We start from the raw sequence: 288,358 nt of genomic DNA, 5'->3' as shown, positions 1-288,358 counted from the left end.
GGCTGTTTTACAATGTGACAGCTGTCACAAGTGAAATTAACATTGGCTTAGCTCTGAGAAGCCTTAGCCCTTGAAGTGTGAAGAATTGAATTGACTGATTGGTACCAGTGATGCTACTATTGCTCCAGAGGAGGAATTACAGCTCTTTTATGCAGCATTGTTTTCCATCAAATTGTGGAAGGAGATGTGCAGTGAAAAGACAAATTAGAAGCAAATTCTGTACTAAAAATGAAATCTGTAATATACCCTAAAGGCAAATGGGCACAGTACTGAGGATGTTCTGAAATCCCTCACGCAGAACTATGTTATGCAAGCAATATAATGCAGGATGTTCCCCTTTCACTCCTACCATATGTATGACAGCTGCGATACTTTTTAGTTTTGACAATGTTATATTGGATTGGCCTCTTAAAGATAAAAAAGCAGTTTTATGTTCCTTTTAAACCACTGCTCAGATTATGGAAAAAATAACAACAAAAAAAATTTCAATTTGGCTTTTGTCAGCTTTCCAGGGAGATTTCTATGTCTAATCTTTTTTCTTAGATTTCTTTATAAAATATTAACTTTTGACAACATAATTCCAAGTAGGAGAACAGTAACGTTTATACTTTTCAATATAAAGTTGAAAAACATCTGTTTAATCACTCTTGCATAGATTTCCAGGATGACCGCATACGAGTAAAAGCCACAGGACTCAGTCCGTGAGCTGTCAGTTTAGATTGATGTCAGAACTCAACCTGGAGCCTCTTCACACTTATGAGCTGATATTCATTCTGTATTGAACTTTTTGAAGAAAGATCTTCTGGCATATTTAACATTATTGGCTAATTTAATAAGAACATGATAAAAGTGTTTATTAAGCTGTAGTATTATTTTAAGTTAATTGGACACTTATTCAGCAAGTGACAGGTCTTACTGAATTAGTGAATTACTGAATTACTTATTTTAAGACATGGGGCTTGACGCATAACATATGTAAATACTGTGTGTACAGACTTATTTAAGGTTAGTTATTTCCCATGGGCTCTTGGCAATGACAAAGTAAATTTAGTATTAGCATTCAAAGTGAATCAAAATAATTCAATACGTTATAGACTACAGACTATACAAGATTTGCTTAATGTTATCTTATATAGTCTGTAGTCTATACAGGCTGTTTGCTATTGTTCAAATGCTAATGTTGTTTTGTGTTTGCTAAGGTTCAAACAAAGAACAGCAAACAGCTTGTAAGACCATACGCAAGATTATAAGCAACAGGAGGCCATTTAGGCCATCTAACTTGTTTGGTTGCTAGTAGCCAGTTGATGCAAGGATCTCATCCAAGTGTGTCTTAATGTATCACCTTCAATCACAAGGCCGTGTAGCTTGTTTTAGACTCAACCTACCCCATGTATAAAAAGTCACCTGTTCTGCTTTAAACGTTCATCCCCATAATTTCCACTACTATACTCCTGTTTGTGTTTTACTTTTGAATAAATAATTGCGTTAATTTTTGCCTTTCCTCTTTTAGGTCAATGATTGCCTTTGGTGATTTTGAATACATGAATCAGGTCTCCTCATAGTTTTGAGTTTCAGGATTGTGATAATTTTTGTGATGTGTTAAAGTCCAGCTCTTTAAAACTTATATTCAAACTTAAGTTATTTGAAAACTTTGCCTAATTTTTCTGTGGGATTATTCTTGTAGACAGACAGTTCTGCAAACACATTATCCCATTAGCAGACCTTTAACCCAGGGAGAAAACAAGCACAAAAGAGACTTTTAACATGTCATTTAACATAAGCATTGTCAATTTTCAATAAATGTCAGTGCATGTAAAAGTGTAATATCAAAGTCAAGGTCAACACACACTTATTAACTTAGTGTTTTATTAATTGAATAAAGCTCAGTGCTGTTCTAGTGGATAGATATGCAATCAATTTTACATTTCATCTACTGAAAAAGTAATTTCCACTCATTGAATATTAAATCAGTTTTTCTACTTAGATGAAAGTGAACTATTTAGCATATGAAACATGGTCATTTTGGTGTAATTTAAGAGTTTTTACAGAAGACATTTAGAGTCTCTTTGGTTCATTTAAGCATTTTTTCATGTCTTTGATAGAATTAAAGGTAGGACACTAAGCTGTTCTGTTGACAAAGTTAAGGTGCATTGTTATTTAACAAAACACTCTTATTTTCCATTTTGGAAAAAAAAGTTAAAAATAAATACAAATTATGCTGTTTTTATGTTTTGCCTTAAAGGAACATCTCTCTCCAAGGCAGCTTTGCCTTTACTTCTTGGGTTGTTGCTTAGTAGACCAGGAGTGACTTCAGATAAATGTAGCTTCTCAAAGCATTTACAAATCAAAGATACATTTTAAACATTGCACCCCAAGGGTGATCTCAGAGAATACACCCTGCCAGTCTGGAAATGGAATTGTGTCTGAAGGAAAATAGCCTTTGAGGAAGATTTGTCTTTGAGGCGAAAGTGATTTACTGAAAAATAATATCTGCTAAGAAATGTCAGTAAGACAAGCCTCAAAAGAAATGAGGGTAACTATTTATAGACCACTAACTTGGATATTTTTGGTGAGTCTTAGGGGTTGTGCCTACTGAGTTGAAAATTGCAAATTGCTAATATGATGTATTTTCATAAGAATTAGCATAGAACTGAGCCAAGTCATCACCGTCCAATCAGTCATGTTGTATATAAACTACATGTAAATTAATGGACATAAAGAGCTTAATACAAAGTGCTTGATGAAAATAAAATAAAAATTGTATTATCGGAGAAAGTCGCCATGGATTTAGAAGATACAGAACTTGTTTAGTTAACTTGGATTTCATGACGAATCAGCTGTATCTGGATAGTTATAAGGTGCATGTAAGAAGTGTTTTGATAATGTTCCAATTGAAAAACTATTTCTCAAACCAAAAGTTACAGGAATCCAAAGAAATGTAATACATATGGATTAAGTACTGATTTTCCTGCAGAAAACAAGCTACTGATAAGGTAAGTTACCTCAAATTAGCTTTTGGTTGCGAGTAGGGCACCACAGGGATTAGTGTTAGTAGATTGGTTCTAATTTATATCAGATCTGTAGTCTCTGGCACAGTTGGTATTCACATTAAGTTTACAGGTGAGGCAGAGTTACAAATAGTATATCAGCAGGACAAGCTGTATAAGAGGACTTAGACTTTATTCAGATGTGGTCAGAATTTAATGTGAATATGTTTAATGTTTTGCATGCAGATAGCACTAAAATACTTTTGAAATATCGAATTGGTGATACTGAGCTACATTAAACAGTGTAAAAGCAAGGTGAGGACATATTAAGTATGAAAAGATACAATTAAGGGTTTTCCAGATAGATTCAAGTTTTTACTACTGAAGGATAAACTGTTGCTTAGTATATTTTTAGTATCCCAAGACCCAGGATTACGCTCCAATAGCCTCCAACTTTATTCATACTCTTGAAGCGCTGTATGTAAATTTTAGAAAAGAATATGTAGGAGTATCTCACAGTTTTTAATCTTTTACATGTTAAAATATAATCCAAATTTAATCTGTAAAAGTTCAAATAGATCCTTAGCAGTAATTGTAAAAAGTAGTTTTCTAAATATTGAATGTTTATATTGAATGGTTGTGACTACCAGAAATAGAATGTTATTGTATAATTTTACCTAAATTTAATGTCAGAAAAAAAGATGTTAATCATATCTACTGGAAGTAAATCCATTCTAGTTTTAAATGTCACCTAATGAACTGGCTTCCACTAGTTGGTAAAGTTACTGAGGATGTTCTGGGTAATGTGATTTCGGACAAGAACGACCATCTTTTCTGAACCTACTACTCTAATGCTACTAAGAAGTGGGGGCATTGTACTCAAAAAACATCTGTTAGCAACTTGATGAATGTGTGAAGAATTTGTAAATAGTAATATATTAAATTGCTTAATTAAGTTTAGAGTGAAGATGTTATATTTAAGAATACATGATAATTTGAGAAGGTAATACCGTTCTTTGTATACTATACTGGAACCGCAGGTAACACCAGGAGATTAAAACAAAAATGTCTTTACAGAATTGTAGATGTTTTGCACAGGCATAATAATGTTTAGAGGCAAATTTCTAGGGATTTAATTCAGTAAGGTTGTGGAAATTTTTTAATACAGTATGCTGCCTTCAGTATTTTGTTGTGTTTTTTTCAGGGAAGCACCACAGGCTGTTAAAATGACTAGCATAAATGCATGTTAAAAGACAGAAGGTAGTGTATGCCATTAATGATGCATTGAAAAAGGTAATGTCAAATCAATGAAGCAACCTAAGATTGTAAGATGAGATAAAAGAAGCATTGTGTGCTATTTTTTACAAATGTGCTGAAAATTATAGAACTAAATTAACAATTTTAAATCTTTCCTTATCCCAAAAGTTTTTTTAATTTCTTATCAGTGCTGCTTAGCAGTCATTGAGGTATTCAGCTGTCATAGTTGCAGATGCAGAACTCATTTTCAGTGGGGATTATCAGCACCATGGGCATGGCATAATACTGTAACTGCACATCTGCCATACCCTGTGCCTCTGAGTAACACAAACTCATTTGATTTTGAAAGGCTCATAAATTAGAATTTTCATTATGGATATAGGTGTCTTTTTATTAAACAAATTTGGTATTCTATTGTGTAAACTAAGGACATACAAATTTCTTGTTTTCTCTAAAAGCAATGATAGGTCCATTGTACTGTATGTTTTAGTTTTTAGATATGCAAGAAATAGCTACTACATGTATTTAACATAATACAATTGCAACATTAATAGTGTTTTAATTTGGATAGTCAGGACACTTTTAATATTTTTTTTTAAATACCAATAGCTGTGGTCTTTACAAGAAGTGGCTGCAGTGCCATCCATTGAAGAGGAGCTTTTGAATGAGTGGTTAACCTGTATTTATTCCTTACAAGCAGAGGGACATTTCCTCATCCTGAACATGCATGCAGCTGTCTAGAACTTTTGTTTTGTAGCACATCAAAGTTCAACCAACCTGAAAAGGTTTTCAAGTTCAGTATAAGTTGTATGCATATTTTTACATAAGGGAAGTCTCCCATTCTGCATCAGAGGCCTGTTTCAGTGGAAATGTAAATTAATTCAGGGAATGTCAGCTTCATAAAAAAGCTTGGAATCATAACCTTTATAGGGCTATTGCTTTTGTTTTATATTTAACTAATTTTTCTACATATTTTTTTTTCTGCTTATTTTTAGAACCATTGTGATATTTCAGATTGAATTAATGTTTTTGAAATTGGAAATAGGAATATATTCTAGAATTCCTGTGAAATATGTCCAATATAATTATAGCGACCTGCCTTGACTAAATATTATTATTGGATTTCATTCTAAATTACTCAACAATGGCAACAATGGCCTGGAAAACATTTGGAAAAAAGTCTATGTGTCCTGGAAATGACCTCTAAATTCCTTGGAAAAATGCAGTTCTAATCTAAGTGTATTTAAAATTACAGATGCATATAAACGATCTTTCCATTTTACTTAAGATCGTGCAGATTGGTCACATTGTATTCTGCAGAAATAATGTAACAAGTGACCAGATACAAATAGCTCCCTGCTTTTTGAATGCATGATCTCTCCATCTCCCCTTCCTGCGCTGTGATGTCCTGCCCTTCATTTGCACTGTTATAAGTACCCCAATGTCTCACACATATTTTTATAAAGCAGACTAGGGACATTTATTATCTGTTTGTGCACTGCATTGACTGGACAGCACGGAGATAAACATGAAGCTTGCCTAACCCCAACCTAACCTGAAACCACATGCCATATCGTTATTTGTAATTAAAATACCACTCATGGAGATACAGTGGTGTGAAAAAGTGTTTGCCCTCTTTCTGATTTCTTATTTTTTTGCATGTTTGTCACACTGAAATGTTTCAGATCATCAAACAAATTGAAATATTAGACAAAGATAACACAAGTAAACACAAAATGCAGTTTTTAAATGAAGGTTTTTATTATTAAGGAAAAATAAATCCAAACCTACATGGCCCTGTGTGAAAACGTGATTGCCCCTCCTGTTAAAACATAAATCGACTGTGGTTTATCACATCTTTGGAAAGCTGAGTTCAATTTCTCTAGCCACACCCAGGCCTGAGTACTGCCACACCTGTTTTCAATCAAGAACTCACTTAAATAGGACCTGCCTGACAAAGTGAAGTAGACCAAAAGATCCTCAAAAGCTAGACATCATGCTGCGATCCAAAGAAATTCAGGAACAAATGAAAAACAGTAATTGAGATTTATCAGTCTGGAAAAGGTTATAAAGCCATTTCTAAAGCTTTGGGACTCCAGCGAACCACAGTCAGAGCCATTATCCACAAATGATGAAAACATGGAACAGTGGTGAACCTTCCCAGGAGTGGCCGGCCGACCAAAATTACCCCAAGAGCGCAGCGACGACTCATCCAAGAGGTCACAAAAAACCCCACAACAACATCCAAAGAACTGCAGGCTTCACTTGCCTCAGTTAAGGTCAGTGTTCATGACCACCAGAAGAAAGAGACTGGGCAAAAATGGCCTGCATGGCAGAGTTCCAAGACGAAAACCACTGCTGAGCAAAAAGAACATAAAGGCTCGTCTCAGTTTTGCCAGAAAACATCTTGATGATCCCCAAGACTTTTGGGAAAATACTCTGTGGACTGACGAGACAACTTTTTGGAAGGTGTGTGTCCCATTACATCTGCCGTAAAAGTAACACAGCATTTCAGAAAAGGAACATCATACCAACAGTAAAATATGGTGGTGGTAGTGTGATGGTCTGGGGCTGTTTTGCTGCTTCAAAACCTGGAAGACTTGCTGTGGTAAATGGAACCATGAATTCTGTCGTCTACCAAAAAATCCTGAAAGAGAATGTCCGGCCATCTGTTCGTGACCTCAAGCTGAAGCGCACTTGGGTTCTGCAGCAATGATCCAAAACACACCAGCAAGTCCACCTCTGAATGGCTTAAGAAAAACAAAATGAAGACTTTGGAGTAGCCTAGTCAAAGTCGTGACCTGAATCCGATTGAGATGTTGTGGCATGACCTTAAAAAAGCGGTTAAGGCTCTAAAACCCTCCAATGTGGCTGAATTACAACAATTCTGCAAAGATGAGTGGGCCAAAATTTCTCCACAGCGCTGTAAAAGACTCATTGGCAGTTATCGCAAACGCTTGATTGCAGTTGTTGCTACTAAGGGTGGCCAAACCAGTTATTAGGTTTAGGGGGCAATCACTTTTTCACACAGGGCCATGTAGGTTTGGATTTTCTTTTTCCCTTAATAATAAAAACCTTCATTTAAAAACTGCATTTTGTGTTTACTTGTGTTATCTTTGTCTTATATTTCAATTTGTTTGATGATCTGAAACATTTCAGTGTGACAAACATGCAAAAAAATAAGAAATCAGGAAGGGGGCAAACACTTTTTCACACCACTGTATATAATAACACAATTTATAACTTGGTAAAAACTATTCAAATTGAAATTTCACTGTCGTTTAGATAAACATCCTTATTTACAAATATAATTTGATGTTAAAAGCAATCTTTTTTACTAAAATTCTCAATTGAAAATTAATTAGAATGACTGCATGCAAAGTTTTATAATATTAACCACTGTACAGTAAAATGGTGCTGGAATAAAACCAAACCAGTTTTGCTTTTTAAGACTTTGAGACTTACATGATTCCTAATTATTGATTCAGCTGTATATACTGTAGATATTCTTCTGAGCTTATGCTTTGCACATTTGTTTTAAAACATCATGACATCTATTTTTGTCTGTTTGACTTTGAAATACTCTACTATTGAATGTAAAAACTTTCTAACTCTACAAATGTCAGTTTCTACTGCATATTTACTAATTATCAAAAAGTATCCGAACTGAAATAATGCATCACTTTTATTTCTTGTTATCTTTTACGTTCCTGAAATTTGACTTTTTGCTGATATGCAGTTGAAGTCTTTCACAGGCAATACTCAATGTGATTTTTTACAGTCTTGTAAATAATATATTACTGTGCGGTTTGTCCTACATTCGTGTATTCAAGATGATGTTGGATTGTACTTGAGGTTAACTGCAGCTTAATATTATTAACCAGTTTGTCTTGTGAACAGTGCACAGGTATTGCATTATAATATTCTGTTTCAGGTAACAGAGTATGATTTAGGAACCTATGTTATGTACTTTAACAATTTACAATAATAAGTTTAAATGCAATTTGGTAAAGTTGCCAATTTAGGACAGATTTATTTTGGGAGGTTTTTGTATCATTGTGATATTAGCCTATAGTGCCTGCCTATACTGATCTACATGAATATTGGGTTAACATTAATGAATTGTGGCTATTTAGACATCATATAGGCTATATTCACTCTGTGTTCATGGGTAACTTGGTCAATATTTGAATATTTTGTCATTACTGCAAAACAACTTACTTAAAAAACAAATTTATTTCTCAGATATGACATCCACCTACATCAATTTATTCTAGTCTGCCAGTTTGTCTCCTGGCCTTAACAATACCTGGCTGACTGAAATTAAAGTGCACTGTAAGATGACCTTCATTCTGGTTCAGGGCTGTAATGTTAAAATGTTTTGTCAATATGTTTCGGACACTGGAGTCGACAATTTAAGAATGTGTGCTGTTTATTATTTCATCCCTTATTGTAAGCTATTTAGTTTAATCTTTCATTTGAATTGTTAAGGTTTATTTTGTTTTTTAAATAAGTTTTTCTTTGCATATTATTTTAATTGAATTGATTTTTATATATTTGTTCCGCATAGTAGCTTAGTTTTGTAGTTTTTATTATTTTACTTTAGTGTTTGATAGAAATGCAAGTCAATAAAGACATTTATTGATTTAGCAAGGTTAAAATGATAGGAGAAAGGTATCTGGAAGAGCACTTTAACAAAGACTGGTCTGCTCACCAAAGCTTTTCTATACCTACATGTATACGCTGGTACTTGCATGTTAATTTAAAAATGTGTAAATTCAAAATCAAGAATTGTGTGGTGTGTATCTAGTTGCACATGCACGTAATTAAATGCTTTTGACAGTATATGTAAGTACTAACTTGTAACAGTAAACCAAAAGTAATTCTGTAAGCGTACCATTACTACTATATAATCCAGTTTAAAAAATCTTGCATTTACATTATAGGCGTGTTAAACTGTAGTGCTGAATATGTTAAGGACAATAATGAAATGTAGAGGCCTTCTCTAAATTTATGATAAGGTTTAGGTTCAGAATGTGAATGACACATGAATTATCAGTACTATTTGTTTTATTGATGTCCAAGAATTAATATTGTATACCGTAAATTATCATTTTGTATGTTTCAAAAAAGTTGATAACCACTTCTACAGCTTATATCGTACTGTATATGCTGGTCTATTACACTTACAGCATTGTTACTTTCTGATATCTGGTTATGTTGCAATCATATTCATACGTGATATCACATTTCTGTGGTTTCATATACCGTGAAATGAACTAATTGCATTTCATCTGCGTCTTATAACCTTTAATTGTGTACAGGGGTCTTTTGTAAGTAAAAATGTAAATGTACTGTAATCTCTAAAAATGTGAAGTATAATTCAATCACCAAAAAATATTGCTTTTCTTAATTTTTTATCTCAAACATTTAAGAACATTCAAGATGTTCAAAAGAATGCCAATTAAATTTTGTAGACAGAAGAGGTTGTTTGCACTCTTTGTTACATTAATATTAAAATTATTTATAGGCGTATTTGTCAAAGGTTTGTTTTGCATCTTATATATATATTTTCAAAATATACTACAACATTGGTGGACAGAAAAAATCTGTGTTGAGCTGATAACGTGTACTGGTCTTGCCTTTTTTCATTCCAAAGCAACTAGAGCAACACAAATCTTACTTTTCTAACAGATAAGTACAAATCCTGACTATCAAATAGATAAAGCATAAAGAGATCATAAAAGGAAACGCATACTTGCCTTTTTCCCACATTTGGAGGTATCCATTTTTTTATAAATGTTTTTTAGATTAAGAAAGTGTGATTTTCTAAATGAGGTCTTACTAATGTGTTTGAAATCTAGAGCACATTTTCCTTTGATTTACATTCCATGCTTTTGTGGTATATATCCACCCCTTTTTTTTTACTTTTTCTTGCTTAAACCCTTTCACATGAATCTGCGTAAAAACATCCAGATCTGTTTCATATGTAGATTCCTACTCATAATTACCTATCCAATATTAAGGGCCCATATTGTATGTTTCTGCTTCCTATGTGTATCATTAACATTAAATGTCATTTGCAAAGTTTTTGCCCAGTCCCAAGTCAATTTGTGATGTGAATATATTTTTATATCATGTGTAAATTAAACATGTTTGCTGACTATAAAATAATTAAAATCATTGATACTAAAAAGAAAGGGAAACAGACCTAATCAGATTATTACTGTACACAATTGGTTATATTGGCCCAGTCAGATGTTAGGCTTCTTAAGAGTTTCATCTTTATCATCATGTTAATAGCAGTTCTCAGTTCATGTGCATGTAATACCTTGGGTCCATGCAGTTTGTAATTTCAGCATTAGTTTTTTATGAGAAGGCTTATCAAAAGCCTTCTGAAAAATCAAAATATATTAAGCATCAAAATGATACAATACTGGTACAGTATGTGGACTAAAACATTATACTTTTACATGGTGCTTGTAGTGAAGTGAACTTATTTTTCCTTGTGCATTACTGTATTTCAGCTTCTAGTCATGATGGTTCTCATGTTGATTTAATAATTAGCCTGCTTTTTATTTAATGACAGATAATAAATAACTAAGTGCAGATAATACTCCTTTAGGGACTGTAGCTTAAGTGATGGCATCTATTCCTTACTTCAGAATGAGCAGTTAAATCATTTTGATAAACACCTGTATTTCTCTTCAGAATTAATTAGATTTATTCACACAGTGTTGGGCATGGCAGCAGAAATATTCCAGTGAGGTCTGCATAATAAACAATAAAAGGATGAATGCTTTTTCTGTGTTTGATGTAGAATTTAAAATGGTAGATTTGTCTTCATGAATTCCTTAATTGCCAAAAGCAATAGAAACGGACAAAAACCGTCTGTTTTGGGAAAAATGTTCATAGCTCTTCATGCCACATTCAATTGAGATAAAAAAAATACTGAAGTGTTCAATTTTCTTTTAGTTTCTTTTACCTTATGCCTCTGTGCTGCTATTAATTTACACCTAGCCACTTAAGTTTTACTTGGTTGAGTGATGTGGCTCATTGCCACAACTAGCACTCTACAAAAACATTTCCTTAGGAGTTAGAAATGGGCACCTTACTTTTTATACATTTATAATCACTATTTTTTAAATTCACCCATTTTGGAATAGCCCATAAATATGTAAAGTAAATTTCACAAAGGAAGCAATGAGTGCTTGAACACAGATGTGCATTACTTTTCTGTGAATTGCACAGTTTTTCATGGCAATACAGTCGGCAACATTATTAAATTATTATTTCTTAAAGCTGTGATAAATATTGATTTGCTGTAATAGTTAAATAAGCTCTGATTTTGTAATTTTACATTTACATTTTATCTTTTAGTAAGACATTGCACAGTTACATTCTGAGAATGTGAAAAACATAAACATGCATGGCACAGTTTATTCATTTTCATATCTTTTGGTAATCTTAATACTGTTTGTTGCAAAGGAGATTGGAATTTTCTGCTAGTGTGTGCTATGATAATTAGATCACTTGTGTTTCTCTGTAGAATGCTTTGTGTCAGCACAAAAAGTCAGAAGTCTTCAACATGTTAATAAAGAATTAACAACTTAGCTAATGTAAACTGTTCAGTTTATATCTTATTACATTTTTTTATTTGTTTTAGGATTCAAAAGCATTTTTAAATTTACATTTCCATACTTGCATATACATTATTAAGCTTTTTGTTCCAATTGAGCACTTGATAAAGACGAATGCAGATAGTATCTTATAAATAGCTATCAGCACAAGTTAATTGGAGTTTTTATTTTAAATAACATTGCTTTAAATTCTTAAGAATAGTTGCAAAAAAACAATACTTAGGTGCTTCGCATCTTGGTAAGCTGGCTAAGGCTGCACTATGTGCATTTCCATTGAACAGGGTATTTGTATTCCATTGTATTGCCTCTGCTACTTTCTTATCCACAATGTAAAATGAATCATTTTTTCACAATATTTCTTTTCAAGTGGTTTGTTTTGCTACTTTTCTCCAGACTGAAATTGAGATAGATTAGGCTTAGATGTGTTGCTTGGCAGACGACTTTCTGAGATTCTTGGCAAAGGTTTCACCCAATGTCATGAGTGGTTTCTAACTTGGGTTGGGTAGTGTTAAGCAAGTGTTAGACAGCTCCTCCTGTGAAACATGCAACACAAATTCTATTCTGAGAACTGTAAGATCTTGTGTTGATTGAGTGCGGCTGCACATTTTGTCATGCAGCTTAGACGCTTTTTTAGCCTAGAGTAATTGCCTAATTTTCTAGTTGTTTATCCTAATCTCTTAAAACCGGCATCACCACGCCTGGTATTGGAGAATAGATCTAGCAGGTTTTTTAGGTATAAAGGTTATAAATAACCACTGAATCATCAAATTCTAAAAACCTGTAATAATTTGATTATGATTGGGTAAGTAGGTTAAAAATAAAGAAGTCCTTTCAAGCCAAAATTAATATAATGTCTGGAGTACAACAGTTAAGAGTTTTCTGGACTGAAGAAATTGCTTAATAGATCAGTAATTGCCCAGTCTTTAAAAACAGACAGTGTAAAGTAACAGTCGGACTCTTCAAGATATGGGATGGAGACTTCTGCTTTAAAAATAGTTGTCTGTATTGATTCTGGCAATTGGCTTTTACTGTTCTTTTTATTAAGCTGAGAAACGAAAACCAGCATTTTATCCACTATATATAGATTTGTTTCCTTGATGTCATTATCTTTTAGGTATTTCCAAAGGCAGTAACTTTGTAGTTATAGGAATCTTCTTTGTCTTTTCTAGGGACCTAAAAAGACTACAAATGATTATAGTAATAATTCCTTACCCTTATATTATGCTTGTTTCCCACTTAAAGCACTTTAATGGGAACTCCCCTACGACACCACCAGTGTGCAGTACCCACTTGGATAAAAGCCATGCTATTACAATGTACCATACTGTATATACTTCCACATTTTATTCTACAAGAGTATTATGTATGTTGGGTCTCAAAATAAGGATGTGGACTTTTGATGACACATTATATATAGATACAAGTTATTTGAGCCACAGAATTTCTGCAGTTACAGCGTAGACCAAAGGAAAGCACACATAAAAATGCAGTATGTCCATTGCGATATCTGAAGCCCCAGTTTTTCGCTAATGGCATGCCGCTATCTTCTGTAGAGAATAGATGTCATGAGGCTTTGTGTTTCTCTCACAGTGTCACTTTTATCTTTCTGGCTTTGTTGAACTGAAAATTCAGGACTACCTTCTACTTGTCTGGTTGCAGATATAATCATGGCACAAGAGCTAAGCATGTAAACTTAGAACATTCGTTTTTGTTTCACTTATGTCTTAGAAATACTCCCAAGGGAGTACTATTCAATAGTAAACACAAACAAGAAAAATGGGATGGCTCTCATGGTAGAAATCAAGGTAACCTTGCAGGAAGCAGGCACACATTTATAAAAAGTTATTGATAACCAGTTACCATAACTTACTCTTTGCTACCATATTCAGGGGAAAAAGAGTGACATTTCACAGTGCTCTGTTGTTACATTTTCCCCTGGAATGCTCAAAACCAAACTGACAAGCTGCCTTCTTTTTACCTCTTCTTTTCACTTGTGCGTTGGTACTGCTTTAGTGTATCATTAAACCCATATCTTCTGTCCTGCAGGGCAATCATCACAAAGTTTGGCATCATAGTTCAGATGACATTGACACATTCTTCAGATGCCCAAATACATTGCATAAACTTAAATCATGATGCTAGTTGTGGCAATTTCAACTGATAGTTGAGTCTTGTTAGTTCGCGCTGTCTGTGCTGAGAATGTGAAGCACTCCATTGTTGATTACTCCGTCACCCTGGGTCATCTTTTCTGCACAGTGAAAGATGTCAAGGTTGACAATCAATAAGAAGAGTAAAACAGGAGGATATGTTCTCTGAGTATACTGTCCAAAAATAACAAAAACAAAATGACCTAAAGGTAAACCGCCTCGAAAACATGATATACTTGTGTGCCATGCCTGTAATAAAGTTCAAAATAAGTGACATTTCTAAAACCTAGAGTAGTTTATGTTACTAAACCTGTTTATTGATACCAGTGTATGCAGTTTTCTTGAAATTACATGTAGCCAGACTATGCAGATTGTAATGTCTGGCATCCCATATCAATATGTAGTGTTCCCCAGGAGGTTCAGTGATTTTTTTTTTTATGCAAAAAGACAGCACACAGTAGTGGTGCATTATTTGCTCTTGGTTCAGTTCAGTACTTTGAATATGGCCTTATCTGGACCACATTCTGGGAAAACAGGGGGAATGAGCTACTACATCCGGTAACCTGACCAGTTGCTGGAGAACAATTGGTCAAGGGACTGTTTAAAAAGCAGGAAGCGAACACTTTCAGGGACGGTCAAGGATTAATCTGCTGTCTGGAGGCCAAAAGGTAAACATTCGGTATGTGCTTTTCAAAAGAGGGAGAAGGATTAACAAAGGATAAAAGGAGCTTATGGAGATCTTTAAAAGTTTTGAAAAACATTTTGGGGAGTGACTGAGGTGCTATGATTGTTTTGAAGCCATTATGCAGTTTAGCTACCCAGCTATGATAGTCCAGGGACTTTGTGAACACATTTAGTCGGGAGCTCAAAAAGGAGCTTTAGCTTTTGTTTCTAGTGACTATTTTACCCTCACTATAAATACATTGTATTTGGGCGGAGCGGTGGCTCTGTGGCTAAGGATTTTTGCCTGTGGCTGGAAGGTTGCTGGTTCAAATCCCGCAGCCGGGAGAGGAATCCTACTCCGTTGGGCTCCTGAGCAAGGCCCTTAACCCCCACTGCTCCAGGGGTGCTGTACTATGGCAGACCCTGTGCTCTGACTCCAGGCTCTCTCCCTGTCTGTGTGTCTCATGGAGAGCAAGCTGGGGTATGTGAAAAGATAATTCCTAATGCAAGAAATTGTAAAGGGTTAATAAAGTAATGTTAATATGTAATGTTATATATTATTTTTTAACTTTACGTCTGGACCCACCTAATTAAAAGATCCTGTTTTGACACCCACAAAGGGTGTGTGTAAAAATACTTTTTATGTTGTGAATAGAACTCTATGAACACTGCAAAACACTTCAGTCAAACTACTGATTCGTTTTAAAGCTTCATAATTTTACATATTAGGTAATGTTAAAGGAAGGCAGCATGATGGATGGGATTTATCTCGAGAGGTTGGTTTTTGCACATCTGATATTGTTTTGCACATTACCTGTTATCTGTTGTTGTATTTGCACATTGCCTGATGTCTCTGTCTTTCTTTTTTATACAATTGTATTGTTTTTTTGTACTGCTTACCATCTGAGAGCTAGCTAAATAGCATTTTGTTATACCATATACCTGTATATGAGTATAATGACAATAAACTTGAACTTGAGATGTTGAAAGCACTCAGTGGTATTGGGGTTTTGTAGTTGTAATGCCTCTTGAGTGTTACATGGAGTGTGGGCATAGTACCTTTGGACTGGCAGATTGGAGTGATGATCCCCTGGAAGCTGGAACCTGCTGCATAGGAAGGAAATAAAGCATACAAAGTGTCGCTACAACATTTGAGGTGCAGGCATGAAGCAGGTGTTTGTGTGATGAAACCTGCTAGGGGTCAATTGAATGAATATTTTGGTTCCTGAGACAGCAGCAGTTTGGTGATCAGTTAGTCATTGTAATTTATGCAGGAGCTTCATATCATCGTATGTTAACTGTATATTCACTTGAATAAAACATTCCAAGTTTGATCAAGATCCAAACAGTTGGTGAACAAAACCAATTTACCTAAGAGACTGCGTTTTGCCAAATATTTGATGATTCAGTGTGGGTGTGTAATTGATTGTAGCAGCTTGTGAGGTGCAAATGAGCAGCAACTTTGCTGAAGAAAGCTGCCAAGTTCCAATTCAGTCAATGCAGTGGTTATCAAGACAGAGATAGCTTTAATTGAGATAACAAAATGGCATTATGCTGTTATCTTGGTACATGCAGAAACCTTTCTGGTTTAGGGTAAAAGCTTTGGTTGTTAATGTAACCTGCCAAGTTTCGAATCAATTGGTACAGTGGTTCATAAGAAAAGTGAAAGTTTGAAGCTGTAGATAAGGCCACCATCATGGTTAACTCATGTTTTAGTATATCTGCTTAGAATTTACTATGCTGCCCAATCTTTGAACATGAAAAGTTTCCATTACAGTAACTAACAAATTCAGTGCTTAGAAGTCATAAGATAAAATCACTTTATTGGCCTTATACAATTTCTTGTATTAGGAATTGGACTTTGCGTACCCCAACTTGCTCTCCATGAGACACACAGACAGGGAGAGAAGCTTGGGGTCAGAGCGCAGGGTCAGCCATTTATATTGCGTGTAGGATTCCTCTGCCGGTCGCGGGATACGAACCGACAACCTTCCAGCCACAGGTGCAGATCCTTAGCCACAGAGCCATTAATAGGACAAAACAACTGAGCATTATGCATGAAATCTTAATAATCTTTCTCTACCACTAAGAAATTATAATTAGGAGTATTTGGCAAAGTTATCTAAAATGAGGCTGGAAAAAGCAGTTTGGAGGTCATGGGTTCTTTTTTTATTTGTTAATGACAATATCTTAACATTAAATTTAAGCAGTTGTGCAAAAGGAGAAAAAAGTGAGAAACAAAACCAAAGTATGCAAAAGAATTTCCTAATTTTTACTATTTAGATACATGACTGCAGAAAACAAACTTAGTTTTTATGCTGAACTCCACTGTCTAATTTCTCTTGAACTCATTTAAAATTGAATGTGGCTAATTAGAGCCTTTGTGATAATTAATCGGCCTGGGCATTTATAAGCTTCAAGTGATTCTTTTAAAAATCATCTCTGACATTTAGCCTACTCAGGAATGACTTACATAACCGTGCAGAAAGATTCATGGCATTTACTGGATTGTTAGTCACTTTCTTGGGTCTTGTTCTAAATTGTTTTATATAATGCACCCTGGAAAGATTTGACTGACCTCATCTCATGCTTTCTATAATTGTCCATTGCATAGAAACCCTTCTGTTTCTTTGAATGACAGATTATTCCCTCAACTGAATTTTTTAAATTCTTACAAGAGCAACTGTATTGACAGCAAGAAACCAGTAACAGTATGAGTTCTCATGCACTTATGGTTTTTCTTAGTTTTGTTAGGGAAAATCCCTAAAGATGTTTGACTGATTTCACAGCTGTTCTGTTTTCTCTGTTACAGCCTGTTAATTATGTTTTCAGGTTGTCTTGAAAAGTGTTGAACATTAAAGTAAAACATATTGTCACTTTATATTAATTTATTTCTAGTGCATATTTTAATTTTTGTTTAAAAGGAACGAAAATTTGAATATTAATTTTAAGTATTATTATATACAAAACCTTGCAAAAGTATTCAGCCCCTTCCAGTGATGTCCTGTTTTGCTGAATTATAAGTTATGTATACACATTTAAGTCAAAACTATTCCTCAGACTGATCTTTTTGATGGGTGAATGAAGTTATACACCGTTAAAAACTGCAAAGAAAAAACAAAAACTAAAATATGTTGATTGTATAATTATACATCCCCCTGTGCCAGTATTTTGTGGAAGCACCTTTAGATGAATTACAGTTGTGAGTCTGTTTGGGCAAATCCCTATGCACTTCAACTCTGATCAATTAAAAAAACAATACCAATTTTCTTCAACAACTAACACATTTTTGATTGATAAATTTAATTTATGACAATAAGGACATTCCACCCAAAACAGAAGTTTCTATTTGGATACCCTCCCATAAAATTATTTTCTAGTTTTTAATGATGAATGCATATCCATGGTAAACAAATACAGAAAAATGGCGGTGGAATGTATTTGGTTGATTTTTTTGAAGGGAGCTGCAAAATAATTTCCCATCATAACACTAAAGTCTAAAGTAATTTGCCGTTGTTATCAATTCATTTGCTACTGAAAGCATGTTTTCATCATGCAGGAAGTTTTTTACATAGCACTGTCATTGAAAGATATATGGGGGAACTAAAAGCAAAATATAATACATAGATTTTATACAGATGTTTTCGGTCACTGAAATGTGATGCACTCCCTGCGAACATTTTAATTTTTCCATGCTATACTGTAAAAAACTGAAGAAAACTTTTTTTTTTTAGAGAAAGTGCTGCAGTTTATTATGTCACTGTGCTCATTTTCCAATTTCAAGTTATTTTTTAATACAATATATCCATGCTCCTGATGGTCAGTGTAAATTATTACTGTATTATCTGTGATGGCACTGAATAAAATGGACACAATATAGTCACTAGTTTCATTGCTGTTAAACCTGTCTACATAGAAGTAAGTTGCAGTGTGATGAATGTTTAATTTAGAATATGCTCTATTGACCTCTGGGTGCGAGATTACTGAATTGCAGGTTAGAAAATTACAAAAACACCCACCACTAGTTATAACTGATAAGTTTCTTTTGATAATATTTTGATGTATTTGCAAAAAGTGTCAATTTTGGAAAGAGATTTTATAATAGGAACTATTTTTTACTGTAAAGGTTTTCTATCCTTTTTTAATATGTATTCTAAGAACTGCATTTTAATAACTGTTTTACAGAGCTGGAGACATGTCAGTGCATATACTCACAGGAGATGCACAGATACCATCGACCCTACAGAGGATCTACATAAAAGACCTCAACCACGATTCACAATGTACAGACAAATATGTGAAGGTAAGCATAGCTTAGACAAGGACAGAGTGAAGATTTTGATAGTCCTGCTGTCTGACCCTGGAGCTGTGGTACTTTTTCCAGTCTGTGGTCTCAGTATCAGTGATTAAACCATTTGGCGTGACTGTACAGGTGACCAGAAAGCCTCCCCTGGACTTTTTTCTCTCAATTTATTATAACGTAGCCCATGATTAAATTCACAGTTATTTAGTCTCTTCACAAGATAACGAAAGATCACGAAATGACTTTAAATTCCTTTCAGTTTAAAGCACTGAAAGGGGGGAAGGTGTGTTAGTTACCACCCAGTGTTCTTTAAATCACAAAATTTTAGTCCAAGAGCACAGTATTATATAAGAAGTATACAATGCTTACAGAAAGTATTCAGACCCCTCCACTTTTGGATTTTGACACACAATATTCCATAATGACAAAGTGAAAACATGTTTTTAGACTGTTTTGCAAATTTATTAAAAATAAAAGACTGACATCTCTCATTTACATAAGTATTCAGTAACACTTATCAGTAATAATAGCCCAGGATCTGGTATTTCTAATCTATGTTCTTGCTACCTGCAAGCAATACATAAGATTTTCAGACCAAGGTGTGAGACTTTAGAGTTATGCATTTACGTACCAATGTGGCTAGCAAATGGTCTCGTGGTGTATTACTACATCACAGTATTTAAATATGGATTCTTGTGTACACTTTGTTGTTGTTCATGCATTTGGTTTGCTAGGAAACCCTGGAAATGCTGCTCTTAATTTTTTATTTGATTTGATTTTTTTTCTTTTTACCTTTTCTTTTAGGGAACTGTAATAATGAAGCACAATTTAATTGCCTTGACAAGAGGAGAAGATATGCTTAAGGCTGTAATAGAAGGTAGGGGAATTTGGTATTTTTAAATATTGCCATTCTATGACACTGCAGTCAGCTATTGAAGTCTGATGTTTTGCAGTAACTTCAAATTTAAACCTTTTAGGATAATTTTTGTGGATATTTGGTTCAGGTCCTTTCCTTTCTTCATTAAATGAGGAGCTGACTAGTTAATACATTTATTTCATGTCTACTTTTTTCCAGTGTATTTGGTGCTAAAGCATAAACTGTTTATAATGCAACCGGGTTGCCTTATGTATTATTTGTATATACAATGCATATTCTCTAATGTTCCAGCATTCAAATGATGCACTTAAAGTAGATCCAGTGAATCACACATACAATGGATATAAATTATCCTTGAACATTATTTTAAATAAACCTACAGTACTGTGCCAGTATAAAAATGTAGAAATATTTTGCCAGTATAAATATATGTAGAAAACAATGGCTGTGGTAGTCCAATATTGTGTATAGGCTTAAATTCTTACCAAATTTACCAAAATCACTGTCTAAACAACAGTGTATATTTAGTATAGAAATGTTTGCCAGACATTCATTTGATAAGCTTTTCCCTGTATAAAATGGTATTATAAATGTGTAGAATAAACAATTCATATTTCTCTTTCAGAACATGCACATCAGCATGCTAAATTATCAGAGACCACGTCAATCAATGTCTTTTCATTTGGCAAGCTGGCAAAAGACTTCTCAGATAAAATCAATCAAGGGGTGAGCTTTCATTTCATTATTTCAGAAAAAACATACAAGCACATACTGCATGAATGCCTTTTAAAGTTTGGTATGAATAGAGATATGAGTTAATTTTTAATGAATGTAATGAAACACATTTTGTGAGATCCTAGCTCTCACAATTTGTTATATTAAGGGGGGGTTATTTTTCAAAGAAAGTAGCTGTTTAAAAATAGTTTAAGTATTCTTACTCATTCTTTCTGTTATTAAAGGTTGTTATTTGTATAACAATAACTTTGTAAATGTTATTCATTTACAAAGCAGTTTGCTAAAATATAATAATCAGATGTTAATTCCATCCAGAAAAATAAAAAGAAAGGGTAAATAATGTTTAATCTGTGGCATTCTTCAGGTATATTAAGAAGCAAAGGCAGACTTCAAAATAACTATAGTTAATAAATAACGTTAATCTTTGATAAATTAACTTGACATAAAGTCACAAATAAGCTCTTAAAAATCAAACAATGGTACCATCCTTGAACATTAACTTAAAGAGTTAGGCTTTTAAAGAAGTCTGTAGTCACTATAAGGATGTTTAAATGAGGATTTCAAGTGATGAAGATCTGTAGTGACTGCACAGAGTGCCTCTTAGTTTTGACGTACGATTGGTGTCTTACATCAACCAAGATATTGGCATGACCCATGTATTCAAAAGCCCTTTCAACTCTTCATATGAACTGAAATATTTCCTGTTTAAAAAAATATTTGTGGTTTTTAGATAGTAATATTTAAATAACCTTTAATGCTTGCATTAAAAAGAATTCAGTAAACAAGATTTGCACGTGTTTTTTTTCTGAGGCATAGCTTTCATTCTTTTTTACTGTGCAGTTTTCTTCTCATTGTAATGAGTATTCCATGGTTAAATGTTGCCATGAAGTATTTTATGTCTAAAATCATCTTGATTTTCTAGTAATATAACGGTCTTCCTTCAAAACTCTAAATACAGTAGATCAGTTTAAATTATTAATAGGTATAAGTGCTCCTCATCTATTTTTAATATCTAAGTTACCAATACTTTAGTTTCTATTTGTTTGTGTTCTAATATTGTTTGAAACATTTTTGCTCAAACCAGGGTACTTTTTTCACCCAATGTCATACAAATATAATATGTACGTTTGGTGTGTGTAGGGCCGAATACAAATTGTTGTGTTGTTTTGCACTGAAGTCCCGAAAATATATATTTCTGTACACAGAAAAAAGCAATACAAGAGCCCATTCTTGTAAAAGGGAAAATTGTTTTTTAGTTAAACAGTTTAAAGCATTGTGACATGTAATAAATTAATTGATTTTTAAATGCCACGTGCCTTTTGTTTTAATTACTGGTTTTAGATTTCTTTCCCTATATGACCGTATGCCAGTATTGATCCATGGGTAGTTTGGCGTACATTGTGATACATTTTAGCTGTGGATTTTTGCTCCTCAGACTCACATTTTTACCTTCTTCATTTCTTCTCTTATTTGAAAATAGCCACTCATAGAACGTAGTCCAATGCCAGATATAAGACTCCTCATCTTTGTAAAAAATGTACAGTAAACCCTCGGTTTAACAAACCGTTTAAACCTCAGATTTAGTGTACGGAATCTGCTAAAGTGAATTTTGCCTGTAAAATCAGAAATAACCATTTCCCCCACAAAATTGGTAGGCAAATTGTTTATGATGGATGTTGATTGTGTTTCTTATTTCCTAGCAAATATTTAAAAAAAAACCATAAAATACACAAAATGCACAAATAATAAAGCAAATACTACACAGGTTTGAAATTAGGGAATATCATTGGTGCCCTTTATGGTAGGTCATTTGCTTATGATGGTATTGTTTGTATTTCATATGCTTTTTCTTAATTTTATACAGTATATTTAAAACATGAGATAAAGTGCTTGTATATTTAAGATTAAAAAGAAAAAATAAGTCAAAAGTCCAGAAATCATATATTTTTTTCTCATATAATAGCGTGCTTCTGGGCTGAAAAAAACATCAGCTTCTGATATACTTAGCCAAACAGTTAAATTGATAAAAATAGCGGGAGCAGTGAACACGAAAGCAGGAGCAAGGGAATTACAAAAATACTTAGACAAAGTGGCGTGTGATGCACATAGGTGGAATGAATACCATGCATACTATATGAGATACAGTGAGCTGCAGGAAGCTGTGGATGAAAGAGATCTACGTATTTATGTTAATTCTTCTATGTCCTCATCAAGACATTGTGGGGAAGTAATAAAGCAAAAGAATAAACTAGATATATAGCTAAATAGTCTAAATTATATACAGCGTAAGTTGTGTTCAGATTTTATAAGTACTATTAAGATCTTATTAATAATAATGTGTTCAGTTTTGTAAGACATACCACATAATATATATTTTACCCTTAGAAACAGTTCAAAGAACAGCAACAGGAATGATTCATGGTCTCAGGATATGCCAGATATGGACAGATACAGACAGTTTTCCTTTCCTCCAGTAGTTTGTGGAGTAGTGTGTTGTAATGAAGTATTACTGTGCTTCTTCCTTTTTGTTTGGACCTTGTTCTCTTTTGCTGCATTTAATTACAGCTGTTATTTTCAAACCTTTCTTTTTAACATGATTTTAAAGAATATATAATTAGTTTAGTATTACAAATGAAATAGTTATTTGTTGTTGTCATAGTTTGTGTGCTTTTTAAACAACATCAAGGAGCAACCAAACTAGCTACAAAGAAGGTTCCACAGCCGAAACATTGTGTTTTTTTCTTCTCTTTTCAGCATGGAAAAAACCTATTACTTGTTCCTTTGCAGCCTATGCATGCTGACACAGCTACCCACCTGAACTCACTATAACAATGTCTGTTGTTATGTTTTACACAATACATCCACTCCCTGGTATCATAATGATTCAGCTCCTCAAGTCTTGGTATAACCTGGGATGCTGTCTACGTGGAGTTTATATCTTCCTCTTGTGTTCCAGTGGATTTCCTAATTACATGCATAATGTAGTTAGTAATGATGTCCAATTAACAAAATCAGTCACTAAAGTTGAAATGATCTAATGCTTTATAATTCTTAATCTTATCAAATGTTTAAAACATAAAATGACAACTGCAAATTTAAATATACAATCAAAATAACATATGTATGTACACATTTAGGTATTTTATCCTACACATGACTTCATTTACACTTGTGAAGGATGTAAGAATGTAGAATTCCTATTTTATAGTTCACTGCGAGGAATGCTACTGCCTCAACTTGTGGCTTTGTGACAATGACCTGAGCACTCTGAAGGCTAATCTCAGCTATGGAATGACATATCAAATATTGATAATGATTAACACTGATAAAATTGTTTATGCTATTATTCCTCTTCAATAAAACATTTAATTTTTATTCTAGGACACTATTGTCACAACTGGATTTAGATTAGGCATGTCACCAACAGTTAATAAAGATAAGAGGCACCTCTGTCAGATAGAGTTAGAAGAAAGAAGAGCAACAATTTATGTGAGTACTACACTTAAAACTACTAAATATTTATGTTTCCCCAGTGTTCTTTAGCCTGAATTCCCCCAAATTAACTTATTTTTTTGTTTTCTCCTATGTAAGTCCTGCTGTGTTATTGCTTTATGTCCTTGTGAGAGGAAATGTAGGAGTAGTTGTGTGCCATTGCATCTTCCTATTAAATCTTGTTTCCTTAGCTAAAAAGCTTGTCCTTTGGCTATTTTGCCTGTTTTTAGTTTGCACTTCCAGTTTTCTGCATACTTCTGTGCTTATGATTTATATGTGAGGTGCTCTGTTAGCTTTCTGCAAATGTACTGGTGAATTTGTTATGATAGTGTAAATACTTAAACATTAGATGATCACATGAATGATGAATGAGTCAGCATAAGTTTATGTGTCTGGAACATCACTGAGTCATTGTGCATCCATGCAGAAAATGTCCTTGGCCATGCGCCTGCAGGGTAACCTGGACGATAGCGGTGAAAAATTTAGTTGGGATTGTTTCTTCCAAGATTGCTATATTTAGATCTTCAGCAATATAACCCGACTAAGTTAACATGGAGTGTTAACACTTTATTTTTTATTTTACCACCCTTTTAATTTTTATCATCCAGTTTTGGCCACTGCAGTTTAGTAAAATGAAAAAACGAAGAAAAAAAGTTATGTTTTTTGTAATTGTTTGTTTTCTTTCTTTATAATAAACGTTACGTTGCGATAATGTTTTGTAGAATAATAGCCATCTGCTTTTTTGGGACTTTAGATCAAATTAAAGAAAAGGCCAAGATATTACACATTGAAATACAAATGACCAAAAATAACTTGTATCTTTATGTATGACACTATTACGAACCTTTCAGGTTTGTCCTGCAGCTTTCTCTGGTCAGAGCTCATCTGTGGATTCTTCAGGGACTTCAGAACACAGTTCTAATGTGAGATTTCACTTTTTATGGATTTATTTATCAAAACAAATAAACCCAGAGGGAGCTCAGTTGCTGTTGAATATTTTATTTTTACAATGAACCATTTAACAGATACAGGCTTCTCATTTTAAAATGATATTACCATCTGCTCTATCACTTGAAATGAATCCTTGAGTGGTCGTTAAACCAGGTTCATCTTTTATTGTAATTTTTGTTTGATCAAAACCATGTATGAGTATTTGAGTTCACAATCTCAAACATGAAAGAATATTTCATGTAGTCAACTTAATGGACCACTTGTCTACTACATGTGATCTACTGCACTCCAGAGCTGGATCTTAAAATAGTTAAACTCAATTTGAAAAGCAAATGTTCTCTATCCTACTTTTTACTTCAGTTCCTTGATCAGTCTGATTCATCCGAGTGCAACTGGCTCTGAAGTGCAGATCCAGTATGAATGTAGCCATCTTTATCACAAATTGATCAAAACCATTCACAGTAGACCAGATTACACAACATGCACAACATACTCAGCCTCTCCATACATTGCATAAAGTAGCCACATAGTTCTAAGCACATGGATTAGACCAAAAAGAAATTTGGTTTTATTCCTTTATTTTAGTACCGCTATTGCTTTTATTAGTTCTTATAAAAAGTAGTAATGTTCTCAGTAGATTGTGATTTTTTTATTTGATGAATACTGTATCATTTTTCTTACCGTAAAAAAATGTTATTTTTATATCAATAAATCGGTTTTGTCCTTAACACATGTAAGGCTAATATATATTTACAAATATATGTACTGAAAAATAATAAATAAAATTATTTCCCTTTATCATCATCATTGCCTTATGCACCATGTGTAACCACCAATATCTTATTTCTTAAGAATCCTAAGCCAAAATATACCTATGTTCCTCTGAATGAGCTCAAGCCTGGAGAGGTTGCTAATGTGTATGGCATCGTGACCTTCTTCAAGCAGCCTTTTCAAACCAAGGGAACTGGTAAGTACAGAATTAAGGAATTTGAAATGAAGAAACCAGTACTATGTATAATATGAAGGAGAATTCATTCTTTATTCTTCATTATGCTAACAAAACAAATTAGAAATAACATTTTAGATCAGCGTGTTTCACAAGTGTATGCCTATACTGCTAGCCTGGACTTGGTGTGAAGTAGTCTAGCAAGAAGCAAAATATAGTTGTAATGTCTAGGATTGGGTTGTCCTATGTAGCTAATAATAATAGGGACAAGTAAAAGGTTGATTCCATGCTGAAAAGACAAAAACCCGAACCCAAACCCGAAGAAGACTCCAAAACCGAAACATTGTGTTTCCTTTCTTCTCTTTTCAGCATGGAATAAACCTTTTACTTGTTCCTTTGCAGCTTACCTATGCTGACGCAGCTACCTACTTGAACTATAATAGGATTGGAACATTTCTAATTTTTGGAATTTTGCTTGTTCTTCACCACAGGTACAACTTTCATGTTTTGAGTGGTCATTAATTTACAATACATTGTGAATGATTTTATTTGTGTGGCCATAGTTTTCATCAATTGAAATATATTAATTTTATTAAGAAAACAGCAGCATAAATTGGAACAAATGAGCAACCTTGCTCTTTCTGCAGAAATTGACACCTCGTTTCTATTAACTCCATGATCCACTGAATGTTTGTATTAGTTTTTAAGTTATTTGCAAGCTTTGTGTTTGACCTGTGGCTGGGAGTTGTTTTAGCTGGTCTTCCATCCCATTAATTCCTCTACAAATTAGATTAATCTCAGTGGTCAGCCAGCCAACAAAGTATTTTTTGTGATCTGTGTTAACCATGGAGACATTTGCAAGAACACGTGGAATGTTTGTACAACAGGGCTGTATTTGCATGTAAGAAAGATGTATTTAGCTAGATGCTAACTATATTTAAATCCCATTTTCCTTACTTAAGTTCAATAAAAAAAGAAGTTGCCAAGAAAAAGCGTGATAGTGGGAATGAGGGTCATGTTCTGAGTATTCTTAATGAAAAAGGGAAATATTCATACTTTTGTTACTTTTTTTCATATATTCATACTTTTGTTTGTAGAGGTATTTGGTAGTTCAGATGCTCAGTTTAATCTCCTTTCTAGTCATACAGTGCATGTAGAAAGTATTCACCCCTTTGGACCTCTACCACATTTTGTTGTGTTACAACCTCAAACTGAAACATATTTTAACAGGATTTTTTGGGTACAATTAGCAAATCAAACTTACCATTTTGGTGGGGCATAATTATTTTTATTAAAAAATATTTTTTTATGAAAATCAGAAAGCCAGCTTGAACAAGTATTCACCTCCCTGAGGCCTCAAGCATTTAATATTCAGTTCCTTCCCCATTTACAACAATTGAAGCTTCATGTCTTTTTGCGGTCTGTTGTTACCAGCTTTTCAGAGCTTGGAATTTTAATTTTCACCTGCTCTTCCTTGAAAAAATTGTTCCCGCTGTTGTAGGTTACTGGGGGAGCACTGGTATACAGCATTCTTCAGTTCCTGCCATAGATTTTCAATGGGATTTAAGCTTGGACTTTTATGGGGCTACTCAAGGACTTTTACCTTCTTCTTTTTAAGACACTCAAGGGTAGCTTTCAATTTGTGTTTTGGGTTATTGTGCTGTTGAAACATGAATCTCTGTCCCAGTTTCAGATTTTTTGCAGATAGGGATAGCCTACAAGTCCCTGCTGATGAAAAGCAACCCTGCAACATTATGCTGTCACTGCCTTGTTTCAGTGTGGGGATGGTGTTTTGTGAGTGATGAGTAGTGCTCTTTCACCACACATAACACTTTGCATTAAGGCCAGATGACTCCGTTTACAGTATGTCTCTTCAGACCACAATATTTTTTTCACATTGTTTCAGGAATTCCTGCATGCTTTTTTCGCATATTCAAAATGGGAACTCGTGAACTTTTTTCAAATACTGTATTATTTCCTCTTTGCCACTTTACCATACAGCCCAGATTTAGGGAGTACCTTAGCAATTGACTCGCTCACAGTTTTTCCCCATCTTAATTATGAGACATTATAAGTCTTTGAGGGTTTGTTTTTGGCCTCTTGACTGTTTCTCTGACCAATGTCCTCTTGTCTGGCTGCTGAGCTTTGGAGGGCAATCTGGTTGTTAAACATTTTGAGTAATTTTATGTGTCCTCCACTTTCTGATAAATGATTTAACAGTGTTCAGTGGGATACTAGGTGATTAAAAAATATTTTTATATCCCATACCCGACTAGTGTCTGTCAACAAATCCTATCTTAGTTGTTGTGGAAGCTCCTTCGTCTTCACATTGCTTTGTATGCAATGTCAAATGGTGGAACCTCCGACAGTTATATTTAACCTTACAAAGACAAGTGTGTTCAATCTGAAGGGTTAACCACTTAAATTGCATATAGGTGGATTCCAGTCAACATACTGTGCAAATTCTAAAGCCAACAGATTGAAACAGAGCTTATTAATGAGTGTTAATGTAAGGAGAGTGAATACTTTTCGGTTTCAGTGCTTCAGTTTCCTCCCACAGTCCAAAATCATACTGGGAGATTAAGTGGAAAAATTGTGTGTGTGTATGTGTCTAACCTGCGATAGACTTGCATCCCATCCAAGGCAGGATATGCCATCTAGGGTATATCCTTACTTGCACCTGTTGTTAGTCGTGACAGACTCCGGCTCCCCTGCATCCCTGTTTTGGATAAAACTGTTAGAAAACGCATAGATGGTAACCATTGATAGAAATGTTTTAAATGAGTGGATGTATGTTTGAAGTTAATATTTCAGTCACTTTTGTTTATTTTTATAGAAGTTTAGAACATCTTTCCTCAGACATTTGTCAGACAAATGGCAAGTCTTAATGAAAAAGGCCACTCTTGCACATATTGCTGTTACTTTCATTATTCCTCTTCCCTGTATCTTCTAGAATTGCTTTGTTGTAAAGGATTTTTATGTTTACAAGGACGCAATTCTTGTTTGTTTTAGCTGTTAAGATACTGATTTGCTTGATTTAATGATAAATTGATATTTGTAGATGGTCCTTTTTATACACTATAAGTAATCCAAGTAAAAAACATGTTTTACACATACTTAAATATTTCTGCTATACAGACATGTTTTCTTGACAAAGGGTTTGAGGTATCATATAAGGAAGCCTTTGCCATAAAACTGTTCCACCAAGAATCCCTGCCTTTTTCACTAAGCTCTGCTTCACTGATAAGAAAGCTGTAAGGAATACAGTACCACGTTGAAATGCATGAAGTCTTGTCACAGCCAGTGGAACTAAAGCTGTGCTTTGATCAATACAGGCCACACAGGTGAAATCCAACATACAGATAACATTTTTTCTCCTGTTGATCTTCTGTGAGGTTGAGAGGTGTGTCTACATTCTGTATACCTTGCTTTAGAATTCCTTAGGTGTAAAAAATGTATTCTTATCATTCTTTCTGTCCTATCAGTGATACCAATCAAAATTCACATTCTGAGAGTTTAGTGTTATAATGGCACATTTTTGCAGTATTCCCCACAGTCATTGAACCTTAGGTTTTGCAATTAAAGAATGATCAGAATAAGAGATGAATTAACTTCTTAAATTTCAATAATCTTGTGTTCATTATTAGTTTCTGACTTCATATATTTATTTTCTCCTGGGAAAAAGAAACATATCTGGATGAAACATAACATAATCAAAAAATAAATTAATAAAAATTATGGAGATTTGTGAGGAACCCATTCGCAATGTCGGCTACCAAACTGTACATGAATTGCTGAATCTTATTCCAAGTTAATATAATTTAAATAGCTTGCTGTATTAATAAGTTCTACTGCAGTTCCCTACATCACAAAGAAATCATCATAATGCATTATAAATTGCCCTGCAAGAACAAAATTAACACCTCTAAATCATACATTGCAAATTCATTTTCATGATTAATGAAAGCTATGTTACATGTAGAACAATGACAAAGAAGTAGTGTTTTTCTTTCAGTGTACTTTCTCCATCACTTCAGTCCATCACTACATAACTTTTACTTTGTGCCTTAATTTGATTAGGTGTAGGATTAACACAATTTTAAATTATACCCTTGTGTAACTTGCATAACATTTACTATGTGTCAGTTATACCTTGAAAGGCGGCTTATAACAGTCATAGTTGATACTTAAGGTGGTCCTCTTGGTGTGCAGTTGACTTTGAAGAGGGTCCCTTCTAAGTACGTGCTATTTTTAGGTTTGGCATTAGACACCTATTTTGGGTAATTTAGACTTACATTTGATACATTTTATAATAGTCTTGATGACCAAATTCTACAGTTATGTTTGAATTGTGGCACCCATTGAGAAGAGGCTTGTTCATTATCGCAACAGACCAGGCGGTTTGCTGAAGATTCACTTGTTACAGTAAACCAGACTTGGTTTTCACACAGACACATTTCTTTTCCCCAGAATGTTTTCCCAATTTCATCCAGTATTCAGTAACGTGGTGCCACAGATACCATACCACATAACATAAATGAAGATGTGGGCCTTCTCCCATGGATCCCTCAAATCCAGGTTGTGAACCTTATGGAACCATTATGCAGACTAAATTGATGAGGGCTCAAACCTTTTTTTCTGTCAGTTTGTGTAGTATTTAAATGATTAATTATTTACTGGTTATGAATGTGGGCACAAACATTTAATGTGTGCTTTTTCTTTTTGTATCTTTTTTTGTATTTTCCTGGCATAACAAAATAATCAGTGCCTAGCAATTCTTGTAAGTCTTTGGGAACTTGAGTAAGAAAATGCTATGGTTTTCATGATCTTATTTAGAGTTGGTTTATTTTGGGAAAGCTATATATGATACGGTATGATAATACTTTGTCTGATTTGTCAGAATTTTGTTTTGCCACCGAGCAGCTATGTTTTACACACACAGAGACTTCCAAAAAACAAACTATACATTTTTTCAGTAGTTTGATTGAATGTGGGATAAAGGAGCTCCTTATTTTGTTGCATCTGCATTGAGGGACTCTAAAATGTCTAGTTGAAATATATAATGTATTGTATGAACTATATGAAAGTTGTTAAATAATGTGTGACAAATATAAGTTACTAATTTCCAGTAGTAGTCTTATCAATTCATGCACTTTGTGTAAAATGATAAAACAAATCTATGCGGTAATTTCTCCACCTTGAAAAAAATAGGTTTGTCTCAATGGCAACATTTTATTCTGCCTGGCAACCCTTTTTAAACTTATTTAAGAGCTTGCAGATCGACTCAGACATATGGAAGACCTTGAAGACTGTGGCTTCCCTCTTCTGTCTTTACACTACCTTTTGTTCCTTTCTTTTCTCTTTTTCCCTTCGCTTATCTCGTCCACATCTCTAGTTTCCTTTTTTCTACTCCTCTATTCCTGTTTTTATATAATTGTTGGATTAACACAGTTTGTTTAGGTACCGAGTCTGTCATGCCATGATTATTCTTCACATTTGTTCATTATTGTATATGGTACCATGTAATATTCTTTCTTTTTCCTGAAAAACACATAAACGAATTGAACATAAAACCGAATCTGTACACTGCCTAGCCACCCATTACTCCTAAGGGGATTGCTCTAGTTCTTTACAAAGCAGAACGTGAAGTAGTGTTACTGCGCCATCTGCTGAACAAGTTGCCTAGAGTGGAGCACTACTGAATATTTCGATTTTTAAAATAAAAGTTATATCCACGAAGCATGTTCCGGGCTGATTATGTCTAATCTAGACTGGGGATGCACAATGTGTACACACTAGAAATTTTGAATTTAGGTAATAACATTTATAAAGAATGTTTATAAATTCTTGTTCACTTGTTATTCACTTGTTATTCTACATAAAAGGCATGTCTGCTGAACAAATACTGCTAATACCCAAAAGTGAGCCAGATGAAAAGTGTGAAGAATACCTGTTCTAAGGGGTAAACTCTCTTCATTTTGTCATTTAAAGGGCAGCTAGAAGTGTAACTTTGGACAAAATTCTATGGTTCTTTTAACCCTAACCCTAGCCAGGTATTAAAAGCTTGCCGATGTATGTACCATTTGACAGCATTATTCACCTCAATGAAAATTTGCCTAAAGAAGACAGATTATTAAAGAAGAAACATTTCCAAGAGGTTTTGAAAACCGTTTGGGTTGTTTGAGACTCATATTTTTGGGTTTGAGGAAAAAAATTCAAATCTCATGTTTGGAGGGCTTCTGAGACACCCTGCAGGAATGTACACTTTTCAACCCTAGCTAGGGTTAGGGTTAGCGATCCCACACGACGTAGAAGTTTTTTACTGTCAGTGCTGCATTCCAGGCCCCCAGTTATCTTTAGGATGAGTGATAATTTGCTCCTATCTTCACATTTAGTTTTCGGACACTTTTGGCCACCATTCAGTATATTGCCCCATTCACTGATTTTATCCCAAAAGTGAGCCAGATGAAAAGTGTGAAGAATACCTGTTCTAAGGGGTAAACTCTCTTCATTTTGTCATTTAAAGTGCAGCTAGAAGTGTAACTTTGGGCGAAATTCTATGGTTCTTTTAACCCTAACCCTAGCCAGGCATTAAAAGCATGCCTATGTATGTACCATTTGACAGCATTTTTCACCTCAATGAAAATTTGCCTAAAGATGACAGATTTTTAAAGATGATACATTTCCAATAGGTTTTGAAAACCGTTTGGGTTGTTTGAGACTGATATTTTTGGGTTTGAGGAAAAAATTCAAATCTCATGATTGGAGGGTTTCTGAGACACCCTGCAGGAATGTACACTTTTCAAACCTAGCTAGGGTTAGGGTTAGAGATCCCACTCGACGTAGAAGTTTTTTACTGTCAGTGCTGCATTCCAGGCCCCCAGTTATCTTTAGGATGAGTGATAATTTGCTCCTATCTGCACTTTTAGTTTTCGGACAGTTTTGGCCACCTTTCAGTATATTGCCCCATTCACTGATTTTATCCCAAAAGTGAGCCAGATGAAAAGTGTGAAGAATACCTGTTCTAAGGGGTAAACTCTCTTCATTTTGTCATTTAAAGTGCAGCTAGAAGTTTAACTTTGGGCAAAATTCTATGGTTCTTTTAACCCTAACCCTAGCCAGGCATTAAAGTTTGCCGATGTATATACCATTTGAAAGCATTTTTCACCTCAATGAAAATTTGCCTAAAGATGACAGATTTTTAAAGATGATACATTTCCAATAGGTTTTGAAAACCATTTGGGTTGTTTGAGACTCATATTTTTGGGTTTGAGGAAAAAATTCAAATCTCATGATTGGAGGGTTTCTGAGACACCCTGCAGGAATGTACACTTTTCAACCCTAGCTAGGGTTAGGGTTAGCGATCCCACACGACGTAGAGGTTTTTTACTGTCAGTGCTGCAATCCGGGCCCCCACCTATCTTTAGGATGAGTGATAATTTGCTCCTGTCTGCACTTTTAGTTTTCGGACAGTTTTGGCCACCTTTCAGTATATTGCCCCATTCACTGATTTTATCCCAAAAGTGAGCCAGATGAAAAGTGTGAAGAATACCTGTTCTAAGGGGTAAACTCTCTTCATTTTGTCATTTAAAGTGCAGCTAGAAGTGTAACTTTGGGCAAAATTCTATGGTTCTTTTAACCCTAACCCTAGCCAGGCATTAAAAGCATGCCGATGTATGTACCATTTGAAAGCATTTTTCACCTCAATGAAAATTTGCCTAAAGAAGACAGATTATTAAAGAAGATACATTTCCAATAGGTTTTGAAAACCGTTTGGGTTGTTTGAGAGTCATATTTTTGGGTTTGAGGAAAAAATTCAAATGTCATGATTGGAGGGCTTCTGAGACACCCTGCAGGAATGTACACTTTTCAACCCCAGCTAGGGTTAAGGTTAGCGATCCCACACGACGTAGAGGTTTTTTACTGTCAGTGCTGCATTCCGGGCCCCCAGTTATCTTTAGGATGAGTGATAATTTGCTCCTATCTGCACTTTTAGTTTTCGGACAGTTTTGGCCACCTTTCAGTATATTGCCACATTCACTGATTTTATCCCAAAAGTGAGCCAGATGAAAAGTGTGAAGAATACCTGTTCTAAGGGGTAAACTCTCTTCATTTTGTCATTTAAAGTGCAGCTAGAAGTGTAACTTTGGGCAAAATTCTATGGTTCTTTTAACCCTAACCCTAGCCAGGTATTAAAAGCTTGCCGATGTATGTACCATTTGACAGCATTATTCACCTCAATGAAAATTTGCCTAAAGAAGACAGATTATTAAAGAAGATACATTTCCAAGAGGTTTTGAAAACCGTTTGGGTTGTTTGAGAGTCATATTTTTGGGTTTGAGGAAAAAATTCAAATCTCATGTTTGGAGGGCTTCTGAGACACCCTGCAGGAATGTACACTTTTCAACCCTAGCTAGGGTTAGGGTTAGCGATCCCACACGACGTAGACGTTTTTTACTGTCAGTGCTGCATTCCGGGCCCCCAGTTATCTTTAGGATGAGTGATAATTTGCTCCTATTTGCACTTTTAGTTTTCGGACAGTTTTGGCCACCTTTCAGTATATTGCCACATTCACTGATTTTATCCCAAAAGTGAGCCAGATGAAAAGTGTGAAGAATACCTGTTCTAAGGGGTAAACTCTCTTCATTTTGTCATTTAAAGTGCAGCTAGAAGTGTAACTTTGGGCAAAATTCTATGGTTCTTTTAACCCTAACCCTAGCCAGGCATTAAAAGCATGACGATGTATATACCATTTGAAAGCATTTTTCACCTCAATGAAAATTTGCCTAAAGAAGACAGATTATTAAAGAAGATACATTTCCAAGTGGTTTTAAAAACCGTTTGGGTTGTTTGAGACTCATATTTTTGGGTTTGAGGAAAAAATTCAAATCTCATGATTGGAGGGCTTCTGAGACACCCTGCAGGAATGTACACTTTTAACCCTAGCTAGGGTTAGGGTTAGCGATCCCACACGACGTAGAAGTTTTTTACTGTCAGTGCTGCATTCCAGGCCCCCAGTTATCTTTAGGATGAGTGATAATTTGTTCCTATCCTCACATTTAGTTTTCGGACACTTTTGGCCACCATTCAGTATATTGCCCCATTCACTGATTTTATCCCAAAAGTGAGCCAGATGAAAAGTGTGAAGAATACCTGTTCTAAGGGGTACACTCTCTTCATTTTGTCATTTAAAGTGCAGCTAGAAGTGTAAGTTTGGGCAAAATTCTAAGGTTCTTTTAACCCTAACCCTAGCCAGGCATTAAAAGCATGCCTATGTATGTACCATTTGACGGCATTTTTCACCTCAATGAAAATTTGCCTAAAGATGACAGATTTTTAAAGATGATGCATTTCCAATAGGTTTTGAAAACCATTTGGGTTGTTTGAGACTCATATTTTTGGGTTTGAGGAAAAAATTCAAATCTCATGATTGGAGGGTTTCTGAGACACCCTGCAGGAATGTACACTTTTCAACCCTAGCTAGGGTTAGGGTTAGCGATCCCACACGACGTAGAGGTTTTTTACTGTCAGTGCTGCAATCCGGGCCCCCACCTATCTTTAGGATGAGTGATAATTTGCTCCTATCTGCACTTTTAGTTTTCGGACAGTTTTGGCCACCTTTCAGTATTTTGCCCCATTCACTGATTTTATCCCAAAAGTGAGCCAGATGAAAAGTGTGAAGAATACCTGTTCTAAGGGGTAAACTTTCTTCATTTTGTCATTTAAAGTGCAGCTAGAAGTTTATCTTTGGGCAAAATTCTATGGTTCTTTTAACCCTAACCCTAGCCAGGTATTAAAAGCTTGCCGATGTATGTACCATTTGACAGCATTATTCACCTCAATGAAAATTTGCCTAAAGAAGACAGATTATTAAAGAAGATACATTTCCAAGAGGTTTTGAAAACCGTTTGGGTTGTTTGAGAGTCATATTTTTGGGTTTGAGGAAAAAATTCAAATCTCATATTTGGAGGGCTTCTGAGACACCCTGCAGGAATGTACACTTTTAACCCTAGCTAGGGTTAGGGTTAGCGATCCCACACGACGTAGAAGTTTTTTACTGTCAGTGCTGCATTCCAGGCCCCCAGTTATCTTTAGGATGAGTGATAATTTGTTCCTATCCTCACATTTAGTTTTCGGACACTTTTGGCCACCATTCAGTATATTGCCCCATTCACTGATTTTATCCCAAAAGTGAGCCAGATGAAAAGTGTGAAGAATACCTGTTCTAAGGGGTAAACTCTCTTCATTTTGTCATTTAAAGTGCAGCTAGAAGTGTAACTTTGGGCAAAATTCTATGGTTCTTTTAACCCTAACCCTAGCCAGGCATTAAAAGCATGCCGATGTATGTACCATTTGAAAGCATTTTTCACCTCAATGAAAATTTGCCTAAAGAAGACAGATTATTAAAGAAGATACATTTCCAAGAGGTTTTAAAAACCGTTTGGGTTGTTTGAGACTCATATTTTTGGGTTTGAGGAAAAAATTCAAATGTCATGATTGGAGGGCTTCTGAGACACCCTGCAGGAATGTACACTTTTCAACCCCAGCTAGGGTTAAGGTTAGCGATCCCACACGACGTAGAGGTTTTTTACTGTCAGTGCTGCATTCCGGGCCCCCACCTATCTTTAGGATGAGTGATAATTTGCTCCTATCTGCACTTTTAGTTTTCGGACAGTTTTGGCCACCTTTCAGTATATTGCCCCATTCACTGATTTTATCCCAAAAGTGAGCCAGATGAAAAGTGTGAAGAATACCTGTTCTAAGGGGTAAACTTTCTTCATTTTGTCATTTAAAGTGCAGCTAGAAGTGTAAGTTTGGGCAAAATTCTAAGGTTCTTTTAACCCTAACCCTAGCCAGGCATTAAAAGCATGCCTATGTATGTACCATTTGACGGCATTTTTCACCTCAATGAAAATTTGCCTAAAGATGACAGATTTTTAAAGATGATGCATTTCCAATAGGTTTTGAAAACCATTTGGGTTGTTTGAGACTCATATTTTTGGGTTTGAGGAAAAAATTCAAATCTCATGATTGGAGGGTTTCTGAGACACCCTGCAGGAATGTACACTTTTCAACCCCAGCTAGGGTTAAGGTTAGCGATCCCACACGACGTAGAGGTTTTTTACTGTCAGTGCTGCATTCCGGGCCCCCAGTTATCTTTAGGATGAGTGATAATTTGCTCCTATCTGCACTTTTAGTTTTCGGACAGTTTTGGCCACCTTTCAGTATATTGCCACATTCACTGATTTTATCCCAAAAGTGAGCCAGATGAAAAGTGTGAAGAATACCTGTTCTAAGGGGTAAACTCTCTTCATTTTGTCATTTAAAGTGCAGCTAGAAGTGTAACTTTGGGCAAAATTCTATGGTTCTTTTAACCCTAACCCTAGCCAGGTATTAAAAGCTTGCCGATGTATGTACCATTTGACAGCATTATTCACCTCAATGAAAATTTGCCTAAAGAAGACAGATTATTAAAGAAGATACATTTCCAAGAGGTTTTGAAAACCGTTTGGGTTGTTTGAGAGTCATATTTTTGGGTTTGAGGAAAAAATTCAAATCTCATGTTTGGAGGGCTTCTGAGACACCCTGCAGGAATGTACACTTTTCAACCCTAGCTAGGGTTAGGGTTAGCGATCCCACACGACGTAGACGTTTTTTACTGTCAGTGCTGCATTCCGGGCCCCCAGTTATCTTTAGGATGAGTGATAATTTGCTCCTATTTGCACTTTTAGTTTTCGGACAGTTTTGGCCACCTTTCAGTATATTGCCACATTCACTGATTTTATCCCAAAAGTGAGCCAGATGAAAAGTGTGAAGAATACCTGTTCTAAGGGGTAAACTCTCTTCATTTTGTCATTTAAAGTGCAGCTAGAAGTGTAACTTTGGGCAAAATTCTATGGTTCTTTTAACCCTAACCCTAGCCAGGCATTAAAAGCATGACGATGTATATACCATTTGAAAGCATTTTTCACCTCAATGAAAATTTGCCTAAAGAAGACAGATTATTAAAGAAGATACATTTCCAAGTGGTTTTAAAAACCGTTTGGGTTGTTTGAGACTCATATTTTTGGGTTTGAGGAAAAAATTCAAATCTCATGATTGGAGGGCTTCTGAGACACCCTGCAGGAATGTACACTTTTAACCCTAGCTAGGGTTAGGGTTAGCGATCCCACACGACGTAGAAGTTTTTTACTGTCAGTGCTGCATTCCAGGCCCCCAGTTATCTTTAGGATGAGTGATAATTTGTTCCTATCCTCACATTTAGTTTTCGGACACTTTTGGCCACCATTCAGTATATTGCCCCATTCACTGATTTTATCCCAAAAGTGAGCCAGATGAAAAGTGTGAAGAATACCTGTTCTAAGGGGTACACTCTCTTCATTTTGTCATTTAAAGTGCAGCTAGAAGTGTAAGTTTGGGCAAAATTCTAAGGTTCTTTTAACCCTAACCCTAGCCAGGCATTAAAAGCATGCCTATGTATGTACCATTTGACGGCATTTTTCACCTCAATGAAAATTTGCCTAAAGATGACAGATTTTTAAAGATGATGCATTTCCAATAGGTTTTGAAAACCATTTGGGTTGTTTGAGACTCATATTTTTGGGTTTGAGGAAAAAATTCAAATCTCATGATTGGAGGGTTTCTGAGACACCCTGCAGGAATGTACACTTTTCAACCCTAGCTAGGGTTAGGGTTAGCGATCCCACACGACGTAGAGGTTTTTTACTGTCAGTGCTGCAATCCGGGCCCCCACCTATCTTTAGGATGAGTGATAATTTGCTCCTATCTGCACTTTTAGTTTTCGGACAGTTTTGGCCACCTTTCAGTATTTTGCCCCATTCACTGATTTTATCCCAAAAGTGAGCCAGATGAAAAGTGTGAAGAATACCTGTTCTAAGGGGTAAACTTTCTTCATTTTGTCATTTAAAGTGCAGCTAGAAGTTTATCTTTGGGCAAAATTCTATGGTTCTTTTAACCCTAACCCTAGCCAGGTATTAAAAGCTTGCCGATGTATGTACCATTTGACAGCATTATTCACCTCAATGAAAATTTGCCTAAAGAAGACAGATTATTAAAGAAGATACATTTCCAAGAGGTTTTGAAAACCGTTTGGGTTGTTTGAGAGTCATATTTTTGGGTTTGAGGAAAAAATTCAAATCTCATATTTGGAGGGCTTCTGAGACACCCTGCAGGAATGTACACTTTTAACCCTAGCTAGGGTTAGGGTTAGCGATCCCACACGACGTAGAAGTTTTTTACTGTCAGTGCTGCATTCCAGGCCCCCAGTTATCTTTAGGATGAGTGATAATTTGTTCCTATCCTCACATTTAGTTTTCGGACACTTTTGGCCACCATTCAGTATATTGCCCCATTCACTGATTTTATCCCAAAAGTGAGCCAGATGAAAAGTGTGAAGAATACCTGTTCTAAGGGGTAAACTCTCTTCATTTTGTCATTTAAAGTGCAGCTAGAAGTGTAACTTTGGGCAAAATTCTATGGTTCTTTTAACCCTAACCCTAGCCAGGCATTAAAAGCATGCCGATGTATGTACCATTTGAAAGCATTTTTCACCTCAATGAAAATTTGCCTAAAGAAGACAGATTATTAAAGAAGATACATTTCCAAGAGGTTTTAAAAACCGTTTGGGTTGTTTGAGACTCATATTTTTGGGTTTGAGGAAAAAATTCAAATGTCATGATTGGAGGGCTTCTGAGACACCCTGCAGGAATGTACACTTTTCAACCCCAGCTAGGGTTAAGGTTAGCGATCCCACACGACGTAGAGGTTTTTTACTGTCAGTGCTGCATTCCGGGCCCCCACCTATCTTTAGGATGAGTGATAATTTGCTCCTATCTGCACTTTTAGTTTTCGGACAGTTTTGGCCACCTTTCAGTATATTGCCCCATTCACTGATTTTATCCCAAAAGTGAGCCAGATGAAAAGTGTGAAGAATACCTGTTCTAAGGGGTAAACTTTCTTCATTTTGTCATTTAAAGTGCAGCTAGAAGTGTAAGTTTGGGCAAAATTCTAAGGTTCTTTTAACCCTAACCCTAGCCAGGCATTAAAAGCATGCCTATGTATGTACCATTTGACGGCATTTTTCACCTCAATGAAAATTTGCCTAAAGATGACAGATTTTTAAAGATGATGCATTTCCAATAGGTTTTGAAAACCATTTGGGTTGTTTGAGACTCATATTTTTGGGTTTGAGGAAAAAATTCAAATCTCATGATTGGAGGGTTTCTGAGACACCCTGCAGGAATGTACACTTTTCAACCCTAGCTAGGGTTAGGGTTAGCGATCCCACACGACGTAGAGGTTTTTTACTGTCAGTGCTGCAATCCGGGCCCCCACCTATCTTTAGGATGAGTGATAATTTGCTCCTATCTGCACTTTTAGTTTTCGGACAGTTTTGGCCACCTTTCAGTATTTTGCCCCATTCACTGATTTTATCCCAAAAGTGAGCCAGATGAAAAGTGTGAAGAATACCTGTTCTAAGGGGTAAACTTTCTTCATTTTGTCATTTAAAGTGCAGCTAGAAGTTTATCTTTGGGCAAAATTCTATGGTTCTTTTAACCCTAACCCTAGCCAGGTATTAAAAGCTTGCCGATGTATGTACCATTTGACAGCATTATTCACCTCAATGAAAATTTGCCTAAAGAAGACAGATTATTAAAGAAGATACATTTCCAAGAGGTTTTGAAAACCGTTTGGGTTGTTTGAGAGTCATATTTTTGGGTTTGAGGAAAAAATTCAAATCTCATATTTGGAGGGCTTCTGAGACACCCTGCAGGAATGTACACTTTTAACCCTAGCTAGGGTTAGGGTTAGCGATCCCACACGACGTAGAAGTTTTTTACTGTCAGTGCTGCATTCCAGGCCCCCAGTTATCTTTAGGATGAGTGATAATTTGTTCCTATCCTCACATTTAGTTTTCGGACACTTTTGGCCACCATTCAGTATATTGCCCCATTCACTGATTTTATCCCAAAAGTGAGCCAGATGAAAAGTGTGAAGAATACCTGTTCTAAGGGGTAAACTCTCTTCATTTTGTCATTTAAAGTGCAGCTAGAAGTGTAACTTTGGGCAAAATTCTATGGTTCTTTTAACCCTAACCCTAGCCAGGCATTAAAAGCATGCCGATGTATGTACCATTTGAAAGCATTTTTCACCTCAATGAAAATTTGCCTAAAGAAGACAGATTATTAAAGAAGATACATTTCCAAGAGGTTTTAAAAACCGTTTGGGTTGTTTGAGACTCATATTTTTGGGTTTGAGGAAAAAATTCAAATGTCATGATTGGAGGGCTTCTGAGACACCCTGCAGGAATGTACACTTTTCAACCCCAGCTAGGGTTAAGGTTAGCGATCCCACACGACGTAGAGGTTTTTTACTGTCAGTGCTGCATTCCGGGCCCCCACCTATCTTTAGGATGAGTGATAATTTGCTCCTATCTGCACTTTTAGTTTTCGGACAGTTTTGGCCACCTTTCAGTATATTGCCCCATTCACTGATTTTATCCCAAAAGTGAGCCAGATGAAAAGTGTGAAGAATACCTGTTCTAAGGGGTAAACTCTCTTCATTTTGTCATTTAAAGTGCAGCTAGAAGTGTAAGTTTGGGCAAAATTCTATGGTTCTTTTAACCCTAACCCTAGCCAGGCATTAAAAGCATGACGATGTATATACCATTTGAAAGCATTTTTCACCTCAATGAAAATTTGCCTAAAGAAGACAGATTATTAAAGAAGATACATTTCCAAGTGGTTTTAAAAACCGTTTGGGTTGTTTGAGACTCATATTTTTGGGTTTGAGGAAAAAATTCAAATGTCATGATTGGAGGGCTTCTGAGACACCCTGCAGGAATGTACACTTTTAACCCTAGCTAGGGTTAGGGTTAGCGATCCCACACAACGTAGAAGTTTTTTACTGTCAGTGCTGCATTCCAGGCCCCCAGTTATCTTTAGGATGAGTGATAATTTGCTCCCATCTGCACTTTTAGTTTTCGGACAGTTTTGGCCACCTTTCAGTTTATTGCCCCATTCACTGATTTTATCCCAAAAGTGAGCCAGATGAAAAGTGTGAAGAATACCTGTTCTAAGGGGTAAACTCTATTCATTTTGTCATTTAAAGTGCAGCTAGAAGTGTAACTTTGGGCAAAATTCTATGGTTCTTTTAACCCTAACCCTAGCCAGGCATTAAAAGCATGCCGATGTATGTACCATTTGAAAGCATTTTTCACCTCAATGAAAATTTGCCTAAAGAAGAGAGATTATTAAAGAAGTTACATTTCCAAGTGGTTTTAAAAACCGTTTGGGTTGTTTGAGACTCATATTTTTGGGTTTGAGGAAAAAATTCAAATGTCATGATTGGAGGGCTTCTGAGACACCCTGCAGGAATGTACACTTTTAACCCTAGCTAGGGTTAGTGTTAGCGATCCCACACGACGTAGAAGTTTTTTACTGTCAGTGCTGCATTCCAGGCCCCCAGTTATCTTTAGGATGAGTGATAATTTGTTCCTATCCTCACATTTAGTTTTCGGACAGTTTTGGCCACCTTTCAGTATATTGCCACATTCACTGATTTTATCCCAAAAGTGAGCCAGATGAAAAGTGTGAAGAATACCTGTTCTAAGGGGTAAACTCTCTTCATTTTGTCATTTAAAGTGCAGCTAGAAGTGTAACTTTGGGCAAAATTCTATGGTTCTTTTAACCCTAACCCTAGCCAGGCATTAAAAGCTTGCCGATGTATGTACCATTTGACAGCATTTTTCACCTCAATGAAAATTTGCCTAAAGAAGACAGATTATTAAAGAAGATACATTTCCAATAGGTTTTGAAAACCGTTTGGGTTGTTTGAGACTCATATTTTTGGGTTTCAGGAAAAAATTCAAATGTCATGATTGGAGGGCTTCTGAGACACCCTGCAGGAATGTACACTTTTCAACCCCAGCTAGGGTTAAGGTTAGCGATCCCACATGACGTAGAGGTTTTTTACTGTCAGTGCTGCATTCCGGGCCCCCACCTATCTTTAGGATGAGTGATAATTTGCTCCTATCTGCACTTTTAGTTTTCGGACAGTTTTGGCCACCTTTCAGTATATTGCCACATTCACTGATTTTATCCCAAAAGTGAGCCAGATGAAAAGTGTGAAGAATACCTGTTCTAAGGGGTAAACTCTCTTCATTTTGTCATTTAAAGTGCAGCTAGAAGTGTAACTTTGGGCAAAATTCTATGGTTCTTTTAACCCTAACCCTAGCCAGGCATTAAAAGCTTGCCGATGTATGTACCATTTGACAGCATTTTTCACCTCAATGAAAATTTGCCTAAAGAAAACAGATTATTAAAGAAGATACATTTCCAAGAGGTTTTGAAAACCGTTTGGGTTGTTTGAGAGTCATATTTTTGGGTTTGAGGAAAAAATTCAAATGTCATGATTGGAGGGCTTCTGAGACACCCTGCAGGAATGTACACTTTTAACCCTAGCTAGGGTTAGGGTTAGCGATCCCACACGACGTAGACGTTTTTTACTGTCAGTGCTGCATTCCGGGCCCCCAGTTATCTTTAGGATGAGTGATAATTTGTTCCTATCCTCACATTTAGTTTTCGGACAGTTTTGGCCACCTTTCAGTATATTGCCACATTCACTGATTTTATCCCAAAAGTGAGCCAGATGAAAAGTGTGAAGAATACCTGTTCTAAGGGGTAAACTCTCTTCATTTTGTCATTTAAAGTGCAGCTAGAAGTGTAACTTTGGGCAAAATTCTATGGTTCTTTTAACCCTAACCCTAGCCAGGCATTAAAAGCATGACGATGTATATACCATTTCAAAGCATTTTTCACCTCAATGAAAATTTGCCTAAAGAAGAGAGATTATTAAAGAAGATACATTTCCAAGAGGTTTTGAAAACCGTTTGGGTTGTTTGAGAGTCATATTTTTGGGTTTGAGGAAAAAATTCAAATGTCATGATTGGAGGGCTTCTGAGACACCCTGCAGGAATGTACACTTTTCAACCCTAGCTAGGGTTAAGGTTAGCGATCCCACACGACGTAGAGGTTTTTTACTGTCAGTGCTGCATTCCGGGCCCCCACCTATCTTTAGGATGAGTGATAATTTGCTCCTATCTGCACTTTTAGTTTTCGGACAGTTTTGGCCACCTTTCAGTATATTGCCACATTCACTGATTTTATCCCAAAAGTGAGCCAGATGAAAAGTGTGAAGAATACCTGTTCTAAGGGGTAAACTCTCTTCATTTTGTCATTTAAAGTGCAGCTAGAAGTGTAACTTTGGGCAAAATTCTATGGTTCTTTTAACCCTAACCCTAGCCAGGCATTAAAAGCATGACGATGTATATACCATTTGAAAGCATTTTTCACCTCAATGAAAATTTGCCTAAAGAAGAGAGGTTATTAAAGAAGATACATTTCCAAGAGGTTTTGAAAACTGTTTGGGTTTTTTTCAGAGTCATATTTTTGGGTTTGAGGAAAAAATTCAAATGTCATGATTGGAGGGCTTCTGAGACACCCTGCAGGAATGTACACTTTTCAACCCTAGCTAGGGTTAGGGTTAGCGATCCCACACGACGTAGACGTTTTTTACTGTCAGTGCTGCAATCCGGGCCCCCACCTATCTTTAGGATGAGTGATAATTTGCTCCTATCTGCACTTTTAGTTTTCGGACAGTTTTGGCCACCTTTCAGTATATTGCCCCATTCACTGATTTTATCCCAAAAGTGAGCCAGATGAAAAGTGTGAAGAATACCTGTTCTAAGGGGTAAACTCTCTTCATTTTGTCATTTAAAGTGCAGCTAGAAGTGTAACTTTGGGCAAAATTCTATGGTTCTTTTAACCCTAACCCTAGCCAGGCATTAAAAGCATGACGATGTATATACCATTTGAAAGCATTTTTCACCTCAATGAAAATTTGCCTAAAGAAGAGAGATTATTAAAGAAGATACATTTCCAAGTGGTTTTAAAAACCGTTTGGGTTGTTTGAGACTCATATTTTTGGGTTTGAGGAAAAAATTCAAATGTCATGATTGGAGGGCTTCTGAGACACCCTGCAGGAATGTACACTTTTAACCCTAGCTAGGGTTAGGGTTAGCGATCCCACACGACGTAGAAGTTTTTTACTGTCAGTGCTGCATTCCAGACCCCCAGTTATCTTTAGGATGAGTGATAATTTGTTCCTATCTTCACATTTAGTTTTCGGACACTTTTGGCCACCATTCAGTATATTGCCCCATTCACTGATTTTATCCCAAAAGTGAGCCAGATGAAAAGTGTGAAGAATACCTGTTCTAAGGGGTAAACTCTCTTCATTTTGTCATTTAAAGTGCAGCTAGAAGTGTAACTTTGGGCAAAATTCTATGGTTCTTTTAACCCTAACCCTAGCCAGGCATTAAAAGCATGCCTATGTATGTACCATTTGACAGCATTTTTCAGCTCAATGAAAATTTGCCTAAAGAAGAGAGATTATTAAAGAAGATACATTTCCAAGTGGTTTTAAAAACCGTTTGGGTTGTTTGAGACTCATATTTTTGGGTTTGAGGAAAAAATTCAAATGTCATGATTGGAGGGCTTCTGAGACACCCTGCAGGAATGTACACTTTTAACCCTAGCTAGGGTTAGGGTTAGCGATCCCACACGACGTAGACGTTTTTTACTGTCAGTGCTGCATTCCGGGCCCCCAGTTATCTTTAGGATGAGTGATAATTTGCTCCTATCTGCACTTTTAGTTTTCGGACAGTTTTGGCCACCTTTCAGTATATTGCCACATTCACTGATTTTATCCCAAAAGTGAGCCAGATGAAAAGTGTGAAGAATACCTGTTCTAAGGGGTAAACTCTCTTCATTTTGTCATTTAAAGTGCAGCTAGAAGTGTAACTTTGGGCAAAATTCTATGGTTCTTTTAACCCTAACCCTAGCCAGGCATTAAAAGCATGCCTATGTATGTACCATTTGACAGCATTTTTCACCTCAATGAAAATTTGCCTAAAGATGACAGATTTTTAAAGATGATACATTTCCAATAGGTTTTGAAAACCGTTTGGGTTGTTTGAGACTCATATTTTTGGGTTTGAGGAAAAAATTCAAATCTCATGATTGGAGGGTTTCTGAGACACCCTGCAGGAATGTACACTTTTCAACCCTAGCTAGGGTTAGGGTTAGCGATCCCACACGACGTAGACGTTTTTTACTGTCAGTGCTGCATTCCGGGCCCCCAGTTATCTTTAGGATGAGTGATAATTTGCTCCTATCTGCACTTTTAGTTTTCGGACAGTTTTGGCCACCTTTCAGTATATTGCCACATTCACTGATTTTATCCCAAAAGTGAGCCAGATGAAAAGTGTGAAGAATACCTGTTCTAAGGGGTAAACTCTCTTCATTTTGTCATTTAAAGTGCAGCTAGAAGTGTAACTTTGGGCAAAATTCTATGGTTCTTTTAACCCTAACCCTAGCCAGGCATTAAAAGCATGACGATGTATGTACCATTTGACAGCATTTTTCACCTCAATGAAAATTTGCCTAAAGAAGACAGATTATTAAAGAAGATACATTTCCAATAGGTTTTGAAAACCGTTTGGGTTGTTTGAGAGTCATATTTTTGGGTTTGAGGAAAAAATTCAAATGTCATGATTGGAGGGCTTCTGAGACACCCTGCAGGAATGTACACTTTTCAACCCTAGCTAGGGTTAGGGTTAGCGATCCCACACGACGTAGAGGTTTTTTACTGTCAGTGCTGCATTCCGGGCCCCCAGTTATCTTTAGGATGAGTGATAATTTGTTCCTATCCTCACTTTTAGTTTTCGGACAGTTTTGGCCACCTTTCAGTATATTGCCACATTCACTGATTTTATCCCAAAAGTGAGCCAGATGAAAAGTGTGAAGAATACCTGTTCTAAGGGGTAAACTCTCTTCATTTTGTCATTTAAAGTGCAGCTAGAAGTGTAACTTTGGGCAAAATTCTATGGTTCTTTTAACCCTAACCCTAGCCAGGCATTAAAAGCATGACGATGTATATACCATTTGAAAGCATTTTTCACCTCAATGAAAATTTGCCTAAAGAAGAGAGATTATTAAAGAAGATACATTTCCAAGTGGTTTTAAAAACCGTTTGGGTTGTTTGAGACTCATATTTTTGGGTTTGAGGAAAAAATTCAAATGTCATAATTGGAGGGCTTCTGAGACACCCTGCAGGAATGTACACTTTTAACCCTAGCTAGGGTTAGGGTTAGCGATCCCACACGACGTAGAAGTTTTTTACTGTCAGTGCTGCATTCCAGACCCCCAGTTATCTTTAGGATGAGTGATAATTTGTTCCTATCTTCACTTTTAGTTTTCGGACAGTTCTGGCCACCTTTCAGTATATTGCCACATTCACTGATTTTATCCCAAAAGTGAGCCAGATGAAAAGTGTGAAGAATACCTGTTCTAAGGGGTAAACTCTCTTCATTTTGTCATTTAAAGTGCAGCTAGAAGTGTAACTTTGGGCAAAATTCTATGGTTCTTTTAACCCTAACCCTAGCCAGGCATTAAAAGCATGACGATGTATATACCATTTGAAAGCATTTTTCACCTCAATGAAAATTTGCCTAAAGAAGAGAGATTATTAAAGAAGATACATTTCCAAGTGGTTTTAAAAACCGTTTGGGTTGTTTGAGACTCATATTTTTGGGTTTGAGGAAAAAATTCAAATGTCATGATTGGAGGGCTTCTGAGACACCCTGCAGGAATGTACACTTTTAACCCTAGCTAGGGTTAGGGTTAGCGATCCCACACGACGTAGACGTTTTTTACTGTCAGTGCTGCATTCCGGGCCCCCAGTTATCTTTAGGATGAGTGATAATTTGCTCCTATCTGCAGTTTTAGTTTTCGGACAGTTTTGGCCACCTTTCAGTATATTGCCACATTCACTGATTTTATCCCAAAAGTGAGCCAGATGAAAAGTGTGAAGAATACCTGTTCTAAGGGGTAAACTCTCTTCATTTTGTCATTTAAAGTGCAGCTAGAAGTGTAACTTTGGGCAAAATTCTATGGTTCTTTTAACCCTAACCCTAGCCAGGCATTAAAAGCATGCCTATGTATGTACCATTTGACAGCATTTTTCACCTCAATGAAAATTTGCCTAAAGATGACAGATTTTTAAAGATGATACATTTCCAATAGGTTTTGAAAACCGTTTGGGTTGTTTGAGACTCATATTTTTGGGTTTGAGGAAAAAATTCAAATCTCATGATTGGAGGGTTTCTGAGACACCCTGCAGGAATGTACACTTTTCAACCCTAGCTAGGGTTAGGGTTAGCGATCCCACACGACGTAGAAGTTTTTTACTGTCAGTGCTGCATTCCGGGCCCCCAATTATCTTTAGGATGAGTGATAATTTGCTCCTATCTGCACTTTTAGTTTTCGGACAGTTTTGGCCACCTTTCAGTATATTGCCACATTCACTGATTTTATCCCAAAAGTGAGCCAGATGAAAAGTGTGAAGAATACCTGTTCTAAGGGGTAAACTCTCTTCATTTTGTCATTTAAAGTGCAGCTAGACGTGTAACTTTGGGCAAAATTCTATGGTTCTTTTAACCCTAACCCTAGCCAGGCATTAAAAGCATGACGATGTATGTACCATTTGACAGCATTTTTCACCTCAATGAAAATTTGCCTAAAGAAGACAGATTATTAAAGAAGATACATTTCCAATAGGTTTTGAAAACCGTTTGGGTTGTTTGAGAGTCATATTTTTGGGTTTGAGGAAAAAATTCAAATGTCATGATTGGAGGGCTTCTGAGACACCCTGCAGGAATGTACACTTTTCAACCCTAGCTAGGGTTAGGGTTAGCGATCCCACACGACGTAGAGGTTTTTTACTGTCAGTGCTGCATTCCGGGCCCCCAGTTATCTTTAGGATGAGTGATAATTTGTTCCTATCCTCACTTTTAGTTTTCGGACAGTTTTGGCCACCTTTCAGTATATTGCCACATTCACTGATTTTATCCCAAAAGTGAGCCAGATGAAAAGTGTGAAGAATACCTGTTCTAAGGGGTAAACTCTCTTCATTTTGTCATTTAAAGTGCAGCTAGAAGTGTAACTTTGGGCAAAATTCTATGGTTCTTTTAACCCTAACCCTAGCCAGGCATTAAAAGCATGACGATGTATATACCATTTGAAAGCATTTTTCACCTCAATGAAAATTTGCCTAAAGAAGACAGATTATTAAAGAAGATACATTTCCAAGTGGTTTTAAAAACCGTTTGGGTTGTTTGAGACTCATATTTTTGGGTTTGAGGAAAAAATTCAAATGTCATGATTGGAGGGCTTCTGAGACACCCTGCAGGAATGTACACTTTTAACCCTAGCTAGGGTTAGGGTTAGCGATCCCACACGACGTAGAAGTTTTTTACTGTCAGTGCTGCATTCCAGGCCCCCAGTTATCTTTAGGATGAGTGATAATTTGTTCCTATCCTCACATTTAGTTTTCGGACACTTTTGGCCACCATTCAGTATATTGCCCCATTCACTGATTTTATCCCAAAAGTGAGCCAGATGAAAAGTGTGAAGAATACCTGTTCTAAGGGGTAAACTCTCTTCATTTTGTCATTTAAAGTGCAGCTAGAAGTGTAACTTTGGGCAAAATTCTATGGTTCTTTTAACCCTAACCCTAGCCAGGCATTAAAAGCATGCCTATGTATGTACCATTTGACAGCATTTTTCACCTCAATGAAAATTTGCCTAAAGATGACAGATTTTTAAAGATGATACATTTCCAATAGGTTTTGAAAACCATTTGGGTTGTTTGAGACTCATATTTTGGGGTTTGAGGAAAAAATTCAAATCTCATGATTGGAGGGTTTCTGAGACACCCTGCAGGAATGTACACTTTTCAACCCTAGCTAGGGTTAAGGTTAGCGATCCCACACGACGTAGAGGTTTTTTACTGTCAGTGCTGCAATCCGGGCCCCCACCTATCTTTAGGATGAGTGATAATTTGCTCCTATCTGCACTTTTAGTTTTCGGACAGTTTTGGCCACCTTTCAGTATATTGCCCCATTCACTGATTTTATCCCAAAAGTGAGCCAGATGAAAAGTGTGAAGAATACCTGTTCTAAGGGGTAAACTTTCTTCATTTTGTCATTTAAAGTGCAGCTAGAAGTGTAACTTTGGGCAAAATTCTATGGTTTTTTTAACCCTAACCCTAGCCAGGCATTAAAGCATGCCGATGTATGTACCATTTGACAGCATTATTCACCTCAATGAAAATTTGCCTAAAGAAGACAGATTATTAAAGAAGATACATTTCCAAGAGGTTTTGAAAACCGTTTGTGTTGTTTGAGAGTCATATTTTTGGGTTTGAGGAAAAAATTCAAATCTCATGTTTGGAGGGCTTCTGAGACACCCTGCAGGAATGTACACTTTTCAACCCTAGCTAGGGTTAGGGTTAGCGATCCCACACGACGTAGACGTCTTTTACTGTCAGTGCGGCATTCCGGGCCCCCAGTTATCTTTAGGATGAGTGATAATTTGCTCCTATCTGCACTTTTAGTTTTCGGACAGTTTTGGCCACCTTTCAGTATATTGCCACATTCACTGATTTTATCCCAAAAGTGAGCCAGATGAAAAGTGTGAAGAATACCTGTTCTAAGGGGTAAACTCTCTTCATTTTGTCATTTAAAGTGCAGCTAGAAGTGTAACTTTGGGCAAAATTCTATGGTTCTTTTAACCCTAACCCTAGCCAGGCATTAAAAGCATGACGATGTATATACCATTTGAAAGCATTTTTCACCTCAATGAAAATTTGCCTAAAGAAGAGAGATTATTAAAGAAGATACATTTCCAAGTGGTTTTAAAAACCGTTTGGGTTGTTTGAGACTCATATTTTTGGGTTTGAGGAAAAAATTCAAATGTCATAATTGGAGGGCTTCTGAGACACCCTGCAGGAATGTACACTTTTAACCCTAGCTAGGGTTAGGGTTAGCGATCCCACACGACGTAGAAGTTTTTTACTGTCAATGCTGCATTCCAGACCCCCAGTTATCTTTAGGATGAGTGATAATTTGTTCCTATCTTCACTTTTAGTTTTCGGAGAGTTTTGGCCACCTTTCAGTATATTGCCACATTCACTGATTTTATCCCAAAAGTGAGCCAGATGAAAAGTGTGAAGAATACCTGTTCTAAGGGGTAAACTCTCTTCATTTTGTCATTTAAAGTGCAGCTAGAAGTGTAACTTTGGGCAAAATTCTATGGTTCTTTTAACCCTAACCCTAGCCAGGCATTAAAAGCATGACGATGTATATACCATTTGAAAGCATTTTTCACCTCAATGAAAATTTGCCTAAAGAAGAAAGATTATTAAAGAAGATACATTTCCAAGTGGTTTTAAAAACCGTTTGGGTTGTTTGAGACTCATATTTTTGGGTTTGTGGAAAAAATTCAAATGTCATGATTGGAGGGCTTCTGAGACACCCTGCAGGAATGTACACTTTTAACCCTAGCTAGGGTTAGGGTTAGCGATCCCACACGACGTAGACGTTTTTTACTGTCAGTGCTGCATTCCGGGCCCCCAGTTATCTTTAGGATGAGTGATAATTTGCTCCTATCTGCAGTTTTAGTTTTCGGACAGTTTTGGCCACCTTTCAGTATATTGCCACATTCACTGATTTTATCCCAAAAGTGAGCCAGATGAAAAGTGTGAAGAATACCTGTTCTAAGGGGTAAACTCTCTTCATTTTGTCATTTAAAGTGCAGCTAGAAGTGTAACTTTGGGCAAAATTCTATGGTTCTTTTAACCCTAACCCTAGCCAGGCATTAAAAGCATGCCTATGTATGTACCATTTGACAGCATTTTTCACCTCAATGAAAATTTGCCTAAAGATGACAGATTTTTAAAGATGATACATTTCCAATAGGTTTTGAAAACCGTTTGGGTTGTTTGAGACTCATATTTTTGGGTTTGAGGAAAAAATTCAAATCTCATGATTGGAGGGCTTCTGAGACACCCTGCAGGAATGTACACTTTTAACCCTAGCTAGGGTTAGGGTTAGCGATCCCACACGACGTAGACGTTTTTTACTGTCAGTGCTGCATTCCGGGCCCCCAGTTATCTTTAGGATGAGTGATAATTTGCTCCTATCTGCAGTTTTAGTTTTCGGACAGTTTTGGCCACCTTTCAGTATATTGCCACATTCACTGATTTTATCCCAAAAGTGAGCCAGATGAAAAGTGTGAAGAATACCTGTTCTAAGGGGTAAACTCTCTTCATTTTGTCATTTAAAGTGCAGCTAGAAGTGTAACTTTGGGCAAAATTCTATGGTTCTTTTAACCCTAACCCTAGCCAGGCATTAAAAGCATGCCTATGTATGTACCATTTGACAGCATTTTTCACCTCAATGAAAATTTGCCTAAAGATGACAGATTTTTAAAGATGATACATTTCCAATAGGTTTTGAAAACCGTTTGGGTTGTTTGAGACTCATATTTTTGGGTTTGAGGAAAAAATTCAAATCTCATGATTGGAGGGTTTCTGAGACACCCTGCAGGAATGTACACTTTTCAACCCTAGCTAGGGTTAGGGTTAGCGATCCCACACGACGTAGAAGTTTTTTACTGTCAGTGCTGCATTCCGGGCCCCCAGTTATCTTTAGGATGAGTGATAATTTGCTCCTATCTGCACTTTTAGTTTTCGGACAGTTTTGGCCACCTTTCAGTATATTGCCACATTCACTGATTTTATCCCAAAAGTGAGCCAGATGAAAAGTGTGAAGAATACCTGTTCTAAGGGGTAAACTCTCTTCATTTTGTCATTTAAAGTGCAGCTAGAAGTGTAACTTTGGGCAAAATTCTATGGTTCTTTTAACCCTAACCCTAGCCAGGCATTAAAAGCATGACGATGTATGTACCATTTGACAGCATTTTTCTCCAATCTATGGTTTTTTTAACCCTAACCCTAGCCAGGCATTAAAGCATGCCGATGTATGTACCATTTGACAGCATTATTCACCTCAATGAAAATTTGCCTAAAGAAGACAGATTATTAAAGAAGATACATTTCCAAGAGGTTTTGAAAACCGTTTGGGTTGTTTGAGAGTCATATTTTTGGGTTTGAGGAAAAAATTCAAATCTCATGTTTGGAGGGCTTCTGAGACACCCTGCAGGAATGTACACTTTTCAACCCTAGCTAGGGTTAGGGTTAGCGATCCCACACGACGTAGAAGTTTTTTACTGTCAGTGCTGCATTCCGGGCCCCCAGTTATCTTTAGGATGAGTGATAATTTGTTCCTATCCTCACATTTAGTTTTCGGACACTTTTGGCCACCATTCAGTATATTGCCCCATTCACTGATTTTATCCCAAAAGTGAGCCAGATGAAAAGTGTGAAGAATACCTGTTCTAAGGGGTAAACTCTCTTCATTTTGTCATTTAAAGTGCAGCTAGAAGTGTAACTTTGGGCAAAATTCTATGGTTCTTTTAACCCTAACCCTAGCCAGGCATTAAAAGCATGCCTATGTATGTACCATTTGACAGCATTTTTCACCTCAATGAAAATTTGCCTAAAGATGACAGATTTTTAAAGATGATACATTTCCAATAGGTTTTGAAAACCATTTGGGTTGTTTGAGACTCATATTTTTGGGTTTGAGGAAAAAATTCAAATCTCATGATTGGAGGGTTTCTGAGACACCCTGCAGGAATGTACACTTTTCAACCCTAGCTAGGGTTAAGGTTAGCGATCCCACACGACGTAGAGGTTTTTTACTGTCAGTGCTGCAATCCGGGCCCCCACCTATCTTTAGGATGAGTGATAATTTGCTCCTATCTGCACTTTTAGTTTTCGGACAGTTTTGGCCACCTTTCAGTATATTGCCCCATTCACTGATTTTATCCCAAAAGTGAGCCAGATGAAAAGTGTGAAGAATACCTGTTCTAAGGGGTAAACATTCTTCATTTTGTCATTTAAAGTGCAGCTAGAAGTGTAACTTTGGGCAAAATTCTTTGGTTCTTTTAACCCTAACCCTAGCCAGGCATTAAAATCATGCCTATGTATGTACCATTTGACAGCATTTTTCACCTCAATGAAAATTTGCCTAAAGATGACAGATTTTTAAAGATGATACATTTCCAATAGGTTTTGAAAACCGTTTGGGTTGTTTGAGAGTCATATTTTTGGGTTTGAGGAAAAAATTCAAATGTCATGATTGGAGGGCTTCTGAGACACCCTGCAGGAATGTACACTTTTAACCCTAGCTAGGGTTAGGGTTAGCGATCCCACACGACGTAGACGTTTTTTACTGTCAGTGCTGCATTCCGGGCCCCCAGTTATCTTTAGGATGAGTGATAATTTGCTCCTATCTGCAGTTTTAGTTTTCGGACAGTTTTGGCCACCTTTCAGTATATTGCCACATTCACTGATTTTATCCCAAAAGTGAGCCAGATGAAAAGTGTGAAGAATACCTGTTCTAAGGGGTAAACTCTCTTCATTTTGTCATTTAAAGTGCAGCTAGAAGTGTAACTTTGGGCAAAATTCTATGGTTCTTTTAACCCTAACCCTAGCCAGGCATTAAAAGCATGACGATGTATATACCATTTGAAAGCATTTTTCACCTCAATGAAAATTTGCCTAAAGAAGACAGATTATTAAAGAAGATACATTTCCAAGAGGTTTTGAAAACCGTTTGGGTTGTTTGAGAGTCATATTTTTGGGTTTGAGGAAAAAATTCAAATCTCATGTTTGGAGGGCTTCTGAGACACCCTGCAGGAATGTACACTTTTCAACCCTAGCTAGGGTTAGGGTTAGCGATCCCACACGACGTAGACGTTTTTTACTGTCAGTGCTGCATTCCGGGCCCCCAGTTATCTTTAGGATGAGTGATAATTTGCTCCTATCTGCACTTTTAGTTTTCGGACAGTTTTGGCCACCTTTCAGTATATTGCCACATTCACTGATTTTATCCCAAAAGTGAGCCAGATGAAAAGTGTGAAGAATACCTGTTCTAAGGGGTAAACTCTCTTCATTTTGTCATTTAAAGTGCAGCTAGAAGTGTAACTTTGGGCAAAATTCTATGGTTCTTTTAACCCTAACCCTAGCCAGGCATTAAAAGCATGCCGATGTATGTACCATTTGAAAGCATTTTTCACCTCAATGAAAATTTGCCTAAAGAAGACAGATTATTAAAGAAGATACATTTCCAAGTGGTTTTAAAAACCGTTTGGGTTGTTTGAGACTCATATTTTTGGGTTTGAGGAAAAAATTCAAATGTCATGATTGGAGGGCTTCTGAGACACCCTGCAGGAATGTACACTTTTAACCCTAGCTAGGGTTAGGGTTAGCGATCCCACACGACGTAGAAGTTTTTTACTGTCAGTGCTGCATTCCAGGCCCCCAGTTATCTTTAGGATGAGTGATAATTTGTTCCTATCCTCACATTTAGTTTTCGGACACTTTTGGCCACCATTCAGTATATTGCCCCATTCACTGATTTTATCCCAAAAGTGAGCCAGATGAAAAGTGTGAAGAATACCTGTTCTAAGGGGTAAACTCTCTTCATTTTGTCATTTAAAGTGCAGCTAGAAGTGTAACTTTGGGCAAAATTCTATGGTTCTTTTAACCCTAACCCTAGCCAGGCATTAAAAGCATACCTATGTATGTACCATTTGACAGCATTTTTCACCTCAATGAAAATTTGCCTAAAGATGACAGATTTTTAAAGATGATACATTTCCAATAGGTTTTGAAAACCATTTGGGTTGTTTGAGACTCATATTTTTGGGTTTGAGGAAAAAATTCAAATCTCATGATTGGAGGGTTTCTGAGACACCCTGCAGGAATGTACACTTTTCAACCCTAGCTAGGGTTAAGGTTAGCGATCCCACACGACGTAGAGGTTTTTTACTGTCAGTGCTGCAATCCGGGCCCCCACCTATCTTTAGGATGAGTGATAATTTGCTCCTATCTGCACTTTTAGTTTTCGGACAGTTTTGGCCACCTTTCAGTATATTGCCCCATTCACTGATTTTATCCCAAAAGTGAGCCAGATGAAAAGTGTGAAGAATACCTGTTCTAAGGGGTAAACTTTCTTCATTTTGTCATTTAAAGTGCAGCTAGAAGTGTATCTTTGGGCAAAATTCTATGGTTCTTTTAACCCTAACCCTAGCCAGGCATTAAAAGCATGCCTATGTATGTACCATTTGACAGCATTTTTCACCTCAATGAAAATTTGCCTAAAGATGACAGATTTTTAAAGATGATACATTTCCAATAGGTTTTGAAAACCGTTTGGGTTGTTTGAGACTCATATTTTTGGGTTTGAAGAAAAAATTCAAATCTCATGATTGGAGGGTTTCTGAGACACCCTGCAGGAATGTACACTTTTCAACCCTAGCTAGGGTTAGGGTTAGCGATCCCACACGACGTAGAAGTTTTTTACTGTCAGTGCTGCATTCCGGGCCCCCAGTTATCTTTAGGATGAGTGATAATTTGCTCCTATCTGCACTTTTAGTTTTCTGACAGTTTTGGCCACCTTTCAGTATATTGCCCCATTCACTGATTTTATCCCAAAAGTGAGCCAGATGAAAAGTGTGAAGAATACCTGTTCTAAGGGGTAAACTGTCTTCATTTTGTCATTTAAAGTGCAGCTAGAAGTGTAACTTTGGGCAAAATTCTATGGTTCTTTTAACCCTAACCCTAGCCAGGCATTAAAAGCATGCCTATGTATGTACCATTTGACAGCATTTTTCACCTCAATGAAAATTTGCCTAAAGATGACAGATTTTTAAAGATGATACATTTCCAATAGGTTTTGAAAACCGTTTGGGTTGTTTGAGACTCATATTTTTGGGTTTGAAGAAAAAATTCAAATCTCATGATTGGAGGGTTTCTGAGACACCCTGCAGGAATGTACACTTTTCAACCCTAGCTAGGGTTAAGGTTAGCGATCCCACACGACGTAGAGGTTTTTTACTGTCAGTGCTGCAATCCGGGCCCCCACCTATCTTTAGGATGAGTGATAATTTGCTCCTACCTGCAGTTTTAGTTTTCTGACAGTTTTGTCCACCTTTCAGTATATTGCCCCATTCACTGATTTTATCCCAAAAGTGAGCCAGATGAAAAGTGTGAAGAATACCTGTTCTAAGGGGTAAACTTTCTTCATTTTGTCATTTAAAGTGCAGCTAGAAGTGTAACTTTGGGCAAAATTCTATGGTTCTTTTAACCTAACCCTAGCCAGGCATTAAAAGCATGCCTATGTATGTACCATTTTACAGCATTTTTCACCTCAATGAAAATTTGCCTAAAGATGACAGATTTTTAAAGATGATACATTTCCAATAGGTTTTGAAAACCGTTTGGGTTGTTTGAGACTCATATTTTTGGGTTTGAAGAAAAAATTCAAATCTCATGATTGGAGGGTTTCTGAGACACCCTGCAGGAATGTACACTTTTCAACCCTAGCTAGGGTTAGGGTTAGAGATCCCACACGACGTAGAAGTTTTTTACTGTCAGTGCTGCATTCCGGGCCCCCAGTTATCTTTAGGATGAGTGATAATTTGCTCCTATCTGCACTTTTAGTTTTCTGACAGTTTTGGCCACCTTTCAGTATATTGCCACATTCACTGATTTTATCCCAAAAGTGAGCCAGATGAAAAGTGTGAAGAATACCTGTTCTAAGGGGTAAACTCTCTTCATTTTGTCATTTAAAGTGCAGCTAGAAGTGTAACTTTGGGCAAAATTCTATGGTTCTTTTAACCCTAACCCTAGCCAGGCATTAAAAGCATGACGATGTATATACCATTTGAAAGCATTTTTCACCTCAATGAAAATTTGCCTAAAGAAGACAGATTATTAAAGAAGATACATTTCCAAGTGGTTTTAAAAACCGTTTGGGTTGTTTGAGACTCATATTTTTGGGTTTGAGGAAAAAATTCAAATGTCATGATTGGAGGGCTTCTGAGACACCCTGCAGGAATGTACACTTTTAACCCTAGCTAGGGTTAGGGTTAGCGATCCCACACGACGTAGAAGTTTTTTACTGTCAGTGCTGCATTCCAGGCCCCCAGTTATCTTTAGGATGAGTGATAATTTGTTCCTATCCTCACATTTAGTTTTCGGACACTTTTGGCCACCATTCAGTATATTGCCCCATTCACTGATTTTATCCCAAAAGTGAGCCAGATGAAAAGTGTGAAGAATACCTGTTCTAAGGGGTAAACTCTCTTCATTTTGTCATTTAAAGTGCAGATAGAAGTTTAACTTTGGGCAAAATTCTATGGTTCTTTTAACCCTAACCCTAGCCAGGTATTAAAAGCTTGCCGATGTATGTACCATTTGACAGCATTATTCACCTCAATGAAAATTTGCCTAAAGAAGACAGATTATTAAAGAAGATACATTTCCAAGAGGTTTTGAAAACCGTTTGGGTTGTTTGAGACTCATATTTTTGGGTTTGAGGAAAAAATTCAAATCTCATGTTTGGAGGGCTTCTGAGACACCCTGCAGGAATGTACACTCTTCAACCCGAGCTAGGGTTAGGGTTAGCGATCCCACACGACGTAGACGTTTTTTACTGTCAGTGCTGCATTCCGGGCCCCCAGTTATCTTTAGGATGAGTGATAATTTGCTCCTATCTGCAGTTTTAGTTTTCGGACAGTTTTGGCCACCTTTCAGTATATTGCCCCATTCACTGATTTTATCCCAAAAGTGAGCCAGATGAAAAGTGTGAAGAATACCTGTTCTAAGGGGTAAACTCTATTCATTTTGTCATTTAAAGTGCAGCTAGAAGTGTAACTTTGGGCAAAATTCTATGGTTTTTTTAACCCTAACCCTAGCCAGGCATTAAAGCATGCCGATGTATGTACCATTTGACAGCATTATTCACCTCAATGAAAATTTGCCTAAAGAAGACAGATTATTAAAGAAGATACATTTCCAAGAGGTTTTGAAAACCGTTTGGGTTGTTTGAGACTCATATTTTTGGGTTTGAGGAAAAAATTCAAATCTCATGTTTGGAGGGCTTCTGAGACACCCTGCAGGAATGTACACTTTTAACCCTAGCTAGGGTTAGGGTTAGCGATCCCACACGACGTAGACGTTTTTTACTGTCAGTGCTGCATTCCAGGCCCCCAGTTATCTTTAGGATGAGTGATAATTTGTTCCTATCTGCACTTTTAGTTTTCGGACAGTTTTGGCCACCTTTCAGTATATTGCCACATTCACTGATTTTATCCCAAAAGTGAGCCAGATGAAAAGTGTGAAGAATACCTGTTCTAAGGGGTAAACTCTCTTCATTTTGTCATTTAAAGTGCAGCTAGAAGTGTAACTTTGGGCAAAATTCTATGGTTCTTTTAACCCTAACCCTAGCCAGGCATTAAAAGCATGACGATGTATATACCATTTGAAAGCATTTTTCACCTCAATGAAAATTTGCCTAAAGAAGAGAGATTATTAAAGAAGATACATTTCCAAGAGGTTTTGAAAACCGTTTGGGTTGTTTGAGACTCATATTTTTGGGTTTGAGGAAAAAATTCAAATGTCATGATTGGAGGGCTTCTGAGACACCCTGCAGGAATGTACACTTTTCAACCCTAGCTAGGGTTAGGGTTAGCGATCCCACACGACGTAGACGTTTTTTACTGTCAGTGCTGCATTCCGGGCCCCCAGTTATCTTTAGGATGAGTGATAATTTGCTCCTATCTGCACTTTTAGTTTTCGGACAGTTTTGGCCACCTTTCAGTATATTGCCACATTCACTGATTTTATCCCAAAAGTGAGCCAGATGAAAAGTGTGAAGAATACCTGTTCTAAGGGGTAAACTCTCTTCATTTTGTCATTTAAAGTGCAGCTAGAAGTGTAACTTTGGGCAAAATTCTATGGTTCTTTTAACCCTAACCCTAGCCAGGTATTAAAAGCTTGCCGATGTATGTACCATTTGACAGCATTATTCACCTCAATGAAAATTTGCCTAAAGAAGACAGATTATTAAAGAAGATACATTTCCAATAGGTTTTGAAAACCGTTTGGGTTGTTTGAGAGTCATATTTTTGGGTTTGAGGAAAAAATTCAAATGTCATGATTGGAGGGTTTCTGAGACACCCTGCAGGAATGTACACTTTTCAACCCTAGCTAGGGTTAGGGTTAGCGATCCCACACGACGTAGACGTTTTTTACTGTCAGTGCTGCATTCCGGGCCCCCAGTTATCTTTAGGATGAGTGATAATTTGTTCCTATCCTCACTTTTAGTTTTCGGACAGTTTTGGCCACCTTTCAGTATATTGCCACATTCACTGATTTTATCCCAAAAGTGAGCCAGATGAAAAGTGTGAAGAATACCTGTTCTAAGGGGTAAACTTTCTTCATTTTGTCATTTAAAGTGCAGCTAGAAGTGTAACTTTGGGCAAAATTCTATGGTTCTTTTAACCCTAACCCTAGCCAGGCATTAATAGCATGACGTTGTATGTACCATTTGAAAGCATTTTTCACCTCAATGAAAATTTGCCTAAAGAAGAGAGATTATTAAAGAAGATACATTTCCAAGTGGTTTTAAAAACCGTTTGGGTTGTTTGAGACTCATATTTTTGGGTTTGAGGAAAAAATTCAAATGTCATGATTGGAGGGCTTCTGAGACACCCTGCAGGAATGTACACTTTTAACCCTAGCTAGGGTTATGGTTAGCGATCCCACACGATGTAGAAGTTTTTTACTGTCAGTGCTGCATTCCGGGCCCCCAGTTATCTTTAGGATGAGTGATAATTTGTTCCTATCCTCACATTTAGTTTTCGGACACTTTTGGCCACCATTCAGTATATTGCCCCATTCACTGATTTTATCCCAAAAGTGAGCCAGATGAAAAGTGTGAAGAATACCTGTTCTAAGGGGTAAACTCTCTTCATTTTGTCATTTAAAGTGCAGCTAGAAGTGTAACTTTGGGCAAAATTCTATGGTTCTTTTAACCCTAACCCTAGCCAGGCATTAAAAGCATGCCTATGTATGTACCATTTGACAGCATTTTTCACCTCAATGAAAATTTGCCTAAAGATGACAGATTTTTAAAGATGATACATTTCCAATAGGTTTTGAAAACCATTTGGGTTGTTTGAGACTCATATTTTTGGGTTTGAGGAAAAAATTCAAATCTCATGATTGGAGGGTTTCTGAGACACCCTGCAGGAATGTACACTTTTCAACCCTAGCTAGGGTTAAGGTTAGCGATCCCACACGACGTAGAGGTTTTTTACTGTCAGTGCTGCAATCCGGGCCCCCACCTATCTTTAGGATGAGTGATAATTTGCTCCTATCTTCACTTTTAGTTTTCGGACAGTTTTGGCCACCTTTCAGTATATTGCCCCATTCACTGATTTTATCCCAAAAGTGAGCCAGATGAAAAGTGTGAAGAATACCTGTTCTAAGGGGTAAACTTTCTTCATTTTGTCATTTAAAGTGCAGCTAGAAGTGTAACTTTGGGCAAAATTCTTTGGTTCTTTTAACCCTAACCCTAGCCAGGCATTAAAATCATGCCTATGTATGTACCATTTGACAGCATTTTTCACCTCAATGAAAATTTGCCTAAAGATGACAGATTTTTAAAGATGATACATTTCCAATAGGTTTTGAAAACCGTTTGGGTTGTTTGAGAGTCATATTTTTGGGTTTGAGGAAAAAATTCAAATCTCATGTTTGGAGGGCTTCTGAGACACCCTGCAGGAATGTACACTTTTCAACCCTAGCTAGGGTTAGGGTTAGCGATCCCACACGACGTAGACGTTTTTTACTGTCAGTGCTGCATTCCGGGCCCCCAGTTATCTTTAGGATGAGTGATAATTTGCTCCTATCTGCACTTTTAGTTTTCGGACAGTTTTGGCCACCTTTCAGTATATTGCCACATTCACTGATTTATCCCAAAAGTGAGCCAGATGAAAAGTGTGAAGAATACCTGTTCTAAGGGGTAAACTCTCTTCATTTTGTCATTTAAAGTGCAGCTAGAAGTGTAACTTTGGGCAAAATTCTATGGTTCTTTTAACCCTAACCCTAGCCAGGCATTAAAAGCATGACGATGTATATACCATTTGAAAGCATTTTTCACCTCAATGAAAATTTGCCTAAAGAAGAGAGATTATTAAAGAAGATACATTTCCAAGTGGTTTTAAAAACCGTTTGGGTTGTTTGAGACTCATATTTTTGGGTTTGAGGAAAAAATTCAAATGTCATAATTGGAGGGCTTCTGAGACACCCTGCAGGAATGTACACTTTTAACCCTAGCTAGGGTTAGGGTTAGCGATCCCACACGACGTAGAAGTTTTTTACTGTCAGTGCTGCATTCCAGACCCCCAGTTATCTTTAGGATGAGTGATAATTTGTTCCTATCTTCACTTTTAGTTTTCGGACAGTTTTGGCCACCTTTCAGTATATTGCCACATTCACTGATTTTATCCCAAAAGTGAGCCAGATGAAAAGTGTGAAGAATACCTGTTCTAAGGGGTAAACTCTCTTCATTTTGTCATTTAAAGTGCAGCTAGAAGTGTAACTTTGGGCAAAATTCTATGGTTCTTTTAACCCTAACCCTAGCCAGGCATTAAAAGCATGACGATGTATATACCATTTGAAAGCATTTTTCACCTCAATGAAAATTTGCCTAAAGAAGAGAGATTATTAAAGAAGATACATTTCCAAGTGGTTTTAAAAACCGTTTGGGTTGTTTGAGAGTCATATTTTTGGGTTTGAGGAAAAAATTCAAATGTCATGATTGGAGGGCTTCTGAGACACCCTGCAGGAATGTACACTTTTAACCCTAGCTAGGGTTAGGGTTAGCGATCCCACACGACGTAGACGTTTTTTACTGTCAGTGCTGCATTCCGGGCCCCCAGTTATCTTTAGGATGAGTGATAATTTGCTCCTATCTGCAGTTTTAGTTTTCGGACAGTTTTGGCCACCTTTCAGTATATTGCCACATTCACTGATTTTATCCCAAAAGTGAGCCAGATGAAAAGTGTGAAGAATACCTGTTCTAAGGGGTAAACTCTCTTCATTTTGTCATTTAAAGTGCAGCTAGAAGTGTAACTTTGGGCAAAATTCTATGGTTCTTTTAACCCTAACCCTAGCCAGGCATTAAAAGCATGACGATGTATATACCATTTGAAAGCATTTTTCACCTCAATGAAAATTTGCCTAAAGAAGACAGATTATTAAAGAAGATACATTTCCAAGAGGTTTTGAAAACCGTTTGGGTTGTTTGAGAGTCATATTTTTGGGTTTGAGGAAAAAATTCAAATCTCATGTTTGGAGGGCTTCTGAGACACCCTGCAGGAATGTACACTTTTCAACCCTAGCTAGGGTTAGGGTTAGCGATCCCACACGACGTAGACGTTTTTTACTGTCAGTGCTGCATTCCGGGCCCCCAGTTATCTTTAGGATGAGTGATACTTTGCTCCTATCTGCACTTTTAGTTTTCGGACAGTTTTGGCCACCTTTCAGTATATTGCCACATTCACTGATTTTATCCCAAAAGTGAGCCAGATGAAAAGTGTGAAGAATACCTGTTCTAAGGGGTAAACTCTCTTCATTTTGTCATTTAAAGTGCAGCTAGAAGTGTAACTTTGGGCAAAATTCTATGGTTCTTTTAACCCTAACCCTAGCCAGGCATTAAAAGCATGCCGATGTATGTACCATTTGAAAGCATTTTTCACCTCAATGAAAATTTGCCTAAAGAAGACAGATTATTAAAGAAGATACATTTCCAAGTGGTTTTAAAAACCGTTTGGGTTGTTTGAGACTCATATTTTTGGGTTTGAGGAAAAAATTCAAATGTCATGATTGGAGGGCTTCTGAGACACCCTGCAGGAATGTACACTTTTAACCCTAGCTAGGGTTAGGGTTAGCGATCCCACACGACGTAGAAGTTTTTTACTGTCAGTGCTGCATTCCAGGCCCCCAGTTATCTTTAGGATGAGTGATAATTTGTTCCTATCCTCACATTTAGTTTTCGGACACTTTTGGCCACCATTCAGTATATTGCCCCATTCACTGATTTTATCCCAAAAGTGAGCCAGATGAAAAGTGTGAAGAATACCTGTTCTAAGGGGTAAACTCTCTTCATTTTGTCATTTAAAGTGCAGCTAGAAGTGTAACTTTGGGCAAAATTCTATGGTTCTTTTAACCCTAACCCTAGCCAGGCATTAAAAGCATACCTATGTATGTACCATTTGACAGCATTTTTCACCTCAATGAAAATTTGCCTAAAGATGACAGATTTTTAAAGATGATACATTTCCAATAGGTTTTGAAAACCATTTGGGTTGTTTGAGACTCATATTTTTGGGTTTGAGGAAAAAATTCAAATCTCATGATTGGAGGGTTTCTGAGACACCCTGCAGGAATGTACACTTTTCAACCCTAGCTAGGGTTAAGGTTAGCGATCCCACACGACGTAGAGGTTTTTTACTGTCAGTGCTGCAATCCGGGCCCCCACCTATCTTTAGGATGAGTGATAATTTGCTCCTATCTGCACTTTTAGTTTTCGGACAGTTTTGGCCACCTTTCAGTATATTGCCCCATTCACTGATTTTATCCCAAAAGTGAGCCAGATGAAAAGTGTGAAGAATACCTGTTTTAAGGGGTAAACTTTCTTCATTTTGTCATTTAAAGTGCAGCTAGAAGTGTATCTTTGGGCAAAATTCTATGGTTCTTTTAACCCTAACCCTAGCCAGGCATTAAAAGCATGCCTATGTATGTACCATTTGACAGCATTTTTCACCTCAATGAAAATTTGCCTAAAGATGACAGATTTTTAAAGATGATACATTTCCAATAGGTTTTGAAAACCGTTTGGGTTGTTTGAGACTCATATTTTTGGGTTTGAAGAAAAAATTCAAATCTCATGATTGGAGGGTTTCTGAGACACCCTGCAGGAATGTACACTTTTCAACCCTAGCTAGGGTTAGGGTTAGCGATCCCACACGACGTAGAAGTTTTTTACTGTCAGTGCTGCATTCCGGGCCCCCAGTTATCTTTAGGATGAGTGATAATTTGCTCCTATCTGCACTTTTAGTTTTCTGACAGTTTTGGCCACCTTTCAGTATATTGCCCCATTCACTGATTTTATCCCAAAAGTGAGCCAGATGAAAAGTGTGAAGAATACCTGTTCTAAGGGGTAAACTGTCTTCATTTTGTCATTTAAAGTGCAGCTAGAAGTGTAACTTTGGGCAAAATTCTATGGTTCTTTTAACCCTAACCCTAGCCAGGCATTAAAAGCATGCCTATGTATGTACCATTTGACAGCATTTTTCACCTCAATGAAAATTTGCCTAAAGATGACAGATTTTTAAAGATGATACATTTCCAATAGGTTTTGAAAACCGTTTGGGTTGTTTGAGACTCATATTTTTGGGTTTGAAGAAAAAATTCAAATCTCATGATTGGAGGGTTTCTGAGACACCCTGCAGGAATGTACACTTTTCAACCCTAGCTAGGGTTAAGGTTAGCGATCCCACACGACGTAGAGGTTTTTTACTGTCAGTGCTGCAATCCGGGCCCCCACCTATCTTTAGGATGAGTGATAATTTGCTCCTACCTGCAGTTTTAGTTTTCTGACAGTTTTGGCCACCTTTCAGTATATTGCCCCATTCACTGATTTTATCCCAAAAGTGAGCCAGATGAAAAGTGTGAAGAATACCTGTTCTAAGGGGTAAACTTTCTTCATTTTGTCATTTAAAGTGCAGCTAGAAGTGTAACTTTGGGCAAAATTCTATGGTTCTTTTAACCTAACCCTAGCCAGGCATTAAAAGCATGCCTATGTATGTACCATTTTACAGCATTTTTCACCTCAATGAAAATTTGCCTAAAGATGACAGATTTTTAAAGATGATACATTTCCAATAGGTTTTGAAAACCGTTTGGGTTGTTTGAGACTCATATTTTTGGGTTTGAAGAAAAAATTCAAATCTCATGATTGGAGGGTTTCTGAGACACCCTGCAGGAATGTACACTTTTCAACCCTAGCTAGGGTTAGGGTTAGAGATCCCACACGACGTAGAAGTTTTTTACTGTCAGTGCTGCATTCCGGGCCCCCAGTTATCTTTAGGATGAGTGATAATTTGCTCCTATCTGCACTTTTAGTTTTCTGACAGTTTTGGCCACCTTTCAGTATATTGCCACATTCACTGATTTTATCCCAAAAGTGAGCCAGATGAAAAGTGTGAAGAATACCTGTTCTAAGGGGTAAACTCTCTTCATTTTGTCATTTAAAGTGCAGCTAGAAGTGTAACTTTGGGCAAAATTCTATGGTTCTTTTAACCCTAACCCTAGCCAGGCATTAAAAGCATGACGATGTATATACCATTTGAAAGCATTTTTCACCTCAATGAAAATTTGCCTAAAGAAGAGAGATTATTAAAGAAGATACATTTCCAAGTGGTTTTAAAAACCGTTTGGGTTGTTTGAGACTCATATTTTTGGGTTTGAGGAAAAAATTCAAATGTCATGATTGGAGGGCTTCTGAGACACCCTGCAGGAATGTACACTTTTAACCCTAGCTAGGGTTAGGGTTAGCGATCCCACACGACGTAGAAGTTTTTTACTGTCAGTGCTGCATTCCAGGCCCCCAGTTATCTTTAGGATGAGTGATAATTTGTTCCTATCCTCACATTTAGTTTTCGGACACTTTTGGCCACCATTCAGTATATTGCCCCATTCACTGATTTTATCCCAAAAGTGAGCCAGATGAAAAGTGTGAAGAATACCTGTTCTAAGGGGTAAACTCTCTTCATTTTGTCATTTAAAGTGCAGATAGAAGTTTAACTTTGGGCAAAATTCTATGGTTCTTTTAACCCTAACCCTAGCCAGGTATTAAAAGCTTGCCGATGTATGTACCATTTGACAGCATTATTCACCTCAATGAAAATTTGCCTAAAGAAGACAGATTATTAAAGAAGATACATTTCCAAGAGGTTTTGAAAACCGTTTGGGTTGTTTGAGACTCATATTTTTGGGTTTGAGGAAAAAATTCAAATCTCATGTTTGGAGGGCTTCTGAGACACCCTGCAGGAATGTACACTCTTCAACCCGAGCTAGGGTTAGGGTTAGCGATCCCACACGACGTAGACGTTTTTTACTGTCAGTGCTGCATTCCGGGCCCCCAGTTATCTTTAGGATGAGTGATAATTTGCTCCTATCTGCACTTTTAGTTTTCGGACAGTTTTGGCCACCTTTCAGTATATTGCCCCATTCACTGATTTTATCCCAAAAGTGAGCCAGATGAAAAGTGTGAAGAATACCTGTTCTAAGGGGTAAACTCTATTCATTTTGTCATTTAAAGTGCAGCTAGAAGTGTAACTTTGGGCAAAATTCTATGGTTTTTTTAACCCTAACCCTAGCCAGGCATTAAAGCATGCCGATGTATGTACCATTTGACAGCATTATTCACCTCAATGAAAATTTGCCTAAAGAAGACAGATTATTAAAGAAGATACATTTCCAAGAGGTTTTGAAAACCGTTTGGGTTGTTTGAGACTCATATTTTTGGGTTTGAGGAAAAAATTCAAATGTCATGATTGGAGGGCTTCTGAGACACCCTGCAGGAATGTACACTTTTCAACCCTAGCTAGGGTTAGGGTTAGCGATCCCACACGACGTAGACGTTTTTTACTGTCAGTGCTGCATTCCGGGCCCCCAGTTATCTTTAGGATGAGTGATAATTTGCTCCTATCTGCACTTTTAGTTTTCGGACAGTTTTGGCCACCTTTCAGTATATTGCCACATTCACTGATTTTATCCCAAAAGTGAGCCAGATGAAAAGTGTGAAGAATACCTGTTCTAAGGGGTAAACTCTCTTCATTTTGTCATTTAAAGTGCAGCTAGAAGTGTAACTTTGGGCAAAATTCTATGGTTCTTTTAACCCTAACCCTAGCCAGGTATTAAAAGCTTGCCGATGTATGTACCATTTGACAGCATTATTCACCTCAATGAAAATTTGCCTAAAGAAGACAGATTATTAAAGAAGATACATTTCCAATAGGTTTTGAAAACCGTTTGGGTTGTTTGAGAGTCATATTTTTGGGTTTGAGGAAAAAATTCAAATGTCATGATTGGAGGGTTTCTGAGACACCCTGCAGGAATGTACACTTTTCAACCCTAGCTAGGGTTAGGGTTAGCGATCCCACACGACGTAGACGTTTTTTACTGTCAGTGCTGCATTCCGGGCCCCCAGTTATCTTTAGGATGAGTGATAATTTGTTCCTATCCTCACTTTTAGTTTTCGGACAGTTTTGGCCACCTTTCAGTATATTGCCACATTCACTGATTTTATCCCAAAAGTGAGCCAGATGAAAAGTGTGAAGAATACCTGTTCTAAGGGGTAAACTCTCTTCATTTTGTCATTTAAAGTGCAGCTAGAAGTGTAACTTTGGGCAAAATTCTATGGTTCTTTTAACCCTAACCCTAGCCAGGCATTAATAGCATGACGTTGTATGTACCATTTGAAAGCATTTTTCACCTCAATGAAAATTTGCCTAAAGAAGAGAGATTATTAAAGAAGATACATTTCCAAGTGGTTTTAAAAACCGTTTGGGTTGTTTGAGACTCATATTTTTGGGTTTGAGGAAAAAATTCAAATGTCATGATTGGAGGGCTTCTGAGACACCCTGCAGGAATGTACACTTTTAACCCTAGCTAGGGTTATGGTTAGCGATCCCACACGATGTAGAAGTTTTTTACTGTCAGTCCTGCATTCCGGGCCCCCAGTTATCTTTAGGATGAGTGATAATTTGCTCCTATCTGCACTTTTAGTTTTCGGACAGTTTTGGCCACCTTTCAGTATATTGCCCCATTCACTGATTTTATCCCAAAAGTGAGCCAGATGAAAAGTGTGAAGAATACCTGTTCTAAGGGGTAAACTCTCTTCATTTTGTCATTTAAAGTGCAGCTAGAAGTGTAACTTTGGGCAAAATTCTATGGTTCTTTTAACCCTAACCCTAGCCAGGTATTAAAAGCTTGCCGATGTATGTACCATTTGACAGCATTATTCACCTCAATGAAAATTTGCCTAAAGAAGACAGATTATTAAAGAAGATACATTTCCAAGAGGTTTTGAAAACCGTTTGGGTTGTTTGAGAGTCATATTTTTGGGTTTGAGGAAAAAATTCAAATGTCATGATTGGAGGGCTTCTGAGACACCCTGCAGGAATGTACACTTTTCAACCCTAGCTAGGGTTAGGGTTAGCGATCCCACACGACGTAGACGTTTTTTACTGTCAGTGCTGCATTCCGGGCCCCCAGTTATCTTTAGGATGAGTGATAATTTGTTCCTATCCTCACTTTTAGTTTTCGGACAGTTTTGGCCACCTTTCAGTATATTGCCACATTCACTGATTTTATCCCAAAAGTGAGCCAGATGAAAAGTGTGAAGAATACCTGTTCTAAGGGGTAAACTCTCTTCATTTTGTCATTTAAAGTGCAGCTAGAAGTGTAACTTTGGGCAAAATTCTATGGTTCTTTTAACCCTAACCCTAGCCAGGCATTAAAAGCATGACGATGTATATACCATTTGAAAGCATTTTTCACCTCAATGAAAATTTGCCTAAAGAAGAGAGATTATTAAAGAAGATACATTTCCAAGTGGTTTTAAAAACCGTTTGGGTTGTTTGAGACTCATATTTTTGGGTTTGAGGAAAAAATTCAAATGTCATGATTGGAGGGCTTCTGAGACACCCTGCAGGAATGTACACTTTTAACCCTAGCTAGGGTTAGGGTTAGCGATCCCACACGACGTAGAGGTTTTTTACTGTCAGTGCTGCATTCCGGGCCCCCAGTTATCTTTAGGATGAGTGATAATTTGCTCCTATCTGCACTTTTAGTTTTCGGACAGTTTTGGCCACCTTTCAGTATATTGCCCCATTCACTGATTTTATCCCAAAAGTGAGCCAGATGAAAAGTGTGAAGAATACCTGTTCTAAGGGGTAAACTCTCTTCATTTTGTCATTTAAAGTGCAGCTAGAAGTGTAACTTTGGGCAAAATTCTATGGTTCTTTTAACCCTAACCCTAGCCAGGTATTAAAAGCTTGCCGATGTATGTACCATTTGACAGCATTATTCACCTCAATGAAAATTTGCCTAAAGAAGACAGATTATTAAAGAAGATACATTTCCAAGAGGTTTTGAAAACCGTTTGGGTTGTTTGAGAGTCATATTTTTGGGTTTGAGGAAAAAATTCAAATCTCATGTTTGGAGGGCTTCTGAGACACCCTGCAGGAATGTACACTTTTCAACCCTAGCTAGGGTTAGGGTTAGCGATCCCACACGACGTAGACGTTTTTTACTGTCAGTGCTGCATTCCGGGCCCCCAGTTATCTTTAGGATGAGTGATAATTTGCTCCTATCTGCACTTTTAGTTTTCTGACAGTTTTGGCCACCTTTCAGTATATTGCCACATTCACTGATTTTATCCCAAAAGTGAGCCAGATGAAAAGTGTGAAGAATACCTGTTCTAAGGGGTAAACTTTCTTCATTTTGTCATTTAAAGTGCAGCTAGAAGTTTAACTTTGGGCAAAATTCTATGGTTCTTTTAACCCTAACCCTAGCCAGGTATTAAAAGCTTGCCGATGTATGTACCATTTGACAGCATTATTCACCTCAATGAAAATTTGCCTAAAGAAGACAGATTATTAAAGAAGATACATTTCCAAGAGGTTTTGAAAACCGTTTGGGTTGTTTGAGACTCATATTTTTGGGTTTGAGGAAAAAATTCAAATCTCATGTTTGGAGGGCTTCTGAGACACCCTGCAGGAATGTACACTTTTCAACCCTAGCTAGGGTTAGGGTTAGCGATCCCACACGACGTAGACGTTTTTTACTGTCAGTGCTGCATTCCGGGCCCCCAGTTATCTTTAGGATGAGTGATAATTTGCTCCTATCTGCACTTTTAGTTTTCGGACAGTTTTGGCCACCTTTCAGTATATTGCCACATTCACTGATTTTATCCCAAAAGTGAGCCAGATGAAAAGTGTGAAGAATACCTGTTCTAAGGGGTAAACTTTCTTCATTTTGTCATTTAAAGTGCAGCTAGAAGTGTAACTTTGGGCAAAATTCTATGGTTCTTTTAACCCTAACCCTAGCCAGGCATTAAAAGCATGCCTATGTATGTACCATTTGACAGCATTTTTCACCTCAATGAAAATTTGCCTAAAGATGACAGTTTTTTAAAGATGATACATTTCCAATAGGTTTTGAAAACCGTTTGGGTTGTTTGAGACTCATATTTTTGGGTTTGAAGAAAAAATTCAAATCTCATGATTGGAGGGTTTCTGAGACACCCTGCAGGAATGTACACTTTTCAACCCTAGCTAGGGTTAGGGTTAGCGATCCCACACGACGTAGAAGTTTTTTACTGTCAGTGCTGCATTCCGGGCCCCCAGTTATCTTTAGGATGAGTGATAATTTGCTCCTATCTGCACTTTTAGTTTTCGGACAGTTTTGGCCACCTTTCAGTATATTGCCCCATTCACTGATTTTATCCCAAAAGTGAGCCAGATGAAAAGTGTGAAGAATACCTGTTCTAAGGGGTAAACTCTATTCATTTTGTCATTTAAAATGCAGCTAGAAGTGTAACTTTGGGCAAAATTCTATGGTTTTTTTAACCCTAACCCTAGCCAGGCATTAAAAGCTTGCCGATGTATGTACCATTTGACAGCATTATTCACCTCAATGAAAATTTGCCTAAAGAAGACAGATTATTAAAGAAGATACATTTCCAAGAGGTTTTGAAAACCGTTTGGGTTGTTTGAGAGTCATATTTTTGGGTTTGAGGAAAAAATTCAAATCTCATGTTTGGAGGGCTTCTGAGACACCCTGCAGGAATGTACACTTTTCAACCCTAGCTAGGGTTAGGGTTAGCGATCCCACACGACGTAGACGTTTTTTACTGTCAGTGCTGCATTCCGGGCCCCCAGTTATCTTTAGGATGAGTGATAATTTGCTCCTATCTGCACTTTTAGTTTTCGGACAGTTTTGGCCACCTTTCAGTATATTGCCACATTCACTGATTTTATCCCAAAAGTGAGCCAGATGAAAAGTGTGAAGAATACCTGTTCTAAGGGGTAAACTCTCTTCATTTTGTCATTTAAAGTGCAATTAGAAGTGTAACTTTGGGCAAAATTCTATGGTTCTTTTAACCCTAACCCTAGCCAGGCATTAAAAGCATGACGATGTATATACCATTTGAAAGCATTTTTCACCTCAATGAAAATTTGCCTAAAGAAGAGAGATTATTAAAGAAGATAAATTTCCAAGAGGTTTTGAAAACCGTTTGGGTTGTTTGAGAGTCAAATTTTTGGGTTTGAGGAAAAAATTCAAATGTCATGATTGGAGGGCTTCTGAGACACCCTGCAGGAATGTACACTTTTAACCCTAGCTAGGGTTAGGGTTAGCGATCCCACACGACGTAGAAGTTTTTTTCTGTCAGTGCTGCATTCCGGGCCCCCAGTTATCTTTAGGATGAGTGATAATTTGTTCCTATCTTCACATTTAGTTTTCGGACACTTTTGGCCACCATTCGGTATATTGCCCCATTCACTGATTTTATCCCAAAAGTGAGCCAGATGAAAAGTGTGAAGAATACCTGTTCTAAGGGGTAAGCTCTCTTCATTTTGTCATTTAAAGTGCAGCTAGAAGTGTAACTTTGGGCAAAATTCTATGGTTCTTTTAACCCTAACCCTAGCCAGGCATTAAAAGCATGCCTATGTATGTACCATTTGACAGCATTTTTCACCTCAATGAAAATTTGCCTAAAGATGACAGATTTTTAAAGATGATACATTTCCAATAGGTTTTGAAAACCGTTTGGGTTGTTTGAGTCTCATATTTTTGGGTTTGAGGAAAAAATTCAAATCTCATGATTGGAGGGTTTCTGAGACACCCTGCAGGAATGTACAGTTTTCAACCCTAGCTAGGGTTAGGGTTAACGATCCCACACGACGTAGAAGTTTTTTACTGTCAGTGCTGCATTCCGGGCCCCCAGTTATCTTTAGGATGAGTGATAATTTGCTCCTATCTTCACATTTAGTTTTCGGACACTTTTGGCCACCATTCAGTATATTGCCCCATTCACTGATTTTATCCCAAAAGTGAGCCAGATGAAAAGTGTGAAGAATACCTGTTCTAAGGGGTAAACTCTCTTCATTTTGGCATTTAAAGTGCAGCTAGAAGTGTAACTTTGGGCAAAATTCTATGGTTCTTTTAACCCTAACCCTAGCCAGGCATTAAAAGCATGCCGATGTATGTACCATTTGACAGCATTTTTCACCTCAATGAAAATTTGCCTAAGGAAGACAGGTTATTAAAGAAGATACATTTCCAAGTGGTTTTGAAAACCGTTTGGGTTGTTTGAGACTCATATATTTGGGTTTGAGGAAAAAATTCAAATCTCATGATTGGTGGGTTTCTGAGACACCCTGCAGGAATGTACACTTTTCAACCCTAGCTAGGGTTAGGGTTAGAGATCCCACACGACGTAGAAGTTTTTTACTGTCAGTGCTGCATTCCGGGCCCCCAGTTATCTTTAGGATGATTGATAATTTGCTCCTATCTGCACTTTTAGTTCGGACACTTTTGGCCACCTTTCAGTATATTGCCCCATTCACTGATTTTATCCCAAAAGTGAGCCAGATGAAAAGTGTGAAGAATACCTGTTCTAAGGGGTAAACTGTCTTCATTTTGTCATTTAAAGTGCAGCTAGAAGTTTATCTTCGGACACAATTCTATGGTTCTTTTAACCCTAACCCTAGCCAGGCATTAAAAGCATGCCGATGTATGTACCATTTGAAGCATGTAGGGTATTGGAATGTTTTGAATATTTATTGTGTTAGATATAAGTGTCCACAAGTGATTTTCCAGTATGTGAACTGCTTCATTGAGGGTGTTGAGTTGTTTTCATGTTCTAGTAACGGGAACCCGTAGTATTGGTTCAGCATTAATAAAGTTCTTTTTTGAATGAAGTAACATAAATTAATCTCCTTTTTCCTATTCCCACCCTTGAGAAGATATTGATAAGAGTAGCAGAAACGGAGCAAGTGCTTCTTTAATGAGTGGTTTAATTAGATGGGCTTTACTTCAGCCCATTTATATGAATTATATTTTTTATCCTTAGTTTATATATAGAGAGTGGGTACATTTGCGTTAGGAGTTACTTTTTTCAGTTGTTTTATTTACGTCTTTTTATGGCAGGTTGTAATAATTAGTGAAATTCTGGGTCTTGTTGGTAAATTTTTTTGTCATTTGCTACACTTGTTTTTTGTGCGGAGGCTATTGATGTTTCCGTGCAGAGTATGTCGCATCTAGCTCCATTTCGATTGCATTATCTGAGCTGCAGAATTTTGTTTTTCTTGTATGCCTTTCAAACTGACAGGTTAAATAAGTTGTTAGTCTGGCCGAGCAGTTAGTCATTTCATCGACCCGCTTCGGAAAGTGTTTGATAAATAACCATCCTCTCTGTGTATATCATCATGAAGGATGCGATCCTGGACTGAAACCAATTATGGTCTATTCAGTGTTTGATACTTAGTGCGACTTATTGTATGAAATTATCTCTGTGTACAAACATTCAAATAATTGATCATACATTAGCTCTTATCACGCAGCACAATGTAAAATGTCAAAAATCATTTTGATTGCATTCTGAGCGCATTTCAGGGGCATTTTATAGAGTATGACACCACATGTTCTTTACTTCTTTAATGTACCTTTTTACTTTGATTGCAAAAGGTACACAGGATCTATTAAAATTAAAATTAGTTGTTTTGCTATACTTTGACTTTTATTTGTAACTTGTAAAAATAAAGATAATGTGAAAAGAGGGCAGTACTGTTATTTTACTAAATATTTTTTGTATGTGCTCTCATAGCAAAGCGAAGGACACAGTAAACATTCTCAAAGCGTGGCTTTTTTTTCCTTTTTTCCATCCCAAAAGATGGTTTGTTCTTTTACAAATTATCTGGTTATATGTGATACCAATAATCTTGGAATCTTGGAGCCTTCTATCATAGGAATTTACTTCAGCATCAAATGCTGGATGCAGGCTATGCACAGGTTGCTGCCATGTGTTTGGAAATGTAAAAAAGCCTCTATGCTTCAGGTAGTGTTGTCCATCAGTTGTACATTGGACTCCCTAAACAATTGTATATTAAGTGCTTCAGGTAGCTGCTAGACATGAGTGATCACGTTTATTGGACCAGAGAGAGCCTGATCTAGAAAGTACTGGCTATGGAATCAAAACGTGACAGGACTCTTTTATGGGAAAGAGTAGTTTTAATGACTGCAAAAATGCAATTTTGGCTTTCTGATTGGCTGGGCTAAAGAATATTCCAATTGTGTTATTATAATAGCTCATTTGTACAGTTGGATTTTGTATGCAGATGCAGAATAAAAAAAAACTGCACACTGCATTTTGCAGGGGTCCCTTAGAATCTGAATATGAGTCTTGTACAACACATAAACACCAACTTAATTGTCAAAAGCTGCAATACATGGACAATTGTGCTCTAGTTCTCTAAGTGCCAGACTTTCTCTAAGTTAAAATTGTTGATGCAATTGTCATGTGATAGCCAGTTGCAGGTACACACATAGGTCAGGAACTGGTTAATGAACAGGTGTACTGCAAGAACAAGTAATGGTGTACTGCAGGGATCAATGATTCTGAAATAGTTCAGAAACTAGTTATTTGAGCATGGTACAAATAGGGGAGTGGCAAGTATAGAAACAGCAACAAGGGAGTTTAAAAAAAGATACAATTGTGGATTCCAAGACTTGGGTAGTGAAATGTAATGTTGATTATTGCAAAGTAACACACAGGAAGTAGAAACCATTGCTATGCATATAATTATTCTGAGTTTCGTGAAGCTCCTTGTGGAATGAATTTGGGGTGCTGAGTACACTCTTCCATGTCCCGATCAATGTGGGGAAGCAATGAAAATGCAAAAAAGAATGCTTATGAATGTAGTAAAAACTTTAGAATTAAAATGAAGGGAAGTTGTGTTTAAACTTACCAATGTATAGAACTAATAAAATCCAATTTAAAATGTTGTGTTTTTGGCATTGTTCATAAATATATATATCTTTAGAAAGACTTCAAAGAGGCTCAACAAGAATTATTACTAGTTTCAGTATATTGTCTTATACAGACAGGTGGAAGGAGCTAATTGTCTTCTTTCCAAAATAAACACAAGCAAGGGGAGACTTTATTATATGAATTTAAACCTAAGGGGGTGTACGGTAGATCAGCAGTGAAACATTTAGGGCAGAGAATAATAACAAACCCTGGGTGTTAGGGACAGCTAGGTGATTCTGTTCCACACTATAGGCTCTTTAAAGAAACGAAAGACCGTACTCATTTGCAGTTATTTGTATTTTATGGTATTAATAAGCTAAAGCATGCTTTAAATGTTCACATCTTCAGCCATGAATCAATATTGAAAAACCCTTCTTATTTTTGGTTTGATTAGTAAGAAATAAAGCAATATTATAGCGATCTTTTACGATTTATTATAACTATAAATGGTATATGTAATATAGACAGATAATAGAATAAGAAAAAAAATATCAAATGACAATCTAAAGAAAGAATTACAGTGTTGAGATTTTCAACCTTTACAGTAAGTTAAGCAAATGTATTTTGTTACTTTGCAAGATTAAATAAATTTTTATATGACTTTAAATATAGTTTTTGATTCAGTAGCATGATTTAAGTTTCTTATTCAATGAAAAGACATTTTTGAAATAATGTATTCCATCCGCTGCCTAATCAAATCAGCCTGCAAAACCTTTTTTAAAAGAGTGGCTGTCTGCACTTATCATTTTCTTTTGCAGAATGATGTGACCAGAAAAGTTAAATGTATATTTGCGTGGTAGTGGGGTTGTGATATTAAAAATGAACCTCCAATAAATCTAGCTGCAATAATATTATATTTATAAACCTAAAATCTGTTTCAAAAGATTGAAAAGAAATAATTACATACTTATTATCTTCAAAGCTTAATGTGAACGTCCTGAAAGTGTTGAAGCATAACTTGGAACAAGCTATGTTCGGCAACATCTTACTGTAGAGTATTATTGAGAACAAATTCCATTTTCTTTATCTTTATTAAACCATCAAGTGGGAATCATAAATGTTGGAACCTACACAGACAATAGCGACAACAAAGCAGAACATAGTAGTAAGAAAAGGTTCTACAGAATCCTATTAGTACCAAGGAGAAAACAATATGTTTTTTTTAAGAATAACACAGCATTTAAATGCAAGATTGTTGAAATCAACAATTAGTATTAATTGCATTGTTTTTGGACTTTGAGGGTTGCATTCCTGCATTTCTTTGCATTCATGTAGTGTGCAAACTGAAACAGAAATACTGTTGACAATTTTCTCAAATCACATTGCGGAAAAAGAAGACATAAAGAACACAGTGCCTTGAAGATGTATTTAGACCCTTATAGTTTTCACATTATTTACTCTGTAGCTTGCAGTCATTCAGACACTTTGAAGTAGCAGTTAATATTTTTTATGTACAAATAATAAATGCTTACCCCATACATTCAAAGATTGAAAACAAAAAAAACAAACAAACAAAAAGAATTAAGCAGATAATATGAAAGAAAATTGGAAAAGACATAATTTCATAGGTTTTCAAACCTTTTGCTCTGGCAAGCCTTAAATACTTTAAGTACACAAAATTACTATAGCAAGCCACACAATTAGTGAAGTAACCTCTCTCCGTGTACAATAACAATTATTATAAGGACCAAGGAGCTTTGAAAGCTGTGCTGGGATAAAGTTCTATACATGTACAGAACTGAAGGGCATAAAAGTAAACCCTTAATATATCTATGAGCATGGTGAAGTTGATAATTAAGTGGAGGCATCCAGATGCTACCTAGATCAGTCTGTCCCTCCAAACTGAGCAGCTGGGCAAGGAGGAAACTTGCCAAGGGCGATTTTGAAAATTCAGAGGTAGGAGAAAATGGCCATGGGTCAACCATATCCCAGTCACCCCACAAAGGAGGCGTGCGACAAAGTACTTACAGTAAGTGATTCTGCAAACATGAAATACAAAGTGTTGTGGTTAGATAAGACATAATTGGAGCTTTCCGAGGTAAATCTGAAGCTTTACATCTGTTGCAAACCCAACGTAATTCATCATCGAGTCAACGCCATCTCTACTGTCAAGCATGGTGGTGGTAGCAATAGTTGTGCTTCTCATTGGTGGGGACTGGGAAGCATATCAACACTGATACTTAGGGAAAAACATGTTTTAGTCTGCTATAGACTTAAATTTGGGGTGAAAATTCACCTTTCAGAGAAAAACAACCCAAAGCGCAAGTCCTAAGCTACACTGGAGTGTCTTATTCTTAAGATAGTGAATGTCCTGACTTGAAACCTATTGAGAATCTCTGGAAAAACTTGAAAACCATTGTTCGTAAGCCATCATTAAGCAGCTTAAGCAAATCTGCCAAGAACAATAGGAAAACAATTAATCAAGCCAGTGTACAAAGTTGGTGAAGACTTACCCAAAAAGACTTGCTGCTATAATTGCTGCCAAAGGTGCTTCCACCAAATATTAAGTTCATGGGTCTGAATTCTTACACAGTTAATATATTTCAGGTTTTTCTTTTTTGTTTTTGCTAACGTTTACAATAGTATATATTTCCCTTAGAAAGTTTCAGTTTGCGTGTTCAGATTTTGAATAAATTATTAATTTCACAAAATGGTACGCCATGGTTACTAGGAAGGGTCTTTTTCCACGATACTCTAAATGAATGCATTTAAAATGTCTTACCTTGGGGCTATTCTGGATTTTTTTAACATTAAATTCTAAATATTAATGCAATTTAAATTAGTTAAGTTAAAAAACTCCATCACAGTAATGTATTGTGAATTTAAAAGTCTAATTGCAAATTTAAAATGTGAACACTACAAGCATTTGCTGATACTTTTCATTGAAACTCTTGACAGTTTTTCTTCATAATTATGTGCATCTTGCTGAATGACCATTGTTGGTGTAGTGTTCCAAAATAGTACCAAATGTTTTTGTACTTTATTAATGGGCATTTTAATGTAGTGCAGATATGATTGACTAATGGAATTATATACAAACTGAATAGAATATATGGCTAAATGAAAGGCCTTTATTGCTAAACTTTTAGTTTCTGACAAATTAATCAGTCTCATTGTGTATGACTTTATATGAATGTAGTAGTGCCTAATTATTAAAATAATGCATTACTAAAGAGGTAAGATTGACAATATGTTAAGATTGTCTCTGGAATATTAAATAATGCAGTAAACGATATCCCACAGATGACTAAATTGTATAATCTCATTATAGCTAAATGAAAAAATATGATTCAATTAACTCTTTGTTTTGGTACAACAAGAAACCACATTCACTGCAAACCTGTCCTTTAGATTAATGTGTTTGAATATTTAATAATATATCTTGTTATGCAGATTATCCACATTTATTTCTGAAGTCTAATGAGTATGAAAGCCATTTGTCCTTGCCATTTTATGCACTGCCTGTAACAGGCATGAGTACCTAAAGACTATGTAAGATTTCCCTTTTTGATATATGTGCAGTAATTACTTACTTTTAATCTTATACATTTTGTAGTTGGACACTATTTTCCATCTGCCTAATAGAATGTCAATGGATTGCAATGTTTTTTTGTAATGCAGTTAGAGTACCACAGGAATCTGTGCAAGGACTGCTCTTCCTGTTTTGTATAACTGGTGTTAAGTCTGGTACATTGAGTATATTAGTGAAGTGTTCAGTGTATACTGAATTAGGAAGATTACTAAACTGTAGGCAATGCAAAGTAAATCATCTCGATGATGTAAATCATCAATTAAGAGTGTTGCATGTGGATAGCAAAAAGCAGATAAGAAATGATAAACTGAGACTGAGCAGCTCATAAAAAAACAACATTTATATGTCTTGTAAAGAATGTGGGTTTACAAGAGCAGAAAAGGCAAGCATAAATGTAGTATATATATAAATAACACAAAAAGCAACAAATATGTCAGTGTATCAGGGGAGTGATCAGTGTCATCATGTATGATAGTAGGCTCTAGTGGAGCCTTAGTTTCTTTAGTGATTAAGATATGTATAGTTTACAATGATGGAAGTCAGAGGGTGTGACACATACTTGCAGAACAATATACTTGTACTGTTGTCCTTGTGTGTTTTCTGCCTTAATTTGACAACCAGCCAAGCTCCATTCTTTAATTAGATGGGTGTCAGAATACAAGTGTTAAATGAAATACTTTTAGTTTAGTTATTTAGCAAGCATGTAACTTTGGAGTATGGAGTGCAACTAAAAAGATACAACTTAATTCTTTACTCACATATATACAGTTGGCCTTTTTTATTCTTTACCGTTTATTATTATTATCATTATTATTATTATTTTATTATTATTATTATTGATCTTTATCTTTAATTTATCTTTACTATTTTACTATTTAATTTAAAAAAATACACAAATGTATTCCTTAATTCTATATTAAGAAAATATATTTTTAGATACAAATTATAAACAATACTAACTATGCTACAACTATACACATCACACTAAACTGGTAAAATGTCCTAAGTTTGCATCATTCACTTAAAAAAGTTAAGCTTAGAGTATTATTCTGAAATATAACTATATAATGCCACAAGATTAAATAAGCACTTTCACCCAGCTTCAATGTTTTTGGTGGCAGGAACCAAATGGATGGTAGCAGATGGATACGCTGGCAGCCGATTACTGGCAGTGTGCTCATCAGTTAAGTTACTGTATCATCTATCCATAAGGTCAGAATGGAAGCACCACCATAGAATAAATACTGTCAGTCTATCGTCGAACAAAAACGATCAGCGGAGGGGGCAAATGATAAAACTGTAAACTGACTACCGAATAATGCTAACTGTGTACACCAAATCAATTGATATAAAGGTCCAAGTATGATGGTCTGAGCAGGATTGTCTTGTTGCTACAGATCACCACTTTAATGACTGTACAATGAATGAGTCATGTACAGTAGGACTCAGAGACCAGTGACAACATTGTCCATGTGCAGGTTTAATGCCCAGAGCACAATACTCCAACACAGCATCTGCAGCCTGTTTCAAGGCATGCATCACACATGAATGGTTTCTTACTGTGGCCACACATTTCCCAAGAGAAATCTTAATCAGAACAATGACTTTAATCATATTATTTCAGTTCCATGAGATAATCAGTAATACAAAAAAATGTTTCTGTGCCTTATGATAATTTTGTGAATGTTGAATTTATAAGCAGGAGGTTTCTTTGATGCATAGTAAATATATATATACAGTAGATTATGTATTTAATATAAAATACTACTATTTTATTATTCCAAAATTAGCATGACTTCACTTGAAATCAGATTGTTATAGAATCAAATACTTTCGTCTTTTTGAAGTGCTACAACATTGGTACGAAAAGAAAAATGATTATAAAAAGCAAATCCTTCAGCTTATACAAGTTTTTGGGAAAGCTGAATAAATTAGTTTTGAGTTTTATCAGACAATATATATTTTTGAATGTATTTTCAATGAAACTATTTAATAACCTACATAGCTTGCCTCTACAATCATTTTGTAATAAATAGTTTTTAATTGCAATACTCCACAAATTGTTATGAACTATTATTGAGTGTACTTTTAAAAACCAAAAAGATTCTGTGAACAATTATGTGATATCCCCGATGAGCTTTTGTTTTTCCCTGACTTATATCGGGACCGGTTATTGTGAACAAAACAGCAGGTATATTATGGCCGGGGAGATCAAGTTAAATATACGTCAGGCAAAAATATTGTGAGATCTCCGCAGACCTCCTATGCCAACAGACGAAGAACAGTGGGAATAATTGAGCATTATCAGTTTTAAAGGATAAGATACAATGATGTCATTATAAGCAAGGGACTAGTCAATAAGGCCAATCTTTGGATATCCTATTAAGAAAATTATATATTGTAGTTTCCCAAATGGTACACAAGCAGAATGAGTTCTTAATAAACATCCGATGATGAGAAAAAATTGTTTCCAAATCTGATTGTTTACGCAGTCAGTAAAAAGTCTACAAGAAAAAAAACGATCAGCTGATGCATTCTATGATGATGTGTACCAAATCCTACATTTTGGCTCATTGAGGATAAAGTATGTAGGCGAGCTCTTGACAGAAATTACACCTTATAACTCTTATGGCATGCTCTGAAACTTAGTCAGCAAATAATGAACGCATAGCAAAGTGTGGGATTGACCACTGCAATCACCTGGTTGAAATGTTATGAATAATTGTGAAGGAAATCATAGCTGCAATGAAATCTATAAATTTATTCCATAAAGTCACTTGAAAAATTAGTATGTAAATTCACCTGAAGTAATTATATAGCCATCCACAAAAATAGGCTTTTGGATTTTTCTGCTCTAGTTTTTCAGAAAGTGAACACAGCAATGATCAAGATCTTTATTGTGTTACATATCCGTATTGTGTAAGGAAGAAGAGGAATTATTGTTCTTGTTCGAATTTATTAATTATGTTTTCTGTTAAGTGATTTGATGGTGTATTCATAACTATCTTCAGTGAATAACTTTAAATAGACTCAATATACTGTAGCAATGTTTTTTGAACTCTATAAATTGAATTTAATATGATCATTTGTTGGAAATCTGTAGTGACTATGTGAAAATGTATTATGTTTGTATGTTGCTCATTTTGTGTCTTTCAGATTATTGTTTGGTACTCACGATTACAGATGAATCTGGTGTGAAACTTGGATGCTCGATATTCAATGAGAAATTAGAAGCGCTTCCCCAAATCTACAAAATTGGTGACATTGTCCGTTTTCATAGAATAAAGGTAATACATTTTTTTTTAGTTCTTTGTATGAAAGTAATCACATCATAGTTTGAGTTTTATTGTGCAGCCAACGGGATATTTGTCCAGTGTTGCAGGAATTGTTGAAATGTTGTAGAGGTATATTTTAGTTCACCTTTCATGAATAACTCTGATGCACTCATGTGACTTTGTTGCATTAGCACTAAATCACCTCATTAGTGAAAGAGTTGAGTTAGCACAGGTGATGAGGTGATTTAACCTGTGGAATGTCAAGTTCATTAAAAATCAAGAATACAGAAACAAACCAGAAAAGTGTTTATCAAGAAAACAAGGCCTTTATGTCAACAGTATGTTGGGAGACTGGGCTACTGTACTGCTTGCTGTGGAGCCATGTTCTCTTTAGTCATGAATCAAGGTTTTATTTCACTCATCAGCAAGTATGAAATATATACAATTTTTTGTATACAACAAACCAATCAATGGGGAGGTCTGTTGTACACAATAATAGAGATTGATGACAAATGACATGACTTCCACCCTTTCTGCAGGCTTATCCTGACTTTACATTCCAGCAAGACAATGTATTTCCCCATGCTGTACATGTAACAGGCAACAGGTTTCCTGCTGTCTGAGGACAATATGAAAGTCATACTGTACATGCCCTGCTCACTAGACCTGAGCCCCATTGAAAATTTGTGGGATGAGCTGGAATGATATGTGGTATCTGTAACATTATTATTATCCAAGGCTCTTGGTGAGGAATGAGACCTGATTCCACAAGAAAGCATCTGCAACCAGGTACAAAACAAGCATTGCAGGTTGCTGGTTGCATTTCTTACAACGGTGGCCACACAAAGTACTACCCTGTGATTTTCAGAGTAGAACCCTTGTTGATCAACATTGTAGATGACTAATTTAAGCCCACCTAATGAATTTACTTACACCTGTTTAATAAAATGGCAGGGTTCCTCTACCTTCTTCAAAAGATGATTATTTGTCTGATAGCATTGTGAATTTACATTTATAAATGTTTCTTTTTGATGCTCAGTATATAAATATACTTACTGAATTTAACTTTCTTTCCATATGTTATTCTGAATCATAATGTTGTTGTCTTTGCTTTCTAACAGTCTCTCCTGTTCAACAGCAAGCTAAGTGGGATGACTAGTTTGGGTTTTTCTGCCCTAACATTTGATGGTAGAGTGGGAACTCCAGTATGTCCTCGAACATCAAGCAAAACCTACCATTTTGGGGAAGAAGATAGAAGAATTGTAGAGAAATTGCGTCAATGGGCAGCAACTATCTATCCAAATTTGGAAATAAGCCTGGCTACAGTTCAGCCTAAGTCATTTTTTGATTTGACCTGTCAGCTTCTGGCAAAGGCAGAAATCAGCAGAGCCTGTGTACTTTTAAAGGTATGAGCTGTTATATAATTCATTTCAGGAGTTCATTTCAGGATCTGATTATTTTAAATATATCGCTAAAGCACACGTATTTCATAAGATAGTGAACAAAACCACAAAGGTTTTTTTATATTCTAATGGGTTTACAGGAGATAGTAACCTATGCCAAACCAAGTGTAAGCTTCTTTGGACAGAAAGTGTTGTTTCCTGTAAGGCTGTTTTCAAGTTGCCTTATCTGCTCTGTGTGACTGCTCTGGGACACTGGCTATAGATGAGTAAAGACCAGACAGTTCATTAAACCATAGAGTTTTTTGGCCTGAGCTGATCATTACTGAAGGGCACACAATGCTGAGCAGTACTCTGTGGAATAAGAATTAGGAATTTCTTACAAGAACATCACAATAGCCAAAAATCTAATTTCATTTTTATGACAGCATGGGAGTATAAATTTATATTGGAGAAAAAGTTTTGCTTGTCTGCACAATTTTTCTGTACAAAATGTTTTAATACCTAAGGAAGAGTGATGATCACATAAGCAAACAATACAGGTGGAACAATTGTCGTGTCTCAGAAAATGGAGATTGGTTATTTGATTATACTTTTTTATGTCGAGATTTCTGTAGTATCACATTCAACAACTATAGCACGTCGTATCAAGACTCATAAGGTATACCTAAATTGTGTAGTTTTATCAATTATTATTAGTACTAAGAATTTAATAATACTTACAAATAATTATTTATGCAATACATAAACAATACAGTGTCTAACAGAAATACAATAGAAACATGATATTTGCAATTTTGCTTATTCACACAAAAAATGTAGTGACCACTTTTTCCACATTTGCTAACCAAATTCTCTCTATTCATGAACTTTTCAGTAGGACAGTAAATGTGGACATCCTTTTTCACAGCATCTTCATCTCTCTGATCTACCTCGGCTGACCTGCATCAGTCCTTAAAAGGCATAGCTTGGTTAACAAGGATTGTTTGTTTAAACAACAGTGCATCATGGGTTATGCTTTAGTTCAGGGGTTCCCAATCCTGGTCCTGGAGGCCCAAACACCTGCTGCTTTTCATTCCAGCTGAGCTTAATTGCTTAACTGAATTAAGGCAACTTGCAAAAACGACAGGTGTGTGGGTGTCTAGCACCAGGATTGGGAACCCCTGCTTTAGTTAATCAGTTTTCCTCCTGAAAACGTTAATGTGTTTTGTGTGAACACCTGTTACCAGTTATGTCTGTATGTGACTCAATTTTGTACTATGAAATAAAAGATACTTTAAATAACAAAAATAACTCTGGTCCCCTCAGTTATCATGACTGTTTTTAGAGTGCTTTGCAGAAAAGGGTAAAAAAAATATGAGAAAGAGAATAATACTAATCGCAAGAGCAGGAGTCAGTTGATTGGGTGGGAAAGGAGTACTGTAAGTACACTTACTTTGTATAAAAACAAGATTTAAAAAGTAAAAAAAATCACTCTACTAAGAATTTAAAAAATAACCATTAATACAGGGTTAGCTATAACATCATACCAGTGATTCATTTTATTTGTTGACACGTGCAATAACTTAAATATAATATAATAATAATAACACAAAATATAAAGCAGTCTTTCTATTCTTGCTTTAGGATTTGTTTCTCTACTCTTCCTTGCAGAACGCTTCTAGTTCAGAAATATCGTAGGTCATCTTGCATGCACTGCATGTTTCAGATCTAAATTTTTACTTCATCAAGCATTTGTGATAAGATCGCAAGTAAGGTTTCCTTCTGATGACTCTTACATGCAGATCATTTTTGTGTAACCAATGCTACACAGTGGACCGGTGCACCACTACTCCAGCTAAACCTTCCTGCAGGTTCTTTGCAGTGATATGGGGTTTTTTATTTGCATTCCTGACCAGTCTACGAGCAGTTCTATCAGAGACTTCTCTTGATTTTCCAGATCTTGTCTTGACTTCAGCAGTTCCCCTTAACTTCCATTTCTTAATAACATTTTCGACAGTGGAAATTGCAAGCAGGAAGTGTTTAGATATCTTTTTATAGCCTTCCCCTGCTTGGTATGAGTTAATTATCTTTATTTTTGTGCTTCCTCAGTCAGCTGCTTAGAGGAGCCCATGGTTGTTGAGTGTAAGCACAACACCCTGAGAGTTTTGAAGAGTCAGAGAATTTATGAAGCTCTGGAATTGTCATTACCTGACTTAGATTAAGGCCTAACGAGTCAATTAAGTTAGGACACTAATGGATCAACTTTTGCACATGCCACATACTGTATACTGTTTTATTTTTTTCAGTCTTTTACATTTAGCAAATAATAGTAACTGTGCATTAATATTTGCAGAAACATGCCAAGTGTAAGTTTGTTCTCTGCAGAGGCTGTGTTAACTTCTTTTTTTAAAATTGAAAATCAACAAAACATGTAATTTGGCCAGGGGTGCCAAAACTTTTGCATAAAACTGTACTTCAACAACAATACTGGATAGCTGATTCCATAACCCTTTTGGTAAAGGAGTCCCTCTTGATTTCAGTTTTAAATGCACTTCCTCGTACAGTATGTGTCAGTTTGTATTTCACGTTTGATTCTAAAATTCACTGGATTGACTTTGTCAATACCTTTGAGGATTTTGAGGATACTTGTTTCAGGTCCCCTCATAGTCCGCTCTGTTCAGGACTAAAAAGGTTCAGTTCTTTTAGCCTGTCAATGTGTGATAGTCCCTTAAGCTCTAGATAGAATGTAACTTGTTGGTCTTTCGAATGATTCTGGTACACCAACAACTTATCTAGAATATGGTTATCAAAATAATATTTGAACTGAAGAAAGTTAACTAATTCAATATTTTTTCACCTGGTTGAGACCTTATCAGTTTATGCTTTTAAGCATATGTTAACTTGGGAGCATAAGCAATCTGCATTTCTAAAACAGGTTTGCTGTACAATGGTTTATGATTTTGATACAGACAGGAAAGGAAACAAGTAATCTTAATGGCAGTAGTGTTATTGCTATATTATTCTATTGTGAATGCATTTATAAATAGAATAATTGATAAACATAGCACATAGCATGTGAAAGAGAATGTTTATGTGAATTGATTTCATTAAAAATAAAACAGATGGACGTGTATGTTATTGCTGCAATCAATTTCATTTGGTATTTAAAATTGTAGTGAATTTTAGGCCAAAAGGAAGCTAAAGTGAACTTCAGAATTTCAGAGCAGACTGAAACTTGGGTATTTTTATCCAAATAGAAATAATAGAAAAAATATTATATTAAACTAAAACTAATTAGAACTGTATAAGGTATGTAGATAAAATGGATGAACAGTCAGGGTGTTTCTCTGATTTTCAGTGAGTTGTTTTAAAGGTAGTTATGGAACAGAGATAATTGTTAAAAAAGCAAGGTTTAGACCAAATTATATACTACATTTGCTGCAGCAGATCATGCCAATTTAATATATCTGCTTGGGGCGGTCTTTGTTGTAAGGTTATGACATGGCTTTGATAAAAGATTTCTAATAACTTTCAAATAAGTACTTTTCTGTTTTTATGGATGAAGAGGGTGTATCCTCCATAAAGCTCTTTTTTATATTTTAAACCCTCTGATTAATGGACTAATAAGGTGAAGGGGTCTCAATTATTGCTGAATGTCCGTTAAATCACAAATGTTTTTTCAGCTCCAAAACAAACTGTTATATGAGAAAAAAATAGTGTGTGTAAAATGTTTTGACCCCTATTGTATTTTGGCACATTTTATTGTTACAACCCGAAAATACGAAAGATAAAATGCTGAAAATAACCCTAAAAGATCTATAATGTCTCAGAATTGAGACATTGAGAAACTATGAGTGAACAATAACTCAGGTACTCCAAGAATCTGGACTGTATGGTATATTGTCAAGGAGGAAGCCATATTTGAAACAAACACATCATGAAGTTCCATCTTGAATATGCAAAAAAGCATGTAGGAGCCTCTGACACAATGTGGAAAATAAATTGTGGTCTGATGGGACAAAAATTGAGTTATTCAGTTTTATTGCCAAGCATTATGCATGGCGAAAGAAGAGCACTGCTCGTCACTCACAGAGTACCATCCCTACATTGAAGCATGGTGGTGGGATCATAATGTCTTGGGGTTGCTTTTGATTGACAGGGACTAGTAGGTTTGTCAAAATATAGGACAGAATGGATGAAGCAAAATGTAGCAGATCTTGTATCAAAACTTGGAACAGGCAGAAAATGTTGTCGTTCGTTCCGAGTATTGTGAAGTGTAGTTTGGCCAATAAATAATGTGAATGGTAGATAAATGATAAGGTGAGACATTCCATAGAGTAAAAGAAATCAAGAACATGAAAAACAACTCAAGAATACCACTTTCTTCAAACAGGTCTGGGATGGAACAAAATGCCCACATCGCCTTCTAAAGATCCTTGTTGAACCCAGTGCCATTGAAGGTAATATGGCTGCCATCCAAGACTTGCAGGACTTAATTGTGGAAATCCTTGTCTACGATAATCATGTGGAAGTAGCCAAAAAATTGAAGGTAACACAATTACTGTTATTGTTTATGATTAACATTAACATTGATTTATATGTTAGAACTATATAAGTTCATATTGAACTCTATAAATTCATCGTGAAAAACTATTATAATACTATTCTGATTGCTTCTACTTAACTAAATTCTTCAGTAATTGTTATTAATTGCTTACAGTTATATATCGCTTTTCTGGCCACTCCACTCAAAGCGCTTTACAGGTAATGGGGACTCCCCTACACCACCACCAATGGTGCTTATCTAAATCACCATTTGTGTATATTTTTATATCGTGCAAATTATATGTCATATACTCTTCATGCTTGAATACCCAATGCTTTGAAACTTTTAAATTCAGCATTCAGCATTTTGAGAAGAAAAGTATTAATTTGTGATATTGTCTCTGATCATTTCTGTATTTTGAGTTTAGCCTGAATGTCTTCACCAATATCCTCACATGTTTGTCACTTGGTGAATGAATATATCATAGTAATGATACATTGTGATACATCAACATACAGACATTAGGTCATTTTAGTCCAATTTCATGTCTAACATTTCTTGCTAAAATGCTGTGAAACACAATGGATGGAACACCTGGATGCTAAATATTTACTATTCTTAGAAATCAAAGCTTAGACTAAATTACAGCACTACATTTGCTGCTGCAGGTCAATTTCAATTTCAAGCTTTATTGTCCCCTTGGGGAAATTTGTTTTATGGCACAGTCAAACACAACACAATGACAATACACATTATCAAAAGGGAAGAGAATACAGCAATGTTACAAGAGAAAGAAATGAGACAAGGTAGTTACTTTGCATTGTTTAAGAGTGTAATTGCAGTGGGAATGAAAGATTTCCTGAGTCTGTTGGTTTTACACGTGAGGGCACAGAGGCATCTCCCAGATGGGAGAAGTGTGAATTCACAATGGAGGGGGTGAGACACACACTCCCTGGTGCTTTTGGCTTTCTTAGGCACCCTCTGTTTGTAAAGGATGCTTAAGTTGATTTGATTATTCCCCATTATTTAGCTACTTATATTCGCTAATTTACCCAGCTTATAACAATTACCGGTACTTGTATTGCCAAACCAACAAGTGAAGCAGTATGATAAGACACTTTCAATAAGTGATTTGTAGAAAAGTGTAAGAACAGTTTTATCAACCTTAAAGTACCTGAGTTTTCTAAGAAAGAAGAGTCTCTGTTGGCCTTTTTTTATAGATTGTGTCACAACATTCCTGACATTTCGTTTCATGACATTTTTATAGATCTGTTTGGGTCATTCTTTGTTGTAAAGTTTTGACATGGCTTTGATAATATCTTTCAAATAAACACTTTTTGTGTTTCTGGATAATGAAGGTGTATCCTCCACAATGCAAGTTATCCTTGGGTAAGATTATTGAACACAATGTAAATGTTCATTTCAATGCAGATTACATAAATGTACATATTCCTGTGATGTCAGCAGCCATATCGCTCTGCAATTCACAACTGGCAACACACTGAAGCTAAGCAGGTGCGAGCCTGGTCAGTACCTGGATGTGAGACTTCCTGGGAAAAACTAAGGTTGCTGCTGGAAGAGGTGTTAGTGGGGCCAGTGGGGGGCGCTCACCCTGCAGTCCGTGTGGGTCCTAATGCCCCAGAATAGTGACGGGGACACTATACCGTAAACAGGCGCTGTCCTTCGGATGAGACGTAAAACCAAGGTCCTGGCTCTCTGTTGTCATTAAAAATCCCAGGGCGTTTCTCGAAAAGAGTATAGGTCTTACCCCAGTGTCCTGGCCAAATTTCCCATTGGCCTTTACCAATCATGGCCTCCTAATAATCCCCATCTATGAATTGGCTTCATTACTTTGCTCTCCTCCCCACTGATAGCTGATGTGTGGTGAGCGTTCTGGTGCACTATGGCTGCCATCGAGGTGGATGCTGCACATTCGTGGTGTTGGAGGGGAGTCCCCATTACCTGTAAAGCGCTTTGAGTGGAGTGTCCAGAAAAGCACTAAATAAGTGTAAGCAATTGTTATTAATTATAATTATTATGTATGGTGATACTTAAAGTTTATGTACAGTGAAATTGTGCAAATAATTGTGATGTCTAAATGTGTAAAAACTGTTTTAATTTCTAATATGAGGTCTGAAATACCATCTTTAATATGGACTTTATAAATGGATTAGATTTTGATTTATGTTTTAAGATAATTACAAGATTATCCTTTAATCGCCTTAGAAATAGTTCTAAAATAAGATTTCTGTTCAGACTTGATAAATCTTTTGTTGTTTATTGTTGTTAAGGTTTTTAATTTTTTTCAACCCAGTTTCTCAGACATGTTTTTTTCAACCCTTATAGTATTTTTTTTTACTCTGTATTTGAAATGTTAAATCTTAGTCATTCAGAGTGTAGATCATTCTCTCCCAGCAAGATGATTCTTGCCTGCAACATGTCCCAGTAGTGTTCTGCATGGTACCTCAGCAGGGTGATTAACTCTCTAATCCTTGTTATCTCTTGGAGATTGAGTTTTGAGTCCCTTTGTGAGCATTTGTTTTTAACTTCACGTCAGTTTTACTCTAAGCGGTAGAATGCATGTCATCCTATAAATAAGCTGCAAAGTTCAGACATTTTCTCTTTTTGCATGCGAATACTCCTTGAGAACTTTGCACGGTATACATATTATGCCTCAGGATCATGTTCTATTTCCTTATTGGCATTGACATTTTTGGATGTAAAAAAAGCTGCCATTTGCAGTGAAGTCCTTTATTTCTGAAACAACTTTTATTTTTCTGTCACTTACCTGTTTTTTTAGCTTTATACTGTCTTGCTTGTCTGTAGTTCATAACTGCGGCTTTTCAAGCCCAATTACAATGAATAAATTGCAGTTATATGATGTAACTTTTGTCTTATATTTTTCTTACTCAGTATATCTTCTGTGGGAATCATGAGGCATTCTCACTCAGCTTGCACAATTTAGTTGCCACTTTTATATTAAGGACACTCATTGTAGTATTTTAACTATCTTTAATATTATTTTTCTGTCTAATTCAGCAATAGAATAGAATCTAAAAAAAATCTAAAATTTTAGATATATCATAAATTATATTCACTTTTGGAGGCTTACAATGTTTTCCTTATTTTGATTCATGGCTATAGAATCCTCAGTGAAAGTTGTGCTTGAATAGTAAATTTAGATTCCCCACGTAATAAAATAACAGTAAAGTATGACTTTTTTTTACTTAAATATTGATGGAGGGACACTACTTGGGTTTTTATACAGCTTATTGTATTGGAATTAATGAAGAAGGATGTTACAAATTAATTACCACATACAAATTATAAAAAGATAGGGAAGTGCCAAGTTTGTCTAGTGGGCAAATTAAATGGAATTTCCCAACATATTGAACCCAATTAACTTATGCCTTAACCAGAGGAGAATAATGTTTTTTTATTTGGTCATTTACTCCCAGTTCCATTGTAAGTCATGTTAGGCAACTAACAAATAAGACGTGCATATGGCAAACATAATACTTTGGTATTGAGCTTTAATACTGTTGTGTGTGCCGAGACTTATTTTTATATGTGTATTATAGCTATAACTAATGTTGAACTGTTATTATTAATAAAGGCAATATGGATTTAAGAACAGAAAGAGCCTCTAGATGAGAGCCTCTTATCACTCTTTTGTCTCTTAGTTATTAAATTAAAATAATATATCAAGTATCGTGGAAAACTCCTCAACATACAAGACATTATTATACTGGCTATTATTGCTGGCAGCAACAGTATAATTGGATACCTCAAGATACCCTGAGAAAGTGTGAACCAGAACTCATGGGACTACAATCCTGCATCTCTTCAGAGGAACTTTTGCAGTAAAATGGTGTGAATGGAGTTTAAATCAATATGTAGATTATATATATAGTCTGCAGTGAGACAGATTAATCAGGAGATTAAAGGCAATCATTGGTTTCCTGCATGACTAAATTTTATATTGCATATATTCTTTATATTAGTATAGTATATATGGGGCAGTATATATTTAGGGGGAGAGAGTATGTAAATGTGAGTGTATAACTATACAACTATCAAAAGTATGGAAGCTTTAAAAATAAGATATATCTAAGTCAGGAAGAATCAGTCCATTTAGTAGTCTGTTGAGTTTAACAGTTATTAACTACCTCAAAAAACAAATGCACAAGAGGATACATTTCACTGGTATTGTTCTCATGGAAATATCCTTACTTGATAACAGTCACATTGGCATGTTTGTAGAATTTCTCACAATTTCATCTTCATCTGTATTTACCTGTTGATTGTAACTGACTGATTGTAACTGGCAAATACACATTGAGATACAGGCTGAAGTGGTGACCAGATGCCTAGAGCCAGTGCTGCCCATTTTGTTTTATCTCTCCAGTACAGATTGTAAGGTAATTTCAGTGGTTTCCAGGAGAGGTAGCTGGAGGGGTGCTAGACAGGTCAAATGGTCTCTTGTCATTTGTAAAATTTCTTACATTCTTATGAAAAATAATGCCTAAGATTTTGCATAATGTTGAAGAACGTTGCTTATAGCTTTTGTTTTTACCGAATCTGCTCACTAACAACATTCTTCCTACTCTGTCTTCAGGCAGTTGAAAATGTCATACATTGTTTCCTCTGTCCTAGGTGTTTATGGTAGTTGCCTCAAGGTTTTCGGGCTCCATGTCTCCCCTTCCTGCCAGCTTCTCAGACATTTTTGTTTACCGACCCTTTGTTTATGAAGAGAGTGGATAATGCAGTAAATATGCACTTTTATTCAAGTTGGTGTTGTTTCTTAGAAAGTTTATGTCATATGTCAAATGCCATATGTTCTCCATTATATTTTATAAAAAAAATTAAAAAAGGATTGAGTATCAACGTGTTACAGAGTTTAGTTGCTTTTGAGAAAATGTATTACCTGTTTTCAGGAAATATCCCTGATATAGTGATTAGCGGTTTCATTTTAGGATGTCACAGATGTTTTAGGCCATTTACCTGTAGAATTCTAAACAGGAGCACAATATATTTACTTTACCAATATGTCACTCAGTGATTGATGCACCATTTACACTATCTCTCATTTATTTATCCTTCTGTTACAATTGCTGCACTTTGTCTTTCTACAGATAAACTACTACAGATGTGACATTGTTTGGTGTTAGAATAATATTTTATTTCATGTAAGATATGAATCCATTTTATTAGATTGTTTACTAGATGGTAAAACTTTCTGGGGACAACAGTACTGAATATAATGTGACTTCCAACAGAACAAAGTGTCAGATTTCACTGATTTTCAGTGAAGGATATTTCGGCAGATTTTAAATAGATTAAATTAAAGTGGAAAGGTAAAATTATTTTGTTTAACTGGTTGTTTAGAAGAATGCTTCTTATAACAAGTACAATGCCATGAGAATATTAGCATAAAATCATTTGGAATTTACTCTGGTATCTATATGGTGGTATTCTGAAAAATATTGTAAATATAAAATATAAAATAGTTCTAGTATTTACAATCTAGATGCATGTTATAACTATCATTTAAGAAAGGAGTCGCAAAGATTCAGTGTATATTCTGATGAGTAAACAGTGAAGTAGTGCTGTAAATATAATACAGTTTTACATTTTGTATCTTCACAGAAAATGATATTTAAATGGATTTCATGTAACTGGATAACCTTTATAATGCAAAAACTAATTTTATTCTCCCTGTTCAGAAAGAACTCTGCATTTCTGGTAATGAGATGCATACAATTCTTAAATGCCAGGCATGGTGCTACCAAACTAAACACAGCTATACTGTGATTTGCTTGGTGTCAACCCTAAATCAGTTTGCTTCAAATAAAATTAGCTCAAGTAAAATTCTATATATGCTCTGTATGAAGAAATCTATGTTAAGTGAAAGCAGACAATGATTATTGTAGTAAAATCTGAGTCTAATTTGCATGTTAATGAAGCTTTACATTTTAGAAGATATCTTTCTTGTTACTGATGCCCTTCAGGTTGGTTTAGAATTGTGTATTAATTCCTAGAGTGAAGCAACAATCTGACTTTATAGTAAGCATTTATGAAGAATGATATTTGTGAATGTATGTTTTGAGACAATTCTTGATATTAAATGGACCTGTTTTTTCAATATAGTTATTGAAGTGTTTTGGGATTTTGTGATTTAAGGTAATGAAGTCTATGTATTAGTTGATAAAAATCTTTAAAAACTTTTTAAACCCCCTTTATAATAACAATGTTAGAGATGCTGTTCTGCTGAGGGTGTTTTATTTTAATAATTTTCATTGGATTTAGCTGTTTTCTTCTTATTAACATGCATAACACTTGAGAGGAGGAAAGAAGAGGTCGCAATTAGTATTCCATACCTCAAGACAGCTTCTCAAAAGAGAAGGTACCCTATCAGCCATAGACCTTAACAGGCGTGATAAATGGATTATGTACTGTTCATGCTCAAGCCAGTGAAGAAAATTCAAGAGCTGAACACTGTTGACTTTGGCTTGTCTGTTTGTACAAGTCCCTATGTTAGATGACTGACCTACTCACCTCCTCATAAGCAGGGCTGCATCCACGCCCTGAGTCTTTGTTTTCTGTTATTACACTTCCTACTTTTTTCATGTTGGTGTTAAATACCAAATGAGAATTGGAATCTCTTTTACTGTTCTTGTCAGATTTAGATGATTCTGTCCAGCTGTAAGTGGTACAATATATAACTATGTAGTACTTTCTATGGTAATATTGTAAATAACTGTAGATGTTTTAAAAGTCTGAGTCTTGTGGCCAAAACAGTGCTGCTTAATTATGTCTCCTATCTCTGTCGCAGCTGAGATTGTACTGTGACTTGACGGATTACAAGCCTAGTTAACACTCTGCATGAAAAATGTGTGCTTTGTACTATAGGCTACCAACATCTTTCATAGAACTGAGTATCTCCTTTTTGCAATTTTTATGACCATATACAATTATTAAATGCTTAAAGTGATACAAACTGATATAACTGTGCTATTGTCCTTAGAATATCCAAAAATATGTGGGAGCATCTAAAAATAATTGTTTCTGTTATTTTTAATATGGTATTGTTTCTGTAGGTATGTTGATTTAAATTTGTTTAAATTTGAATTCCTTGTAATTTATTTTTTTCTAATTAGAATTTGTAATGTATTCAAGTGCTTGCTACATTTTAATATGCACCACATCTAATTAACCAAATGCTTACTGCCTCTTAAGTAATGTTTTCCAAAATCAGTCTACTGATAAACATTTTTGTCATCTGTTGACAGCTGTGTAACATTTTAATTTGTTTTTCTTAAATTATTTATGTCATTTGATGGATTGCATCGACATGTTCTTATTATCATTGCCCTGCTTTTACCTTTTAGGACATTTAAAAAACAAAATACAGTATAGTTGGAAATGTTAATAACTATTGAATTTTATCAATATTACAATGATATATTACTCTTTTGTGCACTGTTTCAGTAATCTCTCTATGTTGTTCGTAATGGTAATTTGTTGTGTTTGGTTCATTGTTCCTTTGATTCAAGACAATTAACATGTTTTATCTACTGTAATTGTCCTTTGTGTAAGTGAGACATTTATACTGTACATATATAGAATATAACTGAAAACCTTTTCTCAAAAGAATTGTGTACACATTTCAGAATAATATAAACCTAGAATTGAATTTTGTGAACTTACAAGATAAAATGAGGAACACTGATTCTCTAGTTAGTTTATTGTAGTTTAGAAAAGGTGTACTTTATTGACCAGGTCCAGAGTTATCAAAATTTCAAAAACAATCACTGGATGATCATGACTATTTTTTATTGCATTATTGATACATAAAGTATTTGAAGCATTTTTTTTTCCTTTGAGCACAAAATTACTACTTCAGTGCAGTAATATTGGTAATCCATATTTGCTGTGTTTTCGAAGACGTTTAGAAAGAATATAGGTAGAGATTTTATCTACAGTTTAAAGACCTGAATTGTATTCATGATTCACAAGAGAAGTTTTCAATAGTCTTGTAATGTCATTGGTTTTATAGATAAACCTGATGTTAAGTGAACTGTACTGTCAAAAAAGAAAAGGTCATAGTATTACTGCTGTGCTTGTTGTAGCTGGTTGAAAATCCCAAAAATGTTATGTTGGCAGGTATTCAAATAAAAAGTAAAACATGAGCCTGCCCTTTTATTAACACTCCTGAGCCAATTCATTTTTCCCTGTGGTCTTTACCAGCTTTATTTTATCATAAAGCATGTGAACGTACCACATTAAGCTATCCATAACAGTTCACATGGTCATTATGCTTTTAGCATTTAAAAGTTTCATTGTATTGCTTTGCAGGTAGTGGCAAACAAACTGCATTTCGCATGAAAATCAAAGTAGGGTTTGTAAATGCTGTGTGTTATAAGGCTGTGGATCCAGACTGTGCTGATATCATTAGATAGCTATGTCTCAAGCTAGATAGTTTGATCACACAATCAATTAAGATGCATAGGTGGTTGATCCTTTCTACTGTGTAAGTGAGCAATACTTTGTAGGGACATTTAATAGTCACAGTTCTATTTTTCCTTCCTACTTCCTTTTGACAAGGGTGACTAGCCACTAGAGACTCTTACTACTGAATTATAGTGTCTCTTATGATAAATCCACATACATAATATATACAGTACTTACGTAGTTCAGGATCCTGTCAAGCTCTGTTTGTTTGCTGCAAAGCTTTATTTTATGGATTTTTTTTTCTCACATTTCATAGTGTGCAGAATGTTTGTGTGTGTATTGTCTTGCAAACAGTGGGCTCCTTAATTGTCTTGTTACAAAGTGGGTTGGTATTGTATAAATAGTGTGGTGGGAGTAGACCATGAGTGGAATATCAGGATTAAAATGGTACTCTGTACTAGCAGAGAGTTATACTCTGAGTCTCAGAAAGGATAGAAGACTGTCTTGTCTAGTTCTGATATTGAGGTCAGATTAAAAGAAGAGGAGCTTTTTTAAATGCTTTTATCTTATGGCTGCTACTCCTGATAGTGCGAACCTGTTTTCTATAATAGATTTACTACTTTTTTCCTGCATGCTTGTCTTCAATGGAAGCTCATTCGCTAGATTCTCTCTGTACAAACAATGTTAAAAACTGATTTTACACTAATGATTAAACAAAAGAAGCTGTAGATTTAGGAGCCATGCTACATCCTAATCTGTATTTTGCAGTAACATTGGATCCAAGGTATAATGCTTTTACAAAATGACAAAGCACATACCACTGGAATTAAAAGTAAATACATGCTAACAAAACATCAATTTCTGGTAGTTCAGGTGGGTAGCTGCGTCAGCATGCGTAGGCTGCAAAGGAACAAGTAATAGGCTTATTCCATGCTGAAAAAAGAAGAAAGAAAACACAATGTTTCAGCCGTGGAGCCTTCTTCAGGTGTGGAAGAATCATATCATATCATATCATATCAGAAACAAAGCCAGGTTTCTTCAGTAGTGATGTGATGCGATGTAAAGCTTTAGGGACCACACCCATGGAAAGGGAACTGTTGTGCTCCCCTGGAAATTCTGGAAAATTTGACTTATACCCATTTAGCTCTATAAATGTTTGGTGGAGTATACGCCATTGTTAGGGACATCCTGAGTACATTCAGTTAATGATGCAGCTGAGTTTCAAACCTGTGATATCTTGGTTGTATAGCTCAACCTGCACTCTTGGCAGGTTCCTTTATACTCGGAACTACTCCCACCCCCAAAACATACACACACACACAAAACATTACATTTATTTTACTGTTAGTGCTAAACAGCAGAATAATAGCCCTTCGCTGAAGAATAGTATCCTTTTGTTATGAGGCAAAAAATATGAGGCAAAATTCCTCACATCAGAATAATTGATTTGGTATATTGAGCTGGTCTTGGGAATTCAAGACTGCCTTTCTTTAGTTATTTGGTATATATAAAAATAATGCTTGAGAGGAAATACAGTGCAGCAAATGGCATAGTGAGCTGGTATTCTGAAGATTAAGAATTTACTTGCTCTGTGTTTGTTGTTTATAGAGTGCTTTCTTTGAAAGTTATGTAAAGGTACTAATTGGTTACTTATCTTTTAGTTTTTCATAAAATGCTGCTTTATCTCCATATTTAGAGGAACTGTTTAATTGTTTTTTCAACATTTATTATTTATGCATTTTATATATACATTTATAGGATCACTGTTAACATGCTCTGTGTTCTTTTTTTAACTATAGTGTTTTAATAAATATGTTGAGAAAATGAAAATGTGTAGGTTGAGTGGAATATCCGAGGTAATTTTTCATTTTTCACAGCACAGTAATGGAGCTATCCATGGGCCTCTTCTATTTTTTCTGTCTCTTTCCAGGATGTGGAATCAATTTTGACTGAATCATGACTCAATGATGATTCCCTCCTTGTAGGCATTAACATGATAGAACTTAGTACTTGTAGTATTTTACTGTTTTCTTTCTTAATTTGTGAATTATTTATTGTTTTTTGGTAAAGTCACACCCCTTACAGTACTTAAACTGCTGTTACGTAATAATTTCCTCCACCTAAAAGATTCCTAGAGTACCGAGATGACTTCAAATTTATAATATATCATTGCATGTCAAGTTTGTAAGGGAACAGACAACAGTCAGTACTATTTATTATTACTATTAATATAGGCTGTCTGCATTGATAGTAGTTTTCTACTTATTTAAATCACATGTACTACAGGACAAATTAAATATTCTACCTAAAATTAAAAATCAGACATTATTTAACAAGTATACTTTCATCTATTGCAATATTATGTAGTACCATGACACGTATTGAGAAGGCTATTGGTACACAATATGTGTACCAGTACACAAAATGCAAAATGTAATTTATTAAAATCTAGATATGGCTAACAAAATATTTTACACAATGATTTTTTAGATCATATAGCATTTATTGAAACAAAACAAGATTCCCTGTAATATTATGTTGCCCTGGATGACTTTTCATTATAAAAACAGATGTCAGGCAAATTGTTTTCCTTTCCATAGTGTACCTTGGGCTGTTAATCAACTGTGACATTTGCTGCTTTTTCATTTGCTGTACATTTAAAGCATTTTAATTTCAAATATAAATGTCTGTTCTTTCCAGCTGAGCACAATTCTTGAAAACCTATTTCTAACAGGGATGAAAGTCTGAAGCTTAGACTGCAAATCCTGCACTTTATGAAATACAGAATGAACCAAAAGGCAATAAAATGAGCAGTGGGCCAGTGAAACTACTTATTTAATGGCATACTAGAACTGTACTGCATTCAAAATATATTTTTTACTTGGTTAATGGAAAGAACACATGCTATAGGGGAAATATTTTCTAATTTTATAATTCTTCAAAAGCTTCTTTCTGGTTTAGAGAATGGTCATATTTTCTATCATGGCTGGTGTTTGCAATATTATTTTTTACTTTGCTGCACAATTAACATATAACTTGACACTATTAATACTGAAACTGGATTAACCATGCTTGTGCATCAGTATTTTTTTATTTTGCCCCCTGTTCCTCCACCACACTCACGTCACAGCCGGTTTGCTAATTCTGCATACAGTTAATAGTACTGTCTCTATAGCACAAGGTGGTCTGGACTAATGAGCAAGCAGCATTTTGTATTACTACTGTATTTCAGTGTTGAAATGTTGTCATTTTATGACTACAATCACAAGTCACAAAATAGAATTGTAAAATGTTTTACATTGGCCAATCCCAAGAGCTCCAGAAATCCCCCAAGGAAGGACTATCATTGTTAAAATATAAAAGATACAAAGTTTATAGATGTTGCATTTACATTATGCCATTATTACCTTGGCAGACACTTTTATTCCAAGCCATCTATAATGTCATCCAGTCAAGGGTGCATCTAGCATTTGCGTAGAAACCACAGAAAACAATAAGAATAGCATTCATTAATGTGCTATGATGTTGCAAAGTGCTGAGGAGTTTTAGTCCTACTTGACAGAAAGCAGTAATATAAGTTCATAGTAAGTGATGGTTAGTCACAAGCCTCTGGGATAAGGTATACCATGGATAAATTATTGAGTTTTTTTCTGGAAGATAGCAAATGAGCCCACCGTTTTTACTGTGGATGATAGGTTGTTCCACCAGACTTTTTGTTTATTGGTATATTTACCTCAGTGAAAATGATAAATCGTTAATAAAAATGCTCATCATCCTAGCCTTACTCTTCGGCATGTCACAATGATCCTAATTTACTCACTACTTTACACTCATTACTTGAAATTCTGTTTCTATAATTTATGCACCACACATCTTAGTTTTACTAAATGTAATGATTTTGTTTATCCGGGTGTAATCATCATTAGTTTTTTTTTTCCCCCTGAAAAGAAAAATAGCTATCGTTTAATACCACATCACCATCTGCTGGCCTGAAGTGGTATTGTCTGTCATCTAGTGAGAAAAAAAATAAAAATCTATTAAAAATTAAATTGTAATGAATGTCTGTTACAGGAAATAAGTAATATATTTTTGACTGAGTACATATATATTCTGATCACATTTTGCAGCTGTAATCATTTCTTTGTACTGCAAATTGCATTTTCTGAATATTAAAACGAAAATTGAGTTATATTGGTAGAGAGATTTTCAGTTTATCATCTTCACTGTTATTGTTTCAATTAAGCTAATAATTATGTTACTGTAGTTTTTTTTTATACCAAATTATGGTAAATCAGCATTTTTTAATGTTTCTGAATTTTCCATTTTGAGTATCTCTGTTCTTAAATGCATTCAAGCTAAGCAACTTGAGAAGTGTCTAATATTATTTTAGTGCACTGAAACAACATCTTTGGGTTTAATATGAATATTGACAGAAACAACCTCTTTTTGTGAATCATTTGGAGAAAATATATTTTTTTCTATACACTGGAGATTGCACAGAAAAAAACAGCTTTTTTCTGCAAGGTCAATGGTTGACTAGTAGGTAGCTCTTCCCTCTGTACCTGAATTTCTAAACTAATTCCCCAGTATGGTGCCCAGTAGGCAGTGCTGCCCTTCAGATAAACCAATGCCCTGACTTCTTGGCCATGAAAGATCCCATAGCACTATTCTTCAGAGCATGACTGTCAACCTTGGTGTCCTGGCTAGAGTTCTCTATTGTCGTTATTCATTATTATTGTTATCCATCCATTTTCTAACTGCTTCATCCAATTCAGGTTTGCAGGGGGGAGACATAATAATGATAACAACATTTATACATAATAAAATAGTGACTAGTTCAATAGAAAATAATTACAGAAAATGGAAATAATAGCCATCACGTTTTGTGCTGTACATTTGTATACTGTGTACATATATATAATTATATATAAATTGTTTTTTTTTTTACAGCCAGGAATGTATCTACGAATTTATAACCTCCATGCAAAATTACAGGCTTCAGGAACAAAAGAACAAACTTCAAATGAGTGTCATCTGGGATTTCACCTTCATGGAGGAACTTCTTATGGCAGAGGGATTAAAGTCTTACCGGAGGACAGCAGTGACGTACAGGAACTAAAGAAGTAAGTCTTGGTTTGATTCATTATTTTGGGGTTTTTTTTTTCAGTTTTTTTTTTTCAGCAAGGCTACAGTTCTTAGAACATCATTTAATATGCTACATAGGCTTGTTTCTGAAAAACATCAAACTGTAAAATTAAATAATAAGATTTTGTTACTGAAATAATGGATGACTTTTCTGGATGAACTTGAAAAGTGAGATATTTTTATATATACTGAGACAATTTGCAGATTTGTTTTAATCAAAACTTAAAAGACACATTATGTAACCTTGTACAACCTTGTTATTTCACTTTGGGGAAAAAACCTTTTCACCTTGTATTCAAAGTTGTGGTTTTGAATACTATAAAGGATATATATGGTGATGAATCACCAAGAGATAATAGTACATTTGAACATGTTGATCTACATCTATAGAGAAAGCCTGAAGCTACATTTGTGCATTTCTCTTACAGTGCAAGACTGTTGATATAAGACGTTACATAGGCTTTGTTAAATTCATACATTTTTAATTTAATTTGCCACCACTCTGCTTCCCTGCCTCCCTCTGTTTGAAGTTGTTAGATGATGATCAACTCACCTTTACCGCTATGACCAATTAACCATCACTTATGTTCTGAAATGCACACAGGAGTCACAAAATGCTTAAATAAGCCTTGATTAAGGCTACAGTTCTAGCTTTCAGTTACTGGATTGCAAGCTCACGGGCATGCTGTAGGTCACAGAAGCCACTGTTGCAGACAGGCTTGGTTACACTGGTTACAATACAATTCTGCCCAACAGGGGTTGGAGATTTTCCCACATAAACCCAAAGCATGATTCCCTTTTCATCATGAATAATTGAAAACAATTGGCTCATCTTCCATTTTTAGTTTAAAAGAATCAAGCTGTAGATAAATTCTCACTTTATCAACTTTATTTTGTGTTTTTTTCATGGTTCATTTATATTCTGCCTGGAATATCCACATTATGTATGCTTTCTCACCTGCCTGTCTTAATCTAGAGTTGTGAGAAAAGGTTTGTGAATCCTTAGGAATTACATGGATTTCTGCATGAATGGCCACTAAAATGTGATCTGATCTTCATCTAAGTAATTATAATATATAAAGACAGTCTTAATTAACTAACAACACACAAAACATTTTACATTTCCATATTTTTATTATAGCCAGCAGCCTTATCACCCTGTAAGTCACAACTGGCAACCCACTGAAGCTAAGCAGGTGTGAGCCTGGTCAGTACCTGGATGAGAGACCTCCTGGGAAAGCTAAGGTTGCTGCTGGAAGGGGTGTTAGTGGGGCCAGCAGGGGGCGCTCACCCTGTGGCCCATGTGGGTCCTAATGCCCCAGGATAGTGACGGGGACACTATACTGTAAACAGGTGCCGTCCTTCGGATGAGATGTAAAACCGAGGTCCTGACTCTCTGTGGTCATTAAAAATCCCAGGGCGTTTCTCGAAAAGAGTAGGGGTGTAACCCTGGTCCTGGCCAAATTTCCCATTGGCCCTTACCAATCATGGCCTCCTAATAATCCCCATCTATGAATTGGCTTCATTACTGCTCTCCTCCCCACTAATAGCTTATGTGTGGTGAGCGTTCTGGCGCACTATGGCTGCCGTCTCATCATCCATTTGGATGCTGCACATTGGATGTGTTGGAGGGGAGTCCCCATTACCTGAAAAGCACTATACTGTGTAAGCAATAATTATTATTAAACAAATGTTTTAAACAATCAAGATCATTGATGGAAAAAGTATATGAACCCTTATATTTAGTAACTAGTGGAACCTCATTTATTGGCAATAACCTCAACCAAACGCTTTCTGTAGCTGCTGATGAGACCTGCGCAGCGGTTAGGCCCAATCCTCTATACAAAACTGTTTCAGTTCATGTATATTTTTAGGATGTCTTGCTTGAACGGCCTGCTTCAGATCACATCACAGCATTTCAATGGGATTAAGGTTAGGACTCTGACTTGACCATTCTAAAATAAGGAATGTCTTCTGTTTGAACCACTTTGTTGTTGATTTACTTCTGTGTTTTGGATCATTATCATGTTGCATGACCCAACTTATTTTGAGTTTTAGATCACAGACAGACGCCCTGACATTCTGCTGTAGAATTTCCTGATACAACTTGGAATTCATGGTCCCTCAATGATTGCAAGCCAACCAGGCCCTGAGGCAGCAAAGCAGCCCCACACCATTATACTCCCTCAACCATACTTCACAGCTGGGATGAGGTTTTGGTATTGGTGTGCAGTGCTTTTTTCCCATCCAAACATAGCGATGTGCATTTCTGCCAAAGAGTTCTACTTTTGTCTCATCTGTCTACAGAACATTGTTCTAGTAGTGCTGTGGAACATCCAGGTGGTCTTGTGCAAACTTGAGACGTGCAGCAATGTTTTTTTTTGGGAGAGCAGTGGTTTCCTCCGTGGTGTCGTTCCATTAACGCCATTCATGTTCAGGGTTTTTCTGACAAGTTCAAGATATTTCTGCAGGTTTGCTGTTACCCTAGGGTTCTTTTTCATCTCCCTCAGGATTGCATGCTGTGCTCTTGCTAGGAGACGCCCACTCCTAGGGAGTATAGCAATAGTACTGAATTTCCTCCATAGTAGACAGTTTGTCTTACTGTGGATTGATGAACACCCAGGCCTTTAGAAATGCTTTTGTAGTCTTTTCCAGCTTTACGCATCTCTAAAATTCTTCTTCTAAGGTCCTCTGATATATCTTTTGATCGGGGCATGGTTCACATGAAAAGCTCTTTCTTGAGAAGAGCAGACTCTGTCAGTAACCAACTTTTGTGTGCCTTGTTTATAGGGAAGGGCACCTCCAACCCACACCTCCAATCTTTGGAACACCTGACTCCAATTAGCTTTTGACAGAAGTCATTAGCCTAGAGCTTCACATACTTTTTCTAACCTAGACTGTGAATGTTTAAATGATGTGTTCACTACCTACTGTACAAGAAGAAGTACAATTGTTTGTGTGTTATTAGTTTAAGGAGATTGTGTTTCTCTATTATTGTGACTTAGTTGAAGATCAGGACCATATTTATATGAGTAATTAATGCAAAAATCCAGGTCATTCCAACGGGTTCACAAACTTTTTCTTGCAATTCTATCTGATATGAGGAACTTTATTAAAAGCCAGCTGAAAATCTAAATTTACCATGTTTATATGCTCTGCATGTATCCATTACTGTGGTTACTTATTTAAAGAATTCTAACAAGTTCATAAGGCGAGACCTTTTATAAATGCAAGATGACCATTCCATAGGTTCTTTCCATTCCAAGTTATCTTCTTATTCCATTCTAATAATTGCTTCCACAACCTTGCATGTAATAGAAGTAAGACTTTTTTATATATAATTTCTTTGGTCAGTTTTGTTTTGTCTCCTATCTTCAGGATGCATAATATTAGATCGTAAATTCTTCTGTTCATAGCTACCACCTCTTGCTCTTGTCTTTCTAGTTCATGTGCTTTCATTCTTTAGAAAACATTTGATTAAAAAGTAAGTACATGTTTTGGTGGGAACATATTACACAGTATGGGAGAGAGATCTGTTAATTATGTGCTTCAACAAAAGTAGATTTTTTTACCTTTGTGATGTATTAATTTCTTTTTTGAAAAAAATAGCTGCATCTTCTTTGTTGCTCCTCTCAGGGCACTAGAATCTGCTAATCCTGAGGACACCATGGATGATTTAACATTATTAAATGCGTGTTGTACTTCAGGTGAGCTTTCAAATGTGATTCTCTATGTTGCTGTTCTGATGACAGTGATGGCAGTGCTGGACATATCTTTTGAAATTCCTTTCCAGTATCCAAGGTGCTAATGTTTTATAGGTCCCAATTTAGTGGACCATAGTGTGAAATTAAATAACAGGTTTAAGATATGTTGTTTTAAATAACTGGTAGAAATCACAGGAGGTCTAAGTAGTCTTGAATGAAGAGGAGAATGACTGGATGGGGCCACACAGTGGTGCAGTAGTTAACATTGCTGCCTGGCAGTGCTGAGGTCTTGGGTTCAATTTTGGACAAAGTGCTACCGGCGTAAAGTTTGTATGTTCTCCCTGTGTTCTTGTGGATTTTCTCTGAGTACTCCAGTTATCCAACTCCATTGGGCCCCTGAGCAAGGCCCTTAACCCCAACTACTCCAGGGGCACCGTATAAATGGCTGACCCTGCGCTCTGACCCCAAGCTTCTCTCTCCCTGTCTGTGTGTCTCATGGAGAGCAAGCTGGGGTATGCAAGAAGACAAATTCCTAAAGCAAGAAATTGTATATGGCTAATAAAGTGATCTTCTTCTTCCTTCCACAGTGTAAAAACTTACTGGTAGGTTAATTGGCTTTAGGGAAAATTGGCTCCATAGTGTGTGGGTGTGGCCGTCTGGTTTTGTGTCTGTCTGCCTTGTGATGGACTGACGTCTCATCCAGGGTGTACCCTGCCTTGTGTCCGTTGCTTTCTGTATAGGCTCTGGCTCCCCTGTGACTCTCACTTGGAATATTACAGTTAAAAAAAGGATGGATAAAAGATGTATGTACAAGTAGAAGTGGAGAGAAACTTCTATTTTTATGTAATTTCTTTTTTTTGTTGTTTAAGCCATTGAGAACTCATTAAATGCTGAGTTATCACCTTATCAGGAAGACCCTTTAACAGGTATGGAATACTACAAAACGTTCATAGCATAATAAATATATGTAATACAACACAACTGAAATACAGTTGAGAGAAGCAGAAGAGATATAAGAACATTTCCCAAAAAATGGGAAGCCTTTGCCATTTGGATTTAATTAAATTCATGATGATTTGATAAAGAAAACAAACATTATTGAAGATAATTTATAAGTCCCTCATATTCTGTGTTGTATAGTAAAACCTTCCTGTTCAGACAGCTAACAAAACCATTGACACTTCTAGAATTAGTTAAATAGTAAAAACTTACATGTTGGCATTCTTGTCTTCCAGAATGCAAAAGTGAATAATTTTCTTTATACATTGTTTACATTGATTAGTTTATTTTTTATCTTTATATGTGGGTTTGCAGTACTCACCTGTCATCACACAGTGAAGTCGGACCTGCTCAGCAATGTAAAGAATTCCACGCCTCCACAGAAGTTCCATATCAAGGCCAAGCTTAAATCCTATCAACCAGACAAGCTCTATCAGTCTGTAAAACTTTACTGTCCCAAATGCAAAAGAGTGTAAGTTCAAATGTGTTCTAAATATTTTAACAGTCTGGAAAACTTTTTATTTTACTTAGATGGGGATATAAAACAGTAATTGCGTAATATTGATTTGTTTACAGTTATGTCCACATGACATGTCCAATGGAACTCCAGATACCACACTAATTGAGACCATGTATAAGTACATGGTTAACATTAACCTCCCAAAACTCAATCTGCTCAAAAATCAAAGTAAAACAAATTGTGATCAATTAAATCAACATGGGCATGGCTTGAATCAAGACAGCTGCAGAGGCAAAATTTCTGATAAGACTTAACAGAAATGACATTATATATAGGTGTTTCACTTCTTTTTTGATCAATTATGAGACAGTTATCCTGTGTTTATTATCATATTAATGAACTAACTTTCTTAGTAGGGATTTAGAATGATGTCATTTAATCTTTGATACATCCAGTAGTCATTGCCCAGTTTTCTTGAGAAGACTGAGCAAAGGGTCAACCTTTAATTTTGTCCCTGAGGTGCAAAGCCTTTAAGTCATGCATCTGGAACTCATCAAGTCAGGATGGATAAGGAGATCTTTTATTTATTTTTTTAAAAGAACTTAGCAAGATATTTAAACCATTTTATTCATTAATTTTAATTGAGGGGTGAGTTGTTTTTTAGTCCATGTATCATACCTTTTATTTCAGGAAACTCATAATTTTCAAACATTTAAAACATTTTACCTGCAAACAGTATTACCTTACTATTCACTGAAACAGATGTGCTATGGGGTTTTTGATGTATGTTTTATTTTAAAATGGGATTTAAACCTCCTCTGTAAGTAATGTTGGCTAGCCAGTTTTGATTGAGACTGCATTGGTGTTTCATGACTGTTTCAGACAGGAGATTCCAGATGATGAAACTATTGGGAGTCTGTTTCAAGAGGCTTTAAATCTACCAGTCCTCTCCAGTGATTCATGGTATGAGACATTTCTGTGGGAATCCAGCACCGATGTGGGAAGAAAAGTGGCAGTTCACTTTGTTAATGTACTTGGGAGTGAAGAACATTTATTAACCTTGGTACAAGGTGAGGAAAACAAGGTTTCAGATAACAATGGGGAAGCTTCCATATGTTTTTATCCCATGGTGGTTATTTTTTCACAAACATGATTTCTGTGTATTGCGGGAGAAAAAGCATGCTTCAGAAAAATACAGACAAGTCTCATTTCATTAATAATGATGAAAAACACAGAAAATCCATATCCATTTTCACATTAAAACTCACAGTTTGTGTAAACATGTCTTGCAAGGGAGAATATTTGACTGTTGTCTGAAACACATCCCTATAATCCTAAGTCTCTGTTGGTATGTTGTAATACCAAGTTGGACAGTTTCATTATTATAACCCTGACAGTTATTTATTTGTCAATAATTAAGTGGTGAGATTAGTTAAATATCATTCACTGCAAATAAATTAGAGCCTAAACCTTCAAAGAAGAAAGCCTTGAATGTATACATCTTGAATGTATGTTTTCAGTAACTAATTGTAGGCATGTAAATTAAATAGACCTTTCAAAAGCAATTTTGTCTACAACAACAAATCATTTAACAAAGAGACACAATGGTTTTACAAATCACAGCTTTATTACAAGAAGATATCCAAAGGGAACATTTGGGCATTGTAAGACCCAATCATCTACATGCAGTAGTTAGTGCTCTTTGCACTGAAGCAGCGAATACTCAAATCCATGAATGCACAGTGATTAATGGTGAAGACACCCTTATTGATTACTTACTGATGTATTGATTACTTATTATATTGTTAGGAGCAACTCTAGAAGAAGTCTGTAGACTTTCAACAAAATTTGAAAGCATCATTCCGATAAAATTCTCTGAAGATCAAATGACTTTGCTGGATCTTTCTGCTCCATTTCTCATCCAAGGAAAAAAGTGGTCCTATGGGTATGTAATTAATTTTGATAATCCTCTCAGGAATATAATGGAAGCCAATTGTCTTATCATAAATGTAGGTTTAATATTATTTATAAATCATCTTTGCAGCTTCATTAAAACGTAATCCATTGTGTAGTGTAACTATATGCTTTATAGAATGATTAATGAAGCTTCATTAATGCTTCCTTATCTAGAGAATTATTTTGTAGATTGTTTTTACATTATTTGTGTGTTAAAAATAAGTTAAACAAGTAATTTATGGTTTTATAGGTATCTGTAATTAAAAGTAATTTGGAATCCTATCAGTTTTATTCACGTATTATGCATGTAACAGGTGTCTGATCTATAACATGTTTGTAGAAAGTAATTTTTGTTATTATTTGTAGTTATTTTCTTAAAGTACATTTAAAACATATCAGAAAAATAATTTAAGACTACAGAGTTTTACAGAGTTATAAAGTTAAGCAATTTCTATAATGTAAGTATCAATGTAGACAATACAATACAATAAATGGAATGCAATACAAGTGAAATAATGCATTAGCACTGATATGGGATTGCAGAAATATGGAGCTCTATGGCATTATAATAACAAAAGGCATTAATCAATTGAACAAGTAATGGGTTTATTCCATGCTGAAAAGAGAAGAGAAAAAATACAACATTTCGGCTGTGAAGCCTTCTTCGGGTGTGAAGACCACACCTGAAGAAGGCTTCACAGCCAAAACTTTGTGTTTTCTCTCTTCTCTTTTCAGCATGGAATAAACCTATTACTTGTTCCTTTGCAGACTACGGATGCTGACACAGCTACCCACCTGAACTACTATAAATAAATTGAGCTGCTTTTTCCAGTGAGGAGTTTCAAAATTTCCAGAATCAAAACTTTTAAATGAAAATGGCTTAAATTAATTAATGTAGTGATATGCACGTGATTCCTGTTGTTTTATGAAAGCCTAGTCCATTGTTTGCTGAGATATAAAGTAAATTTGGAACCTTTTCGACTGAATACATGTACTGTATATTGTATGCGACACTAAATAAAATAAAAAAAGGCACTTTTAAAATGTGCTTTATCTTAATGTATTTTAGGTGCAAACACTGTTCCTGTGTCAAGAATATAGGCTTGTATTTAGAGCAGGAGATGGTATGGGAGCCTGAGAATACTGCAGAAGGTACAGTACAATTTCAAATTAAAATGATAGCTATAAACCTGCTATTTACTGTACCGGTACCTACATTTTCTAACTTAATAATATACAGTAAAACAACATCAAAACAATTCCCTAATCTTCATCTTTACACTTTTCTAACAAGCTGGAACAGTTTGAACTGTGATGGTTGCAACCATGTGACTAGTTCATTGTCAAATTGCCAGGATTTTGGAGAACATAACGTTTAAGTTGCATCATCATGGCGATTGGGTTGTATTGTCATGAGCAGGTGTAGTGCGAGTCCTCATGTGGCATGTCCCTCAATGGTTGATCACTCTGGTCCCGTCAGTTGATTTATGGCAGGTGAGGGGGTTTGAGTCCAGACATGCCTCTCCCTTGAATACTCCCCGCAGACTTAGTGGTATCGATTTAGCGACTTCATTAATGGTGGTGTCAGGATAGGCCCAATTTGTTGTTGTCTAGTTTGTGTGTTGAACAGCCAGGATATCCTGCTTAGCAGAGTCACATCTTTGCAACATTTCTAAGAATCTAATTCAAAATGAGTTCTACAATTTCATTTTCAGTCCAAGGCAAGAGAAAAATTATTATAATATTTACAAACGCTTAATTCTAATCATAGCCATAGCCTTTATTCTTTAACAGTTATTCTTTGGCTTGCACTTATATTGATAAGAGGTTTCTGGAGTTGTGCATAGTTCGAGTTAGAGCATTTTCTCTGTATAGCTTACTTTGAAATTGTTCATTTGAAATGTGGGGGAAGAGGAGCTATGCAAATCTTCTCAAGACTTCTTGCAACTTCACTGTAAATTCCAGTGGTTGCAGTAATTTTAAAGTCAGTGGCTCATATGGTCCTGCAGTAGCTAATGGCAATAAATAGGAAATGCCAGATGAGCTACATGCCTCCTCTAGTTTCTTATGTTCATTGGGGTTACTGCTGAACTTAATGTAATACTTAATTATCAGGCAACAGAATTACAGTTAAAGATGTAATTTGGAGAATTAAGAGTTAGGGGAGTCAGGGAATGCATATGTTTTATAAACGTTTCAGATTGCGTTTAGGCAAATTTACATAAAGACATTATTTTTGCATAACTCCTGTCACATGCCCATTATAGTCAGTACTGCAGTCTACTCTGGCTGCAAAAGAACTTTTCTGTCCTCTTCTGCCTTTTTTTTACACTTGCGGGTGTCTATTTTCAAATGTCCTATACAGTATATGCAGGATAAGTGGAGTGTAAAAATACAAAAATTAATTCCTTAATGCAATGTCGATATTACACTTTCATACCATCCCACTATCATTCCCCCATGGCCCGCTCCTCCCAAAATGTCAATGGTTGCCTTTATCCTTTTATGCCACTAGGTTCATTCCTGTGGCTTAATTGGATGGACAGGTAGATGAGGTCATAGGCTAAGGTGTCAAACCATGTTTTGCTTATGTTTACTTTCTGAGAAAACTTTCAAAACTCATTTCAAAGATGGATTACACTGAATTTTCTGTTGAGGTCAAGAAGTACTAAGATCTCTATGACTCTAGCAGTCCTTGACAAAAAAGATATGGTCTGGATTATCATTTCATCTGCTATCAGTGCACAGTGCGAGAATCAAATTTAATACATTGTGTGATGGCAAAATAATGGAATGAAATTTTTAACCATTAAATATTATCATCTGTTGCACATATGTACATATGAATTTGTTGTTTGGTTATATACAGTATTGCTGGTGTTCATTCTATAAACTTGACGTTGGGAAGCTCCTTTTACTGGGCAAAAGGCGATGGAATAGGATGCACTTTAGAAATAGAACTAGTTTAGAGTCAGGCATGTGGCATTTGAGCTGATCAGTCTTATTGTTGATTAAAGCACACTATTGGGATATAGGGGCATGATTAGGCTTAGAGTATGTTTAGGAGTACTTTATTGACCACATATTTCCTTTTTACTGTATGTGGACGATAAAGTGCTCCTAAACATACTAAAAACACTCATGCTGATGTATTACATGAAATTAAATAAATCCTGATATGTATTGTGGGGTCACGGGAGATGGACACCATCTTGGGCATGGTCAGGCTCCCATTCTTACCTTTCACTCCCCTTTTTAAGCTGTTTTGGGTTCCTTTTCTTCATCTTTACATGCACTCTCCTCCGGGAGTGGTGATCACACTGGCCCCCTCATCGGGGTAACAGGATACATGACTCCACATTCCGTTATTTCTGGGCCCTTTGCCTTCAGAGTCTCAGGTTCACCAAGTTCATCCTGTTGTCCTTACTGCTTGGAGCCTCCTGCTCCTACTCCATTAGGCCACTGTCTCATACACAACCAGTGCCTCGGACTCCCAGGTCCGCCTCCAGCCCTGACGTCCTCTCTTGACATCACCAGGTTGCATTACACAGTCACACACTACCGACATCCCCGAGTCTCTTCTGCACTACACACCATGCCGAGACCCAACGCACTATCCCTCTCTAACACACACTCACAACCTCTCTGGCGCCTCACTCTCACGCCCCTAGGTTGTGAACTTACAGCTCCCAGCGCACCTCACATCGTGCCCAGCCACCACTGCACTATCTCCCAGATGGTGTAGCTAGATAAACCGTGCTTGCTTCCCCAATGCCAATGTATTGCCAGAATGAGGGTCCCTCTACCACATAGCCCACTCTGGTCCACACAAACTAACTCACAACTCACTCATACAGTGGACACCGACAGCCCAGCTCTCACACCCTAGTAGGATGCTGCCCCTTTAAATCTTTCGGTGATCTCAAAGCTCCGTTTCTTCTATCTGTCTCCTCCCAGACTGACATTCTCACTCTTTTCCTCGCAGGCTATTCCTCTCCACAATCTCCTCTGGGAGTGTCGTTCTTTTTCACCCCCTCACGGGGTTACTACAGCAGCTAGTCAGCCTTTGTTCACTCATACACTGCGGCGGCACACTCTTCTAACATCGCCCTGTCTATTAGCATCTCACATCCGCTACTGTCATGCTTCGGCCCCGCTCTCTCACAGCGGAGCCTCCGCATTCGTCCTCTCGCAACTGCCTCTTTTTCCCTTCAGGAAGTATTCAGCCTAATTTTAAACCACTCCACGTTGCATACAAAGTAGTTTCCATTTTAAGGTGGGAGTAAGATGGACAATAATAAAAGTGTAATACAAAGTGCTTAAATTATATGTAAGGGATATTGCTCAGGTACATTTGGGCAATGGCTAAGGTTTGGGATTAGCCCTGAATAGTATATATTTTGGGAATAAAAGGGATGAGATTGCCTTAATTAAAGCCTGCCTTTAGCTAAAAGTTTTGTAACCCTAAACTCACCTAATCTTGCACCATAATGAAAACTTTACCCAACACTGATGTTTTGTTTGACTAACCAGATTAGTAACTATAATTCAATCTTTAAACAGAAGGCCAACCAAAACTAAATTAACTGTTGTTAATATTAATATAACACTGACCAAGATGAAATAGAGGAATGTTTTCAGAACTCTTAACTATTTCTAAAATATAATCATCTGCATTTTCCCTATACTTTTCTCTTTTCCATGAAGTGGGTGCTATTTAAGGACTTTGACATTTTTCCCAAGGCAAGATGAACAGATGGTGTTGCCTGTTGTTAACAGTTATTAAATTAATTGTTTTAAACTGCACCTTTCAGTTTGAGAAATACAGTATACATGTTAGGAGTTCTAAATATAAAGTTCATGGCTTTGAAAATGTAGAAAATGGTGCTATTATTAAATTGATATTTCTTTTTTAAAAACAGTTTTAGGAGTCGAGCTGTTGCAGTATGTTTTTCTAATGAAGTTTGAGTTGGATGATGGAACTGCTTCATTGGATGCAATTCTTTGGGAAGATGCTGTGAGTAAAACATTTTTTAGGCATTTTTATAGGGGACTGTAGAAACTGAATCGACTTTCACAGACAGAGCAAAATAATTAATCATATTGACTGGAAGTGGCAAACGAAAAAACATTCTTTTTAATTTCAGATTTACTCTAATGATCTCAGTCAGTTTGTAAAAATTCACACACTGAATTAGAAATAGAAATAATAAATTATATATGCAAATTTAAACTTTTTGTTTACCCAGGGCAAGTGTTGGATTCTGTGAAATCAATGTTCTTCTCAAAATCCTTCACCCTCACAGTTCTATAACCGCCTTATCTCAGACAGTTAACCTGTAATGGTCAAAAACATTCAGCCTTAAAATTATTCTTGTTAATCTTACACCAAAGATGTGTGACATTTAAGAGAGTGCTCTAGCACCACCTCTTAAACTACATAATCCACAAAGAGAGAGTGTTTGTAAAGTAAAAAAAAAGTCACAGTCATGTAGGAAACACAATATTTTCTTTGTGATTTTATAGGTCATAGGAAAAGTTGTGAAAAACTTTTCATGACTGTCGGTGACCCAAGGGGCTTCAAAAGTCAGTTTATTAAAGTGTTTACAATTTAACTAAATTCAGGTGATGCAAATTGATCTGTTTGTCCATAGCCTCTTCATCCTCTAGAGGCTTGCGGCTAGCCAGAGCCTGGGTGGGATACCATTCATGTACATTCATCTTTTATAGACCTGGTTTATAGACCTTTTATAGACCTACTGGCTTGTAGGATTAGAATTTTCAGAGCATGTGCATGGTAGGTTTAATTACTTTGAATAAAATACTTATAAAAAACTAGGATTTTTAGATATACCAAAAAACAAATGGCTGTGGGTGAAATATGTAAACTGTTTGGCATTGATGTTGTGCCGTTTTGGGTAGACTCACTGTCACCAAGTAGGCAACTACACAAGACTGTCCAGTAAGACATTGATGATCTGGATTCCATAACAGTTGGTATTCCAAATGTTTTGCATAAAAGGTGAAAATTTGCTTTTTATACAAAATATGGTTTTATTAAATATAAGATAAGTGGTTTATCCAATCATGAATTCTGTTACGTACTATTTATGACTGGTTTCTTATTTTTAAAGGAAAAGTTTTTTCAGATGCTTCCAGTTGAAGTAATGGTAAACAGAGCTATGCAAGAGAAAATGCAGATGACAATGGCTACACTTTGCCCACCAGGAAAACATTTTGGTAAGTAGTCTTTCCTATTTGTGGACTTATATGATTAACAGCTTTAAAATGTATAGGTAGTGTTTTCTGTTTAAAAGCAATTAAAATGAAATTAACTAATGAAATGAATTAAATTTCAGTGGATGCACTTTTCCTTTCTGGATATCCATCATTCAATTACAAAAGGGCAGAGGTACCATCTTTATATTTGAGGCTGCAGTGAGGGTTATGAAATTCTTAAGCCACATACAGATGATGTCAAATAAAGAAGATTTGTCAAATGAAGTGTGCCGAGCATATTTCTGTATGAAATCAGGTGATCAGAATAAATAACTATATAGTATATATGTATTGTATTAGGATGTATATATAAAAATTAATGAATGGGAGACCCTTCAGAATGATCTAATTCTTAATAAGTATATTCTCAATGATCTGGAATTTCAACAGTTTATATTTGTTTTCTAAGCAAAGACCTCAAGCTTTTATAGTTAGAGAAGGACTCCAAATGTCACAGTTTCTTAAAAGACATCAGTAAGCAGATTTTTTTTCACTAAAATGAGATGTCTTGAAACTTGTCCTTTATGACTAAAACCAACACGTGATTTTTCTTGATAGTTCCTTAGTAATATTGGTCAGATCTTGTTTTCCCTGTAGCAGATTTACATGGATTTTTGTCACTAAGTGTAGCTATTTTTTGTTTCTGTCATTTCCTGTTAATCCAATAATACATTCATAACACACTTTCCTTTTCATTTTACTGAGTAAGGTCATCAGACTTAATTTATCTATAATTTATCTTGTTGCTTTTATAAGTTTTAATACATTTCTTAATACACTCCCAGAAAAAAAAACATGCACTGTAGACCTGTTAGAAAAGATTAGTTTCATCACTTATTTAATCTACAAAACCATTCAGAAAGTGCTCTTCTGACCTATTGTGTCCATTTTTACAGTGCGTTTCCAGTGAATAAATTATACTAAAGGCTGTACAAGCAAGATTTGAGACTTGAACTTGAGGAATGAAACTGCACTGATAAATGTTTCAGGAAAATAAAGATAATGAAGTAAATGTATTATAACAGTATATGCTTCCTTTTTTCTTGTAGATGAACTCCCTTGGTTGGAGTTTTGTATCGGTACATACACCACTGATGAAAACGAAGACCGCAGTGTGTATTATCAGATATTTGACACTATGGTTGCAGAGAAGCTGTAGGACTCTCGTAGCATATTGCTAGAGATGATATACCGGACTGTTGGCCATTTTAATACTATTTTCAATGAGATTTTATATGGAATCAGTGTTTTGCAAGAAATGCCATATTTTACAAGAATGTTTTTTTATATATATTGTGATACTTTGAAATTCTGTATTTATCTTCCCGGAATAAAATGCAAAATAAATGTGAAGCACTTTTTTAATGTAAAAAGGCATGGATATGTACAATGTTTGTTATTTCTAAGTTACGTGCACAGTGTAATACAAACTTAAACAGTAAACTATGGCTATTTTAACCCTTCATCACTCTGACCCATTATTAGTAACCAAGAAAGAATCTCAGTTCCTTCCCATTAGTCAAGTAGCTAATGATGTCTTAAGTACTTTATTTGGCATAAGCACAAAATTTACTAAATCTGTTCCTACACAGGTCAAAGGCAGTTCTATCCTGTTGCCATGCCTGTCATTTTCTGCCGCTGGTATCTCCAGCTGAAGATTTTAAGAGCAGCTGGGTTGTACCTTGGTAATGGAAGTCATTTAGAAATGATTGATTTTTATAATGGGATTATAGGCATTGTACAATGAGTGTGCATTTGAGCAAGGGATCATTAACCACAGCTGTAATCTGAATTTAGACCTATTTTGCCACCTAGTGGTTTGCTCTGTACAAATCACCCAATAATGCAAAAAATAGTAAAAAAAAGACATGCTGCATATCCTACAAAGACAGCAAATACTATACATAATATTATACTGTTTTAAAATTATTATTATGGCCTTCCATCTGAATAGAGGTTTCAATTATACATTTATTTTTTCCCATTCCTGATTCCATTGACATGAGTTATCTTATCTTTTTCAACAGGAGATTCAATATTTACTGGCAAACTGCCAAGGTAGATCAAATTCAGTTTCACAAACTACCTACAGGCTAGATTATACAGACTGCAGAGTAGGCATTACATTAATCTTATTGGATAGATTTGTACAACTTCCAAAGTCTCTTTTGTTCCGTCACATGTTTTCAGTTTTTGCATTTTCCTTCAATAAGTTCAAAACTGAATTCACCAAACACTGTTTTTACACCAATGTATCATAGGCAATTTTTGACACATTATGATTCATGTAAAGGTACCTTGCAAAAAAGAAAGCTCTAACAGGTGGTTTTTCATATTAGAAATCTGAATGTATTCATCTGAAAGCATGAACCTGCTTGTTCATTTTGTTTTCATCACATTTTCCTGTGCAGGTAGTTCGATTGCCTTGTTGTTTTTTTAAATTAAATTAAAGAACTTGAGAGAGGTTAAAGCAAGTTAAGGTGTTTCATTTTTTCTTGTTCACATTGGATTTTATCATGCTGTACTTATTTAAAACAACAATTTACTCTTGGTTGCTAACATATCATTGCAACAACTGTTATTTCATCACTTGAAAGTCTAATGGTGCAGTTTATTATTATGGTTGTAGTTAATTTCCTGAGGAATGCAAATTGATATTCCACGTTAAAAGAATAATGTTCTGTAATGTTTGGTAGTGTAAGTATACTGTATTTGATAGTTGTTATAGCACATGATAAAAGTGGCAGACACAGCCATGTCAGTACTGACAAATCAATATTTACATTTCAGAGAAATTGTACTAGATGATTGTTCAAGAAGGTTGCATCTTCGCCACGATAGCTGAAATCACCTACAGCACATTTGATTAAATCCAAATTAGCTTGGGGTGCAAAGATGTGAAACACAACATGTAGAAAGGTTGTTGGATCATGAAAGCTCCCCTACTATTCTTGCTAAGGACACAATAAATAATTTTGTAAGTACTGATAATTTTATTAGGTTTACCTTATGTTGTGGAAACTGCCACTGTCATGATGTAATCTTCTACATGTTTTAAGTGCAACAGCATAAAACCAGCTCTAGAAAATTAAATTTTGCTTTAAGCCTTTCATTTTTAATTTCTAATTTGGTAGTATGTGACTGTAAAATAATTTTCTTACTATTTACTGTAAATCAGTAGCCTACTATTTTATTCTATTACTACTTGGTATCCTTGTACTTATTCCATATGTCCTTTTTTTTGTTCCAGAACTTTTACTGACTGGGTGACAAATTTGTCCATTTCATAAAATGACAACTGTGCTGTTATTGTATTTATACTAATGGTGCATATTTTTCATGAAAGAAATGACAGAGACCTCCTTTTACAGCTGTTTAAACAGTTGAATGTAAATAATTGTACATATACAGTATAATTAACATGATATAATGTTAAATAATACATCTTCATTCTATCTCAAGGGTCGTTTTGGAAGGAGTCGCAACTGATTAATCATGATTGGTGTAATTAAATTACTTGATTTTTTTTTCTTATTAGGAATTAATGTTGAATATAACAGTATGAAACTGATCCTTATTGATTTTACTTGTAAAAGCTGAATACTGTAAAGTAACTAAGCTACATAGTAACTTCATGATGTACTTTACATCAGAAATCCTTTCTTTTTTTTTTCTTTACAAAGGGAGAAATTTGACTTGGATTATGATCGATTTAAAATATTCTAACATTGTCAAGATAAACAGAATTACTTTATTTCATTTTTATATGAAGAAAATTCCACCAACTGATAATATTTCATCTTCCTGATTAAGCACTAAATTTAAATAAAATCAAATCTATCTGTTATTATTGTAGTAGTGACAGTGAATAACTACACCCATTGGCAACAAGAAAGATTTAATTCATTTTACTGTCAAGCCTGACCTGTATAATCTTTGTCAATTAGTCTAGGGACTTTCATTGCCAAATTGTCAGAATTGTGCGTAAACATGACAGCCGTTGTTTTCAAGACTGCATTTTTTCTTTTATCCTGTTTTCTTCTGCGTCAACATTAATGCTATCAGAAGTGTTTTGAACAGATTAACATTGATTTCAGATACTTTTTGCATATAATGAGTGATGAGGTGCCAACCACAATAAATACAGAATTATCATAAAGCAATTGGGATATAAGGGGCATGAAAGTCATGTAACTAGCCTTTTGTGACACATCAGCTAATTTTTAATATTTGCTGCAAGGATTTTAAATAAACATATGAAAGATTACAAAAGAGAGAGGTCTTGAGCCCATCTAGCTTGTTTGGTAGCTAATAGGATCTCATCCAGCTGCTTCTTAAAAGCATCAGCTTTGACAATATAGCTTGTTCCAAATTCACACTACCATTGACGTAATATGGTGATTCCTGCTCTGTTCCTAATATGCTTCCCATTGTAAAAATAATTTTAAAAAATGCATAACATCCAGTTAGAAACTAATGTCAAAAAGAAAACTAGTGTATATATCTGACTGGTCTCAAGTTAACCATTTACTATACAATACATATGTTGTCTGTCTCTATAAAACAGTGAATTTTTGGAAGGTAGAACACAAACTAGGTATCACCCTTATGAAAGCACTTAAGCAAGGGGTTTGTCTGTCTGTTACGGATGAAACGCAATTAGACTTGCCTCCACTTTAAGGTTTTATTGCATGAAAGCACTGTCTTATTATTAATCACAGTGATGTGTAGTTCTGTGTTCTCTAACCTTTCTGCTGCCAACAGGGGAGGATTCTTAATGCTGCTCTGTTAGCACTTCATCACTTCATTGGGCAGCTGTGAGTGACATATGCAAGCAGGGGGCAACATTCTCTTGCTTTTAAGATCTGAAAGCTCTCGGTAGCTTTTTAGGAAGGTTATTTTTGAAGTGCATCAGAAATGTAATTGATTGAAGCTTCACACTGCTGCAGTTCACAACAAGAGATGACATGGCAAATTAGACTGCTGCCGTTTGACTTTCTCATATTATTTGAATGCAATTCAATACAGATAAACTGTCAGTGATAAAGCTTTTATTTTATTTTTTATTAAATCTTTGCTTTTAAAATCCTCACTTAGATAGCTGACAAAATGTATAGCCTTTATGAAAAATTTCTTTTTAAATACTGTATATAGTTTGATGAGCCGCATGCCTTGGCTGCAAAAGAGCAAGTAAGCTTTAATTCCATGCTAAAATTATAAAGAAACATTTCTGCTGTTAAGCCTTCTTCAAGTGTGTGACACCTAATGAAGACTCCACATTTAAATATATGCAGTATTTTCATTTTTGTTATGATAGACCTGATAAGTAACATTTATGAATTATGAAAAAACAATCGAAGAGGGTTTATATAATAGATAAGTTTTTCTAACACATAAAAGAATCAATTTGAAAAGCTTTCTTTACTAGTAGGTAAATATGCTGTATAATATTTTGAGAATAAAAATGAGTACCTTTAATTTTCCAAAATATTTTAAAACCTATCCTTCATGCTTTTCATTTATTTTTAATCGGTCCAAGTGTTAATTATGAGTTGGACATTGATTGTATATTTGTAACTATGTAGATGCACTGCATATATATATAGTATTTAACCTACATACTGTATGTACAGTTACAAAGAAATGAATGGTGTCAGTGGGTCTAGGTCTAGGAGCTGTATAGGGACTAGGAATCCAATCTTCAAATTGAGGGAGACTGTGCTCCAAGCAGATGAAGCTTTTCCAAGAACCAGGTTGGCATTGAAGTTTTCCTAAATTTTTGAAAATCATGTTAGAAAAATAGAAGTCATATTGGCTCAAATAGTGGAGACAATCATTCTGAGGACAGATTGTGATCATTTGTCCACACAGTACAGGTTTAGATCTGGGTGATGTGGGACTGAAATGTGTGATATCTTGACTGTGACTGAATTTGCAAAAGCTATGATTTATTTGCCAAATAGGACCAATTTCTGGATTTTCTGTCTAAATTCCCATTTAATTTAATTTCACATCTTAAGGTACTGATGCATTAACATATTATGAATAAAACATTAAATAAAGAACATAAAAACATATAGGCACAACAGGTATAAAATGTGCACTACCTGCTGTGACATATGAATAAGGGAGATCATGGGGTGCATTTTTACATGGGCAAGCAATTAGTTTTGTTTTCCATCATGTTTTATTTTGTTGTAGAAGTAAATCATATTTTGTGAAAGTCAAAGATAGGGTAATAAATATTCAAAACTAGTTGGTGCAGAATGATCCTTTTATAGGAGGGAATTCAACATCATTGAGCATTTAATGGATCATCAAAGCTGAATAACAGTTAAATCCTTAGTAAGGTATTTTTGCAAGCAGCTTTTCTGCATTAAGTACTGTATTGACTTTTTCTTAACTGAAGTAATTTTGGAGTGAATATTTGTTGCGAAAAACTGAGGATTTCTGTTTTAGGAAAGACAATTTTGACAATGTGAACTATATTAATACTGTATTTTGTATTTTGATTTCTCCATGCTTACAGATGTTAATTCAGCTAAACCAGTGGTTCTCAAACTTTATGGACCAAGTACCACCCCTGATCAAACCAAAGCATCAGAGTACCACCTACAAGTCACCTTCTCATAGGAATCCCAGAAAAGCTCAATGGCCAACATGAGCACATGTGCACACACCACACTGACACACACACACATGATAAAAATAACACTGAGCACTTAGATCATTTGAATCGTACAGCCTTGTAGCCATTTTCCAATGCTTGCTAACACTAGCAGTGCTGTCTGTGTCAGGTTCAGCAGCAGAGCTAGTTTCGGTGGCCGTCTGGCCGATGTATAATTCTTCTCGGGTGTGCGTGATCTATCGGAGCTGGCTTCAGTACTCTTGGCATCTGTTCCTTTCAGCCATGACGTAACACATGATTTTTGCTAGGTATTCATTTTCGATCAGTTGTTCGCTTGGCGAATGTGGTGCTAAGATGTGTCAGTGGATGCTCATGAGGTGTTCGAACACTCATGTATTAGGGCACGCTACATCTACTTAGCTATGTATGTAGACTGCATATTTCACACAAACTAGTTTTATTAAAATAGTAAATATGAAAACCCGTCTCAAGCTTTCTGAAACCGATTAAGTAAATCACAGATTAAAATTTACATAATTTTTAATTCCCAATTTTTCAGTGCCACCTGGGGGTGCCACTGATGGTACACGTACCACAATTTGAGAACCACTGAGCTAAGCAATATACTAATGAAGAAGGTGTAATATTTTCATATCTTTGTTTCACTGTCATTTTAACACAGGTATCTATACAAAGGGCACTATTCATAAATCTGTTATGGTCATGCTAACATTTCCCTTTAACAAAACAAAGTGCACTGATATTTTCTTAAACAGACACGAGCTGATAAACATTTGTAGTCAACGAAGATCCTACTGGGAAAGTCACAGGCTACTGTTTGTATCCATTGGAAGCAGTGCAAGCTGTATATCTGTGATACCTATCAGAGGTTGCAGATGCTGCCTTGTGTGATTTTGCTGTTACTCTTGTAGAGTCTGGACAACACGTGGCTGTTCACTGGTATATGAGCCCTCAGTACATCAGTACCTAAAAAAGTCCAAAGTACAGCATCTCTGGCACAACATTCCCAACTCATTGTAAAAAATGAGTACCCAGATGAACCCAGAGGGAGTCCATCAGTTGAGGTTCCAGGATATGAACAATTAAAGTTGCCATCAATTACTATAAGTGGACTTCTGTAGAAACTAAAAAGACCTATCCAGACTATTTGCATATTGATTGGTAATAGCTGAATGCAACTATTAGCATATTCTTCTGCATGTCTGCACCACACTTTCTGATTTCCATCAAGGTAGTTTACAAAAGATCTTGATTCCACACTAAAGAGAACTTGATGTCCTGTGTGGTTTTCTGAGATGTATGTTATTTGTTTAGATGCCTTCCCACAGTAGAAGTGCTGATGGTTCCAACCTGACCTTTCTAATTCAGTAGAACCTACTGGCACTACATACATACACACACAATCATATACAGTAGATGGAGCACAATAGGTTTTCAGACTTGACAAAGGTGTTGCGACTTATGGTCTCCCACATCATGGACTACCATTGATAGAAATTTCTGGCTGTGAATTTCCCAGACTCCCAGGAAAAGTGTACACACCCAGTCCAGTGTCCAGGCAATGGCATAAAAGCAGTGTTATCTTGCTAATCTTGGCATATTGGTTCTTTTTTTGTCTTGTTCTGTGTTGATTTTCACCGGGTTTGATGTTCAACGGGTTCAATTATTTCATCTCCTGTGCCCAATCAAGTCTCTTAATAATTATGTTATTTAGTCTTTCAGTAACAAAGTCTTGAATATATTGGGGTTAAACCATGAGTGATCAATTAATCATAATCATGATAACTTATTCATAATTATTCAAAACTTTAGTGTATCCGAACCAGTTCTAATACAGTTTTACAGAGCCAGTATTGAGAGCATTCTGACTGCCTCTAAATCTGTTTGGTTTGGCAAGGCGTCTACCCATTCCAAAGGCAAACTACAGCATGTGGTTCACTCTATGGAGAGGGTTAATGGCTGTCACCTGCCCTCCACTGATGATTTGTACAATTTCAGATAAAAGGAACAGGTGGGAAAAATGACTGATGACTCTTCTTACCTAGATTATCACTTGTTTCATGAACATGCCTCAGGCAGACACTACCTGTCTATTAAACCTAGAACCACCTAGTATTTGTAACTCCTTTACTAGGACTGTCTTTTTGCTTAACCAGAATTCCTAGTTATATTTTTATTATGTCTATTGAGTTATTTGTGTATGGTATGTATACAATTCTTTTTGAGCATTAGGAATATCATAGTAAATTCCTTGTACATAAAATGTACTTGGCAAGTAAAAGCAATCCAGATTTTGATAATCATGCCCAAGACATTTAATCAATATCCCAAATTTTATTTTTCTAAAAATGTACACACATACTGTACAAAGTGAGTTTAATTTGATGCTTAGTATGATAGATTTATATAGAATTTAACTTTTTAAAGAAGCATGTCATAAGTGCATTTTCATAAATTCAAACTATTAATAAAGTAAAGTGAGAAGAAAAAAAAACTATTTTTCCAAGAGTAATGTTTCTGACTAATGGCCAAATTAAAATAGTGTTGTTTCGTACTGGGTATTCAGTCATTTTTAGCTAAATTGCCACTTAATAATGTTCACAATAAATTCTGAAAAACTGTAACTGAAAGACTTCCCAGATGAATTGGTTCTGCAGTTTTCTTAAAAAGAAAAAAGGCAATTGAAGGTTTTGAAAGGCATTCAGTGAGCAGCATAAAGGACAACTGCTAATGTATTTTACTCTTCTGAATACTATTATTTCAGAACTTGTGCTTTTATAGCACTCCATTCTCACTCTGCAGTAGTCCTCTCAGAAATGCAATTTAAATAAATCCATATAAATTATAAAATTGAACAAGTCAAAGATTTATTCAATTCAATCCCCTCTAAATGTTCAACAATATGGGAACAATCATTTGCTAATGTTTCTAATGTCAATCAAAATGGAAGTCCAACTTATGATAAATAATACTGTACATTGCCTCTTTAATTTTTATTATCTTGTTACTTATCATTTATATGTGTTCTTGTGTATGATTTGTTGTTATTCAGGTTCAGCTGCTCATTTTGTAAAAATGGTCTAACAGTTCTTTCATGTTTGCCTAGCCTTAGGCTTTTATGGGGCATTCCTGTCTACTTTCATTTCTTCAGAATGTTTCACAATAATAAGTCTTGACATGCAATAGGAAGGGCACTGCTAGAAAAATGGAACACATTGTTCCTATAACAACTATTAAACCAGTGGTACATTGCTTATTATCATGTCACAGTTTCCTGTTTCTTTGTTACTGGGCAAGAAATCATTTACAAAACAAGTAAAGTAGATCTACAGTACCTGAATAATTAATTGCACACATCATATACCTCTACCATAATATTCACTACAGATATAGTAAATAATCTCTAAATTGAATGAATCATGGGGGGCTTAAACGTATTAGGAATAATTTGTTATTTATTGATTTAATAAGACATATTTAAGTTATTCTCTATTGATTTTTTTTTCTTTGAATCACTTTAATGGGGACTTGCCAGAAGTCCTCTTCTACTATTTTCTTAACAGTCGCCAGAGGGCACCCAAGAGCTACTATCCTTGTAATTAGAATTAAATTTTCTATTTTGAAGGTAAAGACTTCAATCAGGTACTTGTGGCATCATTTTGTAGCTATCACATTGCCTCATTGTGCATAAGACATGTTCTCAATTAATCACTTAATCATTATTTACACACTGTTTTAGATGAAAATACCTTGATAATACAAGTATGCATGTACTATTTATGAGGTGAAATGTGTATTCCAATGAATTAATTTAATTATGTACTTATTTAGGGTAGCATTGTAACTATAGAGTCTGAAATTGGAGTTTACTTATCATCTGGTTTCACATCATTTTTTGTCAGGTCCCCTAGTTTCCTCCCATTTTCCAAAGACATGCTGACTAGGTTAAGTGGTGTCTCTAAAATGTCTCTTTCCTATGGCTTAGCTTCCCATCGAACATGCGGTCCTGCAATGTGCCTGTTAACACAAGATGTACTGTATGCATTATGTATCCATCATACTTGTGTTTCTTATATCAACATTTTGCTCCATTAGAAGAGTAAAGGTTTTGAATAAGAGCATAAGAAAAGCTCTAAAAGAGAAGGCCATCTTCTCTTGGTGCATCTTCTTGCTTACTAGTTTTGTAGCTAAGAGATTCTAAAATGTCACCCAGTCACTTCTTGTGAGCCACAGCTAGGACCTTAACTATATGGATGGGTAGCTTTTTTTCAGATACCTTCAAGTCTTTGTGTAAAGAACCATTTCCTGATATTGGTCCTAAATGTTTTTGGTTTGTAACTGTGAAGATGTGTTCTTATTTCACTGCCGAGTACGTAGAAAGTAATCCCCTGGGCTGATCGATACCTTTTAGGATTTTATAGATGTGGATCACATTTCCACTCAAGCTCTTTTGTTCTAGACTGAAATGGATTAGTTTATTTAATCTGTAAAGGATTAACAATCCCCTGTGACCAGTAAACATTCTTGTTTTTGTTCTTTGATCTCTTCCTAAGGCTATAATAACCAGATCCCATTCACGTGTAGCTTTCCGCTGCACAAAATGACCTACACAATATGGATAGTGTTATGCCCAGATGAGCCAGAGCTCCCACCCCCCATGATTTCCTTGGAAACCATGCTCATTCTCATGAGGAGCTGCATTCCATCCTGGGCTATTCAGACTCGCTTGGGCCGATTTTCGCAGCCTCTCTCATCCAATAAATGGATGCTTCAGTCATCAAGACCACAATATATATACCCTGCTCTCCCACTGATCTGGGGCTCTGCCTTTGAGCCCTTCAGACTTTAGTATGCCATGCTATACTAACCTGCATCACTGAAGGATACTCTGCCTGAATCCACCTGAAAGTTTACTAGTCTGTCCTGAACCTCTTTTACCTGTCAGCAAACACCCCTTCTCAGCATGGGACCATGGGCACAGTTCCCTGCCTGAATCACGGACAGCAGTGCAGCCCCACTGTCTGCATCTACCCTGATGGCTATCCTTGTGTCCAGTCCTCCCAGATTCCGATTGCCATCTCACTTCCGTTATGTCTGTCTGTCTTCATCCTGCCTCATCCATCCCCAGCCATCCTCCACATACAGTACTCCGAGCCCCAACAGGCTCTTTGCAGTTGGATTCCCTGGTCTGTCAGCAAGATGTGTCATAACACAGTGTACTTAATATTCCTACTCTAAAAGAGTTTGCATTTAAGAACAGTGCATTTTACTTGCAACGTGTCTGGTTAATCTATGAGTTCCTCTGTAATTCCTTTGCTGTTATTTCTTTGAGTGCCACACAAATAACCCACTATTTTTCTGTTATCTTCTGATTTAACCAGTTTGCACACTATACTAGAATATAAATAATTGATACAGATAGGAAAGAGACAATGGGCCTAAAACAGATCTCAGTGGTACACCTGTCTACTTAGAAGTCATACCCCTTAAGAAGGTATTTTTCCTGTTTCTATTGATATTGAATTGTGTGCACACATTAATTTCGATTTCCAAGAATTAAATTTTAATAAAAATAAAGCTTTTGGAAATTGAAATATATAGTGTAATATGATTTAGTTATCAAATGCTTTTGTTACTTGTTTGAATAATTCTAGCAAGTTAAAAAAGACATTTTATTCAAGTTAGAAGTCTATTTAAATGACATTGTTTATAAGTATCATTTATCTTTTATATAATAAACTGGTAACTATTACTTTAAGAGTGCTTTTACCATTGTAATACTAAAAAAAAAAAACTTTGTACTATTTTTGACCTGTTGCAGTATTTTTATCAATCTCCTTTTTGTCAATTCTAATATCTTTTTTCAGCTCACTCTTTTCTTTTCATCTTTTACAGTCTGGAAAGCACTTCCTTCCAGTTTTTTTTTTTCATACTTTAGAAATGAATCCACAATATATGAAATATTCATAACAGTCAAGCTTGGAAAATTCATCATCAATTCATTATAAGCTTCTGACTTCTTCTCAGTACTCGTAGACTGAAATAATAGTTTTTAAATACACTGCAGAATATTACATAGCCAGTCTGTGGCATGAATTTGAATTAATGTTATTCAGATATTAACAGTGGTATTCCAATAGTGGAACTGGTAATTGGTTCACTGATAAATCTGAAGGTTGGTTTGATGTGTATCTGTTTAAATTAGTTCCTTGCTAATTAAACAGTGGTATCCTTATACTGGGGTCATTTCACATACAAAGCATGCTGACTTCCTTCAGTTAATCATAATAGGATGGTTAATTACTGTGCATTGCTATAGCAACCTGTAGTGTTCTACAGACCCCATCCATACGAGGCAGTCTGAAGCCAGCATGAGCAAAATAACATTTGCTTAACTGCTATAACTTGGATCTTAGTCTGAAAAACAGCAGAATCTTTAAGGTTTTTCCTTTAAAAACATAACAAAGGTTACTGCGATGATCAATTCTTCATTAATACAATCCACAATCATAATATTATTTTTCTTCCAGACTTTGGCAACCCCCTTTTAAAAGATTTTCAGTTTTGAATAGCCATGTGATGTTTTAGGTCAGCGATTCAGTACCTGTCCGTTGCAATATGAACATGTAGAAGCTATTCTGATGTTAGAAGTGAAATGTCTGCCGTATTAAAAAAGAAAGATATTTGATGGTTCCTGCTGATGTTGCTCTAAACTAAATGAGGCTAACAATATATGGAAAAAAGGTTTCAGAGCGTATGTTTAATGGAGCTTTCGAGGGAAACAGTGGTATTCATAGCGCCACATCATGGCATGTTTTTTTGTGTGAGTTTTGGAGCTCTGATTTGTGCGTTCTGTATGTACTGTATTCAATGCATCATGATGTTTTTCAATGGAAGGCACTGCAGCCACAGCAGTTAGTTTTCTGTAAATTTATGACAATGGCGACTAGAACCCTGGAGTTACTGTAGTTTAAACTCATATAGAATGCAGCTAAAAAATACTAAATGATTCATCATTATTAGAATAACTATAAACCACAATTGCATAAGAATTTAAAAGTAGAATTTAGCTCCAGAATTATTCGTAATTTTTGAAGGAGAGGAACATTGGAGATCAGTCTTTTCAGTGCAATAGTAATGGACGAGAAAGAGGGCAAACATAAAACATTTATTATTGTTATTAATTTATACTGTCATAATCGTAGAGATTAGAAGAACAAAGGGAAGCCATTCGGCCCATTTAACACGTTTGATTTTTAAACAGCTAATTGAGCCAAGGATCATCTCACCCAGTCGTTTAATAACAATTAACTTTTCAGCGCTATATTACTGTACAGCGCTATATTACTGTAGGGATTTTATCACACAGATTTTGATACCAAAAGTTATTAGAAGGTCATTTATTAAAACAATGACTTATTTTACGCCCTTTATTTATCGCCATGACAGTGCAAAAAAAATATCTGTTTTCCGTTTACTCCTACGGTATTGTTTTGCCCACTTCTGTCGTTTATCCTAAAAGCGGCCAGATGTGCTTCGTAATTTATTTTCCCCCAAAAGTGTTTAAAACGTTAAAAAAGGGGCAGAAAGAGGTTTTAAATGATCAACATCGGTGTCTTGTTATGTGATTCTGCTTGTCGTTTCTAATTTTTGCAGAAATTGTTAGTAACGTATTTGTTAAGAAAAGGAGGGCGCCGAAGCAAGCCAGCTGGTTTGGTCTGAAGGGCTGATCCTGATGGATTTGCTCTGACAGATCCGGGTTAGCCGCCAGGGGAACCCGTTTCTTCACAACAACTCTCCGAGACACACAGATCGCAGCCATAGAGGGGATATAGGCAGAGCTCACAGCACCTCCCTGCTTTATTTCACAAATATACCCCGACTGCTGTTTTGAAACCAAACTGAGACCACTAACTCACGGTGCCTGAATTTTATTACACGTTCTTCAAAGAAGCGAAGAAGTTTGGCTAAATGCAAGAGAACCGAAATGAGATTATTTTTGACCGGACAACCTGTTCACTCACTCCCTCCGCCAGATTTTGCAAGGTAAAGAAGCTTTTGCGAAATAAAGAAGAATTCGTTTTTTGGAGGAGTATGGAAATGTACGAATTAACGAGTAAAAATATGCGAGAAGAATCACTGTGATTTAAAGATATCGAAGCGCTCATCCAAATATTTTAATATTTTGAAGTATTTTCGGTTTAAATAGCCATAAGTATTGCATTTTAAATGCGTATGGGATGACTTGGCTCACAATGTGTTGATATTACCAAGACTATATAGGGTGTAGGTGAATTACTGTACGTTGTATTGCTTCCACACGTGCGTTGCAAGAGGACTTCGGCATTCGATTTGTATTGCATAGAATCACCCTTTGTCTCAATGGATGTTCTGCCTTGGATTATATATTTGTAAATACTGTGCTTTGAAGAACTCATTAATTGCGTTTTTTTACAATGCAGTTATCTACTCTTTTAAGAATACCGTTTCTGCTGTGGAGTATTGATGCTTTATCTTATCGACATGATGAAAGATTAAGAACTAATTTCACTCGGACTGATTATGAAGCCACCTTTTCCCCAAAAAAGGTGAATAGGTCACCTTTGTCAGTAACTACTCGGAAATGGCACAATGCACATGGAAAAGTAATTAATACCGTGACATACTTAGAGGGGCATTCTACAGGTGTTTCTTGGGAGGCAGTGAGGAATTTGAGAAACCGAAATGCAGCAACCTTTGAAATACGAAGAAAATATAAAGGATCATTGAACCACAATGGAAATGTGCCCCCCAGCTCTTTAGAAAAGAGTGCTGAGATTATTTTAGAGGATTCTGCTGCGATCCTGCATGGGGAATCACAAAGCCAACACAATAGAAAGTTGAATTTCAAGATGCTGGCTGCCATGGAAACACACGGTGGATACAATCACTCAAAGGCTCTTTCCATGAGTAAACAAGGAGGTCTGACATCTGAAATGAATCAAAGACGAAAAAGAGGTACCAACAGTATGGAAAATGAAAAGAAAACAGAAAAGAACCGAAGCAAGAAGCCAAAGAAAGGCGGACATTCGTTGAGACATTTAAATGTTTCTTTTGTTGGTCCTCTTACTCCATGGGAGAAGTTACCGAAACCCCTGCCTCTTAACCAATCCACAGATTATTCAAACGATATCAAGAATTATGGATTGTATACTGTACCGGATGACCTAGGGGTTACTATTCCATTGATCCCTTTTGATTCACAAGGGAAAGAAAATGAGGTCAAAAACCCCTTTTATCCCCTAACAGATGAATCGTATGGAGCATACGCAATCATGTGTCTTTCTGTGGTCATTTTCACTGTTGGAATAATTGGGAACATTGCAATTATGTGTATTGTTTGCCACAATTACTATATGAGAAGTATCTCCAATTCACTTTTGGCCAATCTAGCTTTTTGGGATTTCATAAATATCTTCTTCTGCCTGCCTCTGGTGATATTTCATGAGCTGACGAAAAAGTGGCTGTTGGGAGAATTCTCATGTAAAATCATACCCTACATTGAGGTAGGCCTACTGTATATCCCAGATACAGTAACTCACAGTCCAGTGATTTGTTTTCCTGATTGTAGGACATATTATCTATTAAGGGGAAAAAAGGAGGAAACTGAGTTAAGGATAATAACCAATGATATGTTGTTTCTTTAAAGTATTAAAACTCCCAAACACAATTAGGAAATATAAAAACAGTTTTAAAACTTACATCATTTTATACAATGTATTCTGAATGAAGAAATGTTGACTTGTGGTTTTGGTTTCTGCTTGGTGTTATACTGCTTTGAACTTTGTTGGCTAACAAAATCTTTACATATTTTAAAAAATTAACACCACATTCCAGAATGTATACATTGTCATGTGCAAAGTAGCAAAACAATTTAAAGTGCAAGTTAAACAATCACTAATATTGATCTGAAACTTGACTGCTTTAGGGTTGCAGTTTAAATCACTGTTTTAAAAAAGCTTCAAAGCAATAGACTGTTAGACAACCAGAATCCACTGGAAAAAGGACAGTGGTCGGTTTAAGGAAGAATGCAAAATATTAGGACCACTGTAGGGGTGAAGTTGGATGTCATATTGTAGTTGTAAATGCCAGAAATAAGATTACATAGCAGAGTCCAGATTGAAAGGCTACCAAAAAAATACAGAGATGTAAACATTTCTCGCACATAAGCCATCCTCAGTTAAAGTAACCCTGTACAGTATATGTTATTTGTACTCCATTAATCATGTTTTGATATTTGTATCTACAGAAGGAAAGCTTATAGGGCTTTAGTAAATCTGCTAAAGCAAAAGGACTGCAAATATTGTTTTTAACTGTAGTCTTTAAGAAATGGGAAATGTTTAATGCTAAAAATGCATTTAGTAGCTACCTAATTAGAATGAAAGATATTATTATTATTAATTCGTTTTTTTTAATGGGTTTTAACTCGTCTTTTCAATATGGATGCCCTCAGTGCCTGTGGAACCTTAGCATTCCTGCATGCACTGATGAATTTTGTATTGTCTAGTATGATAATACCACAAAGACAAATGCATTTCCCCATCTTCAGTGCTGTCAGTTGGTGTGAGGTATATGTCTATGGTGTTTCATGAGGCTGTACATTTTCAAATCAAATGATAAGAAAAACACATTAAACCAGCAACTACTGTATACAGCATACCTGCAAGGACCAAATAATAGAACACATACTGTATGTAACTCAGTAGCACAAAGTAAAACAAGCAGTGTAGGCAGGGCAGTAAGCAGTTTGAAGATATCAAGGGCAGAAGCGGCACCTTAAATTCTGTAATTCCAGATCCTTGTTAAAGACAGTTAAAATTCTGAAGTCAGGCGGATCTTATTGATGGAGAATAGGAAGGCTGTTCCTTCATGCTAAGTTAACAAGACTGAACACATTCACATTCCAAATGGATAGTCCAATTGCTTTTCTCAGAGTCAATCTCAATCTTCTGTCTTTATTATGCATTTGGAATTATTTATGCTGTACTAGCATTCACTTAAGTATTGCTGTAAATTGACTGTAAAAAAACAGTTTTGATATACGTCACTTCAAGGCAGTCATTTTTGTAAGTAGTTTGTACATGTATTAAATAAGCACTTTAGAGCAGGAACTTTAAAGTGCATCATTCTCAACACTATTATTACTGAAGGAACATATTCTGTGCAGTTAGAGTATGCCTCTTGTAAACCATCAGTGCGAGGGGTGGGATAACTCACAGATTGCACAAACCGTATCTCTGTTAATACCAGTACGGTAGATCTTAAAGCATAATATAGAAAGTAAAAATAAAATCAGATAACCCCCTTTTTTCAAATTGTTAAAGTGAGGACACCTTAAATTCCAGATCACTCAAATGAAATCCTGGGTAATGAGAAACCCAACCAAAGCTGTTTTTGACAGCTTTCAGGGCATTTTGCTTATTCTCTATACCTTTGTATTCTTTTTAGATTGAACAGATAATTAGTTAGACTCAGATGATTAATTAAACCTGGCAATACTACACTCAGTGCTACAGGCTTGTATTAATTAATGACTTTGAAACACCCACCTATGCTAACTAGAATCTGCAAAAGGGCACTTTGTAAATATAAGTTTAATACCTATTTTACACAAATTAATCAAGTTATATATATTTTTTCTAAACAGTGCAGAAATGTGGCACCTATTAAAATCTGAAATAGATCCAAATTTATTGAAAATAACAACAAGAGGGAAATTTCACCTTGTTACTATTTATGTTTGAAAGCGTTTTGAAATTTTTGCTGCAGTAGAAAAAATTATTGGAGAAGAGAAAATTGTAAACGTAGTTAAATAAGAAGAATATGAACATGATTCTTCATATCCATTTTGCTTTTCTTGCACTGTGTCTTAGGCTCTGTAATAAGGGTAATCAAATACCAGCTATTCAAATTCATTCCAGGGCAGAAGTATGGTACAACCAGTTTTACGTAAACCTAACTACATAATTTATGTAATTATTAAGTGCTCAAACAACAAAGAGATCATTGTGGTAAAGCCCTTCAGTTAAGTTGACTAACTAGATTTTTAAACTTATTCAGTAAATTGTGTTGACATAGCTCTTAACATATAGAGACACCGTATAAAATGGATTTATTCATCTTTTCACCTCAACTCAGTATATTTTTAAAATAAAAGTTGAAAACATTTACTACTACAAATAGACCACTTATTTGATGTAACTCTTGGTATGAGTGGAGTGCTAATTACCAGGTTAAATTATGAAATTATTGTTTTTTTAAAGACCTGGCGTGCAATTGCAAAAGCTTTTCACTTGCATGTACTGTAGGCACACCAGGTATCCAGCAATGCTTACAGTACATCTTACTTATTATTTACTTGTATCCCAAAAGGTGCAATATAAAAAAAGTATGGTTCCATTCAGTGATGTTATGTCATGCTATGTTATTCTGACTTTATCTTAAGTGCAAAGTAAGTTTTACCCATTGTGGATTCATAGCTCTCTGTTGCCATTGCATACATTATTCACATACTTGCAGTAAATGTAAAAAATGAAAACCCACCAGGATACTTTTATATGTATAACCACATTTTTTTATTAATTACAAGATTTTCTTTTGAATTCCACCCTGGATTAATTCATAATTTATGAGATGTTCAAAGTTTCACGGTAGGTAGTGTTCATTTGTTTTAAGCAGTAGTTCTTTGAAACATCTGTTTATTATTTATAACGTATAGTAACACATGGACATGCTGCAGAGCTTAATAACTACACCACAGCAATATATGCTAAAATATGAATTGGATATGGTAAAGAATGTGTTATGAAAGGGGAAGTTTAGGTTTTTAGCATAAGGAATATCTGCTTTTTAGAGATGGGAAGATACTTTATATGCTAAGTGACTTTTTCAGCTATATGGGTGAATCTGCTTTCATTTGCAATATGTTCCTTCATTTTACAAGCAGTCCTCTAAAGCAATTCAGTAATTGCTGTCTGACGTTTGGGATTGGTTTTTATATGATCTGGCAATTACCAACTGACAAGGCATGTTATGGAAAAATGTCAACTACTTCAGTGTAGTATACCTCAACAAATTCAAGCTAAATCTTTCTTTCCAATTTATAGTGTATATTTGTACTGTAGGTCTGGGGTGCTACAGTACTATAAAAGGTCTAGAGATGTACTTCTTGTGCAACTAGGACTTTGTTTAGTAATGTTCTGTTAATTAATCTGAAACTTCTTTTCCAGATTTGAAATATAATGTATTCCAAATTTATGCTCATTTGAAAAATTGGTAATTGCAGTTTAAATTAATGATGTAAAGGACACTGGGGTGTACTATAATTCAAACACTACCATTTTTTTAAAATAAACTAATAATCATATATTGTGTTTTGTTCAAGTACTTACCTTTTTGTTATATTCTTACAGGTCGCCTCACTTGGAGTTACAACTTTCACATTATGTGCTTTGTGCATAGATCGTTTCCGTGCTGCAACTAACGTGCAGATGTACTATGAGATGATTGAGAACTGTACATCCACCACAGCTAAGCTAGCTGTTATCTGGATAGGGGCTTTGCTGTTGGCTCTTCCTGAGGTGGTTTTAAGGCAGCTTGTCACAGAAAATCCTGAAGCCCCTAATACAACAGCATGTGAGCGATGTGTGGTGAAAATTTCTCCAGAGCTCCCTGACACCATTTATGTCCTTGCCCTTACCTACGACGGCGCCAGGCTCTGGTGGTACTTTGGGTGTTATTTTTGCTTGCCCACACTCTTCACCATTGGAAGTTCCCTAGTGACCGCAAGAAAAATTCGAAAAGCTGAGAAGGCCTGTGCAAGAGGAAACAAGAAACAAATCCAACTTGAAAGTCAGATGAACTGCACAGTGGTGGCCTTAACTATTTTGTATGGCTTCTGTATTATTCCTGAAAATATCTGCAACATTGTCACAGTCTACATGTCCACAGGAGTTCCCCAGCAGACTATGGACCTTCTCCATCTCATAAGTCAGTTTCTTTTGTTCTTCAAGTCCGGCGTTACGCCAGTGCTCCTCTTCTGTCTTTGCAAGCCTTTCAGCCGGGCTTTTGTGGACTGTTGCTGTTGTTGTTGTGATGAGTGTGTCCAGAAGTCTTCAACAGTGACCAGTGATGACAATGACAATGAGTACACCACAGAGCTTGAGCTGTCTCCTTTCAGCACCATACGCCGGGAGATGTCTGTTTACACCTCTGTTGGTACCCATTGCTGAAATCAACTGGAAATAGTATCCTAGGCCTATTATTATATACTGATAAAAGCATGAATGCCGCATATTGGCTTTACATGCAGGAGTTTACTAATGTTTAGAGATTTTTTTACAAAAAAACATTTATGTTGTTTCTCTGTTTATAAAAAAAATGGTTCTGCAATGGGCTCGAGATTGCTGCATCCCTCAGCAGGAATAAGCAGCTTTCTCATAGTGGATGAATGTTTTTTTTTTATTGTTTTGTTGATTTTATAGTTATTGAAGTTTGTGCAGTTTGCCTTTTATATTGAAAACTGTATTGAAAGTAATATATTGAAAATGGCTGGTTGTAGTGTAATGTCTTTTAAAACTGGTGATTCTTGTGAATCGGTGATGAAGTCATTTTAGATTCCTTGCTACTGTACGTGAGTATTTTAGTCAGAGCACTCTGAATGAACACATGCTTATGTTATTTATAGCAGGAAGAAATGTACCAGTATGCTTGTGTTAGTTTCATGGTAATTTGCTGTTTTTCTGGTAGCGGAAGAAAAAAACTGGACCTGCTGGGTCAGTTAATCGGGAGTTGTTTTCTTCTGAGGAATCAGATGGATTAACCAGAGGCTCGAATAATGACTCCTCTTCAGATTGTTTTGGTGTAGAACAGCAATTTAACCTTTTTTTAATCATATAAAAACTGTATTTGTTTATAAACCTGAAAATAAAATCATTAAGACAGTTTATTTTAATCAGATTTGTGTATTTTTGACTGTTACATCCATACATTCATATTTACTCTGTGTTAAAAAAACATGATAGCTTCACAGTATACTGTACTTTAGATACTTTCAATGTCAATGTCACTTGGTTGTGTCATTATGAAACTGCCATTTTTTATACAGGAGTATGTCAGAATATTAATCATAATGAATGCATGTGTAGAAAATAACCTGAAGCTTTTTGTGAAGGATCAATTAAAGAGAATAGGAGGAAATATCTCATTCCTCAGCTAAAGCTATTTAATGAAAGTTCTAAAAGTACACGCAGTGCTGGCACACATACAGTATGGCTTATTATAATGGAATGGAATTTATTCTCAGGAATAATACACATCTCCTAAATGTTGCTTTATTTTATCAAATACACTTGTACTGAGCTTGTATCTATACATCAAAGCATTTTTATGATTGGCTTTAAAGTTAGAGCAGAAGGAAATTCCAGACTCATCCCCTGCTGGCTTAAGGCCATTATAGTGGTGATTTAAAACAGTGGGCTTGGTACCAGGCTTGGTCCTCTGTTTCTGCTTGTTCTTGTTTCAGCTGAGCTCTAAATCACCAGTACAAATTGTTGCCTTTAATCAGTGTGCTTGCTTGTTTAGGCTTGTTTCTGTACTGAGTCCTAAGTTTCAAAACTACTGAAATTTGAGTGTATTGTTAACAACCATTTCAGGATACAGACATTTAAGCAGTCTCTTCTTAACTTGCTTGAATTTATTGCCGATTAAACAGCTACTAATTGATACCATATTTATGATTGGAAGACAAAGTTTAAAAAAAACCCAAAAATGAGTTTTATTTCATTCTTAATGGTCTAGTTGTTTATATTACCATTTAATCCACCCAAATGTGGGAAGTTTTGAAATGTTTCAAATGGCATATACTTGATAACATTCATAAATCTAATTTAATCTTAAAAGCTGACAGCATATTTAAAAATAGATGCCAAATAGTAACTAAGCATTCGGCTTGAGCAAAAATCACTGATTTAACCACTGATTTAAAGTCATCCTACGTTTCCAAGCTACCATAAGGAACAACACATTGCTGCATTTCAGAGAAGGCTCGCTGTTACATAAGGTAGAAGTCAAATCTTTTCCTTCTTAACATTTATAGGCCGAGACCTTAGGAATTCTATTAACATCTGTTCCACACATTTCCTTAAATCATGTTTTAGGACTGATTCATTATTAGTATAGTTCATTTTTGTGATCTAATACTACTGCTGGCTACCATTGACTTTAGTTCCTTGTGAGTCAACATCTGTAATGTTTAATGCTATTTAGTCTAGATTCAGGCCTAAGAATAAATATCTGATTGAGTAAAGTTAATTTATTGAATTGGAATTAATGATTGTTAAGGCAATTCTAATTGCACAGTTTAAATGGAGTCAATGCAATTTTTTAAAGAACTAACCACATAAATTATGTTTCATTGTAATTCTTTATTCTTTCCTAAGTGGTACTGATGCTAAAGAAAGAATTGAACTAGAAATTTGTAGAAATTTTCTACCTTCCCTCCACAGCCTTCATTTCTAAAAAATTACTATTAAGCATGGTTAATTAACTCTAAGTAGTTCACGTAGGTAGCTGTGTCAGCATGCCTAGGCTGCAAAGGAACAAGTAAAGGTTTATTCCATGCTGAAAAGAGAAGAAAAGAAACAACATTTCAACTGTGGAGCCTTCTTAAAAGGTTAAAGGGATTAACCTTTACTTGTCCCTAATTAAGAATTAACCCTAATAACCTCTTACATTTTTAGAAATTTTAAATTCAAAGTTTTGTAGACTCATTCTAGGGATGTAAATATGTAAATGAAGCATAATATGTTTTTGGTAACATCTGGAAACCTGTTGTGTGCAAGAATGAGTATTTCCATTTACCATGACCCAGTGAACTGCTTAAACATATACTGTATACTTCATAGTGTTACTGTGTAGTACATTGCAATTAGGAGAGTGTTTTAATTTTTTTCTGTTTTCTATTTATATTTCTTTATCATCTAATGTGCTATTGTTTCCCAGTTAAGCATAAAAGTGTATTTCTGCTGAACCATTTTCTCTTTGTGCCATTACAAAACATTCAGTATCATTAAGGGTTCATTTAGCAAACGTTTTATCCAGTATATCAATAATGGCTATCAACACTCCTACTGTATAACAGAGTGCTCTTTCTCAATATAGAATCTCAGCAAACAACAACAGCGTAGTGGTACCATAAGACATCTTTTAACAGTATAGCTTAGAATTCTGAAACATGAACATCTGTGTTTTTAATACATTTCAATTTGAGTCTGTACATCAATTCTACAGTACATAAAATGAATGAATCTGTCAGTGTCAGAACATCTACCTGAGTGTTATAGCTTCGTAGCAGTGTGACTTTGAGCCACAGAGAGATGGAATTGTACAACTATTGATCACTTCTGACCCATTTTCCGTCTCCAAGTAGAATATAAACCCTGTGTTGCAGATGAAAGACTTGGGATGTAATCATCTTGCAATTTAATGTTGAAGCCTAGAAAATTACCGTTATTTCAATGGACCTGTAATAAATTACTCTTTGGAAATTTTTACTGCCCCTTAAAATGAAAACATCAGTTGCTGAACATACATGAAAATTCAGCATAAGAATTTTGAATTTTTTCTTTATTTCTGTCATTTTATAGGTGAATATTGTAAATTAGATGTTTTATTTTGACAGTTTTTACAACTTTATTTTTTAATAGTGGTTACAGTTCACTCTTCGTCATAAATTACATGTTTTTTTAAAATTATTTTTATTTAGAATCTCATTTAGATCATAATGAATGCGATAGAGGGATGAAATATGTAGATTGTTTTTGGGCTATCTGAGAAAATGGCAGTCTAGCCTGTGTGGCCCAAACCCCCCTCACTGTGGTGAGGAGAGAGCTAAGGAGCTGTTGCCAGGCTGTAGGCAGGCTGGTGGAAGAGGTGTGAGAATTTGTAACAGAGGTTCAGGAGGAAGGGTAGACCCTAGTCTGCTTCTGCTCACCCACATTATAAATCTCACATCCAAGACTCCTCTTCTCATATCTCACTCACATCCCCTCAACATTCTTTAAGATCTAGCCAAACTACTGAAAGATTCACAGGATTGTGAAAGTGGTTGAGATTAGGCTCTAACCTTCCTCAAGAACTCATTATAAACTCCATTAACGTTTTAGTAGCAGAGTGAAGTGGTGGTAAGGGCTCTGAACTTATGACTGGAAGATTGTGACTCAAATGTCACTACCGTTGAGCAGTGCCTTGAGCAAGGTACTTCAGTAGTTTGCTTCTGTACAGCAGTATAAATGGGTAAAATAGTAAGTTGCTTTGGATAAAATTATCAACCTGTCAATCTAATAATGTATGATCATTTATATAATATGTTAATATGTTCTTTTGGAGAACTTCAAGCTCAAAGGGAAAAACATGACTCAGTGTGGGCTGCTAAATGTCTGTATACGTGATTGAAGATTACACTTCTGATGCTGCAGATGGTGCAAAGCTCCACATTTTAAGTAAACATGTTTTGAATTAATTTTTGTTTGTTTAGTGTTGTCTACCACAAAGAATACTTTTAAAATTAAAAATTGCTAACATTTCCACGTTCTGCTTTTGTGTGGCTATCTGGAATGTCTCTCATTATTTACTCTTCTGATTATTATTTCATTTTGTTGTATAGGAGTATTTACAATACACATGCATGCTGTTACTTTCATAGTTATTTTATTGATCTTTCATTATTTAATTTTTACTTTTCTTACAAATGTTGTGATATTGTGTTTTCTTTACCAGTTTTATTTGTTATGTTTGTATGTTGCACCGCTTGCTGCTTAAAATGCCCCCTTAGGGATGGATAATGTATTTTGAGTTGAATTGCTTTTTTATCAGATGACTACACAAATATTCAGTAACCTATGAGTCTGTCAACAAATGATCAATTAGTAAGAGCTGGTTAGTCAGAGATAACAGCAAGCAAGATGATGAGAGGCTGAGCAAAGTTCTGCATACTGATGTTGTTGCAAACAATCCCTGATAAGTAGGTTATTTTGTTACTCAGGATTAACTGATGAAAGAACTTAAATAAAAGTCTTCCATTAACACTGGAGATACAGAGCGAGGATGAAAATCCATCAACCAAGGTGTTTTTTCCAGGACCAGGGTTGGGAACCACTGCTCATGATGGCAGTGACAGACTTTAAATCTACGTGAAGGATCACAAAAAGAACCTGTGCTACAGTATGTGGTTTGGATTACATGTGTAATAACATTTATACAGTACTTCATATAAAACCCTAGACAGGGTATTTGAAAATATTATTAGTATTGACTGCCTACCTGCTTCAAGTGAAAACTTCTTATTTCTATGGAGGCAAAAAAAGAACTGATGGAAAAACACCTGGAGAAAAAAAAGCTCATCTTCCATGGGCAATCGGGAGCAAAGCAAATTTGTTTATTTTTTGCATTAAATAGAAAAGCATTTTACATTTTATGTGTTCAGTCCATTCATTTGTCTGACCCTTTGTTTTCTATATGCTAAGGGAGCGCTTTGTTTATTGTAGTTATACTGTTGCCTTTTAATTAAACGTCATGGATTGAAAAAATATGAAATTGTTGTCACATGAATGAAATAGATGTATTAAGAAATAATTTTGCTGCTTCATAAATTATGACCCTTTCCCTGGCATATTACAGAATATCTTGTTGCATATATGTTATTTTTCTTTCAATTGTATAGGCATGAATTCTGGAGAAATCCAAGCTGATGGTATTGTTTGTAGTTTTGGGTAAATAGTCCGTTTTCCCGGAGCCATAACAATGATTTGGAGCCAAAAGATCTTCCTAGCAAAATAGCAGTGTGAAGCAGTACTGTACAGTATATTAAAATCTGTCAAATAGAAATCTCTGAAAACCTAACTAAGCATGACCAAAAAAATATATCAAAAGAAAATTGGCAAAAATAAAAGGGAATAATGTAAATTGCAATCCAACTGCTATGCTCAAATTATACATTGATCTTTGGCAACAACCTTGCAATGGAGTGTGCAGTTGGTTTAAAGATTCATGAAAACATGTAAAGACTCCTAATGTTTCAATAGTATCAGAAGGGAATTAAAACACTTTCCTATCCCTGTGGCATGAAGCAGAACTGTTATTGAAGAAATACTTGTAAAAGTCCCAGTTCCATCTTGAATTGTCATTTTTATGTGTCTTCCCAAACTTTAGACATACTCTGGTGTCTTTAACAGAGCACATTAGGCAACCCACTACTTCAGATGGCACTGACATATGAAATGATCAATGCACATAATTATGACATTACTGTCTAGACAGATCATGTGGAACTGCTTATGATACTACATGTTTGATATGATAGTAGTTATAATTCAATTTAAGTTATGAATACTCTGGTGGCAGAAATGTACAGAATGCTACACACTGATGACTTAATCCATTCAAATACCCTCAGTAAATCCAATGTTGTATACAGAAATGGAAATTTGTTGAAAGGAATTTTTGTGTTGTGGCTATATCAGTAATATACAACAATTTATCAGTGGAATAAATTATTAATTACATTCATGTTTTGACACAGGTAAATGAGAAATACACAGAAAGACACACTGACAAACTAATATTATTTTTCAGTTCTTCCAAAGACGGCTTATTAAATCCTTTTATAACTCCTGTGGAGAGGATGCATCAGAATCTGTCAGGTTACTAAGCAACCAGATATCAGCACATTATTTTGCCTTCCTAATCATAAAGGTCAGAAAGATGCAGCAAAATGGCAAGAATTTCAGTCAGACTGGATTTTTTTTCAACAAGCTCTATGTAACCTTTACTATCCATGCAAAACACGTACTGTAGAGCTAAGAAAAGCCAAAGGAAAGATGTTCCCAAGGGTACTGAAGCATTGATGACTGGTGCCTCTTCGTTTCAAAAATATTATTAATTCTAATTATCCTTTTTTTTATTTTCCTGTGGTCTTTAGACCCATTTTTTAAATACGGGACTTATATTATTTAAAAATGTATAGTTCTGAAATACCTAACTGTAATTTGTATTATAATGTAACATTACAATGTATTGCATAGCAAATTAAAATGTTTGAAATTTAATTGGAGTTGTAGAGCCAAATAAGAGATCTTCTTCATAAAGCATTCAAACAGTATTTAATTCTTGACATAGTTCATGTACTGTGCAGATATACAGACGTTTCAAAGGCAATTTCTAAAATGTATACACCTACATTTTCTTGGAGCGGTTCTTGATCTTTTAAAATAGTTTAGTCGAATGTTTAGCTATTTACAGTATGTATGTGAATTTTAGGAAGACTGTAGAAAAGCAAGATAAACTATATTATTGTGTTATATCTACAAGACTGATAATCCATAGATCTAAAATATACTATCCATTAATTACAGGGGATATTTATTAACAGTACTAGGAAAAATATGAAGAATTTAATAGTTTCTTTTTTTAATCTACAATATCAATCATGAAAGATTTGCACATTTTGTTTAGTGTGGGATTTTGCTGATATGGCTTCTTTTGTCTTAAAGAAAATCAAATTTTTTATTTATATATTACATAGCGATAGTTAATTTGCTTTTGTTCCTCACAGTAATTTCAGAAAAAGTGGAGCAACAGGAGTCCTAACATCCGTTTTGTTTATTATGCATAATTAAGGAGCACTTGCTGTTTCTCTATGTTCTACATTAATCTTTCCTAGAAAATACCCTTCCATTTCCTTTCCATTTGTGGTAATTTTCTGTTTTAAAATTGAGAATATGCACTAATAGCTTTAGTTTCTAAACTAAAACTAATTGTTTAGAGTAGTTTCTTTTCAAGTGATTAAGCTGGAATACACTTGTATATGGATCTTACGAAAGATGGTTACAAATATTAATGTGAAACTTTAGATGCAATGGGTCAGAAAAAAGTAGAAAAACAACATATAAAATAGCTTTTTGAAAAGGAAAACAAAACACACAAAACCCATGTTTTGTTAGTTTTATTTTAATAGAAATTGTATTTCGAGTAGCAGACACATACAGTACTATTGACAAACAGTATAGTCATGTTTTTCGTGGTTAGTATATAAAAAAAGAAAACAAAAGAATACATTTCTCTATCCAAACTCACCATGATAAATATATATTACATAAACTTTAAAATGTTGATTTTCATTATGTGAGACAAAAGGGCATACTATAGATCCACAGGACATGTCTTGCGAGTGGAAATGTTTACTGCAGTTGACTTCATTGACACAGTAATTTCCCATGTGAAGATTTCAAATTTCTGAAACAAAACAAGCAGACGTAAAGAAAGCAGGTAGCCATTGAGAAATGCTTGGCTAAAAGAGCAAAAGAACAAACCAGAAAAATACCATCCTTCTATTTTCTAACCACTTTATCCATTATAGGGTCATAGGAGAGCCAGAGCTTATCTTGGCAAACAACTGGCACAAAGCAGCATACACCCTGGATGGGACACTAGTCCATCAAACACACAGAGACACAGACACACACTCACACCAGAGCCAGTTTTCTATGAAGCCAATTAACCTAGCAGTATGTCTTTGGACTGAGTGAGGAAACTGGAGTGCTATCGACAAATTCCTATGCAAACACGAGAAGAACATACAGATAAAAGCCCAAGAACTGAATCCAGGACCCTAGAGCTGACAGTCAATAATGCTAACCACTGCACCACCGTACCACCCACGAATAGCATGGCAAATTGTGCCTAAAGTGGAAATTAGACAGCAACAGGGTTTGGAAAATGGTCTCCTCCTGAGAAAGCTATGGTCGAAGAGGTAATGTAGTTAACTAGAGAGTTTTCTACTGGCACAGCCTGTAGTAGAATATTAAGCCAGACCCCAAACCACATGTTCTTAATAACAAGCCAGAAATTCAGGGGTGATATTCACTCAACCTTGAATTTTAAATCTTAAGTGATTAAAGAAGCAAACCTTATGTTTATTGAAGAAAAAACTGCCAAAAACCATTTTAGATTAAATTTATAAGGAAACAGCTCACTTTTTACTTATATTTTATAAATTAAAATAGAGTGCCTGCAAATTTAAACATTTCACTTATACCACGATACAAATATCTAAGAGATAAAAATACATAATTGTTAATAAACAATGGTTTTAATCCCATCTGTCATGCATTTTTCAAAAATCAACTGAATAAAATGCTTAAAGGCAAAAACATAAATTGAGTAAGTGTAAAGAGGCTAGAGTATGGAGTATAAAGATGCATCAGTATGTAAGATGCAAAGGAACAAGCAGATATTTAATCAATTAGGAAAACAAAAAGAAAACAATTCCAGTATGGAGTCTTCTTCAGGTGTGTGGGGCAAAGAGAGTGAATAGAAAAAGGGTTGCAAAGGGAGGGAGTAAGGTAAATTAAAGAGATCTTGGAGATGTATTTCAGAGGCAGATATCACTAAATAAATAGAGAGATTATAAAGAAATAAGTATACCATTGAGTGCAGAAATGATGGAAATAAATTTTAAGGATAATTATGGCTTCTGTTATAGGCATCTTTGAATAGCTGTGAAAGCTATATACAGTACAGTACAGTCAGTCAGAAAGTACAGTGGATGACTCTCCATAAATAGCCCTTGAATACTTGCCTTCAATGGACAATTCCTGTAGCCAGAACCACCTGACCTTCCATTCCGGTCTAACACCCGTTCTCTTCATCAAACAGAACTTCTCCATTAGACAGAAAGGCACTGAAACCTTTCCTCCAGACACCACAATCGTCTCATAGTAACAAGCACCTAGGCTACACTGCCATATTGTTCAGTCCCATTACATGTTAACAACCACCATTCACAGCAGGCATTTAGAGCTGCAACATACAATAAGACAAAAATAATTATAATTTGCAGATTATTTCATCAACAGCACACAAACTTCAATAAATGAAAAATGGATCACTTTATTTATGCTTGCATGTTTTACAAAAACCATACCTGTACATACTGTATTTTGTATATTGATTTGTCGTGTCATTTTGATTAATCATTCATGTCTGAGTATGGCACACTTGAGTGGCTTTGACCATTTCACCAGCACTAAATCACCTCATTAGTGAAAGCGGTGGCTGGGCACAGGTGATGTAAATTGCTGAATTTCATGCCTTATGGAAATGAAGAAAGAATAACACAAAAAGGAAGCAATATGCCCTAGTTATTAAGAGATGCCTTTGTGCCATGAGTATATTGGAGCAACACTTATCTTCTCTTGCCTGCAGCACTGCTTTAGCAAGAAATCGTGGTTTTATGTAGATCCTCCTGATGATGTCAGCAACTGTAAAGCAGAATCTGTAGAGTAATACACTATTTTAATAATACACTAAATTAGAACAGTGATTATTAACAAAAGACTTATAAAAATGGAGGGCCAAGTTTTAGGGAGTTTCTAGTCATTAGGTTTAGCTATTGAGGGCAACCTGACTGCATAACACAACATTTATCAAGTACTGGGACAGAAAAGGTAAAGGTTTACTCCATTCTCAAAAGAAAATCGACAACATTTTGGCAATGGAGCCTTCTTTAGGTGTCACATAGGTAGCTTAATTCAAAATATTAATTTCTCATTATTGTTAAATTGTTGGTTTTGTTTGCAGGAGAAATAAATTCATTGCTGGCCTTTACAAAATGAAAATTACAAAACAAAATTATTATACTTTGTCTTATTATTATTTTTACATTCATGGTTTCGCCATAGCTTGACTCCTGAAAGTACTTAAACGAATGAATCTCAACTGGATGTCAGTATATTACAAACATTTCAATGATCATTGTAATATTTAAAATATACTTGAATCGTGAGTTTATTTTAATCATGAGTTTACTTCCCCAGGTAAATTAAATTTAGCCTTAACTGCTGCCAAAAAATGTATAATATTTCAATTGGTTCAAGTAGGTAGCTGCGTCAGCATGAGTAGGCTGCAAAGGAACAAGTAAAGGTTTATTCCATGTTAAAAAAAGAAGAAAAGAGACACATAATTTTAGCTGTGGATCTTCTTTGAGAAACAGAGGAAAATCGGCAGCTGATATGGCTTTTACCCAAGATTTTGTTGCAGTAAATATTAATTGAGTTTCTCTTTCCACAGCTTGAGTCTATGAAATATAGCTTGTATTGTCCCTTACATCAATATTTGTTGTAATACAGGAAACCATTTAAGTTTAATAAAGTAGATATTATTTGCAGTTACAGTATGTAAAATGAGCAGAAATTCAGTACTAAATAAGACTATACAAGTTAAGTTATCATTATTTTTGTCCTGTCCACATATTAGAACAACTTGTTTAGAAAGCTGATACACTGAGAAATTCCAGTAAATTGGTCTAGAAAACTAATTTCTTTAGCCTGCAAATTCTTGATTTGAAAACAACATAGACATGTGAATGTCTTAATTGAATTTATTTTTATATTATATTGAAATACTGTGGTATTAAGGACAACTATATGCAGTTATGTACAGCCACTGAAGAGTCAGATCAGCTCCCAGCTCAATGCAGAAAGCGGTGAACTGATGGTATAGCAAGCCATATACACTGGATTCTTGTTTGAGTGAGAGGTACAAATACAGTAGGCAGAAACCAGTGTAAAATATGCACAGCTACTGTACTTTAAAATGTCAAACTAAGAATGAATGGTTGGTAGGAGACCATCAGAGGATAAATCAGAGGATCAGCCATCATAATTTACTCCAAGTCTGAATATGAAAACTTCCAGCACAGTTCTTTGGGCTTTCTATGTGAAAGGCTGAATGCTTGCCAAGTAATTCAGGCCTGAAATGACCAAATTTAAAATAAGAAGAAGGTCTGTATTCATTTATTTATAAAATATCGATTTCTATTTTGATGTATAAACCAGGCAAAACAAGCAACTCTTTGTTGACATTTGATGCATTTACAGTACTTGCTATAGAAAAAAATGTTCCCCCCTGCTTAGCATCAGTTTAAAAAACAATTTTGTCCTAGATCAGACTCTTTGGATGGCTTTAACTTATTTAAACTGAATGTATATTTTCCATATATTATTGAGATCTATTTGTCATAGAGAACATACAAGGCTTAGTCTTGGTTCTATAAAAAGGATAAAAGGATGGGCCTACTGTAGGTACTTAAGCTTTTTGCAAATATGTTGTAATGCTGTAAATCTTATAATAATAATTGATCAATTTTGTTGCTTTTTTTACATAACATTCACAAAGCAGCCACATGGTCAAGCTTTGTATTCCCCTTTATATGTAACAATATAGTATTATACAAGAAGTTTGCATGCTGCCAGAAAGTCATTTTTAACTTCACTCTTTTAATTTATTTTCACCCTTTATTCATTGCAATTGAATAACTTGCGAAACACCACCCTGGTCACTGGCCTCCAATTTGTAACAGCATTACCCTTCCTTACCTTAACCCTTTTTCTGTGTTTAGTGAAATAAAAATATACTTTGTCACTACTAGACTCAGTTGGATACTTACAGTATTATTAATAAACCAAACTATATTTGATGGTGAACAAGTAATAGAAGAAAGAAAAGACACCGTTTCGGCCATGAAGCCTTCTGTAGATGTGGCCGAAACGTTGTGTTTTCTTTCTTCTTTTTTCAGCATGGAATAAACCTATTACTTATTCCTTTGCAGCCTACGCATGCTGACGCAGCTACCCACCTGAACTATATTTGATAGTGCATGCTTTGTGTCTATGTTATAAGGTTGGTAGTTGAAAAAGACTGTTACTCTAAAAAATCATAAACCTGGCATGCCTGCTAAATAAAACATGGGGTTAAGAACTGAAAAGTTGTATGTTCAGCTTTGTCAAATTATTTGCATTATAACTGACATTATAACATGTAGAAAAGTTTTGTCTTTAAGTTTTGCTTTTTGCAGCAATCTGAGCTGGACTCAGTTATGGGTAATCTGCATTTTATATTTAGAATGCATTCTCCTTCATACTACTAATGTTATTGAGTTGATTTTTTTTGGCTACTCTTGTCTCCCTGCATGCTGTTAAGTTATGCAAGTGTGTATTAATTGGACCTATGGATGGAATTGTGGTCAATGAAGATTTTTAACGGTACATTTTGGGAACTTTTCCATTTTCAGACACAATGCAATGCTATGACATACCATTCTAATAAATGAAGAGCTTTTGTCATACAGTATGTATATATGACTTTTAAAGGAGTCAGAGACACTGATCAAACTAACAAAAACAATGTAAGAATATTTGTCTGTGAGAATGTCATGTTCACTAGTCCTAAAAAAGAACTAGAAAGAAACCTTGTTGTACATAACACAGGAAAGACAAGTCATTAGTAAGATATAAAAAGCAACATTTTCATTAATTTACATGAAGAAATTATCTGCACTGCGCTCATGTTACAACGCAGTACAGAGCTATTCACTCTCCCCCCATAAGAGTCCACTCTGCCGCATATATTTGCTATGCACAAATCCTTAATTATTTAAAGCACCATTGCAAGGATCAATATAACAGTTAAAGTGCAGACTGTAGTAATGTTCTGCAACGCAGTGGATTGGAAAGCCAACACCGTGCGTAGCCCTGATGTAATTCATTTCTGTCTTATACCAGTCTGCTATTGACAAAATTAACAGCTTGTTCAAGTGGTCTCAACAAAATCTCCTTGTGCTCCTGAATGGCTCAACCACTGAAGCTACATGGGTTTAAAGCACAGGTGGGTTCTTGTAATCCAGATATTGCTAATTCAGACTTGTTTGAATTCCTATCTGACTGAGACAAAGGATTCCCAAAATGATTGTATACAACTAGTTAAATGTTACTGTTTCAAATCAGCAAGGACTGGCTTGTCACACAAAAGTAAACTTTGGTGTTCTCAGCAAGAGCTCCATGAGTCCTCTACTCAGAGCAAATACTGCTGGAAGCACTGTGGGGATCAGAGTGTGAAAAAAGATAGAAAGATGCAGCAATCTGCAATACAGCAGATGACATTCATGAAGTCTTCATTCCTCTTGTGCTGGTACTGTATGAGGGCTGTAGCAATGAGGACATTGTATTGATAACTGGTAATTTCACACTGTTGATTAAGACAGAAAATAATTGCCACTTCCTCAATTTTAACAAAAAAGTACATCACTAAAAAAAAGACACATAATCTCACCAGTCTTTCAAATATTTAATACTTATTACACATTTTTCAAGTTGTAGTTACACTACATACTATCAAACCATCTCAGGTTGCAATATGAAATATTTTTCAATATGAAAAACATTTTTTATCTCGCTTGTGTTTCTGACAAAACAATCATACATTTTAATGAAAATCCCAAGCATTGAAATGCATCCAGTCCTTGTGTCGAAAACATTATTAACATTGCAATTAGCAAGTATATTGTTTTACTTTGTGTGCAAAATTCATATTTTATTTGTAAAGTGAAAGGACTAGACAGTTTGATGTTCTAAAGAAGTAACACTAAGTGGTAGAATGTCAGAAAATATCATCACACTACTATATGAAAGGTATAAAACAATATCAGGCACAAAGACATCAAATTACAAAAATATATTGCTGTCCAAGTATGATTCTGGGGAAGAACAACCAGGAAATTATTAGACTCAAAAGAATGTCCAGCTCTGACAGAAAGCAAGGAAAACCTTTTTTTTCTCAAAAGGTTTTTCTCAAACAGTGGCTACCTCTTCAAATGCATTAACAAACCTGATGCTAAGACCTTCTGAATCAGCAATTAAATATGATCTAGATGACACAAATGGATTTAAACTGAGAACACAAAGAACTACTTTATGAAAGTTATTAACTGAAATTCGGGGAGGATAACAATGAGATGTCACTATAATTTAGCTGGTCCTAATCACAATCATTACAGAGATTACCTATGTATATCTAAAACACAACAGCATCCAACCTCCTTCCGGTTTCAAACATCAACCCATCAACCAAGTAGGCTAAGTCAAACCTATACAACAACAAAAAAAAATCATACAAAAACTATCTAATCCATAGGTGTTGTTGTTTCTTGTGTAATATAAATAATTAAAGAAATCTGGAGCAAGCTACCCTGCAATGTTTTCATTGCAATGTTTTCAAAGATGACACATTTTCTTGCTAGATGGGTGAGATCTTCAATGAGACACTAAAACCCAAATGAGATAGTTTAGTTGTTGGAACTTTAAAGTGTTCTTTTGTCAATCTACCATTAATGATTTCTACACACAAATCATCATGAAGCATGGGTTAAGATGCTGATGAAATTTGGAAGACATTCATACTTCAGGAGGCTCAGGAGAAATTGAAAGGGTGGTGTTGCTGCTGACATTTCTGTGCAATTACTAATCCTAATTTTGTCTATGATGGAAAACAGAGTTGTTATTCTTCTGTATTTTTCACAGCTGGATTTAACATCTCAACTGAAGATTGTTATATGTGTGGCATTTGATATAATTTGGCATAACCTATTTATTCCAGACCTGTAACATTAAACAAGGAGTTTTAATTTTGTTTCCTGTCCACTGTGTTTAAAAGTGGGAAATGCATCACTTCCTTCTGCTTTTAATACTCCTTTTAAGCGACTCGAACTCCATGATTTCAAGGTTAGAAATATAGTCCATATATTTCCATATTCTTGAGTTCCCATTCTCTAGTTGATATCTTAGCCAGTTTTGGAGTTCCCAGGCTACAGATAGAGTGTGGTGTTCTAGATGGACATTTTTTGGACACATGATTAGAGATTTAATTCTGCAGTGGACTTCAACTGCCAGAACAACCATTCAGATATTATACTGTATGTGGTAAATCTTCCACTTGTTGTGCTCTTGACATGTCAGATCCATGTCTGCTGAGAATGGAGAATGCAGGAATCTTAACGGACCTTATGGATAGCTAAACTAGCTGCTGGACTGAGGGAGGCCTTCTTCACCTTGTTGATGCTTAACTCATATTATTCATTGCCCAGGTTCCATCTTGAGCGAATCCAAGATTAGATTGAAAATTGAAATGTCAAGGGCCTCAATGAGAAATTAGGGTTCTGTTTGTTGGATTTTTATTTTTTGGGGTGTTTTTGGATTGCACATTTTTACACAATTACTTTAGTGTTAATGTAATGTATTTTACACAAAAATCTTTTCCACGTTTGTTGGCGATTTTACAAAACACAAATGCTTCAGCATATGTGCCTAAGTATTCAGCTTAGTCATCTAGTATATGCTATTACATTGTATAAGCTGATACTTCTGATTGACTGAATACGATCCACTAAAGACAAGGGCTTTATTGTCTACCACTGGCTTTTGTTTTATTGTTATTCATTTCTAGGTCACTGACAGGAATGAATGCTTGAATGCATAAATGAGTTTTGCACACTGAGTGCTGGCTTCCATTAACGGCACAATGAGCAATTGCTATCTTCTGTTCTGAATAAAAGGAAACTACTGAATCCTAAAAGCTGCCAAATCATTTTTCATTGCCCCTTTGGACTCATAAAAAGCTTTGTTGATGTTTGCTTAAACTTTGATCAAAGACCTTTTATGTTCATTGTTGATTTCTCTTGCTTCATTTTTTTCTTCTAAATGATTACCGTTGGAGCTTTTATTTCATTTTCTCACCTTTAAATGCAATATATTCACATACTATACAATGTACTAAAGGGAGAACCTAAGTGAAAATTATTTATATATGTATTGAAAATGAAATTTATGCTAAGCTTGTAAGTTTATTTTGAAAAAATTAAGCATATGAGCCACATACAGTACATCAACATTCTGGATATTGATTACATTTTAGTTTTTATGACTGAGTGTGATACACATCAGTGAAGCAATGAGACAGCCTTTAGGAGATGTAGAATGGTATAGGATGGATATGCAATCAGTTAGTGAATGGATGGATACACATTTTATATATTCTGCTTGAAGTCCTTCAAGCAGAAGTTAATTACAACAATAAGTAAACCAAGGCTAAAAAGTTGGGTCCCAAAAGATTTAACAAATAAAAAGAAAATAAAGAATAATTTAATAAATGTAAGGAGAAAATATTTTATAAATTGAAAAAAAACAGTTTAGCATTCCCAGTTTTAGTTAAAGAAAATAAAAAACTGCAAGCTCAAGTGAAAATAAATATTTGAAAGGACACAAGAGAGAGAAGAGAAGACTGCAATAGAGGCTTAATCAGTTTTTTAAGTATTAGGAAGGCACAATAAGAGTAAATAATGATGTAAAGTGTATCTGGGATAATATCAGAAACCTTCTAGATGACAGGGAAATGTCAGATGTTTAAATGAATATTTTACCAAGTAAGAAACCATAAACATATCTTAGACTGAGGAGGTTACAGTTTTTTTTTAAACTAGTATAAGCATAAAAGAGGCAGAAGTGTTACTGGTACTTAAAGCACTTAAAATTTGCAGGACCCCATGTTTTTTTCACCAAATGATGCCTGAATATGGGGAGAATTTTCAAACAGAATAGAATCTGAAGAGATCTGGAACAGAGGTGCGCCTATCAGGAATAGAACCTAGGACATAAGAGTTGTGACTCAACAGTATTACTTTTGATTTTGATCCAGATCATAAAAATATACCAACTGTATATTTTATACATATATCAAATTAGTAAATTTATATATATATTTCTATTTATTTACTTAAAACTCATTTGCTCAGACTGCATCTGTGATTCCTATGCTTTTTCCACAATTATACCTAAAGTTCATTATACAGTATGTTATCAGTTCCTATTATTGTTACTCAACTGTTACAGTTACTATTGTATTGCTACTGTTACAATACACCAGAGGTGGACTAAATTTTTATATACTGTAGATACTGTAGATACCAACACGAATGCTTTTTTTATATATATACTTAGTGAACTCCGATGTTGGTGAGAGTTACCAGGGCTTCTCCTCCCAGCATGAACACCATATTATAGTGATATCGGGGACCTGCCAGGGAAATTAAATGATACCACCTCACCTCACAGGTCCAGGAATCTGGGATTAGTTGCTCTTGTTGGTACATGTCACTGTTGGTCTTGATGTGATTGCTTTCCTTTCCAGGTTGAATACAGAGGCCCGCATTGTGAGGATTAAGATAAGGTTACATAGCTTATGTTCCATAAACCTTTATATCACAAGCACTTCTTTACTATACTGTCTGTTTTCTTAGAGTAGTTGTCAAATTGAATGAAAAATCCCCTTCCAAAGAACATCTCCCTGGAGGAAATGTAAGAGATAAAAATTACCAGTCAGCACCCATCCCATTATCTTCATCTGGGATGAAGCCAAACATTTTATTTCATTCAACATGATGCATCATAGTAATTGTTCTACATTGACACACATACTTCCCTAGTGTGATTGGAAGTGATATATTCAGAGTACCACAATTCAAACATGGACTCATCTGTAAAAAGCATCTTCTTCATTTAGTACATTTGGTAATCAGCTTTTTAACAAATGCTGCTCAATTCAGCATGAGTTACAGCTCTTAAGAACATATGAAAGAAGAACAAACAAGAGGACATTTGGCCTATCTATCCCATTGAATTAACAGTGGATAACTGATCCAGCCGTTTCCTGAAAGGGGGGTGAGTATCACCTTCAACAACAGTTCTACTCCCACAGACCTTGGGTTAAAGAAGGTGCTTACAGTTCCCATTCTTAAACGCACTTCCATGTAGTTTTCATTTGTGTCCCCTGGTTTATGTTTCACTGTTCATTTGGAAGATATATGCAGGGTTCACTCTATCAGTGTCTGAGGACTTTGAATACTTCTGCCAGGCTCCCAGTACCTTCAGCCTGTCCGTGTAGGAACATGTCTTATTGCTCTTCTCTGTACTGATTCTAGAGCAGCAATATCTTTATTATTCTAAATGAGGCCTTGCATGTGAGTTACACAGTTTTAACATTAACATCCCTTAACTTAATAACTACAATTAAATTAGATTTAATTTCATATCTTAATCTATGTCCTAATAATAGATAAATTTAATCTGAAACAAATTAGATAAAACATAATTCTCCTTCAACATGTATTTATCCTCAAATGATGCAACATTAAATATCCGTGTGACAGCAATGACTGCAACTTAATGTCAATTTGTTGCATCAATATGTGAGATGTGGCAGGAAATTCTCAATTCTGCATTTGAGGGAGCTTACAGAAACAAACGCATTTATTTTGAAGTAAACCATTTGGATTACATAAAGACACAGGCCATTGCACAGATTTTGTGACCTTATACTATTTTTTTGCACTCAAACTGATTTAGCTTTGGTATTGTAAAGGAGGGAATATGCAACTGAGAATCTTCCAATTTCTCAAATTATAAAGAATTGTAAGATTTTCTATTTTTTTATCTTCATAATTTCTAAAATACATTTCGTTCTGCTGAGGCTTTACCCTGACTTCCTGACCATCTGAGTCCGAGGCCTGGCTCCGCTTTGATTTTAACTTCTGTGTTCCTAGTTCCACATTCCCCGCTCCTCGTCTTTGTCTCGGATGGACCTCCCAGCTATTGGAGTTTGGACTGCGCCCCGATTTCCCCTTTGGGCTGTTTCGGACACATACGACTTCGCCACGCCCCCGGGGACTGGATCACTGCTGTTCCCTGTTGTCCTTCTCCAGTCACTTCCAGATTCTACCATCCACAAAGGGTCCTACGCACTGTCCGGGAGTCAGGACTGGCTCCAGTGACAAGTCTTGACTATTACTATATAAAATCATCAATAAATCCATGTAACATGAGAATATTGTAGAGTAAATTGACTTTCAAAAATGATTAAGCTGCTGCAATTTGCATAAAAAGCAACCAAAGTAGTACAACTACACAGTATTAGTAAATTCGAAATATGATTTTGTATTACACACTGCATTATTGTCACAATTTGACTCTAGACCTGTTATGCTATTTTGGATTGTCCCTTTTGAAAACTATTGATACATCAGCTGATAACACTTTGCATTACCTATAGTTACTGTAGGTGTACATACTGTATAGTGAACTGCCCTTCACTTAACACATCATTGACAGCCACTGTATGAAGGCTGGTTAAGTACTTATTTTCTTTGTTTCAGTAATACTTTGCTACCGTCTTTCGGATGAGACGTAAAACCGAGGTCCTGACTCTCTGTGGTCATTAAAAATCCCAGGGTGTTTCTCGAAAAGAGTAGGGGTGTAACCCCGACGTCCTGGCCAAATTTCCCATGCCTCCTAATAATCCCCCTCTATGAATTGGCTACATTACTTTGTTCTCCTCCCCCCCCCCCTTCTGTGACACATCTCTGTATGAGTCTATGATAACACAAAGAAAAACAACTGCTGCTCCATACTACTTGAATGCCATGCATGCCTCTGTATGGGATACTCATGGGGCAACTACTTAAGGTAGAATTTAAAATGTCCCTCTAGTGTTTATGAGGATAATCTGGCTAACCTTACTTTGCAAAGTTTCTTTTTTAATTCCTAACAGAATGTTTTTATTCACTTTGTAAGAAGTTGTGTATTTCAAAGTGCTTTTTCCATAAAGATCACCACAATTTCAAACTGCATTAGCTATATAGCACTTTGAACCTTTCTTACATATTTTATACTAAAATGTTATATCCCTAAACTCGAATAAGAGCATTTGATTGTGTTATATAATTCAGTTTAACTAAAAAAGCAATTAAGTTGTTTCTATGTCATTACAAAAACTGTAATATTCCTTCATGCAGGAAAAAGTATAACAATTATTTTTATTGTTATATTATTAAAATTAAATGATGTAAAAGTGGGCAAACTGTCAATTTTAGATGGGATTGAAGAAAGCTTTTCCTCATTTAATGTTATGATTGAGCTTTTGGCAGCTGTTGTATTTCTCATTAAATTCATTCACTATAGTCAACATCATTAATAAAACAAATGAACACAATTTATCACACTAAAAGCTTTCTTAGAAAAAAAAAGTGAAAAGTGAAAGCCACAGTAAAAAGCCATTACTTCTTTAGTCAAAATTGCCTAGTTCCATAAAAAATCAAATAGAACAAAAATGTCAACACTGTGCACTGTTTTCAAACTCATATACTACAAAATACCACCACCATGAAAAAACATTTTATTCTTTAGGATATCTACAGTATATAGTTGTGTACAAGGAAGAAAATGAGAAAAGCCCATCGGACCCCCCGGATACTTAGAAGCAATAATAATAGAATATAAATTCCTTTTTAATGACCCAATATTCTTTCCATTTTTTAACCTCTTCATCCAATCTTAGGTCACAGGGGAGACAGGGTCTATCCCTGTAAGTAGTGGGCACAAGACAGAATACACCCTGGATGGAATGCCAGTCCATCAAAGTGCACACAAAAACACTCACACTAGGGCCAATTTTCCCTGAACATAATTAACTTACTAGTATGTCTTTGGAATGTGGGAGGAAACAGGAGGACTAGAAGAAACCCACATGAACACAGGGAGAATATAGAAACGCCACACAAATTGTACCTACGACAGCAGACTGTGAGGTACTGTAGCAATGCTAAACTCATATTCTGAGATAGTGTAAACTAATAAAGTGAATTAAAGTAACATATAGTAAAAAAATGTCTCATTTACCTTTATTTTGCTCTTAGATTTTGTATGAATATCAGGACAGAAAAGACTTAGGAATTATATCGGGCTTTTGGCAATATAATACAGTATTATCATAAGTTTAAAGCCCGCAAACTTCCATTACAACATCTTAGAACAGAACGTACTATGACGTAGTTCAGGTGGGTAGTTGCGTCAGCATGTGTAGGTTGCAAGAGAACAAATAAAAGGTTTATTCCATGCTGAAAAGAGAAGAAAGAAAACACAACGTTTCGGCTGTGGAGCCTGGATGAATTATATGGAATGTGTCTGAGGAGGAAAGGGGACAGGTAAGGCCAAACATGCAAACATTTGTGATTACGTGGGACATTGTAGCCTTTCACCATTCCCGTGCAGTCACAGACTGGTTTGCAGCCCATCTAAGGATAATTTCCCTTTTCCTTCCACGTTATTCACCATTCCTCAACTCTACAGAGGAATTCCTTTCCTCATGGAGGTGGAAAGTGTATGTTCATCATCCACATGATCAGATGTCCCTCCTGGAAGCAATGGATGCTAAATGCGTGATCATAACTGGAGACTGTCAGGGATGGATCAGGCATGAAAAGAGATTCTTTCCCCGGTGTATAGCAAGAGAGGACATAAGGTGTGATGAGAACATGTGGCCAAATGCAGAAGAACGGGTAGACTAAAACCTGCATTACTGTACCTGTGACTTATCTTTTTTTTTCAGTACTACAGTACAATTTTTCTATTATGTAGATATTAGTGTATTACTGTTTTGGAATTTTTGTCACTTTTCATTTGTCTGATTTTTTTCTGTTTCATGTACTGTGGTGATTCATTGTATAGAGTAGTGCATGTGCATTCCTGTTTTGTAATTGAAAGATTTTTTTAAAAAAGATTATGTACACAAAAAAACAAATTAAAAACCTATAATTACCTATAACCTATAATTACAATAGAGAGCACAACATTATTTGCTACATGGAAGTCTGACATAAAATAAACCATCTACTATAATGCCACCTGTCTTTATTGTTTTTCAAGTCATTATGCTACACTATGATGGACAAAGTATTCTTGTTGGAAGAAAAAAGGTGCTGGTGTTTTGATAGGATCATTTTATTTAGAAACAGTTGGAAGTGTTTTGGTAGCTTTAATACATTTGAGGCATGAAATGAACAGTTGTGCCAAGCTTCGTGATGGTATAGAGAGTTGTATGAAGAGTTTTGAAAAAGTGAACTTGGTATTGAAAAACAGTTGTTAGCAATTGTAAAAAACTGTAAAGATGGTTTTGCTGCTAGCTTAGATTAACATACTTCCTTCCTGTTTCATGTTGTTTACCTGCATTGTGTGATGTATATACATATATAATTGCTGTAAGTGTGAGAACCAATTTACAGTTACTCTAAAAAATTAATTATTCAATATCATTATGATGTGTCACATTAGCTTAATCATATAACAGTGAATCTGCATTTAGACACTTGAGGAGGTGAGAGTAACAAAACATGCTCATGAAATTAGAAATTAACACTATTGTGCCTTGATAGTTTTTTTCTATACTGATTTGTTGCTCAAAATATTAATTGAACTAAGGTGTAACTGAATTACTAAACATTTTTGAGCACTTATATCTACTGTGTTATGGCTGGGGTGAGGGAATCACTAAACCCAGATGTTAAGAAACAACATAAATGTAATTTTAGTTAAAGTAGAATTAATGTTTAAATGGAAACTGTCTTTGACATTTTTATTTTTTGACAATTTCCTGTCAGTGCAATTACTCTGCACTCTGCAGACTCTGCACTACTACACAAAACGCTTTATTAACTTTTCCAATTGTGTCCATTAAGACATTGAAACTCACTTAATCTGGCCCATTTAAAGGAATTGTTATGCTTCTTTTCATTCAAACTTTGGTAGAAATTTTAACCCCAACCCTACGCAGACCCTACTTCTTCCATGACTCTCATTACTGCAAAGATAATCATTTGAACATCAGGACATTCAGAGTATTAAATTTTTGAAAAATCTTCATTCAGCTTTTCCAAAACTACCACAAATTAACAGTTTTTGTCTTGATAGTTCTTTTTTATACTGATCTTTTGCTCAAACAGGTTCATTGAATTAAGGTGTAACTGAAAGTTGTAACCATGTCTGAGTACTCATATCTACCGGGTTAGGGTTAGAGAATCACGGAGCCCACATGCTTATACAGTATACAACATGAATGTGTTTTTAGTTCAAGTAGAATTAAGCTTTTAATGGAAACTTTGACTTTGTTTGACATTTTTATTTTTTGATTACTTCCTGTCTGACAGGTAATAGACTATGCACTATTATAGAAAATGCTTTTTTCCATTCCATCCATAAAGACATTGAAATTCACTTAATCTGGCCCATTTAATGTGAACTGTGAGGTTCAGATTGAAGGTGAGAGAGGCTGGGAGTTTGATAGTGCTGTCAAAAGTATAAAAACTGTCTCTGGGGCTGGTAGTCCGTGCCCAAATGTTCCAGTACCGTTTTCCAGATGGTAGAGGGTCATTCAGTCTGTAGCTGGGGTGTGTGGGGTCTTTGATGAAGCTTAGAGCTTTCCTCAAGCACCGTCTGTCATAAATGTCCTGGATAGATGGGAGGGCAACCCCAGTGATGGACTGGGCAGTTTTCATCACCCGCTGTAGGGCTTTGCGGTCAGCAATACTGCAGTTGCCATACCACACTGTGATGCAACCTGTCAGTGTGCTTTCTGTATTGCATTCTGTAGGAATGTATAAGAATGTGTAGTACTAACATAAGTGGCCAATTGTATTTAAAAAAAATGTGCATGGTTTTGGAACACTGGCAATCTTGTGAGCATAGGAAAGCGTGATAGATAACCGAAAAATATTTAAGGACTGTTCTAGGTTAATTTGAGAAAAATGCACCCACTGTCTCTGTGTTTAACTCCCATGCGCATAAAATAAAAACTTTTAACTTCTGAGACAGACTCCTGAAACGGAAAGGGGGAAAAATGCAAAATTGCAGATTGCTTTAGCAGGTAACCTCCACACTATTTGTAAAGATCTATGTTTACAGTTGGCAAAAGAGCTGAAACGTATTATGTGTGGAGAAAAAGCTGCTTAACAGCTCGACCTGCTGCACCCCTTGAAAGACACAGGCACTCATAGAAGTATTGATATGGCAGATGATGTCAAAAGTACGCTGATAAAGCGTGTTAAGATGAGCAGATGCTTTTCACTGCAATTATATGAGTCTGAAGATGCCTTTGATTAGGCCAATTTGCTCGTTAACGTTAGATACGAGTTTGAGGGTATGTCCCATGAGGACTTTCTGTTCTGTAAGCCACTACCAACAAGAACTACAGAGCACATATTTCAGCTTCTGAATAAATGTATCGAAGAGAATGGCATTGACTGGATAAAATACGTCGGAATTTGTACAGATGGTGCTTGACGGATGACAAGCCGACACAGAGGTGTAGTTCCACGAATTAGAGAGGTTGCTCCAGATATGAAGTGGACCCACTGCAGTATCCACCGCGAACCTTTGCCATCAAGAAAATGCATGAGGATTTAAAATCTGTTAGACTCTGTTGTGAATTGTATCAAGGCTCGACCAATGCATTCACATCTGCTTTGCTAGACTAAACAGGCTCACCCCTCTCACTGAAATGGTGCTTTTTTATTGTTTATTTTTAATTGTGGCTGTTGTCATTCTGTAAAGTGCTTTGAGAAGCCACCTTTAAAGGTTCTTTATCAAATAAAGTTTATTATTATTATATTTATTATATGTGTCTTTGAGTGTGTGTGCGCACATGCTCATGTTGGTCATTGAGATTTTCAGGGGTTCCTATGAAAAGATTACTTGTAGGTGGTACTTGGATGCTTTGGTTTGATCAGGGGGTGGTATTAGGTCCAAAAAGTTTGAGAACCACTGACTTAGTCAACACCATCCTTACTGTCAAGCATGGAGTTGATAGGATAGATGGAACAAGGTATAGGTAAATCTTAGAGGAATAACAGCTTCAGTTATAAAGGTTGGACAAACCTTCACATTTAGCATGATAATGATCCAAAGCACAAGACCAGAACTACACTGGAGTGGTTTAAGAATAAGAAAGCAAATGTAATTGGGTGTTCCAGTCAAGTTTAAACTTCTTTAGAAAACTGCTGTACATGAGTGATTCCCAAGCAACATGAGAGAGTTTCAGCAAAAACTGTACCATGCTGGTGTGCAATGTTTGTTAAGACCCAAAAGGCTTTAATTGTTGCCCAAGATGTTTCCCACAGAAGCATCTTGGATTCACAAGTTTCAATCCTTATGCAGTCAAGATGTTCTATTTTATTTAGTGTAACCTGTTTTACTTTTAGAAGTATTCAGCTTCAGGATTAAGGTCTTGAATAAAATATGAACTATAAAATATGTTTGCACCATTTTGCACTTTCACAAAATGGGATGTTGTAGGAAGGGTCTTTTTGCAAGACACTGAACATGCACTTAAACCTTATGTCAGACTAGTGAGCTATGGAAGCAAGTAACGTATTATTATTCCATGCTGAAAAGGGAAGAAAAGAAACAACATTTCGGCTGTCCTTTTCGGGTGTGATTTCTGTTGTTTTTAGGAAACTCTGATTTCCTGTATAGAGTAGATAATCACTAGTTTATAAATGGCCTCTTTTGTTTATTGGAAGCATTTTAAGAATAGGTAGATATTCTTAACCTCTGTTTGTAACAGTGCATGTAAATACTTAGATGCTTTGTTTATATCAAACTGCACTACTGTTATAAAAAAGCACAATTCAAAAGGGGGAAAGCAACAATAAAAAAAAAATCACAGTATGATAGAATATGAGGTGCGATTATCAGGGAGCCTTCTCTTGTTAGGAAAACCACATTTGAAGGAAGTTAGTGATCTAATGAGCTGCAGCTGTGAATGGTCCTATAAGGACAGGTTGGATAGTCCTGTTTGAAGAGAATAGACCAGGCCATCAATCCTAGGCTAGCTTTGGGGCTCAGGATCAGGTCTCCTGTTTAATATGCATGAAAGTGAGCATTAGACTTGGCTGAGGAGAACAACTAAGATGCTGTTGTCTGTAGAATTATATGTTTGCTGCGAGAGGCTTGGCCAAAGCTGCAAGAGAGAGAAAACAGGTCTAGGAGATCACTATTTGTCTGCGTGTTAGCAGTGGGCATGAAATGCTGCTGCTGTCTGTTGGGAGAGAGCGATTCTACATTGTGTGCAAGCAGTTGGCTGCATGCACAGAAACTGCAGTTTCATCAGAATGCTGGCAGATGTATATACAGATGCAGCCATTCAAACTGCGCGGGCGATACCGCATTATTTTCCGGTGCGCTGTACGCAGTCTACCGCGAGTTACCGGTAAATACCGCTAGTTACCGTAAATTCTCCTATAATACGGCAAGCAAAATAATAGTATCCGGAATTTCCGCAAGGTGGAGCTAATAAAGCTCAACCTCTCATGTTTGAGCTGCCACCATCAAAGTCTTTAACGAACATATAGTATTAATAATGAATGACCTTGGACAAGCTGTAAGTGTAAACTCAAAGTATTGCCCTGGTCCACATTCTTTTTTTCATTGACCGTCTTTGTAAAAGTAACACCACAGCATTTCGCAATCACGCATTTGTTTCTAATCATGCAAAGTACAGTAATTTTTGAGAATCGATTCACCATGCCTTTCACATGCTCATAAAAGAGATTGATTTAGGAACATAAACATATTACCGTATGCAAACTGTACTGTATACAGTATGTATATGTATATTTAATGTCTTAACTGTGCCCGTTTAAGTATTGAATATTTATATGGAATTTTACCACTGAAGGGAAATCTTAGTGCCTAAGCATAAAAAGAATAGGAGCATACTGCAACGCGTGTGAAGGCCATAAACTATATTAATTTTGGAACTTAAACATACAGTATATGGCTGGTCTTGGTACTTTAAAGAAAACACACCCACCAGTATTCCATTTCTCCCTAAACATTTTAAGCATCGAAGTCTTTAACTAACGTGATACCGGAGTCAACAAGCATACTTTTAGAATTTGATTAAAAGGGAATATCATTTGGAAAGCATTTCTCAAGAAATTAATAACGATATAATTATATTCATGTTGCAAAAAAACTGCAGCGGACATAAAAACTCCCTTGCTTTTAACAGAGCGTTCAATAATTTCTAACTACGAAAATTATTTAAACTGTGACACTTATCATTCAACCAGAGCTCGAAATATCACAAGGATCCTCTAGAGCACAGCAAAGACTGTATTAAAAGAATCGCGTATCTCAAGAAATTAATAAGATATAATTATATTTGCGTACTGCGACAGGGCTGTGTAGGGCTGTTTCACCTCTGTCTTCATGTGACTCTATTCAAAAGCCATTTAGCAAAGAGGGGATGAGAAGAGTGACAAACTAGTATACAGTACTTTAGATCTTTTTTTTCTGAACCGGGGAAAATCTGATCATGTTTCTCTATAACAATAATAAAAAACATTGCCACACCCGGACTGTTAAGCCAACGCATTAGCACGTCAAAGCCCATTGAGGAGCTGGGCGCAATAACTGTTTTGTCCCTTGATTTACTGATCTGCATTAATTACAGAAATCGAGTTCCTGCTCTTTGCAGGAACCTGGTCCTGCTGTCGCCCACAGAACAGAGGCTGCCGCAGAACCTGGCGCTGCTGGAGCAGCACTGTCAGACCTGAGCGCTGACAGTCAATCTGGACAACACCAGAGTTATGGTTTTCCAGAAAAAAAGCCAGACCCCCATTAGTCTTCCTGAGATCGTCGGATTATGAACGAATAAAAGCATCTTATTAAAAACGCGTTTGCGTTTGTCTGGGTATTTACTTTGTAATCTGTGGTTTACATCTACCGTATTGTTTTGAGATGCCACTTTTAAAGGTGATATGTAAAATAAAGTTTTTTATTATTGTTATAGAGAAACATGATCAGATTTTCCCTGGTTCAGAAAAAAGACGATTAAAATCTGTAATCTTTCCACTTACAAGAAGTTTCTGCTTTGTGCTAAGACATTAATGAGTACAACCCCCCTCTCTGCGGGAGTGCTGGCTATGACGAATTAAACCAGTTTTAAAATTAAAATTAAAAATTAAAATTCCATATAAATATTCAATACTACAACGGGCACAGTAAAGACGTTTACTGTAAATCTTTCTACGACAGACCAACGGACCACGAGTGCCCCTGTCGGTCAGCCAATCACGTACCGCGGTACCACGCGTCTTCGTGCGTCACAATGCGCAACGCCGTAACCAATTATCTCCGGTACGTGTGTGTACCGCTCACTTTGAATGGCTGCATCTGTATGAGTTGTTAAAAGACAAACTAGCAGGCTGCAACTTAACTGCCCCGCAAGGGGAAGACTTATAGAGACATTCTGGAGGGAATGGGAAGTAAGGAAATGTTTGTGTTTGTCTAAGAAGTAATAATGTGAAAGATTTTCTCCCCAGAAGGGAATGAGAAATGACTATAGGGGACTTTGACTGTTTTAGGAGACCTCCACTGTACGAAAGTTTAATTGTGAGGTTTATGATAAGAGCAGGGGTGTAGTAGATGGACCCTTACTCTAGAAATATGAGGTATGAGTTGGTGGAAAGGGTCTATCTAACTACTAGCCTTTGGCAACTTATGATCAGATTTTTGTACTGTAAATGTAGAGTGAGGGCTCCTCTACTACACATGTGTAGTTATTGGTGGAAGGCTACTATCAAGGATCTCTGGTTGTAAGAATGTGGCCCAGATGGAAATGTGAAGGTCGATACCAGTTGACATCATTGAGGGTAAGTTACACCTGGGAGCAGGATGTTCCAGGAGTAGTGCTCATGTGTTGTGTCCTAGTTAATGATGAGGTGTTTTTGAGCCCCACTCTTGGTGAAAAGGGGAATAAACTGTACAGAACAACGAGCTGTAATGGGCCTGTCAGTCACTGTGAACCTGCCTGGATTATGCCCTTAAATAGATTGATGTTAAATAGATAGGATTTGCTCAATGAATAAAACCCCCTAGTGGACATTGTGCAATAGTTAACCCCTGATTCAGGGAAATTATATGATAAATCTGCAAATTCCCTTTTATTATATAGTACAATACTTCCCAACTACACTACTCATCTTATCCTACCTGCATAATTGAAATTATGATCTGTTTAAGTTATTATAATGCAACTGTTGCAATATTTATTTTCCTGATAACAACAGATAACATTATGGAACAGTGATAACATTATGGCTGTATTTCATTTTCTTTCGATTTAAAATAAGAAGAAATGCTTTCTTTTTTAGAAATGTCTCATTTTCCTCAAGTTCTTTTTGAACATCAGGGTAGTATTAGTTTACAGCTTCCATTAAAGACCTTTTTTATCTAAAACAAATACCTATACAAGATGGAAACAATGCAGAATTTTTTTGCAGCTACCAACTTGTAGTGTTTCAATACCAACAATGATAAAGCATTGTTCTAACACTAAAAATTTAAAACACTCCTTAGCTTCAGCCTTGCATACCGCCAGAAAACTGACTGGAAAGTTACTTTGATATTTTTTTATTTAAACTTGGATCTTATTAAGAAAGTAAATACAGTACTTTTGCAATACACTGTATATCACGGTTCTTACAACAATGTTATTTTCTATATTACATTAATGTGTTTTCTGAAATAAGGTGTTACACATTTTAGTTAATACAAATTTTTAAAAGAGGTGGATTATTCTTTAATCAGTGTTTGCTAGGCACAGAGAAAAGGTCTACGGTTCACAAACTCTTCAAGTGGTAAAGAAAAATAAAAAATTCTAGTCCCCCTCCCCTTTTTATAGGGGGAGTGAAAAGATAGGAAAAAGGTAAAAGAAATAGTCCCAGCTGTCCAACACTGGGGAGTGAAACACTACAATATTCTTGTATGATATTCAACTGCATTGTTTTCTACCACAATTTAAATAACTGTGTAGCAGTTAATCAATGTTTCATGCTCTCAAAAAATTATGTACAGTAAATGTGGGGAGAAATGGGGTTGCTCCTACTGTCTTTAAGTGATCTGAAATGAAGTGTCTGGGTGGTAGCCTTCAGCTCTGATTGTTCCAGTTCACCAATGATGCAAGAAATCAAGGAACAGAAGGACTTTCTTTACTTTTCATTCTTGGATATTTCCTGCCACTGTGCAGAAAAATTTGGCTACAAGTCCGACGGTGTCTATTAATACCTTTTCAGTTGGTAAATAGTCCCATTACAAAATTTTCTAGAAGTGTAATTCATGATGAATACGGTGACCCCAACCAAAAAATGTCAAAGATATAAATAACTCACTTGTCTTAAAAATGTTTCATAGCATAATTTTCAAAGCAGATTTCATTCTTCAAGCTCTGTGACATTGGCCCCCATACAGACAGCACAAATCTTCTGTGCTGTCTGTAGGTGAGCCAACTTCACGGAGCTCATTCTTTATATTCATGGTTTGTTCAGTCAATAATCATAGACTTTCAAATTATATTCAAGCTGACTTTTGGCTTTTTTTCACAGGAAATCACTTTGACTGATATACTGTTTTATTACCCTCATAGGTGTCCTTATATAGCCATTCTATACAAGGGTCACTTGTGTGATGTTTTTAATAATGTTTTGGCTTAAAACATAAGACAGAAAAGCAGAATCAAAGTTATTATATAAATTACTTAAATATAAGTATAATTAAATATTTTAGTCACACAATGTGGGAGCAGCGTGAGGTCTTCAAATTTACAGTACATTGTGCTATTTTTATTGCAAAGAGGCTGTGATGTAAATTACAATTAATGTAACGTTACTGTGTAAACACAATCCAGTTTAAATCCATTACAAAAATAAAACATGAGCAAAACAAAGGTAATCTAAAGGTTTGACTCAGCATTGTTAATTACTTACATCTGTTTTGTTAGGAACCACACTTTGTTTGGTATACTGAACTGAAGCTTTAGAAAGAAACCTAAATTGTGTGCGTTTGTCTTTGCTCACTCCTTGATATATGTGCCATGTAAATTTAAAGCCCAGATTATCACAGTGGTACACTTCTCTAAAAAGGCCTGTACATTAAATGGTCTCCAGGCGATGGCTATTTATAAAAACTGCTTCAGCTAAACAGCTCACACCAGATCAGAGCATTAAAAGGCAGGCAGATTGTTTTCACAGATGAGACAGCAATGCTCTTTAGAAATTCTAAAAATTGTAATCAGGAAAGAATAACTGATTTACTACAATAACAAATTAAGTATATATTAAAATTTCAATCTAGTATTTATTTAAAAGTTATAACCTTTAGGTTGTGAGTTATAGTAGATTGTAACCTGTTTTCCACTGAATATTTTTTCTTCCCTAATTTAATTATGTTAAGTATAATTTCATCAATCAGGTTAATTTTTTGTGAAAGACACATTTTAACCTATTTAACCATTACAAATTCCCAACATAATGATATTTTCATCTTTATGACTTGTTCCTCAAGATTCATGGGTTGAATGTACGCAATTGTGGCATTTGTATAAAAGGTCATGTCTAGATTATTTTTCTAAGGGGTATCATTTAGAGCAAGGTTCTCTAAATGCCCTTGGCATTGCTGGATGATTAATTCAATTAAAATTTAAAACAGTGTAAACTCTAGAAAACTTGTATTCTTCTGAAGGACCTAAACCTTTCACATTAAACTCTTTAAGGAAATTTAAGGAGTAATGTGTGCTGCTTTACATTACATTGCATACATCTACAGTAATAAAGCCAACTAAAGTGACAGTTGACCATCAAAGTTCTGTCAATCTTCTGAAATTTAAACATTTAGGTACTGCTGAGAGAAAAAAAGTTTAAAAGGAGTTTAAAACACATTCACAAGGAGGTCAAACTGTAATCTTGCACACTTCCATCTGCTTATGTCTAAATATCATTTGCTTAGAAGTATTGTTGTCACAAGCATCCATCTATCCATCTAATCTTCACTCTTACAGCAACTCTCTGACTCATCTTTCATTAAGGCAGGGGAAGTTCTGACAGAAAATAAATCATCACATGAATGAATCACACCTCTTCACTGCCTTAATGAGGATTTGACTGAAATACTAGAATAGTTAGGATCTTGATCTATGGTGTTTACTGTACATAGAGTATGCCAATGTAAAATTATTCCATACTTCAATGCTCACTATCTCATGCTTTCACGCATTAATGAAAAATGTGAATATGATTATTTCCAAATGAACATGAGTGTTGGAAACATTTTTAATATTTTCTGTTTAATATGAAGATAGGGGATTCTTTTGGAGGTGCAATAGAGCTGATCTCTGACCAGCACCATCATTTCCTCAGCCAGGTGAGTTAGAGCCAGAGTACTGAGCATGCTATCTCTTATATTCTCAATTCATCATTATTAGAATTTGACTCAACAACTGAATGTTGAGATTGCATCACATACAATGCTTTGAATTTTGTGAAGATGCCATCACACTCGGAACCAAATAATGGGAAGCGTGTCACTTATTCTTTAGGGTAAATGATCTAACCTTGTCTTTCAGACTTCCTCCAGGTCATAGATCTAACATGTTGGTCACCTCCAGTGAAAAATGACTGGGTGAGCTGGGACAAGTTTTTACACTGTTCCACTGACACTATTGCTTTCATATTTTCTGTTACACCTGGCTTCTTGTACTCTTCCACTTGAATCTCCAGTATTCTGTCATTTCAATAAACTCATTGCCTCCTAATTACCATATTCAGCAAAATAACTCCATTAACGCCAGCAGCCATATCACCCTGCAACTCACAACTAGCAGCCCACTGAAGCTAAGCAGGTGAGAGCCTGGTCAGTACCTGGACGGGAGACCTCCTAGGAAAAACTAAGGTTGCTGCTGGAAGAGGTGTTAGTGGGGCCAGCAGGGGGTGCTCACCCCGTGGTCCATGTGGGTCCTAATGCCCCAGTATAGTGATGGGGACACTATACTGTAAATAAGCGCCGTCCTTCGGATGAGACGTAAAACCGAGGTCCTGAGTCTCAGCGGTCATTAAAAATACCAGGGCGTTTCTCGAAAAGAGTAGGGGTGTAACCCCGGCGTCCTGGCCAAATTTTCTATTGGCCTCTACCAATCACAGCCTCCTAATAATCCCCATCTATGAATTGGCTTAATTACTCTGCTCTCCTCCCCACTGATAGCGGATGTGTGGTGAGTGTTCTTGCGCATTATGGCTGCCGTCGCATCATCCAGGTGGATGCTGCACATTGGTGGTGGTGGAGGGGAGTCCCCATTAGCCCTGTAAAACGCTTTGAGTGGAGTGTCCAGAAAAGCGCTATATAAAGTGTAAGCAATTATTATTATTATTATTATTATTATCATTATTATTATTAATACAAGAGCCAGCGGAGCATTAATCTCAGTTTGACTTTAATGCCCCTTCTCCATCTTCACATTAAACAACATGACTCACTTTTTCTCCACTGAATACTCATTGACAATAACCAACTTTTACTGCTGATCCCATTTAGCCAGGGATACAGCTGTTTAAATAAAGTGCACCCCTGACACAGCAGCATCCAGTTTGTCATTTTCTGTCCCATCATACATTCTTAGACCACTCGTCAATCAGCTGATATTACAGACACAGGGAGTATTCAGGTTTTAACCCATAATCATCTAGTATCCAAATCTCTCATATCTCCCCCATTAGCCCTGGTTCAGTTGCCCCACACTGTTCCTCCACAGCACGTTCACGAACTTGAGCCCTTCACACAATCTTCCAAACAGGTAGATTCTACTAAATCTACCAAACCAACCTACTGCACCAAACAGGCACATGGACAGCACCTGTGATGTCCCTCAGTACAGACTTAAGCTTTATTTTCTGGAGTATTCTTAACTCACAGAGTCCCACAAGCCTGTAAACTATTTCAAACCATTTCTAATGGAAGCTCTCCTCAGTACAGCTCTCATTCAACCTTTTCTTAACAGCCTGGAGACCAAATTGAGTGCCTCAATCAATTTTGTTATCCTTGCTAGTCTTATATACCTCTTAATTGGCTCAAAAGAGTAATTCCACGCAGAGCCTATCACACCAACCCCTTTCCGTCATTAGTTATTCAAGACAGCTGTGTTTCATTTTGCACGCTCTCTCTGTTAACAGCTGGCCATCCCAACATTTAAAACAAGAAAAAGTTTTGTCCTGTCTAACCACAAAAGGTTTTTGCACATTTGCAATATCACTTAAATGCTTAGTTCCAAACCTAATGTAGGGTGTGAGTTTTTTTTCATTTCTATAATAAGCTGCCTTTGTGGAGTGATGGGATATTGTTGACCCTTGGACATTTTATTTCATTTCAGCCTCTTTGAATATAAACCTTTTTCAAAGTTTCTGTTGGTCTCATTCCTAACTTGTTTCCTCCTTGTTTGGCTGTGCAGTTTGATAAGATTTGCTGATCAGAAATAAAAGGCTTCCCCTAGATTTCACTAGTTGTTTTGAGAGCTCCATGATTTTCCGATTTGAAACTCACTACCTTACTCAGAGATCTTCCAGAGGTGTTTTTATTCTTTAAATTTGTGAAACCCTATTATTGCACACAGAAACAGGAGACTCAATTAATTGAACGTCTCGTTATGGTAATTTGGTGCACCGAAATTAATTTAGGATTACCACATCAAAGGATTTGAATACTTTTGCAATCATTATGTTTCTTTCTTTAAACATGGTTACAAATGAGATGGCGTTGTTTGTCCTCTTTAGCCCATTTCTCGGATTGTAGTTAACTGATCCAAAGATCTCATCCAGTCACTTTTTGAAACATACAATGGTATCAGTTTCAACAACTGGGAAGCTTGTCTCATTCTTTCACAACCCTCCTGTCCTCTGTTTTAAATGCATTTTCAAATAGTTTCCTATTTTCTCCTCCAGTTTGTTTTTCACTATTTATTCTTATTCTTTACACTGTTAATTTTCTTCATGCTTTCAAGAATTTTGAATACTTGAATCAGGTCTTCTTAAAGTGTCTTGTGTATTCAAGACTAAAAAGGTTCAATCCTTTCAGCTTGTCATTGTACTTGGTTGCTCTTTTCTGCTCCAGAACAGTAATGTATATATTTAACTAGGTCACCAAACTTATATCAAGTATTCTAAATGTATATTATTATTATTACAATATACAATTTAAATTAAACTGTTCTTGATTTACATCTTACACTATTAACTACTGTATATGCTAACATTTAGTTATGTTCAGATTATACTGAAGCTGTACTTCAACTCCTCTTATACAACCTGTGAAACAGCACATTTCCACATTTTAGTGAGTACAGAAGAAGATGCTATTTTTCAAAATATATTCTAAAATATATTTTTATCAGTTTTGAATGATAAACAAAATTTAAATCTCAGTAGGAGAGAACAAAAAAAAAGATATTTGGAAGGCAGCCTTTTGTCAACTCTATAATTTGTGTTGCTTTAAATTACAGATATTCTTAAGCATTTTATCTAAACAATATACCAAGGACTTGCATTTTGCAAATGGGAAAGAACCTTGAGGGAATAATCTATAAACAGCTGAAGCAGAAGCACAAACTTGGTTACACATTCTGCCCTGCAGGGATATGTCAAGTGAATTTTCCATTCAAGAAAAGCTGACATGGGTAGAAGGAAAAAAAATTCTCATAATGTCACTGCAATATTAAGGACAGACATTGCTGAACTTTCAATGAGACAAAGAACAAAAACCTTTGCCAATGCTAAACACACATCAAGAAGGAACAATCATTGCCCTGTGTATTTTTCATAGCATGTGGGTGAAGGCCAGGCCATCCGCTCCAGCATAAAATGCATATAATTACAATAGGAAATATACTGTAGATAGAAAGATTCTTTGAGTAATCTGGCATTCATAATGTTTAATGTTTCCATTATTGCTGTGCATTTCTATGCCAAAGTGCTAGATGATTTAAATGTCTCTTTATTTTCCAAAACAGCAGGCATGTATGAAGAGAATTTTCCTGAACCATAGGTTGCATATGCTGTAACTGAGCATTTTAAACAGACGCAGTTAAAGATGCAGTGCGTCATACTATAGAATCCTAAAACAATGACAGAGGCTTAAATGTAAAAACCTGGTATATATTTTCATTATCTCAGTATTATAAGTAGTTTTCATTGTTATCCATTATACAGAATGTGTCATTTACATATTTTATGGTAATTATATAAAGTCACAGACAAGGGTATTTACATGCTTTTTAGGAACAATGATATTCATTAATTCATTTAGATTGGTAAATACCATTTTATTAAACTTTAATTGTTTATCACTGTTATCTAAAATGTTGTAGACATTGACTCTCCCTGTATGAACTCAATTCATGTGGAATTTTACTACTACTCAACAGTTTCAATCAGTGTTTCACAAACTTTGAAAACACAGCATGATGTAGATTTCAGATTTTAAAGTAAGTTAATGTATAACTTCATTTTAGTTAAGGTTGTCAATAACTTTTTTCAACTTTACAAAGTAAATGCAAAAAAATACTGTATATGTATGTAAAATGAATGTTAAAAACAACAGGAAGAGGTACTTGGAAGAGGTAAGAAAAGCCATTTAGCAGATGAAGAACAGCAAGGCTTTTGAAGCTGATGGAATCCCCCTTGAAATCTTCAGACAGGGTAGAGAGGGGGTCGTGCCACAGCCCCATGCCATAGCGTTGAGAATTTGGAATGACAAGGAAACTCCAAATGACGTCAACAGTGCCATGACGATAAGAAAAGAGAGTTTAAGAAAGTCCAACTGGGACTCCACTGAAGAAAAAAAACAATTATTGGAACACTCCTGAACACTCTGCTTTTACTTACTGAAGATCTCTTCCCAGAATCTCTGCAGGTTTAGACCTCAAGAAGCACAACTGACATCATATTCAATGCTTGCCAGCTGCAGGAAAAATGCTGGGATCAACATATATCTTTCTACATAGCTTTGACTCAGAAGCACTCTGGAGAATCCCTCTAAATTATGAATGCCTACTGAAATTTATCACTGTTCTTTGCTTACCCCATGATGATACATGAACAGTAACCTTCAGTAATGGGTCCATTGCAGACTTGAGCTAAACATGAGAGTTAAGCAAGGCAAATTCATTTCCCAAACATCATTCTCAATATTCCTTTAGACAGTTTTTGCATCTGACAACTGACAAGCTTTAAGTGACTATTTACAACATCAGACGTAATCTTCTTTCATAGAAGGCTGACATTGACAAATAAATCTAGTATTTCACAACTGTGCAAGTGCAGCCTTTTGTTGCGTGGGGAACTAAGTGTTCCAAGTGACTGACTGAACGGAGTTGAGATGTGGGCAATGTGATATACCTCAAGACACTGAAGACAATATCAATTTTACCAGAGGAAAGTTCTTTGAATAGTCAGAAGACAAATGCAACAACATTCGAGTTATATTACAAGCAAACACCAAAAGCACTGAAGCAATAACCATCCAACATGAGCTTTATTTAGCATGCCATGTTGTCATGAATATCTGATTTCAAACTCCTGAAGCAAAAGTTACTTTCATTCATGGCATACAGTTAAGAAGATGGTAGAGAAAGTGTTTTAAAGATGTCAACAAGAATTTGTAGGAAATGATTGTCCATGCCTACCTGAGACAGACAAAGAATGTGCTGCAAGAATCTCGGTGTCACGGACGTCCAAAGGGACTAACCGTGGGGAGCAGGAGAGCAGAAAAAGACCCATATGCGTAGCGGCGAGACGGGAAAAAGGCCCGGGCTCATTAGTGCAAAGAGTTCAGGAATGCCATATAGAAACCTATGCCCTCAGGGAGCGGACGTGGGGCGCCCTGGTGCTAGGCGGGTCTCAGGACATCCGAACGTCAATGCTGAGCGAGGACAGAGTGCAAGACCCGGAAATATATAGCCCAGGGGAAGGAGAGGGACAGGAAGGACAGCAGACCGGAAACTAGGGACAGGACAGAGAAGGAGCGCCCTCTGGCTGCAGAGGGCGTGACAGTCGGCTCTTCAAAACCTTATGGTGAATGTAAGGCAGCATGTGGAGATGGAAATAGCAGAAATACTTTATTGTGGGCTAAAAAGTAATCACAGATCACCATTCCATTCAACAAAAAAACATGTCTGACCTGCAATAGTGTCTGTTGTTCCCAGGACAGACTCATCTGCAATTTTTGGATCGACAGATGAGACAGTTACTATGAAGGATTGCAGAAGAAGTGGATTTTTTCTGTTGTGAGGGTACTACTGATCAAGATACAGCAGCCTTGTCTGGACTACATTCTGCAGAAGCCTTTGAGGATTAAGCTGTGCCTGCTCTCAATCACCTGACCAGTTGGGGGAAGATGATTGGTCAAGTGAATATTAAGAGCTGCTGTGTGAAAGATCACCAAATAAGAGAAGAGGAGAAATGACCAAGAACTTTACCAAGATGTGAATACTTGATGTTTATTTCTTTTCCTGTTTTGAAGTGACTCTATGTGAGAACCAAGATCCTGTGTGGGACTGTATTTAGTTTGTTTTATTAAAAGTTTCAGGGAGAGGCTAAAGATTGTTATAAGCAGTGTGGTAAGCAGTTTAGCTGCCTGGCTAAGATACAGAGGAACTGAACCATTTAGTTGGTGATTCAAGAAGAGTTAGGCTTTTGTTTAGTTTGTTGTGTTGGTTTGCGGGTGCTGGGATCCGATGTTCACTCACTATTAATGAAGTGCACAACTCCCCATTGGGTTTCACAAAGTATAGAAATTCAAAGTCTGTGCCCAATTAAAGTAACCAGGGACACCGCCTTCTACAATGTGCATTTTTGTGAATTAAACAAATATAGCTCTAGTCTAGTTTTTTAGATTGAATCCCATGTTTTATACTGACTTATCTCCCTGCAGAAAGGCTATCTGAATATCAAGTGAATTTCTTTACAACATAAATATTAAAAACCCTACCCTCCTCAACAGTGTAACAATTACAGTAGCTTTGTGTGTTACCTTTTTATCCAGATATCTTGTGTGCTGTATATGCATGTAAAGACAACTGTCTTAAATGTTGTAGTAAAAATAATAAACAGTTCTTTGATTTTTAGAGCACTTATTTACTTAGAATATTTCACATTAGTTCACAGTTAAATGCCTATAGAATGTCTTACAGTATATGACTTAAAGGTCATGTTTTATCCCTGTTAACAGCATGAACTCTTATATGTACCAGTGAGCCTTCGGCAAGTATTATGTACATATTGCTAATATGATACAATTTAGCAAAAACACCCAATATAGAAATGGATAGTTTTTCCTTCATTTTGGTCTGTGATAGGTTTGCTTATTTTTTAATAAAGAGATGCAGTAATAGAAGACAATGAGAAAGTGTTTGAGATACTGTAACAATATATCTTACTTAATCATATAACCACAGTACAAACCACACCAAAAGTAGTGACTCCAGCGGTGACATATTTACATAAAAATAATTATTAACATTTTGTCAAAATAATTTCACAATATAACAGTTTTTATGGAAAACCTCAACTGGCTGAATAGTTTTCTAATGTTCATGGTAAGAAGCAAAACCAAGATAAACAGGAATTCCAATCATGCTCAAAGGGCATGTAGAAGATGTCTAATACTACATGCACAGATTATTCCATTTTAAAATATTCTTGAAACAATTTCACTAGCCTGAAATATTTATCATTAACCTAATCTGATAACCTTCTCAGAGAGAATCTTTATGTTAAGTTCATTCACGCAATGAGATGCAGTGTATTTCATAAAACCGGAAAATGGCAAATATTCAAGCAGATTCTAGCTGACATTTAATATTTTAACATTTCTTTATATAAGGCTTTGTGACATCCCAATCCTTCAATTTACAATAAGCTTACTGTAGCATTACAAACTAGATCGCAGCATAGCAATGCCTCCATACTCCTATTTGCAAGTTGGAGAGCAAGCTATGGTGTTACCTTGTTTATAGAATAATGAACAGTGTATTGGCAAAGATAAAGAAGGTTTGCTACAGACCAAAAATGTTCACATTACTTCTAGGCCCATGGCCACCCTGTGTGTTGGATAATTAATGAAGTGATCATGCATATTCCAGTTAATGAGATGTTTTCAGGCATTGCAAACGAAGCCTGGAGCCATTTCTCAGTCATGCTTCACAGCATCTCATTATTCCAATGTTTAATAGTCTTCCACTATCTTAGGAATTTAAAAAGAGGAAAAAACAAAGTTAGGCTCCAATATACTTACAGTTTAGTGTCACACAGCTAATATGTGAGCACATAACTATTACAAAGGCAAATACAAAATGTAGTTAAAAGATTCAAAAATATAAATAAAAAATATGTAAATTATAAGAAATATAAAAAGGTTATGACATTATACTGTAGTGGGCGCCGTCTGTCGAATGAGATATTAAACCAAGGTGCTGACTCTCAGTGCTCATTAAAGATCCCCGGGCATTTCTTGAGAAGAGTAGGCATTAACCCCGGTGTCCAGGCAAATTTACCGTGACTTCCAAATTGTCCCCATGTATGATTGGCTTGCACTTGCCCTGCGATGGACTGGCAACCTCTCAAGTGTGTACCGTGTCCTATGTTCGTTGCTTGCCGGGTAGGCTCAGGCTTCCCGCGACACTGTATGGTATAAAGCGATTTGGAAAATTACATGTCATGACATAAAAAGGTTACAAATAAATAATAAATAAGTCCATTCAATTTTATCTATCCATCCATTTTAACAACTTCAGCGAATGCACAGAGGAGGCAGGGCCTATCCCAGCAAGCAATGAGAGCAAGGCAAATTGGATGGGATTTCATTGCATCACAGGACACACATGGTTTTATTTGCTAACAAATAACTACTTAACTGAGAGTGTTAAACATCAAACAGCAAATCTATAACCCATTAAGCTCACCAAGATCACTTTTCTTAGTATAATAATTGTAATGCTTTGAAATACTTTGCCAAACCACTGCGGCAAACACTTCAGGTTTTTGACTATTCTGAGGTCTTTTAACTTAATTTCTGTCTTCAGCACATAAAGTTGGATTATCCAATGTTGTCTAGTTTTTTTCTCCTGATGAACTCCTTGTTTGCATTAGCTATATGTTTAATGTTATTGTCATATTGCTTGTTAAAATGATCTGTCAGCTTGAAATGTGTACTTGTCACCTCTCGCTTTCAGCCTCACCGCTGGCTAGCAATGCTTTTGGCAGAATTGTGAAAAGAGAGCTGAGTGCATAAGTCTCTTCTGTCAGTACATAGCCTCTCCACATCAAGCCCTATGCAGTGGCTCCTTGTGGTGACAGATGGTGACTGGGTACCGTAAGGCCCCAGGCTAGACTGCAAGGAACTTGGAGATGGTTTGGCCCCCAGTCGTGCGGGTGTGATTATGCCCTGGGCCCCACAAACCAAACCCCCAACTATGGTTGAATAGTTTAATTGCCTCAGTGCTCCTGCAAGCCATGTTAGTGCCAAACATCGTGCTCTGCACTCCTTTGGACTACACTGACGAGGCCGAGAGGGGGACCCTAATGATTGGGCAATCCACAGTCTCCATATACTTTGCCCAGGTGTCCTGGAGAGGTTACTCCAGTGTCACTGATCATAGTGGCAGAACAACATGGGGGGCAGCAGTTCCAAGTAATAAGCCCACAACGATTGGCATCGTTAATTATCGTATTCCACTGGTCAGCTACCACCCACCTCAAGCTGGGCCCCAGCTAGTAAGGTGCTGACCCACCACAGTCTGCCTGCTTCTTTGGGTGCATGGAGCTTAGAAAATAGACTTGACAAGCAGACTGAAAACACTACACCAAGCAAACATAGAAGCATTAAAAGATCATCAGTTCTGTGCCTAGCAAGTTGGAACATCAGGACCATGTGTCCAGGCCTTTCCAATGACTCAGGTAAAATAGACGACTCTAGGAAAACAGCCATTATCAACTTAGAACTCAAGAGGCTTAATATTGACATTGCTCCTCTACAGGAGGCTAGGCTCCCTTCAGATGGTAGCCTTCGCGAACATGACTACACTTTCTTCTGACAGGGAAGGGACTTTCAGTGAAAAACTGTGCTTCCTGCCATATAGCCACCAACTAGAGGCTCAGAACACATGGGCAACATGAAGTTTTGGTCGCTGGCACCAGTTGGACATGGTCATCACTAGGAATACATCACTAAGTAACATCCTAAATACTCGCACTTACCACAGCACTGGCACTTTTCAACCTGGCATGACTCCGGGTGAAGGTTCACTAGGTTTAGATCAGGGAAATGCTGTTTGCCGATGACTCATCATGGGTCAGGAAGTTAGCAGTGCTCCAAAATATTCATCGGGGGACACACCCTTGAAGTCATGGAGGAGTTCACCTACCTTGGCTCCATCATCACCAGCAGCCTGTCCTTAGAAGTCGAACTCAACAAACGCATCGATAAAGCAGCAACCATGATGGCCCACCTTTCCAGGAAGGTCTGGGAGAACCACATGCTGACTATCAACACTAAGATAAAGGTGTACCAGGCCTGCGTGCTTAGCACACTTCTGTATGGCAGTGAGACCTGGACCTTGTACACCCGGCAGGAGTGTCGCCTCAACTCCTTCCACCTTCGCTGTTTAAGGAGAATCTTGGGGATCACATGGAAAGATCGTGTGCCCAATAAAGATGTTCTAACCCAAGCGCACATCCCCATTATGTTTGTACAGTATATTGTCTCAGCAACACCTATGCTGACTCGGCCACGTCAGCCAAATGGAAGATGGTTGAATACCAAAGGACTTGCTGTATGGTGAGCTGGCCACTGGAATCAGACCTGCTGGCAGACCTACTCTTCGATACAAAGATGTCTGCAAACATGATATGGAGGCTACCGATATTGACCTTGGAACATGGGAAACCATTGCAGTGGACCTAAGAAAGTAGACGCAGGCTGTCGAAGCAGGCATTGGGAGGAGCAGTCAAAGGAGGTACAAGATGTGGGAGGAGACGAGGGAGTGCAGACCGCAGAGGGTAACCCTATCCCCTTTACTGCCATAGTTGGAAACTGCAACAAGGCCTGTTGCTCCAGACTTGGTCTGTACAGTCATAGCAGGCAATGCCAATCTAAAAATGGACTAATCATGGCACAAAACTCCATTGCCTCTTGAGACAGACAGATGCCAGAGACAGAGATTGCTTGGTGAAGCACGGCCCAATAAAAGTTGAAAGCATTTTCTTCTATATGAGGAGACAAAACGTTTTTGTGAACGGTTATTGCCTCACAGGGACATACAACCAAATGCTGACTTTTTCAGTTTTAAAAGCACTGAATGAAGATGAGTCTCAATTACTAAAAGAGAAATTACTGAAACTGGAAACAAAATAGTTTTTTCAAGAAATGCCCACTAATTTATTCCAAAGCCAACCAATTTATGACAATAAATCTTAATTAAAAATAATTAAATTAATTGCTTAGACACTACGCCACTTTTCACAAATGTAGATAGAGGTGAATTTATTATTTTGATGGTTGAGACATCTTCTTGCAAATTTGACACTCTGCAGTAATGAACATGTAATTTCATATAATTATGTAAAATTAAAAGACATAATATTCAGTAAAGAAGTTTCACAAAATCACAGAAGACATGACATGCCAGTTCTCTTGCTTTTTACAGTCATAAACTCCTTACAAATAGTTATTTTTTTTCTCACTGGAGTGACCATGAATTTCATATTCTTAGATATTCTTTTTAATCAGAATGGCTTTTGCCACTTCTTTCTTTCTATGTTTATATCTAAATTCTGCAATGGGGAACAAAGCTGTCTACACACCCAGAAGTAATACAAAGGGATAGGTTTATTCTATTTATGTCTTTCTATTACAGGTTTCATATAAGCTTTAGCAGCATTTACTATTTTAATATTGATTGATAGTTGTTTATTACTCTAACTAAGGATATTTACTTTCACATGGAATCAGCTCCAATTGTGTAAGAATTCAAAGTAATTCGAAAGTTCATAGTAGGCTGTACAACCATTCTCAAATATGAAGGTAGAACTTCTCTAAAACTTAATTTAGTATGTACAAACACTGAGGCACTTTGAAATATAATGGATAAGCACATACAAAAGGAACATTAGTATAAATGTAAGGAGACTATAAATGATAATTAATAATAAGGATCAATATAATGTTATTGATAAAATAGAGCTCTTTATCTTCTTTATAATACATTCTATACTTAATATACTCACTGTAAATTGCTTGTCTTGTTGATGTAAATTTGTTTGAATAGTTTTATTTATGTTTGTAAGAATACAGATACTTGGACAATTTCCCTTTGTAGTTGTCTGTTAAAAAAATAGCCTTTTAGCCCGTTGGTGCAGGATATTACTTTAAATCCCCAAATGCCTCTGGTTTTCCTTATCTGGACTGATTCCTGGGCTGCAATATCTTATTTATAACATGGTGCCCAAAATTGGTTTCCTGAGGAAACCACTGAATTTGACCTGTTCTTCAGTTTTACAGTATGCCAAGTAGTTTGAATTTGATCTGGATTAATTTGTTCTGGATGAAAAATGTACTTTTTATACTAATGCACCAATGCTGTTTATTCTCACATGGCCAACAGCTGCTAGATCATTGCTTCCCTTAACCAGGAGCCTGTCAACTCTTTGGATGATATCAATCACTGTTAATTTGTGGAAACAGCACACTAATGTTGTCTTGAGGTCCCTACTGCAAAATTTAGTTGCAGTGCCCTGGAGAAAGGAGTGTTTAGAAACCATCGCTTCTCTTTTTGGTTTCCTAACAGTGCTGAGAACACAGTAGTTGTAGTCAATGTTTGAGATTTCTGGTCAGCAGTGGAAGTGTCCTGGCCACCTGGCCTCCCACATGTGATTTTGAGCCCTGAAGTGGGACAAATCTGTTTGGCAATGTGAAGCAAAATGGTATTGTTTGGATGCATTGGTGAAATTTATATTGTTTCACCACCTGGAACCACTGTCTTCACAATCTGTTTCTCTGACAGTCCAGAGTGCACACCTCCCTGGAGGCTGTTTTTTTCAATTCTTCAAATCCCTTGGAGCTCTTATACGCTAGGTCCTTCTCCAGTGCATTAACCTTTTCATTCAGTACTTGGTTTTGTGGCAGTTTCCACAAATGTAGTTAAGCTGTTGGTGCGACCCCCCAATACTGCACATATCACACATGAAGCTTTTTGAAGTTTTTACTATATATTTTACCTGACGTTGAGAATGTGTTCTTGGAGAAGAGCAACAGCACAGCTGTTTAAGTGCTGTCAGCCTTCATGCCTATAAGTTACAACTTTTCAGTTCTTTTTTGCAACAATTTGGCTTGCAAACTATTCTCTAAGTGTTATGTATCATTGTGGCCAATATTCACACCTCATCTATAGCAATAAAATGTTTACAATGCCTTTTAAAATTAATTTTGCAAACAAATTAAAATGTTGGTTACAAACTCAGCTACAGTATTTGACAAACAAATATTTACTCCATTCTTAAAATGATCTTCACCTGGCTTGATTGCTCTCCATCTAAGCTCTTTCTCAAAGTTTCTCTCTCTACATCTGTTTTTTCATTTGAATTCAAAAGAAAATGCCCACACTAATTTGTAAAACTTTTATTTAAAAGATGTGAATCTTTAGCAGTTTAAGCTACTTTATAGGTAGGAAACAAAGGCTTAACATGTCATTATGTCACAGCATGACACACAAACTGATATTAATATTAAAGGTTATATCCCCAAGACATTAATAAACAGCTGTGAAGGTTATGAGAAACTGTTCTAGTGCTTGTTATCTTCTGTCAAGGGATAATATTATTTTTATTCCAGTACCCCAGTAAGCATGTCTGATTAAAATTGGTTTGCATTGATCATAAATGTAATTAGACAATGTGGTAGGTAATTCATATCAGAAAAAAAAAATATTCCATTTAGAAAAAAGTCTGTATTGGAAAAGCATATTTACACCATTTCAATAGGCACTTGTGTATTATTCTATACAGTAAGTTCACCACCTTTCCCTTTTATCAAAATCAATTATACAAACTGTAATCCCTGAGTCCCTTCAGGGGTCACATTTTTTCTGTGCGCTACCTTTAACATTAACTAATGATATGGAAATTTTGTGAGCACTGTGAAATTTAAGTTTTTTGACTAAACTATTTTATGGAAATGTAATGAAGTTCCATTCATTTTTGTTATTGCCATGGCAACCAGTGTCCCTTCTGAATTTCCATCCACGACCTAGCTATCTTAAATGAAAGCCATGCTTGTCTTGATAGCTCAAAATATCCCACAACATGTCTCTTTTTATAGCAATTTTCATATTCACAATTTCCAGTTATTAATTTTATGGTAATTTTATACAGTAAATGTTCCTTTATATCAAGCATAATCCCCAATACCAAAGCTCACCATCCATCTCATAAAGTTGTTTATTCTGAGTAATTATCATGGTAATACAGATTCTGCCCTGAAACTAAAGGGATCAAGGCATGGGCAGGACAAAGGTCCATCACATGGTACATACAGGTATGACTATATATAGTATATCAAATACACACGTAAAATCACACAGGGACAATATAGATTCTAGTTAACCTAGGCAACATGTCTTTAGTAGAAGGGACGAAACTAGGTCACCTGTAAGGAACCAACATGAGCACAGAGAAAACATGTTCCTCAGAGAAGACCTTCTTGTCTGCAATTGAACCCAAGATCCAAGAGCTGTAAGGCAACAGCATTACTTGACTCACAGCCATGCAATCCAATACAGGGTTGCAAGGGAGCCGGAGCCTCCCTCTATAATACCATTTGATTTCAACTTAAAAAGCTCTGTTCTTTCACTTCTTTTTTGAAACTGTACTCGTGTTTGTGCTTGTGTGGGTTAAAATTTGCTGAAACTGAGATGTCACATACTGTATATATGCCCCTGTACACTGAGAAAACAAAAAACTAAATAAGAAACAGGACAGAGAATAGGATTGTACTTCAGTTTATGTGATGCAAATATATCAATACCATTTTGCTTATACACTGTTAATTGTTCTCAGTAAAATTGTGGCAGCTATTTGTGTTCTCTGACAGTTATTTGCATTTACTGTATATTTCAGATTTTTTCCAGTCGCTTATTAATTCATAATTCACTAGTATCCTTTGTAACGTGAAATGTTAAAGTGTATAGAATACAGTTCATACTCAATTCCTGTTGATTTCATTATTCTTTTCCAAAAAATATTTGTAGATGACCATTTCTGTGTATTTGCTCTTCAGTAAAATGCAACGTATTTATGTGGAAATAAAAATGATAGTGTAATGCTCCTATTATCTAACACATAGCTCTTAGGTCCTGTCAGTTCTTCCCATGGAGACTCTATTATTTTAATCAGACATTGGCTCCATTGTCTACAGACAAAAGAACTGATATTAATATAGGGGACTGACTGACTTCATTTGTTTAACTGTGTTTAAATGTAATCAATATTTCATGAATATTTCTTTACATATACAATTAAATCTTAGGTGTAGTAACAAGGCACATTATTAAACTAAGAATTAACTGTTATCAAAGATATCTTATCTTTTTTGTGCCTTGACCAGGCCTACATATAAAACACAAGGGATGCAGCTGAAAAGGGCCATTCTGATAAACAGTATATCCTGAGTATTTAACACAGAGCAGGACATCATGGATTGGAACCATTCTCATCCTCCCTAATGATAAACTCTCCGACATTAATATCTGAGTCTGCTCCACCAAGTGAGACCACGCAAGATCATAAAGAGTCAAATATTACAGAACTCTACATTTGACTAGTTGCTGATCTTGCCTTTCTGAATGTTTTCAAACCTTTCAATGTGTAAGTGTGGACCAAGAGAAGAAGATAGTACCTGAGATACTGCAGCAGCCCTTTGGGAGTCTGGTGAGGTCTGATCAGCAGCAGCAAGCAGGGGTGTCTTGTCCTCAAAAAGAGGTGAACTGAGCAGTAAGAGGGCGAATCTCCCTCTGGTGCAGCAGCATTCTCTTGATAGAAGCTGTCTATGGACTACCACTATACTCTAGCCCTGTGGAGGTAGACACAGATGGGAACTTGTCACACTCACCTTCTCAACAACAGTTCATGGTGCAATCTATTTCAAGTCAGCTTTGGGACAAACAGACCCTGATCTACTTTGACTTCCTCCCGGTAGTTTCAGGGTTAAGGGCCCCTGGGTCAGAACAGGCATCCGCACTGTGGCCATTCTCACTGGGAAGGGTTGAAGGACTGCTTGAGAATCCTCTTGAGGGCCCTTGCAGGCAGTATAGTAATCACAGCGGGGGTGGTATTCCTTCACATCCTGTTGGATGCATCCCCAGTGTAAGGCCTGATGGATTTGATGGAGGGTAAGGTTATCCTAGGGGAGACCATGATGCTCTTGAGGAACACTATATTTCAAAGCTTCTGGAACCACTACCTGCCACTCCATCTCAGGGGTGAATTGTGATCATGGTCACTGAGCCCAGAGCACCTTTGGAGAGGGCAGTCGACAGGCCATTTCATCCAAGGTGGGATGCTAACACCCACTGGGCTTCCTGGAGATCTAGTTTTTTTTTTTGTTCTCCTCCTACATAAGTATTGCAATCTGGGAACTCACAGGAGAGAGGGGCTGGTGTTTATTTTCCACACAGCCTGGGTCAGCTCTAATGTGTTAATAGCCACAATCCTGTTAGAGACAAGCATTCTGCCAGGTGAGTATCCTTGACTTACAGTAATTCTACCATTAACTTGCCAAAGTGATGTTCATTCATCTTCTTCCCATCTTCCGTGCTGTGCCCTTTGGGTCAGAGTTGATAAGAATCCCACTTAAGTGACAGTAAATGCTACAAAATTTTTAATCATGTTGTAAGAAGCTAGGAATTCAGGTTTTAAAACATATTGTCTTGAAAACCTTAATGCTGCATATATTATTTCAATTTTAAAATAAACGGGATTGAAAACATTCAAGTACTTTTTGTTTTGTTTCCAATATTATACTGATATGATGTGAAATAAATATCATTTGCCCAGGGATGACCTACTATTTAGAGTTTCCTCTTTATGTTATCTGACTGTACTTTCTATTTTGAGGTTTCACAAATAACCGCAAATAATGAACTTTATTCATGTTTCTTGAAAATTTAATGTGAGGCATGATTTTCAGAAATCATTACAAGCAAAAATTCATGCCTGTCATGACTATTCGTGACTAGAAGAATGATAAAAAGGCAGGCAAATGTTTTTGTTGAAAAAGTATTACTTGTAGTGCATTCCTGCCAGAAAGATGAATGATGTGCTTTATAAAGTCTGTAAATACTGTGAAACAATGTCCATGGACAAAAATATCACACAGAAACTGTGCAGAAAAACATAAGATAGCTGTGCACTGCATACATGCAGTATGTTTGACAGGGAGACCCAGAAACATCAGGCAAAATTATGGGGAAGCTACTGTATAATCAAGTGCTATGGCAACATCCTGTGACAGTAGCTCTCATGTCTGCAGTTCTTGCACTCCAGTTAGAACAGTTCGTAACCCCATAAAAACTGCTGTTTACATACAGTACATGGAAGTTTATATGGAAATGCTGTATTTTAATTATTCCTTTGTTTATAGAGCACAACCAAGACATAATGTCATATTTTCTCTACACAGTCAAAGTCTGTTATGTTTTTGGATGTAGCTACATTTTGGTGATAGATTATTTCTTCTATGCCTGTAATTCTAAATAAGAATATTGTTAGCCCTCACTTGCACTGTTTTGAAATAAAGACTTTGTCATCCTTTTTATGGATGAGTGCTGCTTTAGTATTTCTCCAGTCACCGGCAATTACCGTTGTCGAGTTGGAAGATGTTGGATGTTTAATTAGCAGTCTATGAATAATATATATTGTTTCCTTAAATAAAATTTGTAGAATACCATCAGGCCCTTGGGATTTATTTATACTAAATGCTTCTAATAGCCATAACACTTTTATTTTAATTATAATGCTATTTAAAGCAGAACATCATCTTTGCTCAGCATGAAGCATGTTATATAAATTGCTGTATGTCTGGGTAAGCACCTGAGCGAAATATGCATTTAATATATCTATTTTTTTCTTTTCCATATTTGTGTCTTATTACATATCATATCTGTAATTAATTTATTAGTTTGGCATTAATCATTTAGAGAGCGTTTGAGCTGCAAATTAGTTTGAACCCATTTATATTTAAATAAGTCAAAAATTGGTATTATTCATTAGATATTAGACAAGACAATACTGTGCTATACAGATTCTACCACATAAAAGGGTCATTGTTGTCCTTAACATTAGTTACAGTATAACTACTAATACTTTATAAAAATAAAATGTAACATTAATAAGAAGAAAATTATTCTGCTGCCTTGGTGCAACACTGTAGAGAGTCCAGTTTCCCAGTGTTTGGAGCTGCATATAGAGCACTGAAAGACTGAAAGTCTGAAGACTGAAAATAACATGTAGGTGTATAGGGAGTAGAAAGTTCACATAAAACATAGTCTTGTTTGAATTATTCTATTGGATAAAAGACGGATGAATATAAAAATAAGTTGTTTAGTAATTGTCAAGTTTTTATTTTAATATACATAAATATAATTTCTATTAAAAAATTAACAGACCATCTGAAATATACAGCAAAGTGGTTTTGCATCGCTGCTCCTTGTGAGCCTATCCCTGAATATGTACAGTACTTGTTTATCTGCTTGCTGCTCTGCTCTCCTGCCTGATCCATGCTGACTCCCCAGCATTTCTTATTTGCAGTTTCCTGACTCATCTATTGTTTCTGGGCTCCTGCTGCTATCCATTTTACAAGAGCTCTTCACAGCACCTGCCATCATACATTTGCTAAAATCTCACTTATTCTTGCCTGACTGCTTCCAGAATGTTCCTTTTCTTAGCATTTCCAAACATACTGTAGCTCAGAACTCTTCTTTTAACAACCATTTACTGCCACTAAGGCTTATATATTTGCAAATATCTCCTTGCAAAAAAAATATTTAACTGTTTGTTGTTCCACTGTCTTCTTTAGCTTGCTAACTATTATAGTTTACTGCCTATTAGGTTGCAAACTTAAGCACCAGATCACTAATATTTGAAATAACAAGTCAGCTTTGCTGAGTTAGCTGAGTTGTACCCAAATATGAAATCCAATTTTTAGTTCTTTTCACGTTTTTTCTAGTTTTATGCCTTTTCAAGAGCAAATGTTTACAAGCAGGTGCATAATTATATTTCTTAAATGCTTAAGAATACATTTAATTATAATATTGCTTATTTGGACATTTGTTAAATACCACTCTCTCTACCTATGGACAGTTCCATTCTGTAAAATTCAACATTTCATGTTAGTATCCTACTTGTCCCTAATTTCCATCCTTTCCTCCATCATGTCATCAAACGTAGCATATACAGTACTGTATCTCATTCCCTTTGTATCAGTTGGTCATATTCGATATCCTACAATATCCTTGGTAAGAATTGTCCTATCCCAGTTTTCATTCCTGTTTATTACATTTTCTAGCCCATCTGAAACTCAGCCCATATGAATTATTATACCCATTCTACCAGTTACATTGTTTCTCTGTGAAAACTAGCAATTATTGTCTCCTGCCACATCCCTTCTTTACCAAATGACTTTGGAGTGGTGTTCATTCATTCTTGATTTAATTGTTGCCCTGACATGGCATTTATATTAATAAAAAACTTTTCTCATTCATTCAGATAGCATGATAGTTGTTTCCATAATCAATAATGTGTATTCCCATTAAAAAAAGAGTTCTATTTTGTGAGGGGGCGGAAGTTTCTGCCCATATGGCACTTAAAGTCTGAGCTAAATTCACCAGAAAGCTGTTGGTAAAGTCCTGTCTCGCTCAGACATCTGTCCAATTGGGCGAAAACGGTTAGTCAGGTTATTGTTTAAAAAAAAAACCAGGAAGTGGAGGCAAGCATGGAAGAGAGAGGAAAATGAAGAAAATAAAAAAATAGTGAGGGAACGCTGTGTGGGATGTTGGACAGATCTTGTGTGAATTTCTGTGACTTGATATTCTGAGCTTGTACTGTACTTTGAGAGAAGTGCCTCAATGTAGAGATTCTGTGATTAGGTAACACACTTCACTGCCCTGTGTTATAGAGAAGTCACTTGATAAAAAGTTTTATTAGTAGCTCAAAGAAGCTTAGACTTTTGTGTTATTTCCTCACACTGTAAAATAAAAAGCACTGAATTTGTACCTCATAGTAGCCTTTGTAGCCATTTTCACGAGACCCATCTAATAAACGTTCACATACTATGGCACCCCAACCCCCAGGTGTGACACTATGTGCAATTACTTCACAATCCATGCTGCCCATATTTTTCATCACTTAACCTCCACGATTCATACTGAATTACAATATTAAGTAATAAAAATAAAATACAAATATTCAAAAGCTCATTGTAAATGAATTGTGTTCCAACAGCTGCATAACCAAATCACTGGCTGAATTAGCACAATTGAGAAGTTAATTACCAGGTGGTTCAATAACTAGGTTACAAGTACACAAGGACTAAGCTTGGTGTGTTCTGTCAATAAGAATGATAACAACAACAACAATAATAATGATAATAATAATAATCACCTGGTATCATTAAGTGGTGAATTATAACAGACAAAAAGTACTCAATTACAATACTAAAGCCAGAGTAAAGAAAAACTATAAACCCCTGGAGCAGATGTGTAAAAAGCGGCTGTTTTAAACATTTTCTTTGCCCATGCAATGAGTAATCTGTGACTGTCTGAAAGCCTTAGGCCAGTATTCACAAAGGCATAATACAACATCAAAACAAATCGACAGAGCAGTCACTATGCAAGTTGCCAACAGCATGATGTGTTCTGCAGCTGAACAAATGAGGCTTACTGCCGCCCAACTGGACCAGCCTGCTGTTCAGAGCTGCACAACTGTGCTGGACTGAAGGAAGATGCTTATGTCATCACAACGAGCTCAAAGACGATGGTTTGAAAAGCACAAAGAAAGGCTTTTTAGAGCCAAGCTCAGGCACTCACAGAGATATCACAGGACTGCTTGCTGTCTATCCAACACAACAACAGTAAAATGTGTTCTTGATTAGTTCCCTCTGTGTAGAACTTGATCCATTTTCACACCATTTTGTTTTGGGTTTTTTTTTGGTATAGATTAGAATGAAAACTGAGATAATTACATAATCTTAATGTGCAACAGTTTTTTCCGTTCTTTCTATAGATATTTGAGCAAACTCTAGACAATACCCATATTTTCAGTAGTACAAATAACCTGACAAAATGATTTATTTTTCAGTAGCATTCATGATTATAGAAAGGCTGCTTGCTGTTACAGCAAAACAATCAAGCCCCCTTAAGGTGGCAACCTAGACTGTAAATCATTTATAGTACAGTACTTCTGTTAGTAAATTAGTAGCAGGTGATGATGGCAATAGAATTTCCATAAAATAAATTATGGCCTGAACATGTTGTGATGGTTCCAGTGAAAGGATAGTCGCTGCTTTTTTCATTTCTTTTTGTTTTATTTATTTAACTTTTGTCTATACTTTGATATTTACAGTGTATTTACGGTCTTTATGGTTGTTGGTTTAAGACTTGAGCTTCTCAACTTTTCTCGTCTGGAAAAACTCTGGTTAGGTTGACACTCTTCTGTTTCTCATGATTAACTCTTCACAATTCAGATTCAGATTGCAGCAGACGGCTACTGACATTCCTGCTGCAGTCTGTTTAGCCTTCTGCTTGGCTGCCACTGTAGGATTCAATTCTGCTGTGTCGTCAGCTGATGGTGCCATTTATAATTTTAGAGCTTTGTTAATCAGCCATCTACTAGACAGTTGCAGTGATCTGTTGAAATTGAAAATGTTCCTTCTTTTCTGCTTTGTCTGCCTACCTAACTACTGTATATCCCTTCTTGGAGTGTTTCTCTATCTGCTGCCATTTATTACTGCTGTGTTCATGTTCTGCTTACTGATCAACCTGCTGCCTGCCTTCATGGACCACTGCTGCTGCAGCAGCCCTTGTTGGTCTGACCATGGCAGCAGGTCAAGCTGCCAGCTCACACTGACAATGGAGGATATGCTACATATGCTCTGACATACTGTACATATGCTCTTGAACCACCTATGGATTATCAGTGTTTTCTATGTACTTTAATTGTAATGTGTTTTTGGTCTAATACCTCTAATTTTTTATTCTGTCTGAGGGTTACTGATTTTTTTTACTTCATATCAAAACTAGGACTCCTGTCACAGTCTGTTTGCAATACATTTTAAAGCAATTGTAGTGCTATTTGGTTACATCATCATTAGCACACAATAGATTGTCTGTCTCTGTCTGCTACAGTATGTTCCCAAAACTTAAGATCAACGTAATGTCTCTTATTCTTCTTCACCTTTTGTAACTCTACAAGATTAACTCTCCTGAAAAGCTTGTTGTTATATAATGCTATGACTCTCAATCACTTTATTACTGATCAGAACGTGCACTTTTGTAGCTAGAATGTGGTTAGACCCAAATTATCTTTTCTACAAGTTCTTGAACTTTCTCAACTGTTTGCACTATAATGTGCAACCCCAATAAGTATTTTATGTCTCAAGCCGTTTCAATATATATATGGATTCTCCTGAGTATTTAACAACTGCTCATTTCTTATCAGATTTGGAGTGCTTAGGTTTTACTGAGCATGTCACCTTTCTAACACATAACCATGGTCACACATTACTTTCTGGATACATGTCTGACCTACAGGCTTTTTCACTGGGTATTTCTTATCCTAAGACTGTCTTTGTCAGGGATGTCTGAAAAACGAGACGAACCATGGAGAGGCAGGAGAGCAAAAATGGGGAGTTAGCCCGGGCTCATTAGTGCAAAGAGTTCAGGAGTGCCGTATAGAAACCTATGCCCTCAGGTAGCGGACATGGGGCGACCTGGTGCTAGGCTGGTCTCAGGACATCTGAACGTCATTGCTGAGCGAGGCCAGAGTGCAAGACCTGGAAATATATAGCCCCAGAGTGCGAGAAACACCGGAAGGACAGCAAATAACCAGAAATGAGAGACAGGACAGAGAAGGAGCGCCCTCTGGCTACAGAGGGGGTGACAGTCTTATTGAATTTGTCAATCCAATACTGACAGTAAAAGGCCTATTAATAGTGAATTAATCATCACCTTCCATAAACAGTACTAGTTCCATTTGCAACTAGCATAAGAAATTGAAAAAAACATGACTTAGTTTATCTCAGTGTGCTTTGTTTATGAATTCTATTCCTTTTTATAACAAGATACAAAACGTAATCTTCTTAAAAAGCATCTAATTTAATTTGGTCATTCTTCCCTCTGGTACACAAATACAGTATGCTATGGCAAATTCTATGAATGCAGCACCATGAGCACTTGTAGAGGAAGGCAGGGCTTGCTGTTCATGTACAGGCCCATGAATGGCATCAGCTATCTTATCAGGATGTTCTTATGCCTTCCAGATCCTCTCTTTGTTCCAGTCTATTCAGACAGGTTCGTAGTAATCCCACAGTACTTTCAATCCTTTACTTTTTTCCTTATAGGAAAGAAAAGGATACAGGAAAAAGGAATATGACCAGGGTAGATATAGCCGGTAGAACAGGGGTGGGGAACCTTTTTTCTGCCAAGGGCCGTTTGGATATTTATAACATCATTCGCGGGCCATACAAAATTATCAATTTAAAAATTAGCCTGCTATATTTGGTCAAACATTTAATTAACTCACCCCTAATGTGATGGCTGGAACTGCCTCTCTTTGGTGAGGCGTGTGATGTTAGCTGGTATTAATGATGTTGCTACTCGCAACTGCTTTTCCAGGTTTGCGTTGGTCAGTCTGGAACACAGTCGATCAAACAACCACTTGCTAACATTGAGTTCCCTGACAGGTTTTCCCTTCATCTCCATGAACTGCTTGACTTCATCCCGCAGTTCGTAAAACACAGTGTGTTAACACTTTCGCAATGTGTACACTCCCAGCCTGCCTGGCACTGACTGTCCTCTGAGTCACCGCAATACAGGCAGATGGGCGCAGGCAGCTGCGAGAAGCATGCGTGTCTGTCCCGTCATGTACTCGTATGTGTCCTTTCTATCCCGTAATGGACGTTCCTTGCTTGTCCCTCAAAATTTACGTTATTATTATGATTCACTTAATATAAATTTATGTTGCTATGAAAAAAGCTCCTAGATTTATTGAATTTCAAGTCCCACCTGCGTAGGGCTGGGCAATATGGCCAAAAACATTATCATGATAAACAATTTAGTATCAGTCGATATTGAGAATTATCGATATCGACTGAATTAATGATTTGATAAATGTCAAATCATTATTTCTTTCAAGTTTAAAGGCAGATTTTTTTCTCCTGAATGAAACTTGAAGAAACCAGACAGTTAATTGGTGAATTAAACAACTCTTTATTTTAAGAACACAACACTTGGCAAACAGCAGAAACATTAAACAAATCTGTTAGCTGCCCAGTCTGCAACACGCACGCGCACTCGCGCAGTATTTAGTGTGCATGCGCGTATCATGCGTAAAGCATGAACATTTATCGAACTTTTGTTAAAACTATATAGAGGAAAATTATATCGCAATAATTATCGTTATCGAATTATCGCCAGGCTCTACGCCTGCGGTTGCCTTGGCAGGGCCAGACCAAATGATTTCACGGGCCATATACAGCCCGCGGGCCAGACGTTCCCCACCCCTGTGGCAGATCCTGTGAAAGATAGATCAACAAGCATATTCAATTATACTATTCTACTTGAATAGAAAATAATAAAACAACATAAACTGTTCATTTACATATATTACACATTAAAAAATAAATTCTTCACATATTCAGAGTAACAGAGTTAGACTAATGGATCATGGTAGGCATTTTCATGGTTAACCTGTGAATTTACAGTATATCTTTCAGCAAGGCCCTTTATAAATGAGAACAATAAAATCCCATCATAAATAAACTGAAGTACATTGATAAAAAGAGAACTCTTACCACATCATACAAGAAATTAAAAAAATAATCATCTTTTTTCCTGATGTTTTAGGTTCATTTCAATAGGAGGCACTAGCTATTAGTCTTATACTGTACCTGTCTTGATTTTTCTTCCATTTACCAATTGTGAATTAATGCTGAATAAAATTATTATTCTTCACTGTGCTTGGGAATTGCTGAGGCATTCTTTAAAATGTTATCAATAACCAATAATTATTCAATTAATTACTGATTTGAGGATTGGGTAGCTCAGTAATTAGTAAGCAGATCTACAGATAATTTTGAAATATTACCAACAACAATTAAATATTTTGTGGACAATTACTTCCAAAAACTGTTGAGTTATGATAAATAATTTAGAAATAACTGTGTAGAGGAATGAGTACTTGATTTGCAAAAAGTTATTCATGCAAATGTTGATTTTAATTGCTTGTTGTACAAAAAATACAGTAACTGAAAGGTTTCACTGATACAGCTGATGCAGCTACCTACTTGAACTACTTTAATCATAATCTTCAATTGAATATAAAATTGAAGGGTTAAAATTCTTTCTCTGTACAGCATGTTCAGCAAAACACCAGCTGCAACATGAAATGTATCTGCTGCTGATAAGACCAGGGGCCTGCAGACACAAAGAATGCTTGTTTTAAGAATCCCCAAGAATATTTTTTGTCTAGAAGGCCAACTGTAACTACTTGCTTTTAGAAAATACTGATATAGCTCAATTACATAGACATCTTCTGATTAAAGTAGAAGTTTGTTTAACCAATAGAAATTAATTATTATTAGTATTAGTATTAGGCTACATTGTTATTTGTGTCATAATGGATTTTTTTTAGTCTTTAATTATTTCATTCAAACTTATTTATAGTATTTTTTATTATCCTATCATTAAAGTGTGAATGGGCCAATTGAGATGGGGATTACATTTAACCAATAATATTACTATCTTTTACCCTTTCTGGATAATTGATATTAAATTCTATCTGAAGACAAGCCTTCTGGTAGAATCTAATGTCCTTCATTGAGAGCCCTAGACTTTGTTTTACCATATTTGGTATCACACCTTTTTACCTCATAGCGAAGTCTTGGTACCTTTGGATCTTGTCAGCCAAGGGATTTTAAACATTCTTATCAACAGAAACTGCAATGCCAATGGTGTTAGCCCTTTTGCTCTTATAAACTAGAGTGGGGAAGTCCCGGAGAATATGTTATTTCATTAGCTTGATTAAATGTACTTGAACATTAGTACTTAAAGTGGGAGATTTTCTCACTCAGCAGTCCCAAATCTTTAGAGAATGCCTTGTGGACAATTTTGTCCATGTTGTTCTTCCTCTAAAGGTGCTCAACAATATTGTGTACAAAGCAGCCATCGACAATCTGCTGGATTGCACTATTGGGTGCTCTGGAGTAACAGTACTTGTCCACAGTCACATCTTAAAAGACTCCAAACTGTTGTTCTTTGCATGGAAGACTGCATGAATATCAACAGCAGTTTCATTTCAAATCTTCTGTCTTCAAGGAAGAAACAGATCAGTGTGCACCCCTTGCCAGCACTGATATTTGATCATAGAATTAGCAGTTCTTTCTTCATCAAGTGTCTTGATATGTAAAGGGAGTCAGTGGCACTGGGTTACATCACCCCCTTGTAAACTAGATAGTGTAGAATTATGCGGCAACAGAAGGCCTAGTCTTTTAGGGAGTGGCAGTGTGTGTGGCCTGAGGCTGTGAACAGTGATCGAAGAGAAAACTACATTCATCACATCCTGTATATACTAGACTCCTCGCTGGGATAGGCTCCAGCTGCCTCCCAACCCTGAATTGGAAAGAGCGGATAGAAAATGGATGGATGAACATTGCTCCTTCAGACAGGATTTCCTTTTTAACTATCCAACACAATCAAAAATCTACACTTTCTGACTAAGTCATAAAATACTGAGCATCAGAAAAAAATTATAAAGAAATACATTTTATTTTTTGAGTAATTGATCCTTCACAACATTGTAAAATAATCTTTATTTTGAGGGACTTTGAGTGATGCATGATGAGTAAATCACCTCATTACTGAGAGAGATGACTGAACATATCCATCCATTCATTTTCTAATCTCTCTATCCAATCAAGGCTTGGGGGGGACATGGAGTAAATCCCAGCAAGCAATGGGTACAAGGCAGGATACACCCCTGACAGGACACCAGTCCATTGCAGGGCACTGCGAAAAAAAAACATACCAGGGCCAGTTTTCCCAAAAGCCAATTAACGTGCCACTAGGTCTTTGGATTAGAAACTAGAACACCCAGAGGAAGCCCATGTGAACACAGGAAGAACATACAAAATCCATACAGGCAGCACCCCTAGGAATTGGACAAAGGGCTGCAGAGATGTGAGGCAGCAATGCTAACCACTGCGCCACCTAAATGAACATATGTGATGAGGATATTAAACAAGTTTAATGTCAAGTCTGGTGACAATCGAGAAAGAAAACACATAAAGGAATCAATACGCCCAACTTATCAACACTTATCACACTTTTATGATATCAGCATGTTGGAGGCTAGACTAAGTCAGTACACTCTCTGGAGCACTCACAGCTAGTAACTTCTAATTTGGCAAGACATTACAGCCAAACATTGTCAATAAAGGATAGGCCACAATCTAGAAGATCATAGTTCACAAGACTTTACCAACAAGATGTCAACCTTATTGCATGGAACTAAACTGAGCAATGTCCTGTGTATCATACAGTATATGTACAAATTGGTTTAGCAATAGTGGCCACTCTTGCTACTAGTCTGAAACTTAAACAGCAGACCCCCCCAAATATGACAAATATTAATCAGCATAACAAGTTGACTTTGTCATGTTTGTTCAAAACATGTCCGTTCATGTCCTATAAAAATATATTTTATTTCATAAGAGCACTACATATTTGTTGGTTATAAATCACACATTTCTTATGATGCTCAGTAAATAAATGTAAAAAAAGTTCATTTAAGTTTCAAGTGAAATAAAAAATGTGAGATATAATGGCATGTTCTACCAAATTATACTTCTGAAAATGTTGTAATAGAGAAAGAAATATAAGCTAAGGTTTCTCCATTGCAGCATATTAGTGTGTTATGGGAATAATTGTCTTAGATACCATTCCGTTACTGCCTTAGGGACATTTAGCATTATTATAGTCCACATGCAGCATGTTTTGTGAATTCACTGTATTAAGTATACCTGATACAAGTATTCATAGTTATCAAAGGTATCAATAAAGACGATATAGACGTTTTCTTCAAAATTAACACTGAAACACAGACAATAGGACAGCAGTGGAAACTATGTAGCAGTAAATTAAAAAAATAAAAACAGCAAGACATGTTTATCCAAAGGATTGTGAATAGGCCAAGCTATCAACTAGCAACTAAACAAGATAGTTTACCAAACCTACCAAACATTATAGATGGGTCAAATGGCCTCAACTCATTTGTAACTCTTCTTATGGTTCTATGCTTTTACCACTTGAATGTAACTTTATGTAGTATTATGCTGTCTGGTTCTGGTGCCTGGTAAGCTATGTGGTTGAAGATGCAGTCTAGTTCTACTTTGAGGTTTTCCATTCCAGTATTGAGCAGGGCCAACCTTGCTGTGTGTCAAAGTTCTGACAAGGTGAGACTGCTACTGTAGGTAATAATTTTGGTGACTGAAGGCACTGGGAGGATTATGCTAATTGGGTGAAAACCTCTGCTTTTTTGCCCTGTGTTTTATCAGTGTTCACATTCTCCTTGTGTTGCCCTTCTGTGTTATGGTGTGTGATAATCTTCGGAAGGGCACAGGGGAGAATCCAGCTGGTGCTAGTTTTTACTCTCCCTGTTCAAGTGATTATGTTGGACTGTGTGAATGCACATAGTCTGCATGTCACTAGACAGTGTCAGTTCCATGGCTGAAAGCTGTAAGGCCACATTAAAGAGAACTGAAATCCATTTAGTTGGTCGACTCATTTTTAGAGCCCCCAGGTGTTTATTTTTCAAAACAATGTGATAAAGCTCTAGCAAGCAACATCACTTTCAAATAACAATTTCCCATTTGACTGAAATAATAATAAAAATAATAATAATAACTATTGAAATTATTTTAAAAGAAAGATCACAATAATTTAGATGTAAACAGGTTTCGATCTCAGGATTCCTTTATATTTATTTTTAAAATACTAATTATTGAACATGTCAGTAACCAATAATGCAGACAAGTATTAACACCATGAAGCTTAAGATTTTAAGCACCAAAAAATTAATTTCACTTAATTTATGACATCCATTTTGAAGACTCCGGAGAGTAAAATGTTTTCGAGTACCTAATATGAATATTTTGTTTTATTGGCTACATATTAAAATATAATGTGCATTAAAAAATTATGGCAAACTGAGGCAGGACTGATATTAATTAAATTAATTTAAAATTAAATATTGGGGCCTCATTTAGAATATTGTGTGCAATCGTTTATAGAAAATAAATTCCTGCTCTGGAATCACTCTGGGCTTCAGTAAGTTATCTGTGTTAAATAAGGTATCAGTTCATCTGCTTCAAAATGATTTTTTCATTTTGCTTATGATACCTTTGCCAATTCAGTGCAGTTGCAAGTGGAAAGTTTCTTTTTATTGTATGCTCAGTGAGGAACATCTTTGAGGTTTGTGTTGTAAGCAAATAGCTGTGGAGGATGGGAATTAGGATATTATTATCTGTGGCTGTTTCACAATGTCAGAAAGAATAACCACCTAATTCATCTTTGTTTATATAAGTGTTTATTATATTGTAACGATTGTAGTCCCTCCCCCTTAAGGGCACTCCGGCTCTTTCACTTTTGAGTTGATTTTGTGCACCTGGTCCCGGTTCCTGCCTCCCTATAAGAGCCAGACGCTCACTCTGTTCTGGGCTCTGCATTGGTTCCGGTACCAAGCGAGTCCGGGATCTGAACGTCTGGTCTAATTTCCCCCTTTTTCCCCCCGACCCTCCGCCGGATTCGCTCTGGTTTTTAATCCTGTTTGTTCTCGTCTCGGATGGACCGCCCAGCTTTGACCTTTTGCCTTCCTCTTGGATTTCCCTTTGGACTCTGATTTGGATTGTTTGCCTGCGCACCATGGACATGCCCCCTGTTTTCATTCCCAACTCCCGCATTCTTTTTTCCCCGTGTTTTCCTCACTCTACTCTGGATTGTGTCATCTGCATTGGGTCCAGAAAGACATCTTTCGTGACATATATGAGTCATCAAAATATTTAAGATATTAAAAGCAAAAATCATCCATTAGTGGTGTTCACACATTCTCCTAGCACTAAAGAGTGGATTATTTCGTCCTAATATTGTTTATTTACAGATCTCCACAAAAATTTGCCATTCGGATTTTCATTTTATTCCCCTTTTCACTCCATTTATTTGTTTTCTACTTTTTGTCTGCCCCACCCCTTTGTCATTGATATCTATCTCTACCCTATGCCCCTGAAGGGGACTCCACAGCCTAAATATCATCATGATATCAATCTCTGTCTTTACTTTATCAGTTCACTGGGGGTAAAGCTCCACACTCTAAACTCTAAATTATCTGCTGTGCTTTATATTACTTGAATATACTGTATTATTTGTAGGCTTTATAATGATATGGGGGGGGGGTTTCATTCTGGTATAACAATAAAAAATTCTAACAGTAAATTGCAAGACTACTTGACGACTTGTAGAAATCAATCAATCATAATGACTTACAGTGTTACACTCAGATTCTAAATATACAGTATACAAGACACAATTTATTGTTATAACACCAAAACATGCATAACAAACAACAGATGCAACAGAATATTTCTGTGAAATGATCTGATGTGATATGAAAGACTGATCACTCAGGGATTATAAAGACAAGAGTTAATAACTTCAGAGTTAAAATACACTGACTATAACATATGTTATGTTCTTGCTCATAGGTTTTATCAGTCTCATATAATAACATCACATTCATATTCCCAGATACAAGTAAATATACATTTACTATCATGAACTAAACATCAAAGATATGTTTGGAATAAAAATTAAACTCTTGAGAATTATAACGTGAATAAAGAAGTTTTAAACTCAAAGATCCATTGATCAATTGACCACATTTCCTTGATAGTTCAAACTTCCTGCTGAGGAGATGAAGCTGGGCTGGGTTAGTCAGTGGTCTGTGGTCCGACTTGACAGCTGCTTGCTCTGTGTGGGAGTGTCTAGTGCCAGAGAAAAGAGGAAGAGTTTTGCTTAGCAAAGGTCCTGATGAGGTTGGAAAAGTCACATGGTTAGTAAAGTCAGATTACCAGTTTAGTTGGAAAGACATGAAGAGCCAGTGAGCTAGCCAACCAAAATGAGTGAAGTTGTAACTTTTAAGGTACATCATCAAACTAATAGCTTGTAAATGGCTGAGGTGCTATCAGGTATAGTTTTGATACCCACCGCATACACCTGTATCTCTCATTTGGTGGATCTTGCATTGTATGATGAACAGTGACTTTGGACCCATGGTCTTGGGAAGAAACAGAATACAGACTGCACGTGTGCTTTACTGTACAGTATATCATTAGATTGTATAGGATGTACAGCTTTTAAAGGTACTTAAAAGAACTAAAGGTACTTTTAAGGCAAAATACTTATGGGAAATACTGGAAAAGTGTTAAGGAAGATACAATAGCTACAAACTGCAATGCTGTCATCAAACCCTATGAGACCTCCGCTTATAGCTTCTGTTTAGTTTATTGAACAGCGACAGCCTTCAGCTCTTAAGCAGCAACCAAGTTAGCTAAAAAGCTCATTTACATCAGTAGTCCCTGGGTAGGCTACAACCAATAAAATACAAGACATAGACATATAAAAAGCATATTAATCCATATCATCTGATAAATAGCTATTGATCATCACAAATGGTAAAGTGCTCATTAAAAAAATCAAAACAAAAATAATGGCATGTTAAATTAATCAGTACAATAGGTCCCCAAATAACATCCTTAAAAGGTTCCATAAAACAGGGACATTAACTGAATCAACATTAAGCTGGGAATTATTTTGCATAAGAAAAAATAGAAATAGGGGTTAATGGAAACCAGGAGGCCATAAATATTCCCCACAGGATGTTAAGTGTGGCATATTTCTCAATAAGAATGAATGTATTCAACAATTACTGGGACCAGAATATGACAAGTAAGTCTACAGTAGTGTACGATCTGAAAGTTAACAGAACATTCACATCTGCATTTGTAAACAGAATAATTATTGTAATGGCTTATTAAGTTGGGCATTTAAATATAATTTAAGCTTGTTTGAAATGTTTTAGAATCACTTAGAATTTGAAAAGTAACAAATGTGATGAGTGTATGTGTGTGAGAGAGAGTGAGCTACTAATAATAGTGCTATATAATAGTAGTACTGTATGAGTGTGAGTGATTAACAACATTTTTAGACATAAGTCTCATTTAAACATTGAACTTAAATTTTCAATATTTTGAATTCATAGTGTATCACGTACACACAGCAGAATTTGTTTAAATTCAACTTTTACAGTAAGTACAGCATAATACTACATAAAGTTACATTAAGGATCATATGTGTGATGATTAAAGACATATAATACTGTATAGAGTGAAATTACTATTTTTGGCATATCTAATGTACTGTAGTCACTGCTCTTCTTTAGGTTTCAGCTCAGAGAACTTGAAGCTGGGGTATAGAAAATACATTAAAATTACATAATCATCTTAAACACAGGCAACTATAAAATAATATATATTTAATGATTTTTTATGATACAAATATATTTTGCAATGATTTAACTACAAATATGTTATTTTCATGTTTTAAGGTTGGAATTGTAGTCAGGCAATATTAACATCCACTGTCACAAAAAGTCAAAATGGCATAAAATCGAAGAGAGATGTTAATCTGGGACTCCCTGTATGTCAACATCTGCAAGAGTCACATTAGAAGACAATCACTTAATCAAGATCTTACTTTATCTAAATGGTATAATTTCAAATAAGCTTAAATATATAGTGTGGTTAATGACATGATTCCTAATATGGAAAGACCAGAATGATTATTAGCATAGTTTGGATTATTATAAAAAATCTAATTATTAATAATGACAATTTAAATTATAAATAGAAATTGAATGACATGTTGTTAGTCATTAAAAGATACACCAGGAGAGTAATGATTACATGATATATGAAGTGAAGCACCTTAACTCTGATCTAAGTGCCTCCGGGTACTGAGCCTGGGTTCTGCCAGTAAAGTGATTCAAGTCATATTGTGGTATTCTTTGATATAAACTAAATGAGATTTTGACCTCTTACTGTACCTCCAATATTTTAAAAGCCAGTTCAACAGATGATGAATGTTTCTCCCTTATCATTTTATCAATGTATTTGAAAGAATCCACATATAGTAGCAGGTTAAAAATAGGCAACGATGTCTAAAAGCTAAGAAATACGGAGCTGTTCCATATCCAATTTCAACACATTATGCTTGGAAAAAGAAAAAAACCCAAGGCTGTTAATAAACATCCAATACCTTCCTGAAGAGAAAGGAAGCATTATATTGTGTTTAAATATGCATTGAATCCAAGTGTAGGGAGAATTTAGTGTAACTCTTGTGTGGCCTTGCAAACGAGTGGAATACTTAATGAGATTTTTTTTTGTAAACAACACCTGAAACTCAACATGGGAATTCAAATCTCCATAATGATCTGTTTTCCAGAGGAGGTAAGGCTACTTGCAAATGCAATTAAAAAAAGATTAAAAGGGTACAAAGAAATGTAAGCAAAAATATATAGATTGTTTACTGAAAAAACAGACAATGATACTACTCTTTCTGATACAAATGTACACACACAAACTCATAAAATGTGTTTGCAACCCATTATTGTAAGATTTGTATTAATGAGTTTTAAAAGATGTATATGAAATTTCAAACCATTTGAAATGTAAAGTCTACCAGTAAGTGTATTTAACACTAGTATACTTGTTATATATGTAGAAAACAATGTGCTACACAGTTCATGTGGCTGTAATGCCATCTATTGTTTAAAATATGGAAAAGCAACCATAAAGTACTGTATCACATTAATGGTAACATGAAATGTTCACTTCTATTCGATTAAAAATATTAATACTTTTTATATACCGCTGTGCAATTACTTTATGCAACATAGCAAAGTAAAACATTGTTCTGATGTTGTTCTTAGCTTAAAGAATGAAAAACCCAAAACTATTTGTTTAAAGTACTTCTCACTCTCAGTCTAATCTTATTTAGGATTCTCATGTCATCAAGGATTGCCATATCATTTATCTTGAGCTGTGAAGGAATTTCAGTGCAGATAAACTTCAACAAGGATTTATAAGCTTTTGAAGAAAATATAACAAAAATAAAAAACACAATGGGTGGTGCGTGTTACATTATTGGTAGGGATGGACCCTACACAGATCCAGGGAACTCAAAGACTACCAACAGGATCAAACAAATAAATCCAAGGTAAAAGTCAAAAAGCAATAGATTAAAAACCAGAAGGTCCTAAAACAAAGTTAACCGAGGAAGAATCTATGAACTCATGGTCACAAAACAGGGCTAAAGTATGTAGGCCAAATAGGGGAATGCAGAGAATGTCTCATGGGAAAACAGGAAGTGACTCTCAAGTGAAAACGTAATACTGAGCAGGGATGACCCAGAGAGCTGGGCTTAGGTAGGCTTGGGAGGGGAGGTGTGGTGATGAAGAAGTGCTGGGATAGGTTAACGAGGTCTAGGTAGTCTGTGTACCTACAGTAGGTGCCTGTGGGTCACAAGCTCCCTGGGGGCAGGATGGTGGTACCGTAACAGTAGGTTGAATGATTTGTGCTCTTTTTGCTTTGCTCACCATATACATTGGTCTGTCACAAGCCTACACAAATTGGATAGTTTGTAATTTGCCTGCTGTAAAATGCCATGTGTATAAAATATTTAGAAGAAAGACTAATAATATGACTATTACACAGCTATTACAATAATATGTGTTACACAGCACTCCACTGTTTCTTTTTTGGTGTGCTACTAATTTTTTAATACTACAGTATGTAGACAATACAACATGAAAGGTTATTATGCAGGTTCTCAAACACTACAAAAAGTATTTCTAAACATTCTGCTTAAGTCGCTAGTTAAGTGCATGTAATAACACAAAAAACAAAAATACAAGCATAGTATTGGAAAGCACAGTCATAACAATTCAAGCACAGTGCTTTGTAATGTAGTTATGACAGCAGTATGGCAAGAGAGTACAAAATGGGGATTGAATAAGACCAATCTATAATTCCTAGATAAAAACTGATTCACACTGCAGACTACTAGCACGTAAAAAATCAATTAGATTTAAGTAAGATGTACTGTCCAAGAGGATCAATGGTGGAAATCTGCCCACTATTTTGTCACAGTTGTCTTTATAAACACTAACAAGCAATTTAAAAAAATGAACATCAACAATCAATTTCCTGTCTGTTGAACATTTCAAATTCTAGTTTGTTAGCAAGTGAATGTGTAAGATTCTACTATCTAAAAAAACAGACATGGGCTGTATAAATTCGAATGTATTAATTGTATTAATAAACCAGGACCGTTTAAATGTCACATAACTGTCTCAATTCAATTAATGTCTGCTATATTTCTGGCTTATATGATGAATCTAACAACAACAGAATTCAAAGATATTTTTCCTTAGCACATCATGGCAGATCCCTCTGTCCAAACATACACTTTTTCTAAGAACTAAAATTGTGTTTATAGGATACTCAATTTAAACTACAGAAAAAATCGAAATGATACTATCTCGGTTACAATGAAAGGAGAGAGGAATTGCAAATATAAAGGTTATGATTTACAGTATTAAAATTCATGCATAATCTGTGGTATTACTCTTTTAAGTGATTCTCGGGATGGATGGGTTAGTTTACTTATGCTAACATAAAAAACCTAGAGGAATGTTTATGCCACACTACCCTTCACAGAGCATCATTTATCATCTTGAATCTGACAGTAAACAAAAGTGCAATCCAGAGGAAACGATTAATCTCTCTTTGAGGTGAAAATACTCATATACTTTCACTTGCTAATTCTAAATCTCCAGATTTTAAAATGCTGAAATGCAGATAACAGATAAGTACAAATATCAAACACAATGGATCTCATGTCTGAAAAATGCTTGAGATTGCTTCTAAAAAGTCTACCACAAGCAGTTTAAATAAAGTACAGTGGTTGACTATATCTAATAAAACTGAAAGGAAATCTAGTAAGGGCTGATTAGAAACCATTTTCATCTATAATATGAATTTAGTCAGTCACAACAGACTTTCCTTGCTCTTATGAGGTCTATTGTATAGGACATGTACTTCTTTCTGATAACAGTGTCAAGGCCTTTCTCATTCATGTTTTTATTTACTCTCACATCATTGCTCTACCTCATAATGTTATACTGTAAATAAAAACTTATTTTCCAAAAACCTTCAAAAGTGAAACAAAACATTTTATTATTATCCATCAAGTGCTTAACCAAATCACTGTATTATTCCTAATATTAAAAGATTCCTAAACTTTTTGGTTGTGCAATACAAATTTCTCAGTTTCCAGAAAAGTCATTTCTGATCCAGAGGACAGACTGCCATCTATTGGTGAACTATTACCTGTTCTAAACAGTACAGGCCTTCTAATCTAAAATAAATATTATTAGAAAAATGAAACTATTTGTGTATTTGTTGCCTTTTCTTACATGTGCCAATGCATGACACAATGTTTTTTATGAGCAACAGCTCCTAAAAACAAACTCATTGTTCTATCATGCCAACAAATACCAAGAGTTACAAAGAAACCTTTGTGAGTTCAAACATGTTGTACAAAAATGATCTCATAACTCTGTAATGACATTTATTAAAGCCAAATACCAGATGATGTTAATATTGTACATTAACAGTGTAGTTTATTACTGACACAATGACTTTGTGTGTTGTGTGTATTGAATCTCCTATCATCAGTCATAAATGCATTAAAAATGTTCATTTGTATTGACATTTTGCCCTTGTTTTATTGTTAATTATTAATTAATCTTTGGGGGGTGACCTGAATAAATCACATTCAATACTTTAAAACACTGTGCTTGCATCAAATCTCCAAACTGTAAGAGTTTAATCATAAACTACTGAAATGCTGTTGTTTTCTTCAGAAAAACACAAAGGGTTTTCAAACAAACTAATGCAAGGTTTATGTACAGTACATTACTGAATGCTGAACATACTGTATACCAACAATTATTTTATGCTTAATTTTTAAATGTTTTAAGTGTTTTATTCTAGCTTCATTGAATGAAGGTCTTCTTAAACCATGAGCAATGTGCAGTCAACAATTTTAGTTACTAAGTTAGGGGAATTTGTTCCTCATCTTCCTTTAATGATCTAATGAGTTTAATGATCTAATAAGTTGCTGTAGGTGTGACTGAATATCAATGGACCCCAGATCTGGATGGCCTCTGAATGAGACCAAACAAGAAAGAAACTCTTCTCTACAATACATATTGAAAACAATGTTAGTATGTAATTATTAGGTTTTGATTTCAGGCTGTAAGGACACAAAATGTGTTACTTTGCAAAAGGTGTGTATTTCTATAGGTGTTGTACAGTAGGAAGGTCATTAGGTTTTGAAAATGAACAAGTATCCCATGCCCAACAGTGAAGAAAAGAAACACACCATTTCTTCAGCTATCTACTTGAAGGTTTTGAAAATGGTGTATTACGGTAGCATGCTGTTGCTCCTATATTTTTGAGTAAAATGTGTATACTGTATGTGCATGTAAATGAAACATCATTCATAATTAAAGTTACCAAGAAAACAAAATAAACACTAGAAATTATGGCAAATATCCTAAGTCTATTGAGGTGACTGTTTAAAAAAGAAAGCTGTCTAAAACTACAGTTTCATTCTGTCTGACATATATTTCATCAAGGCTAGAAAAATATTCAAAAATGTATGAGAACTGACACTCATCCACTTCTGTGGCACAGATAATGGCCAGAAGGAAGAATATGCTCAGGAAAAGGAAACCAAGACACTCTGAGGTATGTCTTGGAAGATCCCATGATGGCACAGAACCAGGTGAAGACCCACTTAAGAAATGGGATACCAATTAGTGTGAACCCACTGATTCTCTGTTGATCTTGTTGTATTGCGGATGAGGCTTTCACTTACTACAGCTTCACCTGGGGAAATCAAAGGATGGCTGACAGTAAACAAGAAACAGGATTTTAACCCCTGGTCAAACACCAGACAATGAGGACATTCCAATTATTGGAATATCATTGACTGACAGGTGGTATATGAGCACTCTGGAGAGTGTACACCACTTCTAAAAAGTAGTGAATTACAGTTACAAGTTATGTGCAAAAAAACTTTTTAAAAACGTACATTCTAAAATATTGTGTGAAAAGAACTTAATTCAATATTTTTAGTATAGTTGGTATGTAAAGTAATACATTTAATTGTAATAATACATGTATTGTAGTAATTGTAGTAATACATGGCCAGCAGCCATATCACTCTGCAACTCCCAACTGGCAACCCACTGAAGCTGCGTACCCCAGCCGGGCGCTCTTCGGCAGCAGTGCCAGGCGAATGCTCTACACTGCCCCCACCTGAGACATCTGGCATCCCGCCGGCGTCGAATAGCCTGCCTACATCCAGCACACAATCCCACAGCCCCCGCTGCACCCGGCGAGTGCGCCTGCTGCGTCGAGGTAGAGTCTGGTGGTCTGCCCCTCAGCCCCCCCCGGCCCGGTGAAATCTGGACCTGGCTGCTCCCCGGACTCCTCCGCACTCATCCTCCTTCCATCGTCCCCTCGCAAGCCCTAAAGGGAGGCAGGCGGTCTCGGTGCAGGACCACCACCCTCCCTCGCTTCCTGAACCAGACATGGTAGCAGACCTCCCCCACAACCTCCAGGACCTCCCCAGGTCCCTCCCAGGTAGACGCCAACTTTGGGCTGAGGCCCTTGCGGCGCCGCGGGTTGTAGATCCAGACGAAGTCCCCAGGTCTAAAAGGGGTCCCCCTGCGGCGCAGATCGTAGTACCATTTCTACCATACCACCGCCTGAGTCATGCGGCTTCGGGCAAAGCTGTGTACTCGCAGCATCCACTGTTGCATGTCCCACTCTTAATCTGGCCCGTCTGGCTGTGCCAGCACTCCTCCCGGCGGCGAACCCCATGCCAAATCCACCGGGATGCACCCGGTAGACTCCTGCTAGTGCCCCGAAACCAGGATGGCCAGTTGAGTGGAGAGCATCCAGTTAAAACACTCCACCAACCCGTCGCTCTGGGGATGCGGTGGGGTGGTCTGCGTTTTCTTAATCCCCAGGTGCTGGCACAACCCCACAAACAGCTGGGATTCGTAATTCCGCTCCTGGTCGCTGTGGAGCTCCTCCAGCACCCCCAGGCTGACAAACATTCCCTCCAGCAGGGCATCAGCTACGGTGGACGCACTCTGATCTGGGAGGGCATAAGCCTTGGGCCACCTCGTAAAGTAGTCCACCGCCACCAGCAGGAAATAGCAGCTGCTCTCCTCTGTGCGCAGATACTGGCCCAGCACATCCACCCCCACCCGCTCCATGGGCGCCCCCACCTGACGTTGTTGGTGGGGCGCCCGTGAGTTCCTGGGGGGACCCTTCTGGCAGAACTGCTCCATGGCCCGGTGACAGAGACCTGAATAGAAGTGGCACTGGAGATGCCGCAGGGTTTTCGTAGAGCCGAAGTGCCGCAGCACCGCAAGCTGCCACCTGACCTCGCCGCTGGAGGGTACCCACCACCCCTGGCGCAGCACCCCGTCCCTCACCTCCAAGGCCTCCCACAGGGCGCATAGAGCCTTCACGGACTTTGGGTGAGGAGGGAGCTCCTCCCGCGCAGGCTGGGTCCCCGCCACCTTCCAGCAGAGCACTGGCCCGATGTCGGGGTCTGCCTCCTGCTGCTGTGCCAGATCTGCTAGGCCCACACCAAACAGCCCGCTGAAATGGAAATCTAATAAGTAAAGTGATTCTTAAAATGTAGAGAGCTTTGCAAAAAATATATTGGTGCTTTTAGAAAATATATTTCAAGGATGTAATTGCTGTGCTACAGTACGTGCAGAATTTTAGAAAACAGTGCGTCAACAAAGTACACTGTTTAGGTTACTTTAGAAGACAATGTACCAAAACAATATATGCTGTCTAGGTCATTAGATTAGCTGAAAGTAACGGATAAGCTTTGAATAACAAATCTAGTGGTGCTTCTTCTTTCGTTTTATGATGTAATCTGTTTTGTCTTAGGGAAAGGGGAAGTTTTAGAAGGGACAAAGCGCTGAGCTTTTTTACAGCGCAACGTCTTATAAAACCCTGTACTGCTTGTATCAAACTGAGTCTCTGGTTGCTCTTTGCAAAGTGGCAACAGGGCTCCCAATATTGCAATATTGAAATAAAGACCTTACTCAAGTGAGAACTCTCTCGTGGCTTCCTTGATAGGTAAATTTCCACGACAAGATTGGCGACACAGATGGGACACTAACCTGAGCGCGGACGGCTGCTAAAACTCCATCCTGGCCCGGACAATTTTAGCAAATTGGACGAACCTCGGAGGATAAACTGTTTGTCCTTCCTGAGACGCGTCTGGAGAATTGAACAATGTCATTACCTTTCTCGCAGTTCGCCTGGGCATTGATTTAAAACAGCATTGTTTGTACCACTCTCAAAGTAGTGGAGCAGTGGAACATGTAAATGGGACCATAAAGAATAAACTAACAAAGATGATGGCTGAGACAGGAATGAATTGGTTGACGTGCCTCCCATTGGTCTTGATGTATTTAAGGGCCAGGCCACATTCCACCATAGGACTCTCGCCACACGAGGTTCTTACTGGACGCCACATGGGAATAGGGCTTCCAGAAGTAAAGGGGGAGGCCACAGACCTCACCCACCTCACTTAGATGAGTGTTTGGTAGCATATTGCTGGAAAATGTCTAAACTTGTTAGTGATATTCATGAACAGGTTAAAGCTGCGCTGCCTGCACCAGACCAGGACCTCTGCCACACACTCCAGCCAGGAGACTGGATTCTGATGAAAGACTTCAGGAGAAAGAAGTGGTGTTTACTCAGGTGGAGGGGGCCGTACCAGGTGCTGCTGACCACTGCCACTGCTGTGAAAGTCACGGAAAGGGTTCCCTGGATTCATGCTTCCCACTGTAAAAAGGTCACAAACAAACTGAGCAAAGCGCAGGAGTGATGTCTCCACAAGGACAGATGGGGATCACCTGCTTGGGACTGATGTGCACAGCCTTTTTCCTTTTTATGTGGAAGCCTGTCACCACCCAGAAAGAGGAAGAATCTAAACGCGAAGCCTCTTTGTATACAAACTGGCTGAATGAAACTAATAATGAGGGGGATATGAGCAATTTGTGGTACAAATTTATAAATCATACTGTTAAAGTTAAAGAAATTTAATGCATCTTGTAATGTATGTGCTTTAATGCCTCATTCTACAGCCTCACCCATGCGACTTTTTCCCCAACCAGTTGGTAGTCACATTTCTGAATGCATAAGTCTAGCGGCAGGATTTCCAAAGCCAGACCCTCGATCTTTTCCCACCTTCACCATAACGTATTTGACCTACTCAAAGGGGCATCCATATGCAAATGGCCTGAAGATAAATAAGTCTACTACAGTAGCATTAGGCTTCGTTTCTCCCAGTGATCCAGCAGGGCATTTTGCTATTCACTTCAATGTTATCAGTAACTGATTCTACTGTTAAAGTAGCAGTTTACCTGCCTTCAGGGGTTAATCACTCTTACTTATTGCTATGAAAACAAAGTACACTGTTTAGGTTACTTTAGGAGACAATGTACCAAAACAATATATGATGTATAGGTCATTAGATTAACTGAAAGTAACGGATAAGCTTTGAATAACAAATCTAGTGGCTTCTTCTTTCGTTTTATGATGTAATCTGTTTTGTCTTAGGGAAAGGGGAAGTTTTAGAAGGGACAAAGCGCTGAGCTTTTTTACAGCGTAACATCTTATAAAAACCCTGTACTGCTTGTAACAAATTGAGTCTCTGGTTGCTCTTTGCAAAGTGGCAACAGGGCTCCCAATATTGCAATATTGAAATAAAGACCTTACTCAGGTGAGAACTCTCTCTTGTGGCTTCCTTGATAGATAAATTTCCACGACACCGCTCAGGGACATGGCTGCGGTGCTCACTTTCCCCCCGCCGCGGGCGGCCTCCTCATGCTGCTCCAGCAGTCTGCTGCCTCGCAGGGCCTCCGCAAGAGAGCGTCTGTGTTTCGGTGGCGAAACCCTGCACGGTGCATGACCGTGAAGTCGTAGTCCCGCAGGATCTCAATCCACCTCGCCATTTGACTCTCCGGCTCCTTGAAATTGAGCAGCCAGGAGAGGGGCACATGGTCCGTCCGTGGTTTAAATTGGGTCCCGAACAGATAGAACTTGAAGTGGCGGACCGCCGAGCCTACAGCCAGCAACTCCCCCCAGGTGACGTAATAATTCCTTTTGACCTTATTGAGTGCCCGGCTAAAGTAAGCGATGACCCTCTCCCCGTCTGGCCCCTTCTGTGCTAGTACTGCTCCTACCCCTGTATCACTGGCATCTGTATCCAGCACATAGGGCAGCTTCGGATCCAGGAAAGCCAGGACAGGAGCCCCCACCGGTGCCTCCCACAGCCCCTGGAAGGCTGCTTCACAGTCCATGTCCCACACAAAATGCTGCCCTTTCTCCATAACGCGGTGAAGCGGGGCAGCGAGGCTGCCAAAATCTTGAATGAACCTCTGGTAATAAGACGCCAACCCCAGGAAACTGCAGAACGGTGTGGGTTACCGGCCAGTTGCGCTCCACGGTGACCTTCCCCTGGTCCGTGACCACCCCTCGTGGCCCGACCACATACCCTAGGAAAGTGACCTCCCACCGCAGGAGCTTGCACTTTCCGGGTTTGAGCCCCAAATGCAAGCCAACACTAACTGGAGGTTCACCAGGGCCTGCTCAAAATCCCGGGCATGCACGAGTAAATCGTCTAAGTACACCATGCACTTGCTGGGGGTCTGGCTGCCTCGGTGCCCGGCAGGAAACGGGGACGCAGCAGGGTGATGGACGAGCCGGTGTTGACCAGGCCCTGTCAGGGTCTGCCCTAGATGAGTCAGGGAAGAAATAAACCCCGGCTGTGGTCAACCCTTCTTACGGCAACAGACGGGGTGAAGCGCTCTTCCTGACTCTCCGGAGCAGGGGTAATGTCATTCAAGGGTGGCGTTTCCCCCTTTAGGCCACCTTACTCCCCTTTCCTGACACCCTCCGGAGGCCCCACAGCTGTGGCAGATGACCCGCCATTGTTCATCCCCTGGCATCGCCGCACTGGCCATCTCCTCCTCCCCATCTAATTCCCTGGGTGCTGCCTCTGCTGCCCGGCAGGGAGCACCCCTCCGGTGATGCCCACCGGTCTCCTCGAACACGGCATCAGCCTGCTCAGCCAGAGCCAGGGCCTCCTCCAAGGAGACCGGCACTGCCAGCATCACGTGGAGCTGCACCTCAGTCGGCACAATGGCCCGGAGGAATGCCTGGAACAATATCTCCCGGTGGGCCTCCTTCAGGAGAGTAGGGTAACCCTGGCGGGCTGGACTGAGGGAACATAAGCTGTCTCATTCCTGCCACATGGACTGAGGGAACGCAGGAGTAGGCCGCCACTGGGAAACCCTGATAAGGGTTATGGCACCGGTAGCGGCTGCCACTTACCCCCAGAAGGCGCTTTAGGAGGTCACTTGGCTGCTGGAGAAACCGGCACTTCTCCAAGGCCGACATTAACGGCTGTTCACTGTCCATCCTCCTGCTTCTGACATGAATGTAGTATTTTCGGGTTTGGCGAGGACGGACACAGTGATTCAGATACTCGTTGAATTAAAAACGGCTCTTTTATTTTTCGCCACTACCACCACACCCGCACGCCTGCCAAGAGAGAGAGAGAACGAGAGGTCTATTCGGGTAGTTACACAGGGATAGGGTGGCAGTTGAGTACACGTATAACAGGGGTGCTAAACCAGGAAACTATTTACACAAATCTAGGCGATCTCACCTCTCTGTACGCCCGTTTTGCAATGGGTCAGCTGCACTGGTCAGCGGCCTTCCTAGTCCCCGCCCTGGCCACTACTACTCCCATCCTGCCCCATCCGGGCGCTCTTTGGGGCCAGGCAAATGCGCTACAATAAGATACAATCTCATAAGACAGTATCTGCTGCTAGGTGCAAAGAATGCACTACCGATGTACAGCTTGTTTAGCTTTCAGTAGTGGACACAGATGGTACTAGACTTTGACTGTCAAATTAGATCCCTGGTGATCACCGCCATTGATGGCAAATATCATTCAGTGTAATGAATTTACCTATGTCAAGTCTAATTAATAGAATTTCCATTCCATTTACATTTTCATGACTTAAAATGACAGTGAACCTATTACAAACCAATTTTTAATGTCCTGGTAAACGCTGTGTGAGCACAGAAAGCAGAATGTGTTTAGTATTTTCCGCTTCTGCAAGCAATTACTTATTATTAGAATGCATTCTGGGAGATGAAAGGCACTGCCGACAAACTATTAAACACATACAAACAATAAATACTGCAGCAAATTAGCCCCAAGTAGGAGTACAGTCACTCAGAACAATGGTGGCAACAATCCTAGTGCAATTATAACACTCTCTCTAGAGGTCCCCTCAGATTCCAGCAATTCAACTCTTTCAATCCATGCACCAAAGGGGACAGTTTATGAATTTCCTCTTCGTGCCCAGACACTATTAGTTTGTCCCATGTGTGCCGTTGGACATGTCTATGACAAAAGTGATGAGCTAACGCTCTTTGGATATGCACCTCTCCTCTTTTGAAAGCAGAACCCTCAAGGACAACACATGGTCACACACTGCACTGCACACCCTCTGAAACAATCAGATATGTTCCTTTAAAATACTGCAATAATATACAGAATATCACCTGGTTATCACTGCTCTTGAGATGTCAGCAAATCTTAGTGTGGATCAGCAAATGGAAAAAGTACAAAAACTTAATTACATTCAGACAAATGCCAGCAGCCAGTCACAACTGGCAACCCACTGAAGCTAAGCAGGTGTGAGCCTGGTCAATACCTGGATGGGAGACCTCCTGGGAAAAACTAAGGTTGCTGCTGGAAGAGGTGTTAATGGGGCCAGGAGGTTGTGCTCACCTTGGGCTCTATGTGGGTCCTAATGCCCCAGTATAGTGATGGGGATGCTATACTGTAAAAAGGCGCCATCCTTTGGATGAGACATTAAACTGAGATCCTGACTCTCTGAGGTCATTATAAACCCCAGGGCCTTCCCATCGGCCTTTACTAATCATGGCCTCATAACAATCCCCATCACTAGGGGGATTCATCACTTTGTTCTCCTCCTCAGAGATAGCTGATGTGTGGTGAGCGTTCTGGCATTGCTGTTGCATCATCCAGATGGGTGCTGCACATTGATAATGGTGGAGGGGAGTCCCCATTACCTGTAAAGCACTTTGAGTGGAGTGTCCAGAAAATAACTATATAAGTATAAGGAATTATTATTATTAAATATACTGAAAAAAACTTTATTCGAGCATGCCACTGTTAAAATACAATACCAGAAAACATAAAAAATGTTTCAGGTGGGTAGCTGCGTCAGCATGCATAGGCTGCAAAGGAACAAGTAAATGTTTATTCCATGCTGAAAAGAGAAGAAAAATTCCCCGAAGAAGACACCCAAAGAAGGCTCCACAGCTGAAACATTGTGTTTCCTTTCTTCTCTTTTCAGCATGGAATAAACCTTTACTTGTTCCTTTGCAACATAAATGTACTGTATATGCCATACACAAATAAGTAAAAGTACTTTTAACAACTTCATTAAAGAAGGGGACCCACTTCAGATGCCACACATCTCAGTGACATGCAGGAACAGGCCTGTTACACAACAGACTAATGACATTGGTGCTAGTACCCCTGCTTTTCTGAACAGTGGGATTGGATCATAAATTATCACAAGTAGTCAGAAACTAGCACTCTAGAAACTACAGCTTTCTGTATTTTTGTACAATTGTACTTTGCATTTCCTTTTTGAGAAACAACAATATTCTATAAATATGGGCAGGCTTTACCTCATCTTCTCACTTTTAAGAAGAAACACAATAAATATCTTATTATATAAATAAAATGTTGGTCATCTTTGTTTCATCATCTGCTGTAGAAAAGAAAAAAAAAGGCTTCTACCAGAAATAACCGTGGTTTGCAAACTTTTACTGACTTCCTGTTTTTAGAGACCAAAAGTTAACTACAGTAGATTGCCATTTTATTTTAGAAAGAAAACAAAAACATGAAAAACAGTCGTTTTAGAATAAAAATTACTTAAATTTAATGTACATTTATCAATTAAATATAATAAGTAATACTGTGTTTTTAAAATATTCCAAGAAAAAGTGTAGACTAGTATATGAGCACATTTTTTGTGATAGAATATTACCGTATTTTTTTAAGATTGTGATGATAATGATGATGACAACAATGATGATGAAGATGATGACAATGATTGTACACATTATGCTAAAGTGCGATATTAAAGAGGTTTACTAGCTTTAGGTACTGTACATCCGAAGAAAGAGGAGTCGAGGAACGTCATAACGGGGACGTCCTTCTCGCCAGACATTACGCCTCCTTTCAGATTCAGTAATGCTGATTAGAAACGTTGTCAGGTGCTGGAGTACAGTAGCAGCTAGCTACTTAGCCTCAGGGCAGCTGGAAACAGGATGCAGACTAAGCAAAGGCGATTAGAAGTCTGATTGTCTCTTAAGGATATTTCCTGAAATAAGAGTGATCATGACAAGCCGACGGCGCGATGGTCAGCAAATGTGCTCAACGAGAGACTGCTATACATCGAATCTGTCAAGACTCCCGCAAAAGGATCTGTCCAGTACTGAAAAGGCAGGAAAATCAATGCAAAAGCTTCCAGCTTGGATGCGTCTTTATTTCTACGGAATGCATGGAATAACGTTGGATATTATATTGTCATCGGCGCAAATATTTGTTAAAACAAATGATTTCAAAATGCTGGGTTTCTCTTCTCCTTTTCTTTGCGTTGTTCACTCGATGACCCATTTTGCACTGGAGAAAGTATATTTGCAGAGAAAGAGCTTCCACAGATGCCCTGTTGTTTTCCATTGCATATTGTATCCTTCTGTTTATATTTTTCTGCATATTCTGGTTGAGAAAAACGTTGCAAGCTTAAACCACGTCAAACGTGTGTCTGTAGCACATCTTGCTGTTCAGTACCTCATAGCGCTATACTACGCTTACCTATTTCACAAAAAATTCTTACGACTACAGTACCATTGCCTTGGAAGCAATCAAGCTGAACTGATACTAGAAAGGTCTCTTCGAGGACTGCCTGGTATTATTCGATTTGTGTTCTTCGGTATGCACGGGTTTTTAGATGAAGTCATTTTCACCTCCATTTTCAATCTGATTGAAAACGATGACAGGACCTTGACTGGCCATACGTCTCTGTGGTCTTTTCTCATGTACGGAAGTTGCAGTTTCGTTGTGGAAAAGCTGTATTTATATCTACATTACAAAAGAGGCTGGAATGCGTGGAAAAGACTCCCTATTTATATTGGTTTCGTTTACACATGGGAATTTTCGTGGGGTCTGATCTTACGTCAGTACAATGCATGTTCTTGGGACTATTCGCACTATCCTCTAAATTTCAAGGGACTCATTACCCTGCTTTATTTACCTGGGTGGATCTGCCTAAGTTTGTACCAGGATATATTATCTAACATCCTGCTGCGTGTGGAATGCGCCGAAGGCAAAAACACCCAGACCTGCGTTATTAATGGGCAGCACCGTGTTAAAAATCATAAACATGTGACCTGAGGGGCGCTATCAGTTTTAATGTGAAAACTCTTCAATTACAGCAGTGTGCATATTTAAAATATTATTTCTACAGAGAAATTCCAGTAGCTGTTAAAGCAGCGTTATTTTTAGACGGATAACGTTCTAAGAGTGACGAATACAACATAAAAACAATCGTCAACAAGTTATAGCGTGTCATATGACGCCAAGTTTTCATTACTGTATTGCCAAACTATTTTTTCTTGATTTTATTGAAACAGGCTCTATGGCAATAGGATGCTTGTACGTGCATGTACGTGTACTGTGCATACTGTATAATAATAACAACAAACTCGGTAGAACGTCAGGATTTTCGAAGATCGAGTTCTACTTACCACAATTAGTCCTTAGGTCTGCGATATTCATGACAAACCTTGCTTTTTAATAAGTTGGCATATAGGAGACGACTTAATTGTATATTTGAAGGCCAAACCTATTATACTTCCATAATTCTTGAATGAGTTTAAACTTTACAGAAGCAAGGGATAAACAAAAAAAAGTGTATCATTAGTAACGTGAACATTGTAAAGATAAGGCACTTGTGTAAGGCCACTCAGGTATGGGCAATGCTTTTAATTCTTGGAAAATTTAGATTAAAAATTGTCAAACATTTAAAGTTATATAATTCAACACAACATAGTTAAAATGTCATGGTGTCCTCTCTACCTAACAAAATGTTCACATCTTAAATATTAAGTGGTCTCACACAATTTCTGAAATAGTATAGTATACTGTATTTTCAAGACATTCTCTAACACATGCTGACAATAAACATACAGGAAGAATTACTAGTGACTGGAAATTGCCATTTGAAAGAGAAATTAAACTTAGGTAAACTCAAACTTGCCAGAATCCAACCTAAGTAAAAGTAGTGGAAAATAGTTATGGTTGTCAAAATAGATTATAAATTAATGGAGTGTTACTCTGAGTCATCCAAGTTAAATAGTATGGTAATATCTTCAAGAAGATGATCCTTCAATTAAGAAAACTGATCTTGATTAAATCTTATGTGTGTTTAATACAGATGCCAACAATCTAGAAAAACAAATGTATAAAAAATATTACATTTTGTATTAAAATATTACTGTATGTGATAATATGCATAGGCAATTTAGTATATGTTAAATATGAATGCTTATTGAAAAAGATGGTGTATTAATTTTTCAAAACGTTTTATTTAAAAACATGACTAATATGTACAGTTGCATTTCAAAGTAGCTTTGCATTGTGAGAGCTAACATTTAAATAGCAAGCCTTCTAATCTCAATTAATATGTTGTTTAAGACCTACTGCATTATACACCTTTGTTTATACAACATAGTTGTGCAACTAGTTGAAGTACTTGGATAATTGATATGCCTTGCAAAAATTAAAGCTAGAAACTTGTTAACATATTTTCTATATACTGTAGAGGAATAATTTAACCTGTGTATTTGAAAGATTTACTCAGATGCCTTAGCTGTAAACAATGTAATTATTTACTCTTTATCATGTAATGTTCTGTACTTGTAATTCATATACCTTCACCTTCAAATAGATTTGAACTCACCTTTTGTCAGTTTGTAATATTTTTTTAAAAATGAAAAATGAAAAAGTTTTTATCTACAGGTATAGGGCTCTTTAAATTTGATTTATTTCCAAATTGAATAGCCTTAAGGGTCTGAAAGATCATGTTGTTTTTCATAACACAGTTCATGTTGTATTCCCTTTTCGACAGAGTTGACTTTAATTTGCATGCAATTTACTCTACCACTTTTATTTTGGGCATTTCTACAAACTCAAAATACAGTTTTACATGTGTTTTGCAGCGTGTATTAATGGATGCAAAAGCCAGAGAGGTCAGATACAGTCCACGTCAAATGTATTTACACTTCTAAAATCACAAAGCAAACTAAGGAATATGCAGTGTACAGTACCAAAGCTCAATTTCATTTTAAAATATTAAGTGTACATAGAAATTCACCAAAATCACAACTTTATAGTACATTTTTGCACACTATCACTGCAAAATACCAGTGATGAATTAGAAATAAATAGCAGAAAAAAACAACCTATCCGAATGATTACAAAATAAATAGAATTCATCTCTAATAACAATACTTTAGTATACCAAATAGTTGAGAACAAATGCTCAGATATGATAACAGCCTATCCAAGAGGCTTCACAGCATTGTAGCTAAGAAGACAAAACAGCTAAATAAATTAATAATCATTAACATGTGCATAACATTACAGAATGTGGCAGTGTTAACAGGCTAATTCCTTTTCATAACATATAAAAAAATGTATGATACACAAATTGTAAGATTAAAGAAATCTGTCATACAATGTGAAACATACATTATGTAAAAACATAAATGATTCTGTAAAACTAGTGACCAAAGACATGAAACAGCTTAGTAAGATGTGTTTATAAGAGAGCAGTACAAAAATCCCTGAGCACATACCATGCTAATGCACAAAATTTACATTAACAAATCCAATTGGTGTTTTGAAAAAAATACATAGGTGAGATTAAAATAAATTGTTCGTAAAATAGGATCAAATGTCTATATGAATACAATACAAAAAGAAAGGTTTATGATTAAAATTTCATCTAACCTGCTGTCAAGCAAGAGAGTTGTGCTGTCGTGGTGAGGTTCTGCTTTTTCTCTTTCTGGAAATCTTTTCATGACTAAAAGTTAAATGTAGCAGTATACTAGAGCAATATTCATGCATATTGTATATCTGCATTTTGTGTTGTATGATTTAACATTTCACAATAAAATTGTTTTGCTAATCAAAAAAAGAAAAAAAGTCAGGAAATCTTAAAAGAGATCAATGTTGGAAAAAGTTGCTTTCATGGAGAGCAAAGTTCACAGGCTAGGTAATAATAAAATGCTGCAAAAACATTTCATGCTATAATTGAAGTCAGAGGTGTACAAAATACAGTATTAACCTACAGGACATGAATTCAGTTAGTTTCTCTAAACTGTACGTGTGCGTGCACGCATGTGTATTGTCCGGGTATGTGTGCATACACATCCTGCAATGGACTGGCATTCAATTCAGGTAAGCTCCGAGTTCCCACACCCCTTACCAGGAATATCGTGCATTTTGATAATAGTGATGCATTTATACATTATGATGTAAAGACAATATGTTTTTCAGTGTCTTCTTTTAAGCTTCTTTATAATATGTTTATTGTGGGTAGCTGTGTCAGCATGCGTAGGCTGCAAAGGAACAAGTCAAGGTTTATTCCATGCTGAAAAGACACCTAAAGAAGGCTCCACAGCCGAAATGTGATGTTTTCTTTCTTCTCTTTTCAGCATGGAATAAAACTATTACTTGTTCTTTATAATATGACAATATTGGTGATGTTGTTAATACTGCATGATACCTTGCATCATGCAGTATATGTAAGAGGGTAAATACATATGACTTCTATTTTGCAGTTTAAATGAAAGGTGCACACTTGCATTTGTTTATTTCATTTCCTCCTTAGTGTGTTTTTTGTAAATTCCGAAATCATAAGTACAGTATATGTTAATATAGAATATAGAAGATATTTAATGTTATATTGATTCATGTACTGAACTTGTTAAGGCACCCTGTCTTGCCATTTTGAAAGGTTTGGACTCCTGTTGAGTCGTAAGAGACCTTAAATGCTAATCACTGTTATATTTTGTATTTTATATTATATATACACTGTTATAAATATATTTGTGCTTTCTTCATTTTGTGTTGTATGATTCAATGTTTTACAAAAACGTTGTCATTTACCTCAGCTTAAAGAAGAAAAAACTAAATAAAACACATCACAATTTAATTGTTTTTGCTCTAAATTCCAATGTTTTTGAGTTAATCTTCTCAAATGATATTTCAAAATTTTCTTAATTGAAGAAGCAATATGTTTTATGAGACTTTAAGGTTCTTGTTCAATTACATTATATTGATTTTAAATTATTTTTTAATTGCACTGTCAATTGAACCTTTTTCACTTTTTCAATTAAAATATTTTTAAAGCAAAGACTGTTCCCCGGTATCTGATGTAATCTAAAGGATAATATATTTTTTATCAATTTGGAGAACTTAATATTTAGTATGTTTGTTATTTTAATTTTCAATGTACAGTATTCAAATAGAACTTGCAGCTTTCTTATGTACATTTTCTCGATTCAATGTGTTGTATATGACCAAATAATATTGTAATTGAAAAAATAAGTGAAGTGAAATTACAGCTTAAGCATGAATACCCTGGTATGATGATAGTGTTATTGTTTTTTCCTTCAAGTTTTGATGATTTTCTCTTTGTATTTAAATTAACAGATAATATGTTTCTGTGGTTTCTAGCTATTCTTTTTAACATGTCAGTAGAACACAGCAGGGAAACAAGCTTGCAGGGCTATGCTCATTTGTACTTCACACTTGCTGCCTCCTGTGTTCAATTCCAATTGCTTGGGGAGCCTTCAGTGTGAAGTTTGCATGCTCTCTCAAACCCACGTGATTTTTTTCCAGGTGCTCTAGTTTCCATCTACTGTGTAAAGATGTGAGTCAATGCATTTCAGTGTGTTTGCCCTGTAATGGACTGTTGTCCTGCCCAGTTTGTTTTTCCACTTTTTGCTCTGTCCCTGTCAGGTTGGACTCATCACTGTCAACTAATAGTAAAGGGGTAACTTAAAGCCTATAGAAAGGTTAAATATGAAAGCAAGTCATTTAGGCGATCTGCCTCATCTGTTTACTTGTAAGTAGTTGATTACAAGGATTGCGGCCTTTCTTGAAATAATCCAGTGAGACGAAAACAATTTCTATATCACCTCAAATTGGTGTGCAGTTATTTGTATCCAGGTTATTATAGTGGTACAGAGAGTTACCGAGGAAGAAAGGTTGAGAGACAATGTGCATGGCAGAGTTAAATTAGAGATGAGGTTTAAGAGTTCTCATGGAATAAGAGTATAAAGAATTGGTGAGAAGTGTATATAATTTGCCAAGCTTGGCTGGTGGGAAGGAGGTGCAAAAGTTAGAATCAAGGACAATCCCTAGAGATCCAAGGAAGAAAATTTATTTCTCCATCTCATCTGACATTCAAAAACACAGTCAAGGCTGAAACGGCTCTAGTAGGAAAAGTTTCAGGATAGGTGTTCTGCAAGTGTTGAAAAGATTTGGACTGGTTCAGCAGTCCAAACTAAAATGTGAAATAATATTTATCTCGTTCATGCACCCAGGTGGCAGACGTTGTTACTTAAGCCAGCAAGTGGTTTCCAAATCATGGAGGTCAGACCAGCGTGGCTGGCTTGGAGAAAGACGTGTAGGACTGAAAGCAGAATAGAGAGACAGGCTGGCATGGGGAAGCCAATTGCTGACAGACTGAGCAGTCACCTGCAGGTTCTGTAATGCTACAGAGTGCATTATGGAATTATGCAGAGCTTAACATAAGTTTGTAGCAACAAATGATAATGTGAGCAAAGTGGAGAATGAAATAAAAATAAAACCTCTTGGACTGAGAAGAAAAAAAACCTCTGGGAGTCCTCTTCCAAGCAGAATATGCTTTGGGATCTAATAAATCTTGGATGATCTCCACTTTGCAGATCAGGCTGGTGTTAAGTAAAATGGAAGACACTGTGCTGATCCATAAGACAGCCCAGCTACTCACATTGAGGTCACTTTAAGAAAGTGACGAAGAAGTGGTGCAGGAAATGGTACTGAGTGTGGTAGCTGATACCTATCAGTGAGCAGGAAGTCTTACATAAGTACTGAGTGATAATAACAGAGACTCATAGGGCTCATTGTGGAACTGAGCTTAATGCACTGAATATAAATGCTCTTACCTGTCTGGTGTGTTTTCTGTATAATGAGTAAGGATGGATGAATGTTTTCTGGATGAATAAGGATTTTGGCAGAGAGCTTGAGTCATACTGATTAAAACAATTTTGAGGGCAAATGGTCTGGTATATTTGAAAGGGTTTCTACCAATGTCATGTGGATGGAACACTTTGGGAGGTTGTTGTTGGGAAAGTTGGAACCTAATCTCTGCCACTGGAACTCTGTGATGAGAAATACAAATAAGGGCCCAGGCCAGGTGCAGACTGACACTGTGCGCTAGCACCCACAGGGCAGTATGAGTGTCAGATACCAGGGTGGAGTGCACAGGAATGAGTTATTGATGGCAAGCAGTAGTCTGGTGGAGTTGAGAAGACCTGAGCCCCTGGAGCACTGGACATCCAGGGCCATAGGTGGAAGAAGTGGAGAGGGGCGGGCTCGAGTGAGCATAGAGGCCTGAACCAGATCAGACTGATACTGTACCATGTAATTTCATTTTCGGGAATGGGGGAGGGGACATATGGGGTACTATGGGACAGAATTGGCAAGAGTAAGAGACGAAACAATGAAGAAAGGCTGGGTGGTTGGATACTCGACCAGAAACAGGGCAAAATGAAGGGCAAGAGAGGGAAAACGGAGACTGAGGAAAGGGGGAAAATAAGATCACTTTATTAGCCATATACAATTTCTTATATTAGGAATTTGTCTTTTCACATACCCCAACTTGCTCTCCATGAGACACACAGACAGGGAGAGAAGCTTGGGGTCAGAGCACAGGGTCAGCCATTTATGCGGTGCCCCTGGAGCAGTTGGATTTAAGGGCTTTGCTCAGGAGCCCAACAGAGTAGGATTTCTCTGCCGGCCGCGGGGTACAACCCAGCCACAGGCGCAGATCCTTAGCCACAGAGCCACCGCTCCACTCCAGAGGAGGGTATCAGAATCAGAAGAGGTATTGAAAAGGCGAAAGGGAAGGTGTGAGGAAGTGGCCAGGGAAGTTGAGGACATTAGTAGAACCATAAACAATGAATAAACTCCACGGCAAATGCAGGGGTCTGGTGGCTGTATAGACTATAGAGAAGGAGAAGTCAGAGAGCAGCTTATTTACTTTAAAGCAAGACGCAATTCCTGTCCTGGCTTGGAGGAGGCAAGTGATGATCAGATCCCTGATGATCAGATCGAAATTTGTCATCCTCCAAAACGTCTGCTTTAAAACACCATATGGCCCCACATCCAGGAGTTTTATATTTGACTCTTGTGTTTAATCTTAATAACAAAAAACGTAATCAATTTCAAAATCTAAACAGCAATTGTTCCCATAGATGAAACTTGCAAATTAATTGTTGTAGGTAAATGAGGTTTAAAGTGTCACTAGACGCATTCTTGAACATTTTCAGAGACTGTGTAATCAATTCTTTAGTGACCCCTAGACACATATTTTGCTAATGTGATAGTCACAGTTCCCCGCGGGGTCGTGCCCCCTGCCACCTGTTCCGTCCCGCACCCCTGGGGCGCAAACCTGGGTCTCCAGCCTAACATAACAGAGCTCCAACCGCGTGAGCTAAAGGAGACCTCCCTCAGCCCAGGCAGCTGAGGACCCTGCTATATGCAGTGAGGGCGCTGACTTCACCACAATAGCTCCGCTACACCAATTTGAGTTGTGAATGCAAATCCTTTCCACAACAAAGTGACCGCTTTTCTTTGTTTTTTGTTTACTTTGCTAAACAATATACTGCATACTGTATATATATAAAATATTTTGGATATATAGAATATAATTGAATCTTTAATGTGTACATATATATTACTGATCAGAGAAACCAGTTTAGTTAAACACAACATCTTAGGGAAACACTAACCTACAGTATACAGACCAACAGGAATCATGAATAAAAACCATTTTAAAAATTCTAGAGAAATTGCAAAGACGGGACTTTGATTATAAAGTGTTTCTGGAATACCCTTCCACATCCATTTTGAACGGCAGGATTTTCCCGTATAACAAAGACATGTAAACTTTGCTTCAAAAAAGTTGATATCTTCCTGTGAAAGCTTGCCTTCCACTGAAAGTGCTCCTGTTACTGATTTCTTAATTATAAATCTCCTGGGATCCAAGTGTAGGTAGTCACTGGTGTTCCATTTCTTTCTGACGCATCTTCCATTGTCATTGCAGAGGACAGTGCTACAAAATTTCGCTGCTGTAGATACATTCACAATGTACGGATTCAGTTTTTTTTCTAGATAGTGTTTCAACATGAGGCAAGAGTTCTTTAATGGAAGGAAATAGCACAAAAACATAGAACATTATTAGAAAAATAGGACTAATAATCACACAATGTTTTAATAATGGCAAAGTAGATGTGTTAATGATACACAACAAAGTAAAGTTCCTAATTGATCTGTGCTAGCACATTTTTCATCATGTTATCTTTTTTCCTGTGTTCCATGATACAGTAAACCTACTTCATAAAGTTAAACTACATCTCTAGCTTTTTGCTCTCCTCATGATTGGCATCAACTACAGGTTATGTCTAGAAATGAAAATACTTATTATATGATAATGAGTTGACTTTATTTTCCCAGTCATTGCTATCTATGCTATCGGTATGCTCCTACTTTGCTCCTGTCATCTTTAATACTCTTAATATCTGTAATGTAGGGTAGTTTGTTCCACCCTCAAATATCATTGATACTATTCTTTTTGAAATAACCTCAAAGCTCTGAATCCTTCTTCAGATGGTTACAGGTGAGAGAAGAGATATGACAGAAAGAGGTGGATGGGGTAAGCAGAGAATGAAAAGATTGGTGTGTAAAATGGGGATATTGTTTGGAAACATGAGGAACACCTTACAGTGAGAGGTGTGAAAAGCAGCAATCTATAATAACTGGGAGATGAAAAATAAATTAGTTGATATTTGGGTGCTGACAGACTGTATGAACCCATTCCAATAAATATTTTAGCTTGTGGTGTCTTTTTGGCAGGGCTGTCTTTGAAACCCTATGAAAACATACAGAGAGGTTAGTGTACAGTAAATGTGAGTGTGGATTAAAAATGTGAACAATTGACTTGGATCTATCATCTTTGATTGTCACTGCTCTGACATGTACTGTAGCAGTGCTCATGTTCTCTCTGCTTTTTAATGTGAAAATAACCTCTGCTTGTTCCCATGTATTTGTCAGGCTACAACATGCTGTAGCATCAAACTATAATACTATCTCACAAATGTTAATAAAGATGTCCTAGCAAATAAGAAGCATTGAGTACCTTTTGTAATTTAATTGGAAAGCAATGCCAAAATATTTTTAACTAAATACAAAATGTTTCTCTTGAGCTTTTTGGAAATTGAGTACCACATATTAGAAAGTTATTTATTGCATTTTTCTTTAGTTCCTTAATATTTAAATTAAAGCCTACAGAATGAAGACATTTCTCAAAAACATACTGTACTACCGAGCAAAGAGATACCCAGCTCCCTAAATCACTGGATTACTGTTAAATCACATAATTACTGTTGAACATAATTACTGTAGTAATATTCTTTGTTTAATGAGTTATATGTTGAACTATCGAAGTTTTTCAGTAAGTATTTTTATTTTTATTTTGTGCAATTGTGATAGCGCTGACTGATTTAGGAAAAACAAATTTATTTAATTTTGCTAGACATAGAATGTATTTCTTCCCTTAATTGTACAAGTAAATCTTCAAAAACAACCAGTGGGAATGTAGCTCACCTTACTCTCTGTAACATTCATGTCTCCCCATGCAATAACACCAGCTGAACCCAAAGCAGCTGCTTCCCCAATAGTGTTCACCAAGTCAAACTAAAAAAACAACAACATGGTATTTCAACCAATCATACAGATTGCATGCACTTTGTTATGTATTACCCTAAGGTAATGGAGAACAGGACAAGAGTATTGTTATTGCACATATGTTAAGCTAGACAAACGTTCTCAACACAGCTACTTCCAGCTACTAAGGCAACATTATAGTGATCCTCTGCATGAAACAATGACAGGATGACAGATAAGGTTGCTCTCAGTCAGAAGGTTTTACATTGGAGAATTCAACAGATAAATAGACACGCTCTTGCTTAGTCAGTGCATACATTTTGGCTACAGTGCAGGTATATCAACAGCTTAGATGTAATAAATTATACCTTTCTTGATTATATTTTCCCAAATAAGTGAAATAGTATTGCAATGAGATGAACAGTCTTTGTCTTTTTCAAAGGCCCATGATGATCCAAACCAAGGTCAAAATTGTTTTCGAGTTTGGATATCTAGGCAGCTGGCAATCAATTTTCCAAATGTACTGTAGATGTGCCCTGCATAAGGTCAAGTCAATTTCAAACAAGGTTTTCCTTGGAAATAACAGTTATGATCTGTACATTGTTATTTGGCTTAAGTCTGTGTTTCTGTTGCTGTTAAGTTGCAAAACTTGGACATTTATGATTTATAATTTTGAGTAGAGAAATATTCATACACTCCATTTCTCAATGAAGAGATAATGCCGAAATCTGTTAAATTATTTTTATTAGGTAAACTTCAAATTGTGTGTTTTCAGTAGGCTTTTTAATTCTTACAATTTAGAAACAAATAAAATGAGTATGAAATGAGTAGTTTTGAAGGTGCTGTGTTCTCATGAGAGTAAGGCTTGACTGATACAGTAATGACCTAAATTAACAAGCTGAAAAGTGTAACAGTTCTTTGAGGATGATAATGCTTAAAACATGTCAAGGCCGTCTTAGTGTTCTGAATGTAAAGATGGAGTTTAAATAGGTACGGTACAGTAGCTGCGTCGGTATGCTTAGACTGAAAAGGAACAGGTAAAGGTTTATTCCATGCTGAAAGGAAAAGAAAAGAGACAGGTGTGACTAAAACATTTTGTCTCTTTTCTTTTCCTTTCAGAGTGAAATAAGACTTTACCTGTTCCTTTGAATGTATCGATGACTTCTTAAAAGATATTAGGAGGCTGAAGAGACAAGCTTTTCCTGCTGCACTAGAATGTGGTGTGGTTGCAATGGCACAGATTGTCCCTAGCCAGCCTTTAACAGAAGGTGAAGGACTTCTAGAACTGCAGCAACCTTTCAGGTCAAGTGGTACAAACAGCTTTTCTTTGGGAAATAGTTAAAAGAGCAGGTTCCTTTCCAATTTATTTGACTCCATCTTCATCGTTTCATCAAAAACAAATGCCTATACATGCCAAACATGTCAAAGGGTTTTTTGTGCTTCAGTATTTTGCAATAGAATTTAAACGTTCTGTTCTTCTATCTGTTTCTGGTTTATTTTCATTGGACAGCACCTCATTAATCATGGGCATGAATGGTTTGAACAGCTTTTTTTAACATTTTGTTTTGCCAACTCCTGTTAAACTCTATGTATTTAATAAAATCCATATACATACAGACACTGTGAGAAAACAGACATAAAATAGACTTATGACTATTTTATCATAAGTCATAACTTACCTCAGAAAGGTAATCTTGATCGCTGTTTTTAAACACCAGGCGAATATATGCATAGATGGGAATAGAGTAATTTTTCTTGGGAAGCATTGAGACTCTCATGGATTCTTGGATACGGTGTCGGACATATAAAGCAGCTTTAAAAGTGTTCTTCAATATTATTTCCAGATATATTGAGGGGTAAAGAGCTGTGGACTCCTCCCAAAGCCACATTAAGTCATTATTTCTTGCAATTTCAATATCAGGGCAATTACCAGAATAATCAGTTAAATCATCAGTGTATTCGTAATTATAGCAATCTGGATACAGGTAGTAGCCCCAAAGACGGTTAGGCTTTGATGCCTTTCCAAGCCTCAAAGAATCCTTGAAATACCTTATTGCTGCTTTTTCAAACTCTTCTCTGGCAGCATCTTCAGCTTCGGCAAAGGTTAAGGTAAGATCTTGTTGCATAACCAGATATAACGACAGATTTCTGTAGATGTCCTTGCTACCCCAGTTTCGTATCCATTGTGGTCTCCACTCTTCAAAATCGAGTACAGCTAGGCCAGGCTGTTCAGAGGGAATGTAAAACATAATATCCTCTTTAGCCTCTTTGTAGTGCTCTTTGAAATTTATCAGCTGAGGAAGTCCACCATTGTATATCATACCAGTGTCTTCATCTACATAGGGGAAGATGCCAAACCTATCAATATAGAAAATAGCAATGCTCTGGTTGGTGGAAGACTTCAAAGTGCTACTCACATAGCGAAAATATTTCAGATCGAAACTAATGTTAAACCAGCTCTCACATAGTTCTGTGGGTGCATTCCATGCAAAAACAAAAGGGGATTTCAGGTCCAGTGGAGGAGCAGTCTGAAAAAGTGTCTTGCAACGGTTAACTTGAGTTATGAGAGCAAAACATAATGTTAATGTCCAAGCAGCTGTACCAAAGAATAGTCGCAAAGGGAAGATTTCCATTGCCAGTGGATTTTCAAATAATTGGTTGTGTAGTACCTGTAAGACAAAATATATTTTCTAACAAGCAGTACATTCAATCCATATAAGAAGCAATAATTCTACATGTTTTTATCTTTAAAGCATTAATTTATTATTTAGCTACAGACAAACACATTTCAAGAAACACCTTTCAGAGTTAAATGGTGTCATTTAAGACCATATGTGGTCTCTAATAATGGTTCACAATGTTTTACAATGCTGGGATATGAATATCAAAGTTCTTATACTAGGGTCTAGCCTGGTCTGTGAGAGACACAATCCAACACAATCCATTAGGTCTTATACATAACCCATCAATAAATTGCTAAGAGTTGGAATACAGTTGTAATCACTTTGGGAAACTAATTGAACTAAGACTTGTGATGGCCTTAATTTATATTGATATACTGCATACTCTTAAACCCTGTAACTGTGAAACACTGTATATAAATGCCAACATTAACATTATATCACTTACTAAGGTTCCCTTATAACAGCTGTCTGGGTCTGCTAATTTATCACGTAAAACCATAAAAGGGGAAAGTTTTGACAGAAGGAGATATATAAAGGACATATCCATCCCTTGGTAGAAATGTAGGATTTGTGCTTAAAGTAAAAAAAAAACTTTTCAAGCACACTTAGCACAGACTTTGTCTTTAGAGGAATTGTATGATCACTTTTGCTTTTGTTGTAATCTGAGCCAAGTGCTTCATGAGAAACAGAGGCTAAGATATGACATGCTTATCTGGACATGTTTAAACAAGTAAAGCATAAAAGCAATTCATAGCTCATTCATACAATACAGCTTAATTTGAATATACAACAAGCTTTGCTTTCAAGAGGACTAGCTACGTTGAAACTGCAATGCTAGCAATATTAAAATCTTGAAATGATCCTTAGCATATTAACAAAAATGGCTACTAAAACATATATAAGAATATTTTCAGTATATTGGACAATTATATAACATTAAACAAGAAATATAGTTTCCTTTGTGAACAATTGAAATATGTTGTTTAAACCAATGAAATCTTATCATTGAATCCTAAAATATTAAATTGCAGTCACAAAATGTATCTAGATGAAATACTATTAAAAATTGTGTAATTTTCTAGACTTGTTTCAACATGGAACTTACAGCAGCTACAATTAGATAAAAAACTATAATATACTATAAATACTGTGAAGTTAATGTAAGAATAATAAATAAGTCAGGATTTGCTGGCAACAGGAAAACCATAATCTATAATTTCTCATTATAACCATGAAACCATAGAAACAAAAGTGGTAGTTCCTATGTTAATCACACTTGCCATATTTTTAATATCATGAAAGATTAGTACCTTCATGGTACAAGGTAATTGTGCATACAATCTTTAATTACATTTCTTAAGGAACTTTATGCATGATGAGCAAAAGTGGCAACATTAAAAAAAATTCAAAGACTAAGAAGCCTTGATGATACTGTACAGCACAATCATTTGTACAATTTCACAGGATTTTACCTAGCATTAGGTAGTCTTATCTTTAGTGCTCCAACATTTCATATTTAAAATTAAATCAAGTTTTATTTACCTGTTTGTTTTTGGCGTTTTATCCTTTTTGTCAGTTGACTTCCTGAGCAACTCTTTCAAATGCAGGAGCCTTTGTGACATCACATAAATTATGTTTTAAATTTTGTAACTGAAGTGAAGAAGCATAACTGCCTAGGTAAATGATTCTTTCACTATAAAGTTTGCTCTTGAAAGGTGGTTTGATTCACACATTTTAAAAAATATCACGCTAAACAAATGAAATATTACTGTGTATTACATGATTATTAGAACAACAGTACTGTATATCATATAAACTGTTGCTGTGTCTCTCAACAATTATTTTATATATGTATTAATAAAGGTGTCAATTAAAGAAGGTGATCAGTGATTCTACTCTATCAGCACAGTTGCTCCCACATTCCAAAAACTGTATCTCTAAATTTGCTTATACTGTATATGTGTGTGTGTGCATGCCCTGCAATGGTCTGGTATCCTGTCCAGGGTGTTATTCAGCCTTATGCCCTTTGCTTCCAGGACAGGCTCCAGATTTCTCATTATGAATGCGCCAAAAAAGCTTTTTTTACATAAAAGCATTCTTAAGGTATGTTTTTATTTTTATCGATTGAATTAATTCCCACAGAAAAAAAAATGTTTTGTAAAAAAAATACATCAAGGAATACAAGTTATTTCTACAAGGTATTACTTATAATAATTAAAAACAGGGCAGCACGGTGGTGCTGTAGCTACAGTAGTATTGCTGCTTCACAGTGCTGGGGCCCTGGTTCTATTCCTGGGGTGCTATAGGGTGCTATTTGCATGGAGTTAGTACTGTATGTTCTCCCCATATTCACATGGGTTACGTCCAGATGTTCTGGTTTCCTTCCTTCCATAGGCCAATAACATACCTGGAGGTTAATTGGCTTCCAGGGAATACCTGGCCCTGGTGTGTGTCCCTTCCAGGGTGTATCCTGCCTGGCTGTTGCTTGCCAGGATATGCTGTGGTTCCCTTGTTCCCTGAATGGGATAAAGCAGGTAGAAAATGTATGGATAGAATTAAAGAAAAACAATTGAATGTTACTTTATGCTAATTCTACTATGTTATTAATACAATTCTGTATTTTCTTCTTGCGGCTGTACTGTGTATGTTTAAAGCACAATTTCTAATCAATGCCATTATTTCATCCTTGTTTTCCCTGAGAATAAACTGACAAAGGGCAATGCACAGAAACTTCTGTTTTTTTATCGTGAATGTGCACAGGGATTTTTCATTATATTTCAATACATTCAGTTTTCTTTAGACATTTGTAAATGCTCTCAGCTTCAGAAAAAAACACAATTACAAAAGAAGAAAATAATACAAGAAGTAGTAAAATATCACTATTTGAACTGAAAGGCACATTTTAGCAAGGAATGGGATAAAACAATATAAATAACCAAAAAATTTAGACGTGACAAAGATTTGCTAGTTAATAGAAAAAAAAAACTACTATTAAACACACCTGGAAAATATACTGTATGCATTAGAAAATATTTTAATGTAGTGAGAAAGGCAAATATATTGTAAAATGTGTTTTTTAATGTAGGTCTCACACTGAAAAAGCCCGACAACAACAGGATTTATTACTCTTCTGGAATAATTCAAGAAGGCATTTGTCTCCATATATTAATAAAGATCAAAGATGCAATATCTTTTTGTTAAAGGGTACATTATTATTTTGTAAGTAGCCTGTCAGTGATAAACACAGTATATAAATTGATAAATAGAGCATATTAAAATTCCTCTGATATTTAACATGATTGAAAGAAATGGTTGTATTCAACTGAGTTCATTCAGAAAGTTTTCAACAAAGATTTACAGTACCTGTGATAAAGGCTCCTTTAACTCTTCTTCAGATTTTCTTATCTGTCACTTGAGACAACTTGTCACTCAATGTAGCAAAACAAGATCAAGAAAAGAACTCTAACTCCCATTACAACATCCACTCAATTATACAAGTAAACACTATAAAATTATCTCTAGGTAGAATTTCACTCTATGCCAAAGCTGAAAGCTACAGGGCAATATGAGAATGATATATGACTGATGCACTGTCAAAAAATGAGATTTTTTTCCAATTGATTATTGATGTAATGTAATAATAGTGAACATTTCTATAACTTACTCAAAATGAAAAATATCCAAATAAAATAAACAAGCTCTCTGAACTCCATGAAATCCAACTAATTTCACCAACAGGACAAACAGGGAGCTTTTTCTCCATTGAAAACCTTTTTTATAGTATGGTAATGGTAACATTTGGTAGCATAATGGTAACATTTTATCTAGGATAAATATAATCAGATTTGTGTCTGATGGTTAAGATTATACTTCCATTTTTCACACAACAGTTAATGTATTAACACTAATTTCCACTCTTGTCAAGATGTTGTATATCTTTATATACAGTGTTAATGACATGGTTTGTGGACACATCAAACTCAGCCACATACAAAAAGCCCTTTGTCTCACAAAGGCAGGAAGTTTTCCTGTGTTTGTGTGGGAAACAATGCTTTCTCAATATTGTTTGTGAATGAGGAAGCATAAAACATTTCCTTGCCCTCTTGTGTAATACAGATAAATGAACATTATACTGTGCCAAGAACACGTTTTTGACATGAGCATTATATTAACCCTTTACTAGTGTGTTTATTAATTCAGTGTTCTGCATTGCATAGAAGCATTGCAACAACCTTCCCTAAAAAAAACACATTACATTTTTAATGATGACAAAAACAATGGTCAACATTAACAGTGGATTTCGGTCTTCATATGGGTAAATATTTTACTATTTTGTATGTTCAAAGACTTTATATTAGCAGCTGGGATGGTTTAAAATAGGTTTTACATGATTAAATGTTAAATATATATACAGTATAAAATGTAATTAATTGTAAAATATTCTGCAGATATTTAAGTGAATTCATATATGTCTGTGTAGACATGGTGTGATCAACACATTTCAAAGGAGAACTTGATGCACACTCGAGTTACTGTGGACATCAGCCTGTTTTGAGTGGTTTCTTTTATACTTTTTTTATTACTACAGTACATATAATTTTAGATTAGATGCTTCAGAAATTAATGCCCCAAAGCAATTTGTGATTTGTGATTTGTACAGAATGAATCTATTTTAGAAAACCCATCCTTAAAGTTCTTCAGCATAACAAAGTAACATTATAATCAATATACAGTACTTGACTGATGCCTTTATCCAAATCTTCTCACATGTACAGAATCAGTTTATGCAGCCAGACATGTGACATGGATGATGGAGCAGTCTGCATGAAATAATTGTACAACAGTTAAGCCCCACCAAGGTTAACTAAGGAGTTGAACACAGAGCTTTTCATTTACAATTGAACAATTCTAAATACTGTTCACCTGCTTATATCCACAACCCATGCACAATAATCACATAAGCAGCTCAATCAGATAATGATGATAGTATTAATCAAATATAATCAGCAATAATTAATAATCCATTTGTTACTTTTTAATTAAAAACAAATAAGAACACAACATTTTGCATTTAAAAAAAATTCACACAATGAATTAAGTTTAAGAAATAGCCTTCAATAAAGCAGAGTTGAATATTAGGACAAGGAAGTATGCATATACTTTAAGTATGAACTAGGTCTTTATAAAATTATTTGCATAAACTACTTGTAATGTATGACTTGCAAAACAGAGAATGAGAAACAATATGTTGCTGGAGAATTGTGGAGAATTCAGCAATACAAGAATACAATAACACACTTCTTTTTATAGTTAAGTTGCTTTTCACTGTCTTCTTACATACTCTTTCTGTTTACTTGAGGATTAGTCCAGGTTTTCATTTTTGAGGGCTACAATCCAGCAGGGTGTCTGGGTGTCTATAAACACCTATAGAGGGTTTATCATGTTGTCATTATGGACAGAAAGCAAGGATTAGTATCACTGCACAAAAAGACAAAAGCTTTATTTTTACTGTAGGATAAGGCTAGGATATCCATAACATGCTGATGTTTAGCAACAATAGCTAAATATAGAATTATGAATTAGTTTTTCAGTATACAGAATGTTGATTGATTAAATACATTTTCATTATGAAATGTAGAAAGAAATAATTGTCATAAATACTTTACAACTAAATTAAGTGTCCCTATAACCCCTCCCAGGATAATAACAGGTGAATTTTTTTCGGAATCCATCCAGGTCACTTTCAGAGGGTGAACCAACAGCCACATGTTTCCCTTCAGCATCTTTTTCTATCTTGAAGCTGCGGGGGTTTAAATGCAAGTAGTCACTGGAGTGTGGATGCTTTCTGACACATCGACCAGTGTTCCTGCATATCGCAGAACTGCAGAGTTGTGTGGCGGCAGTAACATTTGCAAGATAAGGATTCAGAATTTCTTCTAAATATGTACCCATGGCAGAGCACTTTTCCTGCAATGAATGAACAAAAAAATATCAATACACTTTTACCAAACTGGCACGTTGAACTGACTTTTTAATTTACCCTGGTCCTGTTTCTGATTCTGATTCTAATTTTTACCCTGATCCTAGAAAACAACAACTGAGTATATTTGACTGTATAGAATACTGTATACTGTATGGAATATACATATTCCCTTTGTTAAAGTTAATTTAATATTACAGTTTTCATAATCACAATCTAGTTTATGTATTTTCAGCATATAATTCAAAGACAGCTCGTCTATTTGTCACTTCACCACTCATCCTTTTGCTCATTGTTTTAATTAATTGTTGATGGGAAAACTCAGAGCAGCCCCTTTGGTGAATGCTCAATAAACTTATCAAGAAGGCTGGCTCTGTGTTGGGGCTGAGCCTTGACCCCCTGGAGGTGGTGGCTGAGAGGAGAATGCTGACCAAGCTCACAGCCATCATGAACAACACCTCTCATCTGCTTCATGAGACTGTTATTGGGCAGCAGAGCACTTTTAGCAACAGACTGCTCCAGCTACGGTGTTCAAGGGAACGTTTCCCCAGGTCTTTCCTCCCGGCGGCTGTCAGGGTGTATAACACTGCCATAGGCTAGGACTGTTAGCCCTTCTTTTGCTCATCTATGGACAGCATGTTGCTCCATTGCACATTGCGCACATATTTTATTGTTTTAACAGTGACTATGATCATATTTTTCACACACCTATGTATTTATTTTTATTTAGTTATTTTATTTTATATTTATTTTGTATTCCTGTACGTATTCTAATTTTTTGTCTATCCTGATGTCTGTTTTTTTTGCTTGTCTTGGGCTGCTGTAACAAATCAGTTTCCCTTCGGGAGCAATAAAGTCTTATCTATCTATCTTTGCTTATACAGTAGTCTCATCACAGTATGGCAATCTGTAGTACACATGTTTAGTTTTGTGATGAGATGGGTAAAATACATCTTTCCATACAGTAGGTCCCACTCAAGATCCCAAGTGGAAATCTCACTTCTTAAAAAGAAAAGAACTTGAACAAACTGACCCAATCTACCAATTTTGCATCTGAAGTAAGGCAAGGGCTGGAATTATATGAAGTAAATGCTTTCCATAGTAATTGTTATGGATGTCGGAAGGGATGAACTCTTGAAAGGCAGGAAAGCAGAAAAAGACCCTATGTGAAGCGACAGAACGGGGAGTTAGCCCGGGCTCAGCAGTGCAGGAGTTCAAGAATTGCTGTATAGAAACCTATGTCCTCAGGCCACGGACGAAGCGGCGGCCTGGTGCTAGGTGGGTCTGAGAACATCTGAACGTCAATCCGAACGAGAGAGAGAGACACCGGAAGGAGAGCAAAGCACAGGAAACTAGGGACAGGACAGAATAGGAGTGCCCTCTGGCAGTAATAGTTTCTTTCCTCTTCAATGAATGTGTGGCAGACACTCCTTTTCAGTATAAAATGTGATTCAAAGGATTGGAGCACATAAAATCCAATAAGGACTGTTTCTTGAGGTGCAGAAGGCTTGATTTAGGAAGCCAAGCAGGTCTTACAAACAAGAAGACTGTTGACAAGGAAAATCCTTATTTCATCCTCATTCTCATCTAACTTCTAAATTGTCTCCCCTAACTGTTTCCAACCTAAACCACCATACAGAATATTACAGAGTGTTGTAGCATATACATGTATACATACAATATATATACAGTATTTATATGCAATAACACACATATGAGATGCTTCTCATGCTGAATTTGACATACAATGACACCACTAATTAACCCTATGTAAAAATGTGCATTCTAACCCCTTAATAAGAAATACACAAATTGAAATAGACTTGTTAACAGAACATCAGTTTAAAGGTGGCCTCTAGTGGCATATCTGTTATCTACAGCCTATCTATAATTCTGCCTACCACAGGATATCTGAGAGATTCTATTTTCTTTAATCTCTAGAGATTGTTGTCTTTAGAAAAAGTTACTATGAAAGTTGTTTTTGTCTGACTATAGATTATTTTAATAGAAAGAGTCTTTAGAATAATATCTATACTCCATACTTCCCATACTTCATAATTGTATATACTGTATTTGTAGTTTTGTAGTTTTATGCAATGTATTTCATAAACAACAGTAAAAAAAACTTAGCATTTATGGAGTCTGTTTAGAAAATGTTTAAAATGAAACATATTATCTTAATTTGAAACATTAATTACAGGTAATTGAGTACAGGTATACAAGTATACACTTGGAAATATAACAACAATATTATATTTCATTTTAATTGTGTTCTGTACATTCTGAGTTCATTTTTTTTCAAGAATCATTGATGTTTATCCCGTACTTCAAATTGCATTTTTCTCATTATAACCCCATTGTATTACCATCATTGAAGTTATTAAAGTTACCTTATCACTGAAGTCACTGTAGGCTCCCCAAAACACAATCCCTGAAGCTCCCAGAGCTGCACTTTCTCCTACAGAATGCACAAGATCCACCTATTAAATGAAGCAATACGTTTTGTTAATACTGAAAATATCAAAACATATACAAATCCTACATGTTTGGAGAATTGGTTAAAATGCAGAGCATTAAACATTTTGCTTCCTACTAAAAATGCATTTGAGTATTTTTATATTTTGCATTTTACATAAAGTTTTGTGTTATTGTGTGTAACATTATTTTATTCTGAGAGTTGTTATGTACAGTGCTTCTAATGTAGACTAATGTACCCAAAAATAGCATCTCAATTTACAGTATGTTATATTCATTGTGAATTATTCATTTTTAAGTTGGTAATTCTGAATTTGTGTTGTATCCTGTCAATCAGTTTAAATATCTCAACACTAGACAAGATAACCATCACAACACTAAATCTCAAATCTAAATCTCTTAAATATCTCAACACACTCTAAATATCTCTAATCCTGAATTATCTAATATTAATTAATGCAAACGAGAGGGTGAATTGAATGTAATTCAGTCCTTCAAATGACTATAATTAGCACAGAGAACATTTTCCTTAGATCAGTGCATAAACAAGAAACAAGGATATCTAATGCCTGTAGCATGCAAGTTTGGTGGTCAGCCTATTATTATTATTGAATTATTATTATCAATCATAATAATGTTTTTATTATCCATAATAATACAAGAAAAATCGTTGTTTTTTTCTATAAGGAAATAAAAATACTTTGTAATTTGGTATTAAAGTGATTTTTTACAACTGTTATGATAACTGTCGAGGGAAAAAAAGCACAATTTTTATAATATAAATTCAGGGGCTATGAAGTGGTACACGTACTTCTGTCAGGAATTCCTGGGTGCGACCAACAAATTTAGGACGATGATAAACATACACAGGAATTGGATCTGGCTGTTTTGAAAGCTTTGCCACCCTCATTGCTTCCAGAACACGATAGCGAACAAACAGTGCTGCTTTCTTAGAATCCTTCAACTGTTGAAAGAAATAAATGGATGGGTAGAGAGCTGCGCTTTCTTCCCAGAGCCAGTGAAGTTCATCATTGTATGCCTTCTCGCGTACTGGGCACTGGCCATCATACTGCTCATTAAGGATATTCCTGTGATTGTAACATTCAGGGAACAGATAAAAGCCCCAGAGGAGATTGGGCCTCAGTTCTTTGCCCAGCTTTAATGTTTCTTTCATGATGTTCTTTGCAGCCTTTTCAAATTCTGCTTTTGCCATTTTTTTTATGTCTTTCAAAGAAAAAAACGGGTTGGCTTCTCTTTCGCGAGCCAGAGACAGCTTCCGATAGAAGATCTTCTTTCCCCAGTTTCTCATCCAAATAGGTCTCCAGTTTTCCCAATCAATCACAGCTAATCCTTTGACCATTTCAGATGAAATGTAGAACTTGATGTCTTCTTTGGCTTGTTCCAGGTGCTTTTGGAGGCTAGCTTCCTGAGGGATTCCACCATTGAAGTGTTCTTCATTTTCTTCATCTATAAAAGGGTAGAGTCCTAGTCTCAGGTTATAGAAAATGGTGAGAGGCTGATCTATCATATTAGCCATTGGAAAACTTATTACAGAAAACTGACGCAAGTCTAAAGAAATATTATGTTTTTCTGAACAACGAACTGATGGTGCATTCCACACTGAAACAAAAGAGATGTTTTCAGAAAGTGAGGCAGAATTTGTCCCGGAATCATGAGATAAATTAAAAATTCTCAGGCAGGAAAGGCTCATAATTGTCATGAACAACACTGAGAAACTGAAGATGCTCATTTTCTTCATGATGTGCTGTTATTTCAGTTCATACCAGAACAAAGGGAATGCAAAGAGAAAAAAATGTTATTGTTTGTTGCACATAGCATAGATTTCCACATACTGTATGTTTCTATTTCAATATAAAATGTTTAAAATATAATTTCACTAATATGTATGTTTATGTTTACAAAAAACAATATAAGAAAAGTAAAAAACATTTTACTTTTTACATTCAGTACATTTTCAGGAGAAATGTGAATAACATTTATTAGGAAAATACTTGCTTTTTTGCCTAGTTACAAAACTAAAATAACATTAAATGAAAAAACTGTTCTTAAGAAGAAGAAACTCACTTTGTTACCCTTAAAATACATATATCAATATATTACCTTTTGTTGTTGTTTTCATCAGCAGCAAGAAATAGGCAAAGTTGTTACACAGTTCTTTACTTTTTAAAAGAAGGAGGTCACATGGACACCCATTACACGTACATAGAGGCCACGTAACCAAACCAGGTAATCTAATTCCTCAGAAAAAGCTCTGCTTTCTTTGTTGAAGTTTTATACTTTTTGTAAACTACTATACAATGGCATAAGCTGTAAGTAAACAACAACTACTTTATTTTAAAACCTTAGCTGCAGTGATCTGTATAGTGCTTACTTTGCTTACAGTCGTGAAAAAATTACTTAAATATACTCTCATATAATATATATTTTTTCTTATAAAAACATAATAACCCATGCGATCTACCATTTTTAAGGGAGGAGTGGATACTTCTAATTACTGTTGCTGGTAAGATGTTATTTGCGATAGCACAAGAAACATAAATGACACTTTTTGTAAGACGTATTAAAAAATATTCTCAAAATTGCTGTTATAGAGAAATTAATATATTGAAAATGAATGATATAACAGGAAAAACTAATTAAATTATTTTAAAATATATATATATTTTGGATCAAGATAAAACAGGAAAGTACACACTAGGCAATGTCAGTCTTTCCTTTTTTTAAACTACAGTACATGTTCACATTACATAACATGCTTACACATTTGTAATAAAATGTCAACTATTTATATCCATCCACATTTTTTTCTAAAAGCGTTATCCAATACAGTGTTGCTGCAGGGGAGCTGGACCCTATCCTGTCAAGCAACAGATACAATGTCAGAGCACTGTTCCAGTGGCATAACAGGTTTTAAATAAGGGGAATAAGATTGGAAAATTTCCTGGTTAATTAGAAGATAAGGGCATTTATAAATGGCCAAAGAAGCCTGTGGAATATTGCTGGTTACTGGGCCAACCAAGAGCTGTGGGTTCCTGCCCACCTGGGCATTACAGTAATACAATAAAATGTGTCAATAAAGTCCAAGGGGAAAGAATAGTTTTGATAGACAACTTAGCAGCTGTATGAAAGATACACTTCATTGATTTATTAAAATCAGATAACATTGTTTTTCTCCAGTCGTGACAAACATTGACAGAAAAAGAAATTGGAGAGTGATGAATTGTGTGTGGTGACTAAGTATGTGCTACACCTGTCATACAGTAGGTAACTAGTGACATGACCCAGGTACTGTATGAACCTGCCGCATTTGAAAAATGGAGATTGGTTGCCAATTCAGCACAAATGCCGGTTGAGCCATCTGTGCAACACCCACATTCTTCTTGAAAAAGTTGTTTCAGAATGTTTGAAAATCTTTTGTGCTCTACCAGCCTGATTTTTTCTGTATTAAAATGCTATTTGATTGCTACAGATGTAGTTACATTCAAATGGATATTTATTATTTGCATAAGTTCCAATACAAAACAACGTAATGTTTAGCGAGCTCTAAGGCATTTGAAATGACCTTTGGAACAGAGGCCTGTGTAGGAAAAGGCATGTTCCCACATAATAATAAAACACAAGCCTAAAATACTCAGTTAATGTCGCATCTGGACTCCCAGCCTTATTCATCACCCCTATCAGTGACATTGAGTCCAGGGGAGATCGGGTTTCTAGACAGACCTCAATTAGCTACAGTATACTGTACAGTAGGTCCACTAGTCCACTGGGGGTCTCTCTACTTACTTCCCTTCATTCCTCTGCAGGTGCAGCTGGATTGGCCACAGCTTTTGTTATCCTGTAGCCAATGCTAATGCACACATGCAGTGGTGAAAGGTCCTAAATGAAAACAAGCTACATTCACTAAAGCTATGTTTTTAGGAATATATTGCAGTTTGTTTTATTTATATATTTTTTTCTTTTTAAAGAAATAAAATGGTGTATATTGCAGCTATATTAATAGTATACTGTAGTTCATTATAATATCATTGTCAGTTCAGGTTTTATTCCTCATATCTTACAAAGTGGCAAGGATCAACAGAGACTACGTCTGCTAAACTGTCAGTTTTAACAATGCCATGTTGACCTTTCTTTTAATCTGTAGTAGTAAAATCACAAATTACCTTAGTGTAACAGTACAATCCTGTATCAATATACAGTAATCCTCTATGTGAACCTCTTTCAAACAACTACTGTATGTATGTCCACCTCATACCCATCTACAGCTAGATTTATTACTCTCTTAACAGAAATGTATCACAGAATCTCATAACAGAATTTGACAAGTATTGTATTGCAACTTTATTTTGCTTTGGAATTTCTTCTACAATGTTCTTCATTACTATCATTACTATCATGTTACAGTAGCACATGTACAGTACATCTATGTTTTAAACAATAACTCTTCAGCTGAATACAGATACAGCTCAGCAAACAAGTGAATTGATTGAAGGTGTTAATTTTAGAAAAGACATGTCTGTGTAATGTGAAGCTAAATGTTTATGACAGTCGGAGTTTGTGGAAAACTGGCTGGTAAATTAGCTTTGCAGCTCTTTCCTGCATAACACCGGCAAGTAAATTTGTTCATAAAAATGGTCAGGTCAGCAGAGCTTGTCATGCCAACAGCAAAGTATTTTCCATTTGAGCCTCTTTGTATCTTGAAGTTAGCGGGATTGAGATGGAGGTAATCATTGGAATCATAATTCTTCCTGACACATCTCCCATTGCCCTGACAAAGCATGTCACTGCAAAGCTTGGCAGCTGCAGTCACGTTTACAATGTAGGGGTTCAGAGTTGAAGGCAGGTAGCGAGACAATGCTTCACATGATGCCTGTAAAAAAAGTTCATTATTAGCCTGAAGATGTGGTTACTAATATATTTCTGGCATCTTGTAGTTTTATGAAGTCACGTTACATTGTGTGATATTTTATTATTTTCCAAACAGTATATAAGAGACGAAGATAGTTTATAGGACTGTTTTAATTCTATTACTTCAAGACCAGATTTTTCAAAATCTTAATTGATTGGTTTGTTTATTTTAGTAGATATTTAATATGTACAGTAATCGGTATTGAAAGAAATTCCAAATTATTTCCCTATACAGTACCTTGTCATCATAGTCTGCACTAGCTCCCCATAAGATTACACCCGAGGCTCCAACTGCAGCAGATTCACCAATGGTGTTGATCAGATCATTCTGAAAAAATATCAGAAAACAACAAATGTAGGGAACAGCAGAATGTCACGCACTAGTGTATTTAAAACTGAGAGCAAGAGATACATCTTTTACCCAATGGGATGTGGAACTGTGGAACAAGCTACCCAACTATGTTGTTGAAACTGATACTCTGACTTCTTTCAAGAAATAACTGGATTAACAACTAACTATTAACTATCAAAAGGTTCAAATGGGACAGATGGCCTCCATTCACATGTAACTATTTTAGTCATGTACTCTAACTGTTGGAACTTTCAAGCCAATATGGAAGAAAGTAAATTACATGCACATACTGTATCAGCCAAAGCTTAAATTGCCATCATTTGCTTCACCTAATCAGCAAAGGCCCATATTGTAAACAGGAAAGGAACGCAGAAAATCACAAAAGTGTATTTTTGCACAGAAAACTGAGAAAACCCAGGTTAGATTCCATATTTGTATATATATTTTATAAACCAGTCAAAGCCTTAGCTTGACTCATGTGTTCTACTGTTCTGGAAAGGCAATCATGCTGTAGTTAAGATGATCTTGGGAGCCCAGCTAAAGTTTTGAAAATACTGTTAAATTGTGAAATTGTGAAAAAAGAGGCAGAACATTCTCAACCTATGATTTTAATGTAAATGTTAGAAACATGTTTTTAAAAATAACCTTTTCAGATTAAGTATTTTTATTTATGATACATTATAGTCGGAAACATTGTGTTTTAAAGCAAATGTCAACAAAATCAGCTTTAAAGGGAAAAAGCTTTTGTCATTTAGACTTCAACTTCTCTGACTTTGTTGGAACTCTACCCTTTCTATCTGTAAAGGTTTCTCTAGAGTCTGACAGCTTTCTGTGTTGAATTTTGACTGAAGAGAGGGAAATCACACAAAATATAAATGGAATATTTTAAAGGTCAGATTTGAAAAATGCAGTACCAGTAAATTTAAATTGCTTAACCTACTGTAAGTTTCATTTGAAGGATGTTTGATCATTTGATATCTTTATTCTGTAGCTTACCTCATTCAAAAATTGTTTGTTGCTGTCAACAAAAACTGGACGGTTGTACACATATACAGGAGCAGTGAAAGAGTGTTTGGGAAGAGCTGCTACTCGCATTGCTTCTTGGACACAATTGCGCACGAACAGTGCTGCCTTGTAAGACTCTTTCAGCAGTGTAGACAAGTAGACTGAGGGATAGAGTGCGGTGCTTTTTTCCCACAACCATATGAGTTGATCATTTTGACTTTGCACTTGAGGGGAACATTTGCCTGTATAGGGTTTGCTCACATCTTTGTACTCATAATTATAACAGTTTGGGAACAGATAGTAACCCCACAGTTCTTGTGGTCGGTCCTTTAGTCCAAGTGCTAATGTGTCTGCCATGTAGTTTCTGGCAGCAGTCTGAAACTGTTCTTTTGCTTCAGCTATAGTCTGTTGGGGTGACAAAGAGTCATTCAGCTGTTTCGTGTAAATGATAGACAGGGTCCTGTATATAGCTTTTGAGTTCCAGTTCCTATCCCATAGTGGTCTCCATGCTTCCCAGTCAATGACAGCTAATCCTGGGGAAGCTGTGGATGGAATATAATATGCTATGTCATTTTTGGCTTTTTTTAAGTGGGCAGCTGAATCACCTTTTTGTGGAATGCCACCGTAGAATTCTTGCTTTGTTGTTTCATTGACATTTGGATATAGCCCTAATCTGTCACTATAAAAGAGGGTTAGTTCCTGGTCTTTTATCTTTTGGGGTGTAGTCACAGCTGCAAACGGTGCGAAATCTAGAGTAACCTGGTTATTTTCACATATATTTATTGGGGCATTCCACACAGCCACAAATGGATAGCCGTTAAACAATGGGCCAGCTGTAGGTGGTATATGCTGAGTAGAGCCCAAGTTCTCCAACAGGGCAAGATACAGAAGAGTGAAGAAAAGATGTCTGTTTTTTCTTTTTTGGATTAATAGGTCCATCGTAGTTTCTCTCTGGAATCCTGTAAAAGAAATTATACTATATATGCCATTGATCTGTTCAGCCTATGAGATTGACTATATTTTCCTCTGATTTTAAAATACTACTTTATAAATACTTGGATAAAATAAAGTATTATCAGGTACAATTTACAATAATATACTCAATCCACCACTTGGTCTGAAGGTGAGCTTCAGCTGTTGTTTCTGCTGTTGTATAATATGTTTCACAGAAAACAGTATAACATATTGAAAAATGTCACATTTCTATAAGACAGAAAAGTGTGAAGAATAACAATTTCATACATGTATTTATACTCTCAGTATTCTTCAAAATATATATCAGCAGACTGTGCTCAAGCAGCTAAATCTCACTTCACAGACACCAAGCTTGTTAGATACAAGTACAAACAGTAAGTACTATACATAAAAGATATACTGTATACTCTGTATCTCTATAGCCTACTGTCTTTTAGTTTTCTGTCATAGAAAGTTTTAAAATTAATAAAGAAGTTGTAGTATTTACAAAAAAATAAAGAAAATAAAATAATTTCTGCAAAAGAAAGTGAATAAAGAAATCTAGTCACACTTGGGTATTTCTAGATTACAGTAAATGATATTGTAACGCTTCAGGGTTCACGTGGGCACCCTCGGCACTGCCACATCAGGTCAGCCCCCCACTGTCAGGAATTTGAACCTAGGCCTCCGACATCACTCAACAGCAACCCAGCCTCTTGAGCCAAAGGGAAATCTCCCACCGGCTGCGGTCCCTGCTATTCACCGGGAAGGGCAGTAGTGTCACCGCTCTGGTAAGCCGGCTCTCACAACCAATGGTGGCCATATGCGTTACAATATCAATAAAGACATTGGGATTCATGGGAAACATCTGCAATGAGATGACTACAGATTTACCTGATTAACTCATACAAAGACATTTGCATACAACCATAAGATGGAGACAACAATCAGATGTTTTGATTGTTGGCTCCTGAGGAATTAAAAAAAAATACAGTACCTGGGCCTCATTCATTTTAGAAACATTCCTTCTACCGAAGCCTGGATCTAAGCAAAACACTGTAGAGAATAAAATGTGGCTGTCTACCATGGGCAAGAAGAATTGCTTCTGAGGCACAAGTCCTTTTTGGTAGCACTTTAAAATAAGGTTGTGATATTAAGGCTTTATAAACGTTACCTCAGGTTTTCCCATATAAGAACTAGAGGGAGGTTACGTACAATAATACCTCATATGTATATGCATCTATGCAGAATGTTTTGTTATAATCAAGACTGCTAGGGTTGTTTTGGACTATAATATAAGATTGCACCTCTGTGTCATGTACTGAGACTTTGCTGGTTTAACCTCTGCAATAGTGTGATCAAGAGGAATTTAAAATTATGTCATTTAAGAAGCTCTGTGTTTTAGAAATTTAGTTGCACAAAACATTCCTTGCAGTTAACTTAAGTGAGCCAAATAACATGCAATCAACAAATGGAACCATCCACTTATTGTGCCGGTCTCCCACTTTGATTGGTAGTTAACACCCAGAGAGTCTTTAGAATTGTATTATAGTCTGCTAGATTGTAATGCTCTGTGTATCAGATGGGAGAACGGAGTATTTCTAGAGCATTGACAGTGTTGTAGGTATTTTTGTCAGACGTGATTATAATAAACCTGTGATCAAGTGTTCAGACTGAACACAATCCCATTGTACAGGTGAACATTTCTGCTGGTTTTAGTATGATTTTGTCTAAAATATTTAATTACTGTAAAATGATAAAATATTCAATTACTTTATTTAAGCTATGAGAGATGCCTTTAAGTTACAATATGCAGGGTTCAAATAAACATGAATATACTGTATAGAAATACAGGAATGTGATGTAATTGTTTCATACAGTACATTCAATTCAATGAATCTACATGAAAGTGGATAGAAAACCTAAAGACATTCAAATGCTTTATAATGAAGTTATAGTATATTTTATAGACTGATTTGATTTTCTTTTTGATTGTGATTTATTAGTAACATTAATATTTGAAAGCCTAATGGCAAAAAAGGAAAACAGATTTTGTCCACTTACCAATTACTTGACTGCAGCAGAGACTTTACTGCTAACTTCAAGCGTCAGATTTTACTTTCTAATGTCAGAACGCTCTTTTATGTTAAAGGACTATTGACATTATTGATTACTATTATGAAAGAGCTTTTGAATTTTTTTAATTGAATAATGTTAAACTAAACAGAAGTCTTTTCACATATAAATCATACCGGTTATCAAGAACCTTTGGCCTAAAGCATCAAGGAGTTTTATTTGCAGAACACAATCAATATAAATTAAGTTTATTTTGGCCTAAACATTTTACTGCTTATTTATAATGTTTGCATTTGGGACAAAAGCTATTGTAAAAGGTTGGCAAGTAGTGGTAGTAAATGATTTATAATGATTATATGTATACACTTACAAATATATACAGTACATATACTGTACAATAAGGTGCATTAAAATGGAACAAATGGGTACTGGAACAAATAGCATTTGATGCATTTTTCATGGACCTTGGTGCAGAAATACTGTATATGTATGAATGTTTATATTTATACACAAAAAATAATATATTAAATATCTCAGCATTCCTGACACATTCCTAGAACAGAATGTGTATTAAGAATTCCCAGGAGACAGGTTTACAGTGATTTGTATGGGAACTGGAAATTTTTGTGCACTCCTAGACATGTTCTCACAGTAGATTGTTAGGATGTTCACACTCCTCTGCACATTATGTAATTGCTATTGTTTTGGCTGTTGGGAGACTGGATGTTTTGTGACTTCTCCTAAGTCCTGGACAACCATCCTGTTCTCAATTAGGACCAGATAATTTTTAAACTTCTTGTTCAGTTTCCCAACATCTAATTTGTCAGTTTTTCACTTTGATAATGAATATTTTTCATACTTTTACCGGCAGATAATTTGAAAAAATGGAATGAACTTGCAATTAATTACTATTCATTAAGAAAACGACCTACAGTATATCACAGCTTTGTTCAGGCTTAAACACTATAACAATAAGGTGTATTTTGGTAAATAAAAAACAACAATTGTAACTAGAAAACATAAAGGCAATGTTGAAAGTGTCACAAAACCCTATGGTAAATTAATGTGACAGTAAGGTTACAGTACATGGTCATCTAAAACATAACCCGCAGCACCAACAAAAAATGCTACAATATACTACTTTTGTAAAGCAATGTAGCAGGTTTCTAAGTTATTGGTAAAGTTGATTTGCAAGTGCATAGGATGATACTTTCCAATTGTGAAACTGTCCTCCAACAGTCAAGTGACGATACAGGAGCACTATCGTAGATTAATGTTTTTTTTTTAGTTTATGCAAGCTTATTTATTACATACTCATCTTATTTGAGAGGTTAATTTTCCACACTGGTTGATATCTTAAAATCACACTCAAAATGGAATGTTTGAGAAAGACTAAAAAATGTTTAATAGTCCATCCATCTATCACTTATCCACAAGAGCTTCATCTTATAGAGCGTTCTGGTAATTAGGGGCCTAAACTGGAAATCAACAGGTTGGAAGACAGGACTACTTAATGTACAAAATGTCTGTGTATCACAGGACACAAAAACAGTTCCTGTGATGGTCCAAAGGGGTGTGTCCTGTGAGGCATGGCTTTCCCTCTGCTATCTGTCGGTCTTTTTCAAAGCTACCCCCTGCCCAAGATAGCAGCGTGTAGATCATGGGTGATTTCACAGGCCCAACAATCACAGCCACCATGGAGACAAGGTTGACAAGGAACCCATTCCTTGATGGAACACTGTCCAGATTACCCCACTTTTACCCAGCACAGATCAGATCTGTCCCTTCTCGGAAGGTTTGTGGAGAAGGGTGTTTTTCCTAAGAAGAGCTGCACCCTTGCTGATGAGTTATTATCTCAGCACTGACAATAGAGCAGCATTGCTGCTGAGGAATTTTTCCTAATTCAGATAAGAAGAGCAGCACTTAAGGTAAGTGTTATTTTTTCCCTTCTGGGGGCTGTTCCTTGCACTTGTTTACCTCAGGGCCAGGCTTATTTCAATACTTATATTTTCTTGTGCATCTTGTGTGTCTGTGCTCTGAACCCACCTACACCCTGTGCCCCTGTTGTGGGCTGCCCCACGTGGCATCACAGTCTGCACATAGGGACAATTTAGAGACACCAATTAATCAAGCAAGTATGTCTTTGGAAGTTGGGATGAAACTGGAGAAATTCATAGCAGTATTTTTATCATTTTTTGTAAATGTTAATGTCTGCAATATTTTAATGAAAGTTGTTGTAATTTCTAAACTGGCACAACTTCAGGCTTAATTTGCATTTTTCAGCCTAAGGTGTTCCTTCAAAGTGGCAGGGTGCTATAATGGTTCATACTATTGCTTCACAACTTTAGGGCAATGGACTCATTTCCAGATTGGGGTGTGTGTCTGTATGCAGTTTCCATGTTCTCTCGACATTCAAGTGGGTTGTAGCTGGAGTCTTTCTTTTGCCTCCCAGGGATAAAGATGTTAGGTGTGATTGGCTGCTTTAAATCGTCTAAATCAGGAAGAAATGGTTAAAGCAGGGGTAATACTTAGGCTTTTATTCCTGGTACATTTATAATGGCAAAACAGCGTGCAAAGAGAAAAATGAGAAATATGACAAAATAAGGTTTATGAGTCTAATGACCTTCTTTCAGTTGTGACGTTTCAGATCTGTTGTTCTGATATTCTATCAATTTATCTGCCGTAGGACATATTTCAAATAATGTGACAATTTGTTTATAAATGTCAATTCTTACTCTTTCGCTCTTGGTGAAATATTTGGTAAACTACTTAAACTAATATGATTTATTTTTACTTTGTGATAAAATCTGCATCACTTTTTAGGTAGATTTTTCAAATAAGCCTTTCTAAATAAATATTTGAATGGAATATTGCAAATAAACAGTACTCAAACTGTATTTGTGTTGGAATATTATTTTCTTTTAATGTAAATTAAAATGGCATGCCATTTCTTAGTGTTTTAAACTGCTTTACTTCAAATTGTGAGATAAAAAATATTATTTTACTTTTTCTGGCATTTGAGTTCTAATACTCCTACCCGTGCAGTGAGTTTCATAAAATGGATAGACACACTGTGACTTTGACTTGCAAAGTCATGTGATTCAGCATTAGACAGTAGCTACAGTGAAAGAGAACTACAGGTTAAAGAACTGCAGACCTTTATAACATACTGTATATCTGTAAACCATAATCAGGTATCATGTGACAAACCTAGAACAAAGAGTACAAAGGCGTTTTATTTCAAAAGACTCCAGCAGTCTTTTGTTTGAAATTTTACAACCACACCTGTTTCATTGAAAATGTTAAATATTTGAACATATTTTTTTAGTCAAGTAGGTGTATGCAAATATACAATGATTTTTTGTACCTGCTTTTGTCATTAAACTCAGATATAATGTACAATAGTATATGCTGAAAACAACAGAGGAGAATATACGATTTTTCAAAAGAAAGTGGAAATATCTACAAATGAGAGGAGGTAATTTGGCCCAACTATAGTTCTGTGAAAAAGTTTTTTTCCCCTTTCAGATATTCTACAATTTTGCATATTTTCACCATTAAATTTTGTCAGAGATTCCTGTGAGGGTCTACTAATATATAAAGGGAGTCTTTTGCTGGTTGTTTTATTTATTTATTAAACAAAGTATTTCAACATCCAATGTCCCTTTGCGAAAAAGTTAACCTCCCCTTAGGTTCAGTAACTGGTTACACCACCGTTAGCTGCAATAAAGCTGCTGTGTGGGGATGTTAATCCATTCTTCATGACTAAATGCTTCAACCACGTAACATTTAAGTGTTTTCCAGCATGAACTGCTCATTTTGTGTCCTGGCACCATATTGCCATGGGGTTTACATCTGGACTTTGACTTTCTCTAATAGCCTTGCAAGTACAGTATGTTAGGGATCATGCTGTATTAACCAATGGTTCTAATTCTTCTAACCAGTTTCTTCCCAACTTCCTGATTTTTATTGGCTTCATTCATTAACTGATTGAAGAAAGGCACTCTTTGTGTTTCATTGTTTATGAACACCATTATGCATTAGATGAAGCTGAGGTGGAGGTTGTATTAATCCATTACCTGCCTTAAACCACTTAGTTTACTAAATGTCATGGTTTAACCACATCTCATTAGAAATAAGGTGTGCAAACAGCAGAGGAATCCTTGCCACAAGCAGAATAGTAGGGAGAACCATCCCAATTTACTTGTGAAATGTCATTATTATCCACTTGTCAGGTATACTTCTAAAACATTGATTGTCATTGTCATGGCATTAGAGAAAGAAAAAACAATCAGAACACCAAAAACAAAAATATGGTAGTCAAGGTCATGGAAATTAAAAAATACAATGTGAAACTCATAGGATTTTAATGTGACATATAAAAAACATATTTGTTAAAGGAAAGAGGAGTATAAAAAAGACATGTTGTACCTCTCTGCCTACAACCCAAGTTTCCCTCACCCCCAAAGTTTTCACTTAGTAATCCAGGTAGGCATATAATGCAATTCAGGGGGCCCCCACTTTAAATGACCCCAAAACGTCTTCTGTGTTAAGTCTTACACAACCATTTTGTCAAATTAAATCCTTAGGTTCTGTGTCTTTCCAGTTTTATGGATTGGAGTTTACAAATAATGGAAAAATTAATAGCATTTAAACAGAGACATACAGTACAGTATGTCTGCTAACGACTAGCTAACTGCTAAATGTGAACAGCTAACTGTTAACAGGTTGTGTCATAATAATAATGTATAAAAATAAACTCTGTAATAACACAAAAATATTAAAACATTAGCATCACTGTGATGAATACGTCAACAATATTTCTTCAATACTGATTTGAATCCATTGAGCAAATATTGGTTTGATGAAATCAGAGTTCATTAGTCTTTAAAAAACAAAGTTCAAAATGTAAACAAATATAACCGACACCAAACACCAGGACGCTGAAGGCCTGGTGATCGAGCTGTCAGGTTTGTCCATTTGCTTGAGAGCATCACATTTGTCCCCATCATAACCCTCATAACAGTGGCAGGCAAATCTCTTTCGCAGCTCGGAGAGCTCTTGCTCAGAGTGCCACCCGGTGACGACGAAGCCCTCCTCCTCTGAATGTTCAATCCTGTAGCTCTCTGGGCTGAGGTGCAGGTAGTAGGGGGCCTGCCAGTCCTTCCTCACACACCTGCCGTTGTTCTGGCAGAGGAACTCACTGCAAACCTCCGCCGCCCTGGTCACATTAGTTATATACTGTCCCAGTCTGTGGCTCAGAAATGACTTCACTTTGGAACAGTTATGCTGGAATGATGAAAAAATAGAAATTCACGTAGAAATACCAGCACCAATAATAATAATAACAAAAAATAAAGGTGAACAAACTATACAATGCTGACTTTTGTCTAAACGTCACGCAGTGCTGCGATAGAACATAATTTGTGTCGAACATCAATATTAAAGAATAACTTTATTGTTCCTTTAATCAGGGTATATTTCAATTGGAATACATTTATATAGTGTCAATGATAAATAACACTATCTAAATAGCACAAATACCCTTGAAAATAATTATTTTTACTTTGAATAGTTGGTGAAAAACTGTTTTAAAAGGCATTTGAATGCATTGAGCAAATATTGGTTTGATGAAATCAGAGTTCATTAGTCTTTAAAAAACAAAGTTCAAAATGTAAACAAATATAACCGACACCAAACACCAGGATGCTGAAGGCCTGGTGATTGAGCTGTCAGGTTTGTCCATTTGCTTGAGAGCATCACATTTGTCCCCATCATAATCCTCATAACAGTGGCAGGCAAATCTCTCTCGCAGGTCGGAGAGCTCTTGCTCAGAGTGCCACCCGCTGACGATGAAGCCCTGTAAGGATAATGTTTTTTGACTTCTCTAGTGCCTTCAATACCATCCAGCCCTTACTTCTAAGGAGGAAGCTGGAGGAGATGCAAGTCGATGCCTCCATGACCTCATGGATCACTGACTACTTGACAGGCAGACCACAGTCTGTGAGACTTCAGAATTGTGTGTCTGAACCGGTAGTGAGTAACACAGGGGCACCTCAAGGGACAGTTCTTTCTCCATTCCTCTTCACCCTCTATACTTCGGACTTTAAGTACAACTCAAAGTCATGCCACCTGGAGAAGTTCTCAGATGACTCTGCAATTGTGGGATGTATCAAGGGTGAGCAGGAGGAGGAGTACAGAGGACTGGTCAGCAGCTTCGTGGAGTGGTGTGGAGTGAACCACTTGGAACTGAATGTAACAAAGACAAAGGAACTGGTGGTAGATTTCAGGAGGAAAAAGGTCAAACCTACTCCTGTCTACATCCATGGGAGTGGCGTGGAGATGGTGGACTCGTACAAGTACCTGGGAGTGCACATCGATGATAGACTGGAATGGTCTAAGAACATCGAGGCCATCTATAAGAAGGGACAGAGCCGACTTTACTTCTTGAGGAGGCTCAGGTCCTTCAAGGTGTGTAGTAAGATGCTACATATGTTCTATCAGTCGGTGGTAGCGAGTGCCATTTTCTACGCAGTGGTGTGCTGGGGCTCTGGGATTAGAGCAGTGGATTCTAAAAGGCTGAACAAGCTCATCCGGAGAGCAAGCTCTGTCATTGGGTCTGACCTGGACCCCTTGGAGGTAGTGGCTGAGAGGAGAATGGTGTCCAAACTAGAGGCCATCATGGACAACATCTCCCATCCCTTCTATGACAGGCTTGCAGAAATGAAGAGCACGTTCAGCAATAGACTGATTCATCCACGGTGCGACAGAGAGTGCTACAGGAGGTCATTCTTGCCTTCTGCCATAAGACTGTACAACACATCCACCTTGCGTCTGGGCAGAGGCAACATTGACAGTGACCTGTTTCTGGACTGAACGCATCTACACATCTACTGCTACATCTGTTCTCTTTCTTTTTCTTTTCCCGTTTACAACTGTTTTTTGTGCAATATATGCCAGGGACCTGTGCAATACATTTACATCTATATTTATATCTATGTCTATATTAACATCTATATTTATATTCAGATGTGTGATACGATTTTTCTGTGTACTGTTCTGTTCTAGTCTGTTCTTTGTGTGTCCGGACTGTGAGTAACTCTTGTATTGTATGTATTGTACTATTATTATATAATTTGTTACACTGTGGCTGTGTTGTCTGTGTTAAGCTGCTGTTGCACTGCAATTTCCCTCACGGGATCAATAAAGTATCTATCTATTTGTGCTGTTAAACAAAAATATAAGCATTTGTATATGAAGAGGATTCTTTTTTTTAAGAAACAAACTTTGAAGAAAAAAGCTTGTATTTCAGATAAATCCCACTTTTTGTCTAATCATGATATCCATCCATCCCTTTTTTTACTGCTTTGTCCAATTCTGGGTTGCAAGGGAGCTGGAGCCTATCCCAGCAATCACTGGGCACAAGGGAGGGTACACCCTGGATGGGACGCACACATACACTCACACCAGGGTCAGTTTTCCCAGATGTCTCAATTAACTAGCCAGTATGTGTTTGGACTGTTGAAGGACCTGGGGAAAACCCTACACACACTTGGAGAAAATATCAATTCCATGCAAAAGCACTGTGAGGAAGCAATGCTAACCACTGTACTACCATGTTTCCCCTGATCTTGATATATATGCTGTTAAATGTACAGTATCTTGCAAAAAAAATAAAGACCTTGGACTTACCCTTGAGGATGTTAGATTTACATCTCCCCAGATAACAAATCCAGCAGCTCCCAAGGCAGCACTCTCTCCAATGGTGTGGATAAGGTCTTTCTAAAAAGAAACAAACACTTGAATAACAGATGATTTATAATTAATAAAGTAAATATTATTGGTGACACACTAGGGAGAAGTGGCTAGGGATCTGGACTCTGGACGAGAGTACTGTATCTATGTTCAAATCCCACATGCAATGTTGTTGCGATATTCTTGAGAATCTTGCTGTCTAAATGGATATTCTCCAGGTCATAATTGTAAATGGGAATTCAAATCACAAAGAATAATATCACAAAATAGGAAAATGCATTTACGAATATTTAGTGGGAAATTAAGGGTTAAGTAGTTTTGCCTTATGTTCCTATCCATATTTTTTATATTATACTCTTTTCACTATTTAGTCTTATGTACTCATATGTGTATCGCATAATCAAAATTAGGATTTTTTAATTATTATTTATGTGATAAATAGTATTATGTTTTTTGCCTTGCATAAACAATTCAAATGGTTACATTGAATTGTAGTGTACACATCTCACCACAAGATGGCGGGTACATATTAAAAACGTTCAGACTGCTTTCACTTTTAATAATAATAACTATTTTTATTTTATGTAGCACCTTTAAAAGAGAGGATTTGTGCTAAATACATTGCCAATAAAATAAACTAGAAGTTAAAATACCCAAGAATTGTTTCTAAATATAAAATAATGTATAAAACTCTGCAAAGGCCATATGTCCTGTCACAGGACTACCCACCTAAGAAAGTCAACTCACATTGCAACACTTCAGCAAAAGGAAAGAAAGCAAATAGCTGCATATACTGTATACAGTACTATATGTGTGCAAACTTGTCTGACAAACTTACACATTTGTCTATCATATATTTACCTCTGACGTTTTGTTTATGTATTTTAGATAAAAATGGATTTTATGTTTACTTATTTTAGAGGGCAATGGATTACATCATCAGACACCCTGCAATTGGAAACACTAAATTAGTAGATGAGCTCACTTGTTAAGCCAGGAGAATCTGCAAACATTCGTACTGACAGACTTAAGTAGTCTGTTATTCTTTCTGCTAGAATGCTGTATCTAAACACAAACTATGACAGAAAGAAATAAAATTATTTCTTGCAACAAAAATGTCAGTTCAGTAGTTGAAGGCCTTATTGAAGGGACACAGTTTCTTCTGAAAAAGTCAGCAGAAATCAAAATAAATTACTTTATATATTACACTAAATATTCTTTGTGGAGTGATTGTATCTTTCTGCCAAACTGAAAATGATTGCTGCCAGGTAATCAAATTTAATTTCTTTTTACAATAGAATTCAGTTTTCTAGTTTCCAATTTAATCCTAGAATCTATTTTACAGTGAAGTATAGACTGCTTTCAGTCTATAAGTCTTAGGCTATCCAAAGGCAAATACTATAGTATAACTGTATCATTACTGTCTCGTATTATTACTTACATGTCAGTTTCTGTGTTTTCCCAGATGCACTCTTTAATGACTTTTATATAGTTTACAAATTCCACTCAAGAAGTGTGAGTACAATGCTGTTTACTATCAAATCTGTATTGTCTGAATGAGCCCTCGACGAAAGAGTGGCATTCATTGTTTCTTTGTAACAGCTTTGACTCACTAGTCAATTTCCAGCAATACACTTTCTAAATCTACTTTTTTATCATATACTGTAGTTATGAGCATATTAGACTAATCAAGTTTGTTATTATTTGTTATACTCCTACTGTTGTTTTTTTGCTTAGAAATTACCGTAGAAAGAAATGACAATGCTTCATCCCGGTACCCAAGTCGAGTATAAACGAATGTAGGCAAGTCATAGTCCATAGATGTCATTGAAGCAATTCTTAGAGATTCAAGGACTCGAAACTGTGCGAAATACAAGTTGCTGACACTGTCTGCATGGGATTTCTTAATAGCTATGGAAGGAAATAGAGCTGTGCTGCTGTTCCATAGCCAGAAGAGCTCGTCGTTCCTCAAGCTCTCGAGGACAGGACAGGACCCAGTGTAGTTATTATCAAGAAGATTGTAATTGTGGCAGTCTGGGTAGAGGTAGTAGCCCCAGAGTCCATGGGGCCTAGTTTGAATGCCTAGTTGAATTGTTCTCTTCATGAAAGCCATGGCACTTCTCTCAAACCTTGCTTGGGCTAAATATTCGATTTGTTGAGAGGTAACATTTATATACCCCTTAGAAATAAGATCCCTGGATTTCCTCCTGTATATGTCCTTCTTCTGCCAGTTTCGCAACCACTGTGGCCTCCAGTATTCCCAGTCAATTATTGCCAGTCCACTGAAATTTTCAGAGGGAATATAAAACTTGATGTCTTTATCAGCTTTCTGCAAGTGCGTTTCCAAACTGCAGTTCTGTGGGAGGCCACCATTCACTGGCAGTCCCTCTTCTGTGTAGAAGGGGTAATGTCCCAGTCTGTTTGCATAAAATATAGTCACATTCTGACCCCTTCTTGAAGCTCTTGGGCTTCCACTGATGTGGAACATTTCTAGATTGACACTTATGTTATACTTTGTTGTACAAAGGTCAAAAGGTGCATTCCAGGCAGCAATAAAGGGCTTTCTTCCAATCAAGGGAAGCTTGGCAGGTTTCAGTGCAAATGAAGAGCTAATAAGAATCAATGCCCACAGGCAGGTCAAAATATAAGAAAAAGGTGCAGTATGCTGGAAAGTGGCATGGGATGTCACGTTTGTCATCATGCTGTTTATATCTCACTGCAGACCGGTTTCATTCAGCCTAAAAAAACAAACAAAAACAGCATTAATTACCCAGTATTAATAATGAATTACTTTGATATAAAAAATATGTCTGGTTATTATTTTGGTATTGTAGATGTTTTTCTGATTACCTCTGGAATTCTCCATAATTCTACTTTGATATATCAAGTACTTTGTAAAAACAATAATTTATGATTTACAGCATCTTTCTAGATCTGTGTCTGTCTTCTTTCTCAAACTAACTTGTTGACATTCATTTCATTCTTTTTTAAATATGTGCCGCATCAGTCTATGGATCGGTCCAAATTTGTATGGTAAAACCATTAAAACCTCTGAAAAAAAGCAGCCTATACCCGAAGGGTGAAGAGGTTACAGACTGTGCAGCAGTTCACACCCAGAGATCTGACCAACTTCTAAACCAGAGCTCAGAATTCATTCTGCCCACATAGTTCAAATGATAGCCATGCCTTCCAAAGGACACAAATATCTTACCAAAATTAGAACACACGACAACCTGTTTATTTGGAGCGTGTGCAGTGATACCACATAACAATAGCTCACAGATATTCTCGCTTTTGCCTGTTAATTTAATGTAATTCTGGTATCCCTTTCATTAGAGGTAAAACGTTTCTTGTTAGTCAGACATGAGCCCTTCATAATTAACTGAGGTAAAATCTAGCTACACTTATGGATACATCCCATCAGTAATTGTTGCTACATGTGGAAAACAGCACAGAATAATGGTAAAAGCAAACAGTTATAAAGTAGAGGTTTATCGAAAGGGAAATATGTACATAATGAACACTTTTGAAGGGGGTTTATTGCTTCTGTTTTTAAATACACATGTGGCCTGGGAGGAGAATAACTGATTTCAGAGCAAAAACTAAGTCTACCACAAGGTGGGGGTGTTACAAAAGATTTTCATCCATTCTCATCATACAGTAAATCCTTTAATACATTCAAACAAAAAAGATGAAGATACAAAAAAATACTTGTTTCCCTCAAAGATCTGTATAGTTTTGTTCTTTTCTTTGAGTGTAGGATGATGAGAGTAAGTAATTTAATGTATGTGACGGAGGATTAAGGGTGAAAATATTGAAAATTAATCGAGGTCAGAAAGCAAGAAGTACAGTATGTGCCCCCTCTTTAGTACTCTCACACCTGAAAAAGGCTCCACAGCTGAAACTTTGTTTTTTCTTTCTTTCTAAATTACTAACCTACTATTTTAATTGTTTTTGCATATATTTTATACTATGAAATTCCAGAGTAACTCTTAAAACATAACTCATTCTAAATTCTCTTTCTACACATCATCACCTTATGATAACATTCTTCCTAGCTATTCTCTGCATTTATTAGCCCTACCCATTGGCAACCAGGCTCCTGTGATAGGTTAAATAAAACTGGACACCCATGGGACGCTATCTTGTTACATTTTCTGTTAGATTTTAGGTATGCTTCATCCATTTCCTCCAACAGACTCCAACAGGGAATAGCACATACTGTACACTAGACCAGTTTCCCTCTTTTCTCAAATGGGGCAAAATATTTAAAACAGATCCCATTATAATGATTATACTAAAGTTCTGTAATCATGTACTATAATCATGTGGATTAATAAGGATCTAGGTGCTACTGTTTATAAGTTGAAAAAATGCAATGGTAATGATAACAATTTATGGTAGAAGCAGCAGCAGTATTAGAAGTGATGGAAAGTAGTAGCAATACAGTCTTTTGCTACAGTATCATCCTTGGGTGATTAATGCATTCATTCAGATATCCTAACCTTTAAAACTATGCTACAAATTGAAACTAGGTGAGTCAGACTGCTTATAAAGATAAACAAACTATATCATAACCATATCATACAATATCACAACTGTTTAAATACTTTTTTACATTGTTGGATCGAAATTACAAATTGCTATAAAAGAAAGAAACAAAGAAAGATTTCAATGTAGATGATAGTACAGTACCTGCAAGACTATGTGAGCAGCAATTCCTTAATAGAGTCCTGAGCAATGGTAGCACTACTACAAATCAGGATTTAATCTGCTATTAGAGACTAATAACTCTATTTCATAGCAAGTCATGGATTCAGTAAACAGGTTAGCAAAAAAAGTTCCTAAGCTAAATAGTACTATCATGTCTTATTCTTTTTTAGATTGATTAAAGTCAGATTTTAGCTAAGTGAAGTATAATGTGTGTGTCCAGCTTCCTTATATCCATATTAATCTAAGTTTTATTATTTTTCAATCATATACTAGTTAAATGTACAGTATGTAGTTCTTTGTGGTTGTGTTGGAGTGAGGTACAGTATGTACAGTATGCTGACTATTCTTGCAGTATACACTAATGCAGTATTGTATATTTTTATATTACCTCAGAAATCTCAGATTTTTCAAATTAATGTTTTATGCATTTAATATAATGAGTGTCTGATGAAAAAAATCCAAATTGATTAATTAAAATACACATTACCGGCATTAAATACAGTAGATATGCAATTTCGAAGAAAAAAAAAACAAAAGAGTTAAAAAATTAAATAGCTGAAAATTACAAAGATTTCAAAAATGCTTAAAAACTTGCTAAAATGCTTAAGAATGCTAGGTACTAACCTAGAATTTATAACAAATCGTGATAGTCTAATAACTAATCAGAAAAAAATATTATAATCATATAGTAATCAAGCATAATATGCCAGATAGATTAAAAATAATGATTTTTTTTTACCCATTGGTTCCATGCAGCTCCAAAGTTTCAAGAGAGAACAGTTGCTTGGTTATTAGAAGACTATGTTTTGCTTCAGTCTGCAAAAAGTGAAACACAAGTCTCCCAAAATGTTTTATACAGAATGGAAAGTTTCCTGAGAGGAGGGATTTAAAAAAAATAAAAGCCTATGAAAAACCACTACAGAGCGTGATTAAAATTATGCAGAGAGACAGATATTCTGTCGGATGTACAGTATTATCCCATTGACTGCATGTCAGCATGTGTGTTATCCTTTGATAATGACAAAGCCTATTATTACATTTTTAGTGTCATCCAGATTAATTAGTATTACAAGAGTTTACCAGAAGCATGTGTGCATTGCGCCTCAATATTCATGAGGCATGTTGATTCCATGTAGTATCTTATCATACACCATGCCTCTGCTTTTAATATGATATTTATGCACTGCAGCATCAACTACAGTAACAACAAGCTAGATTTGAGAAATAAGATTCTTACAAATTTCCTCAGTAAATTAATTTATCTTGCCATTTTGGGGCAGCATCAATACATTATATGATAACACCCTCTTGATTGTTTTCTTTATTTAATTCATTTTTCATTTTTAAATACTTTAAATTATTTGGTTATTCAAAGTATGACCTCATGTTAAGTTTTATATAAGTTAACTTTCAAAATTAAAGTTTGGTGTTTAACCACAAAGCCTAACACAAATATGGTGTTTTGTAACCCTCGCCGAAATGTGTATTTTGAAAAGAATGGCTTTTGTGAAGCAGAAAATAACCTTGCCAATACAAAAATGTCGAGTAATGTTTTACATACAAGCCATTCCAAGGCTGAAAAGGGCTTTGAAATTTATATTATATATTGAAGTCAAACAGACAATGAGAGATTAAACCAAACCGTAGATGCCCATTACAGTATGTCACTGATTCTTTATCAAAGTTTTTCTTTAACCAAACATACCACAATTGATGATACCAGAGGCACCAGCTATACCATCTTAAAATAGATTGCTTGGACCATCAATTTTAAATTAAAAGGACAAATTATTTCTTCTATGTTCCATAATGTTGCTCAATGAGTTAATCTATGCCATTATCCCATATTACGGTTTGACTTTATTAACTGAAAAGACACTTTAAGCTAAAGGATGTTTTATTCTCAAAAGTTTTCCTCGTTGTCTCAAATGTAAGAGATCATACAGTATTTCATCTCTACTGGGCTGCTGAGGTCACATTAAACAACCATTATAATAAAAAACCTAACACACAATACTATTGTGATACCCTTCCATGTTGTAACATATGAACAGTATGAGCTGAGACACAATTCTTTTTCGAAAACAATGCTGCCCTCTTTAAATACATTACTATTGGTTCTGACAAGCAGAAACCCTCCTATACAGTATATTGAGACAGCAGCACTGACCACTACTCCACAATATTGCCTTAAACAATGATCAAAAATGACTGTTTTAACATGTGTTTTTTATTACAAAGATTGTTTGCTTCAGTGGTTTTAAATTGAGAAACAGCAGAACCAGAGTTGCCTTGGACAGACTGGTGGGCTCCTTTTAAATGACTTTGTTACATCCACTGAGATATTCAGAGCCGGGGATTGATACAGTACATACTGTAGTTTAAAACAGTACCCTTATGCTACATTAACTTGAGCTTTTAATTTGATACATATCTCAGAAAACAGAAGGTACAATTGTTGGCAAGTGACGTATCTTTAGAAACACCAAGCAGATTATTATCATAAAAGATTTTTATGCCTTGCTTGTTGAATAGTGAGTAATATTATACCAACTGTTTCTCTAAACTGAGAAAGCAGCATAACATGTACTATTATTTTACTGCACAACAAACAAAATTATAGTTCTCAAGTCCTGACAAAATATAAGTATAAAAGAAAAATCAGAATCTACTGCAGTGTGGGGCATTACATTAATTCTATATATAGAAAGTATAATAAGCAGCACAATTACAAGGAAAACAACTCTGGTTGACCTTTAGGATGTCTAGCATATACTCAGCAAATGTCAGTGTAATCTAGTTTAGGTGCATTGATTTGTATTGCATATATTTATTCTATCTTATCTTACTCAACATTAAAGTAACATAAATGTATTCTATTCAATTTTAAACTTTGCAAACGCTACATTTAAAATAAATGTTAAATGTATCAATTTCAAAATGAAAGAAAATACCTTTAAAATGCCTTTAAACCACAATCTGTTACTCTTCATTGTAAAAATAAGCTAACTTCTGTGCTGACCTTGAGAACAAGAGTCCTGTAAGTTTTACACACACATTTCAGTTGCCAGCTGTTAGAGTCTTAGAAAACAGTTGAGTTGACTTCATATTCAAAGAAAAATAAGAAACAATTAGTTATAAACAAGTGACTAAGATGAGAGGACCACAAAGACTGAAGTTTCTCATCCCTGATACACACGTTTCATGAATAGCTTGTGTTGATCTACTGTAAAGAACAATATTAAAACGTACTGAAAACAATACAGTTCTTCAGTGACTTTAAATGTAATAATTTAGAAAAAAAATATTTATATGATAACTGCAGATATAAAAGTAAAAATATTTTGTAGTCATTACATATCAAAACTAAATACTGTAATCACTTTAATTTCAATGCCCTTACCTTCTGTCTGCTCCTGGATTGTAAATGTTAAATGCCTACCATTTAAACACTGTTTCACTCTTAACTGAGAAATAATTTGCTCTGACACTGTCAAGTAAGGTTAGTGAGTTCAATACTTCATTCGAAAATACAAATTTATCACCTTTATACAGTCCAATTTTAGACTGTTGTAATTTTATTTTTCCTAAGGGATATGAGTCACTTGTGTCTTCCTTTAGGCTTGAGATCATCAAATGTTACTCCTACATCTTTTGTTCTATAATTCATTTGACTCCTTAGACACAGGAAATATATGCTTCCACTGCTGGCATTGAGAGTTATAGACATCAACAGATTTAGTTTGATTTTACCATCTGTGACACAGAGTATAAGGTTATTAATGCTATAGACTGACACACTTTAGTCAATTGAAATTGCCTTGGGCCAGAATTCTGGCAACTTGCATCAATTTATATTCCAATCCAGCAACAGCTAATTTAGATAATCTCACAATCTCCTCCAAATGTACCTGCACAGAGCATTCAAAACTGGCCACTACTAATATTCTTGTATCTTCTTATTTCATTTGACTCTGTACTGGACTAAATTCCATTCTATGTCACTAATTCCCAAATGAGGATAAACATTCAGTAACTCCTGTTATGAACTTGCATATCTTCTGTCAGCAGCAACATTTACATATATTTCTAAATAAATATTAAATTGCATGTGTTAGAATGCTAAGGAACTAAGGAGGGCACACTGAAACTGACTCATTTTGTGCAAATTAGATTCTCCATTTCAGACTATGGCTAACAATTTCTACTGTCAGGAGGTAACCCCCAATAAGACCAATTGCATCTTGCGATCCAGTTCATCTGGTGGGATCTTAATCCCATTGTTTAAGATTATGAACACATAAGAAAGTTTACAAACCAGAGGAGGCTGTCTAGCTTGTTTAGGTAGTAGTAGTAGTTAATTCATCCAAGGGTACAGCCATCTCCTGAAAGAAACCAGTGTATCACCATCACCAGCACGACAGGATAACTGGTTCCAAACTCCCACAACCCTTTGTGTAAGAAAGTGTTTCTAAATGTTCTTCCATAATTCGCACTTGTGTTTTATGGTTTGTGTTGATTTTGAAGAAAACCATTGAATTTACTTTGTCAGTGCCAATGTGGATTATAAACATTTGAACCAAGTCCCCTCATAGCCATCTTCATCCAAAAAGAGCACGATTCTGTTTCAGCATACAACATTCCTGGAAAAGTCACACTTATCTCCACTGAGAAAGCAATATTGCTTGGCAAAATGGTTGCCAAAATGGCACACAATATTCTAAACGAGATCACATTACTGCATTTCACTATTTAAATTGAACATTCCTAAATTTAAACTCTAGAAATCTAGCTATATTGTATATCATACATTTCTGCTTACCTATTTAATGTCCCATCTAAAAAATAAAAATAATTTGTTAACACTTAAGTCTTTTGCAGGTTACTTCTCCAAGCTCAGTGCTTCTAATTTATATTTACATTTTAGGTTTTTTACCAACTGTTACTATACCAACATCTATTCCACTGATATTAATTAGACAAAGCAGTTACCCTATTGTATTAGGTGTTGTATTAGGTTACCTTAATACAGATCCCAGTGCTGTAGGGGGTGCTATCCTTGGAATGAGACATAACATAACTTCTGGCTACTAACACTAACCTTACTAACATCTGCAGTACTATTAGTAAGAACAAGGATGTTAACCCTGGTGTCCTGGATGAATTTAAAACAATTCACTTTGAGCTTGCATAAATCATTTTATGTTTTTAGTGTCCTCCTGCATTAAATTTGTGCCAGATCTCACTTCTCCACCTGATCTGTGTGTAGGACTTGCTGGTGCAACCATTCAGGATGGGTGCTGCACTTCAATAGAAGATAAGGTAGGTGTCCTGTACTATACAGTATATGTAAAGCACTTGGGTTGAAAAGTGCTAAGCAAATGCAATCCATTTTTATTGCATGTTGTATTTTTTCATCTTACAGCTATTAAAAGAGGATCAGCTATTCAAGCAACTAGAACAAAGAGTAAAATAATCCATTCATACATTTTAACCACTTTATCCAATACAGCTGAAGCCTATCCCAGCAAGCAATAGGTGTATGGGAAAAGACATCCTGGACAGGACAACAGCAGGGCAAACACAGACAGTAACACAAGCACACTGACACCAAAGCCAATTTTTCCAGAAGCCAGTTAACCTCCCAGTATGTCTTTGGACAATGGAAGGAAACCAGAGTACCTAAAGGAACCCCATATTAACACAAGGAAAACCTACAAACTGCAGAGATAGTACCACACAAACTGAACCCAGGACCCAGTGCTGTCCCAAGGAAAATAATATTAATCTAAAATAAGTTGTTTTTTTCTCAACCAAGTAAGGGGCTATTTGTGGGGTAAGTCAAGTTTTGTTCCGAGAAGATTTGCACAGAAATGTTTCAGTCTTGGAACATTTGGGATCACTCTGGACAAGCAAGCAACCAATCTAACCTCAAACATCATCCTCCCAGCCAAGAGTAATGTATGATTTCTAAATGCTTGTCATACTGAGTCATTTGGCACTCATCTTACTCCATGTCATGATTTAGTAAATGTCTTCTCAGTTTTATATAATGTATTGAAATGCTCAGGAGTGTTAGGTAGACTCACTGCTACCTGTAAAATACGGGTGTTATATTACTGTGTTCAATATGCTAATATTGAAAACAATCAAGATCTACTGACATGCTTTGAATACAGATACTGTACAGTACTACAGAATCTGATGTTGATTCAAGAAAGAAAAAATGAAATTAGTGAATTCTAATTTTCACAGCTAATGTGAAAAATATTCTTGGGAACATCTCTACTTCCTTATAGTAGTCAACCCAGAAGCAAACTAAATTATCACTTATTCCAATAATTTTTGGCTTAATTATGAACCTCAAAGTTTCACAAACACAGCTGACTTCTTGTCAAAACAAGGACCTACTGTATTACAGAAAAGCCTCAATGTTGTTCTTGCACATTTACAAAAGCTTTTTGTTGTTGTTTAAAATGTATAAGGTCCCTAGGGCAGCCCACTTCGACTCGGTGACTACAATGAAATAACTACAGGGCTCATCTTAGAACTGGGGGAAGGGAGGAGGTACAGTAGGAGAAAGAAATGTTTTCATTTGTACAATGATATCCACAAAAGCACCAAATCCCATGTAGTACTGTATATGGTGTAGTTGTACTGTATATACAGTACACATTTAGCAAACAAACCTTGAAAGATAAATACTTAAACATCACAAGGAATTCTTTAAATCTGGAGAGTTCTTAATAACAATTGGAATTAGAGCTGCTGCTTAGTGTTTCCCAAAAAAGTATGTTCCTTTGTCAGGAGTTCTTTGTTTACATCTAGTGGAAGTTAACTAAGAAGACAAAATAGAAAGAAGCCATTACGCATATAAATAGTAAAATATACTGAGCATCAATACAAACTTATGACTCTAAGCATGTGTATTTTTACAAAAATAGAGCATATTGATTTTCTATATTGATTAAATCACCTTATTAACAAGGGAGTTAATTTGGCACAGGTCATGAGATGATTTAACCTGTTGAATGTCAAGGCTTGGTGAAAATAAAACAAAAATACAGAAAAGGAACAAATATGACCTCTTTTCATGAAAATAACATCATTGTGCCATTGCTGTGACAGAGTCTGGATTAAGTTACTTCAGGCTGGACACACAAGCAATGGAGCCACGTCCTCCAGAGTCAAGGTTTTGCATGGATGAATGCCAGCAGGACATGGTGAAGAGATGCAGATTAATCAATGGGGACGTCCAAGCATAATGCTGCTACAGAACTCATGCAACCTGAGTCCTGGGATCTCACCTGCTGCACTTACTGTGGTTCAGATTTGATTCGACAATACTCCAGTAGTACAAAGAACTTCTTCATGCCGCTCAAGCAACAAAGTCTTTCTTGCTAGATGAGATATCTATAGTATGTAGCATAGATGCCTGACTTTAAATTGAGCTTCCTTGAACATTTGTGGGAGCTGCTAGGACCACCTGTGCCATCTACAGGTGTCAAAAACCAGTGAACTGACATTGTCCAGCCACTATAATGAAGTTAAAATGGGACAGAAGCCCCCAAACAGCAACCTCATGCAAAGCAGGTAATGAAAAAAGGTTTTTAATATTTGATATTGTGATCACTAACCCCTAAATAATGACACCTGCATCAATATCTGTGATATATGTAATTAAATAGAATTACTGTAATTTGTAAGGAGTTTTACCTGATTTTGTAACTAGAAATAGTATCTAATTGGGTAAAAATACCATATACCCTATTTAAATGTCTTTTCAAGTGCAGCAAACTAAACCCTTTCATTCGCTGTACACATTGTAATTTAGTTGTTTCCATGCACATTTGCAGAATATGAAAACAGGCTTTTCTTGTGTACTTAACTCAATCTGTTTTGGGAAACAAAACCTCCTTATGAAAATGAATACTTGGGATATGTCCAATGTTCACAACATATCTTTTTTATAATCATTTTTCTTTAAAATATGTGGCACATTTGAGTTTAATGATAAGGACATAATTTCCCTCAATGTATGTTTACTTTGGACTGAATTCCTTACAAAGCGGTAGGTTTTCAAAGGCAGCCAGGATGTTTATACAACAATCTAGTTAGGTAAGAACAAACTGTATGTTAAAAAGAAATAATTGTATCACTCCATACATTTTCTGGCCTGTAGATTGTTTACTCATTCAATATGTAACTAAAATACTGTATATCTTAATACTTAATACAACCATGTGACTTTCAAAACATTATAAAAATATATATCAATGGTTACTCTGCCATTGTCTTTCTTTCTAATGAAATGACTGTTTATTCAACATAAGCATTTAACATACTGATAATGTAGGATTTCTCACACTTCCACTTTTTAATTTAGACTGTTCATTTATAAAGGTGCTTGGGATAAGAGTTAAGGCCCTTACAAGAGGCAATGGTATTATATATGTAATTGACTTTCATTTTCAGTGTAACTTCTGCCTATTTCCAGTCCAATCTACTGTATATAGGAACACCTTTAAGGGCACGTGACAGGCGTATCTCTGCTCTACCCCTGCTGGGATTTGATAATGATTGCTCATAGGCAACACTCCCTAGGCTCCAATAAATCAAAAGACTGCATCTTCTGTTGTGGGAGGATTGCACACTGTCTGTGTTTCAAGGCAGGTGATGTCACTTTCCATAACTGGTTTTGTGCCTCTGGCCCTTTTACACTAAGACATAATAGACCAGAATATACCCCTACAACTTCATGATTACACGTTTGCTTTGCTTACGCCAGTGCATACATCCCATACAGCAAGTTATTAATGTTATAATTTAATTTATTTTATTTACCACACCATAAATGTTTTCTAGAATCACAGTAATATTACAATCTCATGCATCTTAGCTACCTCTTCTCAAGCTTTCTTTTGAAGCAAAGTATGTATCAGGATTATCAAAATAAAACACAATTATGTTTAATGAATGGCTTATTGGAGTAGTGTTTTCCACAATGCATTCAATTCAGACTGAATGAATTTAGCACAACCATACACAAAAAGCAAAAAAAAATACAAGAATGAAGAGCAAAATGCCACTTAAAAAGAAAACAAACCATTTTGGAAAACAATGAAGCCACTTACAAAAACAAACATCACAATCAAATATTTAATTATGTATTTAAGACTTTGAAACTTTTTAATGCATCTCAACATTTAATGCCTCTCAAAAGGCATAAGTTTATTTTCTTTTGAGACATCTAAACGCAGCTTCAGGAAACTCAGCAATGACAAACAGTCAATTGTTTCTCTAAAGCACAATCAGGAAGACTGCTAAGACACCACAATACCGCAGTTCATGGCATACCAGTGTTAGAGCATATAATTTTAAAAGGGGGGTCTGCATCAGTGTTCAATCTGCAGAAACTAGTAGAAGTTAATTCCTTGCTGAAAAGTAAAATGCCTGAAGAAGGTTCTACAGCCAGAAGGTTGTGTTTTTTCCTATTTCATTGAGCTTTTCTGCATAGACTTAAACCTCTACTTGTTCTTTAAAATAAAGGGCCTTGTTTTCAGTACACACAGTCGCACCCTCTAGAACAGTGATCTCCAACCTCCAATTAACTGAGCTTTCATGCTTTTGGAATATTAGAGGAAACCAAAGCACCTGGCAAAAACCCAAACATTCACAAGGAGAGCATGCAAACTCCACACAGAAGCCGTACCTGTCCAGGACCTGTGAGGAAACAGTACTAACTTGTACACAGCTTTGCTGCCCATTTATGGTACATGAGTGATGTTAATCCTCTGAAGTGCCATCATTATAGACTGTGTCAATGAAATCAGCAGTTCTGGTTCTTGGTTTTGCAATCCTTTCCAAACATAGAACTTGTGTTAGTCCTGGAGAAGTGGGTTAAGGGATGCTCCACAATCGGGGTTGGTTTCAATAATTTTTGAGGTTCAGATTCACTGAGTCCTTGATGTTATAGGTACTATATATAGGTCCTGTGGGTGACTAGAAGGTCGCAGGTAATTGTCTTGCCCAATCTACTATGCATAAAACTCAATCCAGCTCCACTGAGTAATGACAGCATTAAAAAAGTATTAAAAAAGTAAAACATGAATATTTTATCACTACTATATAAGAGAGCAGGATACACATTCTCTGTGGATTGTTAAGTTTTAAAAAGTTATTTTTTAAATTAATTGCAATTATCTATTGAAATACATTCAAATGTACTTTCTCACATTAGAGGACATATGATGCAAACAACCCAAATGTTGTTGTCATCATAACTTTCCATACAAGGTATTTATTCATTCTTAACATGAAGTATGGTTCTTAAGCTGATTAAGTAAGCAATCAAAAATAACAGAAAAAAAGGTAACAGGGAACAGATTTGTTTGTATTCTGAAATGCCTCCCTACAGTACATTGTTGGAAATGTCAAAAAGGCTGATGTGTACTTAAACTAAACGAGCAATGCAAATATTACAAGAATATACATACATACAGTACAGTATAATTTTAATTAAAATGAAACTGGTATCTGGACACTAACAAGGTAAATCACACAATACACTTATATGACATAGTAATAATGTAATTATATAACATACCAATAACGTAAATCAAGAGAAAAATCTATATTTTACCTTCATCTTTGCAACCTCCAAGTGCAGTACCTGTTAAATAAGAAGTAAGGAGTGAGTTTTCCTGTGCCTGCTCAGTTAAACCTGCTATTATGTGGTGACTCAGTGAACTAACTCAAATTGGTAGCTTGCAGAGAAAAAAAAGTTTTTAAGGATGGGTTAAAGAAGTCTTCTTCTACTGAAGTTTTTCCTTTTTGTTCCCCTGGTTGAATACATTTCCTTTGTATTTCCTTTAGAATCAGATATTTTCTCTACCTTTGTGAGAAACAATGTTCTGGTTTAACACTGAGCAGATGGCTTATCCTTCTTTAAAGGTCATAGTCATTTGGCCACAAATAACCAGCTTGCCCTGCTTGTTGAGTTTATTTATTTTACATTGAACAGTTTGAAATTGTGTGCATCTGAGAGAAAAAAGCACACTGACAATTCCACCTGCAAGGCATTTTTATGTAACAACCCCAATGTGTACGTTTTCTGATTTCACAATTGGAAACAAGTTCAATTTCACAATAGCTAAAGATTGATTTTAATGTCTTTCTTTTTTATATTTGGGAGGATAATAAACTTATAGTAAAGCCAACTAAATGATAAAAAAACATAATTGTTTATATAAAAGAATAGAATAAATATATATTTAAGTCACCAATTTAAAAGAAATCAAGATGAAAGCTTCTGATTTTTTATTTAGTGAATGCACTTGATATACTTTAAACTTTTTATTATAGTGATGGAAAAATAATAAAAAAAGAAAAATAAGTTAAACTCCATAGATAGAACTGTATTTTCTATCAAATAATATTTTCACATTTCAGCTAAATTTCTTCACAACTGTTTTGCTTCTTACAAAAATGTCTCATACTAACTCAAATGTTCACTGATTCATCTAGTCAGTGTTACTCCACAGGCCTCCAAAGTCATTATGTTACATAAAATAGATGTTCACCTAATATATAAAACAATATTGTCACTTATAATATACAGGAAATCATCTCCTAGTATTCACTGAAGTCTTCATGGAGTTTATAACAGTATTTTGAGGGGAAGGTTAGATTCTAAGATTTCTGCCAGCAGCCATATCACCCTGTACAACTGGTAACCCACTGAAGATATGCAGGTGTGAACCTGACCTGGTCAGTACCTGAATAGGAGACCTCCTTGGAAAAACTAAGATGCTGCTGGAAGAGGTAAAAGACGGGCCAGAAGGGGGCACTCACTCTGTGTGGGTCCTAATGTCCCAGTATAGTAACAAGGGCACTATACTTTAAAAAGGAAGGCACCATCCTTTGAACGAGATGTAAAACTGAAGTCCTGACTCTCTGTGGTCATTAAAAATTCCAGGCTATTTCTCGAAATGAATAGGGATGTTACCCTGGCATGTTGACCAAATTTGCCATTGGCCTTTACCAATCATGGCCTCCTCATAAACTTCATCTTTGAACTGGTTTCATCCCTCTGTTATCCCATACACTGGTAGCTGATGTGTGGTGAGCGTTCTGGCGCACTATGGCTGTCATCGCATCATCCAGGTGAATGCTGCACATTGGTGGTGGTGGAGGGGAGTCCCCATTATGGGTAAAGTACTTTGAGTGGAGTGCCAATAAGTGTAAGTAATTAATATTATGAATCTTGCACACTTCTATTGAACTACAATATATAAGTCTCATACCCAGGACTTCCTTTTATGTATCTCTCTTGCATTCTTCACAGCTAGTTTGCCATTTCAATCACACTATTCTGTACATGCTGTATTTTGTCACTCTATTGCTTAGGGTATAACCAAACAACTGAAAAAGTAATGAGTTGAGTTAAACTTATTTCTAAACTGTATGTACATACACATAAGGGCTGGTTCTACAATTGTTTGTCAATCTCTCTCACGTATACACACACCATGTTTATCTGAAATGCAAATCAGTGGCACTCTCATGATTTTTACACCCACCTTTTTGCAGACACTCATTCCCTGTTTCATTGTGGTCTGAAGGCTCTTTGCTTATACGGGAAACAGGAATGTTAGTTATATGTTATAGATGTTGAATACTGACAAATATTGGTATTTAAACTGAAAGTCCATACACCAAACAAAAATGTCTGTCAGTTATGAATGATTTTTGCATAGGTTCTAGGATGAGATAATTTTCTTACAGCATAATATTCAGTTTTAGATCAACATTAAAATCATAAACTTTAATTGTAAAATCTGCACATTATTAACTGAATGTTCATCGCAATTTAAAAATAGTATAAGAATATGTTAATGTGTCTTCAAATGGTTTGGCCAACAAAATGTGCAAGAAGAATGTTCAATGTGATTACTAAGTGATACAACTTCTTTACACAGTTACAGTACATTGGCACAAAAAGTTTATTGAAAAAAACAGCTGCAGTTGGTTGAATGTGAAAAGGCCTTTCATTATTTCATTGCACTTTCAACAGAATGAAATTCACATCCTTGTAATTAGCAATGCAAAAATTAGTAAGAGGTGCCAAAGGTGCCTATTACATATACTTTACTATTCACATTATCTAAAGATCACATGATTACCACTTGTTGACCACAAATATCTCATGGTTCTCAAGGTAAAATGATGCCAATAAATAAAAAAAACTTCATGTTTATTTTTACTTTCTATTGATATAATTGGTGAATTTGATTTATTATATACTCCCATTTAACCATTTTCCAGCGCGTCTAAGCAATTTTTTACATACTGTAAATGTAATGAGTAACACACTTCACAAAGCGTTTTTTAGGACCCTATGCAGATGGCAGAATCCGGAGGGGAGTGAGACAAACACGGGGAAAAAAGGGGGGCGTGGCCAAGGCAAACAAGTCCGAAGGGATTTAAGAAAATCCAGGAAATGCAAAAGTTGAGAGGTGGATGGTCCATCCATGATGGAGACAAGATGAAGTTAAAAGCCGGAGTGGGATCTAGCGAAGGGTCGGGGGAATAAAAAAGGGTAAAGGGGCCAGGTGCTCCCAGTCCCGGACCCAGATGGTTAGGACACCGTTGTGAAGCCTATGCCGCCGAGCCCTTCTTGGACTCGCTGGTAGGTGGGCTTCCAAATGTCCATCTTCCAAAGCTGAGCCCAGATTGGTAGGAGCATCTGGCTTTTGTAGGAAGGGGGCTGCAACTGGAGGCAGGTGCAGAAAATCAAAGGTAAACAAGAAAGGGCTGGACCATCCTTAAGAGGAGGGGCTTACGATTGTGACAACACTCTTATATGTCCCAACTAAGTATGTTCATCTAGAAAACAGGATTAATATTATATAAGGTACATCTGGTGTTTCACGATGGTGTGTTGCATTAAAGTACTCTGATACTTTGTTTTTAAGTTAGTTATTTTGTTTTTAAAGTACTTTTTAAGACCTTCACTCCAAACACTAATGTGATCTAGAAATTATTGACAATACATTCCAAATTAAATCAGAAAATATTGCAGCCTCTGGATGCATAAAAGGATACATAAACCTGTACCATAACCTGTAAAGCGCTTTGAGTGGAGTGTCCAGAAAAGCGCTTTATAAGTGTAAGCAATTATTATTATTATTATTATTATTATTATTATTATTATTATTATTATTATTATAAGTTATTCGGAGATAAGAACATAAGAAAGGTCCCAAATGAGAGGAGACCATTTTAGCCATTTTCCTACCAAATGAATTAAATGCTCAAAATGATCCTCCTCTTGCTTCTGGCATTTACTGTTTTTTTTTTAGATTTATTTTTAACGGTGATCTATCTAAAAAGTAAGCATTTAACGATGAGGCACAAACAGAGAAAGACAATTAAAGAAAGACAGGAAATATGCAGAGAAGGGGTGAATAACATGCCCTTCATAATTCTGTTTCTATACTCAACAAATAAGATTGAAGATTCAGGCATCTCACAGTATATTCCTATCCAGCCATGATAACACTGGCAGGTGAACTTCTGCTTCATGACAAAGATGTCTTCATTGCTGAGGTGTCCACTTACAAAAAATCTAGGGCCTTGACTGCTTGAGCTACTCCTTATTTTAAAATAGCGGGGGTTAAGATGCAAGAACGCTCCGTTGTCCAGGCTTTTCCGAACACACTTGCCATTCTTCTTACAAAGAGCTTTGCTGCAAAGCTTTGCAGCTGACGTTACATTGATGACATAGTGTCCCAAAGGCCCATCTATGTATTTCTTCACCGTTAAACAATTCTTCTGCAAGAGAAAACAGTGACGTTTTACATGCTTTCTGACAGGATCTGTTTACGGTTTCACTCACTGTGAAACTCTTTTCAATCATAGATATCAAGCTAATTGCAGATGTTTTAATTCCAGAAATTACTGTGGGCCTTTTCTCAATTGCTGTCTTCACATTTTACAGTAATTACCCCGTTTGGTATTTGGTATATACACTAAATATATGGCTGTTTTTTGCATAGATGACCTGTAAACAGGAAATACAGTACATTAATTTAAAATAAAAACTTTCCACTGACTTGAGAAATATTTCTTGATCAACAGTGCTTCACATTAACTTACATTTATTAGTTCTATTTTTGTACTCTTATCACCAGCATTTGAAGTTACAAAATCAAAATCTGAACTTTCAACCAGACTACTATTTTCATGAATCCACAAAATAAGTGTTTACTCTTCTCCAACATACAATACTGTTGGTTATCACTAATAATCGGTTTTGATTTACCTCACAATTCTAGGTCAGTATTCTTACTGCTAACAAGGAAACTAAGCAAAAATAGCACAACTGTTTCATTCCTCAATAGAAATCATTAGAAGTAATAATTACAAGATGTACTGTATTACAAGTTATTACAAGTATTAAACCAATATTTTAAATATTAAACATAATTTAAAGGGTGATGTTTAAAACTTCTTTGTCTCTATCAGCAAGAGCTTCTAACTTTCTTGTTTCAACAATGACTGAATACAGTACCCGAGATCTTGCATATTCTGAAGATCCCCATAAGACCACTCCAGCTGCTCCCAGTGCAGCACTCTCACCAATAGTGTGGACCAAGTCAATCTATATGAAAACACAAATATCAGTCTGGCAAATCACTGTCTCCTGCAATACACATGACAGAAGTATCCAATACAATTGGGGATTAACAGTGCAAATGACAATACAGTATATCAGCAGCTCTTAAGATGTTTAATTGGTTTAATTGAGCAACGTGAAATACTGACTAAATATGTATAATACAGAAAGAAAGAGTCAGTGAGACAATCCTATTTGTGTATTTCAAAAAAAACAAATTTAAGTAACATTAGAATTTGCACAAAAAAGCAATTTGCACAAACAAAAGAAAAAAGCTGTTCTTACCTCAGATAAAACATGAAATGTGTGGGCATAAAATGGTCTTGAGTAAACATATACAGGCAGCATGTGGTCCGTCCTTGCAATGGATGCAATTCTCATAGCCTCTTTCACACGATAGTGTACAAACTTCACTGTGTTTGATGTGGATTTAAGTTCATAGTCCAAGTAAATGGAAGGGTACAGGGCAGTGCTTTCTTTCCAGAGCCACATTAAGTGGTCATTGCGCACATGTTCTATATTTGGACATTCACCTGTGTATTTTTGTGGGTGTTGTTTGTAGCCATAGTTGTAGCAGTCTGGATAAAGGTAGAATCCCCAAATACCATTGGGCCTCCTATTTTCTGCCAGCAAAAGAGTTGTATTCATGAAATTCAGACCAGCCATCTCAAACTCTTCTTTGGCCTCTTTCTCAACTTTCCTATCTGACCATTGTGGGTGAAGCCTCCTTATTAGTTCCTTAGATTTATTTCTGTAAATGTCTTTGGAACCCCAATTCCTTACCCACTGGGGTCTCCAGTTCTCCCAGTCAATTACCCCAAGACCTTTAAAATCCTTAAAAGGAATGAACTTGTCAATGTCCGACCTGGCCTTGCTCAGGTGTTTAGCAAGGCTTTGATTCTGTGGAAGCCCTCCATTGATGGGTGCCCCATCATCGGAGTAGAATGGATAGTAACCTAAGTGGGTATGATAAAATATTGTAACATTGGATCCACTCAATGTTTCATTTAGGTTAGCCACAATGTCAAAAATACTGAGGTCCAGGTCAACTTTGAATTTCAGTCTGCATGATTCTGTGGGAGCGTTCCACACAACAATAAAAGGCTTGTGTTGCAGCAAGGGAATCTTAGCCTGCTTAAATTGTTGGCAAGCAACATGCCAAATGAAGAACATAAAAGCTCGCCAGCAAATAAAAAGTGTAGGGCAAACAGCACTCATGGCATGCAAGTCCACATTAATTACTGAAGTCTCCCTTCAAAAAAACAAAGAAAAATGTCTGTATTAAAAAATAAACACATTACAAAGTTCACTTGGCAAATATAATTAAATGCAGTTCTCAAAGGATGTTCAAGCATGGTTCATTGAATTCACACGTTCTAAATATGAGAAAACAGTAGTCTTCTATTCTGAATAGAACATTTACTGTATCAAACATCTTACAGATTTCTGAAAATGAACGTGAAAAATTATGTAATCAATTCAAACTACTTTCTTTTTCACAAGTAACTGAGTTTGGGATAAGGTTTAATAAAATTTAATCTAGTTTTGACAAATGTGTTTTGTTCAGTTACAGGATTGTGATTAAATTAATACATATTAAATATTAATAAATATTAAATAAATAAAACAGCAATAATTCATGGAAAAACTCTTGCAATAAAATGTATCTAACACAGAAATACTTCACTAAGAGGCAATCATTTGATTTAGATACACGGCTAATAAGTCTGTTACAAACTTTTAAAAATACTTTTATCCCAGTTTTTCTTTATTGGAATTTCATATTTCACTTCAATGAAAATCCATTTAACACTGAATTAATTTGCAGCCATTCACATTTTCCACATCCCAAGAGGAAAGACAGGAGCTGCCAGGGAACATGACCACTGACTTTGCAAATGAGAATCATGAAAACTCACTACAAACATTCTCATGCCCCACTGAGTGAGGTATGAAAAATGTTGTTACAGAGGACTGTTTAATTCTGCAGGCTAACAGAATCAGTACTTTATTAGGATAAGGTAGCTTTTTAGTAAAAATACTACTGATATGATTTATAAAGTGAGCATCAAAGAACTCCTGAGTAATCATACTGTATGTGTCAGTTAAGACCTCCTGATTCTTGGGTCTTGGGTCTGATTTTAGGCTGAGGCAACTTAGGAGTTAGCATGTTTTCCCATTTTCACCTGGGATTCTCTACGTGCTCCATTTTCTTCCCACCTCCAAAAACTATTATAGCTAAGTTAATGGATGTCTTTAAATTGTTTGTGTGTGTGCCCTATGATGAAGAACTTCATGTTTTAGAGATATCAACTGTTGCACATTCAAAAAACACTTAACAAAACCCTAAATTTGTCATTGCATGTCATCACTCTCTTAAAATACAATTTCTTTGCAAAATATTCTACTTTAGCTGTATCTTTTCAGTAAATTTACCATTAATAGAAGCAAGATTTTTGTCTATAGCTTAATTATTCAAAATAGCCACCATTTTATGAGTTGGTCTTGCATTTATGCATTACTAAGATCTCTCTGTTGTAATTATTATTAGAATTCCATAAACATGATTTTCATCACTATATCTCTAATGCCTTGATTGCAAATGTCTATAACATCTAAGAAAGAGAGTTTAGTAATGTTACAGAAATAAGCTCACCATTAAAAAACTAAAATGCGCCATCATGTTGACAACAACACATTTTTTAAGTTGTTTTTATCCATTGAGATATAAAAGCTACTGCAATAGTTATGGAACATAAAATCCAGACCAAGAGAAGCAACAGTTCAATTGTGGTAAAGTCACTCAGACTAGGAGATTTGCCACCAGAAACCACAACCATCCAGAATTCTTTGTATTTCTTTGCCTTTGATTACCACAAAAGACCCCCTACTGCCTACATTCTCCAAAAGAAGAAAAAAGAATTAAACCTATACTGAATCCAGTAATCCAAACTCTGAAATAATGTGTCTTTTTTTTTGAATGTCTGTTTGTTCTTCACTGTATTGGAAACCTTACAGAATATGAAATGTATAATCTGTACATCATTAAAATGAAATGTTGTATTGCAAACACATGCTTTGCTTTTTGTGTTTGTCTTTGAAATGTGGGGCAAGTACCTCACACATTCTATCTAGTTTTTGGTTCTTCAGCAAACGTTTTTAAAAGAATAAAATAAAATGCAAGAAATCACAAAAATTATTAATCTGAATCTAGATGACTAGACATAAGATAAGATAAGGTAATGCATAGAATGCCCTGCTTTTCTAAATGCTGGCTTAATAAGTAAAATAATATTTAGATGTAGGAAAATTTTACATGTACTGTAAATAAACTTGATTGTGATGCATAGCTCCTTCTTTATGTTTGATATGCCTAGTGAAAACTATTTGTACCCCTTAAACCATTTTGTCACTAAATACATTTTAAAATTTGAAAATAATATTTTCTGGTTCCAGTTTATTTTCAATATCACAAAATATTGTGCATATACAGTATTATGAATAAGAACTATTGTTTCTCTTTGGAAACAATTTAAAGAATTTTTCTTTCTCCCAGTGTAAGATCTGAAAAAAATACAATATAATGTATTTTTTGTTACTGCTTTAGTGTGCGGTGAAAAACTCTCTGCTGCATATTTGAAACATGTGTGTTTAATTGAAGTTAATGTTTTGGTTGGGAAAAGTTAGCCATACACTTAGACACAGTAAATTCTTCAGGAGACTGTGTTCATATGTGTTTAATTCACACTGCTTTTAATGTAATTAGGAAGAATTCAAACTGAGTCAAAACAGAGGTAAATATTTCCCCCATATAGAAAAAGCATATACAGTACAGTACATGTTATTTCTTCTGTTTAAAGAAAGCAAAGGACCATACCATAATATTAAGAGGAGTTGTGCAGCTATATATATATTTGCAATTACATTTCTTAAAACGTACCAGATATTGTTCAAAACATGGGCTGTTTAAAATGTATAATACTACAGTTATGTACTGTAGTAGATAGTTACTGTCAATTTGTTTAACTCTTTTCACAAACATCTTAATACACTTTACAGATTTAATTGGCAAAAGAGGGATATTGTAAAGTGAGAAAAACAACAATTAAGCATTTATAGTGGTTCTACTTGATATGTCTGTGGAATAACTTAGTGTACCATGAGTACAGTACTGGATGAGTCAAACGTAAACAAGATTTGCAAATATGATTTTCATGTACTATACATTCATTTCATTCTGCAGTAAAGCATGTTTGTGAAATAATAGTGGGTCCAAATTTGAAATCTATAAAGAATACTTTTCTGTCATTTTGTTTTGGGCATCAAATTTTATATTGTGATACAGTACATTGTATTTCCTATGACCACTGCTAAAAAGACACAGTAGTGAATATGACAGCTTGTTTTTTATTTTCTAGCAGTGACGTAGTAGAACTGAATAATATTTGTAATTCTCACAGTTCATGTTACACTTCGTGAATATGGTGCTATAATTGTAATATGTTTACTGCCAAATCTCCTAAAGTGTAAAAGGAAAGAGGGGGAGTTTGACTTCATTAGCTCTCTGCTTTGTTTATTGGTGCTGTCCTAAACCCCTACTATTTTTCATTCTGTAAGCTGTCTCTCCCTATGGTTTTTACTGAACATAGCCTTGTGAATGCAATTTCCATATGTGCTGGTGGTTTTATAAAATCTACTAAGAACAAATTTATTATAGCCCCTCATCTGGATGTGTGACAAAGCTGAGTTTAAGTCACTCTGTCCCCATGGTTAAAATAACAAAAAAATATACTTTAAACACAAAAAAAGGCATTAAATAAACCATCCTGTTAATTTACAAAAAACGATATCCATCTTGATTTTTAAAAGTGGAAATAAATTATGGATGTAAAATAAATATTTGTATTACATATATGTACTGTGTTATACATATTATACAATATTATACATATATCACACTTTGTAAATGCAGTATTTTATGCTGTGTGTTGTGAATGAAATACTCCAAAAATATTTAATTTAACTACATTATATTTTATAATTCACTTCTTTAATATCTTTTTTAAGATAATTCTAAAACATTGTGACATATTTACACTGAGACACAACTGAGAGTATCTTACATTGTTTTAATTAATTTAAATCCACATTAATATCTCTGTAAGAAAACTCACATATAAATCACATTACCCATCTTTTTCCTCAAAATTAAATCATACTAAACAATTAAAGCATCTCAATGGCATGTGAGATTGATACAGTACCAGTGTCTGAACTACAGCTGAAGTCTCACAATAATGTAAATCATTTATCATGAAAAAATACACCAACATGTGGAAGCTTTATAACTACCAAGATATATTTGACTTGATATGCCATGAAGATAAACAATTAAATACAAAACATAATTTTAAACTTTGATATCTCTACATAAAACCTGTATCTCCTACTTTCAATGGAAAGGACTAATAGTCTGTACCTACCGATCTCTCCTACTGTTCTGCAGGAAATAGTCGTCTTCCACTGACCCACTGAAACAGAGTGAAGCCCCTCTTTGTTGGCATGGCTCCTCCTTATTGATGGACAAGTGTTCCTAAAGAGGATGCTAAGAGTCTCGGTCTTAGAAGTGTCCAGAAATTGTATAATTAACCACCATTTTCAAAGCCTTCTGTCTAAAATGAAAATTCAAATTTGTTCATACAGTATGTACTGTATGTTATAGACCACTTTTCATGGATCATCTTCCCAATATAATAGACTGGTAATGATATTAGAACATTCAAAAACACTTTTACAATAAAAGATGAATTCCCACACACATACAGTAAGTAAACAAAAGTTAAGAAAGTAGTTCTCCAATTGAAATTGAGGTTTCTTCAATTATTGTACTTTCAGCGGTTCAGTGAAATACTATTGAATATGACGTAGAGACGAAACATAGAAAAATTTAGTTGTGTTGAAGGTTTATTTGGTGTTACAAGCCTGGCTGAAGGAATGGCAGCCTGCCAACAAGGATAGGATAATTGGACTCTCTCCTTATGAGGAATGAGCCAGGGAGCTGTTGCAAGGATGAAGGTGAGGTGAAAAGTGGGGGCAAGAAAGAAGCACAAAGGGGTTGCTCAGCAACCAAAATATCTATGTGCAAGAGAGTGGCAGTGGCAAGATTAGGAATTTGACCTCCCCCTGAACTGTTTAAAACAATGTGATATATTGTAATTATAACTGCTAATAAGGTGGTGAAAATGTTTTAAACTAAAATTATACATACTCAACTGTCACGATCGTAAGTCCTCCTCTTAAAGGCGCTCCAACTCTTTCACATTTTGCTGATTCTGTTACAGAATACAGTGCCACATCAAGGACCCCGCGGATGGTAGTCCAGAAGTCCAGGACTCCATCTGTTTTCTTTCTTTGTTTTGGGTTTCAGATCCGCCCTGGAAAGGAGGGGGGTACTGCCACAATCATAATCCCTCCTCTTAAGGGAGCTCCGGCTCTTACACATTTTGCTGATTCCGTACACCTGTCCTCAATCCTGCCCCTCCTTATTTAAGCCTGGCACTCTCTCTACTCTGGGCTCTGCATTGGGAAACGGATGCCCAGAGGCCCGCCTACCACCAAGTCACCCTACGTCTGCGGCTTGAGGGCATAAGTCTCCTATTCGCGTCCTGACCTACATGAGTCTGGGGCTCAGAGCGCCTGGCCTCATCATCCTGTTTTTGTTCCCTCTTCCTGTACTGGATCTGGTTCTGGCTTTTAATTCTGTTTTGTCACGATTCATTTGGATCACCCTGTTTTGGACTTTTGGACTTCGCCCTTGATTTCCTGCCTGGACTCCTTGGACTTGTTCGCCTTGGTCACGCCTCCCGAACACCAGATCTCCATCGTCACACCCCCTTGTCTGTCAACCCCTCCTGCTCCTTGTCGTCTTCTCCCCGTCATACTTTTCCACTTACTTCCGGATTATACCGTCTGCATAGGGTCCAGAACTCTGCTTCACGGGATCCTGGACCAGCACCCGTTACACTGAACAGAGTTTATGCTCAACATGCAGTAACTTGCCTTATTACATTTTCAAATATTATACCATTGTGTAGGTGAGATCAACTTTTATTGTCAGTAGTCTTGGCATAGAATGTGTATGAGTGCATCCTTGGCAGTGGGTGTTGTACAATGGATTTGCAGAGATTAGTCAAGGGTAAAATACTATTGCTCAATGAGGTTGTGTGGCCTGTGAAAGAATTATTATGTCCTGAAATTTCTGAAGTAGGCTAGCTGGTCATCTCTAAAGGGAGAGCAACATTGCTCAGTTCTTCAAGATTCTTCATGACAGTCTTCTTTCTTTTTGTGCAAACTGTCAATTGTTCAAACAATTCATAAAACACTACAGATCTTCTATGGAAGACGGTGCCGCAGCACACACTGTCCATGTTACGCGTAAAAGGAAAGAGGATCAGGTCATAACACCTTTGGATATATTAAGCACATCCTGAAAGCCAGCCAGTAATGTTATATGTATGAAGACATTGGTTGTGAAAAGTCCAGTGTCTGGCCTGGCCTGCCTGTAGTACAGGAAGTTGTTAGATTATATCCTGTCTGGACACAATAATAATAACTCTCTTATGATACCTGACGTGGGGCTTGTCTCATTTCTGAAGTCATCACCAAGGATGTAAATCTTTGATGAAAGGGTACACAACTGACCTTGTCCACACAATGTATAAGTGAGAGTAAACAAGCTTCTGCCTTGCATAAAAGCAAATTGCAATGAAGTAACCAGACATATTCAGTAGGTTACCAGATGTTCTTCTGGTAATAAAAATATTCTACATACATTGTCTACAATTTTAAAATAAATTCAAAATGTACTGTACCTCAGGTGTTAGAAATATTATATTTCTTAACTGTTCAGCAAACAAAATGCATGAAGTGAAACACTTTTAATAATGTTTGCAGACACAAAATGTTCTTTTATTAATTGTCACAGTGAGGGATATACCTTCAAGCACCTAAAGTGGTTTTAGGATTTATTTTCTCCTTTAAGTAAAACCACATATAGGCATCAAAAGATGTGGGTTCAGGTTTCATTGCATGCAAATAAAATAAAAAAAACACCTAAAGATCTGTATTTCTCCTAGAAACAGCTCCACTTTGAAAATGTGCTGAACTCAAGCAAGTAAGAGCTACTATTATAATCTTTTCCCTGTTCACATGCCAAGATAGTCAAAAGTTTTATCATAGTGCCAGACAATATAAACACATTCTATTACCGTATGGTCTTAAAATAGAGTTCCAGGAAGTGTGTTTGAATTCAAAGCATAAAGATCTTTTTGGCACTATTTGTCAGAATTCTGATACTGCATTCCCTCTGTCAAAACCTAATTGTTTAATTCTCAGCAGAAGGAAAAGGGTTTTTAATAAATTGAGGGAATTTTTAGTTTTCAGCTGTGAAAACTTTGGATTAACAGTATTTATCGAGGCTGGCTTTATGGCTTTTGTTAATTAACAAGGTACATTATAGCTCTCAAAATATATTGGTGTTAAATCATGGTCAGAATTGTTATAATACTGGAAAACAGAAACAGAAGAGATTAATATAGAATGTGACTTCCATGGCAAAGACAACCTGACAGTGTACCGTATTTTGAATGTAACAAGAAGAGACGAGTTACTCTCAGTGCTGACAAGGCAAGATAAACGGATAAACAGTAAAGACATACAGTAATTAAACCATTAGGTTTTTTAAGATGCTGGAGCAAAGGATGCGCCTTGGTAATATAGATACAACCCCTCTCTACAATTTACAATTCTTGAAGATCTGTGTTTTGTTTGTGCTATATTATTTTTAATTTCACCCATAGATTACAACATTTGGATCGGTCTTGTGGCATTCACCACTCCCTCTAGTGGCGAGGCCTTCGTGTGAACTTTATGACATTAAGCGCTCATGCATGAAAGAAGTTCAAACGCATGCACAATGACTTACTGTATATGATCTGCCTAACGATAACTATCAGGAGAAATGTTTTACAGATTTTATATGGTTTACTTATATACTGACAAAAATTACTTACTTGATTGTTTAATTCACTTTTTTTAAAAAACATATGAGTACCAGAAACTATATAACATGGAAGACAATTCTATTTTTTTCATTCACTAGCTGGCAGTTTAACATCTGCCATTTGGCAAGACCTATTAAAGATACTAAACGACGTAGGAGGCCCTTTTAAAGTTTAACTCAAACCAGAAAACTGTTGATTTTCTCTCGTAAATATGATCTGTGCTTGTTTTATTTGGAAAACATCACACTCTATGCGTGGCTAATTTGCATATCAAACTCCCTCTTGACCCTTTATTTGCCAGATATCGGGTGAACTGCGATCTCCAGTTGAAACCTGGTCTTCAGCACTTTTAGTTAAAGACAAGAAAAGATACACTGCTTAATGAAAATACACAAGGAAACGACCACATTTTAATATTATGTTTTACATAAATGTACAGGAAGTTGATATTTGTGTAAAGATATACATATATAAACGTAATAATAATTGTTGTTGGAAATGTCATGAATGCTTAATTGTAAAACCGCAGGTGTATTAGAACACACATTGAAAGTAGTCCCCCGCTGATCGATAGCACTTCGTTTGCAGTTTACTTCGATTACACTCACGACTCTTTAATTAAAGGAAAACACACGATTGCCTCAGAAGTTCCATTACAATAATGACTCTACCCCTCCCAGTATGGCTGAAAACCAGCGAATACATGGCTATACACATTTATGCCACAATTAGACAGCTTCCTGGTGCTTATGGATCCGTCTGGAAAAACATCCTTAAGCAAATCCGTATGCCTTGTTATCCGATGCTGTTGGCTAGTTACTGTATACAGATGTTTGGACACTTACTCATGCTTGCTTGTGCGCTTTATTTTCATGCAAATTGCAGTTTCTCCCGTTTTTCATTATTCTGAACCATCTCTTTATTCTTAATGCAATCTCAGAGAATTTCAGTTTTTCTCGATAATAAACTTGATTTTCTGCCAAGAAAGCTCTTGCATGCATATCATTTAAAAAAAAATCTGTAACAATGCAGGAACATCTGTGAAGTACCTATTGGCATTGATTCCATTTGCTTCAGTTTCGCTCTCTTTAGTTTTATTATAATTAATGTATACAGCTTGTTTAGCTGCACATTAAACATTCAGGCATATTGTCCTATATTTTAAAAGCATTGTTTTAAAAACATTTTTCACTGATTTAGTTTGTGAGATACTGCCACCATGTGGTGATTCTAAAAAAAATGCAGTGTGAACATTTAAATATGTTATGGTGGAAATTAAATATGATGAATTATTATTTATGCAATACATAATATAAAAGGCTCCAAAGAGCACTATCTTGTTGAATCTCATAAATTTATCAAAGTACAGACAGCTCATCAAATGCTGAAGAACGTTTTCTGGGACAAGAATTAGAAGTACAAACTATGTATTTACAGTATTAATAAATAATAAAAGTAAAAAAAAGTACATAGGCAATTCCATTTATCAGTTTTATCAGTTAAGTAAAGTACAGTTAATACCTTATTTCAATAAGGAGTTTTGCATACAACAGATTTATAATGTTTCTATTTTTTCCCCTTCCTGTTCCATATCCCAAGATCTTTGTATTTAAATGTCGTTGACAGTTATCTAAACCACACCATGCTAGATTAAAGTAAAATAAATAAATAAAAGCTTGAACATTACCATTCTCCTTTAATTTCTCATGGGTAAGAACATAAGGTTACCAATGAGAAGAGACCATTTGCCCTATCTTCTTTATTTACTATATCACAGTGAAATACAGAACTAGTTATGTGCATCCTGTACAGTTTGCTGCTTTAGATTCTGCGCATTCTATATTGACACCATCTGCTGCTAAAATTTCCAAATGTATTTCCAGTAACATTTGTGAAATGCAAAGGAGAGACCAATTTGTGTTGCACAGTGCTCTAATATCTGGTAACAGGTGCATTCTATCTTCTTATGTACTATTATTCTTGCCATGCTCATTTCTTCATACTTTTTTTCCTTTTTCTCCTGGCTTTTTTGTGACCCCTTATTGGGAATAGAGAATATGTTTTCTATTCTTTGGCCTCAATGGTGGACATAATACTTCTTAGACTGTACTTGTTGCCATTGCACAGTGATCCTGGGGTCTACCCTGGTAGGCCTTGGTCTGTCACACCAGCCTTCATTGAAATATGTAGAAAGGCAAAAATGTACCAACAGAAAATCCATAAGAGCTCATAAAAAGGCATAGCATGAAAATAAACACAAGCAAAACCATGATATCCATTTATATAGGTTATATTATAAGGAAGGGCACATGGAGGTTCAATGGTTAGCATTGCTACTGTACCTCACGGTACTTTGGTCCTGGGTTCAATTACAGACCTGAGGTACTATCTGTGTGGAGTTTGTACTTTCACTTTGTGATCATTTGGGTTTCCACCAGGTGCTCCAGTTTCCACAAACAGTCCAAAGACATATGGTAATTGGCTTCCGGGAACAGCCCTGGTGCAAGTGGGTGCGTGTCTGTGTCTGCCCTGACAAGGACTAGTGTCAGTTCCAGGGTGTATCCTGCCTGCACCTCTTGCTTGCCAGGATAGGCTCCTGCTCCCCTGTGACTCTGTATTGGATGAAGTGTTTAAAAAACAGATGGATATTATAACCTATTATATAGGTATATAGGGTCTTATATATTTGTTATATGCAATATACAGTACAAACTATTATTATACATTGATGTACAGTATATGCTGATAAAATGTACAGTGAAAAGGAACCATCATTTCAGTTTAATAAGCATGCCAGAAAGATTGCTTCTTTACAATGCATGAACTATAGCCCTGACATTAAAGATAATTTAATACATAATCATGACAGCCAGAATTCAAACTCATCTGGAATTATCTACTGTATTCACTGCAATGTTCTTGTCAATAAGGCTGACAACCTAGAAGTGCACTGAAAGACTACCTGGGCTCCAGTAGCTACACTGAATTGACATGTGTGCTGCTGGGATTGGGTGAGTGAATTGACTGGCAAATCTGTGTCTTATCATTAAACAACAATTCCCTGTGAAACCTTTTTCTGTTTTGAATTTTTAAGAATCTGTTTATGCCCTGGTCCTCCATGCCAAGTACAAAAAGTGACAGATGTCATAGGCTTTCCCCAGGCCTGCGAGTAGGCAAAAATAATAACTGTAGATTGAGGGCTTTGTCCTTCAAATAATAAAAATTGTTCATTTAAAACACACAATACCAAAATGTCATTTATTATTTTTGCAAAGGAACAAGTTATAGGTTTATTCCATGCTGAAAAAAAGAAAAAAGAGAACAAAACGTTTCGGCCGTAGAGCCTTCTTCAGGTGACACCTTCGGATGAGACGTAAAACCGAGGTCCGGACTCTTTGTGGTCATTAAAAATCCCAGAGTGTTTCTCGAAAAGAGTAGGGGTGTACCCCGGCGTCCTGGCCAAATTTCCCATCGGCCTTTATCAATCATGGCCTCCTAGCAATCCCCCTCTATAAATTGGCTTAATTACTCTGCTCTCCTCCCCACTGATCGCTGATGTGTGGTGAGCGTTCTGGCACACTATGGCTGCCGTCGCATCATCCAGGTGGATGCTGCACATTGGTGGTGGTGGAGGGGAGTCCCCATTGCCTGTAAAGCGCTTTGAGTGGAGTGTCCAGAAAAGCGCTATATAAATGTAAGCAATTATTATAATTATTATTATTACTACGCATGCTGACGCAGCTACCTACCTGATTTATTATTTTTGCCTACTCGCAGGCCTAGGGGAAGCCAGTACAGAGATATCTGTATTAAACACTATATTAAAAAGTTTTTTATTCTTAATTTCAGCTACACAACACAATTCTTATTACCAGACACTGTGATTGTGATTAATCCTACACCT

General features: G+C 36.2%; 8 protein-coding genes and 2 long non-coding RNA genes across 17 annotated transcripts in view; 3 read left to right on the top strand and 7 right to left on the bottom strand.

Annotated features, from left to right (window-relative positions):
• Nucleotides 1-118,279, top strand: part of pot1 (protection of telomeres 1 homolog) — a 130,503-nt gene extending 12,224 nt beyond the window's left edge. The window contains exons 2-20 of one of the 2 annotated variants that reach the window (XM_015352473.2): nt 18,880-18,997; nt 19,802-19,874; nt 20,500-20,600; nt 23,991-24,098; nt 24,953-25,024; nt 25,905-26,019; nt 82,752-82,882; nt 83,992-84,276; nt 88,646-88,801; nt 102,203-102,375; nt 106,034-106,104; nt 106,971-107,027; nt 107,416-107,572; nt 108,443-108,630; nt 109,370-109,505; nt 110,586-110,668; nt 114,439-114,533; nt 115,651-115,756; nt 116,845-118,279. In XM_015352473.2, the coding sequence (XP_015207959.2) occupies nt 18,890-18,997; nt 19,802-19,874; nt 20,500-20,600; nt 23,991-24,098; nt 24,953-25,024; nt 25,905-26,019; nt 82,752-82,882; nt 83,992-84,276; nt 88,646-88,801; nt 102,203-102,375; nt 106,034-106,104; nt 106,971-107,027; nt 107,416-107,572; nt 108,443-108,630; nt 109,370-109,505; nt 110,586-110,668; nt 114,439-114,533; nt 115,651-115,756; nt 116,845-116,954 (2,325 nt within the window). In that variant the 5' untranslated portion in view covers nt 18,880-18,889 and the 3' untranslated portion in view covers nt 116,955-118,279. The remainder of the gene's footprint in view (nt 1-18,879; nt 18,998-19,801; nt 19,875-20,499; nt 20,601-23,990; nt 24,099-24,952; nt 25,025-25,904; nt 26,020-82,751; nt 82,883-83,991; nt 84,277-88,645; nt 88,802-102,202; nt 102,376-106,033; nt 106,105-106,970; nt 107,028-107,415; nt 107,573-108,442; nt 108,631-109,369; nt 109,506-110,585; nt 110,669-114,438; nt 114,534-115,650; nt 115,757-116,844) is intronic. The other variant, XM_015352476.2, reaches the window with a different exon arrangement.
• An 11,907-nt stretch (nt 118,280-130,186) lies between these two features.
• On the top strand, nt 130,187-137,436 carry gpr37b (G protein-coupled receptor 37b). Its single transcript, XM_006633400.3, has 2 exons — nt 130,187-131,989; nt 135,896-137,436. Exons 1-2 carry the CDS (start codon nt 130,901-130,903, stop codon nt 136,712-136,714), a joined length of 1,908 nt encoding a protein of 635 aa, XP_006633463.3. The 5' UTR covers nt 130,187-130,900; the 3' UTR covers nt 136,715-137,436.
• A 7,085-nt stretch (nt 137,437-144,521) lies between these two features.
• Nucleotides 144,522-193,179, bottom strand: LOC138240767 (uncharacterized). 2 transcript variants are annotated; one of them, XR_011190004.1, is made up of 3 exons: nt 192,919-193,179; nt 185,021-185,194; nt 144,522-144,773 (listed from the first exon to the last, which is right to left on the bottom strand). It is a non-coding gene; the product is annotated as an uncharacterized lncRNA (long non-coding RNA). The 2 variants fall into 2 exon arrangements; XR_011190005.1 differs by lacking the exon at nt 144,522-144,773 and adding an exon at nt 173,396-173,904.
• A 6,859-nt stretch (nt 193,180-200,038) lies between these two features.
• Nucleotides 200,039-210,048, bottom strand: LOC138240766 (uncharacterized). Its single transcript, XR_011190003.1, has 3 exons — nt 209,788-210,048; nt 209,083-209,251; nt 200,039-200,428 (listed from the first exon to the last, which is right to left on the bottom strand). It is a non-coding gene; the product is annotated as an uncharacterized lncRNA (long non-coding RNA).
• A 5,891-nt stretch (nt 210,049-215,939) lies between these two features.
• Nucleotides 215,940-220,921, top strand: tmem229a (transmembrane protein 229A). The gene has a single exon (XM_015352533.2). It carries the CDS (start codon nt 216,132-216,134, stop codon nt 217,185-217,187), a length of 1,056 nt encoding a protein of 351 aa, XP_015208019.1. The 5' UTR covers nt 215,940-216,131; the 3' UTR covers nt 217,188-220,921.
• A 4,077-nt stretch (nt 220,922-224,998) lies between these two features.
• Nucleotides 224,999-231,099, bottom strand: LOC102693429 (hyaluronidase-5-like). Its single transcript, XM_069192919.1, has 5 exons — nt 231,020-231,099; nt 229,396-229,462; nt 228,473-229,018; nt 226,734-226,823; nt 224,999-225,199 (listed from the first exon to the last, which is right to left on the bottom strand). The coding sequence occupies exons 1-5, from the start codon at nt 231,097-231,099 to the stop codon at nt 225,095-225,097; spliced, it is 888 nt and encodes a 295-aa protein (XP_069049020.1). The 3' UTR covers nt 224,999-225,094.
• A 4,051-nt stretch (nt 231,100-235,150) lies between these two features.
• Nucleotides 235,151-240,103, bottom strand: LOC102693624 (hyaluronidase-5-like). The gene is made up of 4 exons (XM_006633403.3): nt 240,054-240,103; nt 238,744-239,697; nt 237,848-237,937; nt 235,151-235,444 (listed from the first exon to the last, which is right to left on the bottom strand). The coding sequence occupies exons 2-4, from the start codon at nt 239,689-239,691 to the stop codon at nt 235,151-235,153; spliced, it is 1,332 nt and encodes a 443-aa protein (XP_006633466.2). The 5' UTR covers nt 239,692-239,697; nt 240,054-240,103.
• A 2,378-nt stretch (nt 240,104-242,481) lies between these two features.
• On the bottom strand, nt 242,482-251,279 carry LOC102693823 (hyaluronidase-5-like). The gene is made up of 5 exons (XM_006633404.2): nt 251,187-251,279; nt 248,245-248,295; nt 244,207-245,064; nt 243,097-243,186; nt 242,482-242,820 (listed from the first exon to the last, which is right to left on the bottom strand). The coding sequence occupies exons 1-5, from the start codon at nt 251,277-251,279 to the stop codon at nt 242,482-242,484; spliced, it is 1,431 nt and encodes a 476-aa protein (XP_006633467.2).
• hyal4 (hyaluronidase 4) lies at nt 250,855-271,974 on the bottom strand. Of its 4 annotated transcripts, none has more exons than XM_069192487.1 (4): nt 270,356-271,974; nt 256,745-257,738; nt 254,938-255,027; nt 250,855-252,534 (listed from the first exon to the last, which is right to left on the bottom strand). In XM_069192487.1, exons 2-4 carry the CDS (start codon nt 257,699-257,701, stop codon nt 252,133-252,135), a joined length of 1,449 nt encoding a protein of 482 aa, XP_069048588.1. In that variant the 5' UTR covers nt 257,702-257,738; nt 270,356-271,974; the 3' UTR covers nt 250,855-252,132. The 4 variants fall into 4 exon arrangements, with proteins under 4 accessions (XP_069048588.1, XP_069048586.1, XP_069048587.1 ...); XM_069192485.1 differs by lacking the exon at nt 270,356-271,974 and adding an exon at nt 260,453-260,946; XM_069192486.1 differs by lacking the exon at nt 270,356-271,974 and adding an exon at nt 257,851-258,316.
• A 96-nt stretch (nt 271,975-272,070) lies between these two features.
• Nucleotides 272,071-281,751, bottom strand: hyal6 (hyaluronoglucosaminidase 6). Of its 3 annotated transcripts, none has more exons than XM_015352485.2 (5): nt 281,661-281,749; nt 280,876-281,011; nt 275,678-276,644; nt 275,288-275,377; nt 272,071-274,548 (listed from the first exon to the last, which is right to left on the bottom strand). In XM_015352485.2, exons 3-5 carry the CDS (start codon nt 276,608-276,610, stop codon nt 274,096-274,098), a joined length of 1,476 nt encoding a protein of 491 aa, XP_015207971.1. In that variant the 5' UTR covers nt 276,611-276,644; nt 280,876-281,011; nt 281,661-281,749; the 3' UTR covers nt 272,071-274,095. The 3 variants fall into 3 exon arrangements, with proteins under 3 accessions (XP_015207971.1, XP_015207972.1, XP_069048585.1); XM_015352486.2 differs by having other exon boundaries at nt 280,876-280,997; XM_069192484.1 differs by having other exon boundaries at nt 280,876-281,751.
• Between the last annotated feature and the right edge of the window lie 6,607 nt (nt 281,752-288,358).

This window comes from Lepisosteus oculatus, chromosome 7, assembly GCF_040954835.1.
Source record: "Lepisosteus oculatus isolate fLepOcu1 chromosome 7, fLepOcu1.hap2, whole genome shotgun sequence".
In the NCBI taxonomy this organism is placed as follows: Eukaryota; Metazoa; Chordata; class Actinopteri; order Semionotiformes; family Lepisosteidae; genus Lepisosteus; species Lepisosteus oculatus.
Note: the sequence above shows the minus strand (reverse complement) of the source record. Positions and strands in the feature narration are given on the sequence as shown.

Coding starts and splice junctions, on each gene's coding strand:
- hyal6 (XM_069192484.1), bottom strand. CDS start 276,610: ATGAGTGCTGTTTGCCCTACACTTTTTATTTGCTGGCGAGCTTTTATG. Junction 275,378..275,677: donor CATTTCATGTTTTATCTGAG/GTAAGAACAGCT, acceptor GTTTTCATATAG/ATTGACTTGGTCCACACTAT. Junction 274,549..275,287: donor CAGAATATGCAAGATCTCGG/GTACTGTATTCA, acceptor TTTCTCTTGCAG/AAGAATTGTTTAACGGTGAA.
- tmem229a (XM_015352533.2), top strand. CDS start 216,132: ATGACAAGCCGACGGCGCGATGGTCAGCAAATGTGCTCAACGAGAGAC.
- LOC102693429 (XM_069192919.1), bottom strand. CDS start 231,099: ATGTCACAAAGGCTCCTGCATTTGAAAGAGTTGCTCAGGAAGTCAACT. Junction 229,463..231,019: donor AAAACGCCAAAAACAAACAG/GTAAATAAAACT, acceptor TTTGTCTTACAG/GTACTACACAACCAATTATT. Junction 225,200..226,733: donor TGAATGTTACAGAGAGTAAG/GTGAGCTACATT, acceptor ATGTATCTACAG/CAGCGAAATTTTGTAGCACT.
- LOC102693624 (XM_006633403.3), bottom strand. CDS start 239,691: ATGAAGAAAATGAGCATCTTCAGTTTCTCAGTGTTGTTCATGACAATT. Junction 237,938..238,743: donor CCCAGGAATTCCTGACAGAA/GTACGTGTACCA, acceptor TTCATTTAATAG/GTGGATCTTGTGCATTCTGT. Junction 235,445..237,847: donor ACAGTGACTTCAGTGATAAG/GTAACTTTAATA, acceptor CATTCATTGCAG/GAAAAGTGCTCTGCCATGGG.
- LOC102693823 (XM_006633404.2), bottom strand. CDS start 251,279: ATGGTGTTCATAAACAATGAAACACAAAGAGTGCCTTTCTTCAATCAG. Junction 248,296..251,186: donor AGGAAGTTGGGAAGAAACTG/GTTAGAAGAATT, acceptor AATTTACCATAG/GGTTTTGTGACACTTTCAAC. Junction 242,821..243,096: donor GTGCAGACTATGATGACAAG/GTACTGTATAGG, acceptor CTTTTTTTACAG/GCATCATGTGAAGCATTGTC.
- gpr37b (XM_006633400.3), top strand. CDS start 130,901: ATGCAGTTATCTACTCTTTTAAGAATACCGTTTCTGCTGTGGAGTATT. Junction 131,990..135,895: donor AAATCATACCCTACATTGAG/GTAGGCCTACTG, acceptor ATATTCTTACAG/GTCGCCTCACTTGGAGTTAC.
- hyal4 (XM_069192487.1), bottom strand. CDS start 257,701: ATGATGACAAACGTGACATCCCATGCCACTTTCCAGCATACTGCACCT. Junction 255,028..256,744: donor CATTGTCATTTCTTTCTACG/GTAATTTCTAAG, acceptor GTTTCTTTTTAG/AAAGACCTTATCCACACCAT. Junction 252,535..254,937: donor TAAATCTAACATCCTCAAGG/GTAAGTCCAAGG, acceptor TCATCATTCCAG/CATAACTGTTCCAAAGTGAA.